The sequence below is a fragment of the Poromitra crassiceps genome (genome assembly GCF_964638095.1).
Source record: "Poromitra crassiceps genome assembly, chromosome: 17".
In the NCBI taxonomy this organism is placed as follows: Eukaryota; Metazoa; Chordata; class Actinopteri; order Beryciformes; family Melamphaidae; genus Poromitra; species Poromitra crassiceps.
In genome coordinates, this window is record NC_139635.1 from 27591170 (window position 1) to 27799115 (window position 207946).

The 207946-nt window shown below is 44.2% G+C and overlaps 3 protein-coding genes across 6 annotated transcripts in view; 2 read left to right on the forward strand and 1 right to left on the reverse strand.

The window, feature by feature from the left end:
- Positions 1 to 9491: 9491 nt before the first annotated feature.
- LOC310791780 (rho guanine nucleotide exchange factor 18-like) lies at positions 9492 to 33954 on the forward strand. Of its 3 annotated transcripts, XM_083653443.1 has the most exons (24): positions 9492 to 9603; positions 11707 to 11746; positions 12403 to 12423; positions 13185 to 13234; positions 13734 to 13797; positions 14889 to 15012; positions 15521 to 15634; positions 16585 to 16725; positions 17955 to 18208; positions 21758 to 21883; positions 22955 to 23072; positions 23473 to 23727; positions 25470 to 25546; positions 26517 to 26695; positions 27015 to 27082; positions 27585 to 27764; positions 28258 to 28389; positions 29285 to 29403; positions 29496 to 29558; positions 29667 to 29714; positions 29993 to 30439; positions 30852 to 31179; positions 32096 to 32200; positions 32664 to 33954. In XM_083653443.1, exons 7-24 carry the CDS (start codon positions 15544 to 15546, stop codon positions 32840 to 32842), a joined length of 2910 nt encoding a protein of 969 aa, XP_083509569.1. In that variant the 5' UTR covers positions 9492 to 9603; positions 11707 to 11746; positions 12403 to 12423; positions 13185 to 13234; positions 13734 to 13797; positions 14889 to 15012; positions 15521 to 15543; the 3' UTR covers positions 32843 to 33954. The 3 variants fall into 3 exon arrangements, with proteins under 3 accessions (XP_083509569.1, XP_083509570.1, XP_083509571.1); XM_083653444.1 differs by lacking the exon at positions 13734 to 13797; XM_083653445.1 differs by lacking the exons at positions 9492 to 9603; positions 11707 to 11746; positions 12403 to 12423; ... (4 more) ...; positions 16585 to 16725; positions 17955 to 18208 and adding an exon at positions 19837 to 19903.
- Positions 33955 to 46891: 12937 nt separating this feature from the next.
- On the forward strand, positions 46892 to 181871 carry LOC310791782 (uncharacterized protein). 2 transcript variants are annotated; one of them, XM_083653446.1, is made up of 21 exons: positions 46892 to 47079; positions 56575 to 56703; positions 65964 to 66205; positions 66589 to 66714; positions 82582 to 82702; positions 89228 to 89479; positions 110134 to 110210; positions 111376 to 111548; positions 111741 to 111775; positions 116955 to 117026; positions 147677 to 147805; positions 161958 to 162076; positions 167290 to 167340; positions 168680 to 168820; positions 170764 to 170904; positions 174766 to 174813; positions 176039 to 176171; positions 178273 to 178447; positions 179161 to 179290; positions 180059 to 180152; positions 181286 to 181871. In XM_083653446.1, exons 1-21 carry the CDS (start codon positions 46974 to 46976, stop codon positions 181351 to 181353), a joined length of 2562 nt encoding a protein of 853 aa, XP_083509572.1. In that variant the 5' UTR covers positions 46892 to 46973; the 3' UTR covers positions 181354 to 181871. The 2 variants fall into 2 exon arrangements, with proteins under 2 accessions (XP_083509572.1, XP_083509573.1); XM_083653447.1 differs by lacking the exon at positions 147677 to 147805.
- Positions 181872 to 195369: 13498 nt separating this feature from the next.
- kirrel1b (kirre like nephrin family adhesion molecule 1b) overlaps positions 195370 to 207946 on the reverse strand; it is a gene marked incomplete at both ends in the record, with an annotated part of 106117 nt that continues 93540 nt past the window's right edge. The window contains 4 exons of the mRNA XM_083653448.1: positions 195370 to 196068; positions 198655 to 198768; positions 200873 to 201000; positions 202307 to 202414. Coding sequence (XP_083509574.1) covers positions 195370 to 196068; positions 198655 to 198768; positions 200873 to 201000; positions 202307 to 202414 — 1049 coding nt within the window. The remainder of the gene's footprint in view (positions 196069 to 198654; positions 198769 to 200872; positions 201001 to 202306; positions 202415 to 207946) is intronic.

The window sequence follows — 207946 nt, forward strand, 5'->3', positions numbered from 1 at the left end:
AAATAAGTGCCCGCTGCGGTACTTGGGAGAAGCAGTCCTACAGGAGTTTAGCCACACGCAGGGAAATGATGACACCCCTGCCTCCACAGGAGTGACCGTGACAGATGCCACCACCACCCCAATCTCCCAGACCAGCCAGCTGGAAATCCGCCGTGCAAGAAACAGAGAGGCAGTCCGTCAATATCGCAAGAGACTGAGTGTTGTTGACCTTGTTGATTCAGCAAAGAGGGAAATCCACTTAGCAAGAAAGAATGAGGCAGCCCGCAAATATCGCCAGAAGAAAAAGGATTCTGCGGGTGTTGACCCAATCAAGAGGGAAACTCAGTTAGCAAAATGGAGAGAGTCATGGCATGCGCAGCGCCGGAATGAAGATGGAATGACGAAGGAAATCCGGCTGGCAAGAAGGAGAACTGCATATTATCTCAAGAATGAAGATGAAATAACGAGGGAAATCTGCCGTGCAAGAAACAGAGAGGCAGTCGCCAGAAGAAAAATAGTTTGGTTTTTCCTCAACTCCGTGAGTGACCCTCCCCCCCCCCCCGCCCCCCCTAGGGTAGGGTGAATTGAGGGTGATGCCTTCTGGAAGCTTTCTTGCCATAACTTTAAAAACAATTGACCAACACATGATACTGAAGATGTAAAATGTGTGAATTTAGTGAAAAGTACAGCTAGAGCAGTGGTTCTCAAAGTTGCGTCTAGGGACCCCCAGGGGTTCCAGAGGGTCCCCAGCAAAAAGGGAAACATTATTTCCACTATCATGCCATCCATAAGTAACACAATGACAGAATATATGACTGTTTTGGACATGAGTTTCATACACTTTCTATAGCATAATAAAACATCTAAAAGCCAAAAATCTTATCAGATGAGGGGCCCTGGTCTGGGACAAAGTCTTATCCAATGGGGGTCCATGGTCTAATTTGTGTCAATTTAGGGGTCCTTGAGTGTAAAGGTTTGAGAATAACTGTTGTTAATTATTGTAGTTTTATAAATTTTTTCCATTGTTCTCATGTATGAGAAGACCCAAAATGATCACTGTAAGCGGACTCATGATTACTATAAGCGAATTACGGTATACAAAAAACGTGTATAATGATTCTGTACCAAGCTTTTTGATCCATATAGCGGTTGATTACTATAAACATGATCACTATAAGCGACCTCGAAAGGTAAAGCCATCTCTGTCATGTCATTTTTTTGTAAACTAGTCAGTAGCAATCTATAACAAAATGATTATGCTTATTCAACATAAAATCAACATTCATCAACATTAAACATGTTAAAATCAGCAGTCATTTCAGAATCACAGGGAAATAGACAGATCCTCTGCTCCAGGTGCTGCTTAAATACTTTGACTGTTATCAGGTGTTAGTTTCATTTATTGTCCTTTCAGAAATTCACACAAATGCCAAATTCAGCCTCTCGGTGCACTGAAACTACAGGAAAAGTGTTTTCAGGCCATTTGAAGTCATTTGGAGCAATAATAATGTGTTTGCCTTCATTGTAGTGTAACTGCCTAATTCAGCCTCTCTGTGCACTGAAACTACAAGTACCATTTTGCATATGTAGCAGTCAGACAAGATACAATACAATACAAACATTTATGACAGATATGACAAATATTTGATCACAAAGTGGTACATCAATCCTAGTCAAAGATTATTGTCTCCAGAGTAAATCTAGCATCTGGGAAGTTGTCAGAGCGCTATCCATGGTTCTGATGGCTTGCTCTATTTTCCCCATACAATAGCGTAAGTAACTAATTCAACTGTAAAATCCAACACGTTGGTAAAATATATACAGTATATAGCCTATGCCCAACATTTTTACATTTCAGATCTACTTTTACATTTTTCAATAGCACGAGATCAACAATACAATACTTCATAACTAGTGTGGGTAGATGTGACGATCCATGAAATGCTGTTTAGAATGTCAATGATAAGTGGTAATCAATTGGCCAAGAAGGCAGCAAAAATCACACGTCCTGACGTGACAAAGACAACACACAACGTGGAAAACAATTAAAACAGAGGGGGGGGGGGGACATTACAAACACAAAAGCACATTACAGAAGATATAAATCACACATTTCAGGAGGACAGGAGCAGCTAATGGCGAGGACCTCTGTGATCTTATGTTTGAAGCTACCCAGAGAAATAAAAGGATCCAGTTTAAGTGGAACATGCGACATCAGTCCTCACACTTGGCACCTCAAAACTAAGCCAAGTGCTGGATTTGAGGCTGTAGGAGTTGCGTACTGCACCGTAAACTTGGAGTAGATGTAGCAGCGTGACCAATGAGAGAGTAAAATACAATGGTGAGTCCTATAAGCTGAGTTAGATATACAGATCTCAGAGCAGCATGATAAAGTGGGTCAAGTTTGACCAGGGCAGTGGCACAAGCAAATCTATAAACTGTATCACCATAATCAAGGTGAGACAAGAAAAGACAAGAAAAAAATGCTAACACACAAACACACTTTTACCACAGATAGCATTTTTTTGTGATAGTGCAACGTTTTTTGTGTGATACATAAAGACTGAATATCACAACAAAGCATTATACATCATACTATAAACACTCAAATCTCGCCTCCACCACAGATAGTAATTACATGTTTACTCTCCTGTGTGGATTAGCATGTGTCTCTTCAGGCTTCCTTTATCACGAAAACCTTTACCACAGACGGAGCATTTAAATTGTTTCTCTCCTGTGTGGACTATCATGTGTCTCTTCAAGTCTCTTTTATCACCAAAACCTTTACCACAGACTGAGCAATTAATTTTTTTCTCTCCTGTGTGGACTATCATGTGTCTCTTCAAGTGTCCTTTTTGACCAAAACCATTACCACAGACTGAGCAATTAAATTGTTTCTCAGCTGTGTGGACTATCATATGTGTCTTCAAGGATCCTTTTTGACCAAAACCTTTACCACAGACTGAGCAATTAAATTGCTTCTCAGCTGTGTGGACTATCATGTGTCTCTTCAAGTTTCTTTTATCACCAAAACCTTTACCACAGACTGAGCAATTCAATTGTTTCTCTCCTGTGTGGACAATCAGGTGTGACTTCAAGCTTGATTTATGACCAAAACCTTTACCGCAGACTGAGCAATTAAATTGTTTCTCACCTGTGTGGACTATCATGTGTGACTTCAAATGTCCTTTTTGACCAAAACCTTTACCACAGACTGAGCAATTAAATTGTTTTTCACCTGTGTGGACTATCATGTGTGACTTCAAATGTCCTTTTTGACCAAAACCTTTACCACAGACTGAGCAATTAAATTGTTTCTCTCCTGTGTGGACTATCAGGTGTGAGTTCAAGCTTGATTTATGAGCAAAACCTTTACCACAGAATGAGCAATTAAATTGTTTCTCACCTGTGTGGACTACCATGTGTTCCTTCAAGTGTCCTTTCTGACCAAAACCTTTAGCACAGACTGAGCAATTAAATTGTTTCTCACCTGTGTGGACCATCATGTGTCTTTTCAACTTTGATTTAAGACCAAAACTTTTACTACAAACTGAGCAACTCAAGCATTTCTTCCCAAGAACGTCACTGTTTTTCTGTGAGTCTAAACATGACTGAGGTTCGCTGCTTTCCATCCATTCTTCATCACTGTCTTCAGTCTCATGTTCAGAAGAGTCTGAAGTCTTGTCATCACGAGCTGTTTGTAAACTACTAGCTGGATCTAAGTTCCTGGCTGGCTCTGATACTCCACAGTCCTCTTCACCAGCTTCTGTTTTCATCTGTTCAGTCGAGCTGCTGGTCAGAGCCTCTGCCTCTCTGTTCTCCTCCGTTTGGCTTTGATGAAGCTGTGAGGACTGAGGGTTCTCTTCCTCATCTTCACTCTTCACAGGGACAGTGAATGGGAACTTTGTGATATGGGCCTCCTCCTGCCCATGAAGCTGCTCTCCCTCCTGACTGATCCAGAGTTCCTCCTGTTCCTCTTTAATGTGTGGGGGCTCTGGGTCCTCCTGAAGCTGCCCTCCCTCCTGACTGATCAAGAGTTCCTCATGTTCTTCTTTAATGTGTGGGAGCTCTGGGTCGTCCTGAAGCTGGTCTCCCTTCGGACTGGTCCAGAGTTCCTCCTGTTCCTCTTTAATGTGTGGGGGCTCTGGGTCCCCCTGAAGTTGCTCTCCCTGCTCTGGAGGCAATGCTTCTCTGTGCAGCTTCTGGACTCTAGACATTTTCAATTTTCTCAGTGACAGGAACTTTTCCTCCTGAACTATTTAACAATAGTAATACTTCCGTACTCTCAGCAGGATCCTGGCGGCGCTATTCTGGATGTACTGCAGTTTCTGGATGGTTTTGGCAGGGATTCCGGTGAACAGCGAATTGCAGTAGTCCAGCCTGGAGATTTTTACTGACAAACGTTAGCTTCACAGCTAAGCTAACGTTAGCTTCGCAGCTAAACCACCTGAGTCCCATAAAATAGCAGCTTCTTCTTCCCCTCAGGGTTAAACGGAGCCTCGGTTCCAGTTTATTATTCGTCATATTATCATCACATACGAGTTTTGTGTTTAAACTTCTGAGTATAACCGGGAAATAATACGCTACTGCTAGCGTTACTCCTTTCGAGAACGTTCTTCTTCTTGGTGTTTAATGACGGTTGGCATCCAAAGTGTTGCATTACCGCCAACTACTGGATTCCAAATTAACTGAATTTAACTCCACTAAATAAAATTTAATAACAAACAACGGACAAATTCAGCTACATTTTCTCATTGATGAGCTTTGATACTTTGTGAGAAACACGTACCATCACCGGGTGGCCAAGTGCAGACATCAAGGCTCAATAATTAAGAATAACACAAAGGCACTGATGGTCTCCGTAGGCACGAACCTAATTAGATTGTCTCAGCAGGCAAGAACTGAAGAGTGAAGAGACTAGAGTAGTTTAATACACACACGATTAACAAATACTACAAACGTTAAACTACTGCAGACTGTTCTGTATGTTGGAGAACCTTTATTTTGATGTCCGGAAACGGAAGTGAACGGTGGTTCACTCTCGTGTATCTCTCTCTCTGCCCCTGACCAAGTAAATGAATGGGATGGCAGCAGCTCCTAACTAGAAGCGGTCTCCCGTCTCCGTGTCATTCTTTCATCCATAAACAAAGGTAGGCTACTACAACATACAGAACAGTCTGCTACACTGTACCAGCAACAATCTATAGGCTACTTTCTGATACACATACCAATTGGTGGCTGACAGCGGTAATTCGTCTGTCAACCGTGGGTGAACTTTCATCTGTTTCGGCAGCGGCTGAACTCCAAATTCTCGTGTTGTGGCTAGCTTCTGCAAAAACTCGGAAGTCTCTCAAGCCTACTGTAAAACGTTATAGTCGTGATCAAATGTCCAAAAGGGATATGTAGCTTACTGGCGTTTCATATTGGCCAGTTGGCCAGACGCCAAATGACGTCATGATCGTTTTGACGTCATAGTGACGATGACGTCATATTTTTATGACGTAGGCTGGCCGTAGCCCTATATAAGAGAATGTCCGCGGTTTTGGGTACCTGTTGTCTTTGAGCAGAGCAGATCAGCACCTTACTGAGCCAACATGAGGACAAAAAATAAGTGTCCGCTGCACTTCTTGGGAGTGATTATGGGAGAAGTAGTCCTACAGCAGTTCAGCCACACCCAGGGGAATGATGACACCCTTGCCTCCACAGGAATGACAGATACCACCCCCACCCCAATCTACCAGACCAGCCAACTGGCCCCAGGGTCTGAAGTCATTCAAGAACCTCTAGATCTCACCATGGCCTCTGCAGCCCAGCAAAGCAGCACCATCCCGCAGTATGCCCAGACACCTGACGGCCAGCAGATGGTGGTGGTGCCTAACGTTAGCAACCAGGTGAGCGTCTCTCCTGTAGGACATAACATCGCCTACTGTAGGTCTCAAGGAAAGAGTGAGTCTGACCCAACACTGAAGAGGGAAATCCGCCGTGCAAAAAACAGAGAGGCAGTCCGTCAATATCGCCAAAAGAAAAGGGATTCTCCAGGACTGAGTGTTGACCCTATTGACCCAATGAAGAGGGAAATTCAGTTAGCAAAATGGAGAGAGGCAGGCCGGCGTCGATATCGCCAGCAGAAAGAGTATTATGAGGGACTGTCTCAAGACAAGAGTGTTGACCCTGGGCCAATGAAGAGGGAGGAAATCCGCCGTGAAAGAAAGAGAGAGGCAGCCCGCAAATATCACCGGAATGAAGATGCAATGAAGAAGGAAATCCGGCTGGCAAGAAAGAGAGCTGCATATAGTGAATTTCTCAAGAATGAAGATGAAACAACGAGGGAAAGCCGCCTTGCAAAAAAGAGAGAGGCAGTCCGTCAATATCGCCAGAAGAAAAGGGATTCTGCGGGACTAGCAAAATGGAGGGAGACAGCCCGACTGGCAGCCCATGAATATCGCCAGAATGAAGATGGAATGAAGAGAGAAAGCCGCCTTGCAAAAAAGAGAGAGGCATGCCGTGAACAGAGGAAACAGAAGAAAATGGAGAAAAATGTTTCTGCGGGACTGAGTGTTGACCGTGTTGTTGATTCAGCAAAGAGGGAAATCCAGTTAGCAGGAAAGAAGGAGGCAGCCCGCAAATATTGCCAGAAAAATAATTCTGATGGACTGAGTGTTGACCCTCTTGACTCAGCAATGAAGAGGGTAATCTATTTAGCAAGAAAGAGAGAGGACGCCCGCAAATATCGCCGGAGAGAAGATGCAATGAAGAAGGAAATCCGGCTGGCAAGAAGGAGAGCTGCATATGGTGAATTTCTCAAGAATGAAGATGGAATAACGAGGGAAAGCCGCCTTGCAAAAAAGAGAGAGGCATGCCGTGAACAGAGGAAACAGAAGAAAATGGAGAGGGAGAGAACGGTCGGATGAGCACCCATGCACCTCCAAAGAAGAAAAAATGGGTCACCAGGTTTTGGGTTTTTCCTCAACTGTGGGAAGAGTGAAGCCCAACTAACATCTGTACTGTGCATCAATAAAATCTTTGTACTGACTTAGTTTGTTTGCATCTTTTGTATAGTGTAGGGTGAATTAAGGGTGATTGAGACAGTTTTTGAATATCCGCATTGTGGACGCTTTCTTGCCATAAATTTAAAAACAATTGACCAACACATGATACTGAAGATGTAAAATGTGTGAATTTAGTAAAAAGTACAGCCTGCTAGAGTGAGACACACTCAGGCTGGCTCCATTGGGTCCCATTATAAAGGCTGAAAAAAGCATAAAACATAACCTGCAATTTCTCAAACAGTGCAAAAGACAAATTAAAGCTGAATTAAGGTTATAGAGTCTGAAAAGTGGTGACTCATTTAAAGTTTAAATGGAATGTCTTGCTTAAAGTATGAAGGAGTAGTTACAGTTCAAAGAGGGCATGCTTTCACCATGAACTGCTGTTTAAAACCGGCAGAAGCTGTTGAAGCCGATTGTTTACCAACATCCTGATCCCTTACAGTTTTTTGCAATTGCTAAGACATGAAAACTGGCATTATGGCACAATTATTGAAACCACAAACTCATGTAGCCTATCTATTAATCACAATGCTAAAACATAAGCACATTCTCTGCTTTACACTAAGTTTGAAATTCCAAAACACCCTTTTTGCAAATAACATTCGTTATTTACATTAGACGTGTGTAACATACATCTTATTCTGGATGCACTGGGATGCATCATCAGTGTTAGACTCTAAACATCTCCATTCTGCTTTTGCAGAATTGCAAAGCGACCCCCCCCCACAGGAGAAAGAAATCACCTATGTTCATGTCATCTTCTAAGGTAATGTGATACTGTTATGAGTATACTGTATGAGTATTGAGAATGAACACATTTGTTTGTTTCCCCATTGCATTTGTGTTCATAGTCTGTATTTACAGCATGCTACAAATGAAAATGCCAAAGAAAGTGTTTTATACTTAGTACATTAGTGTGCAGTTGGCATGTGGAAAGACCTATGTATTTGCTGTTTGTGTGTAAAGGTTTGACACAAAAATACAATTTTTAGAAGAGTTATATCAGTCAGGAATGGCTAACGGTGATGATGTCATTAGTGATGGTGTCAGTGATGTCATCAGTGAATCTGTCATCAGTGATGATGTCATGCCAAATATTTTAGTGGCTGAGCTCGTCATGTATTTTGACTCGTCTTTGAGCAGAGCAGGGCAGTAGGTTACTAAGCCAACATGCAACTCAAGGCCATTCGAGGAAACTACATCTTTCAACAGTCCAAGTTTGGCAGGTTTAAAGATGTTTTCGATATCTTCAATATCTGGCAAATGTTCAACTGTGTAACACTGGAACAGAACCATCGCCAAGGCAACAAAAGAACATAATGCAGAACTTCTCAACAGAATCAGAGAAAAACATGAGGGCCTTCTTAATGACAGTCAAGAGTCAAAATACCTGACGAGGATGAAAACATCAAAAATATTTGGCATGGCATCATCACTGATGACATCATTGATGACATCATCATTGATTACATCACTGACACCATCAGTGATGACATCAACACTGATGACATCACTGATGACATCATCACCGTTATCCGTTCTTGACTGAATGAATGAATTGAATGACTCAACGCGAAAAGCCTTCTCTTGACCACGCGCTGCTGTGCATGTGGTAATACCAGTAAGTACCTCTGCTGCGGTACTTGGGAGTGATTATGGGAGAAGTAGTCCTACAGCAGTTCAGCCACACCCAGGGAAATGACACACCTGCCTCCACAGGAGTGACAGAAACCACCACCACCACCCCCAATCTACCAGACCAGCCAACTGGCCCCAGGGGCTGAAGGCCTTCAGGAAGAACTTCTAGATCTCACCATGGCCTCTGCAGCCCAGCAAAGCAGCACCATCCTGCAGTATGCGCAGACACCTGACGGCCAGCAGATGGTGCTAGTGCCTAACGTTAGCAACCAGGTGGGCGTCTCTCCTGGGGCTGCGGGACATAAAATTACCTACCGTAGGTCACAAGGAAAGAGTGGGTCTGACCCAACACTGAAGAGGGAAATCTGCCGCACAAGAAAGAATGAGGCAGCCCGCATATATCACCAGAAGAAAAATGATTCTGCAGGACTGTCTCAATTAGCAGTCTCAAACAAATTACTCAAAATCTGTCCAAATTGTCAAACTGTTTCCATGTGTAGTAGCCTACCACTTCTGATGTCACTATGTAGTTCAGCCACAACATTACAGCATTAGTATGAAGCATACAGGTTTCTCGTGCTGTCACGGGATGCCTCTGTTCTGTCTCTACCAATTACTGTAAAAAGAAAGGATGCGTCTACACCAGTCAGCCTAGTGTAGTGTAGTGGAATGAACTTGTGGAATGTGTCGCCAAAGTGCTGCATTGAACCATACGATTCCCACAATGCTTAGGGAGAGAGGGAGGGCCCATCCACAAGGGGGCAGGGATTTCTCAACTCTCCCCCTTTCCCCCCTCATTCGTGCACTTGTTCCTCCGAGTCCGAAGGCATCGCTTCTGCTTCGTTTTAGTGGAAGCTGTTGAAAGATGATGCTTTTCCTCCGCTGCCTTGCCTGGAAATAAACAAACAGACAGACAGACAGACAGAAAACAGTTCGGGTAAGAGGAAACTAATGTGCCACTTTGTTGTTCGGGGTTTGTAGTACATTAAACGCTCGGAGGCGTCAGACATGTTGACAGGGACGACGTGTCAAAGTTAATGGCATTTAACGGATTAAAAACGCGGCTATGTCACGGCCATGAGAACAGGATTTTGAACTCTGCGTGAACTAGAAACTATAGTGCCTTTTCCCACATGCTATTACTTCGACTTCGGCCACCAAACATGTCATATTTTATCAGTGTCAGTTTGGTTAACGCTACATTTGTGTGCATCGTGTGACAGGTAAACAGTGATCACCTGTGGTTTGGAGAGAGGAGTCTAGTCAGATCACCACGCAGCCTTGGCTTGATCCCCAGTTCCCACACCACTGGATGGATGTCAAACGAACTCGTTTTTCGTCGCTCCCAATCATATCTTGAAATTAATGAACTGCTGTCACGGCTAACTCATTCGGCGTGGATGGATGTGACAGTAAAGTTTGTGAGGCGACATGTTGATGGATTATTTCCTGTCGGAGTCTTCCCGTGTCTTCCTGACTGTGTGGGGCTGTCAGCTGATTGACAGTAACCAGGAATAATGCAAAGGAGAGGAGCATAAAAAAGTGAGCTGAAAAAAAACACACCTTTATATGTCTGTAAAAACTCTCACTAGTGCCGTTTTATTTTAACTTCTGTTCCTAGCTATGTGTTTTTTATATTATTTTATTATCTTCTAACTTTTCCCACTGGCACATTGTTCCTCTTTTATATAAAGCACATTGGACTTGCTGGATGATCAAATGTGCTATATATGACTACAGTTTAGTTTCGTTCACCTGAGCCAAAACAGGTGATCACAGGTGTCTGTGTCACCTCTCAAATGGCAGTCTATTGCAAGCCTGTATCCAGCAGTTGACACGTGTGAATGAACATTTATAGGCAGGATTTTATTCACAGGTTGTGCTATTGCTTGTAATGTGTCTGTTTGACTCACTTTGAAGTCTCTCTTAAATCTATGTGTCAATGTATTCATTCACATTTGAAGTAGCAGGGAACTGGTGGAGTGTTTGTAATGCAGCGTAGTAGGTAGCACTGCCTGGGTGTGGGTGAACTGAACATGACTCCAAATGAAAGGGGAAAGGCCCGAGGCTAAAGACACTACATTTTCCAGTCTGTCCCAGCAGGTCCCGTCTCATGGTCACATGCTTATAATTAGGAACTAGCTTGGCTGAGGCTCACACTGCAACACATGCGCACGCACACACACACACACACATTCCCCTTGGATTGAGGACTTGCGTATAAGGATTCACCTCCCCACACTTACAGAGACACTTTGGCATTCACACAGGGAGATGTTAGGGCTATTTATTGCAGTTAATGTGTAAACTGTGTGTCAAGGCTGGTGAATGCGAAAGCAAGGTGCAAAATGCAAGAAGTCCGGTTGGTGTTTGTGTTGGAGAGAGGGAGGGAGGGAGGGAGGGGAGGGAGGCAGAGAGGGAGAGAGGGAGGGAGGGAGGGAGGGAGAGAGGGAGGGAGAGAGGGAGGGAGGGAGGGAGGGAGGGAGGGAGGGAGGGAGGGAGGGAAGGAGCCGTTTCACAGTGAACAAGTGTGTCTTGACAAATAAGTGATGATGATGACACTATACAAACAAATACGTGATGATGATGACACTATACAAACACAGGCCTTGGGGCGTGAATAGGAATGAAAGTAACATGGATCACTGGTTTCAGTCGCCTTTTATGGCCTCTTCAAGTCGTCGGTTTCACGGCTGTTAACCGTCGATGATGGTCTGGTTGGGAGAAAACCAACCAGCAGTGGCACAACAAGAAGGCCTTTCGCTTGTCCTGCCAAGAACATGACAGCCCGTCAGCGACTCTGTGTACATTTTCACTTGTTTGAATAGTCCAATTCCTGCGGCGATGAGGCTCCATGACTGCCTCAGTGAAACTGTTTTTCACAAACACAGCATTAGTGTATTCCCCCCCCCCCCCCCCCCCCCCCCCCCTCCCCTCTTCCGTCCTCAGCAGGATACTTGGCAGACTTGCTGGTCTTGTTTTGTCTCTGACAGGGAATGACCTGTATTTCATGGTACTCTCTCTCTCTCTCCCCTTCCAGCCCTGTGCGGGTGTCTCTCTCCCCTTCCAGCCCTGTGCGGGTGAGTAATCTGAGGTGTGGCTGTCACTCAAGGGGAGGGGCTGAACTGTACACAGCCACAATATTGCCAATAACATACCACGCTTCAATACAGTAATATGATACTTGGCCGTGAGAAATGTGTTTAGGCAAATAGTGCTGCAAAGCTTATTTTGTTGATTGGTGTTAAACCTTTGAGACCAAAAATGTAGAATGATATACTCTTTTTACATGATAAAGTATTTGACGCAGATGATGTCGCCGTCTCTGTCCCAAATAAGGGAAAAGAATAAAGGGTTGGAAAGTGTTGAAAAAAGTCGTGCAAATTATTTGACTGAATATTGGAGTTGTGACAGTGCTTCTCAGTAGGCTACTTGAGGTCAGTAGGGCGACTTAGAGATTTGGTAGAGCGGGTTCAAGCCCTTGTGACAGCAAGCGCTTTGAATGCCTCCTGAAGTGTCCTTGAGCAAGTGAAGTCAATTACAGTATGGCGACTTGGTATATCAACGTCTGCTATTGATTTAGTTTTTCAGTTAATTGGTCAGCCTAAAAAGAAGATCTCTGCAGCACCGTTTGCACGGACCAGCTCATAGTCTTCAGGAGCAAAGGCGCCATTTAGGCGTCTTTGCATGCTGCGCCCAAGACGGCGATATTGACGTTTGTGCTCTTGTTTTGCAGGAAGTTTCAGTGTCTTAACAGGTGAGCCAGACGCTAGCAGCATGAGACGTGTGTGTGTGTGTGTGTGTGTGTGTGTGTGTGTGTGTGTGTGTGTGTGTGTCACAGCTCCTTCAGTCAAACAATGTGTATGTTTTAGGTGTGTCTGTTGTCAGTTGACAACTGCTTTGTTCCCCTTTGAAATAATCTCACGTTACACATGGTGTTCTCCTGTGTGAAACCAACCAATGTGAAACTAATACCTCTTAGATACAATAGAACAGAATTAGTCAAAGCTCTTACACAATTTGGAGACTTTGTTTTAAGGTGCTTCTATGATCATTTGCTGCATGTATTCCTTCCTTGATATGTCTTTGACACATTGTTCCAGTTTATTTGTTCAATGTGACCTGCGTGAACAGTGACACCCACAATAGAAATCTGTTTGCCTTCCTCCTGGCTGAATACACATACGCTTTGGTTTTAAGTGTCAAGTTAAAACCAAATGTCCATTGTGTCTATTATTAAACACAACTACTGCTGCTGGTTGACTTGACGCAGAGGCCTATGTCCACAACAGTGGATCATCGTTGTCCCTCAAGGGCCTATCAAAACACACACACACACACACACACACACACACACACACAGACAGACAGACACACACACAACAACACACACATGTACACAGACAGACACACACGCACACGCGCACGCACACACACACACACACACAGCCAAGGGGGGTGCCGTGGGCTTTTTTTCTTCTTTTTTAATTAACAACCTTTATTTCTTTGTTTTCTTAGTTCCATGAAGAAGCTGTTGAAGAGATAACGCTGCAAAGAACAGAGTGAAGGTAAGCCATTCTCATGTCTAGAGATGATTGCCCCTTTGAATTCATTTAAGCGCACTTAAACTTCAAAGATGGCTTTCAAAGGACGTGTCAGTCAGTGGAATAAGGAGTCTATCAGCAGTTTCACGCCCCACCCAGCAGAGATGTGTATCTGGCCCGTAATGAGGAAAATGCTGAGTCGATAAGAGCAGGGTGACATTCAGCTTATGCATGCTCTGTTGAACAAGAGCCTAAGAAGTGTCCATGCAAGTTAGGCGCACGCAACAACAGCTACCATAGCCGAGTCTCCCCATGATGAATCACCTTGCTGTTAGCATTAGCATCAGTGCTCAGACTGCTCCCGCGTCGCCCTTTGCCTGAGCTGGTCTGACTTGAGCCGCCCTGCAGCAGTTTGCCAAACCAGTTCCCTCTCCACAGGGCTGGATCCGTTTAGCAACAGCCTTTTGTTTGGATGCAGCACCATGAAATGCACTCACTACTTTTGGTACTTTTACTTCTGCAGCCTCGTCTTCTCGGTTTGGAGGGGTGTGAAGCGACATAGAGGATAGTGATTTAACAAAACAAAGGTACAATTATTTACTTTTCTCGTTGACTAATACGCTTTCGTCCTTGAAATCCTCATCACTTTCAGTTAGAGTCAGATGTTCTGATAGCAGTTGTTCCTTCCGAATACCCATTATGATACCTGAACTAGCATATCGGCTGATACAGGGTACCGATCAGATACCAGTGTATTAATAAAATATACAGTATATAGTTTTTTTTTTAACAACTGTATCTTACTAACCCTATATGGATGTGATATGCTTGCTTGCTATCATTGTCTTATAGCCTGGCCCATGTTACACATTTTGATTTCTGGGAAAAACAGCCATTTCCTCTGGGTGAAACCTTTTTTTTCCAGGGCTAATAAATTATGTGGTATCGGATCGGTGGCATTTTAAGCAGTATCGGAGGCATTTCTGATATTGGTATCGGAACAACTCTACTTTCAGTGTCGTGTTAGTGAGTGTGTACACTGTGTAGTGTTCAGTGTAATTATGAGGGGGGGGAGGGGATCTGATTGTTGCAAACTCTCAGCCCCTGACCCAACTGGGTTGAATGGGCTCAGAAGATGACAATGTTAAGTGTCATACCAAACCAGTAGTACAGCTTTGCTGCATTTGTCATAGTGTGTGAACCGGGGCGGCTTTAGCTCAGGAGGTAGAGCAATGACGCAAGGGTTGGCGGTTCGATCCCCGCTCCCTCCCGGCTGCTGTCGTTGTGTCCTTGGGCAAGACACTTAACCCTCCTTGCTCCCGATGGGTAGGCACCCTGCGTGGCAGCCTGCCGCCATCGGTGTATGAATGGGTGAATGTAGACTACCTACTGATTGTAAAGCGCTTTGGATAAAAGCGCTTTATAAATGCAGGCCATTTACCATTTACCATTTACCTCTTATGATACTACATCATTGTGATCACTATGGATCTTCCCTTTTCATCCATTCAGACAGGGGGGGGGGGGGGGATGAAACCTGAGCACTTGTTTGCAACAGTTGTTCTCTTTTTTCCATTCATTCCAACATAAACTTAATTGCTTTCAAATTCTCACACTCTTTCTCTTGGTCTCTCTTTCTCTGTCGCTCTCTCTTCGTCTCTCTGTCTCTGTCGCTCAGTTCAGGGAGAGAGTTTCTCCCATGATGGCCTCCCTGGCTGTTCCCTCAGTCCAGGAATGACAATCACCCCCAAAACTTACCCTGTTTAGCCTGCTACCTCCTCCGACAACGATACCAGCCCCAGGTTGGTGAATACTGTGTGTGTGTGTGTGTGTGTGTGTGTGTGTGTGTGTGTGTGTGTGTGTGTGTGTGTGTGTGTGTGTGTGTGTGTGTGTGTGTGTGTGTGTGTGTGTGTGTGTGTGTGTAAAATGTGTGTCAGTGTCTTGGACATTCACACTGCAGCTGACAGTGTTCCAATTTAGACCCCCCCCCCCCCCCCACGTGACACAGATCAGATGTTTCCTAGTCATTCATTTTTTGGTTCAGATCTCGGCCAAACTGATGTGTGTGACCAAATCACATCCTGAGGCATTTGAACTACATGTGACCTGTATTTTTGAACGCTCAAAATGCAAACAGAAAAAAACAATAGAAAGAAACTCAAGCTAATAGCCGACTTGACTGGTATTCAGTGAGACACATCGATTCAGTCAAAACTGAAAGCCTGCAGCGTAAACAAAGTCTTACTGTGCATTTATGTGTGGGCTGACATCACCTGTTAATTCAACTGTTGACCTTACCTCACCACATAGCATCTACATCCCGTCCGGCACAGATGGAGGAGTTGGATTCCTTACGAGTGAAGTTCTTCCATGAAGACTCGGTGTCGCTGGCTTCCTCCGCGGCTGAGCCCATCAACCTAGAAGGTCAGCCAGTCGCTGTCAGTAACACTGCTAATACTGAGCGGGATGATGAGGAGCTGTTGAAGGCTGCCTGTACTGCTATCACAACAGCCTGTCGCAACTCTGCCCTGAAAACAGTTTTTTTGGAGTTTTGGCTTGGTCCTCGATGTTTTAGCAAGGTTTAATTTCCCCCTGTTTAATATGCATAACAAACTACAATGAAATGCTTTTTATTCAGTAGCGCAAAAAAAAAAACAGTAGCCCAAACTCAACACAACCAGTTAGGGGAAAATATCTCTTTCATATACATTTCTTATCTGTTGACAGTGATGCGACAGTGCCAATCTCATCACAAAATTAACAAAAAAATGACAAGCAGTTATCATATATTATTATTTGTCATGTATATATTTTTGTCGACATTTATATGATCCGTTAACATACATGCATTTTACAATTGCAGACTATCAAACAAAAATACATGTAGAAATGTATAGTTTGTCCAGCTGTCAGATGTGATTGTGTGCAGCTGCCGAATCAACAGATGAAGTGGGAAATGTGTTATTGTTTTTGTTAACTAAAATCTATTTTTGTCAGTGAGTATTATCAAATCAATTAAATCACTATGACATGATTCAAATATGGCAAATGTTTTTTGTCATTTTTGTTTTGCCAAATTCAAAAATGGTGTTAAAATCAATATTACATACATGGTAAGGAATCATTGAGGTTTTCACCCTTATGACTATAGGCACACATGTATTATATGTAATACAATACGTCCTACTGGGCGTTCACACCGAACGCGAGCAGACGCCATTTGTGAATGAAGCAGAATTTTGTGGCGCCTCATTCTTCAAGTGGAAATGTTTCAACTTTGGCGAATAATTTGCGCGGTCAAACTCGAGGGAGTGATGCGATCTTGGCTTTTGGTGTGAACGCAACATTAATGTGAGCATCTGTGTTCCATCCAGATAACCACTATGCTCCGCTGCGAGGGGAGCTGGAGTCTGATGCCCAGGAGCTGGAGGCTGAGTCCTGGAGCTCTGCTGTGGACCAGAACTACCTCAAAGCCCTGAGCAAAGAGGCTGTGAAAAGACAAGATGTCATTTATGGTAGGAACACAGCTAAATTCATTTATGGTCTGACATGGGCATGGGGCAGGATAAGAGGATGACACAGGTTTACTAGCTGACATTTCTTGCAAAAAAAATAATAAAAAATTAAAGCATAGATAGACAGAATAGCTTTTTATAGTGTTAGAGAAGCAGATTGAGTTCAGGGAGTATGCCAGGATCAAATAAGATGCCAGTATCAGAGAGAGGGGGTTTGTCAGTTTAAAATCTGCAAACATAGTGTGTACGTGAGTACAAAACTCTCTTGTCAAAATTCACTATTCAACAAAATCTTCATTAGCCATATTTAATCATTTATGGATACAGCTTATACTCAAGCCATACAGTTGTCCAAAGTAAAGGAGGATCCTGGAGCACTCAATTAACTGGAAAGTGATTTTAATAAGGTGCAGTGTGAACGTTTCGACGCTTCATCAGAGTCAAAACCAAAAAATATGATAGTTATGCTGTTATTAAACCCTCATTATGTAATTTTTTTTTTACCTTAATATAACAGCTTTTTTAATCATTTTGATGGTACAGTGACTGACTACTAATGGAGAGAATACCGGCTCTATCATTCCCACACCGCCCTCCGAAGGCCTGTTCCTGCACTATGTATTTTTGGTAGCTGCATCCCGAAGATGAGGAGCCTGTCAAGTTGCCTGAAACTTTTAACTCCATTCCCTGCACAGCTCCTTCAAATTAAGTTTTCCGCTGACAAACTAACGGAATGCTTTTTATTGTGAAGTACATTGACATTGAAGTACAGTGACACGTTTCGCTTGCTAGCTTGATTAGCGTAAAAAATGTATCCGCATGTGACTTGGCAGGTTAACAAAGATTACATTTGTTTTTACAGTAATAATAGCGTAGGTTGGAGTGGCATTAACAGCCATCACATTTGGGAGTTGCTAAGTAGCAATCTTCTATTGTTGGCCACTGGAATAGTTTGGTGTTAATGCCTTGCTCAAGAGCTGCACCTTGGCAGTAGTTGCTGAGTGAGGAGTGAGCGCATGTTATTCATTTTCCCTGCACAAATTTTCCTCGACAATTCAGAAGTTCAAACTGGAGACCTTTCAATTACAAACACACACAACGTCATTATTATGACTAGAAATATCGCGTGATATACGCGCTCATTCCTAGTGTGCCTCGTACGCTTGGCGTGCTTGCCTGTAGCTCGCGAGGGATGATCATCAAGACATTCCCCTCTGTGCGTTTCGCAGAGTTGATCCAGACGGAGATGCACCATGTGCGGACCTTAAAGATCCTCCTCGGCGTCTACCTGCACGAGCTGAGGGAGACTCTGCAGATGGAGGAGGCCACGCTGAAGCGCCTCTTCCCTGGTCTGGACCTCCTGCTGCCCCTCCATCAACACCTCCTCAACTGCCTCAAAGTGCGCCGCAGCCAAAACCTGGAGGACCCGGACTGTCCAAACAACTACCAGATCACACAGCTGGGGGATATACTCATCTCTCAGGTAGGGTAGGCTAATTTTTAAAGCTGCACCAGGCACACTTTTGAATAAAAATACATCCAACTTAAAGGAACAGTTCACCCAAAAATTCAAATTCAGTCATCATTATCTACTCACCCCCATGCTTGTGGAAGGTGAGATGAAGTTTCTTAGTCCACAAAACATTTGTGGAGTTTTCCAGGGAAACAAAGTCACAGTATTATCCTAAACAATTGAAGTGAAAGGTGACTAGCTTAAAAAAAATGCATAAAATGCCTCCATACTGCTCGTCTGGCGTAATCCACGTCTCCAGAAACCCCAAGATTCCGAGTTGACTTGAAAATATTAAATAATATCATTTACAGAACTTTAGCAGAAATCTTCACTAGCTGTGAGCTGAAAGTCCCATTTTCACTTTTCACTTTCAGCTCATGGCTACTGTTGTTGTCTTTCAAATTTTTTATTTTATTTATTCTTTACGTTTGAAAGTTGGTCATCATATTCTTCAGTTGTTTAGGAGAATGCTGTAACTCTGTTTCCCTGGGAAACTCCACAAATGTTTTGTGGACTAAAAAAAACCTGACCCAACCTTCGATCGGCAGGGCGGTGAGTAGATAATGACTGAATTTTAATTTTTTTGGTGAACTGTTCCTTTTAAATAACAAAGTAGTGCAGCAGCAGAGAATAACATCCCATCCCCCCACGTACTAACAATAATAGAGTTGTTTAGGTTGAGTTCCCCCGTGACCTAAAATGACATGTTATGGACAGGACAACACAACCAGCAGATGAATGTGTATACTCCTCTCACTCTCTCTCTCCATGTGTTGAGCAAGTGTCTCTCACTCTCTCTCTCACTCTCTCTCCATGTGTTGAGTGAGTGCTCACTGCTCAGGTGTCTGGAGGAATGGCTGGTATGTCTGCAGCATTGTGTATGGGACTACAGATGGGTGTGTTTGCACTCAAAGCCAAGGAATGATGCTGTGTCACTGGCACTCCATTCCTAAGGAAACATGATTACTTCCGTTGTCAGTTATCTGCCTGACTGAGGAATCAGAATCAGTACAGAACTCACAGAATTTTCTTTTCTTGGCTTTACCCTGTAAGTGTTCAGTTATTGATAGTGAAATATACGATGACATTTTAGGACATTAATGCGTTTTTTTTAGTGATGAGACAAATTATCAAGAAGAATGCATCAGCTGCTTAAAGCAGCTACGAGCAAGATTTTCGATTGTTATTAAACAGTATAATTACAATATTGATGCATCACATCTTACCTATAATAGTAGCTGAGACCAAAGCCGTGTGAATCGGAGATTGCTCTCTTGATGATTATAGAGTCTGTGTCTGTCTACTAACCTCGCGTCACCAGACCAGGGGGCTCTCTCTCTCTATCTGTCTACCGGCGGGCCTAATAAACCCGGAAGTGAAACAAAACTGTTTACAGCAGCTGCCTGCCTTCCGCCGTTTCGCTCTGCCTAGCAACAGACCATAAACAAGGAGAACGCCATGCGGGGGCTTGCTACTCTCGCGAACATCTCTCGTTATATTCTAACCGTAGTAATTTTGTTATTTTGTGGTTATGGCCGAAGTGGCTGCCGCAAACCGTTTCATTTCACTTGCTGATCTGCCCCGGCCACAGACAGAGACAACACTGGCCGATTCACTCGGGGTTCAAGCGAGACTACTCTGCGTTGGTCTCGTCTACTATTAGAGGTAAGATGTGATGCATCGATATTAAATTTAGACTGTTTAACACATTGAATGCCAGCCATGTTTTCATTCCTGTAGGTAAGTTGTGCCAGGGGTGTTTTTGACGATTCTGGCTCATTTTAGAGACAGCCGAGGATTCTTTTCTGTTAAGAATTCATGAACACCAATCATCTAAAAATAACTAATAGAATGTGTGCTTTCTCTGTCTAAAAGAGTTAGTTTGCAGAGTTAGTAGTTATGTAGATATTAGCCGTTGAGTACAGCATGGTTTCAGCGTCTGGAAATTTATTCAGAGATAAATGGCTTTTTGTGAAACAGTCACTTTAACCATTCATTTTTGGCATCAGTAAGACCGTCAGACATTCTAAACAATAGTTTTGAACAGTAATTTCCTCCATAACAACAGGAAACACCCCTCTCATTCAAACTCCCTCCTCCCTCCTCCCTCCTCCCTCCTCCCTCCGCTGTACAGCGGGCGTGTCAGAAGCGCTTTTGCTGCTGCCTGCCTGTGTGCCTGCCTGCCTGCTTGCCTGCGTGCAGACGCTCCTTGTGCGAGTCAAGATGGGCCGGGGAATGCGTGGGCGATGGGCAGATGTTGATTCTGGCCTTTCTGAGGTGTTTCAAAGTGTGTTTCACCTATGATCTATTTTGCAAATCGCTCTCCGCTCTCTGTGTGCTGCTGCCGGTGCGCGGCCGCTCTCAGGCAAGACAAGTCTGTTACTGTAAAATCGCCACGGCATTTCCTTGAACGGCTTGGTCCCGCGGCAGTTTTTTCTTTGATTTCGGTCGTCTGGGGGAGCACTGTCAACACTTAGTGGGTCGGTAAAATAGATTATACACATTATCTTGCTCCAATAGTGATCTCGAAGATGTAAAAGTTGTTGATTCATGTCCCACCGTCAAAAAAAAAAAAATGTTTATGTAAGACGAGTAAACTCGGCTCTGGCACTTAAGCGTTGGATTATGTAAGACGAATTATTTCGGCTATGGCACTTAAGGTGTTAATAACAATCGAAAATCTTGCTCATAGCTGCTTTAAGTCGGATCAGTGAAGTGATCCTGTTGTTCAATCAAGCCAAATTGAAGTAAACTTACTACTTATTTGAGGTTGCTTAATATTAGTGGGACTTCTCTATCCGACTGTCTCTCCCCTCATTAACTGCACTGTTTTGAGGGGGCAGGACCTCTGATAAGATGATCTGTTAGGATAAATCCATCTTTGGTGCATTTTTTCCATACTACACAGCTATGCTACAGACACAAGGTTGGGTCTTCTGCGTTCAGTTGGTGGGGGAGGCGCTGTAAGCGGGCAAATTAAATCAGCGTTACTTTGTGATGTCACAAAGTCCCAGAAGTCAAAACAGCTTGTTTGGAGGCATTTTTTCATTAGGTGGCTAGTGTGGATTTATGTGGGGACCAAGCCTATGACGTTTATATAGCAGGCCCAAGTCCTCTATAATCAAAGAGGGAAAGAAAATCATCTTATACACGAAATGGGATCTTTAAGAATATAAGTATAGCAATGTAGTATAGCACTGTAATTTTCAAATAATACTCCCTAATACTCCCTCTCCCTTTGTGATGGGTTAAGCAATTAAGGAAATAATATTGAATATTCATAATAATATTGTTTCCCATACCTAATTAATATGAGATGAACAGTTTACTTACTTTAATATTAGCCTAACTTCTAGAGACTTATACAGAGGTTGTAGGTTTCACACATACAGTATATAAACAGTAAATTAAGTGCAACAATATGACAATATGTGAACTACATTCAGCCTTCATGTAAATGACATTGCACGACTGGTTCATATCATCACTATGTTATAAAGAAGACCTTGCTTTGTTTAGTTTTCAGGCGATCTGGGAGAGAGAATGAGGGAGTGTTACGGTGTTTTCTGCAGCCACCACAGTGATGCTGTCAGCTACTACAAAGAGCAGCTGCAGAACAACAAGAAGCTGCAGAGCCTCATCAAGGTAAGAGATGTACGCTCAGTGGTCAGAGAGCCTCATCAAGGTAAGAGATATACGCTCAGTGGTCAGAGAGCCTCCTCAAGGTAAGAGATGTACGCTCAGTGGTCAGAGAGCCTCCTCAAGGTAAGAGATGTACGCTCAGTGGTCAGAGAGCCTTATCAAGGTAAGAGATGTACGCTCAGTGGTCAGAGAGCCTCCTCAAGGTAAGAGATGTACGCTCAGTGGTCAGAGAGCCTCATCAAGGTAAGAGATATACTCTCAGCGATCAGAGAGCCTCATCAATGTAAGAGATATACGCTCAGTGGTCAGAGAGCCTCATCAAGGTAAGAGATGTACGCTCAGTGGTCAGCGCATTCACAGGACAAAAGTGATTTGCTCCTAGCCACAGTGAGGCCTGTGGCCGTGATTTGCTACACCAAGGAAATGTATTGAAGGGGCAAAACGAGAAACCAATTACTTTTAGTGCGGTGTTGTCCTTCATGCCAGGCACGCCACTGCCAGCATCTAAGAGACGGGGGGCATTTCACAAACAACAGTGTCAGTGTTTGGAAAATGGCTTGTTGTTGAGGGGAGAATGGCAGGGATCATGCAAGATAACACAGCATCTCAGATCAGATAACTTGTCAGTCTGCGCCTTTTTAACCTCTTTTCATGGCATAATATCTATCTAAAGATTCCGCTCGTGTCATCAAGCCCGACTTCAAGTCATGTCAGAAATATTGGAATTACGAGGAGAGTGCACGAACGAGCCAACAAGATGATATGACTCAGAAAGTTAAAATTGAGACTTTATTAAAAACCTTGAGAACATATTTGTCTCTTTAATTATTAAGATACTGCTGCTGGTTATGTGTGCTTTAGGTCTACAATATTTATCGACCCAATGAACGCAAGTAAGCGCCTAGCAGCTAGCACATCGTCGTTTTGTGGTGCAAAAGTGAGGTAACGCGTAGCATAAGTAATTACTTGTCTCGGGTAGAAATAAGTAATTCATTATCTTTAATACCCCCCCCCCCCCAAAAATAAATACATAAATAAATAAAAGCTTACGTGGAGCTTTTTGTCTTTTTACAGAAAGTAGGTCAGTTGTCCCTGGTCAGAAGGTTGGGTGTTCCTGAGTGTTTCCTGTTGGTGACTCAACGCATCACAAAATACCCCGTCCTGCTGGAGCGAATCATACAGAACACTGAAGGTAAGCACCACTCATCACACACCTGAATCTCCATAATCGAAATAGTTTCAGATAATCTACCGCAGCACTGCCCGGACGCCCCGAGACTTCTTTTTCACCTGACATCTCTACTACAAGAGACATACAGTGAAGTCAGTCAGTGGCAGGGAAGAGCAGCATCACTCTCTATAGTTAATTGGAGCCACTTGAAGAGAGTTTTGCCTATCTTGCTCTTGCTGTACAGTGGGTGACACATTTGCACAGTCCCCCATCGATTGGATGGATGACTGACTGAAATGACTTAAATCCAATTACCGACCTTTCCTGGTAATACCAATGCTGTCTAGAAAGGGCCTTTTGTATGAAATTGTTGCTGCATAAATAATGATTGGCTGACTATTGTATTTCATCTTCCCTGCAGCCGACACAGAGGAACACGAGTCTCTGGTTCAGGCCCTGGCGCTGATCAAAGACACGATCTTCCAGGTCAACGCCCAGGTCGACGACTATGAGAAAGCGGCTCGTCTGAGAGACATCAGCTTCCGTCTGGAGCCCAAGTCCCAGGGCCGGCTGAAGGACGGACGGCTGTTCCGCAGAGAGGATCTGATCCAGGGCAACAGAATGCTGCTGCACGAGGGAACTGTCACCTGGAAGACAGTGTCCGGTAAAAACAAAGGTTAGCGCCAAGCCTTGATTCATTGACTTTATTTGATAAGTTAAAGAAAAGTGATACATGTGGAAATACTACCATTTACTGGAATAAATAAATATATATTATTATTATTATTATTATTATTATTATTATTATCATATCATATTACTATCTCATTTAAATCCATATTTAGGCACTGTTGATAATCAGTTTGGGTTTAAAGCCAAGCATGGTACTGACCTTTGCATCTATGGACTGAAAGAAGTTATTGACATGTATAAAGGTAAAAACTCCTCGGTCCTAGTGAGTTTCATTGATGCTTCTAAGGCATTTGACCATGTAAACCACCAGAAACTGTTTATTAAGCTGAGGGAGAGGGGAGTGCCTTGCAATTTGATCAGAATCCTGGCATACTGGTATGCAAACCAGACTATGCAGATCAAGTGGGGCAACGTGGTCTCTGCTCCTTTTGGGGTTGGGAATGGTGTCCGTCAGGGAGGGCTTCTTTCTCCTGTGCTCTTTAATTTTTATATGAATGACCTTTCTGTGCAGCTCAGTAGCTGTAGAACTGGATGTGTGCTTGGTAACACTGTCATTAATCACTTTATGTATGCTGACGACCTGGCCATACTGTCGCCAAGCAGTGCGGGTTTCCAACAGCTGCTAAATATTTGTTCTGACTATGGTGTACAGTTTGATGTAAAGTACAATGCTAAAAAGAGTGTCATTATGATCTTCAGGACAAGAGATGATAGGGATCTCTCCTTCCCATCCTTTTATCTGTCAGGACATGTGCTGGATGTGTGTAGCAGTACTAAATATCTGGGCCACATCATTAATGATCATATGAGTGATGACGATGACATGTATAGACAGCGACGTATGTTGTATGCACAAGCAAATATGCTGAGAAAGAAGTTTTATTTCTGCTCTGAAGAGATTAAGATAACCCTGTTCAAAGCCTATTGTACATCGCTTTATACTGCCCCCTTGTGGGTCAAGTTTAAGCAGGCTAGCATTCAGAAACTGCAGGTGGCCTACAATGACTGTATGAGAATACTGCTTGGGAGGCCAAGGTGTTGTAGTGCCAGTGAAATGTTTTGTGGTGTAGGGGTCAATACCTTTCATGCCCTACTGAGAAACCTGACCTATACATTTATTTGTCGTCTGAATGTTTCTCAGAATATCATAATCTTGCTTCTGACTCAGCCCAGTCTTAGTGCAATTAAGTATCACTCCAGCACTTGGGCTCATTGGTACAGGCTCTTATTGTAGTATTTTTTGATGTTCTGATGTTAATTGTGTAATTGTTTGATGTTGTGTTGTTGTTTTTTACTGTGTGTTTATATTGGACCTTGTGTCTGCTAATAAAGATTGATTGATTGATTGATTGATTGATTGATTGATTGATTGATTGATTGATTGATATCTCAGGTGACACCTCAGACACCGCTGGTTTGATTCTCATGAAATTTGGAGGGACGATGCATCTTTGCTCTGGTTTCCAGTGTTCATCAAATTACACTGATTGGCCTAATAGGGGCACTATCATTTTAAGGTCAAATGTTTTAACTCAAAGGTGATATCTCAGACACCACTGGTCCGATTTTGATGACACTACTTGGAGGAACCTTGGAGGGATCTCTTGTTACTGATTGGTCTTAAGGATACCTGCATTCATTCACGGAGGTTGACATATTTACTCATTTGAGAAAAACCCCATAGCATTTCTTTGATGTTGTGATCGTCTTTATCTTTCCCTACAGACATCCTTGCTGTGCTGCTATCAGACGTTCTCCTCCTCTTACAAGAAAAAGATCAGAAACTAATATTTGCTGCTGTGGTGAGTTATCAATATCATCACTTAATTTACCTGAAACTTCCTAACATATTCGAATAAACGAGTATAGATTATAATATTGTTTGTATGTAGCTGAAATAAAATGCATATTAGTATAGATTTCTCTCCATCTGTCATAGGTGTCACGGTCTGATTATCTCTGATGTGCTTCTGGTCTGTCATAACTATTTTGGCTGTCTCGTTGTCTGCGGGTTCAATGTTGCCATCAAAACCAACTAGCTGTGAACATTTGTATGAATGAATGGACATACAGTAGGCTAGGGTCGTGTGCCCGTACTACACCGGCGAACGGAGTGAATATCAATAATCGCATTGGATTGAAAAATAGGAAAGAATGTGTAGTTTCTTCTTTCTCTTAACATTTTCACAACATGACCTCCGCTCTGCCGGCAACTGCTTCTACTGCTTCTCGTAAGGTGCGCTTGTATAATGCCGCCCGCGCGTCCCACGTATCAGGAGTGATGATTGTTTAGGATTAGGTTAAGATTAGACTATCAGGCTAAGCCAATCAGAGACAGAGTGGGGTGGGTATGGCTATGCCATAGTAGGTGGCTAGGCGCTGCCCTCGGCCGGGTGTATCCTTCATTACAAAATAAAACCACTCTGCAGTGTCATGTAATTGTGACTTTATGACATTTTTCATGACATTTCATATTATTTTTAAGCAGTGGGGGCCGTCACTACTAAATATATATAGAGGAAACCCAGTGTCTTCAGTGTGCGGTTCGTGATTGACAGTTAAACTACCCAATGGCAGCTCATGAAAGACCAGCCGCATGTGACCGTAACATTAGGGTTTCTTTAAAAATGTGTGATTATGATGACTCCATCATCAAATGATCCAGGACATTGACATTTAACAGAACACAGCACTGATCATGATAATACATGTGATTAAATTAGTAATGCCCATTATACTTTGTGACTCCTGTGTTCCCTCCTCTAACTGCAGGATAACAAGCCGCCAGTGATCTCGCTCCAGAAGCTGATCATTAGGGAAGTGGCCCACGAGGACAAAGCCATGTTCCTCATCAACACCTCCTCCAGCCAGCCGGTGATGTACGAGATCCACGCCGCCTCCAGGGAGGAACGCAACACCTGGATGACCCTCATATGGGAAGCTGTGGACAGGTGAGATGGGGATTTTAGGAGCAGAACAGTGGCAAAAACAGCCTAAAAGTAGAGTTGACATAGTGTAGAATACTGTAGTAACCTATGTATAATTAGATGACAACAGGAAACACATTCAAGAGAAATTAAAATAAGGGTAAATAAATAAATATGTAAAAGATTTCTTAAAAATAGAAAGCAACAAACCGAAGACATTACGGAGTTAAAGTGGGCAAAAACAATGATTACATAAACAATGATTGAACTGAAAACAATGATTACATAAAGAGAAGTCTATAAAAGTGTGTTTTAAGAAGGTGATACTGTCTGTGTGGTCCAGCTGTCCAGAGGGAGAGGAGGAGCTGTATGCCGAACAGGAGAGGAGAGCCAGACTGCGAGAATACCAAGGTACGAGCCAGCAGAGTATCAGACACTTGCTGAATTGGATGAAACTCATCTGTCAGGGTGCAAAGCTTTAACTTGACGCTGCTAAATGGTTTTGTTTTCACAAGTCATCTGATCTCATGATCTCACGTGGATCCAGCTGCCTCGCAAGGTTAGCAAAGCTTATCAGAGGATCCACTTTGTTTGAGGGGAGACACAACATAATGTTATGTATTTGTGTAGGAGAAGCAGGCTTGTTGTCAGTTTGAATCCCCAGACTGGCTGGGAAAATGTGGGCAGAGAAAATTAATAACTTAGCCATTCCCCATCCTCAACTGCTGCTGCGGTGCCTTTGAGCAAGACACTTAACCCCCAGTAAATACATTTTTAGAAAGGCAGCAGTGGGAATTGAATCTCCAACCCAGCACTATCAAATATAAGTATTTTTTTTAAAGAATAGACTGCATTTGCACGGAATTGTATTTTTGTCTCATATTGATATGCGTGTATTTTGTTGCATGTCCAGAGTTTCTTATGATGCAGGATGCCCAGATAGCACAAAGCCTGACAGAGAAACTGCAGATCTTCGCTGCCCTCACTGAGACTGTGACAGGGCAAGAAGCGTCCCACAGCAGACTGTTGCTCCGAGGAGATGCCACCGACCTCCAGCAGGGGGAGACACTGCTCAAAGGAGCCATCACTGAAGGTAGGAGCAGAGACAACAGCTCAAAGAGTTAATTTGCAAAAACAGGTACATACACTACCACTCTTATAATGAATAAACAACACCTGTTTGATACTCTTTGGAGTGCACATAAAAAAAAACATTATTGAGGTGATTTATGGGAAAATGATCAGATGAATATGTTCATCAGCCAATTTTATTTTATGGGGGGGAAATGGTTGGTATCCGCAGTGATAGTGGTCCCTGGGAAATTTGGTTTTCTGAAAAGTTTGGGAACCCCTGATGGGAAAATCCTTGCCTGATGCCATAAGATGATCCACATTTGAATTCTGACAAAAATCTACTCGCGGCACTGGTCGAACTGAAAGTGAAATGAGCTCCATTCTGTTTTCACCCACCTGCGTTAGTCATGAGTCATTAGGTCATGACTCCGAGAGCAGCACCAAAAGGTCATGGATTATTGCTGTATTCAGTGCAGGTCTGCAGGATGAATTGTGTTGTCCTCTGTCCACAGTGGAAAACCTGCAGAACCTGCTGTATTCAGAGAGGAGGGATCCAAACCTTCTGGTGGAGGAGAGCCAGGGGCAGAGGGGGGCACTCAGGAGGGCCCACACCTTTGCGTGGGGCGACAGCAGCCCCATGAGGAGTAAGCCTTGTTCTGGTTTTTCATAATGTGTCCCAGTTGGAGCGTTGCTGCCGTGGGCTGAAGATGCACACAGGCCATCAAGGTTATAGCTATCTCACTTTTAGCGCCACAGAATGGCCCTTCTTACCTTTTTACAGTGTGTTGCCGCTAGAGATGGCAAAATATCTTGAGTCAAACATGGCTAACATCACGACAGCTTAACACAAGTACAAAATATATGCTTTAATGACAACTAGACAGTTTAATAACTGTTTTAACTGTTGTAACCAGTGTGCGGACTCTATTTCTTTATTCAATTTAGAAGAATACCAGAATGTATCATAATTCTGTCAGGACCACTATCAAATTGATTGCCATTATGCAATAGTTATATTTGGTGTATGGTTCTTGAGAGCAGCAGCAAAGACACCCCACCAAAACGACCATACCAGGCAAACCGCTCTGGCTCTCCATGCATTTACATGAAAGGGCCAGCAGGAGGAGCTAGCTGTGCAACTTAAGTAGGAAAGCCACTGGTGAAGGGCCATTTCACACATTCATTGCATCAGATGGTGGTTTTGTACACAGCAAGCTTTACTGTAGTGAAACCCCAGACTGTTGACCACTTTAGAACTTTTCTGAACAAACCAGGAAGAAATACAGTATTTGAGTCATCGGAATGCTTGGCTATGAAAAGTCATAGAGAACTTTATATCAGGGCCTCTGTAGGAACCTTGCACTTAGCTCCATCTTGTCATGTATACAGTATCTGTACTGTACTCTACACCAGTGATGAAACTGGTATTGCATGATTCTGTGAATATTATTAGCAACTAAAACTAGAAAATAAAACAATTGATACTGTGTATGTGAAGGTGTTCAATGAGTTTGGATGTATATGATTTGATTTGGCCAGACGGAGGTGCAGCTGAGCGGCCAGGCAGCAACGAGGGCAGCCCTGGGGAGAGCGGTCAACCGGCCACTGGTGACCCCCCGCTGCAAGAAGCAGACCTCTCCGAGAGCCTGGAACAGTCTGTGAGTGAGACAGTGACATTGGGAAATGCAGTTTTCCAATAGCAGTGGCTGTTTAGTATGAAATATTTACACTACTGTTGTTATTCTTCAAGGCCGATGATGACACACAGATGCCTTGTCCTTCATTGATGCCTTGTCCTTTCCCTGAGGCAGAGGTCAGTCTTCTAAAGATCAAGTTTTCATGGTGATTTTCCCCATCTGTGTTTCTAAGTGTCAACATTTGCCACTGCAATTCTTGAATGAGCTTTATTATTTCTCTTTAGGTATATGACAGGGTGATGATGCTTTCACAGAAGCTCTATAGCTTGCAGGTAAGAAACTGTAGCTTGCTCTGAAATCCATACTGTACTCATCAGGAGTTACTTACACACATATTTGATGCTTAAATTGTGATTTATAAAAAAATTATCTTGATTAAATGATCTATTTAGATTTATTATCTATCCAATTTTCCGACACATCAAAATAAGTACAACTAATTGATATCATTGCACATGGTGCATGGCTCTCAATTTAATTTTCATTTATGTTTTGATTTAACTGTTTTGGCAGAGTGTCACCCATCTCTCCCCTCCTCTCCCCCCCCCAGGCCATCGTGACCCAGCAGGACAGCCAGCTGGAGCTGCAGCGCGCCCTGCTGGCGGAGCGCGAGCGGCCCGCCCGCCACCGCAACAACGTGCTGCTGGAGCAGGAGAAACAGCGCAACCTGGAGAAGCAGAAGGAAGAGCTGGCCAACTTCCACAAGCTGCAGGCGGCACACAGGCAGGAGACGGTGCGCTGGGAGAGGGAGCGGGAGAGGCACAGGGTCCAGGCCGAGGTGCTGGAGGCCCAGCTGCAGCAGAGGGAGGAGGAGTGCCGCGGGCTGGAGGAGCGGCTGGCCGAGGAGCGGGCCGAGCTGGAGAGGCAGAGAGAGACATACCAGCAGGACCTGGAGAGGCTCAGAGAGGCCACCAGGACCGTGGAGAAGGAGAAGGAGAAGCTGGAGAAACTGAAGCTCAAGAGGCACCTGACCATAGCAAACATGGAGGCTGCACAGGTGTGACACGAATATGAAAATCTATTATTATTATTTCAATTATTTGGCCCAATGTGTATTCTGCTGTTTCGGTGTGCTATGTGTGTACTCACTGTATGATGAATGGAAAATGGAGTGTGATACAAAACAAGTTTTTGAGAAATTTGACAGTAATCTGCACACTACATCTAATCTACAGACCAGTCAGCTACTAGAAATATCCTGCACATTTCTAGCATGCCTCGCACTTGCCTCAGCAATTGTGAGCCGCATGGAACCCCTCGCCTTATTGTAGTAGTGAGATATTTAGGTCTAGGATAGGAACTAACATGCTACAAAAGTTTTCAGTAGTACTGTATGCACTATGCCTTTTGCCATGAAAGAAGAACTGATTCGGCCATTATTACTACCATAATGCAGTTCCTTTCCCCAGTTCTTGCAGGTGTCTCCCTCCCAGTCGTTCAGAGGAGACATGCGGAGCGGCGGTGGAACTCTGACCTTGACACCCAAGCCCAGCATCCGGCCCATCATCCCCACCAGCACCGACCCCAGCGAAGTTCCCCCAATGGTGCCCCCGCGCAAGGAGAGTATCAGCCCGCTGCCCCCCAAGGCCGAGGTGCCCATCCACCTGATCAGTACCACCAACCAGACCCACAAGGCTCTGGTGCAGCAGCAGATCCCCACCAAGCTGGCGGCCCTCAGCAAGGGCAAAGAGAAGAGCTCCAAGACCAAGGGCTCCCACCAGAGAACGCACAGCGCAGGTCAGGACACCGTCATGTGTCAATATACCACAGCTGGTATAATATATATATATATATATATATATTATATATCACAGCTGCCTCTTTCCTTGATTGTTGGTGTGGAGCTTTTAGCTGCAGCAGCACCTTTGGGCAACATTAGCCATCAGCAACCAATCATCACTGGTGTTGCTACAGGAGCTACTGTTTCTATTTGATGGCCCAAATCAGCTATCAGACATTAATATGGAAACCTGCTTCCGTGCAGCATGAACACAGATTAAAGTAATACGCCAATGATGGTCTTCTGGTTCTAAAATCACTGACGCTCACTGTAAAGATAATAATAAATAAGTGTTATTCAAGCCATGTACAGTAGTTATTAAGCAGTAGCTGAGTAATGCTGTTGCTAAGTAACAGATTGTCATTGCTGTGATGCCAGAAAAAAGGTGCAGCTCCATTCAGTCTGTTTTTTTTTTTCAAAGTTTTTTTATTCGTTTTCTGTATATCATACAAAATACAAAATACAGATTTAAATACCCATTCAGTCTGTTTGACCTCACTCATTTTATGCTGTTTTTTTTCAAACTCTTCAAATTCCCTCTGTTATTTCTACACGTCTTCCTTTTTATTTATTTTTTATTTTTGTACCATTCCAGGATTTCAACCTTGCCTGATATTCAGACTGAATTGCCATTTTGTGTTCATATTCATTATTCATACTGAATCTAGCAAAGACGAATCAGCGGCTGGTGGCAGGCGATTGTCGCCCTTGCAAATCATCTACTGTAGCTAGCTCCATTAAATACCATTATGAGTGGTGATTTTCGTTTAGTGCATGAAGTAACACAGTCTCATCAATCTCAGCTTTGGACATTGGAAGTGATTATATAATAATCTGTGAGCCCCAACGTTGACCCTGTCCTTCACTATGCAGCGAATATAGATATGAGCCAGGTGGTTCCTATCCGAGTGACGGGGAAAGAAGGAGGCAGTCTGAGAGCCACGAGGACTTCAAGTCCCCATAAGACCTTCTCCTCAGGTACAGACAGCAAAACTGCAACCGCCTCTCAATCACTTCATTCACCAAATACAGATATGTGCAGACTTGAACAACTTGCAGAGTAACACAGTACACACATGTGGTACAGGGACAGTACAACCTCAGCAAGTCTTGCATTGCATTTTAATGTAAATAATTGAGAACACTTGGCATCAGTTAGTTTAGAAAGTTAGTTTTTAGAAAGAGTAACTTAACGTAACTAGTTTGTCATTTTAAGGTAAGTAATGAAATAAAGTAACTAATGACTTTTAGAAGTAACATTCCTCAACACTGATGGTGAACCTCCGGTAATTAAATATTTTTTTAATTTTGTTTTAGGTATATAACATTTGTAATACAATCTCTTCAAATGTGCATCCAGCATTAAATCGAATATCAACTGAAACAGAAAACTGTCACCAGACAAAACAAGTGGCCTTATTTCATATTTCATCTCCCCCAGATGCGTTCACCCCTCTGGCACTGGTCGGCAACGTCAAACCCTCTCAATCCTTCAGCGTCCACAGGAGGAGCATGGAGGCTCCTCCGCCGGAGCCACCTCCCTTTCCAAAAGATGTTTTGCCGCCTCCCTTTCCAAAAGATGTAGTGAAAACAGACAAGGAGCGCGTAATATTCCTTTAATCGCAGACTACAGACTGTCGCTTGGATGATGATGATGAATAAAGAGCGATCCAGTTGGAATGACTGAAGCTGTTGAGACTTGGTGGATGTGTTCAGTGTGAGGAGACCAGTCACTGATACCATACATTATCATCAGAGCCCAGAGTTTGGATTTGAGTCGGTCTGCTGAAGTTGAAGAAAAAGCAGAAGTACTACTGATGGACATTTTTTATTAGTACTACTGATGGATATGTTTTACTGAGATATGGACCTCTATCACCACAAAGACCTTTTTATTTAAAAAGAAATGCAGGAAAAGCAACTGTTTTGCTCCCATTTGCACACCGGGGGAAATTATTTTATATTAAGACACTGCTAATGCTTTTAAAGATTGTACTGTTGCTCTTGTGTTGCCAAAGGCTTTAATGAGAAGTCTTTTTTTTTATCATTTTTAATTTAAATGAAAGTAGGTTGTGTCTGTAACCATTTAGCACTCAAGTCTTAACTCTTAACGGCTTTCTTTTTTATTTTGTGAAGGATATATGGTGTTGTGTTGTGAGGAAACTATAGAGTTGTCATGTTTACATCCATGTAGATCTGAAGTGCCAAGCACATACTTTGATTTCAGGAGGAACAAGATGCTCTTTAAATCTGTACTGTGGATCTGCTGCCCTGTCCTAAACATACAGATCAGCAAGATCTATGGATCTGCTGCGCTGTCCTAAACATACAGATGAGCAGGATCTATGGAAGAAAATGTATTTTAGCTGTAAACTTACTGTGTTGGAAAGGGGTGATTTGTAAATACTTTCCACTGTGAAAGACGAGTAAAGGATGCCAGTTCTGGCACAGACGGCCCACAACACAATATCAACACTCGCTGTCTGTAAAGTTTTATTTTACGACAGCTGCTTGTAGCGTATGAGAATGTAACAGAATTGATTCAAAGGCATGTTCATTGTTAAATAAGGATGTTCTGAAATGAAGGCTGTAAATAATGTTGAGATTGATGTAATCTTCTATGGGAGGAATGTGTTGGATAGTATACTATAGTTGCTTCCATTTGAAATGTCCTGCTGAGTTTCCTATCCCCAACTAACGGGTATATGGAATAAAATGATGGTTGATTCTCAGGTTTTGAGTTTGTCATGTGATGAAATTACTGAGGAAAGGCTTCAGTTGACTTTTCACACCTAATTGGAGGTTTCCTGGCATCTAAAGTGTGGGTTCTGTAATACAAAGAAAGCAAACGATATCAACACAAACAATAGTGTATCATGTAGCCTATACTAAGTTGGCTTAGTTAGTCAGTCAACCTGACAGGTGGCACTGTAGCCCAGGTTTCCTTTTATGTTCTACTTGTGGTGTTGTTTTTTTTATATATATTTTTTTTGCCCGATTTCTTCATCCCCCGTTAGTGCTTTTTTTCTTCTTTTTTTTAATCCTGGCTGCTGCTCCACCCTCTGCCAATCTGGGGAGAGCCGAAACTGGCTCCATGCTTCCTCCGAGACATGGGCAGTTAGCCAGCCAACCTCTTTTCACCTGACAGGGGAGTTCCCCTCCCTCCAAACAGGCGCCCCTATGACCAGAGGAGGCACCACATCAGCGACCAGGATATTGCATGTTTTGGTGAGGGGGTTCCTATATGAAGGAAACCCCCAGGGGGCATGGGGAGAACATGCAAACTCCACACAGAAAGGCCCTTTTGATGACCCCACCCGGGCGGCGGGCACTCGAGGACATGCGGACGGGCACGCATTCCTTCAGTGCTCATAGCGTCCCAGGTGGGAATCGTATCGAGGACCTAACTGTGAGGCGACAGCACTTACCACTGCGCCACCATGCCCACCTTCTACTTGCGTTGTTAATGCAGAATAAAAGTCTGACTCAAGGAAGACTCAGTCCTTACATTATGTAAGTTGATTTAGGTTTTTGACTTGTCTAATTTATTTTGGATGTGAGTCGTGTTTACAACAGAGTTCAGTCGTTTTACTGTTCTTTTATTGCTCACTTGTGCAGTGGCGTTGGGGGTTCCCACCACTTGTGCATTTCGTGCATGGATGTACAGACATGTTGTGAGTATCTTACAAGATTAGAATGTGTTGCAAACTCATGCTGTACATTTAATTTAATTGATTCCCAGCTAGCAATCTGCCGCTGCCTCTAGTGGCCTGCCATCTGATTTTGAGCGGCAGAGTGGCGGCGGCATTCCTTCAGCTACTGCCATTACTGATGAACCAGAATGTAAAAAGAAAGAAGGTCCGTACACTGAGCTCCCCACCAGCAGTAGAAGGCGCAGCACACAGGATGCCCCTCTTCAACCATCACCATTACTGAGCCACCTGATGCACCTAACAGCAGTCCCACCCCTTTGAGACCTTCCACCACTTTTAGAGGTAAATCTTACTTCACACCTCCCAAATACAGAAATCCATCTCTGGACACGTATTGCAGATTGGTGGAGAGTGATGTATCTGTGATTTTGAACAAAAGGAGGGAATATAAAGTGAGAAACAATTTATCTAAAGAGTAACGCGATGAACTCAAGTCTATAAGAGATGATAACACTTTAGTGATTCAGAGTGCTGATAAGGGGGGTGTGATTGTGGTACTCAACCGTGACTCCTATGATAATGAGGTACTTAAACAACTGAACAACCCCAAATTCTACAAGAAGCTGGACCATAACCCTGTCTGGGTTTTCAAAATGCGGGTTCACAACCTACTTAACCAGCTCCTTGAAAATGAACTCATTACCAAACCAGAACACTCTTTTATGAAGGTCGAGTTTCCTATCACTCCTGTTTTTTACACTGTACCTAAAATTCATAAATCATTTGTGGACACACCTCCTGGACACCCTATTATTGCTGCTATGGGGTCAGTCACAGAAAAAATCTCTGCTTTTGTGGACTATGCTCTCCAACCTATGGTAACTGCCCTTCCATCATACACAAGGGATTCTATGGATTTTATAAAAACTGTACAAACAATTGAACTGACTGATACTGAACAGTACCTAGTAACGATGGACATAGAATCACGTCCCATTTGAAGGAGGCCTACAAGCTGCTAATTTTTTCCTGGATAAGAGAGCTGTGGATACTCCTAGCACTCAGTGCATCCTGAGTCTCATTGAATGTGTACTCACATCTAACTATTTTATGTATGGCGCTGATTTCTTTCTACAGGTATCAGGAGTTGCCATGGGGTCTAAGATGTCACCAAGTTTTGCTTCCTTGTACGTGGGACTCTTCGAGACAGATTCCATCTCCAATGAACAGATAAATCCTTTTCTTCATCACATCTCTCTCTGGAAGAGGTATCTGGATGATGCTTTCTTCATATGGACAGGTCCTAAAGATCAACTGGTGCATTTCCATGATTTTATGAATCAGCAGAATCCCCATCTTAAATTCTCTATTTCCTTTGATGCTCATAAAATGAACATTTTGGACATTTTAGTTTTTAAGGAGGGCAACCTCCTCAAAACTGACCTCTATAGAAAACCTACAGACAGAAACTCACTTTTACATGGTGAATCCTTTCATCCAGTACCTCTCAAAAAGAGCCTTCCCGTCTCACAATTTAACAGGATCAGACGCATCTGCAGTTCTAATGAAGACTATCAGTTACAGTCAGTTGATCTAAAAAAACATTTTAGAAGGAGGGGGTATAGGGAGGAGTGGATTATGGAGGCATCTGCACGTTTTACTAACACCTCACAAATTGAGTGCTTGCAAAAAACAAGAGCTAAAGAACCTGATTCTAGAATAACTTGTTGCATTCAATATTCTCCTGTTGGAAGTGACATCGAGAAGGTGATTAAGAAACATTGGTAGGCTACATCTTAGACACAGACCCAGCTTTAAAAACATGTTTTGATGTCCTCCCTCGCCTTGTCTATAAAAACCTAATCTTCGTAATAATATTACGATGCTGGTGAGATCAGATCTGCCTCCTCCTCGCCCCCCCCACTCACTTTCTTAGTCAAATCCCCTCAGGCAATTACAGATGTGGAAATTGTCAGCAGTGCCATTTTACGTAGGAAAACTAAGACCTTCAACCATCCACACTCTGGAAAAAAAATTAATATAAAAGGACTTATAACTTGTAAAACGCAGAATGTCATCTACATGCTGCAATGTCCTTGTGGTCTTGTTTACATTGGTAAACTTCTCGAGCCCTGTTAGCTGTCCACTTTACAGAGGCACGACATAATATTTCAGATACATTGGCATTGAAGCCGTCCACTGCCCCTGGAGGGGAGGCCACCTTGATTCATTACTCCTGAGAAGAGAACTTTAAGCCTAATTAAGCCTTTTCTTTAATTCTCTTGGTCTTGTGGAGATATTTACATCTGTCATGATCTATTTCTATGTTGTGTGCTGCTGCTATGTTTAACTCTAATCTGATGTAGTCTCCTGTGCTGCTCCTTATAATTCTAATGTTGCTTATTGCTTATAGTGAGAGCTTTCTGGATATGAATCCTTGATACATTCTTTAGGGTCATCCTTTCAAATATAGAGACGCCTATTTAGACCTAGCCAGTTTTAGCGTATGATGGCCTTTTGGCCTGATATTTTGTCTTTTCTGTACTCTAGGGGTCTGACCTATATTTATTGTAATATACTGTAGCTGTATATATTTGATGTTTGTTTAAACATGTTTTTGTATTGTCAAATTGTATTTTCTAATGTAACTTCTTCCGGGATCATGTGACATGTCACATGACCGGGCCACGGGTATTTAAACATGGCGTCCTGTATGTCTTCATGTCTGAGGAAGAGCGTGTGCGCTCGAAACGTCATTACTGTCTTGTTGCTGGATGGCTAATTAAAAGGTAAACAGGAGCTCAGTGTGCGGACCTTCTTTCTTTTTACATTTTATTGTTTTTGGTTCCTGCACCTGCTTTATTGTGTTGGATGTGCGCGACTGCCTTTTTACTACTGATAATAATAATAATAATAATAATAATAATAATAATAATAATAATAATAATAATAATAATAGGCTACATACAATTTATATAGGCCTAGTGCTTTTCAAGAACTCAAAGCACTTTACAACATAATAAACAGTGGAGTTAAAAACCATTAAGATGAAGGAATTAGAATATATATAAAAGAGCAATGAGGGCAAAACAATAAAACATTTATAAATGATAAGCTTCTCTAAAAAGGTGGGTTTTGAGAAGGGACTTAAAGGAGTCTACACTATCTGCTGCCCTGATTGCGGGAGGAAGAGTGTTCCAGATACGAGGAGCAGCGGAGGAGAAGGCCCTGTGTCCCACAGTGCGTAGCCTTGTCTTGGGGAGAACCAGAAGACCAAGGCTGGAGGAACGGAGGGAATGAGTAGGACAGTGAAAGGGGAGGAGTTCAGAAAGGTAGTTTGGAGCAGAGTCGTTCAGGGATTTGAAGGTGATGAGCATCAATTTATAGGTTATCCTTATCCTGTATGGTATGGGAAGCCAGTGAAGATCCCTGAGGACTGGGGTGATATGTTGACGGAAAGAGGTGGAGCACAGGAGACGAGCAGCAGAGTTCTGTACCAGTTGCAGTTTATTGAGGAGACGTGAGGGGAGGCCAGTGAGGAGTGCATTGCAATAGTCCAAACGTGAGGTAACAAAGGCATGGATAAGGCGTTGTGCATCGGCTGGGTTGAGGTATGGGCGGATCCCTGCTATGTTTCGCAGGTGGAAAAAGGCAGACTGGTTTTATTGATGAAGGGTTCGAAGGAGAGTTTTGAGTCCAGGGTGACACCAAGGTTCTTGACTTGCAGGGAGGGGGAGACAGTCAGATCAGCAATGGGGAGGGTGAGGTTATGAACTGTGTTGGTTGTAGATGTTGGGGAGATGATGATGACTTCGGTTTTGCCCGTGTTGAGTTTCAAAAAACTACTGTGCATCCAGGATTTAATGTCCAGCAGGCAGTTGTTAAGTGACACCAGTGAAGCTGCAATGTCAGATGAGGTGTGATGAACCAGAACCCCATTTAACAGGACTGCCCCTTTTTCTTTCGTCCTGATCGCTTTGAAGGCAGCATAGACCGTGAATGCAGCAAGGATTGCACAAACATTACTGTTCTTGACAAGACACACAGCCTACACTGCTGGCTTGCCCCGATATTCTTACCCTAATCTTACCCAATTCTAGTCAAGTCTTTACTGTTATTTATCTGATAATAAAACAAAACCCAGAGGAACCCAGATTTGTTTACAACAACAAAAATATTGAATTGAATGTATTGGGTGTCAACTATTGCAATAAACTAATTTGAGAGGCATATTTCTGCTGGCATTATGCTTTTTGTAGGCTATTATTGTCAGGCTATTATTATTTTATTTCATATATCACACAGTTAATGTATTATTATTTTAAAACTGTATAACTACTTTTTCTACATAGCTTGTAGTTTCCTAAACTACATTTCTCCCAGGGTAGCTTATCTGTAGTTTCAACGACTTCCATGGTGAAGTAGTTGGTACTGTAGCTTCCTAAGCTATGCTTTCAAAGTAGCTTCCCCAACACTAATATAAAGGCATGGCAGATGATGTGTTCACAAAATAATGTATAATAATGTAATAAATGTGGGTTTAATATACCAGCAGGAGAAACTGCTAGTTAGCAGGAGAAACTGCTATTGTCAAAGCCCTTAAATAATCAAATGCACAGACTGGGGTATACAATACAACAATCTTTATTAGACAATCAAAGTAGAAAATGACACTTAATTCAGTTAGCCTATTTCATAAAAGAGGGCAGGGCAAATAGACAGGGGGCAACCAGCCACAATAAGGCTTCCATTAGTTTGAGAAACCACCACACACAGGGCTAAGCATAACCTACATTCCCAAAGCGTATCTCTTTATCTAATGAGGCCTGCCTATCTCTGCTCTCTCCCTGGTGGAGTCGAGCCCATCTAAGTGACGGTTCTCCCGTATCTTTTCTATTTTTAGTGTTATCTGCACACTCCCTCCTGGAGCTGAGACAATTCCATTTAAGTGACGTTCTCCCGTCTGGCTCCCTGCCTGTGCAGGAGAGCACCAAGGCTCTGAGGTCCGGTTCTTTTATGTCATTGTCGTCGAGGGTGTGTCTATGTTTTTTGCTGACTCAATGACTTCAATTCTGATTGGATGCTACATGATCCCTCTCCTAATGGTGCCCCTGCCCATCTACTGGGCCACCTCCCTTAGGTGTTTTGAACTCAATGATACTCTAACTGAACCATCCTCCTATGGTCTTGAACTCAATGACACTCTCTTCCCACTCTCATCTGAAACATGTTATGTAACAGGCTTACTTCAGCACACAACAATGCATTAATACAATTGTCATTTCAAACTTTGTGCATGTAACACAGACTATTTCAGCATACAATTAAAATCCATTCATATTGAGATTACATTTTCCACTTGGAAGTCCATAGACGCGTGTTCACATCCCTCAGTCAACACAATGCATTTCAACGATATAATACAATCCATGTTTCACGTGACATATGGTTATAACATTGTGACTTCAGTGCACACAGGAGTCTCCTCTCCTCCAGTCGGCTTTGCCCCCTCGGCAGGTGGCGGAGCAAAAGTTCATCCAAAGTTCAGCTTTTCCAACAGTGTAATCACCTCAGTTCTGTCAATCAGGGAGTCCCTATTCCTGACGTCATGGACCCACAGCTGATTCACATCACAATAATAACAGATGTAGCAAACCTGCTCTGTCACCAGCCCAGAACCAATCAGTCTTGTTCTTCAAAATATTTGATTCTTTGCCCAGTATCTGTCAACCACTATCATTAGTGAAGCGCATTAAGGTTAAGGTTAAACTTCAACACCACACCTTTTTCTTCTTCTTTTTACACCTATAAGCGCCCAAGGTCTTGTAAGGTCTTGCAACAACATTGCAAGACCTTAACAACATTGACAACATTAAAAATCACACAATAGAATGAGTAGTTCTTTAAAGTAGAGATCCAATACAAATGTTTAGTCATGATATCAGATATATGAAGTCAGAATTGTGAGATAGAAAGTCACAATTGTGAGGGGCAAAAAAGTCATACCTCGCTCATTGTCTCCCACCAGTCGAAGACCAAGGGGGAGAGGGGGGTCTCGGTCCATCCGTCACACTGTAATGTCCCAAATGTAAAGGCCCAAAGCAACCACATTTGACATGGTTTCTCTGCCCCCCCCCCCCCCCCCCCCCCCCCCCCGATGATTCCACACAGAGAGGAAGCAAATAGTTGGATTTCTGATCAACTGTCATATATCATGTTATTTATGAGGGCTTTAAAACATTAATGACATGATGAATAGATCTGGGGGCCGGGGCTATAAAAAAAATAAAAAGAATAAATAAATACCAAGGTCATGACCTCGGTGTCCTCAATGGTATCTACGGGCCTGGGTGTAGCAAACCTGCTCTGTCACCAGCCCAGAACCAATCAACATGTCTTGTTCTTCAAAATATTTGATTATTTGCCCAGCATCTGTCAACCACTATCATTAGTGAAGCCTATTGTTACCCTGAAGGTTAAACTTCAACACCACACCTTTTTCTTCTTCTTCTTTTTACACCGCCCAAGGTCTTGTAAGGTCTTATATAAAAGAAAAAGGTCTGAGTCTGACCCATTCTAGTCTCTCCCCAGACTCCAATATTATGTGGAATCGCTGTGCTCCGCATCTGCAGCATGTGGTAACAATGTAGGCCACATGTGTCAAACTTAAGGCCCGGGGGCCAAATCCGGCCAGGCTCCTGATTTGTGGCCCACGAGAGCTAGTAAATAATACAATTTGTGCAACTAGTGCAGTGCCCGTTCCCCCATGCACGACCACCCCGTGGGTGCTCCCCCCCGCACACACACTGCACTCTGTCAGGTCCCCCCAAGTTTGAAGTCGATCCAAAAAACAGTTCTCGAGATATGCGAAGAAAATACATACAAACAGTCCTGGAATAAGTCCAAATTGCATGAAATGCGCTGCACACCATCGGGGTCCGAGCAGCGCACTCCCCAAGTTTGAAGTCGATCGGACAAATGGTTCTCAAGATAAACCACTTTTTGTGTGGCCAGTAGGTGGCCACAAACTGAGCTCTACTGATTATTTCTCCTTGATTTTATTAATGACAGACTTGTAAATGCATATTTGGAGAGGCACATACATAGGAGGAGATTTCTTCACCCTCTGCTCTTAATTGGAACCTGAGGAGGGATGCTGCCCCCCCCCCTAAACATAAACACAGGGTCGTTCCTGTGTTTACTTTCTCAGTAGGTGTCAACGGCCCTAATTAAAGCTGGGGCTTAGGGCTCGAAGGAGCAGAACTGAAGACAAATATTCAAATATCAAACGTGTTTCGCGTCCGAATCGCACGGAAACAGGGTACTGCACTCCGTCGGGTCGCCATCAGCGCACCCCTCGAGTTTCAAGTCGATCCGACCAACGGTTCTTGAGATACGCAAAGGACAGACAGAGAGAGAGAGAGAGACAGACAGACGCTATCATCATTATAGTATAGATACAATTCTAATTCTAATAAGTTCTAATAGTTGTAGGCTATACTAGTTGTCTATTTGCCATTATTTTTCCTATAAATTTGCTTTCAGACCTAGTAATCTGGGCCTGGCACCACGAGGGGGCGCCAGGGGGCTTTGCACCCTCAGTTAAATTTTCTGCCCCCTCACTTGAATTTTTATTTTATTTTATTTTTTTAGAATAGTTCATCTATAAAGGCCAGTTAGGCAATGTTTGTACCTGACATGTTTCGGCTGCTGTTTCTGCAGTCTTCATCAAATTTGATCAGTTTAAGTTGATGTAGGCTACCCCCTATAAACATAGCTCTGTTGTTTCAGAATTGGCAGGGAAGCGCTATTTGCTGTGCTTTGGTTGTCACAAGGTGTCAGAGATGTAGCTATTTATTAAATTTGAACCTCACTGCATGTTGTAGTGATCATGACGTGATTAAAACACACACACACACACACACACACACACACACACACACACACACACACACACACACACACACACACACACACAGAAATCAGCTGCACCCAAGCACACAGCATGCCATGAGCAGAAAGATGGAGACAATGCATCTGATCACTTTATTTCTTTAATTTAATGAACCTGGCACTGACTGGCTATTATTTTGTTTAGTTTTTTATCGATTTTTGCAGCAATTGTTTATTCTATGACTTTTCATATAGACATATATGTTCAGAGTGCTCCAGACAGGTCCCGCATTTCACGTTATGCAAAGCTCAGCTCTATTAATGCCTTAATCTGCTGCTGTGAAATAAAAGTTTTATTTGATTTTGAATAGTAGTCTTTCTTATGTTGTTATTGCGCTTTTCAGAGGTTATTATGGTTAAAAAGTCCAGAAATAGGCATAGCGGGTAAATAACCTATGTTTTTACGATATAAAGATATCATATAAAAAAAAAAATAATAATAATAATCTGAAAGAAAAAAAAAATCAGCCCCCTCCCCAGTTATATGTTTTTATGTCGGTAACACTTTACAATACTGTAACACAAAAATTGGGTAGTTACTGAGGAACGAGTCAGGAATGAACCATTAGTTCATGATTAGTTCATGAATAGTTAATAGGTAGTTCCTTAATGGTAGTTACTTAAGAACTGGCCATTAGTTACCATGTTAACGAACCAGTAAGTAATGATTACTTCCTTAAAACAATTTTTTTTCTTTTTTTTCTTTCGCTAGTTCATGAGTAGTTAATGGGTAGTTCCTTAATTACCCTTAATGGTAGTTCCTTAAAGATCCTTAATGGTAGTTACTTAAGAACTGACCATTAGTTACCATGTTAATGAACCAGTAAGTAATGATTACTTCCTTAATTTTTTTCCATGCAGGATAGCCAAGCGAATGTGATTGGATGACGTTATGCCAATCAGAGGCAGAGAGGGGCGGGTCATGCCGCTGCCTGTTCATATATATTTTTGTACATTATCTGGTTTTATTATGCACGTACCTTGCTTTCAGCTTTTTGGAATGCTCAATACGAATTTCAAAGCAGTCAATTATACAAGTGAGGCGAGGGAACTTTGCTTTCATGTCTGGTGGTATTGTGCTTGACATGGATTTCCACTCTGGCCAGTGAATCAGATGAGTAATTTTGCTGGACATCAGGTTGATCCATCTTCGGAACATGGCTTGTATAGTGCTTTTAGCAAGGTCCAAGATGCGGCACAGCAAGGCAAAGGATGGATTCTGTCGTAACTTCAGCAGTGTTATGAATAGCTGGTCTTCAGTGGAGCTTACATTTTTTATCAGGCCTTACAAACTTAACCAGGTAAGAATGCAATCCTACAAACACATTCCATGTGAGCCCAGTCATGGCTTTGCATTGCAGATCGTCCCCTTGCACAGACTTGGCAGACACCCGCTCCTTGGCATCCCTCTCTCTTCTCAAATTGTCCATTTCGGCAAACATCTGGGCCCTTTCACCTTCTGCTAGAGGCCTTAACAAACCTTTACTTGTACTTGGCTCTGATGGGGGGGGGGGGGGGGGGTGGCAACATTATTTGGTTCTGATGGGGGAGGGGGTGGCGGGTCGTTATTTGTGCTAGATTCTTCCACAACTTCACTGGATGTTGTCACGAACCGGGTGTAGTCAGTGACAAAAGGGAGTCCACACATGAGTTTAAATACCAAAAAGTAATTTATTGTAAACTAAATAAGTCAAAATAACCCCAAAACCAACCCAAACAAAAGTATCAGTATTGGAAAATGGTAAGAATCAGTCATGTTTGCAGTGTATGGATGAGTGAAGTATAGTGTGTGTGAGTGTATGGATGTATGAATGTAAAAGTAAAGGATAATATGGCAGGACCCTGAGACCTGGGATCAGCAGCTCAGGTGAGGAGGAGAGAGAGAGAAATGTCAGGTAAGCCATGTTAAGTAGTCTGCCTCTCTAACCAAGCCCAGGTGAGGAATATTGGGCTGACGACCTGCCCCACTCTGCCAATCACCTCCACTATTGGGAGGTGTCAGCCACAAACAGGCAGAGGGGGAGGGCCGTCACAATGTCTTGGAGAGCCTGCTTCTTTTAGTAGAGGTAAAGTGAGGGGCTAACTCTCGCTTCCTTGCATTTTTAAAACGATTCAGTTTTCTGTGGAGTGTAGAAGCAGATGCAGGTTGATGGGGAAAGATTGATGGCACATAATCTGGGTGTGTAGGATCATTGACCTGGAACCCTAAAAATATGAAGGGGGGAAATAGTTAAAACCACACAGGTCACAAGCAACTTGGTTACTCAACTAACAGTAACATACCTAGCTTAGCTCCTAAATAATGTTAGGCTAAGCTACTAGATAAGTAATGCAATAAATAACAACAAAACACAAACAAATCATCACTAACAACTATTAAAGTTTAGTACTAAGCCTTCACTAACTAACGTTAGTATCAAACAAAGAGAGGATCTGGATCTGGATATGTAATATATACAAGAACATTAGGGTATATATAAACAAGACCAAAAAGGTAGATAACGTTAGTTAGTTTGAGTGACATTAACCTACCAGTTATGAAGTGTTTACCACACACATAGCCTACACATGGGAAGACGCTGGTTCCCAAAGCTTCCCTTTCTTGTCTTGTCTTCTAATTGCCTGAAGCCATAACGTTCTCCTTTGTGGATCTCTTTCTTTTCCAGGAAGAATGGGGAACCGGAGATCTGGATTTGAGTGTTTGTTTGAAATGCAACCCGCAACACAACAGCTTTTAGGCATTTTCCTCCGTCTAGCTATTGCTAGTAGCAGAAGGGAGCTCTGCCTCTGTTTTTTATTTTTTTTATTTTTTTTTATAAATTTGATTCAAGACCATATCATACAAAAAACAGATAAAACACACGACACACAAAGACAACATCTACAGTACAAGGCTCAGGGGTACAAGCAAATAATACTAATAAGAAGAAACAACAAGGTAGGCTACTTCATGAGGTCACAAAAGTTGTAAATAGCAGCACAGTCCTGATTGCTTTGGTATTCTTTGAGTGTTTGATAGAGTCCATATATTCAGTGAGATAATTTTTAAACACGGGGAAGAATGGTTTAGAACCATTGAATTTACACTTGTGGATGTGGTATTTAGCAAGTAAAAACAAAAGATTAATTATAAAACATTTCCCCTCATTCTCCATCGTGAAATCAAATACACCAAAGAAAACATCCTTAAAACAGAAAGAAAAATCTGAGATGAAATGCAGTTAGATTAACTTCAAAATCTCTCACCAAAATTTCTCTGTATGAGAACACTTCCAAAACAGATGTGAGACATTTTCATCAGAATCTTTACAAAATGAGCACTCAGACTCAATGTCCCGCTTATATCTTTTAAGAAAGGATTTTGCTGGGTAGAACCTGTGTATTAATTTAAATGTAACTTCTCTCACTTTATTGGTAATCAAATATCTGAGTGGCAACAACCACACTTTTTTCCAAGGCACATTCTCTACTATACCATTCCAAAAGGAGATTATGTAAGGGAGTGTGACAATGTCCCTTTGGAATAAAGCCCGAATTGTGCGGTTATTAACCCGATGCTCTGTTGAAAAGCACAAACCACCAATAGCAGTACTAGATACCGTAACTTGACAATGGAAGTAAGCGGCCATGGGAAGTTCAACAACATCATTGTGATTCCAGAAGGAATTGCATCGAAAACGACTGCAAATTCTTTAACTGTTATGGGAATTTGAAACCGTCTCAAAAAATCTGGATAGTTGTAGGCCTACAGCCTACCATAATTCAAGTCAAATAGTTGACCAACAAGTAAGATATTGTTTTTGAACCAATTCTCATAGAACAACGACTTATTTTTGTAGAGAATGTCCTTATTATTCCAAATATAATATCTATGTGGAGAGAAGTTCTGCCTCTGTTTCTCTTCAGCAAAGAGGATTTCCGCATTCCCCCAAAAAGGGGCGCGGCCGTCGCGCTCGTGACGTGATGACGCGTTGCAGTTCTGGTGTATGAGAGCCTGGTGACGCGAGGAGGTTACTGTTCATGCTTCGCCTCTGCCAGAGCTCACAAATCCGTCCGTCTTGACCGATGGTCTTGCAATTTGTTGTTTTAGTAAGGTTATATCATATTGAGTTTAGGTGGCGTTTGGGTCCTTGTCCTTCTCTAGTATGAGTCTAAACTGCTTTGCATGTTATTCAGGCAAGTCTACACGGCGCGGGGAGGGCGAATTTGCCTCTCTTTTGACACACAACGGGGATGATGAAGAAAAAAACTGTAAGTAGCCTGTAACAAACCTTCTCTGATCTTCGGCTGCTCTGAATCTTCTCTGTTCCTTCCTACGGCTGTGCAGCAGTCTGACGCAGGGGACGACCGTCGCAAGAGACTCATTCTAGGGAGTGGAATATAGATATTTATAATTTTAATTATCATAATAGTGACAAACATATTTACTCTGATAAAACGAATTCTGAAGGCTCCTCTAAAAAGGTTGTGAACCACACACACATCACACATGTGAAGGTTTTTTTCAACTAGCTTATAGATTAGGCTACATCCTAACACAATGCAGTTGTTTATCTTTATGTTATTTTATGACTGAAGCGCGTGACTGTCTGTGAAAGCTGCTGTATAAACATAACTTATTTATTCACTTAGTGGTGAAAGGAAAACACTTAATAAAATGTCTCCCACATTTACACCTTTATAATCCTCTTTGCTGTGCCCTGCAGCTGTGTAAAATGTCATACGAAATAATTATAAATTCCAATAGGATAAGCTTGCCTGATTAACTGAAAAGTTAACAATTAAACAATAACGAAAAAAAGAATATCCTAACAAAAACAGAACTTGAAGTCTAATCAAGTAGGCTAAATAGCCTTCAGAAAGCATCATCAGTAAAAGCCCAGTTCTAATAGGCTACTGCTGCGCTGCTGAGACGCACAGTGTGCGACTGAAATGTCTGCACTTTTGTGCCATATTACCATATTACACAATATCCAAACTTCGGAATGGCGGCTCCTTTAAAAAAACGAGGAAGGGCCGACATTTCGAATAATGAAGGCAAGAATTTTCGTAATGGTGGGGCCTATGAAAAAAAGGTGAAGGACCGCCAGTCCGAATAATGGAAGTTAACGTTCGGAGTGGCAGGGTTTCGGAAAGGCAGACAGTTACCGTTGAGGTTGATCATGTAGCTGTAGCCTATGCTTTTTCTTTCTTTTCCTTTCCTGTGACTGAGCTTGTTTGTCTTAGTTTTTGTGTGTCTTTATTGGATATAAAAAAGAAAAAAACTTTATCTGAAGATTAATATGAGTTCCAGTAGCTAGCCTATGCGAACAAGTGTTACGCCGAGATTTGCACTCACCGGCTAATGGCAATGCATCGCATCCCCACCTCACGGGAACACGCACATGTCTCCTCCTGGGATCGATCCTCGGTAGGCCTATTCATGTAGCTAAAATTCTTTTAAGCCTTGCTTGCTTGTCTCGCATATATACTGTAGGCGTCAGGTGTGTGTGTGTGTGTGTGTGTGTGTGTGTGTGTGTGTGTGTGTGTGTGTGTGTGTGTGTGTGTGTGTGTGAGAGAGAGAGAGAGAGAGAGAGAGAGAGAGAGAGAGAGAGAGAGAGAGAGAGAGAGAGAGAGGGGGGGGGGGGCACAGAGAGGGGAGAGACACAGTTCGCATTTCATTTATTAGTTTATTTCACAAGGACAATGCACACCAATCAACAGGCAGGCCTACAGTAAAACTAGTGAGCCAGAGTTGACTCAAGAGATACAATAAAACATAAAAGACTGGTTAGTACAATGGCATGCAGAGAAAACAAATGCACAAATAAGCATATCTAGAACAGGTCACACCTGCAATAAATGTTGCTGATGTAATCTATAGCCTAATAAGTGTTGTTCAATGATGAGAAATGATCTGACATGTTTTTAGAATGTGTAACCCTCTGAAGTCTAATTGATTGATCATTTGTCTGTCTTTATTTATTATCTCCGCCATAGGCGAAGTTTGAATGGGGGTGCCAAAAAAATAGAGGAAAATCAATCATTCGGATATCAGCAGTGTTGGGCAAGTTACTTTCAAAATGTAATATACTACATATTACTAGTTACTTTCATTTGAATGTAATAAGTTACTTTACAATATTACTGTCTGTGTAGAGTAACTCATTACTTATTACAATACTTTTGCATTACTTTCACCAAAATAACTGCAGTGGCAGGATGACATCGCTGCCCCAGGACCATCCCGAAAAATAATTTATACCGTCTGAAGTCGGTGTAAACCGTCCAAAATTCTAAATGTTATATTTTTCCTTTGTTATTATCATCTATAGTGTTTTTTTGCATAAAAACACACAATTTGATTGGGAAGTGATATAAATATGATAAATATGTGCTTTGATTAAAAAAATTAGGTAACGCTTTAGAATACAGCCCGCAAATAAGCATGTAGTTATAGTATAACGGGGTACAAGGAGTGTAGTTATAGTATAACAACGGGGTACAAGGAGTGAATTTAAACTTTAACTAGAGGGTAACAAGATCTGTAGTTATAGTGGTACAAGGAGTGTAGTTATAGTATAACTACGGGGTACAAGGAGTGAATTTAGACTTTAACTAGAGGGTAACAAGATCTGTACTTATAAGGAGTGTAGTTATAGTATAACTACGGGGTACAAGGAGTGAATTTAGACTTTAACTAGAGCAGTGGTTCCCAACCTACGGTACGCGTACCGTAGGTGGTACTTGCGCCCCCTGCTGATGGTACTTGGAAGGCTCTGTAAAAAAAAAAAAAAAATTGTGTGCAAAATCCATGGTGGTCATTAGTAGTAGTTTTCAAACATGTGAAAGTGAAATAATAATAATAATTATGAATATTATTGGCAGTGTTTCTCAAGGTAGGTGGTACTTGCGCCCCCCCCCCCCCCCCCTGCTGGTGGTCCCTGGAATCCCAATGTTTAAATTATGAAATAAACCCAACTTTAAAATCAATTGGTGTGTGTGAGAGAGAGAGAGAGAGAGAGAGAGGGAGGGAGGGAGGGAGGGAGGGAGGGAGAGAAAGAGAGACAGTGTACAGTTGATATGTTGTTCAAAATGTTCCAATTTGCTGTGTGTGTGTGTGTGTGTGTGAGAGAGAGAGAGAGAGAGAGAGAGAGAGAGAGAGAGAGAGAGACACACTGTACAGTTGATATTTATTGTTTGTTTACAATAAATACTGCTATTTGGAATAAATTTGCCTCCTGCGTGAACTGTGCATAGCTGAGTAGACTGTATTTTAACGTCGGTCATATGGTGGTACTTGGAGAGCCAACTACTTTCTCAGGTGGTACTTGGTGTACAAAGGTTGCCACTGAACTAGAGGGTAACAAGATCTGTACTTATAGTATAACTACGGGGTACAAGGAGTGTAGTTATAGTATAACTACGGGGTACAAGGAGTGAATTTAGACTTTAACTAGAGGGTAACAAGATCTGTACTTATAGTATAACTACGGGGTACCACACTGCACTTACAGGGTAACTACGGGGTCGTGGGCTGTATTCTGAAGCAGGGGACCACTTCTGTACTTACAGGCTAATTACGGGGTACCACACTGTACTTACAGGGTAACTATGGGGTCGTGGGCTGTATTCTAAAGCAGGGGACCAATTCTGTACTTATAGGCTAATTACGGGGTACCACACTGTACTTATAGTGTAACTACGGGGTACAAGGAGTGAATTTAGACTGTAACTACAGGGGAACAAGATCTGTACTAGTATAACTATGGGGTTCAAGGAGTGTAGTTATAGTATAACTACGGGGTACAAGGAGTGTAGTTATAGTATAACTACGGGGTACAAGGAGTGTAGTTATAGTATAACTACGGGGTACAAGGACTGTAGTTATAGTATAACTATGGTGTACAAGGACTGTAGTTATAGTATAACTATGGGGTACAAGGAGTGTAGTTATAGTACCCCGTAGATATACTATGGCTCTGTCTGTAACTCAAGTGAGCTTCCTATCACCTAGCTACCTAACTAGATTATTGTTTAATTAGGTATCTCACTTTAATATAGGTGATTAAAAAATAACTTGTTTCAGACGTCCTCATTCTCGAAGGTAGCATCGCACGCGACAGGTTGCACTGGTGCTGTTTCCAATGAATAGACAGACCTTTTCTGACCAAGCTTGATGAAGTTGTTTCCCAAAGCATTTGGCAATAAATTAGTATAAAACTGCATGGCTGATGGCTGTTTTCTCTAACGTTATTATAATCCAAACAGGTCGAGGCTTCACAGGCGAACGTTTCATTGTTTTTACACTTTTAATTTGAAGGCGAAAAAGGGAAATGGTACGTGTGAAATGATAGAATTGACAGACCAGTGTCAATTAAATCTACTCAAACCATTTCCCGTTTCGGCCCTCAAATTAAAAGCGTGAAACCAAGCTAACTTGGAACGTTGCATTTGACAAACAAATTGGTAACGTTAGTTAAGCAATGACAGCTTGTCATTTAATGAAGCACAGTTAAAACGAACTCCACTTACCCTTGAAGGTCTGCCATGCTGCTATCCTCCTGGCTGTACAGTGTAAGTCCTGCTTTGGGGCACGCGGAGCGGGTTTTCTAAAGTAACGTTAACGTTAGCTAGCAACCTAACTAGCCGGCTGCTGTCCACAACAGAGTCAGGTAAGATGCTTCCTACTAATGTTCAAAAGTGACTTTCCTGACACTGTACACACATCTGACTGCACTGAAATTAAGTAAAGGTTGACGTTATTGAGTATTCTAGAATAAAAATGAAAAGAAAGTGACAGATGTTTGTTATTTAGCCAACGTTGTTTCACTTTTTTCTGATGCGGTTGGCTTTGTGGGCGTCGCCATTAGGGGCTTGCTCGGGCTCGCTTCATTCTTCTTCGTCGATTGCAAGGGGCGCAAGGTATTATGGGATACCCTAACCCACCAAAGTGTGCATGGTATGGTTCCTCGAAAATGATCCATAACTAGGTACCTAGAAAGGTTGCAAATTCAGTGAACTTCTGTATCAAACTGGTTTCAGACAGCCTAATTACAACTTCTTACCTAGAAATGCCACCTATAAAGCTCGTTCACTTGAGAATCAGACAGGCCCTATAACTACACTCCTTGTACCCCGTAGTTTGTGAGAACAGCCCATGAAAAGTCACAATGAAACACTATTATGTGCAGTACTAAGTGCGCTTTCACTCTCAAAAGACCGTATATCAGCACATGAATCACCAAACTTGTTTTTACTGAATAGTCGTTTCAGTTCTCAGCCCTGATAGCCTACTCTGTGCTGCTTTTAATCTCTCTCAACACAACACATTTACTTGTTGAAATGACTAAAAACGACCAGTTGCAAATCAAAGTTTACCACATGGGTCAAGATGTGGTGAAAACACGGCTCAGTGTTCAGGGCTCAGTTGCTCGAAAGCGTCCATGTTTGAAGAGAAGCCATGCGGAGTGTCGCGCTGCTAGAAAAATCTTCAGGTACGCGCTGTGCGGCTCGGGGGGCGCGCCCAACACACTTATATCAAGGATTTGCCCACTTCAGTACCTCAGCTCATTTCTGGCCTCGGGAAACAAAAATTTGTACTAGAAACATTATATGGCCACAAATGGAAATTATATTTCCCATTAAAAACCATTATAAACTACAAAAAAGTGCTAGTTTTGGGCCCCAAGCCACTTTTTACAAAAAGCTTTTGTTATGACTTCCAGATATTTTGGACATAAGGCTTCAAAATTATGGTTTTTAGTATTTTTCAACGGATTGCAAAATTTTCTCATGTTCGGCATGCATCTATTGCAGGCAGTTTTGCTGGTTTATTTTTCTGCTGCATTATGGGCCACTACAGCCCAATGGAATCAATAATTTCAGCTAAAATGTTGTTCATATGGATGTGATTGTGTGTGTGTGTGTGTGTGTGTGTGTGTGTGTGTGTGTGTGTGTGTGTGTGTGTGTGTGTGTGTGTGTGTGTGTGTGTGTGTGTGTGTGTGCTTGTGTGCGTGCACGTGTGTGTGCGCAACCTGCAGGTACAGAGATAAAACTGGTCATAATTCTCAATTGTCTCTCTTCATACATAGCCTACACACATGGACACTTTCACCCCCACACATACACACACACCACTGTCCGGCAGGTTAAACAGCTTCAAGCAATTATGGTCGTCGTACAAAAAAATACCATTTCTGGTCAAAAATGACCAGAAATGGTCAATTACTAAAAAGTGGCATTGAAGAAGTTGACATTCTGAAAAGTAATAAACATAGGATGAGATCTGAAGGTACTGTCGTATCTTATTATCAAAAGCTTCGATGTGCAGAGGAGAAAGTAGAATAGGAGTCAAAGCCAGCGGTGAGGTCTCACAATAAGGTTTTATTGTTTGAACCAGTGCCTGCAGGTCCACAAATCGAGATAGCATCTGGAGTTCACTTCCTGTACTGTTCCTTTTAACCCTTCTTGGTCACACTAAGCCCTGCCTTCCTTCTGACCTCACGTCCTATTTTCCTCCACCAATCAGATGACTCCGTTCAGCTGTCGGTGTTCCCAAGCAAATGCAGAAACTGGATCGATAACCAGTTACCGTAGTCTTCTCTCCTCTCCCAGATGCCCAAATCCTTTGTTAAAGGGATACACCACTTTTTTGGAAGTTTAGCTCATTTGCCACATCGCCCCCACATAACCAAGATACACCATGCCTTACCGGCTTTGTCCGCTCAGTTTACAGTGAGCTACAGTCGTGAAGTTAGTAATTATCGCCATAGAATGGAGGCTAATGGTACAGCTGTTAAAAATCTGCCAAAACACACATCTCACTGCACCAAAATACATGTTGTGCTTCGGGTACTCACCACACGATGAAATATTAATCCAAAATGCACATAATTGGTCTTTTTGGAAGGAAAAGAGGTAGCCGGCACTACTTTCCAAACATGGCCGCCGACCTCTTTTCCTTCCAAAAAGACAGATTATGTGCATTTTGGATTAACATTTCATCGTGTGGTGAGTACCCGAAGCACAAAATGTATTTCGCCACCTGGCTTCTTCAAACAGAACCAGTCTCTATCTATTTCCTAGATCTGAACCAAAAGCGCACACATGAATGCACATGGGTGTGTGGTGCATATCTGTCATTCTTTCTGTTATTCTTCTTGAGTGCAGTACCCTGCTTACCTGTGCGTGTGTGTATGTTGGCTGTGCTCTCCACCCAAATGCCAAATGGCTCTCACCTGACCACATTCCCTTCAGCCTGTCTGAGACTGCTACCAACCAAACCTGTTTTCGCAACCTAGCTTAACCAACTAAACTAATGTCTGTTCTATTAAGTATAACAAACTACAGTTTTCTACAGACACGACAGTACTTCAAAGATTTAGCAAAAAACAAAAGGAAAAATAATTTTCTACCCTTTATTCTGGTCTCTCCAAAAAAGAACTTGGGCAACTTCAACTCATTCAGAATGCTGCTGCTAGAGTTCTAACGAAGACTAAGAAAGCTGATCATATCACTCCAGTTCTTAAGTCCTTACACTGGTTGCCAGTGTGTCAGAGAATAGATTTTAAAATACTATTAGTCTATAAATCACTTAATGGCCTAGGCCCAAAATACATAGCTGAATTGCTCCCACGCTACGAACCGTCTAGAACTCTTAGGTCAACAGGGTCCAGCTTATTAACTGTCCCTAGGATCAAATCAAATCACGGGAAGGCTGCATTTACCCACTATGCTTCTGCTAGCTGGAACAAATTGCCTGAAGACCTCAGATCTGCCCCAACCTTACTTACTTTTAAAAATAGACTAAAGACTTTTATGTTTACCGTCGCTTTTAACTGCTGACAGCTACTATGCAAACCCAATGAGTCCTCTATAAGTTTTAGCTCTTTCTGCAACTGCCGCGCCTGTTGCTTATTGCACTTTTTATACTCTTTTTTTTTTTAAGTTTTGTTGTGATGCTTTTAAATGTCCTTTTTATTTCTTCTTTTCGTTTATTTTCCTGTGTGCTTAATGAAGTTGCTTAATGCACTTTTTATACTCTTTTTTTTAAGTTTTGATGTGATTTTTTTAAATGTCCGTTTTACTCTCTTCTTTTCTTTTATTTTCCTGTCAAGTGGAGTTTTTAAACGAAGGTTCAGACAGGACGATCTTGATCCTCACCGGTTCCACAGTCACTGCACTTCTCCTGCTTGCTCACCTGGTAACCTGTCAGCTTCCTGGTGATAATTGAATAATCAGTGGTTGCCTCCTACTTTCCCATAGGCCAATAGCATAGCAACACATCACCTCATGCACCTTTGCTCACCTGCACTTTTAGCCTATCACATTGTGGCACTCCCCTTTAGGCAGCCTATCACATGGTTGATGTGTGCATAAATATGCTTTTCTGTGTCTCATTCAGTCTCTCTCATCCTGCTGGCTGACACACACCCACCACCTCCCCATCTCCGCCAAATCCCTGATCCATCAAGAGGTTTCACCAGCACCAGTATCCTGACTCCACTGGGGGGTATATATGGCCGTGCTGCTCGAGCTGATCCAGCTCGATCTCGATATCTCCCAGTGGTGTCAAGCTCCAAAGACTAACTAACTTTCTCATCATAATATTCTGTAACATTCATTCATTATAATAAATCATTGTTTATCCATCAAGTCTCCTGATTGAACCATTTTATGTGAAGCACTTTGAATTGCCTCTGTGTATGAAATGTGCTATACAAATAAACTTGACTTGACTTGACTATTGTTATTCGGCATGTAATTGACCATTTTTGGTCAATTACTTGCCCAGAAATGACTCCCTTTAATTGCCCAATAATGGTGAATTACCTGGTCTAATGATTTTAAAGTGCTTTTTCTAGGGACTTTTGCTCAATTACTTGCCCAGCAATGACTCCCCTAATTGCCCAAAAATGGTCAATTACACGGTATAATGATTTTAAAGTGCATTTCTTTTTATTTGACACTGCAATGGAACAGACTCAATGTTGGTGCTAATCTTTTACATATACCCCACTGTGATAATCCAACCCAAAAACATTCACTTTGGATTTTATCTTGTGGGAAGTTGTGGAAAGCTAAAACAAGCAGAACGCTTTTTTTTTAAATAATCAAGACAAACTGGCTTATAAAGGGTTAAAATTCTGAAAATGAATAAATATTTGGATATGTATACCTTCATCTGAAGGTAAAAAAAAACTTCACCAGTTTTACATTCAATAATAATTGACCAAAAATGGTAAATTAAGGGGACATGACCTTTTGTGGAAAATATTAGTTAATCATCTATGGATGTTAATGAACTACCGATTCTCTATTCATGAACTAGCGGTTCGTTCCTGACTCGTTCCTTAGTATATATGCATGTTTTTGTGCTACAGTATTGTAAAGTGTTATCGCTCCCACAACATGTAAGCTCAACCTGCATACTTTTTAAAAGGCTGATAGTGAATTGAGTGATTAAGTGCTCGTACGCATGATTAAGCCCATGCTATCAAAATCTTACTCCAGCCAGGTACCCAAAGTTGGCAACCCTGCTATTAAAAAACACACTCGGGGCGAGGAGACATAAAAAACCTTGATGATGCTAAAATTGTCTCATTTAAGTTTTTAAACTTAGTTTAGTTTAAAATGTTCAACTTTTTTAAGAGTTAAAATGTTCAACTTTGGTGAATAATTTGTGTGGTCAAACTCGAGCGAGTGATGCGATTTTGGCTTTTGGTGTGAGTGCAACATTAATTTGAGCTTGTGTGTTTCATCCAGATGATTGGCTGCAAGAGCAGCTGAAGTCTGACGGCGAGGGGCTGGAAGCCGAGTGCTGGAGCCGGCTCGAGAATGTGCACCTCACAGGCCTGAGCAAGGAGGCTGTGGAGAGGCAAGATGCCATTTATGGTAGGAACACAGGTTTACTAGCTGACATTTCTTGTAAAGATATAAGGCAAAAATATAAGCATATATACTGCCCTACAAAGGAGAAAGGCAGTAACTCCCCACAGTGCAGAGCTGAGAAAAATGACTTTAAAGTTACTTGTCGTCCAGACAAAATAGTTGCAGGCAGATCATTGGATATGTGGCAATTCTTTGTCTTTTTAGTAGTTATTTATCTATATAAAATATTTAGCTAAATCTTGACCTTTGACCTTAATTTGGGAGTTGCTGTATTCCTCCTTTGCATGCCTCATGAAAAAGGATGGGTTATAATAATAATAATAATTGATTGGATTTACTGTATATAGCGCCTTTCTAGACACTCAAAGCGCTTCACATATCAGGGGAGAGAGGCAAGGTGGCAAGGTGACCTGCTCCACACCGCAGAAGCGTAACGTAGAAATGTCATGGTGAGTGTCATTGAAATGCACAGAGATGGGATAGTCCCGGTCATTTCTCCGTATAGTGCTTTTGTGCTCACTTATTCATTGTTTAAGTTTTCTAGTCGTTTTCCCAATGTAGCTCAGTCCACACGGGCAAGTAATCATGTAAATCACATGTGTGGATGCACATGTGATGACACTCTTGATGGGATATGTCCTACCTGTGTGGGGATGGGAGAAAGAGTAGGTTTTTACAGTGTTGTTGCATTGTGCACAGCTGCCACAACGGTAGTTGCCATTGGGGAGGGGGTGCAACAGTGTCTGTGTAAAACCACTGGGTCCTCTCATTGGACTGGAATCGGCACGGACCACAAGATCCCTGATATTTTTCCCTTTCCTGTTTACAAAGAGCGGCAAGTCCTTAAAAATAGAAGAGAGTTCAGGGTCGGACTTCAATATGTGCCAGTGTTTTTTTAAATTGATCTAAAAGCAGCAGAGTAGACCGAGTATTGGATGACACGTGACAGAGAATTTCATCTGTTTTTTAACACTTTTTTAAAAGGTCAGACGTCAGAGCGTGTCTTTTTTATGGCCAAATCATATGCATGATCGATCCACAGGGGTGGATATCCCCGCTGGAGGAATCTCCTTCTCATTTCCACAGCTTTCTCATTAAAGTCGTCAGTGGAGTGGCAGATCCTTCTTAGTCGAAAAAACTAACTAATGGGGAGCCCCTTATTTAAGGGTGTGGGGTGAAAACTTGAAGCCAACAATAAGGTGTTTTTGTCTCTTTTCTATACAGTGTTGTTAGGAGGGAGCCATTATTGTTCAAGACCCACATGTCCAGGAAACTCACTTTTACGTTACTATAGTTAGATGTAAACTGTAGGTTACAGTCAAAACTATTGAGTAGAGTGACAAAATCTGCCAGTTCATTATGACCTCCATTATATATACAGAAGATGTCATCAATATATCTGTATCACTTGATGATTTTTGATAGATGTGTGTTTTTGTCTGGATTAAACCATAGACTGTAAAAATATGGATGTCGTTACCCCATTGAATTTCTTCTTCTGAATTGAGTTCAAGTCATAAACGAGCTGGACGTTGCCATTTTAGTTTTAGTGCGAAGGTGGGGTTTGAGAGGGTGGAGCGTGAGATGAGCTCCGATTAGCATAACCTATGGGGGTGATCTTACGCGGTGACAAACACGCCCACGCCAGTGCAAACACGCCCACTGCCATGGGCGTTTGCACTGGCGTGGGCGTGTTTGTCACACACCAGTTCTCTTCAAGCTAACTGAAGCTAGGTCAGACTGCTAGCAAGCTATCTAACAGGCCATCCACTTCTGTTCTCCTTGCTCCGGTCGGGCCCGTGAGGAGGTGAAGAGTCGTCGGTAACACTTTACAACAGGGGTGCCCAAACTTTTTTGACCCAAGATCTACTTTTCAAGTAGCCAGCCTCCCGAGATCTACCAGTCCAGTTTCAACATCGCAAACGCACACACATCGTTTCCAGCCTGCAGTAACTAACCTCACAACACTTTCTCGTTGTCCCACAACCACTTGACATTAGGGCTGTGAATCTTCACTGGCCACATGATTCGATTCGATTACGATTCAGAGGGCTACGATTCGATTCGATTACGATTATCGATGCATCTTAAATCGATGCATCACTTTTTCCCCCAATACATGATTTATTTTTTCTCACTTTACAATACAATTGCATTGTATTATGATCCATAATTAAAATAAACAACTGCATGTACTTCCATTATATTTTATTTTATTATAAAAAAAATAAAACAAAATAATAAAAAAAATCCCCCCCCCCCCCCTCAATGCCATGCGATCTACCACACTACCTTCGCGATGACCGGTCGATCGCGATCGACGTATTGGGCACCCCTGCTTTACAATAACATACACAAATACTATAGTAGTTACTAGTAAACTAACCACTAACTAATAGCCAGTTAATGAGTAGCTAATGAAAAATTTGGCATTAGTCAATCACTAGTTAATCATAGTTAATGAGTAGGTAGTCATTAGTTAATGATTAGTATCTAATTTCCTGAGTAGAGTAGTTAATCATTACCTAATGATTACTAAATGTCAGCTCGTGAATAGAGTAGTTAATCATTACTTAATGATTCCAAAATGTCAGTGCGTGAATGTATTAGTTAATCATTAGTTAATCATTAGTTAAGGTCACATTGTGAGTATAGTAGTTAATCATTAGTTCATGATTAGTTGTTAGTTCCTTAGTAGAGTAATTACTCATTAGTTAATGGTTAGTCAATGGTCAGTTTGGGAGTATATAGTTAATTGTTAGTTATTCATTACTTAATTACTTAATTATTACCTGTCCATTAGTTACTCTTTTTGTGTACCCTATTGTAAAGTGGTGCATCATACTCAGTAGTTTATGAATACTGAATCATTACTTAATTATTATCTGTCTATTAGTTAGTCTTTTTGTGTACCCTATTGTAAAGTGGTGCATCATACTCAGTAGTTTATGAATACTGAATCATTACTTAATTCTTACCTGTCCATTAGTTACTCTTTTCATGTACCCTATTGTAAAGTGGTGCATCATACTCAGTAGTAAAATTTCGCTCCAACGTTTGGAGAATTGTTCATCAGATTTACCTAGAGTAGGTGCCTTCTGGATGCGCAGGCCCCTGGGGATTTTCTTGTTTCTCCAATATTCACTCAGGGTGGAGCCATGCATATTCAGACATGTCTCCTTCAGATACAGTCTTTCCAACTTGATTTTTAAGTCTTCTGAATGTCCCACATCCTCCAGTCAAAGTATTTTATCCGCTTCTTCAGTGGATAATTCAAAAGTGGTAGCACAGTTTTGTGTCAAAGCATTGATCTCTTGGAAAGGATTCATATTTAGGCTTAGAAGTAAATTGTCTTGTAGTTGCAAGTGAAAAAGTGCTGGAGTGAAATGCCAAAGAGAACTCTGTGGCTTACAATTAAAGAGAAACTCCGCACATCTTTCAGGACAGGTGTGTCGGGCAAAGACAAAAAGTCCGTAATTAGTGAAAAAAGAGTCCTGCACACTGTTAAGTTGCAATCAAATTTGTTTTAATGTGATGTTTCGGTCACCAACCTTTTTCAAACAAACATTTAGCAGAGGTGAGAAACCCAGCTTAAATAGGGGCTGGCTGTTTAGTTGCAGCCAATCCAAGCTCCCCACGGAGACTGGTATTCAGATCTGACAAGACAAGTCAATTAACTAAAAGGTACAACACTGAGTGATCTGTACAAATATGAATATTTTACAAATACACTTCAATAGGTTAATAAGTTAATAAGGTGAAGCTCCACAGGGAAATAGACAAAAAGGCAATGGTAATAAATAGACAAAAAGGCATAATAATACAGTGGTTAATTTAGGCCAGACTGTCTTCAATTAGGTCCTGAGCAACAGGGACCCCGCAGTGAAAAGTTAAAAGGGGAAACCTGTGCGCAGATAGCCTATACACATACACGAGCTTCAGAAATTTAAGGGAGAACACACAGAGACTTCTCTAAATAATCCATCCAATAATGGATTATTTAGAGAAGTCTCTGTGTGTTCTCCCACAAATTTATTGTCTATTTATCTCTTGTGATTATTCATTTTTTCTCTTGGTTACTGTGAAGCTCACTCACATGTGTATAGGCTATCTGCGCACAGGTTTCCCCTTTTAACTGCGGGGTCCCTGTTGTTCAGGACCTAATTGAAGACAGTCTGGCCTAAATTAACCACTGTATTATTATGCCTTTTTGTCTATTTATTACCATTGCCTTTTTGTCTATTTCCCTGTGGAGCTTCACCTTATTCACCTATTGAAGTGTATTTGTAAAATATTCATATTTGTACAGATCACTCAGTGTTGTACCTTTTAGTTAATTGACTTGTCTTGTCAGATCTGAATACCAGTCTCCGTGGGGAGCTTGGATTGGTTGCAACTAAACAGTCAGCCCCTATTTAAGCTGGGTTTCTCACCTCTGCTAAATGTTTGTTTGAAAAAGGTCGGTGACCGAAACATAGGGATGGGAATCGAGAACCAGTTCTTGTTGAGAACCGGGTCCCAGTGGATCAATTCCTTGGAATCGTTAGCCAAAATCCTTAACAATTCCACTATCGATTCCATGCGCGATGACGTCACACGCTGCGACACGCACGCAACGCAGCCTTGTTCACCATGGCGTCTAGGCAGAAGCAAAACGATGACCACAGTGCCACTTGCAATGCTTGCAAAACCTCTATTTCGTCAAAGGGGGGAAATACTAGCAATATGCAGAAACATTTGTCCACACAGCATGCAATAATTTTGGAGGAATGTCATGTTTCTGATGTGCTCCGGAGGGGGTCATGCCTATGTTCCCCGGGTTCTATGTTCCCCGGGTTCTATGTTCCCCGCTCCTGCTAAAAAGGGTTCCATGTTCCCCGGGTCCTATGTTACCCGCTCCCGAAAAAGGGTCCTATGTTCCCCGCTCCCGAAAAAGGGTCCTATGTTCCCCGCTCGTATGCGTAAAGTCGGCGAGTGCAAACCACAATATCTCGAGGTTGTGAGACTTCATTGACAGACTGCATGAAGGAAAGCTCGAGTCTAGGCTCAGATATATGCACACATTCGAGTCCAACAGTAAAAATCCAGGTAATTTTGATTAGGGCGATCATATGAGTTCCTTCGCATGTTCTGTTTTGATCTAAAACAGTTAAAAACACGCACATCCAAGTCGCATCCGACAGGTGCAGAGGAAATGAACTCATATTTGTATGTGTTATTTTTCCTTTACTATGACTGGATTGTGGTAGAAAAAAAGGTCAAACTGTTTTACACTGGCTGTCTGTTTTAGCTTGCGGCTCTTATTTATCAAATACAATAGCCTAATACCAAACTCAAAAACACATTAACTGTAAATTCTAACTTCATAAAATGAACGGAACGGATACCCTAATATGACAACGAAAATATATAGGCAACGAAAACAAATAGGCCGCTTTAATGGCTTTCTTTAGCAGAGAAATCACCTCCACCGACAGCTAATAGGTGGCGGCAGAGCAGTTTCTCACCAGTTCTTACTTAGAGTCTTCTTTCCCTGGGGCTAGGCTACATATCAAGCGAAATTAAACAATATATTTGATGGCTTTACAGAACTTGTGCATGTCTGTGGGTTATAGGCAGAGGTGATTTGTGCTGTGTGAATTTTGCAAATATTAATCTCTCTCTCTCTCTCTCTCTCTCTCTCTCTGAAAAATGTAGGCTAATAGCTGCTGCTGCCGCTGCGCAGTCACCAACTTATAATTTAATTTTACTGTCGGACTCAAATGTGTGCATACGGTATATATCTGAGCCTATTAGACTCGGGCTTTCCCTCAAGCAGTCTGTCAATGAAGTCTCACAACCTCGAGATATTGCTGTTTTCACTCGCCGACTTTACGCATATGAGCGGGGAACATAGGACCCTTTTTCGGGAGCGGGGAACATAGGACCCTTTTTAGCAGGAGCGGGGAACATAGAACCCTTTTTAGCAGGAGCGGGGAACATAGAACCCGGGGAACATAGAACCCGGGGAACATAGGTACGCTCCCATGGGGGTCATCCCTATGTTCCCCGGGTCCTATGTTCCCCGGGTCCTATGTTCCCCGTTTTTGTGGGACCGGGGAACATAGAACCCTTTCTATGTTCCCTGGGAGAGGTTAGGTTTTGGGTTAGGGTCTGGGGGAGGTTAGGTTTAGGCGTGGGGGGTGGGAGAGGTTAGGTTTTGGGTTAGGGTCTGGGGGAGGTTAGGTTTAGGGTTAGTGAAAAACGGGGAATATAGAACCCGGGGAACATAGACATGATCCCCTCCCATGTGCCCAGGTTCCCCGCAAGTCCAACACCGTCTCTCTTGTGGCTCCTCCGGCCGTTCTCCACGCTTCGTTACCTCTGTGCTCAGCAAGTCCACATGCTCCATGACTTCTCGTAGCATCCGCATCAGCCCCTCTGCCCAGGCAGGCGTAGCATCCAATAGCCGTCTCACTTCCTTCAACAAACGGGCTTCCATACCCGCCGAGCTGATCACCGTTGTCAGCTCCTCTTTCATCCCGTTCACCGACGGCCATTCTCCGCCGCGCACCATGATCGCACGACTGCGGTGAAGCCAGCCTACTCTCGCTGTTGCCTCGTCAAGCCAGCCGCTCCTACATTTCAAGGGCGCCCTTATTGCAGACCTTACGGTAAATACACCGCGCGTTGACCAACTTCAGGGTTTCAAAATAAAATGTCAGGTTTTTGAAAGGCAATAACAGAGATGTGTCGAATTGTCGATGATTTTACCAGCCAGCCAGTGTATTCTACACTGATTTTGAGTCATTAGGTCACATGACCTGGAAGGTATTCAGCCGAAAATGCTTATTTTTCGATAAAGAAAATAATATGAAATATATGGAGTATTAAACTCCAATAAAAATAGGTGTGTCCTAACCAGGCTGTGCAGTAATGCCATTCTACATTGATTTTGAGTCATTAGGTCATATGACCTGGGAGTTATTGAGCCGAAAATGCTAATTTTTCCATAAAAAATCCATATAAAATATAGGAAGTATTAAACTCCAATAAAAATAGCTGTGTCCTAACCAGGCAGTGTAGTAATGTGACTCTACACTGATTTTGAGTCATTAGGTCATATGACCTGGGAGTTATTGTGCCGAAAAGGCAAATTTTTCCATAAAGAAATTAATTATGAAATTTGGGGAGTATTAAACTCCAATAAAAAAAGGTGTGTCCTAACCAGGCAGTGTAGTAATATGATTCTACATTGACTTTGAGTCATTAGGTTATATGACCTGGGAGTTATTGAGCCGAAAAGGTGAATTTTTCAGAAAATGCATGTTTCCATAAAGAAATGAATTATGAAATATGGGGCGTATTAAACTCCAATGAAAAAAGGTGTGTCCTAACCAGGCAGTGTAGTAATGTCATTCTACATTGACTTTGAGTCATTAGGTCATATGACCTGGGAGTTATTGAGCCGAAAAGCCACATTTTTCCATAAAAAAATGAATTATGAAATTTGGGGAGTATTAAACTCCAATAAAAAAAGGTGTGTCCTAACCAGGCAGTGTAGTAAGGCAGTGTGCCCCTTGTCACAGAGCCTCCTTATCACGAGCAAAGTCCACGTATGTTTGATTGTCATGCTTCCTGAAACGTCTGAACTTTTGACGATACGCCTCAGGTACCATCTCATACGCTCGGAGCACAGCAGTCTTAACCATGTCATAGTCAAGACTGCTGTCAACAGACAATGAGGAATACGCGTCACGTGCTTTACCAACTAGGACGCACTGTAAAAGCATCGTCCACACCGCTCTAGGCCACTTCAATGACGTAGCCACACGCTCAAACAACGTGAAGTACTTGTCAACGTCTTTCTCACTAAATGGCGGAACCAGCCGTATATGTCGGCTCACATCAAAAACAGGCGGACCAGAAACATGTTGGGAAGCACCGACACCAAGCTCGACTTCACGCAGGTGAATCTGCGCCCTCTTGGTCTCCTCCTCAAGAGTAGACGCTTGGTCTCCTCCTCAAGAGTAAGACGCTTCATTTCTAATTCAAATTGAAGCTCCTTCTCCCTCAAAGCTATCCGCTGAGATTCAACCTCCAGCTGCTTCAACTGAATCATCTCAGATGAATCTACAGGAGATGTTGGTGTGCCAGGAGTATGAGGTAAAACCCCCTTTTCCACCAAACCTGCCCACACCTTAGCCTTAATCACCTGCTTCTTTTCCTGCTTGGAAATAGGCACTTCATAGTGTTCAGCAATTAACACCAAACTGTCCTTAGTACAGCAATGAAACTTATCTAGGCTAGGCGCCTCAACAAACTCATTCTTCACTTCATCCTCAAAAAGTCAACACAAAAGCGCTACTTAACAGGGGACCATTAATTCACCTCTCAGGCTACTGCAAACAAAAGGTTAGCAACTACAAAAGCAGAATACTGCAAACAAAAAGTCACCTAACCACCAAAGCAGTACAAAAAAAAAAAGTTACCCCCACCCAAAAATAGTACCACTAGACTCCTACTGCCACTAGAAGTCTAAAAAACATACAGGACCTACAAAAGCTTTGACGAGCCCCCATTATATGTTACGGCCACCTTTGAAAAGGCTCGCTTGGAGACCAATAACATATAAAGAAGGAATCAAAGAACAAGTTTGCAAAAAAGAGTCTTTTTATTTTTCCAACTCAAAATTTAGCTCTCTAGAAAAAAACCAAAATAACAAAGGGGTCAGGTGGGACAGCCAAACAGAACAAAAGAGCGGGCACACACTGGCCGACACACGGCCGGCGGACCAGGCACCACCCTAAACTACAAAACATAACAAACTAAACTGTAGAAACAAAGCCACGAAAACTAAACCACCATACCCACCTTTCCCAAAGTAAAGAAAGGATAAATCAAAGTACCAAAACAAACCAGGCACATGCTGCTGCCACCAGCATGTAGAGGTGTTGAGCTGAGAGAGGGAGAGAGAATGACTGAAGCTGCCACTATTTATGAATGAGCTCTATGATTAACAGATGAGGATCAGCTGAGTCCAGGCATAAGCAATGCCACTGGAATGGAGAGGAGGATCAGCTGAGCCAGACATGAGCAGCAGAGTGGGATCAGCTTAGCAACCAGGCCTTAGCAACCAGGGCAGGACAACTAAGTGGAGCAGAGAGAACAATGTTAGGATTGAGAAACATACAATAAGGGGGAGCGCATCACACTCGCCCTTGCCTTATTACAGTATAGTAGTGAGATGATCATCAAGACATTCCCCTCTGTGTGTTTACCAGAGTTGATGAAGACAGAGCTGAACCATGTGGGGACCTTAAAGATCCTCTGCTATGTCTACATCTACGAGGTGAGGGAGAATCTGCAGATGGAGGAGGACAAGCTGAATGTCATCTTTCCTTATCTGGACCTCATGCTGGACCTGCTGAAACTCCACCAGCACCTCCTCAATGAGCTCAAAAAGTGCCGCAGCCCAAGTCCAAACTACCAGATCACAAAGCTGGGGGATATACTCAAGTCTCAGGTAAGTAGGCTAAGGGTAGGGTCATTTTTAAAGCTGCACCACCTACCCCCATGCCAGTGGAAGGTTTTTGGAGTTTTCCAGGGAAACAGAGTTATTGCATTCTCCTGAACAATTTAAGGGAATTGTGACTAGCTTTGAAACATGTAAAAAATAAAATAAATAAAAAGATGAAGTTGACTTGAAAATATGTCATTTACACCCTTTTTTTGCTGAAACTTTCACTGTAGTTGTGAGCTGAAAGTGAAAGTTCCCCCCGTAGGTTTTTTAGTAGTTTGAGTAGATAATGACTGAATTTAAATTTTTTGGTGAACTGTTCATTTAAATAACTAAGCGAAGCAGCAGCAGAGAAATTAAGACCGTAACAATCCTCTTGCTTTGTTTAGTTTTTAGGCAGTCAGGGAGAGAAAATGAAGGAGTGTTATTACGGTGTCTTCTGCAGCCACGACGAGGATGCTGTCAGCTTCTACAATGAGCAGCATAAGAACAAGAAGCTAAGGGATCTGGTCACGGTAAGGGATCTGCTCAGCAGTCAACATATTCACTGCCCTAAAGTGGAATGTCCCTAGACTGTGGCACCCTCACTATGTACTGTGGGCTCATAGAGAGCCCCAGGAACGAGTCCGGAAATCATCGATGCTAACACTCCTGGTTCTTCACTGTTTTCGCCTATGGGATTTTTGAATGGGTTTTTGGTGCGATGCTTCTAATAAATTATCTGGGCAACGCAAGCTTAATCAAATGCGAACCAGTGTTTAGTAATATCATCTTCACACATGAGGACCACTTTTATGAGTTTTGAAGCTTTTATGTGCCGTTAAAAGGGCAGCTAGCTAGCAAACGGCTAAATGAGACTACACTAAATAAGAACGCGAGGTCACCAGGTTCACCTCCCCGAGCATCGGGAATTTGCTCAAGATCATGCCCAGGTCCACGCATGCCGCGCGGGAGAGGAATATGCGGTCCGAGGCGTCCGTCACGTACGCGATTTGGCGTGTCTCCAATCTCCAGGCGTTGTCGCTGATGCCGGTGAACCTGACCACCGAGGCCCCGAGGATCCGGATCCCCTTGTTGTTTGCAGCCCTCATGGTCATGGATACGGGTATGAGGTCCTCTGTACTCAGGCCCATCTGTTGGGTGACCTTGACACCGATCAGGCAGCTCTGGCACCCTGTGTCGGCCATGGCGGGTAGAGTCACGGCGCGGGTGCGCTTCAGGAGGTCGAAACCCAGCGCCTCGTAGTCCTCGCGCACACTGGTGAGTGTGAGGTTGATGTACGGCTGAGGGCTGGACGCACGTTTCATCCACTTGTTGCACATGTCATCATACAGGTGGTGAGCGAGGGGGAGTGTGCATAGTTCGTTGCCTGCTCTGGACACCGTGATTGTGCATAGCTAGACGGAGGCCGTCGCCTGTTCATCACGCGCCTCATCAGCCTCCGCGGACGGGGGCTTGACCGGCCGGCCACCCAGGCAGACCCTGTCGAGGTGATTTTGACGGCCACACTTATGACATCTCTTACCGTATCCGGGGCATTCGGAGCGTCTGGTGTGCCACTGGGGAGCCTTACCGTGGCCTGCCTCGCCGCAGTAGATGCATATCTCATCGGGCTTGGTCTTCGGTCTTTCCGGTCTGGCTCCTCCTCTGGTGCGGGCGCCCTGCTGTCTTCCCCGTCGGTATGAACTGCTAATTGCGCCTGTGCTCTGTGGATCGAGCAGGCGTGACGCTGAGCGCTTGCCGGACTCCTTGGCCTCAATGTACTCTATCATGTCCTTCAGTGGCATGTCCTGATTCTTTTCACCGAGCAGGTCGAGCTGTATCTCCTGGTCTGCGATCCTGCGCGCAATCACATCCCGTAGTATCTCCTCAGTGAAGTCATTGATTTGGTCACATCCCGTTCTGGTACATTCCATACTGTATTTGCAAATGTCTGCCTGTCCCTTGATGCGGGCATGGAATGATCGGATAGGCTCCTCGTGTCCTTGGCACATGTTGGACAGAGCCACACGAGCCACCATGGTGTTTTCCGTGCCGACAGCGAGCGCTTTCATAGCAGCGAGGATGTTCTTTTCATCACTGTCTATCAGGCTCTTCCCCGCCGCGCGGGTGAGGTCCTTCCTCAAATCTTCCTCGCAGCACTCTAGTAATTGGGTAGCCACGCTGTGTCCGGCGAGCTTGGTGCCTACCTTATACTCACTCCAGCGGGTCACGAAGTACGACCAGGCTTCGGCAGTCCCGGCCAGTCCTATGGAAGGGCGCCTGAATTTTTCCGACGCTCCCGGGGCTGCTCTGTGTGTGGTTGTATGTGCGTTGAGCATGGCTACTACTATAGTGTGTTCGGCCACATACGTACATCCCTCGACGGGGCAGTTCACACGCATGGTCGTCATTGAGGAGGAGGAGAGGTTGTCTAGTTATAAATAAGAACGCAGGGTAACACTTTACAATACTGGTGCAAACATGTGCATGAATGCATGGTTAACTCATGATGAATTAAGCCATTAATTGATGCTTACCGCATCATCAACTAATGAAAGGTATGTTTGATGAACACACTGAGTCATATATGAATTACTATTAATTAAGTAGGCTATGCCTATATCATCATGGATTAATTCCTCATCAACACATACATCAACACACTGTGTTCAATAATACCGTAATTCATGTGTTAATTACCACTATCGACATCCAGCTCCCTGCAACCGGAATTTTAGCGTTACCAGACCGCAATGCTGATAGCCCACAATCAGAACCAGCTGAGCGAGGCGGTGTGCAGCGTTTCAGGGACCGGCTGGATCTAACCTGTCCCAGCCATTACCTCATTCATCATGGGCATTCCTTCCTCTTCGAAGCTTGGTCCACTGCAGGGACACAGAACATGTGGCCGGTGTTTTGTGCCTATCTTACCGGGTGTCTAAATGCATGACCCAGCAGGCCAGCCACCCCCTACCACCAGGCTAAGAGCCTCTCTCCCGGCCCAACACCCAGGGCAGCCCCCCTACCACCACCCTAGCCTGGGTAAACCCAGCCCCCACGTGACCTGCTCTCAGACCTGTTGACTAGTGAGCAGGGTCTGTCTGAGAGCAGGTCACTGGGGGCTGGGTTTACCCAGGCTACCACCACCCAAACCCTACCCGCCCTGCCCCTCACCTTGCCTGGGTCCCACACCTCCGGCCGAGACCCCTTCAGAACCTCTTAGCCGGGTACGGCTATTTCAGCAGCTGTAGCTATCATGCCGATGTTGCTGCTCTGATATAGGCTATGCGTGTAGTAGCCCACCTTGGTAGCTCCTACTAGCCCCGAACCAGACCAACTCCAACACATTCTCTGACGTTGTATCCACTGTGCATCTCCAACAGACATCAAACACTGGATGTATGTCTTGTAGGCTCTATATGCCAAGAACCACATACAGTATATATGTATGAGTTAAGTGTTGTGCCTCACAAGTGCCTATATCATTATGTATGAATTAATAGTTATGTGCCACAGATAGTAAAGTCACGACATACTTATGTATTAATTAATAGTTTTGTGCCACATATTGTAAAGTCACGACATAATGATATCCTCCAAATCATTAGCTAATGCAGATGCTGATCATAAAATCACTTTTATACAGTATAGCAACACAATTGCATGCATTTCAGTCATGAGAACAATTCAAAATATACAGGTAATCAGTGAAGACCATCATTGGAGTTATAAAAGCACATTTATTCATCAAGTTTGTGAACATGTCCCCAAATTCTGCCCTGGAGCAAGGACTCGCTCTCTGCCGGTGCCCCTTTTGTCTGTATCAGCTGGGGGGAAACAGTCTGGCCTCTCCCCTCTCCTCCCCACGGCCCGCGTTGCTTGATCTCTCCAGCGGGTCCACCTCCAACTTCCAGCTCTCGTCCTTTTTCACTTGTGTTGCTCTTCACTTCCCGAACCAACGTGACTGTAGCGACAGGTCTCCACCATGCACGCACACAATACAAACAAGCTAGCTAAGCCACAAGCTAGCTAAGTTGCTAAAGCTAAATTGCTACGGCTAGCTACCTGAAACTCTAACAAACCCGCTCGTTCCTCTTGCGATTGGTATCCATTCGACACTGCCACCACCACCACTGTGACCGACTCTTTAGGCTTTGCAGTTTGTACTCTTCGTAGAATAAGAACACGGAGGCTGCTGTTGATATTGGGGCAAATAAACAAGACCACCACGTTGTGCAAACCAGCTAGTTGCTCGACCACGAGAATAAGTGTCAAGAAAGACATGGCACACAATTACTTCCATTGCCTCAGCCTGCCATCAAAAATAAAAATCGCCGTAGCCGGCCGGCCGGGGCGCGCACTGAACCCAGCGAGGCGCCCATACACACGTTAATCCCAGTCATACATAGCGCCAGTGTCCCCGCCAGGCCACCACCACTGACAAACTACCGTAAACAGCAGAGGCGACTCCGCTGCACCCCGAATGCCTCTCTTTACAGCCAGCTAGGCACCGGTCAAACAAAGAGAACTCTCTTTCCCCGAAGTCGAGTATGTTTCCCCTGAGATGTCGCTCGGACATAGCCTGGTAAACCAGCCCGTCACGTGAACTCACATTTCATTTGGAAATGAAATGTGAGTTCACGTGACAGGCTGGTTTACCAGGCTAGCTCGGACAAGGAGGAGTGTGGCTAGCGCATCCCATCTTCGTTATGCAACGGGGGAAACTCATTCGATTTCCCGGTTGCAGGCGACTGGAAGTTGATAGTGGTAATTAACACATGACTTACAGTATTAATAGTAATAGTAAGTAGTAGTAGGTGCTGATGATGAATTAATCCATGATGATATAGGCATAGCCTACTTAATTAATAGTAATTCATATATGACTCAGTGTGTTCATCAAACATACCTTTCATTAGTTGATGATGTGGTAAGCATCAATTAATGGCTTAATTCATCATGAGTTAACCATGCATTCATGCACATGTTTGCACCAGTATTGTAAAGTGTTACCGAACGCAGTTCTATTTGCTCACATGTTTATTTAAGATACGCAATAACTAGACACGTTGTTGACAGGACTCACAGGAACCGAGTTATCAGGAAGTGTCACAACCAAAATAGTCCGTGGTGCAACTGCACCCGAGCACAATGTTCCCTATACACTGTTGAGTCGACGGGGATATATACTGTACGTCAATAATGTCATCACTTCAAAGGACGAACACGGAAATTATCTTTCCCTCACCTGGTTCAGCCCGTTCAGCCCGGGGTAATCCGTGCACAGCAGCGCACACATCAACAACAGTCCAGGTTTGTGACATGACGTGGAAGCCTATGCGACACTGTGTAGTTCTGGATTAGCTTAGCACAAGCTTTTTACTTCTAGGGCTCGCATTTACGCTTCAAAACTCATGAAAGTGGTCCTCATGTGTGAAGATTATCCGGCTGAACACTGGTTCGCGTTTGATTAAACTTGCGTTGCGCAGAGACCTTATTTGAAGCATCGCGGCAAAAACCCATTCAAAAATCCCATAGACAGAAACAGTGAAGAACCAGGAAGTCCGGGACTTCCGCGTTCTGACTACAAAAATACGTCATCCCTGGGGCTCTCTATTGCACTGTACTGATTGGTTGCTTTCAGTCTGCTGGTCCTGGCTGGGCAGAAGCTGGGGCTGCTTGATTAGCTGATCTGGAGTACATGGATGCTCCCTATAACTCTCATTCTCTCTCTCCACCTTGTTGGTTTGCTTTGAGCTCAGGCTCTTTTGATCTTACTTTCATACATCTCATACACTTCCCACTCATCCACACACTGCATTCACTACTGATGTTACTGACTGACACATCTAACCTTATTTTGAGTAATTCATTTCGTTTATAATAAATACTTGTTGTTATGCCTTTGAGACATGTGTGGTCTCCCCTCATTTGTACAGTCCACTGAGCCTGGGCTGTTACATCTGGTGGTAGACGGGGGTGTTCTTTGGTGTTATTCAGTTTGAGCTAACTACTGCATAATGATAATGTATACATCTTGTAGGCTATATAGATTGCAATTGGTGTAGCCTCACATTAGGGGTTACAGGGGACTTATGAACAATATGTTTTTGTTTGGGATGGTAAATGTATTATGTAAATCGTTATTCATATAGTTTCTATTTGTTATTTTGTTTGGGTTTTAGGTGGTACCCATTTTTTTTAAGGGGGGGATGTGGCAGCCTCACTATGTACTGTCATCGACATAAATAAATATGGACAGAGCGTGGCTATCTCCGCCCAGCAGGGTCGAGTGAAGCCGAAATCCTGCCAGGTCAGTGAACCAGATTCTGTGCACTAGCTCCGTTGAGTTAGAACCTCTTTGAGGTCCCCGCCCCTCTGAACTTTCTTATGTAGAGCTGCTGTTTCTAGATTTGCGCACAGTGCGTTGTGTATTTATATACAGTCTAGCTCTGTAAATATGGCACTTTAAGTTGTAATATTTTTTGTCTCTCCAAAAGTAACCAGGAAGATTCCCACTATGAGATCAGTTTATCAAAATGACGCCTGTACGAAAATCTGATTTTCGTTGTTGGAGATTGAACTGTATAGGCCAGACAAGTCAAACCTCCGGGCTGCTCTCAGCCTGGCCGGGCTGGAGAGGGCTGCTCTCAGGGGGAAAATAACTGATGTTTGCAGCTCTGTGTTGATTAGCCTAATGTTTTCATGGCATTTTGGTTAACTTTATGATTTAATTACTTTTGGAGCAAATGTTGGTTTAACAAATCTAACCGTGAGGCTACGTTGTTGTACTGATATAGTGTGGGTAGGGCAGCCAAACCTAACGTTAGCCCAGGGAGTTAGCCAGGCTGCCTGGTTCTCTGGGGGTTCCTCTGCCTTTCCGACATGCTGCCACTCCGAACGTTAACTTCCATTATTCGGACTGGCGGTCGTTCACCTTAGAAGCCGCAATGCCGACCTTAGGTTTAGGCGTGGGGGTGGGAGAGGTTAGGTTTTGGGTTAGGGTCTGGGGAAGGTTAGGTTTAGGCATGGGGGGAGGTTAGGTTTGGCGTGGGGGCTGGGAGAGATTCGTGAAAAACGGGGAATATAGACCCCCTTTCTGAGTGCCGATATTTCGGAGTGGCAGAACGTCGGAGTGGCAGCACGTCGGAGTGGCAGCATGTAACCGGTTCTCTGACTCTGTATATCCCACTGAGCTATATCTTATTTATGTCAATGGTATATCATTACAACAGCTGAGAGAGGAGCTTGTGAAGAACGAACATCCCCACAGTCAAAGCATTTCCCTGAGATATCCATATAAAAACGTTTGTTGCTTCAATACCAAAAGTAAAACCTCTGTTTGTATGTGACGCTAACCCGTTAGCGACTAGCTAATGGCTGGTGGTTGTGTACTAGGCCCCAGTTATACCCGGGACGGGAGTTAACGTTACAAAACACATTTCCTGGCAAAACAACCTGGTAAGTTCTGAAAATATGTGTCTATTATTGTGTTATTCCAGCTATTGTTATCCTTTGTTAAGTTATAGTAATATTAAGCCGATAAATAATGAAAAACAGCCGACTAGCGCAAGCGGCTAACGCTAATGCGGGAGCGTACCTATGTTCCCCGGGTTCTATGTTCCCCGCTCCTGCTAAAAAGGGTTCTATGTTCCCCGGGTCCTATGTTCCCCGCTCCCGAAAAAGGGTCCTATGTTCCCCATGTCCTATGTTCCCCGCTCCCGAAAAAGGGTCCTACGTTCCCCGGGTCCTCTGTTCCCCGCTCCCGAAAAAGGGTCCTATGTTCCCCGCTCGTATGCGTAAAGTCGGCGAATGCAAACCACAATATCTCACATCCGACAGGTGCAGAGGAAAGTGAAATTAAACATTTTATTTGAATGGCTTTACAGAACTTGTGCATGTCTGTGGGTTATATAGGCAGAGGCGACTTGTGCTGCGTGAATGTTGCAAATATTGATCTGTGTTTCCATTACAGTTTTTCGCAAAATAATTGCGATATTTCTACAATTTCGAAAAAGTACAATTGCGACTTGCAGACGTTTCCATTGAAGTTAAGTTTGAAGTCCCAACTTGTAATATCTCTTCTCGCGAGACTCCACTTTAAGGAAGATGGACTCCAGAGCCTACTGCGTAACCTCCTTGGTGTTGGCACTGTGATTTCGGTTGCTGCTGCCATGACTATTTTAAACAGAAGACAAAGGCAGCTTGGACAAAACATCGAAAAAAACAAATAATCGATCCATGTTCCATTTTCATCCAGTAGATGGTGCCAGTGACCAAAATATTAGGCTGCCTGACCAAAATATTTACCCACAATCCCATGCACCCACATTTGACAACATAAATCACCCCTTAACTCATTGAATGCCATGGACGTCCTTCGACGTCCAATTAAATAGTGACGTAGAATGCCACGGACGTCCTTCGACGTCCAATGCGTTTTTTGACGGTGGGACGTCGATCAAAGCTTTCCGCAGCTCCTGTACAACTATAGTAGCTATTGGAGGTGTATAACCTATTTTACGGACTCATTAGGTGGCGACAGTGCTTGCTCGGTGCAGTCCAGATTAGAGACAGGTCCGAGAAACAGCCTAAAAGCCGTGGATCAAAGACAACCCGATGCATGCTCCCAGAGCCATTTGCTCTGTCGCGGGAGCTGACATTGGCTCCGAACAGGAGTCAATCCGCGCTCACAACTGAGCCCCTCTGTCCCTGTCTGTCTGTCTGTCTGTCTGTATAGTTTCTCCAACCGATTAGCAGCCAGGAAAGCAGCCCCTGACGCCAAACCATTCAGCAATCCGGGTTGGCTCTTCCCTGCTGTGGCGCTGAGAGCCGACAGCAGCACACAAACGCAGCACTCCGAAAATATAATGGTTGCGTGAGGCTGTGTGCAGTGTGGGGAGGAGTTTACGGGGGGAGGGGGGGAGGGGGGTGGTGCACGCAGGGCATCACACAACAACTACGTCACTACATCAGAAAATATTATCTTCAGACTCAGTGAATGTGCTTGAAATGCTGCATTTCACAAAAGGCGGATTATCTCAGCTAATAATTTGAAAAGCCTGAAAACGCTGAAAACAACCTATCTTCTCCGGCTCATAACTAAAGAACGGAAAATGGTATCAATAAACTTTTTTTTGCTGATGATACAATAGAGCCAGCTCGTTCTTGTGCGTGTTCGGTGTTTACATAGTAATATCACACAATATTCTGTGGGCCTCGAGAAATCACTGAAAACGCTCTGAAAACTCTGGCACTGGGAGCATCCGTTCTCCAAAAGTGGCTGGCACTGAATGAGTTAATCCTCATAAACAGCATTTAAATGTGTAATAATGGATATATGAGTCGGTAAAACAGTTTTTGTAATTGTTTTATTTTATTTTATTTGGTGAATGAATGACACCATGTTACAGACACATACCCACCAGTCTTAGTATAAATAGGTTAGTACAGTCCCCTCCCCTACGTCACAAATGCAGAAAATGTGTTTCCATTACGCTTTTGCGATATAGCCTACTGCTACAGTGTATATCGATACGTCTGAAAAACCACCTCATGAGAGAGCAAAAACGTTGCGATATTTGGGAGGTTCGAAATTTACGTGTTTCCATTACCCGATTTTTATTGCGATATTTAGATTTTGTGCATTTCTGAGGGTAATGGAAACACAGCTCTCTCTCTCTCTCTCTCTCTCTCTGAAAAATTTAATATTATGGATAGCATGATGCTGCTCCTGCTGCTGAATGTCTGAGCCTATACACTCGAGCTTTCCCTCATGCAGACTGTCAATGAAGTCTCACAACCTCGAGATATTGTGGTTTGCACTCGCCGACTTTACGCATATGAGCGGGGAACATAGGACCCGGGGAACATAGGACCCTTTTTTGGGAGCGGGGAACATAGGACCCGGGAACATAGAACCCGGACCCGGGGAACATAGAACCCTTTTTAGCAGGAGCAGGGAACATAGAACCCGGGGAACATAGAACCCGGGGAACATAGGCATGACCCCCGCTAATGCTAGCCTGCATGTTAAAAACCATTGTGTACCAATAACGTATAGCTGGAGTAACCTAATAAAACACATATTTTCTGTACTTACTTCAGTCCCCAACGAACGTTACTTCCTCGTGCACCTTTCTCAAAACAATGTCCTTTTTATTGCAGTCCATCGATATGTCTGGTAGATAACATGAAAGCAGCACTGTGTCCTGTCTATGTAAAACTAACGCTAGCTCTATAATATGAAGAGCCTGTCCAGCCAATGACGGCTTGAGACTGGCTGCCACAGCTGTCAATCATCCCTTTTTATATGTCAAATAACTACTTAAAAACAAACTGATCAGAAAAATGACCACTTGCACAGGCATTAGCATGATAATAACTATCTAAAATGATACAAACCACCTTTGGTGGTTGACGTGTACTGTGATTATTTTGGTTGTCCATTTCCCCATCCACTAACATGGGGAGGCGGGCCTTGTGACCTATACTGGCACCTGCCGCCAGAGCAGCGATCTAACATGCAACGGCTTCACTAAAGGGGACCAGGCCTACACGCCTGTGTACTGTGGGCTCATTGAACTGTACTTGGCTGAGTTTCCCAACAAAGAAGCTTCTTAAGAGTTAAGAAGCTTCTTAAGGAGTTAAGAAGCTTCTTAAGGAGTTAAGAAGGCTCCAAAGAAGTGTTTCCCAAACGCCTTCTTAACAGTCGAGAAAAATAAAAAAAATAGAAGGCTCTTAAGAAGCATCTTAACTGGAGCGGCTCACTTGATGGCACTCTGAGCCCAGCAGTGGGCCACGACTCAGTGGTTGAGAAACACTGTTAACACCTAATCATGGTCATGTTAAACTTTATTAAACATTATTTATTTCAGACATGGACTGCAGTTCAAATTGCTTTATATACACAGCATACAACAAAACAGAGAAACACTACAGAATTTAAGCGACCTTGGGTTCTGTGAAAGGTGCTATATAAATCCACAACATTATAAAAGGAATCCATTCTGATTAGAGAAATATAGCCTACGGTAAAACATTTAAAACACAAGTAACCATACATACAGGGGAGATTTTCAAGTGTTCCCCAATTTTAAACACTAAAGGGTGCATGAAAGAAAGGAAAAAGGGAAAAACACAAGAGGAACAGTGGACACAAGTATCTCCTTTTGCCTGACGCGGCTGGATCTGCCAGTGTTTTGTCATTAAGAAGGTGTTAAGAAGGCTCCAGACCCTTCTTACAAAACCTTCTTAACGAAAGATCATCTTAGCGCTAAGAAGCTTTTGGGAAACGCAGCCTTCTTAACGGAGGATAATTGGAAGATAATTTTAGGCTAAGAAGCAATCGGGAAACGCGTTGGCTTCGTTGGCTTCTTACGGGAGCCTTAAGAAGGGTCAAAGAAGCTTCTTAGCGCTAAGAAGCTTTTGGGAAACGCATGCCTTCGTAAAGAAGCAATTGGGAAACGCGTTTGCTTCTTAAGGGGGCCTTAAGAAGGGTTGAATTAGCTTCTTAGCACAAAGAAGCTTTTGGGAAACCCAGCCACTTATTGGTTGCTTTCAGTCTGCAGTCCTGGCTGGGCAGAGGCTGGGGCTGCTTGATTAGCTGATCTGGAGCACCTGGATGCTCCCTATTTGATCTGGCTTTTCTCTCTCTCCTCTCTCCACCTTGTTGGTTTGCTTTGAGCTCAGGCTCTTTTAAACTTACTTTCAAACATCTACACTACACTACACTTCTCACTCATCCACACACTGCATTCACTACTGATGTTACTGACTGACACATCTAACCTTATTTTGAGTAACTCATTTAGTTTATAATAAATACTTTTTGTTATGTCTTTAAAACATGTGTGGTCTCCCCTCATTTGTACAGTCCACTGAGCCTGGGCTGTTACATCACACAGGCCCCTATCGTTGCATCGGCGTAGTTTCTAGGCCGAGCGCCTGGCGCAGTGGGCGTGGACCAGCGCACTTGATATCTTGGTGTTGGCGCTACACGCAGCCTAAAGCATTACAAGCATGCCTTTTAAGCGTAAAATTATGCACCATCATGCTCATTGGATAAGTGCAATAAACAAATCACACGCTTGCCTTTGAAGCTCCAATTCCAGTGGTCCAGTAAAACCAGACAAACTCAAGCGCTCTGCCCCCCCCCCTCCCTTCATCCCTCTGTCTGTCTCCATATATAGGCTATTATTCCATATTATTATGCTTCTCAAACCAATCTAACTGCAGTTTAAATACTGCAAGCATGTAAATACGCTACACTATAGCAAGATCAAAGTGAAAAGAATGTTCTAAAGGCATCAGCTAGAAAAATATAGCCTATCCCTATATGATGAGATTAATTAGATTGGTGAAAGTTTGTCCAGAAAGATATCGTTTTCTCTCCCCTGCTAGGATGGTAGGATATGCACATAAATATAGCCTACATTATGTAAAGTCATTGTATAAATGTGTTTTTATTGTAAAACTAAAATGTGAAGTAGAGCCAATTTATTGGAGCAGACATCACAGTAGGTACATGACAGTAGAAGAATGACATATAGGTTTCACATAGGGTGGTGTTTTCATTTCGATGTTTTATTTGGTCCAATATTGAAATGTTCTACAATTGCAGGTTGTGTTACCATTACACATTATTTAGATCGACCTTTATATCTATTTCGGCTCATTTGGTTGCTATTTAGTAGCGAAATGGAGTACCCCATTGCATGCTGGGACATTCACAGGCAGTGAACTTACAACTGCTTTTTTCTATGGGATGTTTGTTGTGTCTGTCTGAGCGAGGGAGTCAGAGAGAGACAGTCGTATTGTGCCTGTCAGACTGAGGAGAGAGGGAGAGAGTGACACAGAGAAGGGTGACAGAGGAGAGCCAGAGGGGAGCGCTCCACGCAACTGGCGCACTGAATAGGCCTGGTTTTCAAAAGCGCTAAGCGCTAAATTTACACCAGGTGGGAAGATATCATTAGGCCGGTATTTAAGGCCGACACGCCCATTCTCGCCCATTCTGGGACTGCGCCACGCCCATTCGGCCTAAAGCGCATTTGGCAGCGTAAAGCCATATTGATATCTTCCCGAGGCAGGCGCAAGGCACGTTTTTTTGCGTTTAAGGCCCGTTTTAGCGCCGAAGGCCTGTGGGAGAATAGGGCCCTATTCTTGTCCTTGTCTTGTCAGTGTGCAGGCAATAAATATTAAAATTTGAAATATCAAAGTTATTGGAGTGCTGTCTTGGAGTAATTCCTTTTTGTGACATTTTTTGGAGAAAAAAACCCCACAGAGGGTTGAGCGTGTCTTTCTGGTATTTTGATTTGTCCTTCTCAGTGAAAATATGGTGTAGCCTACATAATGTTTCTCATAGGATGATTGCGAAATTGGATGTTATATCTGGAGGGGGGAAAAAAAAAGTTTAACATTACTTGGCTTGTGTTAAATGATCCTATAATTCGTCAATTATAAAAGTCAGGCAGCTCTTTATCTTTATTGCTGTAGTGGTAAAAAAAAGGTGGATAAACTAATTTCTGGAGCTGTTTTCTCGTGTCGTGCTGTTATAAAAAAAGGTGGATAAATAAACTTCAGTCGCCCATACGAGACTAGATAGGCTAGAACAACTGAAACTGAATCATATCCATATAATATCATTTTATTCTTATCAGCAGCAGCATCATTGTTGTTTATTTTGTGGTTTGCTGGCATGTTGGACTAATATACCATCTGGAGTCGGGACAGTTTAAAGAACTTGAAAAATTTAGCGTTAGTAGCGCCCACAGGCAGCAGTAAAGAGTTAAGAGAGAGAGACAGACAGACAGACAGACAGCAGCTCTGCCTATTAGTCTCTGGCTCTACAGATCCCTAGTATGGCTCTACCAACTAACAGGCTGGTTAGCTCAGATGGTAGAGAACCAGACTTACAATTTAAGGATGTTGGGGTTGAAGGTTTGAATCTCACCTGCAGTGAGTGTTTATTTGATAAGGATATCTTTCACTTTAGGGTACACAAAAAGAGTAACAAATGGACAGGTAATGATTCAGTACTCTTAAACTACTGAGTATGATGCAGCACTTTACAATAGGGTACACAAAAAGACGATTAAACTTGCGTTGCCCAGAGACCTTATTTGAAGCATCGCGCCAAAAACCCATTCAAAAATCCCATAGACAGAAACAGTGTTGAACCAGGAAGTTCGGGACTTCCGCATTCAGCCTACACAAATACGTCATCCCTGCGGCTCTCTATAGACAGGTAATAATTAAGTAATGATTCAGTATTAATAAAAAACTGAGTATGATGCACCACTTTACAATAGGGTACACAAAAAGAGTAACTAATGGACAGGCAATAATTAAGTAATGAGTAACTAACAATTAACTATATACTCACAAACTGACCATTGACTAACCATTAACTAATGAGTAATTACTCTACTGTGACGGGTCTGGTTCTCAAAATGGGATCAAGCTCATGTCTAGTCAATCCAAACCTCGCCACAACAACACAGAACTGACGGAGCAACAGGGTATTATTGGAAATTGGACAAGGTTGGTCAATCGATGGATGTAAAAGATGATTGAAATCAAGATGACTCAATTTCCCGTGTTCGTTAATTCTGGTGGAGAGTGAAAGTGAAAGAGAACAAACGACACCAAGTCTTGGACTGAAGTTCAGCTGAAGCTCAGGTCTCATTCACGACACAACAGTGTATCCCGTCAAAAAGTGCTCTTTATTCCGGAAACATTCATATATATATACTGTCAAAGAGAGGCTGGGTCTAAAAGAGGAAGACCCCATGTGTTGTGAGGCAGATTACAAGATGCACCCACTCATTGGGTGTGTCACCTTCAACTGTTAACGGTCTTAGGGGTGTATTCTAAAATGTATACGTGCTCTTCCGCACTCCAACTTGACGAGCTGAAAAACATGTTTGTTTCATAGAGTATCAAAAGGACACGAAACCAGCCTGTAGACAGGTGCACATCCTTAATAGTCTAATGTTACGTGTAGTTTCACCTAGAACTGAAACTCCTGTCTGGGGCCCAACTTCCGTTAGTATAGTTGAGTAAACATCTCAGAGGCCACACATTATTGGAGCTTACTAGGCTGACCTTTGATCTTAAGGAAACTTGGATTAATTCCAACAGTATCTTACAGGAAATCGATAAACGGGAGGTTGGCTTACCTTGGGACAGGCCGGGGCGGTGTCACTCCGCGTCAGTGGACAGCTCAAGCCTGGGTGTGGAAGCTAGTTACACACAGCTTCCCTTCAATAGGTTAGGGGACGCTATTATAAAGAATATATCAAACACACAGTCACATCCATATGTGAAATCAGAGGGAAAATGACTAGAGAATGGGGCATCCATGGCTTTCATCAATCCCCAGCTAAGAGACAGCCTGTGCACCTGAAATGCCACAGATATAAACTCTAATCCAACTCCCACTTCCCGTCTACCCCGGTGCTCCGTCACAAGTCACATGACACAACTAATTAGGGGGTATCTGACAATACATCTCTATCACATATCACCCTGTGACACTACTAAGGAACTAACAACTAATCAGGAACTAATGATTAACTACTATACTCACAATGTGACCTTAACTAATGATTAACTAATATATTCACGCACTGACATTTATTAATCATTAACGAACGATTAACTACTCTACTCATGGAACTGACCGACTAATCAGTAACTAATGATTAACTACTATATTCACGAGCTGACATTTAGTAATCATTAAGTATTGATTAACTACTCTACTCAGGAACTTATACTAATCATTAACTAATGACTACCTACTCATTAACTATGATTAACTAGTGATTGAGTAATGACAAATTATTCCTTAGCTACTCATTAAATAACTATTAGTTAATGATTAGTTTACTAGTAACTACTACAGTATTTATGTACGTTATTGTAAAGTGTTACCCGCGAGCTTCGCTGTCTTGCTTGTTGCGCCTCTGTCTGCTCCTCTCTTCTCTCTCCTTGCCTGTTCGCATGGAGAGAAGACTCTATACATTAATATTATTCTCCGGGCGTACAGAGAATTTATGATTACAAAAATTCTTCCAGGTTGAAAAAAACAAAATTCTCCTTGAGCAGTGGTTCCCAAACTGGGGTAGGCTATGTGTACCCCTAGGGGTTATTTGAGAGAAAGGGGAAAATGTAAAAATCTAAGAATAAATAATGAAAATAAAATAAATTTGCTCAGGAGGCACTAATTGTAGTTTTCTAAGTCGGTTAAAGGGGGTAGTCTAGTCATATGCTCAAATGTTTCATGTCCTCTTTAAGAGGGTCCTATGCTACCAGGGATGAGACATATCTGGCATCAGCCCTTGTAAGAAAAATAACCCACGCTAGAGCGCTAATGGGGAGATTTTTTCTGTTTACAGAAAATAAGTCAGATGCCCTTGGTGAAGAGGATGCGTCTTGCCGATTGTTTGCAGAGGGTGACTCAACGCATCACGCAATACCCCAGCCTGCTTGAGCGAATCATAAAGAACACTGATGAAGGTAAGCACCACTCATCACACACCTGCATCTCCACAACCTAAATAGTTACTCTCTGTCTAGAACTTAACTGATTAGTAGACATTCTCAGTGAGTTGTTTAGAGACAAAACCCTTGGTGTAAAGTATTTGGAGGTCCTCTCTCTATATGAAAAAAGTTTGGGTATCCCTGGTGGTCCCCAGAGGTGCTCCGATCAGGATTTCTGTGTAGCATATGTATATATTTAAAGCTGCATTCAGTGATGTTTTTGTGTTAAAGTAAGTGTTAATTGGCTCTATATTCTGACAGCAATCACTGAAACAGTGTTTGGTCAGTAACTTGTAGGGGTGGGGTTAAAAATCAATACACCATAGTATCACGATATTTTGCCTGACGATATTGTATCGATATTTGGACGACAAGTATCGATATTTTATTTTTATTTTATTTTTTTGCGTATTTTTTTAATATATATATTTTTTTGCAGGCCATGTCATGCCAAGTACAGTAGTCCACATACACATCCAGTTAAAGGCCGGCTTTACCGTGAATATATATGAATATATATTAATTCTTAAAAAATCTTAAATTTCGAATCCGTTGAAATTTTTGAAATTGCTTGTTCACAGCCAGAGAAAAAAAAAAATGAAAAAAAAAAAAAAAAAAAAAAAATTGGGCCAGGTGACGCGTTTCGCGTCGAAACGCGTCACCTGGCCCATTTTTTTTTTTTTTTTTTTTTTTTTTTTTTTTTCATTTTTTTTTCTCTGGCTGTGAACAAGCAATTTCAAAAATTTCAACGGATTCGAAATTTAAGATTTTTTAAGAATTAATATATATTCATATATATTCACGGTAAAGCCGGCCTTTAAGGTGGACTGTAAGAAGACTATAACAAACAGTTCAGTTTGTCAGGTGCATGCAACTATGACATGACTTTATGACTTTATGAAAGTTGTTGGTCTGTTTACTTGACAATGTTGCTGCAATAAAATGGTTGAAGTCAGATGAACAGACTGGAAAAATTTTCTTATATAAACCAGATGTTGACAAAGTTTTCCTTTGGGGACAACATTTACAGTTGAAAAAGTAAGAAATCGCAATATATTAAAATATCGCAATATTCAATATATCGCAATATCGGCGATATCGCAATATCGCAATACTATCGTATCGTGACTCAAGTATCGTTTTAGTATCGTATCGTGGGCATCTGGTGATTCCCACCCCTAGTAACTTGGAACCCCCAACCCCCTCTGTCCTCTATTTCTCTCCTGTAGTCCTGCAGGCAGGGCGGACGTATCTCCGCAACCGTAACTCATAGAGACTGAGAGACACAGATGGCGGCGTTGGATTCAGGGTGAAAAAATACATATAGTCCTTTATAGGCATTGCAATCTGACCTTCCGTTTCCCAGAAAATGTCAGCTGTCAATTGGATAGTGGGAGGTCGCCGCCAATCAGAGAAAAGTTGCCATTTTCTGGGAAACGGAAGGTCAGATCGCGATGCCTATAAGGTGAGGCTGTTCACACCACCCACGCACGTGTTACACTGAAGCCACTCTCACGCCTTGCTCAAGCGATCGTTTAGGATTCAGTCCTATTTTCCAAGCGTGACACGTGAAGCTTGAAGCTGCCAGTCATGAAGTCAATGGGAGTTGTGGCCGGGTTCAAGGCGCGCCGAGGAGGCGCTGAGAGGAAAAGAGAAGGCTTCTTGTGTGCCTAACCGTTCACTGAACGGTTAGGCATCAGTTAGGCATCAGTTCAGCTTGTGCCTGCTTCAAGCTTCAGTTCTGCTATGTTCGGCGTCCTGTGTGAACAAGGGCTAACCATTCACACAAGAAGCCTTCTCTTTTCCTCTCAGCGCCTCCTCGGCGCCAGTGTTGGGAACGTTACTTTAAAAAAGTAATTAGTTATAGTTACTCACTACTTGTTCCAAAAAGTAACTGAGTTAGTAACTGAATTACTCTATAATAAAACTAACTAGTTACCAGGGAAAGTAACTATTTGCGTTATATCTCCACCTTGAAAATGCCAACTTTTCATCGGATTGCTCCGGACTCGCCATTTCTGCTGCTTCCTCGAATCTGTTTGGTGTGTCTGTGTGTGTGTGTGTCGTGCGTGTGATGTGTCCTGGCTCGTGTGTGAAAACACTGGCTCCGATTGGCTACCATGAAACACATGACTGCCTTAGCCAATAATCGCTTATCTCGTTGTTAATGTCCTGGCTCGTGTAACCTCGCGTCACCAGGCTCTTCTCGGCGAGAAAGAGCCTGGCTTCCGCTCACAATTGATTTTGTCACCCTACCTGGTTCCGGCCTAGAGCCCGCCCTAGACCGGATGGGCAGCGTTTCTAGCTCGTCAACTTTTACGTTAACTTGACAATTTGACACAAGTATCAGAACGGCAAACAACAAAACAAAAGATGGACGTACCGAACGAAGTTTTTGAAGAAGTTATTTTAGAAACATTGCGGATTCACAATCTCACATCTTTTAAGCCAATACAGAAGCTTTGCATCAGACAATTAATCGAGGCAAGAGACGTCAAGCTAACGGCAACAAAGACGTTTTTTGGCGCACTGCCTTCCGGTGTTCATTCTGGTTCCGTGGTTTACGCCCCATGACAAAAAGCGGGGTGGAAGGTGCCCAGACTATGGCTCGTGTGTGAAAACACTGGCTCCGATTGGCTACCATGAAACACATGACTCTGCCTTAGCCAATCATAATCGTTTATCTCGTTATGTTAACCCACCCGGTCTCCTCACAGTCACTTGACAACACTAGTGTAGGCTACGGGTAGTTTACTCAATCATTTCATAGTAACGCACCGCATAGCGTTCAGTAACGATAACGGCGTTGTAACGACAGAAACAGTAATTAGTTAGATTACCCCGTTACTGAAAAAATAACGGCGTTACCTAACGCCGTTCTTTTAAACGGCGTTATTCCAAACACTGCCGTTCACACAAGAAGCCTTCTCTTTTGACTCTTCATGAAATATTAATTAAAGGTAATAGTCCTGGAGCCATGGGATTGAACCTCGCTTCGTCGGATAAAGTTTTTCTCTCTGCTGATTCTTGTAGTTTGGGGGTACCTATTCAAAATACAGGAGGGTGCCCGGTGAGCACCCTTGAGCATTTTCAGATATTAACCCCTTAATTGCCAAAATTCCAGAAAAATAGGGATTTACGGGATTTCATGCAAAATACTCAAATCAAATGCATCCAATTTGTTTTCTCCAATGTCTATTCATAAAGGAGGTCATGTACAATGTATTTCATTCCACATTACATAATATTAACCCTTTTAGGCCGTGCCAGCAAAACCAACTGTTTATGACAATAGGGGTCGTGCTGGATGAGAACATCCATTGAGCTGTTGCTCATTGGCATGTAGAGTAGATGATACACACTGGGAGGTGTGAAGGGTACATTTTGCTGCTGATGGTCTGATGGTATAGTTAAGCCTATTTGGGTCTTGTGCATCCTACCCTGAAACATGCACAGAACATTGTGCATGGCAGACCAGGCACTTCACATTTGCACTTATTGGAGTTAAAAGGGTTTTGCAGCCACACCTGATCATCTCCAAAATGTAGTCTGGGACAAGTTTGCAATCTTCCGGTACAGTGGTTGGGCTCAGTGACCTGTTGCATGTGTTTTTTTTCCATACAAACGCCTCAGTGTTCAATGCTAGTGGCAGATTTACATTGATATTTCAATATATTGCTTGAAAGTGGGCTCTTTTAACATTCTCAATGAATGCTTCATTCACTGGGGGTAGAGCAGCTAAGTTTGGAGCAGACATGTGTCCTTTCCCATTCTTTTCCTCGCCGACAAGCCTTGTGTGTGACATGTCTGTGCTCTCTATACCAGAACAGGCTGAGATGAAGGCAGTGGCTTGGTCGGGGACCTGCTGGAATGGTGCAACCACATTGCAAATGGCAGATAGTTTGTACAGTTTTGAGGACTTTGATGACAGAGCCTTTTCCCAACCCATAGTAAGATGCTACAGTGTCACATCCCAATATGACATGGGCTGGTAAAAGGTTCTTCACAATTTGTGAATGCTTGGCCAGTGTTGACTTGATGTCCACTATTGCCCTTTCCTTGTGGGGCGATTCCATGATGTGTGGTGTACATCCAGTCCTTCCTGATGGTAATGGTGAAGGAGTAAGATGAACACATCTGTGTCATCAGAAACCACTGAGATTTGATGGACTTCTCCAGCACACCTCAGGACCTTTTGGACAATGATGGTGTCAGTTTCTTCCTCTTGATTTTCTATCGGCTCCTTCTTTCTTCCAACCTGATCTCAATGGGGCATGGCTCCTCCCCTGTCACCTCCCCTGTCACATGGCTCCTCCTCTGTCACCACCAACTTGTGTTTGCTTGTGCTCTGTAGATGGAAAAGCTGATCCTTCCTGGGTCAGTTCCTCACATAAGAGCTAAGAGATGGTGTTTCTAGCTAACCCATGTCTCTGTGACATCTCGGGTGATGGACTTGATACAGTACTGTAATCATGGTACCTGTCGAAGATTAGGTAGGCATCGCTGTCTCATAGGTATGAATTCAGCCGTGTCTTAAACATTTTTGATGAAATCAGCTATGGTGCCATCAGCTGGCCAGTCCTACCATCAGCTGGCCAGTCCATTACCCTTGAATCGATGGCATTTAGGTCATAAATTGTGGAGTGGTCAACTTGGATTTATTTGGTTGTTGTCATTGTCTTTACATTGTTTGAGATGGAGTTGTAAAATCCCTCTGGCCAGGTCTTCTCAAAATCTTCTAACATTGCCCCCCCCCCCCCCCCAATCTTTGCATTTGATTTTAGTATTTTGCATGAAATCTCATAAATCCCTATTTTTATGGGATTTTGGCACTTAAGGGGTTAATATCTAAAAATGCTCAAGGGTGCTCACCGGGCACCCTCCTGTATTTTCAATAGGTACCCCAAACTACAAGAATCAACAGAGAAAAAAACTTTATCCGACGAAACAAGGTTAATCAAAAAAACTGCATTTGGCTCCCGGACTATAAATAGATAGCCGGAACTACTTTCATGGCCCCACCAGGCATACAGTGCATGCGCTGCAGGGAATTGTGCAGAGAATTTACATTAATTTCCAGTCCCAGTTAAATTAGATATGAGTTCCAGTTTTATGGGGGGGGGGGGGGGGGGTGGGGGAGTTCAGTTGAGTCCAAGGTCCTTGGTGGAAGGGGTTTCCGGGCCTTGTTGGTGAGGCTGATGGCGGTTGGGAAGAAGCTGGTCTTGTGGCGGGTGGTTCTGGTCTTGGCAGACCTCAGTCTCTTGCCGTGGGGGAGTGTCTTAAAGAATTTGTGGCCAGGGTGGGAGGGGTCAGCCATGATCTTGCGAGACCGCTTCAGTGTCCTGGATGCATGCAGGTCCTGGAGGGATGGCAGGTTGCATCCGATTATCTTCTCAGCGCAGCGGATGATGCGCTGAAGTCTGTTGATGGCTTTGAGAGTGGCAGCAGCATACCAGGCAGTGATGGAGGGGGTGAGGATGGACTCAACGATGCAGGTGTAGAAGTGCACCATCGTGGCCTTTGGCACTTTTAATTTATTCAGCTGCCGCACAAAGTACATCCTCTGCTGTGCCTTCTTGGTGAGAGCTCTGATGTTCAGCTCCCATTTTAGGTCCTGGCTGATGATGGTCCCCAGGAAGCGGAGGGACTCCACAGTGTTAACTGGGGAGTCACCCAGGGTGATGGGGGAAGGTGGGGCTTTGTTCCTCCTGTAATCCACAATCATCTCCGTCTGTGATGAGCCCTATGAGGGTGGTATCGTCTGCGAACTTCAGGAGCTTGACGGACTGGTGACTGGAGGTGCAGCTGTTGGTGTACAGACCGAAGTAGGGAGAGAGGACACCGCCCTGGGCAGCGCCGGTGCTGATGGATCGAAAGTCAGTGATGTGCTTACTCAGCCTCACGTGCTGCTTCCTGTCAGTCAGGAAATCTGTGGTCCACCTGCAGATGGGGTCGGGCACGCCCAGCTGGGAGAGTTTCTCCTGTAGCAGGGCTGGGAGGATCATGTCAAACGCCGAGCTGAAATCTACAAACAGGATCCTGGCATAGGTTCCTGCATTGTCCAGGTGTGTGAGGATGTGGTTGAGGGCCATGTTTATTGCATCGTCTACAGACCTGTTGGCTCTGTAGGCAAACTGTAGGGGGACCAGGAGTGGGTCTGTGATGGATTTGAGGTAGGACAGGACAAGGGGCTCAAAGCAGGGGCGGACTGGGATTCTAATTCAGGCCGGGCATTAGATACCAAGCAGGCCAGGCTGATATGGGCCGACGTGCGTTCCGGCGTCCGAAGGGCAAAGAGAGATTTGCCTATCTTGCTGTACAGTGGGTGACCCATTTGCACAGTTCCCCACTACATGGATGGATGACTGATTGAAATGAGTCAAATCCACCTCAAATCGACCTTCACTGGTAATACCGATGCTGTCTGGAAAAGGCTTTTTATATGAAATGTTGCTATATAAATAAAGATTGGCTGACGATTGTATTATATCATCCCTGCAGACACAGAGGAACACAAGTCTCTGGATATGGCCTTGGCGCTGATCCAACACACAATCTCCCAGGTCAACGCCCAGGTCGACAGCTATAAGAAAGCAGCTCGTCTGAAGGACATCAGCCTGCGTCTGGACCGCAAGTCCCAGGTCCAGCTGGAGGACAGCCAGCTGTTCAGCAAAGACAACCTGATCCGGCGCAACAGGACGCTGCTGCACGAAGGACCAGTCACCTGGAAGACAGAGTCCGGTAGAAACAAAGGTTAGCGCCAAGCCTTGATTCGTCGAGTTAATTTGATAAGTTAAATGAAAGCAATATAATTATGCAGAATACTACCATTTACTGGAATTAATATATTTATTTTATATTATTTCATATATTTAATGCTTAATACTTTTTTTAGTTTGGTGATATCTGGGGCTGTACTCGATATTCAGACATTTCAATATTAGTTCATAATGCTGACATTTAAATAAAAAAAGTATAAACATTATTATTAGTGGCCGGTAACTACTATTTGCCAGTTTATTATTATTAAAGATTAACACATTCACTGCCAGCCGTTTTTTCAATACTGTAGGTAGCTTCTGCCAACGTTTTTTTTGGAGGATTCTGGCTCATCTTTCAAGAGCCGAGGATTCTTTTCTGCTAATCTCAAAAGAACTAATAGAATGTGTGCTTTCTCTGTCTAAAAGAGTTAGTTTGTAGAGTTAGTAGTTATGTAGGTGTAACAGCCACTATTCTGCGTTGTGTATTTGGATGTTATGTTGTTGGCTGAATGACAGGCACACACCGTTGCTGGGATCACTGGGTTTACGGCAACAAGTTAGTGCAACTGCCATTTTCATTATACAATTCGAATGTACAATACAATATAAAATGGCATATAAAGATAAACAAAATAAAGTGCATTAAAATATAAAAGATACAAAATACATTCACAATTCCCCCACATAAACCCAATTCTCTCTTTTTCTAGTGCAAAATATTAATTTAACATAAACACATTGGGTAAACATACCTTCACATGTAAAGACAAAAACACGGTGTCACACACCACTTCACGTCTCTCTCTCCACATATCTCTACAAAAAGGAATCACAGAAACACACATAAACCTACTATACACATTACCACATGACCCATATAACTATAACGTGACTCTGAACGGCACACGCCGCGTACTGACTGCGCCCGGACCCAACGTCAGCAAAGGCACAGAGCCACTAGCTAGCGGGAAGCTAACTAGCTTAGCTAAATAAAACATAACAGTCTGAAAACGAAATAAAAACTCTCCACTCTAAGGAGGCAGGATCAATGAGTTCGCTAGCATTTTACAGTGCTCTGTACAGGAGGATAGTGTCATTTTAAGTTAAAGAAAAATATAAATATCTATATCAAACGAGAGAGCAAATGGAGAACGTGACCTACCGGCAACAAGTTAGTGCAACTGCAATTTGCGTCCGGGCGTGTAACACCAAAATACCACCCCAGGGGAACAAAAAGCTAACGTAGTTAAACCAGTAGGGTGGGACCTATTAGAAAGAATAGATTTAGGGGAAGTTCACTAATACAACAGAAATCGGGACAAATAAATAAACAAAATAAAATAAATAAAATAAGCTCGGCTACATACTCCCCCCTGAACTTCACCAAAATACATCAGGACTTAGCAGAATTCTCCTTACATTCACAATTTGCAACTAATGAGTCACTCATCATAATGAGAAAGCGACCCATGAGGGCTGCGCAACCCTCCTGGATACACTTGCGAAAAGGGGTGCCTTATACACCGCCTCATACACCACTATACTAAGGTAACACCACGTATACCTCTTCAAAACGGGGAGCCTTTAATAATTATCACTGCTACTGCCACGGATGCTCGACCTGAGCAATCGGTTAAATAAAAGTCCTAATATAATTAATGTTTTACAGGGGGTACTTTGCTCGCCTAGCAAGCTAGTTCAGGGACTAAGAGCTTCTTTTGTGTCATGTTCTGAATCAGTCTATTGACAGGTTTCACTAGCCTGCCTACTCGTGATCTCATTCGAGACACCGCACTGTTGGCGGTGCTAAGGGGGGGGTCATTGTCATCGAGCATCCCATCAACCACACTTGACGTGCTCATCGGCTTCTGGCTCACACTATGATCCACTTCAACTTCTCTGGAGTCTTCCTCAACATCAGGGCATTCTGACAGTGGGTTGGGGGCAGGACTGTCCAAGACCCAGCTGGTTGTCCGGTCTTCTGTCGCATCCCTTGTCAGAACCTCCGACACCTCGCTCCGCGTTCCATCACAGGTTGACTCAGTTGACCCGGCAAATGATGATTCCATCTCTTCATCCTCCATCTCGAGTGGCAGGAAGTTTGCACAGAGGAGGCGGTTGCGGTGTACGACCTTTTCATGCCCACTGCTGGTGTTCTTGATACGGTAGGTGTGGCACCTCGGATCTCTTGAAACCACCACGTATGGAACAGACTCCCACTTATCCGCCAACTTCTTGCCTCCCCTTTCGCCCTTGTTGGACAGCAGAACTTGATCTCCCTCCAAGATATCATGGCCTTTGGTCCTCCTGTTATACCCTTCGGCTTGGCGCTGCTGACTGTTCGTGGCATTGACCTGGGCAGATGACAGTGCCTCCTTTAGATCCTCCCTTAACTTCAGGACGTACTTGTTATAGTCGACGATGTCGGAGTTTCTCTCCACATTGTGGAACATCACATCGACTGGGAGTTTAGGGGTTCTTCCGTACATTAAGTAGAACGGAGCATAGCCTGTCGACTCATGAGCAGTGCAGTTATAGGCAAAGGTCAATGTCTGCAACATCTGAGGCCATTTCTGTTTCGATCTTGGAGGTAGCGCCCTGATCATGCTTCCCAACGTCCGGTTGAAGCGTTCGACAGCCCCATTTCCCATGGGGTGATACGCTGTCGTTCTCGACTTCTTCACTCCAGCGACCAGCAGCAGCTCTTGAATCAGCTGGCTCTCGAAGTTTGCTCCTTGATCGGAGTGGATTCTGTCTGGAAAGCCGTAGACACAGAAGTATCTGTCCCAGAGTTGGCGGGCGACTTGCTTGGCTGACTGATCGTGACATGGAAAGGCGTGAGCCATCTTTGTGAAATGATCGGTCACGACCAGAACATCCACATTCTTTCCATTCGGGACTTCAGCTGACCAAAAGTCAATACAGACCATCTCGAGGGGGCTTGTTGTTTTTATGCTTTCGAGGGGGGCTCTGCCTTCGGGTTCTGGTGTTTTGCTCACTACACAGCGCTTGCATGTCTTGACGTATTCTCGGACATCCCGCTCCATGTCAGTCCAGAAGAACCTCTGTTTCGCCAAGTAGAGGGTTCTGTGTTGCCCTTGGTGCCCGGCCTCGTCGTGCACGCCTTGCAGAGCTTGCTTGACCAGCGCCTCAGCGATGACATACTGGCAGCGCTTCTTCCCGGTCAACGGATCTTTAAGCACTCTGTACAGGATGTCGTCTAACATCTTCAGCTTGTCCCACTGCTTTAGTGTCTTCTGGACTCTGAGAGGCTCTTTGACCCGTTCCCTCCTAGATGGTCTCCTGCCTCGTGTCACATAATGGATGACTCTTGCCAGTACAGCATCCTCTTGTTGTTTGTTCTGGAGCTCTTCGAGGGAGAATACTGGCAACGCAATTTGGCCTGGTGGGATGAGCTCTTGCACGTCATGAGCCAGCCAGGAGATCACTCTCCCTTTCGTTCCTTTCTCCCACTCCATCTGTCCATCCAAGACTGCTGTCACCTCATCATTGCTCATGGAGCGACATCCAACTTCAGACTCACACTCCTTCACCTCTTGACAGTTCGTACTCAGCCGGAAAACGTCCTGTATGGAGTCATCTCGGACCTGCTGTGCTTCCTCGATCAAGGCTCCATATGGCTCTGCCATGAGTCTCTTGCTGACTCGTGCTTTGACGAATGGCTGTCTGCTCAGGGCGTCTGCGACGATATTCTTACTGCCTGGGATATACTGGATGCTAAAGTTGTATGGTGCTAATTTCGACACCCAGCGTTGTTCGACAGCATCCAGTTTTGGCTTCGTGAGGATGTAGGTGAGCGGATTATTGTCAGTCCAGACAGTAAAGGAATGTCCCTTCAGCCAATGGCTGAACTTGTCGCAGACGCACCACTTGAGGGCGAGAAACTCCAGACGGTGGGCGGGGTACTTGGCCTGTGCACGATTCAGGGCTTTGCTCGCAAAGGCAATTGGACGCACCTTGCTTTCGCCTTCGGGGACTTGAGAAAGCACAGCGCCCAGTCCATCCAATGAGGCGTCGGTCGAGAGGACGAATGGGCGGCTGAAATCGGGATGAGCCAGCACTACAGAGCTCAGCAGAGCAGTCTTCAGCTGGTTGAAAGCGTCACTCTGTGCTTGAGTCCAATCGCTTGGGCTGAGTCTCCTGAAGTACATAGCGCGCTTGGCGTTGGTCTTGCCTTTGGCGGCGGCGGTCAAGGAGAACAGAGGCTTTGCCATGCTGGAGCAGTTTTGTATGAACCTCTGGTAGTACATTACCATACCGAGGAATGATTTGATTTTCTTTGCTGAGGGCGTGACTCCATCCTCCATCATCAAGTCCGCTTCAGTCATGGCAGTGATGGCTTGCACTTTCTCAGGGTCTGTGGCAACTCCGCTCTCATCAATGATGTGACCCAAGAACTTTACGCTGCGCCGAAGGAAGTGACACTTTTTCTGAGCCAACTTCAGCCCATGTTCTCTCAGCCGTCCGAAAACCATCTCGAGTCTTTTGATGGATTCCTCTTCATTTGGAGCAAATACTAAGACGTCATCGAGGTAGCACAGCAAAGTCAAGAAGTTTTGGTCTCCAAATATGTTCATCATGAGGCGCATAAAGCTGGCCGGGCTATTACACAAGCCTTGTGGTAGCCTGTTGAACTCATGGAGGCCTACTGGTGTAGTGAAGGCTGTAAACTTCTTGTCTTGCTCGTGCATGGGGATGTTATAGAAACCCGACGTTAAGTCCATGGCACTGAACACAGCATTCCCTCCTAGCGCGGCCAAACAGTCAGCTTGGTGGGGTACTGGATGGGCGTCCTTCACTGTGCGTGCGTTAAGCCATCGGTAGTCCACACAGATACGTAGATCGCCATTCTTTTTCCATACGAGTACCAGCGGAGAGGCCCACTCACTTGAAGACTTGCGTATTAGCTCTTTCTCTTCCATCTCAGAGAGGGCTTCTCTCAGCTTCTGGTACTGGCCTGGTGGGACTCGGCGGTATGGTAGTCGGAAGGGGCGGTCATCCGTTAGATGGATTCTGTGGACAAAGTCCTTGGCTTGGCCGCAGTCCAATTTGTCCTTGGAGAACACATCTTCGTACTTCTGTATGAGCTCCACCAGCCGGCTCTTCCAGTAGGGTGATACTTCGCATAAGCTCGTGTCAACTTCACCTAGCCCTAGGCTGTTGAGCCTCTCTTGAAGGGTGGGGCTTCCTGGGGTGCCGTGGACATGGTCAGTGTTCTTCTGGATGCTTTGGCTTTGTGCCTTCAACTCTGTGTCAGGGGCATGGTTCGCACTGAGCTCGAAATCCTCCAGTGCTACACATGGTGAAACATCGGCCAGTTTCATGTTCCTCTTCAGTGTTATAGGCTTGTCACTTGGGTTCACGACTTTTACAGGAACCCATCTGTCGCCAGTCATTGTTGCCACGGTTCTTCCTACCATGATGCTTTTCCTGTGCGACTGGGATTTCGTCGGCTCCACTAGTATGGCACTTCCCACTGAGATGGGAGCATTTCCAGGAAGCTTGCCCCACACTATATGCTCATGACTGGGCAGGAGTGTCACAGCACTAGCGAGCTTCACAGTCCCGATGGTGTCTGGGATACTGTCGCCTTTCCATCTTGTTATGCCTGAGAGCATGCTTAAGAAGTGTTCGATGCTCTGCTCGCCAGAAGAGTCAGCTTTGTTCATCACTCGCCAGTAGCTGGGGTCTCGCTTGAATTGGCGTAGCAGGTGTTTGAGCACATTGGTGCCTATTATCATCTGGTCACGTTGGCCTGGTACGACTAAAGTGGGCACGCTTACTTCATGTCCATAGATGCTCAGTTTCAACTGGTGAATGCACTTGGGCCGCACTTGCACACCGCCACAGCCCACCAGGATAACATCCATGCTGGTTTGAGTGCTCTCTGGTAGTAATCCTGCTTTGTGGAGCTCCTCTTCAGCGTCTTCACTCATCGTACAAGCCATCGAACCACTGTCGAGCAGGGACTGCAGTACAACTTGGTTACTCACTGTCACGTCAGTGTAGAATAGATCGTCTGCCTTCTCGAGCCTGTGTATATTTTGGTAGATGGTGGTACTACCACTCTGAGCAGACTTGCAGCTTTCTTCATACACAGAGCTTAGATCTTCATCTCTGCTGAGGGTCTGACATGACGCACTCACACTTTGCCCTCTGGAGTGTGAGTGAATCAGTTTCCCTGGTTGGGTGTGCGGTTCTCTGGCTGAGCTTGGTGTGGCGAGGCTCTTGTGCAGTCCCTCTTCTGGTGGCCCGGCTCCAGACATCCAAAGCACCTCTTCTCCTTCATGCAGTGCTCACGTGTGATGTGCGTTTTCTCACCACACACACGGCAAGAAAGAGGGCGTGTCCACTGAGTCGGCTGTTGGACTGGTGAAGCTGCTCTAGCCAGGACGCCTTCCAGCATGCTGAGTACCCGCTCTAATGCTCCTGCTTCCGCAGCAGTGACTGCGCTCCCCTTTGTGGGTGTGGGAGGCTCTTGAACACCAGCTCTCCTTGTTGTCAACTCCTCCACCACAGGACTGCAGGTAGCTGCGGCTGCTGTAACTATGTTAGGTCTTTCTGTTTTAGTGGGCCTCTTTCTTGCCGGATGTTCTCTTTGGTGCTCGTCGATGGCCTCTTGTACTTCTTTGGCTGACCATTTGCTGATGGGCTTACACTTGAACACACTGGAGAGGTCAGAGTTGGAGCAGTTCCTGATGAACATCATAGCAATTTCTGCCGACATGTTCTCCATTTTCCCTCCGCTCTTCTGCAGGTGTCTGTCGGCGTGCTCAGCTGCTGTGTTCAGTCGGACCCAGTAGTCCACTGGACTCTCATCTGCGTCTGGACGTGTGGCATAGAAGTCAGCCATCGGCAAGCTGGACATGGGGCAGTCACTGAAGTATCTTCTTAATATGTCGTATATTACTTCGGGATGTGTGACTTGGTCAGAACGACTCTTCAGCCCCACCTTGACGATGTTCTTTGCCCGTCCCGAAAGATGGCTGAGGACTTCATCCACTTGTTCTGCGGTAGGACAGCTTTTTTTGCGTAGATACACATCCACCACATCTATCCACTCTTGGACGGTGTACTTGTCTGTGCCATCCCCTCTATACATCACTGGTTCCTTGGCATCTGTCTTCACCACGACGTTCAGTTGGGACATGTCAAGTGTGGAGGGCGGGGGCCCCAATGACGGGGAAGCTATGGGGGGTGGGGGACTTATTGTGGGGCTAAGTGTTTGATTGGCCAATATGCGACTAACCACAGCATCACCGATCTGGGTACCTAACTCTCCCAGCAGGTCACGTAGCTGTTCGAGGGTGTTACTATTAGTAGCAGCGGGGGTGGAGGATCTGGGGTTCATTATGGGTGTGACACCACCTAACTGCTCTGGGGTGTCACTGTTAGTGGCGGCGGGGGTGGAGGATCTGGGGTTCACTATGGGTGTGACACCACCTAATTGCTCTGGGGTGTCACTATTAGTGGCCGTGGGAGTGGGGAATTTTGGTCTCACTATGGGTGTTGAATTATCCATATTTAGGGCGTTACTATAATTTAGTTGCCTAACCGCCCCATCTGGGTTGCTCACATATGTCATCAACCCTCTACCCCTCCCCATACTGGTAACTGGTGTAACCGACATTGTAGACCAACTGCAATAATACAGTACAATACAGTGTAATCAGTACAGTTAACTGTATAAAATGTGTAAAATAATATTTTCTTTTCTTCCCAAAACAAACTTTTTTTTCTTTGTTCTTTTTTTCCAAATAAACTTATCCAGAGAACACTAAATAACAGTCACCACGATCCCCAATCTTTTTTCTTGAAAAACAAAATAAACAGTCACCACAGTCCACAGACCTTTCTTTTTTTTTCAGCAAAACTAAACACCTTTTTTTTCAATCATCACCAGGATCATCAGGTTATTTTTCTTTCGTTCTTTCCTTTTTAAACCACAAAATAAAACTTTTTCTTTCTTTAAGAACATAAACTTATGACTATTATTAATATTTTCAACAGTCACTGTCCACGCGTTCCTCGGATTCTCCTCGCTCACGGCGCGATACGCTTACTTGCTCACAGCTTAACCTCGGCGATCTGCAGTGGCTGATCTGAAGAATCCGGGTCACGGCACCAGATGTAACAGCCACTATTCTGCGTTGTGTATTTGGATGTTATGTTGTTGGCTGAATGACAGGCACACACCGTTGCTGGGATCACTGGGTTTACGGCAACAAGTTAGTGCAACTGCCATTTTCATTATACAATTCGAATGTACAATACAATATAAAATGGCATATAAAGATAAACAAAATAAAGTGCATTAAAATATAAAAGATACAAAATACATTCACAATTCCCCCACATAAACCCAATTCTCTCTTTTTCTAGTGCAAAATATTAATTTAACATAAACACATTGGGTAAACATACCTTCACATGTAAAGACAAAAACACGGTGTCACACACCACTTCACGTCTCTCTCTCCACATATCTCTACAAAAAGGAATCACAGAAACACACATAAACCTACTATACACATTACCACATGACCCATATAACTATAACGTGACTCTGAACGGCACACGCCGCGTACTGACTGCGCCCGGACCCAACGTCAGCAAAGGCACAGAGCCACTAGCTAGCGGGAAGCTAACTAGCTTAGCTAAATAAAACATAACAGTCTGAAAACGAAATAAAAACTCTCCACTCTAAGGAGGCAGGATCAATGAGTTCGCTAGCATTTTACAGTGCTCTGTACAGGAGGATAGTGTCATTTTAAGTTAAAGAAAAATATAAATATCTATATCAAACGAGAGAGCAAATGGAGAACGTGACCTACCGGCAACAAGTTAGTGCAACTGCAATTTGCGTCCGGGCGTGTAACACCAAAATACCACCCCAGGGGAACAAAAAGCTAACGTAGTTAAACCAGTAGGGTGGGACCTATTAGAAAGAATAGATTTAGGGGAAGTTCACTAATACAACAGAAATCGGGACAAATAAATAAACAAAATAAAATAAATAAAATAAGCTCGGCTACATAGGCATTAGCAGTAGAATACAGCATGGTTTCAGCGTCTGAAAATTTAAGCTGAGATAAATGGCTTTTTGTGAAATTCAATAGAACAGTCACTTTAACCATTTATTTTTGGCGTAAGACGTCAGACATCTAAACAATAGTTTTGAACAGTAATTTCCTCCATAGCAGCAGGAAACCCCCCTCTCCTTCAAACTCCTCCCTCCGTGTGTGTTCTCCTCCCTCTGTGGCTGCAGCGGTACAAGCGAGGCTCTGCCTGTCTGTGCTGCCTGGCTGCTGGCGGCTGCTCTTTGGGCGAGTCTGCATGGGGCTCGTTCGTTTCGGTTGTGAGCTCAGCTGGAATGAAGCTGCGTGCAATTGTGGGCTTTCTGCCGGTGTTTCAAAGTGTGTTGCACCCATAATCTATTATGCAAATTTGCAATCCCCCACTGCCAGCTCCCAGCGCGATAATGCGCGAAAGCGAAAGCGTTTTCGCCAATCCATTTTACAGTATGAGAATGGTTTCCTCGCGCGTTCCCCTGCAGTTTTGGCTCGGCTTTTTCTACTCTGGAGAGCACTGTCGCCACTTAGTGGGTCGGTGGAATGGGTTGTACACGTTCGGTGGCTCCCATATTTATATAGGAGATGTAAAAGGGTTAGATCAACGTCCCACCGTCAAAAAAATAAAAAATAAATTTTTGACAAGTTGACTCGCCATTGGCAGTCAACCGTTGGTTTCTGCTTGACCAGTTGACTCGCCAATGGCAGTGAACGTGTTAAACTGGATGGACAAACCCTGTCTTTATTTGTCACAAACACAGTGGCATGAACACACACATGCATGCTTTGGAGGCGCCGGGAAATTTGTCCTCCACATTTCCTCCTCCATGGTCAGGCCAGGGAGCGGTGGGCAGTTGCAGTGAAGCGCACGGGGACGAACTTCTTCCAACCGCCACTGGTCAGACGACGATCTTCCACATCTTTTTAGTTGGGGGTTATATATGGAGGAACCCCAGGGGGCACGGGGAGAACATGCAAACTCCACACAGAAAGGCCCTTTCGACTAGATAGCCCATAGTCACTGAAGACATGAGAGGAACACACCACCCTCAGCACCCACAGCGTCCCAGGCAGGAATCAAACCCAGGACCTTCTAGCTGTGAGGCGACAGCCCCTCAAACACTTGTCGTCCCTGGGCGGTCTCGAACCACCAACCTTTCGGTTAACAGCCGAACGCGCTAACCAATTGTGCCACAGAGACATTGTTATTAGACATTATTATTACTGGGCGGGCCAGGTTTGATGAATGATGAATGATGAATGATGAATAGTTTGACAGTTATTGAGAGTTGATTTGAGTTAATGAGTTATTAATTTGAGTTAGTGTGGACCAGTGATGTCACTGGTCCACACTTTAACACTCAATAACTGTCAAATTAAATGACAGACTTCAAAACCGTTTACAGTTTTCTGATATACTACTGATGTTCTAATGATACAAAGCTGGTTGAAAATGGGCGGAGTGTTCCTTTAAGTGTTCGTAGGTTTAGAGAATACTAGCTAATTAGCTAGGTGAAAAAAAGGGGTAACAAGATTGGGAGTTCCATGAGGATGATCTGAGGAATCCATGAGTCCGCGTTGGTGACATTGATTAAGAGGAGGGGAGGGGAGGATAGGAGTCGGAGGTGATGATTAAGAGGAGGGGAGGGGAGGATAGGAGTTGGAGGTGATGATGAGGCCGGGGGGGAAGGGGAGGGGCATCCCCCCCCCCCTTCCCTTAGGCAGGCAGGTGACCAGGATGATGAGGATAGGGGTCAGTGGTGATGATGAGCCCGGGGTGTCAGGGTGTCAGACAGGAGAAGGAGTAGTGGGTAGATGGCCTAGAGTGGCGACAGGTGGCTAGGGCGATGACGGCCGGACCTAGGGCTGCAGCGGCGGGGGTGTACGTCAGGCCAATGAAGGACACCTGAGGGGGAGAGAGAGAAGAGAGCGGAGGAATCTGCGCAGAGGTGGAACTAACTCTATAGACAACAATAAAATTAGGTCAAATCAAAATTTATTAGGATTATTTAGGATGACTAATACTATACTGCTAATTCAGGTCTAGGTAGTCTAGGTCTAAGTTTAGACTGATACTGCTGGCTTGTGATAGCCCGCTCAGCAGTTCAGGACTAAGTTTATTCACCAGCTATTTGATTTTATATCTAAGCTACTGGGTCGACTGATGCCATATTATTAAATTAGGTCAAGTCTAAGTTTATACTGATACTGCTGGCTTGTGATAGCCCGCTCAGCAGTTCAGGACTAAGTTTATTCACCAGCTATTTGATTTTATATCTAAGCTACTGGGTCGACTGATGCCATATTATTAAATTAGGTCAAGTCTAAGTTTATACTGATACTGCTGGCTTGTGATAGCCCGCTCAGCAGTTCAGGACTAAGTTTATTCACCAGCTATTAGATTTTCTATCTAAGCTACTGGGTCGACTGATGCCATATTATTAAAATTATGCAACATTATTTTACACTCGTTCCGTCTTGATCGACAGTAAATGCCAACCATGCCCCCCAAACACTTCTCGACCCTGGGTGGGCTCCAACCACCAACCTTTCGGTTAACAGCCGAACGCGCTAACCGATTGCGCCACAGAGACATTACTATTAAACGTTATTATTAGTAGCCGGGCCAGTGGTTGGGCCACTACTTGTATTTACAAATGTTAGTATTATTAGGGGTTCAAGGCAAGCCCCGAAGGGGCTGGAAACCCTCTTGTTTTTACTCTGGTTTATTATTATTATTATTCCCGTTCTTCTGCGGCGATGCAAATTCCCGTGAGTTGGTACATCGGTGCCGCGTCTATGTGCCGACAGGCGGCAGTGCCGACAGGCCACAATGCCGATAGCCCACAAGCAGAACCAGCCGAGCGATGCGGCGTGCAGCGTGTCGGTGGACCGGCTGGAGCTAAGCTCTCCCAGCCACCACGCCTAAACCTAACCTCCCGACCACCCGCAATGCCGACCTTAGGTTTAGGCGTGGGGAGAGGTTAGGTTTAGGCGTGGGGGGTGGGAGAGGTTAGGTTTAGGGTTAGGGTCTGGGGGAGGTTAGGTTTAGGCGTGGGGGGAGGCAGGGGCGGACTGGGATCATAATTCAGGCCGGGCATTAGATACCAAGCAGGCCAGGCCGATACGGGCCGACGCACGTGCCGGTGTCCGAAGGGCGGCGGCGAAAAATTTGGGCCATTTGAAGCCCAATTTGGGCCGTTTGAAGCCCAATTTGGGCCGTTTGAAGCCAGATTTGGGCCGTTTGAAGCCCAATTTGGGCCGAGTCCAATTTTACAATGAGATGCACCCACTTTAACCCTGAATAAAGTAATAAAACCACTAGTAAACCAGTAGGCGGCGCCTGGCCTGCTGTTCAGTGAGTGGCCTGACTGCGGGCACCAAAATAAATAAATAAATAAATAAATATATATATATATATATATATATATATATTATATATTTTTTTTTTTTTTTTTTTTTTTTTGCAGGCCAGGCCAGGCCAGGCCACCGGGCATTTGCCCGACGTGCCCGATTATGCAGTCCGCGCCTGCACACACACACATATATACCAGTTTCCCCTAGAAAATCTTTCTGGCCTGGAGGGATTTCTAAATGTACCCCGACCGCAACGGTGGGGGCCATCGCTGGCGACGCTAAAGTTTTAGCTAACGTGTTCACATCTATGTTCGCAATGGCATCCCAAGTATCATCATACTATTATGGGATGCGATGCGAACAGTTGACACACAGTTGACACACGTTGACACGTTTTGGAACAGCGCTGCACGCTGGCACAATACTCCTAAAAGCAAAATGCTTATTGTTTTGAATGATTTGGCACCTTCTATTACTGTCAACACCAGTATTGTTGTATTGTAATAATGAAATTTTGGGGAGAGCAGGGGGGGGGGGGAGAATAAAAAAAAAAAAAAAAAAAAAAAAAAAAAAATTTTTTTTGTGCAATTTCTTAGAGCCGCCAACTAAAGCTTCGAGAGCCGCCAGCGTCTCGCGAGCCACACAATGAGGAACTAGGCTCTATAGCCTACATTGAGTAAAGAAACGCTTCAATGAGGTAGCCTATGTGCTCTCAAAACAAACATTTTGGAAGGATTATTTGCTGTAATTATTATTTGAAGTGTCCATAAAACTAATGCCACCGCAGATTTTCTGTTGTGGACTCGACTGTGATCTATTTGTCAACTTTACTGCAACGTGAGTAGGCTGGCTACGTGACCAATTGAGAGCATGAGGTAATTAAAATAAATCAGACAGCGAGTCTGAAGCCGTATCTGCAAGCCGTCTGCGCACCTGCTGCACTACTACGTTTAGTAACGTGACCAATTGAGAGCGCATGAGGTAATTAAAAGAAATGGGGAAGAATAAGAACTGTTTCTGTAGCCTTAGCCTACCTCTACCTGCTACCTCCATTTGAAGACCTTGGATTAATTGAAGAAAGACAACTCATCCAGAGCAGTACAACTGTTGTCGCGCACGGCACGGCAGCATGTGAGTGTATGTGTGTATGAGAGAGAGAGGGGGGGAGAATTATTAGCTGGAATGACGGGTTGGGTTGGGGCGGGCCTTAAAAAACCCTGACCCACGCATCACTAGTGGAGATGGTGAGCAACTTTAAATTGGATTAGCTGGTGTCTGCTATTAACACGTTCACTGCCAATGGCGAGTTGACTCGTCAAACACAATCCAACCGTTCACTGCCAACGACGAGTTGAGACGTCAAAAAAATCGTTTTTTTTTTTTTTGACGGTGGGATGTGCATCTAACCCTTTTACATCTCTTATATAAGTATTGGACGTGTACAACGTGTACAACCCATTCCACCGACCCACTAAGTGGCGACAGTGCTTTCCTGACTAGAGGAAGGCAAGTAAAAAGCAGTGTGACGAAGCCATTCTCATGAAAATGGGTTTTCGCGCTGATTGCTGGCGGTGCGGGTTTGCAAATTTGCATAATAGATTACCGGTGGAACACACTTTGAAACACGCAGCATAAATATGACCAGAATCGCAAAAGCTTCATCAAAGCTCTCAACCAAAACTCCAAGAAGCGAGCGAGTCCATCCAGACTTCCTCAAAGAGCGGCCGCGCAGACAGGCAGGAGCAGCAGCAAAGCAGTGAGACTGGTGACAAGCTTGTGACATGCCCGCTGCAGCCAAGAAGAACGCCCACGGAGGGAGGAGTTGGAAGCAGAGGGGGGTTTCCTGCTGTTATGGAGGAAATTACTGTTCAAAACTATTGTTTAGATGTCTGACGTCTTACTGATGCCAAAAATGAATGGTTAAAGTGACTGTTCTATCGAATTTCACAAAAAGCCGTTTATCTCAAAATAATTTTTCTGACGCTGAAACCATGCTGTATTCAACTGCTAATGCTTACATAACTACTAACTCTACAAACTAACTCTTTTAGACAGAGAAAGCACACATTCTATTAGTTCTTTTGAGATATTGTGTGTTCACAAAATCTTAGCAGAAAAGAATCCTCGGGTCTTGAAAGATGAGCCAGAATCCTCAAAAAAACCCTCTGGCAGAACCTAACTACAGTAAAAAAAAAATGGCTGGCAGTGAATGTGTTAACTGAGCAGAGTTGCACAACCGACAAACTCCTTTCCCATATAATGTCAGATAAATCAGTACCAAGTTCCTCCTGCCATGCTCCTCTCAGTAGAGGCCATGGTGCAGTTGTCAAACAGACATACAAACCTAGAGATGAGGTGCTTGGAGTGAGGAGGGCTCAGCAAAACATCAAAAAAGCATGTTCACTTGGGAGCGCTTCAAAGGCACGAATCTTGGATCGAAAAAAAATTCTGATTTGCAGGAATTTGTGCTGGGCAACTCAAACTTCCTTTTCAATAGATCAAAGGATGCAAAATTACCATCTATGTATAGAAGTCAGACCCTTCTCACTCCAGGCATGGTAGTTTCTATCTGACCAAAGAGGCAAAAAAGTGACTGAAACAAATAGGAGTGTGGATGGAAACATCTGGTAGATTCAAGGCTTTCCTAACTTGGTTTAGAATTCTGAGCGAGTTTCTCACAACAAAACCCAATTTCTGAAAAGTCCCTGGCCTCTCCAGCTTGGAAAATAAGATGGCTGGCAGAGAGGAGTTGACAATAGAGCTGGCCTCCATTTTCAGCCACAGGGGGGCCCCAAGAGCTAAATTGTCAGGGGTCCCTTGCCGCAAAAACATTAAAGCCCTAACATTATCAGCCCAGTAGTAGTGCCTAAAGATTGGTAAGGCCAGCCCTCCCTCAGACTTGGGCTTTTGCAAATGGATTTCGAAATTCTGTGATTCTTATAATTCCAGATGTAGGAGAGAATTATGGAGTCCAGTTCTCTGAAAAAAGCCGATGTAAGGAAGATGGGAAGGTTTTGACACAGATAGAGGAACCTGGGAAGTGAAACCATCTTAACTGAATTTATACGGCCAATCATGGACAAAGGCAGGGTTTTCTATACATTGTTTAAGTCTTAGAACAAAATCACCAAAATTCAACTTAAATATTAGTTGAGGATCTCTGGGTATGGTCAAGCCAAGATAGGTGAGGCAGTCCTTTGCCAAATTGAATGGGAGATTTTCCAGGAAACCAGGGGTGAAGACATCAGAGAGAGGCATAAAGTCACTCTTTGTCCAGTTAATTGTGCATCCGGACAGCTTACCGAAGGAGGTGATTAATTCTAGGCAGTGGCGTGCCTGACCAAGTTGGTGCCCTAGGCAAGATTTTTGCTGGTGCCCCCCCTCCCCCAAAGAAAATATAATAAAAATTATATCACAGCTAATTCCACCACTGCAGTGCAGGTTCAGAATCGCCCTCCGGTGCTGGAAGTACTTTCAGGTAGGGGGTGCTGTAAGGAAGGGACTCTCGGTGCTGCCCGCGAGGGCAGCGGCGAAGAAAATTCGACTTTTTTTGGACTTTCATCCATATTTAGAAGAATATTTAATTTTAAATTAACATTAGAATTATACTGTTGTGATGTCATTATTCAGTATCTTCTCCTTTTCTCACTCACTTTCATGTAAGCACCTGCTCTCCCTTTAGTCGTTTTACACTACAACAGACAGCAACACAGGCATAAACTCTGAACTTATTATTATTATTATGGAAAACCAGATTATGATGAAAATCAAACACTTTTGAAGAGAGAGCGTATGAAATAAGATTAGAGCTGGGAAGCACAAACTGTTTTTTAATGCATCTTGTTGGTGGTATAAACACAAGACAGCCAAATCCAACAATTTCGAAAATCCCATTTCTTGCCACCAGGGGGTGCTGCAGCACCCTCAGCACCCACCTTCCAGCTCCCTTCCCCCACTCTGGGAAAAAGCTCCGAGCAGGTAGAAGGGGGCGTGACCGCGCAGGGGGTGGGGTGGTATGGATTAGGGACCATGGTGAAAGTGCTGCAGCCCAGGCAGCCAGAAAGCCAGAATTAGAAAAATTATTTCACTATTATTTAAAGACTTAAGACGTTGTTCTGCTTATTTTTTGTCTACTATTGTAAAATAATAGTAGGCCTATTATCATGAAAAAGTATTTGTAAAAAAAAAAAAAAAAAAAAATTACCCTCTCTGGGCCCCTAACGGCTCAAGCGCCCCTAGCATTTGCCTAGTTCGCCTAATGGACGGCACGCCACTGATTCTAGGAGAGGGGGGATCGATTGTTCTGAGTTATGTAGGTATATTATTACGTCATCGGCATACAAACTGATACATGTCTCAATACCTCTGACCTTCAGGCCTGTGATATCTGGGTGACCACGTATTTTTAAAGCAAGGGGCTCGAGCGCAATGGCGAAGAGGGCTGGCGAGAGAGGGCAACCCTGCTGGACCGAGCGAAGTAATGGAAACCTGGTTGACTTGTCGCCATTGGTTATAACTGAACATGTCGGACTAGCATACCGTATATGAGCTTTACCCAGGATATAAATGAATCACCAAACCTGAATTTGTGCAGTGACTCGAACATGTAAGGCCATGTAAGACCTGATCGAACGCCTTATGTGCGTCGAGTGACAAAATTGCTGCACCACTGGTCTTACTGTGATCTGCGTATATGGTGTTAAAGAGGCGTCTGACATTGAAAAAGGAGAACCTATTTGGGATGAACCCCCGTCTGATCAGGATGAATGATGGATGACAAATGTTGTCTTTTAGTGATTACTTTTCTGTCAAAATTCTGGAGTGCTATGGGTCTGTAGCTGGCCGGGTCTACTTCCTCCTTCCCCTTTTTTAAGATAAGGGAGATGTTAGCTTCATACAGTGTTTTAGGGAAGACTTTGTCCTTCTTCGAGCTAGATGTCATTCTGAGGAGGAGTGGGGCGAGAATGTCGCAGAATTTCTTGTAAAATTCAGCACCAAATCCATCCGGCCCAGCTGCTTTTCTGGTTGACATACTTGATAAGGAGGCCGATAGCAAAGAGGAGGAAGAAGAGAAAGATGAGACCATTGAGGCTGACTTGAATGATGATGAAGAGGACTATCAGAACTAAAGCTTCCTCTACTACAGCACTTCAGTTTTGGAAATTGCTCAGAAACAATAGTCATGCATTGTCTGAATGACCCAGGTCTCTAGTTCGTGGTTGCAAAGGTTCATGATGCTATGAATATCCTAGAGCAGGAGTTTTCAAAGGGCTCCAAGCAGTTTCAGGGGAGGCTCAGTCAAATTATAAAGTGAAAAGATATATTAGTTATTAAAAGGAGATCTCATAGAATAGCCTAAATGTGTGTGATTTGGTTAAAGAGATAGTTCAGAGATACAGTAGTTTTGGGAATCTGACTTTCCCAGAGTCAGAAGCAAATCAATGCCTTCAGACAGACATTTTTATGTATTTGGTGTAGTCTGAAGTATGTCAAACAGCAATATCAGGCTATCGTGGATCAATTGTTGAGTGTCTATGGGGATCAAATAACAAAATATTGATACCATAGGCATCCAGGAGTTGAGTGAGGAGGGCTCCCTTTTCCAAGTTTTGTCTGGGGGAAGGCCCACAGTCTCAGACTTTGAAAACCCCTGTCCTAGAGGTAACCATAGGTCATTGCTTTTCATACAGTGAGGTCTAGTTTCAAAAAAGTGTCTCACTAGATAGATAGATAGATAGATAGATAGATAGATAGATAGATAGAGTACTTTATTCATCCCCGAGGGGAAATTCTGGCATTACAGCAGCAGTAGCATCAATGACAGTGACAAGAGCATCAATGACAAGAGCATCAATGACATTAAACAATTAAACAATAAAAAAGTTACACAAATAAAAAAAGTTACACAACTAAGGTAAGGTGCAGAAACAGCAGTATTAAAATATTGCAATAAGAAAAGAAACAAACCAATACGAAAATATACAATATACAATATATACCACTTTACTAATACCGCCTTTACATCTTACGTTTCCCAGAAACTGTAGGTAAATTAAATTAAATCAACTAAAAATACTCCTAAATAGTATTGAATAATACTATTATTTATATTTATATTATTTCTCAAACTAAACTAAAGCTGTACAGTTTGTTATTTATATAATGATTGATATGACTATACATACTATACATAGTGAGTGTGCAATGTGGGCATGTGTACAGTGCATAGGATTCAATGTTCAGGAGGGCGGGAGGGGAGGGGGCGGTAGGGAGAGGAGGGCCCTCCTCTCTCTGCGTGTCCAGGAGTTATTGTAAATTGTTATTGCGGTGGGTACGAAAGACCTCCTGTAACGCTCCTTGCTACAGGGAAGCTGACGGAGCCTCTGACTGAAACCGCTCCGTTGTCCAGCCAGCAGGTCGTACAATGAAGTGAAGAGTCTCAGCTGTCCAGTCATACCCAAATTTATGAAATTCCAAGACTCTTTACGGACCCCAGTATGCAGAAAATGGTCAAATACACCATTTTTGCAATAGGCGGAAATGACACTCTTCCAGGCCTACTGCATGCAAAAAAGGGTGTGGTTCTTGCCCAAAACTGCATCAGATGAGCATACATTTGGCATGTCTGTACAGGGGAGGCTTGTGGGATAACCCATTTCCATTCAGATATATTGAGGTGACAGGTCAAGGGACCATTTGGAAAATGGTGATGGCCGTTTTTCCCTCGCCAAAATTGTGTCTGATTTTGAATCATTAGATATTTAGCCCCCTTGCCGACAAGCTGGCAGGACAAGCTTGGTCCCATTGGAAACCTTATGTTGTCTGCTTTCAAATGATCTCCCTACCTTTTCCCTAGCTCAAAATTTAAGCGTGCCACAGTCTCTGAAAGACAGTCTCACCGGCGTTCCTGCCGGCAATCCAGCGAGTGTCATAAGGGTAATAAAAGATTGAAAAAAAACATTTTGGACAGGTTTTTTTCTTGGGATCATCAAAATCTTTATTATAGAGGTCCTATGGATGCCAAAAATCCAGACTAGGAAAAATAGTAAGGGGGGTGCGTGTTGCCCCCTCCGAGGTGCCCTACTATATGAACTTCATAGTAGGGCACCTCGGAGGGGTCTAAAAGTAGAGAAAATCCCGCATGACACTGACCTTACTGGTAAACTCTTTATTAGAAAATAAATAGGGAAACAACGTTTCGGTGCTAGACCTTCATCAGGTTTTAAAAGACAATTGCTCAGGTGAGCTTGATTAGGGAACAGTGGGTGTGGCTAGATGATAACATTATAGCCTACATACAGCCAACAACAATAATTAACAGTAAATAAGATAACATTTTTAGAGTATACATGTAGAAAAAATTCATCAATACATATCACATGGATAAAATTCCAAATTGGATATAACATTATAGCCTATATATCCAACAACAACAATAATTCACAATAACAGTACATATCACTCAAGGAAAGTTGTAAGGTCAATCCACAGATTACAACATCACATTAAGTAACATCTCATCATTAAGACCCTTAGGAGCTAAAGTCTGCAAAGTGAAAATCCAATAGACTTCTCTTCTTTTCAAAAGCAGATCCATGTCACCACCTCTAGATGGCACCCTTAGTTTTTCTAGACCATAGAAACGAAGTGTAGATATGTCATGTCTCATATCATTAAAATGGACCGAAACAGGATAATTTCTGTCATTACGGCGTATCGTCGGAGGGGTCCACATGCACCCCCCTTATTTTTCATATTATGAAGACTAGCTATTTGACTGCTTTTGGCTCATTGCCTCCTAGTTTTTCATTGGATATTGATGGGATTCCACATGCACATGTTGAGTTGAGTTGAGTTGAGTTGAGTTGGGTCGTTGAACCAGTTTACACTACAAGAAAAATTCAAACATGTTTGATATAATCGTTGTGGCTCTGACTGGAGTCGGGAGGTAGTTTACCCTTGACGATTAGAAATCTGTAACCATAATACACTAACAGATTTTGCTGCTATAATTGGCATAACAACTGCAGACTACAGTCAACAAACAGACTGAGCCCAACTGGAAATCCTATGTAAAATCGGAGGGAAACTCTTGTAGTGTATTTTAGGTAGGGATGCCTGCATCATTCATGGAGGTTGACATGTTTACTCCTTTGAGTAATTTTGATTCTTTGGGGTTGTCTATCTTTCCTTACAGATGTCATCGCTGTGCTGTGCTCAGACATTCTTCTCCTCTTACAAGAAAAAGATCCAAAACTAATATTTGCTGCTGTGGTGAGTTCTTGCTAAACATCGCTTAATTTCCAGGAAACATCCTTGTATATTAGAATAAACTTAGAGTATAGACGGTTTTCACCAGAGCGCAACCCCACAGCACTTCCTTTTTCTCAGCATTCGGCAAACTGCAGAAATATTCACTCGACATCGTTACTTTTGTTTTCGCCGCTCAGCTGTAGGCTATAGACGGTTTTCACGGAATGGTCAGTCCTGCACTTGAATGTTTTTTTTTCTTTTATGTCCATAGCAAACACTGCAACAGGAAGTGAGCCGGGGTTCAATTTAGAATGTTTTTGTTGTCAAGTTAAAACCATCTATAGTTACTCTTTTATGTAGCTGAAATATAATACTGTAGATATCATTAGTAAAGATTTCTCCCCATCTGTCATTTGGTTTGTTAAAAAAAGAATTGTGATTAATGATGACACCATCATCAAATGATCCAGGACATTGACAGTTAACATAACACAGCACTAGGGGTGTCACGATATTTCGTCGCACGATATATTGCGATATCAAAACGTCACGATATGCGTCAGAAAAAAATGATATCGTAATTTTTTTAAAAATAATAATAGAACAAATTTAGCAGAATCAACACGCATGAGTCAGGGGGTAGACTACTACTGGCATGGCAAAACAGCTCAAGGGGTACATAAGATTACATAAGTTTAGGGACCATTGAGCATGAGTTATTTAAGAAATAGATTGTATACTTTATTTTTCTTTCACCATGCAACAAACATTTAGTTTGTGACAGTGTGACACATTCTATTGCAAGAGAAGCATTATCTTCCATGTTGTTTTCTAGTTATTATAATAACAATTTCCAAAAACAGCATTTGTTTTGTATTTTGTGTATTTCAAATGAAAGACTATTTTTCCAGTATTTTCCCAGGGCTCCCTTGAAAAGAGGTTTCGATTTCAACGGGACTCACATGGTTAAATAAATGATGAATAAATACATAAAAATTATTTACTTTTGTTAAAAAAAATATTGTTAAAATATCGTATCGTATCGTTATCGTGAACCCAATATCGTGTATCGTATCGTGAAATTAGTGTATCGTGAGACCCCTACACAGCACTGATCATGATAATAGTTAGATTAGTAATGCCCATTATACTATTGTGACTCCTGTGTTGCCTCCTCTAACTGCAGGATAACAAGCCCCCAGTGATCTTCCTCCAGAATCTGATGATTAAGGAAGTGGCTCACAACAACAAAGGCATGTTCCTCATCAACACCAAGCAGCCAAAGATGTATGAGATCCACACCCGCTCCAAAGAGGAATGCAACACCTGGAAATCCCTCATAGAGGGGGCTGTAGAAATGTGAGACGGGCATTTTAGGAGCAGCAGGACAGTCTTGGTATTTTGATAGATAGAACAGTGGCAAGTTTACATAGTGCTTTACAACAATAAAACTTAACGTATGTATAAAGAGAGAAAAAAAATGGAAACACATTCAAGAGAAATTAAAATGATAGTAAATAAATAATGTAAAAATTTGACTGTGTTTTACAGGAAAGAGGAGACCAGAACCAGACTGCGAGTGCAAGGTAAGAGCCAGCAGAGTATCATACACTTGCTGAATCGGATGGCACTAGTCTGTCAGGGTGCAAAGCTTATCAGAGGATCCACTTTGAGGGGACACACACTCGTATTGATATTGCGTTTTGTTGCATGTCCAGACTCTCTTATGATGCAGGATGCCCAGATAGCACAAAGCCTGACAGGGAAGCTGCACATCTTCGCTGCCCTCACTGAGACTGTGATGGGGCAAGAAGTGTCCCACAGCACTGCCCTACGAAGGCAGTCATTTCCCACAGTGCAGAACTGAGAAAAATGACTTTAAAGTTTTCTTGTTGTCCAGTCAAAATAGTTGAAGGCAGATCATTGGATATGTGGCAATCCTTTGTTGGCGTGACTGGCTAGCTGACAGAGCTGTGTTGGGCAGTTGCCACACTGTCAAACAGTGACTGTGTCCAATAATGAGTCATCATGATTTCAGAACACTGGCTAGCCAACTATATGGATATTATTTGCCTTCAAGTTTTACGTTATGCGAGTTTGAATGGAATGGGCCATACTTGCTAGCTACCGTTAGCTGGCTCGCACTAGCTAGCTGACTGCCTCATGCTAACGTTAACTAGTCAATTTCAGTGATTGCTGAAGTAATTGTACTTAGTTGTGTCTGGGTCTTTATGTTTCAACGCCATCTCCACTCCATCAACATTTTCCCTTGAGACAGTGCCATGATTTGATCCAGGCTCAATTTTATTTGAAATTATGTGTGTGTGTGTGTGTGTGTGTGTGTGTGTGTGTGTGTGTGTGTGTGTGTGTGTGTGTGTGTGTGTGTGTGTGTGTGTGTGTGTGTGCGTGTGCGTGCGTGCGTGCATGTGTGTGCTTCAGAACACAGTATAGGAACACATCACAGTAACTTTCAAGCACAAAAAACAGTAACTTCACTTTGAAATGATGCAAAACAAAGGCAAGGTAGCCTAATAACGTTAGGGTTGTGCTACAACCCAGGTTTTACGAGTGAGAACGAGAGCTCTCACTCTAGTGATTATCGCTGCCATGCCAGCGCCACTGGATGAACTCAATTTTACTCCAAAAATGACCTTTTTATAAAACCACCCATCCACCAATAGGTGGCATGGTATACATGTACATAGTATATAGTATACATATACATAGTATACATGAGAATGGCGCGGCCACCCACTAGCCAATCCCCGAGATTGCGTCACGTCCGCCCAATTCTCATGCCACTCACTCCAACTCATCCAGCCCACTGCGCAATCGACGCAGCAAGGCTGGGTAGTGAGAGTTCTCGTTCTCACTCGTAAAACCTGGGTTGTAGCACAACCCTAACGTTTTACTTCATTTCGAACTCAAGCTCTCACTCTAGTGCCAACTTGCTGCAGGGAGCACTCCTCAGAGCGACCCTGAGAGGCATAGGTTAACAACGGACGCATGGCAAACTGCCCATGCCCTACAGCAGTGATCCTCACTATTTCTTCGATGAGAGCCGCACTGGCAGGACAAAGTCAATAGGAGAGCCACTTTTACCGCAAAACACCGAAAGCCACCCCAACCAAGCACATCTGCCTACCATTTTTTTGTTTTATTGTTTTCCACACACACATACACACACACACACACACACACACACACACACACACACACACACACACACACACACACACACACACATATATATACCAGTTTCCCCGAGAAAATATTTCAGGCCTGAAGGGATTTCGAAATGTACCCCGACCGCAACGGTGGGGGCCGTCGCTGGCAACGCTGAAGTTTTAGCTAACCTGTTCACATCTATGTTCGCAATGGCATCCCAAGTATCATCATACTATTATGGGATGCGATGCGAACAGTTGTATTATGGGATGTGCGTTTCCCAGGCAACGACACACGTTGTCACATTTTGGAACAGCGCTGCACGCTGGCACAATACTCCTAAAAGCAAAATGCTTATTGTTTTGAATGATTTGGCACCTTCTATTACTGTCAACACCAGTATTGTTGTATTGTAATAATATGCCATAAAGGTTTATTGAAATTTTGGGGAGAGCAGGGATTTTTTTTTTTTTTTTTTTTTTTTTTCAATTTCTTAGCGCCGCCAACTAAAGCTTCGAGAGCCGCCAGCGGCTCGCGAGCCGCGCAATGAGGAACTAGGCCCTACAGTGTGGACCATGAAGCCGCAGCGCACATGTCCTCCACCGATACACCGCGCAATAATGCGCAAGACGTCACGATGCCTCGCGTAGAATGCGCCTTGATACCCTCCGGGGGAGCAGAGTATGCCAAAGCAATCGCCTCCACTATCCAGTGTGAAAGGGGTCCACCCTGGGCTCTCTGCCCGAAACAGACCAACAATTGGTTCGTAGTGCGTAACGAGCGCGTTCTCGCCACGTAGGCCGAGAGCGCCCTTACGGGACACAGCATGTGCAAACATCGCTCCTCGTCCGAACTGAACGGCGGGGGACAGAAAGCTGACAAGTTTATGACCATAGACCTAAAGCTGGCATTGATATTCTTAGGTTGGTACGCAGGGTTAGGCTGCAACGTCACCCTGCGTCCATCATCAGCGAGCACCGAGAGGGCAATCAGGACACCAACCCTCTTTCCTGACGACAAGGCCAGCAGCAGCGCAGTCTTCAAAGACAGAAGCTTCAAATGGCAGGATGTGGAGGCACCAATCTGTCTGACGCGGGTTTCCCCGAGACAGCAAGTCGGCCCCGAAATTCAGCTGGCCTGGCACATGAACCGCCGACAGCGAAAGGATACGGGGATACGCAGGTGAATCTCCGCCGCTAACTGGTTCAGCGCTGCGGACCGCACACCGCCCTGTTTGTTCAGGTGGGCGATCGCTGCCATATTGTCTGAACGGATCAGAATATGGCGCCCATGTATCAGCCATTGAAAGTAAAGCAGAGCCAGGCGAATCGCCTCCAGCTCTAGCACGTTTATGTGGTGAAGCTCCTGAGCTCCCCACCAGCCGTTCACCGAGAGGCCTCCGCACACCGCGCCCACCACCAGAGAGGGGCGTCGGTGCGCATGACCAACCTGAAGCGGGACAGGGCCCAACAGAGTGCCTCTCAAGAGGTAACAGGGGTTACCTCTCGCCCACCTGCCCAATACCCGCCGGGCTGGACACGTCAGAGGAATCCTGCGATAACGGCCCCTGGCCGGGTCCAGGCAATGTCTGAGAAACCAGATCTGGAAAGGGCGCATGTGTAGCCGTCCCAGCGGGAGCACGTCCACCGCTGAGGCCATAAGTCCCAACATGACCGTGCACTGATGCACTGACACGGAGAGACCCAGACTTAACGCCCTTGCCGCCCGCATGGCGCTGTCGCTCTGGCGAGTGTAAGGAATTTAGATAGAAATATGGATTTAATATATTTATTGATAAGACTCAATAAATATATTAAGACTGGGGGCACCACCCACTGGTTCTGCAATTTAGAGACAATTAACAGCCGCCGTAGGACACAGTAGGATTCAGAAAATCATTCTGAAGGAAGAGAGATCTTTAATCGACTAGTATTATTAAACAAGCACTGAACGCGTGTTTTACCTTCAAAACAGAAAGCCTTTATTGAAAACCATCAAATAAGACAAACCACAAGCCCTCCAGCGCTCGTTACACACTTGAGGAATCAACAAACTAGCATATAAGAGATCACATTACCCAATATGAATCACAATAATCATTTGGTACCATAAAACACACATGCACTATGTTTCAGCAATCAATACAACAACAAAGCTTGCATTGATTATTCCTAGACATGGCCGAAAGCGACTCTGATCAAAGAGAAGAGGGGGAATGTAATAGCCTAATTTTGTTAAACTAAGGCCATTGAATAAGATCTTTTGAACTGCACCAGAACCACAATTCCATCACAATTCAGAGGGAAATATCAAGCTTACTTTGTCGCCGTTTCCAGGTTGCAGCGTAAAATGAGCTTCCTCGTTTGAGCGGCACACCGGCGGGCGAAACTGTGAAGTCTGTCTTTTCTCCTACTTTGGTGATGGCATTTTCAGGCCTTGGTGATATGCAGTCCTTGGTCGGTTCAGGGGGTTGTCGTGAACGATGGAGAGGCAAAGCATCCGCTGTTCGTTAGACGCCTATCAAAACACTTATTAAAACACTCACGTCTCTTGGCCACGAGAGATGAAGATCTATACTTTTGATTAAACTCTAAGAAAGCAAATCGAAAAATGGGAAAAGAGTGGCTGTCTATAGTCTAACGACGTCTCGTACTGACTAGAACAAACACTTATTTTAGCTGGAAATCAAAACGATAAAAACATGTGAGCAGCGGAGGGGAACCAGGTCGTCTGGTTGTTCCCTAGCAGGAAAGCAGCGGTCCGCGTTATGAAAAGGGCCCACTCACAGGAGTCACCTATGCGGCCTCCTGGGAAGTTGCTTGGCGGAGTTGAAAGTTACAAAGAGCCTGCTTTCCTGGACCCTCGCTGCTTTTGTTGCAAGGACACTTATGCAGATGAGGGGCGTACTTCCCCCTGGGTTGGGTTACTTAATCTTAGCTAGCTAACCGCTCTTGAGTCCAGAAAATGGACATTACAGCAGTTCCTACCTGTTCTCCTAATCAGAGTTGCACATATGATACTTCACAGGATCTGTCTGCTCAATCTATAATGACAAGAGAGTAAACTCCACATTCATAACTACTATACCTTTCTGTCTGCTCAATTTATAACGAACAGACAGTAAAACTTTACATTCGTAAATGTTACATCTTTCATGAATGGGCAAAAAAGTATTTTGTCATTACATCATTTTAGTTTAACTCGTACAGTCATGGGTTTTATAAAAACAAATCTGTTTCACATGCACTATCACACACATCTCTAAATGTTACACGTCCTATGCGCCGTAATATAAAACATTATTCCTCATTACTCTGGGGTTAGGAAGGCCTAAAATCTCTTATTCATACCATGGGTGTACTACTTCTTTCCCCCAGTAGATGGCCCTGTAGCTCCATCTACTGACACAGGGGTCAAACAGCTGAAATCTATATCCTGATTTCTGAGTCCAATTTAACCGTGAAAAAGATCAATCTTATCAGCACCTTGTTTCCTGGAAGAAAAACTGTTAGTTGCATGAATTACACAATTGAAAAACACTGTTTCATTCGATCTGCTCTTTCTCTCCTCTCATTACTGCCTTCCTTTCCTTTGTAGGGCAGCTGCTCCAAGGAGATGCCACTAACCTCCAGCAGATGGAGACGCTGCTCAAAGGAACCATCACTGATGGTAGGAGCAGGGACAACAGTTACAACTCTCTAATCAAGGATATGGATCAGTAGGCCTCTGTCGATATGAATAGTACGAATCAGGGGTTTTCAAAGTGTTGGAGTATGAGCCTTCCCTGATAGAACATGTAGACAGCTATCTTTTAAGATTTTAAAACATCTTTATCCTTCTTGTTTCAAACATCTGTTTTAAACATTTTAAAAACCTTTAGGAAATAATTGAACCCTGCAGTCCAATAAGTAATTGAAAATGGACTCAACAATAACCCTGCCAAAAATAACCTCAATTCAACAACCAAAAACTTTCATTGTAAAGCCTATCTATGCAATTCTACTTCGTCAAATATTTGAACACCAAACAAAATCATCACTGCACCATGCACTGCTTTTCACATCACTGTCTCACCCATTGAGCGTAAATCCTTATGTGCGCTCTGGGCAATATCACTGTCGCTGGATTGTATTGTCAGACATTGGGATGACATTTAGCTTGGCGGCAGCAGCTTCTCCCATCATTACCGGCGAAGACATACTGTATCTTTAGCAGGAAGGATTAATGTTTCACCAATGTTGTGGGGTTTACCAGCCTTAGCTATGCGTAACGCCACACGATATGATGCTTTGGTAGCCTTTGTATTTACAGTGCTAAATGTCTCAACTACTTTCTTCTGTGACAGCAATTCTTGTAACTTCCTATGGAAAAACTCCTGTGGCAATTAGCCATCAAACTTGGCAGCTTGGTCTCAATATGACGCCAGAGTACATGGCCTCTTTGCAGAGCACACACTGTGGCAAAACCAAACCAAACCAAACCCTAAATAATCAGTGTCATACTTTCCGTGTTTTCTGCTCGCACCAGACGCTGTCTCCTCTCTCACTGTAGAGGCATTAAATAACGTTTAAAAAATAAAATAATTATTTCCACAATATTATCTTGATCATTATTTAAAAGGTAAAAGCTTTTAAAAACAGTTCAGTAAAATGCTTCAATTACTTACTGCAACCTGTGTTATGGAGTCTGAAGCTACGCTGTTTTCGGCATCCTTGTTAACAGGCGAGACCGTTCACACCAGCCGCACGCCGCGCCACGCTGAAGCCATGCTGAAACTACACTGCAGCGATCGTTTCAGCTTCTGTTCTATTTTTCAAGCGATGGGGGTGAATCCCGCCCTTTCTCTTAGCTTAACTCATTGAGTGCCAGCCACTTTTGGAGAACGGACGCTCCCAGTGCCAGAGTTTCAGAGCGTTTTCAGTGATTTCTCGAGGCCCACAGAATATTGTGTGATATTACTATGTAAACACTGAACACGCACAAAGAACGATGAGACTCTATTCTATCATCTGCAAAAAAAAGTTTATTGATCCCATTTTCCGTTCTTTAGTTATGAGCCGGAGAAGATAGCTTGATTCATCCAAAAACAGCAATTTTTTTCTAGAAGCTGAGATAATTGGCCTTTTGTGAAATTAAACATTTCAAGCACATCACTGACTCTGAAGCTAATCTTTTCTAATCACACCTCAAAAATAATTTCCTTCAATAAAACAGTGAAGGCCAGGGAATTTTGTTTGGCAGAATAATATTTTTTAGCTACAACCAGCAGCGCTGGCCCCTGCGTGCGCTGCTGGTTGCAGCTTCTTGCTGGTCTTGATTTGCTGCTGGTGGGCATCGGATATTCTGGCTTGCGTTTGTCAATCCTGTCCTGCTGACTGGGTCTGTCTGGGTGTTGTGTGCTGCTCTGCGTGCCCCCCCCCCCCCCCCCCCCCCCCCGCCCCGCCTCGCCTCAACTGCACACTCCTCCTCCTGTCTGTGGTGGCTCTCTGCTGAGTTTGCTGTGCGCACAGTGAAGGGTGCGCGACATCCAGCTTTTTTACAGCGTTCCGCGTGTGTTTGTCACCGGCAACCATGCTTCCAGTTGAGAATAATAACAACTCCACGGTGTGGATGTGCGGATGTGCTGTCGCAACCGACACGGAGCGGCTCAATTGTGGGAGCAGATTGGCTGCTGCAGGCACAGCTGCAGTAACGTTATGCTTCAGCATATCGATGCATACGGATGCGATGCGATTTCCGTTTCCATAACGACTTCTTCTTTGTTTTTTCCTTGCCTTTCTGTTATGTGGAGAGCACTGTCGCCACCTAAGGGTTCTGTAAAATAGGTTAGACACATTCAATAGCTCCCATATCGTAAGAGGCGATGTAAGAGGCTTAGATCGACACCCCCCCGTCAAAAAACGCAATTGACGAACATGTCCGTCCTTGGCACTCTACGTTACTATTTGAAATGACGAACATGTTCGTCCATGGCACTCAATGAGTTAAGAGTTGGCCTCAGCTTTGTGAACAGGTTTTAAGAGGATTAGCCCTCGTTCACACCAGCCGCACATCACGCCACGCTGAAGGCACGCTGCAGCGATAGTTTCAGCTTCTGTTCTATTTTTCAAGTGTGCAGCACGCTGCACCCGAGCTGCCGGGCATGAAGTCAATGCATGTTGTGAGCGGGGAAAGGGCAGCACCGAGTGGGCACTGAGGAAAAGAGAGTGCTTCTGGTGTGACCGGTTTAGCGTGGCACTCAGCTTTTGTTAAGCGCTGCTTTTGAATAGTGCCTGGTGTGAACCGAGTGTTTACAAGGAACTTTTAGTGCTACTAGGGCTCGGCCGCTGCGCAGCGCACATTTGCACAACTTCGCATCACTGATGACATCACAATTGCTCGAGTGACCATCACTGATCATGAGTGCTCAAGTCACTCAGCGCACAATTGCTCAACTTGCTCGGCTGCTGTGTGGCCTTGCCTGCTGTATTGGCATGCGCAGGGCACAATTGTTTAACTTTGCATCACTGATGACATCATGCACTGATGACATCACAATTGCTCATCTAATTGCTCTTAGACATCACTGATCATGTCATAATGCCTATGACATCATCAGTGATGTCGTAACATGATTTTGGTCAATAAAGCCTTTGGCATAGTCTTCGCGCCCAGCCTATGGAGTCCCGGATCTGCCGTATCAACAAATAAATGAATAAATGTATAAATGAGCAGATAAATACATATATATGTATCATAAATATATGTAGATGACATAAATGTATATATATGTGTATTTTCCTATTTTTGTACATTTTATATATTTATTTAATTATTTATTTGTGTATTTATACATTTATACATTTATTTATACATTTATACATTTATTTATACATTTATACATTTATTTATACATTTATACATTTATACATTTATTTATACATTTATACATTTATTTATACATTTATACATTTATTTATACATTTATACATTTATTTATGGCATTTATTTATGTGTGTTTTATTTTATTTATGTCTGTTTTATTTACCTCCCATTTATTTATGTGCCTTGTATTTAGTGATGTCTCCTTTGTATTTAGTGATGCGTCCTTGCTTCCTTTCCTTTTCTGTATGCATTTCTGCCTACTCAATGCAAATTAGGGGGGCGGCCCGTGCATTTATGCCTGCTGCTCAATGCAGATTAGGGGGCTGGCCATCATGGGCTCAAGTCTTTGCCTATTGGCTCGAATGCACATTGTCCTATCTGCTCCAAACTTGTCATGCATGATAAGTGTCCATGCCTGAAGATATCTGCACATCAATATCCATTTACACTCATAGCGCCACCTACTGGCAACAGGAAATGACATGTTTTACACTTACATGAACTGCTCAGAGTGGGTTGAACACATCCACCTCGGATGTGGTCAGAAAATCCTTTACCACCCAATGCAGCTTCATTTTGACGATTATGAGTGCTCATTGACTGGCGTGGGCGTGGCGCCATGGCGAATGTTGATGTTTCGCCATCACACAGGAAGTTGGAGTAACTTCATTGTAGATTGTCCAATCTGCTCCAAACTTGTCATGCATGATAACTGTACATGCCTGAACACATCTAGATGTCAATATCCATTTATAGTCATAGCGCCCCCTACTGGCAACACAGAAAGTGCTTTGTAACTTGGCCCTACATGCTCACACGTGCACCAAACTTCACATGTTTGATGAGCATCCCAGCCTGAAGACATCTAGATGACCATTTCGAGTGATAGGCAGAGCACCCCCTACTGGCCACGCAGAAAGCGGTTTGTAACTCGGCCGTACATGGTCACACCCGCAACAAACTTCACATGTTTCATGAGCATCCCAGACTTCACACATGTACATGCCAATATAGCATTATAGGCAGAGCGCCTCCTACTGGCAACACATGAAGTTGATTGTAACTCAACTGAACGTTGTCCTATCTGCTCCAAACTTGTCGTGCATGATAAGTGTCCATGCCTGAAGATATCTGCAGATCAATATTCAGTGATAGTTACAGCGCCACCTACTGGCAAAAGGAAATTACACAAGTTTTACACGTACATGAACTGCTCATAGTGGGTTGACCACATCCACCTCAGATGTGGTCAGAAAAGCCTCAAGCTCTCGATTAACCTTCATTGTGAGGATTATGGGTAAGACATTGATATGTCAATATCCATTTATAGTCATAGCACCCCCTACTGCCAACACATAAATCATTTTGTAACTCGGCAGTACATGGTCCCCCGCGCACCAAAATACACATGTTTGATGACCATCCCAGCCTGAAGACATCTAGATGAACACTTTGAGTGATAGGCAGAGCGCCCCCTTCTGGCCACACAGGGAGTTGGAGTAACTCCATTGTAGATTGTCCAATCTGCTCCAAACTTGTCATGCATGATCAGTGTACATACCTGAAGACATCTAGATGTCAACATCCATTTATAGTCATAGCGCCCCCTACTGCCAACACAGACAGTGGTTTGTAACCCGGCCCTACATGCTCACACGGGCACCAAACGTCACATGTTTGATGAACATCCCAGCCTGAAGACATCTATAGGACCATTTGGAGTTAGTGGCAGAGCGCCCCCTACTGACCACACAGGAAGTTAGAATAACTCCATTGTAGATTGTCCAATCTGCTCCAAACTTGTCATGCATGATAAGTGTCCATGCCTCAAGCCATCTATATGTCAATATCCATTTATAGTCATAGCGCCCCCTACTGGCAACAAAGAAAGTGGTTTGTAACTTGGCCCTACATGCTCACACGCGCACCAAACGTCACATGTTTGATGAGCATCCCAGCCTGAAGACATCTATAGGACCATTTGGAGTTAGAGGTAGAGCGCCCCCTACTGGCCACAGAGGAAGTTAGAGTAACTCCATTGTAGATTGTCCAATCTGCTCCAAACTTGTCATGCATGCTAAGTGTCCATGCCTCAAACCATCTATATGTCAATATCCATTTATAGTCATAGTGCCCCCTACTGGCAACAAAGAAAGTGGTTTGTAACTTGGCCCTACATGCTCACACGTGCACCAACTTCACATGTTTGATGAGCATCCCAGCCTGAAGACATCTAGATGACCATTTGGAGTTAGAGGCAGAGCGCCCCCTACTGGCCACACAGGAAGTTGGAGTAACTTTATTGTAGATTGTCCAATCTGCTCCAAACGTGTCATGCATGATAAGTGTCCATGCCTGTACACATCTATATGTCAATATCCATTTATAGTCATAGCGCCCCCTACTGGCAACACAGAAAGTGGTTTGTAACTCGCCCCTACATGCTCACACGCGCACCAAACTTCACATGTTTGATGACCATCCCAGCCTGAATACATCTAGATGACAATTTGGAGTGATAGGCAGAGCGCCCCCTACTGGCCACACAGACAGTGGTTTGTAACTCGGCCCTACACAGTCCCACGCGCCCCAAAATTCACATGTTTGATGACCATCCCAGCCTGAACACATCTACATGACCATGTGGAGTGATAGGCAGAGTGCCCCCTAGTTGCCAGTAGGGGGCGCTATGACTCTAAATGGATATTGACATATAGATGTCTTCAGGCTGGGACACGTATGAAGCACGTGCAGTTTGGCAGAGATTGGACAATCTCCAATAGAGTTACTCCAACTTCCTGTGTGACGGCGAAACATCAACGTTCGCCATGGCGCCACGCCCACGCCGGTCAATGAGCACTCATAATCATCACAATGAAGCTGCATTGGGTGGTAAAGGATTTTCTGACCACATCCGAGGTGGATGTGTTCAACCCACTCTGAGCAGTTCATGTAAGTGAAAAAACATGTAATTTCCTGTTGCCAGTAGGTGGCGCTATGACTGTAAATGAATATTGACATATAGATGTCTTCAGGCATGGACAGTTATCATGCATGACAAGTTTGGAGCAGATAGGACAATGTGCATTCGAGTGACAGCGACTTCGTGTGTCATGGCGAGACATCGATCTTCGCCGCGTAGCCATGCCCACGCCGTCCATGGTAAATGCAAACTTTTAATAGCTTTTCATCATTGGGGTCTCTTCTATCTGCTGTGCAAGTTTGAGGGTGATCTGATGAACCCCTTAGGAGGAGTTCGTTAAAGTCTGACCCCTGGAAATGGGTGAAATGTCTGAAATATTGCACAGTAAATTCAAAATGGCTGACTTCCGGTTGGGTGTGGATCCTGGCACCAAGAGACTTTTCCCTTAGTCTGGCCATTATACATGTGCCCTGCATTTTTCGTAGCTGTAGGGGAAACTTAGCGCGAGGGCTATTCCGTTTATAGATTGTAGGAGGCGCTATGGAGGCATTTAGCCACGCCCCTGGCCAAAAACCTTGACGGATGTGCAAAGTTTGGCCACATTTTGTGCATGTTTAGGCCCTCGAAAATGCGCGCAAAGTGTAAGTATAATAAGAATATAGCCGCAAGCGGCGTGCGGGGTCCAAGCATCCGGTGACATGGGGGATATATGAGACATAATAAACAAAAAATAAGGCACATTTATTCAGAGTTGGTATGTGCACAAGTAAACAAAGTTTGGTTGAGATCCGGTGACCTCACGGTTTCCAAGCAGTAGTAGTAGTAGCCTAGTAGTAGCAGTAGTAGGAATAGTAGTGTTGGTAGTAGTGGGACTGGTAGCAGTAGTAGCAGCAGTAGTTGTAATTGACCAGTTAATGAGTTGTGGGCAATTTAGTGTCGGGGTGTGTTTCATTAAAAGATTTATGATTTCAAAACTGTGTGATTTGGCCAAACGGTCTAGGAGGAGTTCACAAAAGTAGGTTTTTGATCAAATTCAAAATGGCGGAAAATCTAGGCACACGTAAATGGGCGCGGCCTATATAGATAGATGCATATTGATCCAAGGAATCCCTTAGAAGTGAAATTTTGAGTATAGGACACACGGTTCAGAAGATATGGAGCATAACGCGAAATGGTCTGTTATAGTGCCACCATCTGGCCGGTATTGGTCATTTTTTGTTTCTGAGTAGTGAGGCACATTTCCAATCTATGTGCCCAGTCTGGCTATGCTGAGCATTACAGTTTCTGCTGTTGTTACGGCCTTCAAAGTATGTCAACAAATGGCTCAACAGAAGACCAAAACATATTAAGGACGCCAGACAAGGTTGCAAATTTGTAAATAATATTTATTTAAATAAACCCAAAAATATTCAAAGTCACAAATAATAGGCTACAAACCAAACAGACTGGAGATCCGGCCAAACTCAACAAAAGGGCCTGGGCCAACCCCTTTGGGTCATTGAAGCCAGTATAAACCTATAAACAAGAAAAGTTAAACTATAACTAAACCGAAAACAGGACTACCGGGGACTCCAGCCTAAACTAAAATAACAAAGGAAAGTTACCACTGGAGAGGAGAGATTCCTCTCCAGGAGCTGCTGTGGGCTGTGTGGGTCAGAGAGAGATCTGCCTGCTCTCTACTCCAGCCTCCATTTAACCTTAACCAGGGCTGATCAACTCCAGGTGTTCCTGCTCAGGTGATTAGAGCAGAAACCCCAGAGGGAGGGGGAGAGAGAGAGAGTAGATGAGATCAGAGAGAGAGAAGAAGAGGAGGAGGAGGGTGGCTGGTCACATAACAGCTGTACATACAGTTTTACCGGAGAAGAATAAAAAAAATAAAAAAATAATCAGAACAGATACAATAGGGATCCACGCACTTTGTGCTTGGACCCCTAATAATCGGAACAATTACAATAGGGATCCATGCACTTCGTGCTTGACCCCTAATAATAATCCTTTGGAATACAATAGGGCCTTTGCCAACCGACCATGCCGGTGCTCGGGCCCTAATTAAAGCTGCAGGCAGCGTCGTGGGCCCTCGCACCCGCCGTGCGTCAGGGTTCGGAGCAGATAGGACAACGTTCAATCGAGTTACAATCAACTCCCTGTGTTGCCGATAGGGGGCGCTCTGCCTATAATGCAACAGAACTCTATTCTTGTCCAAACTGATGAGATGGCTCCACTTCATGCATGGAAGACTAGTTGAGCATTGACTAGCCTATCAAACTATCATGACATCAGCGTTTGTTAACGAGTTGCTAAAAATACATAATGGGCGATAACTGCCCGTTTGCACATAACGTTAACGCTAATTAATTAAACATTAACGCTAGCGTTGCAGATCAGTGTTTAATGCTCACTGCTGCAACAGAACGTCATTCTTGTCAAATCTGACGAGACAGCTCCACTTCATGCATTCACTGACTAGCCAATCAATATAAATGAATCGCATTTACATTCAACAAACTATCATGACATCAGCGTTTGTTAACGAGTTGCTAAAAATACACAATGCCAGCTTGCGCATAACGTTACGGCGGCAATTAATTAAACGATCTGCTAGCTACAACTCACAGCCAGATGCATGGATTTGTCAGACTGAGGGATCTGATAACCGCTAACTTGCGGTAAGCTGACCCACCTCTCAATTATTTCTCTTGTCTGTGGAAACCAGTCCGTGTTGTTTCTGTTTCTTTTCCTGCTTTTCATCATCTTCGCCATATGGTACTCCAGGATAGGAGTAGCTTGAGTGGCTAACTTCTTGTATACTATATCCGCACCGCACGCCTGGCTCACAACAAACACACCGGCTAAAGTGGGCGTAACGTTTCCTGCATGCCTCTACATGACAGCCAATCACCAGCCGTATTAGAGCGTGGCGTGCAAGCATGTCGCATGCTTATAGGCTCAATGACGCTGTTTTGTTTTGGTATCGAAAATTGGTATCGATTGACAAGGTAGACTTCGATACCCCTTAGTATTGATGTTTCCATTTCGGTGCCAAGTAAGTATCGAAACTCGATACCCAGCCCTAGTGGCCAGTAGGGGGCGCTCTACCTCTAACTCCAAATGGTCCTATAGATGTCTTCAGGCTGGGATGCTCATCAAACATGTGACGTTTGGTGCGCGTGTGAGCATGTAGGGCCAAGTTACAAACCACTTTATGTGTTGCCAGTAGGGGGCGCTATGACTATAAATGGATATTGACATATAAATGGCTTGAGGCATGGACACTTATCATGCATGACAAGTTTGGAGCAGATTGGACAATCTACAATGGAGTTACTCTAACTTCCTGTGTGGCCAGTAGGGGGCGCTCTGCCTCTAACTCCAAATGGTCATCTAGATGTCTTCAGGCTGGGATGCTCATCAAACATGTGAAGTTTGGTGCGCGTGTGAGCATGTAGGGCCAAGTTACAAACCACTTTCTGTGTTGCCAGTAGGGGGCGCTATGACTATAAATGGATATTGACATATAGATGTGTACAGGCATGGACACTTATCATGCATGACATGTTTGGAGCAGATTGGACAATCTACAATAAAGTTACTCCAACTTCCTGTGTGGCCAGTAGGGGGCGCTCTGCCTATAACTCCAAATGGTCATCTAGATGTCTTCAGGCTGGGATGCTCATCAAACATGTGAAGTTGGTGCACGTGTGAGCATGTAGGGCCAAGTTACAAACCACTTTCTTTGTTGCCAGTAGGGGGCACTATGACTATAAATGGATATTGACATATAGATGGCTTGAGGCATGGACACTTATCATGCATGACAAGTTTGGAGCAGATTGGACAATCTACAATGGAGTTACTCTAACTTCCTCTGTGGCCAGTAGGGGGCGCTCTACCTCTAACTCCAAATGGTCCTATAGATGTCTTCAGGCTGGGATGCTCATCAAACATGTGACGTTTGGTGCGCGTGTGAGCATGTAGGGCCAAGTTACAAACCACTTTCTTTGTTGCCAGTAGGGGGCGCTATGACTATAAATGGATATTGACATATAGATGGCTTGAGGCATGGACACTTATCATGCATGACAAGTTTGGAGCAGATTGGACAATCTACAATGGAGTTATTCTAACTTCCTGTGTGGTCAGTAGGGGGCGCTCTGCCACTAACTCCAAATGGTCCTATAGATGTCTTCAGGCTGGGATGTTCATCAAACATGTGACGTTTGGTGCGCGTGTGAGCATGTAGGGCCGGGTTACAAACCACTGTCTGTGTTGGCAGTAGGGGGCGCTATGACTATAAATGGATGTTGACATCTAGATGTCTTCAGGTATGTACACTGATCATGCATGACAAGTTTGGAGCAGATTGGACAATCTACAATGGAGTTACTCCAACTCCCTGTGTGGCCAGAAGGGGGCGCTCTGCCTATCACTCAAAATGTTCATCTAGATGTCTTCAGGCTGGGATGGTCATCAAACATGTGTATTTTGGTGCGCGGGGGACCATGTACTGCCGAGTTACAAAATGATTTATGTGTTGGCAGTAGGGGGTGCTATGACTATAAATGGATATTGACATATCAATGTCTTACCCATAATCCTCACAATGAAGGTTAATCGAGAGCTTGAGGCTTTTCTGACCACATCTGAGGTGGATGTGGTCAACCCACTATGAGCAGTTCATGTACGTGTAAAACTTGTGTCATTTCCTTTTGCCAGTAGGTGGCGCTGTAACTATCACTGAATATTGATCTGCAGATATCTTCAGGCATGGACACTTATCATGCACGACAAGTTTGGAGCAGATAGGACAACGTTCAGTTGAGTTACAATCAACTTCATGTGTTGCCAGTAGGAGGCGCTCTGCCTATAATGCTATATTGGCATGTACATGTGTGAAGTCTGGGATGCTCATGAAACATGTGAAGTTTGTTGCGGGTGTGACCATGTACGGCCGAGTTACAAACCGCTTTCTGCGTGGCCAGTAGGGGGTGCTCTGCCTATCACTCGAAATGGTCATCTAGATGTCTTCAGGCTGGGATGCTCATCAAACATGTGAAGTTTGGTGCACGTGTGAGCATGTAGGGCCAAGTTACAAAGCACTTTCTGTGTTGCCAGTAGGGGGCGCTATGACTATAAATGGATATTGACATCTAGATGTGTTCAGGCATGTACAGTTATCATGCATGACAAGTTTGGAGCAGATTGGACAATCTACAATGAAGTTACTCCAACTTCCTGTGTGATGGCGAAACATCAACATTCGCCATGGCGCCACGCCCACGCCAGTCAATGAGCACTCATAATCGTCAAAATGAAGCTGCATTGGGTGGTAAAGGATTTTCTGACCACATCCGAGGTGGATGTGTTCAACCCACTCTGAGCAGTTCATGTAAGTGTAAAACATGTCATTTCCTGTTGCCAGTAGGTGGCGCTATGAGTGTAAATGGATATTGATGTGCAGATATCTTCAGGCATGGACACTTATCATGCATGACAAGTTTGGAGCAGATAGGACAATGTGCATTCGAGCCAATAGGCAAAGACTTGAGCCCATGACGGCCAGCCCCCTAATCTGCATTGAGCAGCAGGCATAAATGCACGGGCCGCCCCCCTAATTTGCATTGAGTAGGCAGAAATGCATACAGAAAAGGAAAGGAAGCAAGGACGCATCACTAAATACAAAGGAGACATCACTAAATACAAGGCACAGAAATAAATGGGAGGTAAATAAAACAGACAGAAATAAAATAAAACACACATAAATAAATGCCATAAATAAATGTATAAATGTATAAATAAATGTATAAATGTATAAATAAATGTATAAATGTATAAATAAATGTATAAATGTATAAATGTATAAATAAATGTATAAATGTATAAATAAATGTATAAATGTATAAATGTATAAATACACAAATAAATCATTAAATAAATATATAAAACGTACAAAAATAGGAAAATACACATATATATACATTTATGTCATCTACATTTATTTCTACATATATTTATGATACATGTATTTATCTGCTCATTTATACATTTATTCATTTATTTGTTGATACGGCAGATCCGGGACTCCATACAGCCAAGCGCATAGGGCGCGGCGATTTTGGCATCATCGCACGGGGTGTGTCGGGGGGCGAGGCCTGAGCGCGGCTCGTCCATGGAGATTTTTCTATCAGCGCGTCGGGTTTTGGCACATTGTCAACAGGGAAGACTCCAGGGGAAAATGGCGACGATTGAGTGCCAGACAGTCTGAATGAAATTGAATGTAACATTCCCAATTTTATGTATTAAATTCTAAAAAACACATTTCAACATTTGGGAAGGCTAAGCCACACAACGAGGAGAGGTGGTGGGGAGGGGGAGGAGAGGAGGGGGGATGTCATCTGATTGGTCTGACCAGCGTTGGGCGGTTCGGTAGGCTGGGGGGTGTTGTTTGAGCTTTTGTTTGTGTCTAGGGACGAGCCAGATAGAGGCGTGGTCCGATTTGCCGAATGGGGGTCACGTTGCTTTATAGCAGCCAGGGATATTTGTGTAGCACTGATCCAATGTGTTTTTTCCCCGTGTGTTGAAATGTATGTTCTGGTGGAGGGTGGGCATTCTTTTTTTCAGGTTCGCTCTGTTAAAGTCCCCTGCCACTACCAGCGCCGTTTCTGGCTGTCTTGCCTTCTGTGCGCTGATCGCGTGGTCCAATTCTCTGAGAGTGTTATTTGTGTCTGCTTGTGGTGGGATATACACAGCTGTGAGGGTGACTGTGGTAAATTCCCTCGGACTGTAGTGAGGTACGCACACTGAAGCATGACATACTCCAGGTCTGCTGAGCAATACGTCCCGATATTAGTGTTGTTGGTACTCCAGTTCTTATTAATCATCAAACAAACACCGCCCCCTCTTTTCTTACCGGAAAGTTTTGCGTCTCTGTCTCCCCTGTGCACGCTGAATCCAGGTATTGTGATGGCGTGGTCTGCTGTCTCAGGTGAGAGCGAGGTTTCAGTCAGACACATAACGTTGCGGCTCGCTATGTCCTTTTGAAATTGTGCTCGTGCTCTTAGTTCGCACTTAGTCCCTTTTATATAATAAGGAGGATTTCGGAGTGGTAAGATAAAAAAGAAGTTGTGAATATGAGCCCTGATCTCCGCCAGGCACAGCTACACCTAACCATGGCCAAACTGCGAAGGGAACCGCTTGCATGCCGATAAGGCAACATTGAACCACCAACGTGTTTAATTGAGTTTAGCATATGGTCAAGAGTGAGCAGCATGTATTGTGCTTATATCCTGTCTTACAGTAAGTATTCATTTATTTGTTCGATAGGGGACAGGTGCACATTAATGAACATTTCACTAGCAAGAACCACACTACAACCAGGAACGTTTAACCATTTATTTAAATGGATGAGCTCCGTCTCGGCGGAGTAATTGAGCTCCATCTCGGTGGAGAGATTCGTCTCGGCGAATCGTAGTGGTTTGGGGAGGTTAGGCGGGGTCCGGCCTACGTTCACTCTTCCGGTGCGTCCGGCAGGAGCTCGGATTCGTGAGACCCCTTCTGCTTCTAGGTACCTATGCAAGAGATAGAACGAGGAGGCGGAGAAGAGAGGAGAGATAGAGCACAAAAGGGTGGGGGGGAGGGTTGCACGAACAAGAGCCAAGAAGAGACAGTGGGTTAGGTGAGGTTATATAGGAAGTTGAGTATACCTGGGGAGGCGTGGCTATGAACGCCTGATTGATTGTGTGGTTCTGCTCCTGAAACTCGCTTTACAAGCTACCATTCACTAGCAAGAACCACACTACAACCAGGAACGTTTAACCATTTATTTAAATGGATGAGCTCCGTCTCGGCGGAGTAATTGAGATCCATCTCGGTGGAGAGATTCGTCTCGGCGAATCGTAGTGGTTTGGGGAGGTTAGGCGGGGTCCGGCCTACGTTCACTCTTCCGGTGCGTCCGGCAGGAGCTCGGATTCGTGAGACCCCAAAACCTCCAATTAGTTGAATAAACGGAGAACGGCAGAACGGAGATCTTTGAGATCTGACCGAATGTAACGATGATAGGTCTGGGAGGACCAGCGGCCCATGAGTTGGATGAAGTGATCCGGGGTTCCGTTGCGTGAGGCTGAAGTGGCGGCACCGATTCTGAATGAGTGGCCGGAGTAGTGGATGGGGCATATGCCGGATGAGGAGAGGACTTGGCGGAGGTGATGGTGGAACCAGAAACGAGTGACCACTTGGCCGGAGTTGGTGATGAACAGAGGATCAGTGGGTGTATGGCCAGATGAGTTTCGGTAATTGAGGTAAGATGAAAGGACTTGGAAAGGATTCAGCGGTGACGGAGCGTTGAAATAGAAGATGGGGGTAGGCTGACCGGTTTGGTTGGTTTTAGAATGTTTAAGGTAGAATACCATGGTGTCTTCTGAGTAGTGGAGAAGATCGGGAGTGCATGCATGTCGGCGAGGGTTGAAGATGAGTGTCGAGGCGGTGAATTCGGAGCAGCGAAGAAAACCAAAGAACGCCAGCACGAACATGGCCTCTAAGGTTCGTGCTACGTGAGGAGTATCGTAGCCAGTGCGGAGGGTATGGATACATGCTGACAGCAAATCGAAAGTGAGGGGAAGGCGTTGTGGCTCTCTGGTAGGTTCCTGACGAAGGAGACCTCTGAGGAGAGAGGCTACTTGGGGGTGATTGGATGATATGCTTGGACTGCCGGTTATGAGTTTGGAGAAAAAGCTGATTCCACTGAGGTATGACCTGATGGTTTGAGTTTGAACGGTCATGACGGAGTGGGCGTATGAGATGAAGCTGGTTATTGTGACTAGATCGAATGTGGGGAAGGTGATGTTGTAACGGTAGTGGAACAGGTGGAAGCATTTCCAAGCTGACCAGTAGGAAGATAGAGTTGATTGGGAGACACTGTTGATGATGGCATTTTGAGATTGGAGGATGAGGGGAAGAAGGGCAGGATTTACACGTTGAAGATCAAGGCAGAATACGGAGGAACTGGTGTAGGATGGGTTTCGGCGTGAGGAGCCAATCTTCTGAATTTCTGCAGAGAGAAACGAGAGAGAGCGTCAGCAATGGTATTGCAGTGGCCGGGGACATGGGCTGCACGGAGGATATAGTTGTGAGTGACCGAATGCCAGACTAGGCGGCGCATGAAAGGCATGATGGATGGGGAGTTGGAACGGCCTTTATTGATGATGTCGACTACGGCTAAGTTGTCGGAATGTATGAGGACGGCTTTGCGAGACCATTCGTGGCCCCACAGAACTGCGGCGACTACTATGGGGTATATTTCGTGCAAGGCAGAGGAGGTGACCTGGCTCATGTTTGAGAGCTCTGGGGGCCATTTTTCCGCGAACCATCTGTCGCCGTAGAAACCCCCAAAACCGATGGAAGATGCTGCGTCCGTGAAAAGGCCAATGTCCTGCGGACTTGTCACGAGGTCGTCGTAAAAGAACGTGATCCCGTTCCAACCTGCTAGGAGGTGGAGCCACAAGCGAAGCTCTGCACGGCACGAGTTGTCCAGAACGACGCGAGTCAGAAGGGAATGTACGGAGGATGCAATGGACAGCAGGTGGGAGATGAAAGCCCGCCCTTGGGGAATGATGCGCAGGGCGAAATTGAGGTGGCCCAATAGGGAGAGGAGCTGGCGTTTGGTGCAGTATGGGGCCAGGAGGAAGTTTGATATCAGGAGGCAAATTCTGTTCAGCTTCTCTATTGGTAGAGAAGCTTGGAAGCGGGCCGTATCCAGGGTGATGCCGAGGAACTCTAAGACCTTAGAAGGTCCCTCTGTCTTCTCGACTGACAGAGGAACTCCCAGTTCGGCAAAAACTGAGGTCAAGGTGACCAGGCCGTGGGCAGGTGGTGACGAGGGAGGGGAAACAATGAGGAAGTCGTCCAGGAGATGGACGAGGAACGGGATTCCTTTATTATTGGACAGGATCCAACAGAGGGCCTCTGATAAGGTGTCGAACAGCTTGGGGCTACTTTTGCAACCAAAAGTGAGTCTTACTGCGAAGTAATAAGCCCCCCGCCAGCGTACTCCAAAGTAGCGCCAGAAGTCGGGCCGGAGAGGAAGGACTTTAAAAGCGCTCGTGATGTCGGCCTTGGAAAGCCACGACTCTCTGCCGGCGAGCTTAATGAGAGCGATGGCGTGGTTCACCGTCGTGTACTGGAGGGAGAAGTCCTCGCTCGGTATCAAACTATTGATGCTTGGCACACTTTTGCCGTGGGGCGCTGAAAGGTCTATTATTATTCGCTGTTTTCCGGAGTACTTCCTTGTCGCTATGCCGAGGGGGCTGATCCGGAAGTCCGGGAAGGGAGGGTGGGCAAACGGGCCAATCATGAAACCCTCCTTGACCTCCTTGGCCAGCAATCTATCTACTACCTCAGGCTCGTTGGTGGCAGACCTGAGGTTTTCACATTCGAAGGAGACTGATGGCAACACAGAGATCCCTGGATGGAAGCCGTTTCGGAATCCGTCCACTAGGAATGTAACGAAGGCCGGGTCGGGGTGGCCTTTGAGCGCTGTCGCCAGGGCAGGGATGTTGACTGGGGTGGAAAGATGCTTACCTAGCTTTTGTGTAGTAGGGTTATGGGGGCATGCCGAGCGAGCATGGCCGCCGCCGCAGAAAGAGCAGACGTGCAGAAATCTGCATTGTGACATTAAGCACCCGGCATCGTTGAAGTTATTACAAATAGAGCGGCCTGCCTGGTTCATGACTGGCCTGCCTTTCCTATCGATTCCACCGGTGGTGGGGAAGGTGACTGAGCAGGCGGGTTGGGCAGGCTGTGGGAGCAGGGGCGCCGGCGGGGCAGATGATGAGAAACGCGAGTACGTCTGGGCCCTTTGTCGGGAAGGGGGCGGGTCGGCACGGGCACGAGCAGGGTAGGCATGGGTGGGGATGGAACAGGTAGAGGCCGGGTGGGATGGGGCCTCACATAAGGAGCATGACACGGCTGCACGATCGGCGAATATGCGACAGTAAAGCTCGGTGTCGAGCGTGCCCCATAGAGTGTTCTCATTGAACTGGGATAGACGAGCCGCGGCGTCCGAAGAGAAGTGAATATGGTACTTGTAGAACCCGTTCCCGCCGAACCGGAGGGCCAAGTTTAGAATGATTGTCAAGTAATCATCCATCTCCGAGCGGCGGGCTGGGAACTGGGAGCACAGGACGTCCCTGAAGAGGGAGAAGGCATAAGCAAACTCAATGGGAGTGAGTTCCTTGGAACGAGATAGCGCCCCCTGCTTCAATTGGACCAAAGTGCCGTCCCGCTCTTCAAGAATCCTGCCTGCTTGTGATTCATGAAGAGACGGTAGGAGGAGGAGCGCGAGATCGACGTATGTACCGTCGAGAATCTGCTTGCGCAGGGAAGCAGGAACCGGAGAAGGCCGGGAAGGAGCAGAGTATGGAATATGGCCGGGTGGGGCCGCAGTAGCGAGCGTGAAGGTGGCGGCGGCCTGCTGCGCCGGGGCGGGCTGTGAAGGTAACACTGGTGCCATATGCTGAGGGTGGAGGGAGTAGGTGGCGGGGGTTGCAGGTAGGCCTGCCTGGATCGGCTGCAGTGCAGACTGTGAATACTGCAGGTGCTGTTTGTAGTTTACAAAGGGCGTTGGCATCCCGGTGCCTGGAGACATCCCTGTGCCTGGAGACATCCCGGTGCCTGGAGACATCCCGGTGCCTGGAGTTATCCCGGTGCCTGATCGCATCCCGGTGCGGTGTGGGGCGGGCTGCCTGCGTGGACTTCTTTGACGGACTGGTGCTTGAGAGCGAAGACGTCTAGGGCTGGATAATATCATTCTGGGCCGTTGAGGATCTTCTGGTGAAGCATCCATGCGTCTCTGCTGCCTTTCACTTCTTGTCTGTACTGTCCCTTTAAATGGGGTGGTGACGTTGCGAGGCATCGGCGGATTACGTGCGAACGTGGTGACGTCATCCGGAAATGAACTGGTGGTGTGATGGTGAGTAGCTAGGCTACTCTGTTTAGCTGGGTTTAAACGGCCAAACAGCGTAGCCTTATTATCGGTACGATAGAAATGTATTCCCCCATCCCTCAGCGCTTTCTGAAGCGAGGCTACTGTCCAATCTGATATCAGCATACCAGAGGATCTCACCGGGGCATGGTGACGGCGGGGCCTGCCTGCGGAGCGGCCATGAGTTGGAGACCATGCAGGAGACGGAGAACGGCGGTGGACTGACCTGATTGGGGCTCTACCCCTACCTTGTCCGGCCCGTATTGGAAGCGAGCGGGGGGGAGTGGAGGGTCCGTCGGAGGCGCTGGAGGTTGAGCTGACGTAGCCGCGAAGCTCGTGGAGGGATGAGCCGATGGGAATTACTACTGTGGAAGCGACAGAGCCGGCCGGCCTGGCAGTGGCTGACGCCGGGGACTTGTCCACCGGGGCTGGGCTGCCTTCGGCATGGAAGAGGTCGCCGCTCGGCGGAATCTGGTCCTGCTGTCTCTCTGGAAAGAGCTCCTCGTCCGACGCGGAAATGTGGAAGACGTCGGCGACGCTGGTGAAGCTCATCTTGAACAACGGTGAGTAACGATAACGTTTCTTTCTTTCTATCCAAGTACTAAACAGGCCCGACACTGCTTAGCTTCCGAGATCGGACAATTTCAAACGTGTTCAGAATAGTATAGCCGTGGGCTATTTGATCGGTTATTTTGTAGGCTGTTGCTGTTGTGTGTGTTGCACGAACAAGAGCCAAGAAGAGACAGTGGGTTAGGTGAGGTTATATAGGAAGTTGAGTATACCTGGGGAGGCGTGGCTATGAACGCCTGATTGATTGTGTGGTTCTGCTCCTGAAACTCGCTTTACAAGCTACCATTAAAAAAAAATGTAAATGCTTGACAATTGCAGTCACAGGACTGATTCCCATTGTTAGTCCCCCTGCCAGATGATACAGGCTTGGAGTCCTGGTAGGGGTAAAAAGTAACATAGTGCAACAAAGATATATTTAAAATGTAAACACAATACAAAGTGCAAGTATGCAGAGAAATGGTCCTGATAGGGGGAAAAGTAACTTAGTGCATAACATATTTAAAATGTAAACACAATGCAAAGTGCAAAGTGCGAACCTGAGATTAGAGCTCTACATAGCTAAGTACAAAGTGCAAAGTACAAAATATACAGGAATATACAGTCTGATACTAAAACCTGAGTTTGGGATCAACATCCAGCTAAAAAGTAAGATCTACAAAGAAGACATACTCAAACAGATATAAGAGAAAAAAATAAAAAATACAGAGATACAACACACATATCCATACAGTATAAACATACTGTTCTATTCCCTAGTGATTAGTACATAGTTGAGTGGACTTCAGCCATCTCTTCACTTGACCCTTAAACATGCCTAGTGTTGGGCATTCCCTTATGGCCGACGGAATTGTGTTCCAGAGTTTGCCACCCTTGACAGACAGAACTGTCTGGCCAAAGGTGGTGCGCCTGTATGGGATAACACAATCGCCTCTAATTGAGGCTCTGGTGGTTCTGGTTGTGGATCCAGATACAGGTCTCTGATTGATGTACTCATTTAGCGGGGGAGGGGCAAGGCCATTTAGTACCTTGAAACGGTGCATGCATATTTAAAGGAAATGAATATTGAAACTTAGTAAGTTGTGTTTGACCAGGATGTTACAATAGTGGTAGGAACGGGTTTTTTATCAAATACTTTTAGTGCTCTTTTATAGACTGACTCAAGTGGTTTGAGTGTGGATGTGCATGTGAGAGACCAGCTGGTCACACAGTAGTCCAGGAGGACTACGGTAGTTGAGCAGGTTGAATTTTACCGAGTTAGCAACCTTTTTAACCTGGTTCTTAAAGGTCAGTGTGGGGTCTAATATCACATCTAGGTATTTAAATTCTGATACTAATTCCAGTTCTACATCATTGAAGAAAACATTTGAGCGGGTTGCTGCATGAGGACGTTTGGTGAACATCATGCATGGTGTTTAACAATAGGCAGGATTTGGAAAGCCAATTCTGTACCTCAGATGCAGCGGATGTTAGGAGGCGAGAGGCCTCCGCGATGTTTTTGGCAGGGGTGAAAATTACTGCATCATCCGCATATACTGTATCTGGGAGTGCAGATTTGAGCAGAAATATGGCAAGTTATTAATAAATAATGAGAACAGGAGTGGTCCAAGGACTGACCCTTGGGGAACGCCCACTGGACACTCCAAATAGGAGGACTTGGCCCCGTCTACCATTACACATTGTGTTCTGTTGGCTAAATAAGATTTAAACCAGTTCAGTGCATGATTGGAGAAGTTAAAGTGAGTTAGTCTGGACAGAAGGACTTGGTGGTTCACCGTATCAAATGCTCTCTTTAAATCTAAAAAGACAGCACTGACACAAGCATTGCAGTCTAGAAGCCCCTTGATTTTTTCAACTAGAACAGAAATGGCCGTCTCGGTCGAGTGATGGGCCCGAAAACCAAATTGCAAGGGATGCAGCAGAGGGTGTTCGTTGCTGAGATGTTCAACCAAAAGCTTGGCAACCCATTTCTCAGCTATTTTTGAGATGATCGGTAAAATGCTTATCGGTCTATAATTTTTTAAAGACATATCAGTTTTCTTCCCAGCTTTAAAAATTGGGGTGACTACTGCCATCTTCCAGACCAAGGGAACCACTGCATGTTTAATGGACAGATTGACCAGGTGGGTGATAGGGCGGACCAGAGCGTCTTTATGCTCTTTAATGAAGTTGGTGTTGAAGCCAAAGACGTCCTTGGCTGTGGAGTTCCTTAGGCTACCTATGATTTTGGCAACTTCTAAGTCAGTTATTTCTGTGAGCTCAAAGATTGGGTGGGAGGGGTTGACAGGGCTGTCCATGCAAACAGGAGGGGGAAAGAGCTTGGCTATGTCATTTACTGACTCAATAAAGAAGTGGTTCAAGCCAGATGCCAGTGTAGTGGGATCCCTCACTAGTGTGTTGTTTATGGTGAGCTCCAGATCCTTGTCCTGATTGCATAGCCTATATACTCTATACCGGCGATCCTCAAAGTCCGGACTCCGGTCCGCATCCGGACCGAGACACCGTCCTATCCGGACCGAGCCCTATAACCTACAAATCATTGATAACTTACATTTTCACGGAGCGTTTCTATTTTAACCGGCACATGCTTTTATAGTATTTATGGTACTACTGGTTTATCTGCCAGGAAGCTCACAGACCAATGTGTTGCAGCCAGAGATTCGATAAACCGTTCTCTCTGTGAAACTTGGCTGGCCAAGTCTGTCATAGGTGAGAGTCTGGGGTTGTCGCCTCTGTCTCCTCGGATACAGTCCCTCTCGCCCTATCTCCTCAACGACTTCATCCTCTGAGCTGTCCACCTCACTTGCCACAACAACCTCTGCACTGTCCTCACGGATCTCCTGTCCCTCCTCAGCAATAAGAGGCTCGCTCTGTGCTGGCTCAGAACTTTCACTCTCCGGGTAGAACTCTGGGGCTGTGGCGTTAAGTGCAGATGAGTGTGGCTCAGTTGAAGGCCAGGTTAATGTCACTTCCGGGAAATCCTCATCTGATTCCTCCTCAGAATCTGTGTGTTGTGTGTGTCTTGTCACAGGTGTTTGTCTGTTTCTGTTACCACTTCCGCTCTTCGCCCGCTTCGTGATGAGAGTCTCATTTTTATCATCAGTGAGTGGAAGGAAGTCACATGGTAGCAGCATGTTTCTGTGAAGGATTCTTGTCCTGCCTTTGCCACGCTCTGGCTCCACCTCAAACACTGGACTGTCCTCACCTTTCTGACTTTTGATGACATAAATGTTATCCTCCCAGTAGGAGCGTATTTTCCCTGGTCCTCCTCTCTCAGCCACATTTCTCACCAGGACACGGCTGCCCACTTGCAGTGTAGGACCATACACTTTCTTGTCATATTGTCTCTTTCCTCTATCAGCTGACTTGGAAGCATTTCTGGAGGCGATGTCGTATGCCTCAACCATCCTCTTTCGCCACCTCTCCACATATTCCTGATAAGACCCGGGACAGTCCTGAGGTTCAACGCCAAACAGCAAGTCCACTGGCAGTCTGGGTGGCCTGCCAAAAAGTAGAAAGAATGGAGAGTAGCCCGTGGACTCGTTAGTTGTGCAGTTATAGGCGTGTATGACCTTGGGGAGGTGGTTTTTCCAGTCACTTTTCTGTTCTTCAGTGAGTGTTCTTAACATTGAGAGAAGAGTCCTGTTGAATCTCTCTGTCTGTCCATTCCCTTGAGGGTGATACGGACTAGTATGAGACCCCTGGACACCAGAGAGTGATTTCAGATGGTGCAGCAGCTTGTTTTGGAATTCTCCCCCCAAGTCATGGTGCAGTTTTTCTGGGAAACCAAACTTGAGACAGAAATCATTGAACAGTTTATCTGCCACAGTTTTTGCTGACTTGTTAGTGGTGGCATACGCTTGGGCAAAGCGAGTGTAGTGGTCCACTATAACCAATATGTATTCATAACCACCTCTACATTCTTCTAGATGCAAGAAGTCGACTGATACCAGCTGAAACGGGTGAGTGGTTTCAATACTCAACATGGGTGCCCGTGCTTGTCTGTTTGGTTTCTTTTTCTTGAGACACTCACATATGTTTGTCACAAAGTGTTCTATGTCTCTTTGCATCTTGGGCCAGAAGAAACGGTCCCTTATTAAATTCACTGTCCTTTCAGAGCCCAAATGTCCCATTTTCTTATGCAGCTCATTTAAAATTAGTGGGCGGTACACGTCTGGGAGCACGAGCTGGCTTTTTGTTCGAGTCTTCCGATGCATGGTCCCATCTGCCCTGATTTCTAACCGACCCCACTCCCTGGCTAGGGCGGTAAACTCAAGACCCTCATCCTTAAGCTCTTGTGCAGTAGGCCTCTTATTTCTCATTTTGTAGTCATACATTTTGCCTATCACAGGATCTTGTTGCTGAGCTGTTTTAATCTCGCCCCTGGATATTGGTTGAACTGTGTTAAGCAGGTTCTCAATTTCTATTGGTTCCTGAAGAGCATTAAAAGAAACAGAACTAAAGGGTGGGCTATGTTCTTGTTGTTGTACTAGAATGCCCTGTTCTGTCGCCCTGACTGCTTCCTGACAGACTGACTGTGTGCACTGGCCTATGTAGTTCTCAAAATCAATTGGCAATCTTGATAAGCAGTCTGCATCTGCATTCGCTTTGCCTGGCCTGTATTTTATTGTGAAATTAAAATCTGCTAATTCAGCTACCCACCTCTGTCCTACAGCATTTAACTTGGCTGTTGTCAATATATACGTGAGCGGGTTATTATCGGTGTATACGACAAAAGAAGGGGCATGGAAGAGATAGTCTCTAAAACGCTCGCAGATAGCCCACTTAAGAGCCAGAAACTCTAGCTTACCCGAGTGCAGGTTGTAGTTTCTCTCTGGGGGGGTGAGCGTTCTGGACCCATAGGCTATTACCTTCAGCTTGCCCTGGCTGCGCTGGTATAGCACGGCTCCCAGTCCTGCCTGAGAAGCGTCAGTGTGCAGGACAAACGGTTCATTTAGGTCTGGATAGCCTAGGATGGGAGGGTTGGAGAGTTTATCTACTAGATGGCTCAGGACCTGGTGATGACTGTCAGTCCATGTGACTGGTGTGGTTGAGGGCAACTGTCCTTGCTTTCCTTTCTTTATTTTCCTCTTCTTAGATCCTCTGGGGCTTCGAGATGGAGTGGAGTCAGTGGGTGGGGCTGCTATCAGTTCATACAAGGGCTTCGCTATAGAAGAAAAGTCTTTAATATATGCTCTGTAGTAGGACAGGAAACCTAAAATCTGCCTGACTTCCCCCACTGTGCTAGGATGTCTTTCTTTTAGTGCCTGTACGGGGGCTACCTCCGCTGGGTCCATACTGTGACCCTCTTCAGACACTACCCTCCCCAAAAATCTAATTTTGGCCATAAACAGTCCACATTTCTTTGGCGTGAGCTTTACCCCATGTCGCTGATATCGTTGCAAGACTGTTTTTACGTGGTCTACATGGTCTTTGAAGGATTTACTGTGAACTAAATTATCATCAAGGTAAGGCAGGCAAATGTCATCACGCAAACCCCACAAACACTCCTCCATACTCCTTTGAAATTCAGCCGGCGCTGAACTCAGGCCGAACGGGATCCTCACCCATTGGTATAAACCCCAAGGCGTGATGAAGGCGGTGAGAGGCTGACTTTCCTCATCTACAAAGCCTTGGTGGTACGCCTTGCCTTGATCTAATACAGAAAACCATGAGCTCCCACAGAGACTGTCCAACATGTCTTGTATCCTAGGAATAGGGTGTCTATCAGGCACTGACTTCCGATTTAGCTCACGGTAGTCGATGCAGAGTCTCAGATCACCAGATTTTTTTCTTACACACACTATGGGTGACGAGTAAGATGACTTTGATTTTGTAATCCAGCCCCTGTTGATCAAGTCCTGCAAATACTCCTTTACCTCCTGATGTAACGGCTTGGGCACACTGATATATGTTTTTTGGACCGGTGTCTGGTCATTCAGGGTGATGTGCATTCGGAGTGAAGGTATACAACCTACATCATTATCATCTCGACTAAAGGCTTTACATTCCTCCCTAAGCATGTCTCTTACTAGGGCCTGCTGCTCACTAGTTAAGTGATCTAATACTACAGGGGGATCCCAAGCTTCACTACAGTCTGTAGTGGGACATGTTATGTCTGAACAGTCTGTGTCTATTTGTGTCGTTTTGTCTGAACAGTCTGTGTCTATTTGTGTCGTTTTGTCGGGGCTTATTTGTGGTTGTCCTTGTGTCACGGGTTCGACTGCTGCTGGGTACACAGCTTTAACGCTCTCTATGTGTCCCAGGCTAAGACGTGGGCTCAGTGTGATACTGTGCCCTGTGGTGTTAATTACAGAGATGGGGACAGTGGCAGAGTTTCCCCTTTTCATGGTGAAGAGTACCTCCTGAATGTGTAACCCCTCTGGTAGACTTGTGTCCATACTGGGGCAGAACAGCATTACCGTATCATTCTCAGTCTGTGTGTGTGCGCGACACCTAACTGTAGTGACTTCACCTGGGTGTAAGACAGCTCTACCCTTTCCTGTTTTCACTATGGTCCCCTCACTAGTGGCTTGGTGAGTGTGCATTAGCTGAATAAAGGTCTTTGCGTCACAAGAGTTAATGTCAAAAGCACCCGTTACAATTTCTGTGGCACAGTCACTTGCTGTAACGCCCTGCTGTTGTTTAAGCTGTTCCTTGATCACTTCCTCTATTACATTAAAGCCAATGATAGGATCCTCTGCCACATTGGGATCACTGGAAACCAATACTGGTACTAGCAGGCTAGCACTGGAGGTCTCTGACCCACCAAGTTTAAACTCTACAGGTACCCACCCCATAAATGGAATCTCAGTCTGGTTTGCGGCAAGTCCATTCAGTGGTTCTGGCCCTAATAGTTCCTCTATGGCTCTGATAGTGCTGTTTGGGAGGTGCTCTGCTCGCCAGTTGTTATTTATTACCGTTGCCTGAGCGCCTGTATCCCAAAGTGCTGTCACTGGTACGTTATCAAAGGTACATTTCACCATTTTACGTTTCCCTATTAGTTTAATAAGCCGTTTTCCTTGTTTTGCTGAAAGGTAATCAACTTTGCATGACTCTGGTATTTTATTTTGATGTGCCTCTTCCTCCACTAAGTGTTGCTCAACTAGCCTGACTGCTCTACACAGAGGTTTGTGTTCCTGCCATTGAGACTTCTGACACGCTTTGGAGCAATATACTATGGTTGAACAACCTGCACATGTCTGGAACCGTCTGTCTGTGCTTTCCTCTTGTAGACAGTAGTGGCAGCGGCGGGACTCTGGTGGTCGTTGCTGGGTCACTGCTGGTCCCTCGGCAGCAACCCTCCGAAGTTTCCCTGCACCTGACGCGGAGCTCTGCATCCTCTGGAGATGTGACCTGGCTGACCACACTTGAAGCAGTGACTGCAGCTTCCTCCCTCTCCTTTGTCCTGGCAGGCCCTGCAGCCTCTTTTCCAAGTGTCCTTGCTCCCTGTTGTTTGCCTGGAGGTCTGCGGCTTGCCAGTGCTCATGGAAGCAAGCACCATTTGTCTCATCTCAGCTACCTCCATTTTCAGCTCTCTCACCAGGGTGTGCATCTCCGGCTCAGGTGGGGGATGAGCTGCCTTTGTCTTCTCCTTGGAAAGCTCTTTGATGTCCCTCGTCGGCTGTTTGTTCTGGGTTGAAGAGTCCTGTGGACGGTCCCACGTCTCGCTGGTTGTCTGCAGCTCATTCACTCTGGGTGTCTTGGTGTTGTTCCTCTTGAGCTTATTTAGCCTCTCAGCATCAAGGTTAGCTGCTTCATTTAATTTTTCAATCAGGGTTTCATCTGTCACGTCCGGGTTATCAAGGAAGGGCTTGATCTGATACTTGATATTGTCATTGAGCAGACCTGTACCAACTGACCTCAGGAACTTCTTTTTGACTAGATCTGCACTAATGTGTTCATCTGCCTCTTCCCCCTTTGATGCAAAAAGAAGTCTGTCTTTTAGTTCAATAGCTCTGAACAGGAAGTCTTGTGCTGACTCTCTTGGCTCCTGGGAAATATTGATCAGTTTTTGGTACAGGTCTGATGTGTCATCTTCTTTGTAATGTCCCTTTAATATGATTTTTAGCTGGGCCAGGGTCAAATCACTTTTTATCTCGAGCATGTCACGCAGTTTTAGGCCTGGGCTGATGGCCCTTATCACAGCCTCAATTACTTCTGACTCACCATGACCCTTGCGGAGCCCGTTCTCCATCTGGTGGATCAGGTTGGTGAATGAGAGCTTGTCACGCTGTCCTCCCTCACCGATTTGGCCACAGATGCGGAACTCCCTGCGTATGGTTACTTCTGGCACCCTGGTTGATGACAGGTTCTGGATGGGGTTTACTTTGGCATCAGAAATGTTCAATTTTTCACCAAGCATTTTTATTTCGTCATCTAAATCTTTGCGTGACTGCTGCAGCTCAAAGTATTTTTTCATCTCTGTTTGCTGGCGACGCTCCCGCTCATCTCCTCCCTCTGTCATCATATCTTCCATGAAACTTATCAGTTCAGTAATGATCCGAATTGCTTCCTTCGGCTCTTCATCTTGTTCAATAACATCCAACTTATTTTCTGCAATTTTAACGAGTGCTCGTCGGCTCTTATTAGCAGCAGCCTCAACATCTTCAATGCATTTGAGATATTCACAGACCTCCACTATCCGGTCCCGGCTTAGTTGGCACAGCGTGGTGGTGGCGTGGTCTAGAACGGTCTCCAACTCCATCTTGAATTGAGTGCAGCTAATCACCGAATCGCGCTTCTTTTCTCTCTCTTTTTTTTCAGGTTCGTCTCAGGAGAAAAGTCCTCTTTCTCCGTCGGGTGTCGGTAAGCTAATGGCGGACGCACCCGCACGTAAAACTCTTCTCCTGGCTGGGCTCGCCAAATATGTTGCAGCCAGAGATTCGAGGCGGACACTGGACTTGAGTTTCGTCCCAAGGGGGGTTTTATTACTTCAGTTGGCAACAAAATTAACACAAAACAGCGTCTATTCCCCTCTTGTACTCTGCTGCTCGACCACTGCTGCTGCCTGTTGCTACAGCTAGCATTCTACTGCTTCACACCGGAAAAACAACAACTCTTCTTCTACTGAAACAACTCTTCTTCTCCCGTATCTCGTTCAAACAGTTATCACTTGCTCACAGGTGCCGCCTTGTGGCGTAAATCCGGTAGTGCATTATCAACAACAATGTATACTGAATGTTTGTTAGTGCCGTAACTAAATAAAAGTTGGTCCCCCAAGGTAAATATAACATAACAATGAACATAAACATCTAAACATCTTCTTCATATCTGTCATCCTGTCACAAATGCACGCGCTGTAAATCATCACACATGATGCTACTCGGCCAATCAAATAAGCGAATCGTTTCTCTCTGTTGCTTCTCAGTGGTGCTGCGAGAGTGTGACACACGAACGGAGGCGAGGCGAGAGATAGTAATTTCACATGGTGTGCTCAAAAGAAACTCAGACATTCACATTTCGTTAGCCTCAGAGTCAAGTCAAGTCAAGTTTATTTGTATAGCACATTTCATACACAGAGGCAATTCAAAGTGCTTCACATAAAATGGTTGACAGGAAAATAAAAGAATAAAAGAAGAGAATAAAATGGACATTTAAAAGCATCACAACAAAACTTAAAAAAAGGGTAGGCTATAAAAAGTGCATTAAGCAACATGCGCAGCAGTTGCAAAAAGAGCCAAAAACTTATAGAGGACTCATTGGGTTTGCATAATAGACTATATAAGAAACATGACTACACACGCATATAATAGTAGCATAGCTACTCATAGCATAGCATGATTGCCTATATTGCCTATATTAGAGGCAATAGAGGCAATAGAGGCTAACAATTTGTTTGTTGTTTGTAACTGGGTTTGGGCTGAAGTCATGTTATAACTTTTAAATGCCTCAGCTTCTCTGTCTGCTGCGAATGAGCTGCCCGTGGCCGCCTCCCCACACTGCCTCCCAGCCAGAGGGGCAGCTTGTGAACAGGCAAGGCAGGCAACTGCTTGGGGCCCCAGTCCGTTAGGGCCCCCTGAGGCCTGACCAACTTTACTCCACAGCAGTAATCACAAACCCCTATCCATTAAAGAACCAATGGAAAATTTGCAATGGCATTGAAACCTCCCTAAAGGGGCTCCATGTCATCCCCTGGCCAATTTTGAATGACGTGAATTCACTTTCACTTTCAATTCAAGTCAAGTATGTGACTCATTCCCATCAAACTTGCATGATTCACGTATTCACTTGAATCGAAAGTGAATGAAGTAAATGAATTTATCTGGAAGTCAAAACGAAAGAGACAAAAGAGGATGTGGGGAAAAAACAAGTGGAGCAGATACTGATTAGGCAGATAACTGTTATTTTAGTATAGCAACCTATGGGGAGATAGGCTACTTGAATAAATTCAGCTAGCAATGGTGTCACTTTTTTTTTTTTTTAGTTAACCGCTAAGCTAATAGTTAAGCTATTAATTGCTATGAAAACAGGGCACACAATTAGCACCAGTCACGACTCACCAGCCAAATGCTGGTAATAAAATATAAATCTGCAAGTGGCTGGTAGGTAGATTTGATTCACTCACCACCAGCCAAAAACAAACAATGCTAATCCATTGAGTGGCTGGTAACATTTGAAGATTCACTAGACATTTGGCCGGTGGACAAAAAAGTTAACTTTGCACCATGTATGGAAGTTATGAATAGGCTAATAAAATATGTCCTAGGAACTTGAGGAATTCTAATTATATGTATTTTTCGTGTCAGGTTATTAATAAAATGATGGTGATGAGAATGGAAGGGCCCCAGGGAATTTTTGCCTAGGGCCCCTACTACTAGAATCGCCACTGCTCCCAGCAATGCTCTATCTACAGAGCAACAGGGAACACATGCACTCACACATGTCGCACGGACACACATGACCGGACAAATTATCCCCTGGCGGAGATAATAATAATAATGCGTTACTGGCCTGCATCCTCCAGTCAGCACATGACAATTGATATAACAATGTATTAGAGGGCATCAAAGATGACAGACGAGAGTTGCGGCGATCAAGGTAACTTTCTTTTTTACCACAGCATATAGTAATACTTTTTATTGTCTGTTGTTGTTGTTTTTTATAATAATTGTCATTATTATTATACTGGTTATTGTCTCATCCCTGGTATACAGGTCACTCCATGGCTTTCAAGTAGTTTTACCACATTCAAGACAACTTGGAGCACAACTTTCAATTCAGATTTGCTGAGAGGCATTATAATGCCACCTTTTTCTCCATATTTCCGCCCTGGTGGCATGTTTTAATTTTGTTTTTGTTTTTTGGGGGTATTTTCATAAGAATCATAAGAAGAGTGCTAACTGTAATTTTTTTTTTTTTTACCTGCACCACACTCGTCAGGATTCTGAGAATAAAGTCAGAATTCTGAAAATAAAGTTAGAATTCTGAAAAAAGAGAGAAAAAGTCAGGATTCTGAGGGAAAAAATCTGGATTCTGAGATTAAACTCTCATTCTCAGATTAAAGTCAGAAATCTGAGAAAAAAGTCAGCATTCAGATTTTAATGTCAGAATTCAGAGGAAAAAAAAGTCTGATTTCCGAGATTAAAGTCAGAATTCAGAGAAAAAAGTCAGCATACTGTTATATGTGACATCGCTGATGATTTCACCCACCTGGGTTAGTCATGACACAGACAGCTAGCCTGAATAAACCCAGCCTCCACGTGACCTGCTCTCAGACCTGCTCTCAGTCACTACAGACTGAGAGCAGGTCTGAGAGCAGGTCACGTGGAGGCTGGGTTTACCCAGGCTAACAGACAGCAGCGCCAAAATGTTATGGATTATTGCTGTATTCAGTGCAGGTTCCATTGTTTTGTCTTGCCTGGGTCCAGACCTTCGAACCCGCCCATTCTCTCCACATAGTTGCGTTTTGGCTACTCTGAAGATGGAAATGGAGTGTAACGAGTTGAGAATTTAGTCTGACATCAGGCATGTTTTGTGCTCTGTCCACAGTGGAAAACCTAAAGAACCTGCTGTCAGGGATGAGGGATCACAAACCTCTGGTGGAGGAGAGCCAGGGGCAGAGGGAGGCACTCAGGAGGGCCCACACCTTTGAGTGGGGCGACAGTAGCCCCATGAGGAGTAAGCCTTGTTCTGGTCTTTCATAATGTGTTCCAATTGGAGCATTGTTGTCGTGGGCTGAAGATGCACACCGGCCATCGGGGTTATAGCCATCTCACTTTTAGCACTACAGAATGACCCTTCTTACCTTTTTACAGTGTGTTGCCAGTAGAGATGGCAAAATATCTTGAGTCAAACATGGCTAACATCATGACAGCTTAACAAAAGTACAAAATAGATGTTAACTCATTGAGTGCCAGCCACTTTTGGAAAACGGATGCTCGTGCCAGCCGTTTCAGAGCGTTTTCAGTGATTTCTCGAGGCCCACAGAATATTGTGTGATATTACTATGTAAACACCGAACACGCACAAAGAACGATGAGACTCTATTGTATCATCAGCAAAAAAAAGTTTATTGATATCATTTTCCGTTCTTTAGTTATCAGCCGGAGAAGATAGGTTGATTTCAGCAAAAATAGTTTCCATCTAGAAGCAGAGATAATGAGCCTTTTGTGAAATGAAGCATTTCAAGCAAATCACGGACTCTGAAGCTAATATTTTCTGACCTGAAACATCTGAACAGTAATTTCCTTCAATATAACAGCACCCCCACCCCCCTCAAGTGCAAACTCCTCCTCCGTGGGTGTGTCTCTGGTGGCTCTGCTCGCTCTGCTGCGTGTGTCAGGCAAGTCTCTGCTGCCTGGATGGCGGCCGCTCGTCGGGGGAGTCTGGATCGGGCTCGCTCGTTTCTGGGGTTTCGGTTGTGAGCTGGGATGAAGCTGCGTCCGATTCTGGGCTTTCTGGGCTTTCTGCTGCGTGTTTCAAAGTGTGCTGCACCCAGAGTCTATTTTCGGAGCGCCCCGCCGTTGTGCGCCGGCTCCCAGCGCGACACACCGAAAAGCCAAACCATTCTCATGAGAATGGTTTCATCACGGCTTTTTCTGCTGTTTTTCCTCAACTTTCTCTAATCTGGAGAGCACTGTCGCCACCTAATGGGCCCGTAAAATAGGTTATACACATTCAAAATCCCCCAAACTTTCACAGGAGATGCATGAGGCTTTGATCCACGTCCCACCGTCAAAAAACGCATTTGACGCCGATCGACGTCATTGGCACTCTACGTTACTATTCGATTTGACGCCGATCGACGTCATTGGCACTCAATGAGTTAAGGACAACTAGATAGTTTAATAACTGGTTTAATGGTTTTGTTATTTATTTTTATGCCTCCGCCCGGTGATAGCTGTGGTCGGAGGCATTATGTTTTCAGGTTGTCCGTACGTCTGTCCGTCCGATGGGTGGTGGGAGTGGGTGTGTGGGTGTGGGTCAAGGAAGGGGGGCAGGGCTGGAGAAAAGGGGCTGTAGCTACGATTTCGAAGGTCCTAGAGAGTCGCAATTCGAGGGGTGGGTTGGGGAATGCCTAGGGGGGTGTGGGTGATGGGAAGGACCTTGGTGAGGGAAAGGGGTGGTGCTAAGGGAAAGGGGCCATAGCTAGGGATAGGAAGAGGAGAGTCAGGCTTCGAGGGGTGGGTAGGGGGAGTAGTTGGGGGGATGTGGGTGGTTTTGGGGTACTGGTAAGACCATTTGCCGTGTTGTTGAGGTACTCCCAAACATTGCCTGAAGTGCCATGAATGGCCACACCACTGTGCTGTGGGCTTCAAGGTATTTGTGCTGGTATGATTTATGTAGAGTAGACTGCTGACTCGTTGGCAGAGGCATACAACCATGATGCAGTAGTTCTCTTCTTCTTTCATTAGCAAAATACCAGAATGTATTATAATTCTGTCAGGACCACTATAACTTTTATTCCCATATGCAATAGTTATATTTGGTGGTATGGCTCTGGAGAGCAGCAGCAAAGACCCCCCAAAACAACCATACCAGGCAAACCACCCTGGCTCTCCATGCGCTTACATGGAACAACCAACAGGAGGAGCTAGCTGTGCAACTTAAGTAGGAAAGCCAATGGTGAAGGGCCATTTCACACATTTATTGCATCAGATGGTGGTTTTGTACACAGCAAGCTTTACTGTAGTGAAACCCCAGACTGTTGACCACTTATAGAACTTTTCTGAACAAACCAGGAAGAAATACAGTATTTGATTCATCAAAATGCTTGGCTATGAAAAGTAATGGAGAAGTCATGTGTAACACTAATGTCGGTTCAGAATGAGCACACCTCTCTAATTCAGTTAAGAGAGAGTAGATCACCTTTATCTATGGACCGGGGTCACAGAAGCTCTAGGTCGCTCTGGGAGAAATGGGCACCAGGCAGCACACAGAACACGACACAGACTCAGCAGGTACGTTTTAAAGATAACACAACATTTATTTACTTGTATTTCAGTTACTTCTTATTCTTTCTTCAAGCATATGCCATTTCAACAATAATAATCAAACAATTCTTTTTTTCCACTAAACTATTTCTCTTTCTTTCAGGTTTTGCATTCAACGACGGTGGGTCGACGACAGATGTTCACACATCAGGTAAGTAACTGTCTCTTATTTCTTATTTTATAAGAAACTATTTTGTTATTAGTCAGGCACTCATTAATTTTTGTTAATTCCTATGTTGATTTATTATGGTTCCATATAAATCCTATTTTAAAGTGCTTCTGACTCAACAGAGATACAGTCGCCGGTTATTATTATTTCGATTGGATTCGACCTTCAACCTCAAAAAACAACCGTTCCTTCAATAGAACTCAATTACCCAGAAAACAAAAACAATAGAACAAGTTCCCTTCAGGAATTCCATAGTATTGCTCTGGTTGCATTACTGTGTATTTCAGCAAGACACAGCTGTATATAAAAATAGAAAACTAGTTTAACACTGCTAAGGTTCAGGTTCTATTAAAGTACTTAGAAAACAAATCAATAACTCACGTTCAAATCAGGTGAGCACTATCAAATGCACACAGAGCAATACTCACAATGGACAATCGAAATAAATCACAATTATTATAAACAATTATCGAGATTCAGAACAACAACAAAAACATTCTACATGTGCTCTGTTCTCTAGTTCGGATCCACGAGATCAGTTCGACTCGGACAGTTATCCTTTGAATGGAAAAGTGCAAGGGGGATATTGTCTTCCCCACTGTGATGGAAGCTCCGTGGGTTTGAATGTGTGGGGCAATGTGGGGCAATGGATACGATTGTCCTACCACTGTGTTAGAAACTCCATGAAATCCGTGGGGCAATAGATACGATTGTCCTACCACTTAGTTGACAATGGATAATTCGAGCATCTCTCCTTTCTCTCGATCCGGTTCAGGGCTTAGGCTCGCCACCCCAAGAACCAGCTGCACCTCTCTCCACGGGAAGCAAGCCGGGCTGGGGAATCCGGGGTCTGGTGGATTCAGACGCTGACAACAAGGACGGACAGGAAACGGGAACAAGGACCAAGGGGGAGGGGGAGGAGAAGGAGGACCTGGCCTTGAACCCACAAAACCAGGAAAAGTGTCACTTAACGGATCAAAATAAATGTTTTCTCTCCTGTGTGGACTCTAATGTGCAATGTGTAACCATTAAGCCAAATAAAACGTTACATCAAATAACAAATAAAATTGTCATCACTCCTTTAACCATCTGTCATGTCATTTTCTCTTTTCTTTTCCATTCAGCATCAAAATACATTTTAGATAGCAATTACATGAAACATAGTATTACAGTATGGCTAACAGAATATACAAAGTGACATCAGTTCAAGTGCATTCATTTCAGTAACTCAATTTCCTTGACCTAAAAGCTACAGTATACTGTATCACCACTGGTGTGCATTAAACACACTGCAACAGCTACAGCTTAACACTAGCAGGCTTTACACTGCAGAAATAAACACTGATTGAGGTAATCAAAAGAATAACGCTACACGCGATGCGTCATGGCTGCTCTACGCATCCATTAAAACCACCGGGTGACTCTCACCCATGTTAGCTGAGGGTTTGCACGTTCAGCACGTTAATGTGCTAGCCACGGTAGCGTGGTGGATGCTAATCCGTGTTGCTAATGTTTGTAGCACTATTGCATCGAGTCAGCATGTTTTCAGTCTGCTAGCTTCATATTATCATTACAGCAAGCTGTCATAGCACTTTTTCATGTCGGGAGGAACTCACCAAGAATCGGCTTTCGGCAAATGGCAGCGTGATGGTCACTACCACAGGTCGCTATTTAGCAGCAATGAATCTGGTCGGGGGACAATAATTTTCTTTACTGACGGTTTCAGAGAGATAACAGTTAATTATCGGTAAGCACACACATATTTTACTTACACGTGTCTCTGTGTTCTATGTCTCAACACGTATTTCTGTTCTCCGGTGTCAACACACGTCTTGTTTGATATTCGTTCAGGTAGGAAAAGGAAACGCTAGGTATTTTCACCGTCACCTCAGCTAAACTGGCGGATGCTGCGTAGCATCTGATGTACTTTCAAAATAAGAGTCCTCCAACCAAAATTTACCTTTTCACCTTCTGATATGCTTTCAAAATAAGAGTCCTCCCATTATATTCACTGTTTATATTATGTTATATTCACAGTATAATTTATTATATTAAGACACATTAAACGGTTCTGGTAACCTGGGTTACACACTCCCTTCTCAAAGGTGTGTACGTCTCGTTACACCTAGTCGGCTGTTTAACCACGACTGAAGGAGTACTTTCAGAGTTGTGTTCAGTGTAAGTTTGACCTTGTAGTGATTCTGTGAAAGCCACACTTAAACCTTGAAGGAGTGACTGCACAATAGACACAAGGGGGTTCCCTAATTGGGTGTAGTGCAATCTTTCTGGGGGGACAATTTGTCTACTGGAATGTCTGCGAGAAGCATCTTCCCCATTTTGGTCTTCGGCAACTCCAGGCTTGGAAGCTTCGTTCACTGCCGTCCGTGAATCTTCATCGCTGTCAGACATGTCGGAGAATACTGGAAGGGCCTCCTCCATGATACTGGGCACATTAACTGGGAGGTCGGGAAGTCTCCCTGTGGCGTGTCTTTGTTCTGACCTTGTTCCAGACATATCCTCCTCTTCCACTTCTGCTTCAGATAAAGCCTCTTCTTCAGATCCCATTTCAGGTGAGTTTTCTTTCTCAGGTTCCTCTTCAGGTGAGTTTTCTTTTTCAGGTTCCTCTTCAGGTGAGTTTTCTTTTTCAGGTTCCTCCTCAGGTGAGTTTTCTTTTTCAGGTTCCTCTTCAGGTGAGTTTTCTTTTTCAGGTTCCTCTTCAGGTGAGTTTTCTTTTTCAGTCGCGCCTGCGCCTACAGAGCACTCTGCCAGAGGGTCTGCTTCTGTTCTTTGAGGGATTTGCTCAGCTGGAGATGCAAATGGGTGAGACTCAGGAGAGTTTCCGTTCAATCCTTGATCCCTCGTGAGGTGAGTATTCCCATTTAGCTCATTTGGGCATGATGGCCAGTCACTTTCCACCCTCGTAGGGTCTACATTCCAGGACACAGTGACATCTTCATCTGACTCACAGTGGTCCACATCTCCCTCTGCATCTCGTGCAGCAGATTCCAAGCGCGTGTTCTGACGCGTCCTTCTGCGTGAGACTGGCTCGGGTGGGAGAGAGCAGTCATTCATTGAAGGGAGGAATCCGCAAGGGAGCAAGAGGTCTCTGTGTAATGTTCTCAGAGGTCCACTTTGGTTCTCGGGTTTCACCGTGTACACTGGAAGATCACCAGCACGTTTGGTCACCACATGAATCTCGGCCTCCCACTTATCAGCGAGTTTGTGTTTCCCGCGGAGACGAACACTCCTCACCAACACACGGTCACCAACTTCGAGTGCAGACTCTGTGATGTGCCGATCAAATCTGACTTTGTTCCTTGCAGCATTTTTGGCGGCATTGCTGGTTGCTAGCTTATAGCTCTCCTCCAAGTGTGCTCTCAAATTGCGTACGTACTCCGAGTGGGATGTTTGGGAATGCTCTCTGAGTGGGACACCAAACGCCAGGTCGATGGGCAATCTCGGTTGCCTCCCAAACATTAGCTCGTAGGGGCTGAATCCGGTGACTTCACTTTTGGTACAATTGTAGGCATGCACCAATGGGCGTACAAAATCACGCCAATGCGCTTTGTCTTGCTCTTTTAAAGTGCCCAACATACTCAGGAGTGTTCGGTTGAATCTTTCGACAGGGTTTCCCCTGGGATGGTAAGGTGTTGTCCTGACCTTCCGAATCCCTGCCACTTCGCACAGCTCTTTTATTGTCTTTGATTCAAAGTCGGGCCCTTGATCACTGTGTAAGCGCTCTGGGATACCGTAGTGGATGATGAAGTTTTCCCAAAGACACTTGGCCACGGTACGAGCTTTCTGGTTGGGTGTGGGTACAGCCACTGCATATTTAGTGTAGTGGTCTGTAATCACCAGGACATTGGTCGTGTTGCTTCTGTCAGGTTCAATTGAGAGGAAGTCCATACAGACCAATTCTAATGGGCGAGTGACTTGGATGTTGACAAGCGGTGCGGCCTTCTGAGGTGGAGCCTTCCTCCGGATGCAGCGGTCGCATGTCTTCACCCTCGCTTCCACTTCAGCAGCCATCTTTGGCCAGTAGAACCTGGATCGCAGGAGATCAGTCGTCCTCTCTATCCCTAAGTGACCCATGTCATCATGTAAGCTTTTCATGGCTGTTTGTCTCAGTTCTTTGGGTAGAACCAGCTGGAAGGTTGTGTGTCCTTCCTCTTTCCTCTTCCTGTACAGAACGTTCTCTTTCATCTCCAGACGAGGTAACTCTCTCAACAGCAGCGGAAGCTCTGGGAGTTCTTGTCGCAGAGTTGGTGGGGGTTTCTGTCCAGTCTCTAGTTGTAATATGACCTCTCTGATGCTAGGGTCAGCCGTCTGCTTTTCTCTCAACTCCTCCTTGGACAGGTGCTGAATGGTGGCCGTTCCCTCAGCTCCTTCCTCTTCTCCAAAGATGACAGGAACAGCATCTGCATGCATAGCCAGGGACTCGACTAATGCAAAGAAGGGGTCACTGGATTCATTGTCTGGATCATGTCGTAGTAGATGTCGGCCGCAGACTGCTTGGACCACTTCAGGTTCCACCTGGATGAGATTCTCACTATCACCGGTATGACGTGAGGTGAATTGGTGGATCCGTTCACGTTCCTTCTGCGATGCAAGGTCATCCATCAGGTCACCATGAGGACGTCTTGACAGACCATCAGCATCATGGTTTTGTCTCCCTGCACGGTACTGCAGTGTGAAGGTGAACGTAGACAGCGCAGACAACCACCGATAGCTCGTAGCATCCAACTTGGCTGTGGTGAGTATGTAGGTCAGTGGATTGCTGTCGGTGATGACTATGAACTGATTTCCATACAGGTAGTCACTGAATTTTTCTGTCACACTCCACTTCAGGGCTAAAAACTCCAGCTTGTGTGCCGGATAGCGGGCTTCGCTGTGAGACAGCCCTCTGCTGGCGAATGCGATGGGTCGCATCTGTCCTTCCTGGTCCTGGTAGAGTGCAGCTCCTAAGCCAGTGGTGCTCGCATCTGTGTGCAAGATGTAAGGCAGCGCAGGATTAGCAAAACCGAGTACTGGGGCAGTAGTGAGCCTGTCGATTACTGTGTCGAAGGCACACTGGCATGCCGGAGTCCAGCGGTCATTGAAGAGATCTTTTGGGTGATGATACTGCAGGGGCTGATCGTTCCCAGTTTTCTTCTTTGGTCTCTTGGTCTTTCTCAGAGGTGGGTAACCAACAGTTAAGTCAGTTAGCGGCTTGACAACCCCGGAGTACCCCTGGATAAACCGCCGGTAGTATCCGGAGAACCCCAAGAAGGACCTCAGTTCTTTCAAGTTCTTCGGGCTAGGCCAGGTCTTTAGAGCACGGATCTTGTCAGGATCTGTTTTGACACCATCTCTCGACACAATGTGTCCCAGGTATTTTACGGAAGTCTGAAAGAACTTGCACTTGCTCACAGACAACTTCAAGCCGTACTCCCTTAGACGGTCGAGGACTCGCAGCAATCTCCTTTCGTGCTCCTCTAGGGTATCTGAGAATACGATGATGTCGTCTAAGAAGACGATGGCCTCTTTCAGGTTCATGTCGCTCATACACTTCTCCATAAGCCTCTGAAAGGTGCTAGGGGCGTTCGTGATTCCTTGAGGCATCCGCTGGAATTCCCAGAAACCCAATGGGCACACAAAGGCAGTCTTGGCCTTGTCCTCTTCCTCCATCTCTATTTGGTAGTATCCAGATTTGAGATCCAGGACGGAGAACCATTGAGATCCGTGCATTGCCGTGAAGGTCTCTTCAAGGTTTGGTAGGGCGTACGCATCTTTCACCGTCTGAGCGTTTAGCCTCCGATAATCGATGCAGAGCCGTACTTCACCATTTTTCTTTCGGACCACCACAATAGGAGAGGAGAAAGAAGACTCGGATTCCCTGATGATACCCGCGTCCAGCAGCTCTCTGAGATGTTTGCGGACAGCCTGGATATCTTGGGGGTGGATGGGCCGAGCTCTCTGCTTGAAGGGGGTCTCATCGTGAAGGTTGATGTGGTGTTTCACCTTGTCAGTCCTTCCATAGTCCAAGTCGTGTTGTGAGAATACATCTGGCATAGCTTGTAACTTCCGCTCTATCCTCTCTTTCCATTCTGCAGGTATCGGGGAGTCTGCCAAGTTGAACACAGTTGGAGGGACTTGTGGTGGTTCTGGCTGGTCAGTTGATGGATCTTTACTCTTGGTCTCTCCTGCTCCAGAGAGTACTTGCTGCGTAGCACTGAGCTCGGCTAAGACACTTCTTGGTGGTATCCGTATGTCGTGCTCGGTTTCATTGGTTAGAACCACAGGCACTCGATAGGGAGCTCTGGTCGGGAGGGTGAGCAGACTACAAGTGACTAGTATGCCTCCAGGGAGGGAGTATGATGATGGTGGTTCTATCATTGCCCACTTCTCTGTGTGCACACCCCGAACATTGGCCACTCCCTCCATCACAACCTTCTGTCCTGCTGGGATGATTTCTGATGCTTTCCCCTGTAGTCTCACTGATCCAAGGTAGCCATTTGTTTCTTGTTTCTGTCTGAGGACAAGTATTTTCAGCACTGCCCGGTAGCCGTATGGAGAAGGCTGATGGCGAGTGTTGTCCGCTTCACTGTATTGCTTGTACATTACATCCAATGTGTTCGTGCCTATTAGCACGGGGGACAGGGCTGTTGCACGGCAGTCTGGAACTACAAGAGCTAAGGTAGGTACCTCAATGTCAGTGCCCAGGAAACTCTTTGGGAAGGTTATACTGGTCTCAATGTAGCCGAGATAGGGGACGGTTTGACCATTAGCGCCTTCAATTTCGAGCAGGTTGTCTAAGGAGTGGATGGTCTGGGAGCTCAACTTCTGTTCGTAGAACGACTGAGAGACAGTGGTCACTTGAGATCCTGTGTCCAATAGAGAATTGCATTCTTCCCCTGCTATGAGAATGTTAGCAGTACATCTCGTCCCTACCAATCCTTTTGGGAGGTGGCCCCAACCAGTAGGAGAGGCTTGCTTCAGGCTAGCTCTTTGCTTGCCACTGGGACGTCTTTCATGTTCTCCAGCTCCCGTCAGTCCCATGACTGGAGCTGATTCTAGTTTAAAGGCTGTGTGCTTGAAGAGCGGCTCTGGGCTTCCCACAGAAGTTGTTTCTCCATTAACTGCTGCTTCTTCTCTGCAACCATGGCTTGATTAGGGGGCTCACTGCAATTTGGCGCGATGTGCCCATCCTGGCCGCACCGGAAGCAATACCAGGGTCTTGGCCTTCCATTCTGCATTCTGGCTGTAGTGGAGACTGAAAAGCCACTTCGCCCCCCACGCCAATCTGTTTGGGCAGGAGCAGAAGGGGGAGGGGTCTGGGACTTTAGAGCGGTTATCTGACTCTGTAGGTCGGCTAGTTGTCTCTGTAGGTCTTGGACGAGAGGGTCACACTGGGAGGGGCTAATCTGGGATCTGGATGTCTGGCGGTTCTGTGTTTTCAGGTTGGCCATTTGACTTTGGAGCCCAGCCACTTCTCTTTTTAGGTTCTGGGTGTCGCACAGTGTATCCACTGTCTGGTTATTTTGCTGTGAGGCTGTGCTCTTTTCTTTCTCCTGGACGCAGGCACACTGAAGGTGTGTTGCAGCTCGTTGCTTGGGGACCCCAAGGTGTTGCCTCATGCGAACAGCCTTTGCAGCCTGTCTGTCTTCTTCTGTGCGCAGAAGTAAGAGCAATTCTGGAAAGGATGGAGGGTTGTGTTTTCTCTGTTCCAAATGGAGATCAGTAAGCATGGTGCTGTCCCAGCAACCTCTACAAAACTGCCTCCGGAGGTTGTCATCCTGTTCGGCGGAGGCCACACCCCCTCTTTTCACAGCCTGGCTGAGAATCACTTGCAGACGATTCAGGTAGTGGGAGGGCTTTTCCCCAGCATCCTGAAGTGTGTTCATGAATTTGGCGAAAAGCTCTTCGCCATCATCAACAGTGCCAAAAGCAGAATCCAACAGCTGCAAGTAGTCTGTGGGAGAAGCGTGGGGGCCTAACTGTTTCACTACATCAGCTGCTGGTGATAGGAGGCTTTCCAGTATTTTCCTTACTCTGTGTAGATCTGATATGGCTGGATCTTTGAGAATGAGCTCAACATTTGCTCTCCAAGTGTCGTAATCCACTTCGCTGTTGGGGTGTGGGCTCTTCCCAGAGAAAGATCGAAGTCTGTTAGATGAGTGAACTGATGAAGAAACATCTGCATTTCTTACAATATGTTCGACCACGACTCTTTGTATTTCAGGGGGGTTGACATCAGTGAGCCTGAAGTTGGGACTGGGAGAGCTCTGTACTCCCGTCAAGAAGTGTGAATTTGAGTTTTCTTCAGCCCTTGGAGCAAAGGCCAAATTTGCAGCGACAGAGGGTGGTGCTTGAGTCCAGTTAGGAGGTGGAGCAGCTGTGTGAGGAAAGGAATGGACTGCTGGGTCATGGTCGATGTTCGGAGAGGTTAGCGTAGACTGAGGCTCAGAAGGAATTGTACCACTGTCGGCTGGGACATGTGCTGGCTTTATCACACTTTGAGTGGGTTCTGTTTCAGATTCAGGAGCTGTCCGACTGGTGGTGACAGTACGGATGGCTGCGTTGAGCTTTGAGAGTTCTGCGGCAAGGACTTCTTCCAGCGTCTTACCGGTTGCTTGTGCAACTGCCTCCAGCTGTTCAATGTAGGTCTTTGTCGTGATGTCACTTACTTCAGGGGCATATACATCCACCAGCGCTCTCAGGTTGTAGCAGGCTCCTCCTTCACACTGGTGCCGGAATGTGCCTGGCAACAAAGGCTTGAGCGAATGCATTGCTGTGTCGTCAGTGTATTCAACTACTACGTGTTCGTGAAACTTTGTATTAGGTGCATCTATGCTAATGAACCTAGCGATAGAGCCATATTGTTCCAGATGCTTAACTAATTCCTTGTCAGATTCTGCATCAGGAGACCCACTAATAATAATAGAGTTTTGGACTGTAATATTAGCGGACTTGATAAAATCCATTTTGGTTTTGGTATTTCTGTGTCGTCACCAGTGCTGCTCGATAAACCCAATTTCTCCTGGCTGTACTCGCCAATTATGTAACACTAATGTCGGTTCAGAATGAGCACACCTCTCTAATTCAGTTAAGAGAGAGTAGATCACCTTTATCTATGGACCGGGGTCACAGAAGCTCTAGGTCGCTCTGGGAGAAATGGGCACCAGGCAGCACACAGAACACGACACAGACTCAGCAGGTACGTTTTAAAGATAACACAACATTTATTTACTTGTATTTCAGTTACTTCTTATTCTTTCTTCAAGCATATGCCATTTCAACAATAATAATCAAACAATTCTTTTTTTCCACTAAACTATTTCTCTTTCTTTCAGGTTTTGCATTCAACGACGGTGGGTCGACGACAGATGTTCACACATCAGGTAAGTAACTGTCTCTTATTTCTTATTTTATAAGAAACTATTTTGTTATTAGTCAGGCACTCATTAATTTTTGTTAATTCCTATGTTGATTTATTATGGTTCCATATAAATCCTATTTTAAAGTGCTTCTGACTCAACAGAGATACAGTCGCCGGTTATTATTATTTCGATTGGATTCGACCTTCAACCTCAAAAAACAACCGTTCCTTCAATAGAACTCAATTACCCAGAAAACAAAAACAATAGAACAAGTTCCCTTCAGGAATTCCATAGTATTGCTCTGGTTGCATTACTGTGTATTTCAGCAAGACACAGCTGTATATAAAAATAGAAAACTAGTTTAACACTGCTAAGGTTCAGGTTCTATTAAAGTACTTAGAAAACAAATCAATAACTCACGTTCAAATCAGGTGAGCACTATCAAATGCACACAGAGCAATACTCACAATGGACAATCGAAATAAATCACAATTATTATAAACAATTATCGAGATTCAGAACAACAACAAAAACATTCTACATGTGCTCTGTTCTCTAGTTCGGATCCACGAGATCAGTTCGACTCGGACAGTTATCCTTTGAATGGAAAAGTGCAAGGGGGATATTGTCTTCCCCACTGTGATGGAAGCTCCGTGGGTTTGAATGTGTGGGGCAATGTGGGGCAATGGATACGATTGTCCTACCACTGTGTTAGAAACTCCATGAAATCCGTGGGGCAATAGATACGATTGTCCTACCACTTAGTTGACAATGGATAATTCGAGCATCTCTCCTTTCTCTCGATCCGGTTCAGGGCTTAGGCTCGCCACCCCAAGAACCAGCTGCACCTCTCTCCACGGGAAGCAAGCCGGGCTGGGGAATCCGGGGTCTGGTGGATTCAGACGCTGACAACAAGGACGGACAGGAAACGGGAACAAGGACCAAGGGGGAGGGGGAGGAGAAGGAGGACCTGGCCTTGAACCCACAAAACCAGGAAAAGTGTCACTTAACGGATCAAAATAAATGTTTTCTCTCCTGTGTGGACTCTAATGTGCAATGTGTAACCATTAAGCCAAATAAAACGTTACATCAAATAACAAATAAAATTGTCATCACTCCTTTAACCATCTGTCATGTCATTTTCTCTTTTCTTTTCCATTCAGCATCAAAATACATTTTAGATAGCAATTACATGAAACATAGTATTACAGTATGGCTAACAGAATATACAAAGTGACATCAGTTCAAGTGCATTCATTTCAGTAACTCAATTTCCTTGACCTAAAAGCTACAGTATACTGTATCACCACTGGTGTGCATTAAACACACTGCAACAGCTACAGCTTAACACTAGCAGGCTTTACACTGCAGAAATAAACACTGATTGAGGTAATCAAAAGAATAACGCTACACGCGATGCGTCATGGCTGCTCTACGCATCCATTAAAACCACCGGGTGACTCTCACCCATGTTAGCTGAGGGTTTGCACGTTCAGCACGTTAATGTGCTAGCCACGGTAGCGTGGTGGATGCTAATCCGTGTTGCTAATGTTTGTAGCACTATTGCATCGAGTCAGCATGTTTTCAGTCTGCTAGCTTCATATTATCATTACAGCAAGCTGTCATAGCACTTTTTCATGTCGGGAGGAACTCACCAAGAATCGGCTTTCGGCAAATGGCAGCGTGATGGTCACTACCACAGGTCGCTATTTAGCAGCAATGAATCTGGTCGGGGGACAATAATTTTCTTTACTGACGGTTTCAGAGAGATAACAGTTAATTATCGGTAAGCACACACATATTTTACTTACACGTGTCTCTGTGTTCTATGTCTCAACACGTATTTCTGTTCTCCGGTGTCAACACACGTCTTGTTTGATATTCGTTCAGGTAGGAAAAGGAAACGCTAGGTATTTTCACCGTCACCTCAGCTAAACTGGCGGATGCTGCGTAGCATCTGATGTACTTTCAAAATAAGAGTCCTCCAACCAAAATTTACCTTTTCACCTTCTGATATGCTTTCAAAATAAGAGTCCTCCCATTATATTCACTGTTTATATTATGTTATATTCACAGTATAATTTATTATATTAAGACACATTAAACGGTTCTGGTAACCTGGGTTACACATGCATCCATCAGGGCCTCTGTAGGAACCCTGCACTTAGCTCCATGTATATATCTGTACTGTACTCTACACATCAGTGATGACACTTTATTGCATGATTCTGTGAATGTTATTAGCAGCTAAAAAAGAGAGCTGTGAAGCTGTTCTATGAGTTTGGATGTATATGATTTGATTTGGCCAGACGGAGGTGCAGCAGAGCGGCCAGGCAGCAACGAGGGCAGCCTGGGAGAGAGCGGTCAACCGGCCACTGGTGACCCCCCGCTGCAGGAAGCAGACCTCTCCGAGAGCCTGGAACAGTCTGTGAGTGAGACAGACAGAGACGCTGGGAAATAGTTTTCCAATAGCAGTGGCTGTTTAGTATGAAATATTTACACTACTGTTGTTATTCTTCAAGGCCGATGATGACACACTGATGCCTTGTCCTTCATTGATGCCTTGTCCTTTCCCTGAGGCAGAGGTCAATCTTCTAAAGCTCAAGTTTTCATGGTGATTTTTCCCCGATCTGATGTACAACCATCCTTGCTGCAAGGGAACACACATGTGACCCTGAGACCCATGGATGGCGACGCGGGGCACATGACCAGGGGTCATTGCAACCCGGACAGCACAGTGAGTGACCGCAAGGCACTAACGCCTGGAGGCTGACAAGACAGCGTGCGTGAACATCCAGACTGTAATACCTCACAAAAGTGTGGTGAGTGGACCATGATGCCGCAGCACACATGTCCTCCACCGACACACCACGCAACAGCGCCCATGACACCGCAACACTTGTTGTGGAGTGGGCCTTAATACCCTCCGGGGGGGCTTTCCCCGCGGCAGAGTAGGCCAAGGCAATGGCCTCCACTATCCAGTGCGACAAGCGCTCTTTGGACAGGGCCTTGCCCAGGGCACAGGCCCCAAAGCATACCAAGAGCTGGTTTGAGGTGTGCAGCGCGCACGTCCTGTCCACATAGGTCAGGAGCGCCAGTACAGGGCACCGCGTCTGCAACCGCCGGTCCTCCGTCGGGTCCGAAAGAGGAGGGCAAAAGGCTACCAGGTCTATGACCATAGACCTGAAACTAGCATTGATATTCTTAGGCTGATAAGCAGGGTTAGGCTGCAGCGTGACCCTGCACCTGTCATCAGAGAACACCATACAGGACTGTTGCACCGAGAGGGCAATCAAGTCACCAACCCTCTTATCGAAAGACAGGGCTAAGAGCAGCGCCGTCTTCAGGGATAGGTGTTTCAAATCGATGGTATCGACGGGCTCGAAGGGAGGACCAGAGAGCCCCTCCAGCACCGTGATCAAGTCCCACTTGGTCACAGCGAGTCCCACTTGGTCACGGCGAACACCCTTCATGAACCGAGAGATCAGGAAGAGGCTCCCTACCGACCTGCCATCAATTTCCATGTGACAGGCGGATATCACAGCCACGTAAACCTTGAGGGACTGAGGGGACAGGCCCGCATCATGCAGGCTACCAAAATCACTTCCAGGGGAGAACTCAACTGAAGTAACATTTGCTTTGAAAATAGCAGTAAAATGAAATCAAAAGGGAACTTCCTAACTTATTGGCTGGAATAATATTCAGACAAGATAATAATATACTGTAAGCCCTAAAGCAGGAGCTTGCAGTCAACTATAGTTGAAATTAATATGTGGCAGTATTTGTGGTGGTCAAAATCTATTTGGGGTGTACCGCCCCAAATAGATCAGTGTATGGGAAACGCTGACTATTAAACATTGGCTCAACCAGCCCATCTTACCAACCACCAGGGGGTCCTTGAGGGGTTTCTAGGGGTCTCCAGCAAAATGTAGAATTATTAAACTTCACCATTATGTAATGTACAAGAACTTAACACTGTTAGATAATGCAGAAAAATACTATTTTGAGTCAGTCTCGTGTTAACTGTGATACAATACAGATACTCATGGAATTCAAAATCAAATCTGACAATAAAGATATTCTGGGTCTTGACTACTTCTCACCTGCTCTCTCTCTTTCTGTGCCAACTCCATCGTGCTCTCTCTCCTCCTCTCCCTCACTATCCTCTTCTCTCCCTCTTTGTGCTGTCAACCAAAAGGCAAATATAACAACCAACCAACCAACCAGAGTATTTATAGTATAATAAGAGGTATAGATCCATCCATATCAATTTAATGTGTATGTTACACATTAAATTAATGTGCTGAAGCCCACCCAAAAAGGGTCTAAAACAGCCCCTGCCGAGGGGGATCACGGCGGCTGCCGCGGCCATGAGCCCCGGCATTACTGAGCATTGATGCACCGAGACCGTGCGCCCCTGGCGCAGGGCCCCTGCTGCCTCCAAAACGCGTCTCTGCCTCACTGCAGTGAGGCGTACCCGCATGGACAGGGAATTCAGCTCCAGTCCCAGGAAGGTTGCAACCTGCCCCGGGACAAGGGAGCTCTTCTGCCAGTTTATTAAGAACCCCACGGCCTGCATGTGGTCCGTCACCACTTTGATGTGCGCGATGGCAAGGTCCCTCGAGTCTACCGCTATGAGCGCGTCGTTGAGGTAAACATAGACGAGTATCCCCCTCGAGCGGAGGGGGGCCAACGCCGTGTTCACACACGGTGAACGTCCGTGGCCTCAAGGACAGGCCGAAGGGCAGGACGGAAAACTCGTAGACTACACCCAGGAAAGAAACTCGGACGAACTTCCTGTGTCTCTCCACTACGTGAATGTGAAAGAAAGCGTCCTTCAAGTCGACGGAAATAAAGAAGTCCCGAGGCCTGATCGCGTTCAAAAGGCGAGGAAGAGTAAACATGCGAAAGGGCAATTTCCTCAGCGTCTTGTTCAGAGGCCTGAGGTCCCATATGGGCCGCATGGATCCGTCTTTCTTGGGCACAGCGAAATACCTGTGGTAGAACCCTGAGTGCTTCTCCGCCTCTGGTATGAGGCGTACTGCCCCCTTGGCCAATAGAGAGGAGACCTCCTCCTGCAAAATGGCCGTGGAACCCTCGTCCGTACTCCTGGCTCATCTTATACTCCAGAGACTAGTCTCGAGTCGCGCAAACCGATTTCCGCCGGCCCAGTGCGACCGCGCCTCCGATGACCATGCGGCCATCCCATCATCCCACTTCTGACACAAATGTCACGACACAGTCAAGGCTAGTTTAGAACCCTGGATCTCTGGATTACAAGCCCAACACGTTAACTGGTTGGCTAAATGGACAATCCCGTTGGCCAAGGACCAACGTGCTGGCTTTATCCACTCACTCTCTCAGGATCGCTACACTATGTGTAAACAAATTGTGTTTTTCGACACGTTGATGTTGTAACCGCATTTTAGCTGGGTGAAAAGAGGGCAAAATTAGGTCTTAGAAGAAGTTCAACATTCAAATCCCGGTTTGTGCTCATTGGGATAGATCAAATAGCATATAAAAAATATATAGGTTAAAAAAAATGACAAAATATTCTTACCTTAAAAAAGAATGGACCAGAGAGGCCTTGGTTCCGTTTCTTCTCGTTGTCGTCCTGGTATCCAAGAAGAAGAGAGAGAGACGATGTCCTGCCTAATTTTCCATTCTTAAATGTCATGCAGCTCAACTGCTGTGCGGGCTCACTTGCTCTCTCGCCCGCCCTGCAGCTCAGCCGCTGTGTGGGCTCACTTGCTCTTATGATGACATCACTGATGACCACTGCGCGGCGCACCCTCGCCTGCTCTATGACATCACTGATGACATCATCACGGATGACATCACTGATGACAATTAGGGCAATCACCTAATTAAAAAATCTGGCTCCATCAGGTCACGCACACAGCCCAGGAGCGGAAGCCATAGTCTCTGTCTGACATCTGACTGATGACATTATCACTGAACTATAGCCTCAGCCTTAGGGTAATCAGCCTTAGGGCAATTAGGGCAATTAATGTGTCCTAATTAAAGGATCCGGCTCTATCAGTTCACCCGCACAGGTGCTCTTTACACTGCCTGAAAGTTTCAGCCTGATCGTACGTAAAACATAGCTGTGGGCCCTCGCCGGCCAGAATTCTTGAAACAAACAAACAAACAAACAAACAAACAAACAAACAAACAGACAGAGTCCACATTGCCAAATTTATTGATAGATAGATAGATAGATAGATAGATAGATAGATAGATAGATAGATAGATAGATAGGTAGGTAGGTAGGTAGGTAGGTAGGTAGGTAGGTAGGTAGGTAGGTAGGTAAGTAGATAGATAGATAGATAGATAGATAGATAGATAGATAGATAGATAGATAGATAGATAGATAGATAGATAGATAGATAGATAGGGGTACGGATCCCGTACCCCATATTAAATCATTGCTCATGTAAATAAATCATTGTTAACTAAATAATTAGTCTCTCCTGATTGAAATACAATTTTCCAATAGCAGTTACTGTTTAGTATGAAATATTTACACTACTGTTGTTATTTTGCTTCAAGGCCCATGATAATAATAATAATAATAATTGATTGGATTTATATAACACCTTTCAAGACACTCGAAGTGCTTCACATATCAGGGGAGGGAACTCAACTCATCCATGACCGATGTGTAGCACCCATCTGGGTGATGCACGGCAGCCAGTTTGTGCCAGAACGCTCACCACACATCAGCTATCACGATGGAGAGTTGAGGACTGAATGAGGACCCTTAAAGGAACACTCTGCCCATTTTCAACCAGCTTTGTATCATTAGAACATCAGTAGTATATCAGAAAACTGTAAACTGTTTTGAAGTCTGTCATTTAATTTGACAGTTATTGAGTGTTAAATTGTGGACCAGTGACATCACTGGTCCACACTAACTCAAATTAATAACTCATTAACTCAAATCAACTCTCAATAACTGTCAAACTATTCATCATTCATCTAGTTTGACAGTTATTGAGAGTTGATTTGAGTTAATGAGTTATTAATTTGAGTTAGTGTGGACCAGTGATGTCACTGGTCCACACTTTAACACTCAATAACTGTCAAATTAAATGACAGACTTCAAAACCGTTTACAGTTTTCTGATATACTACTGATGTTCTAATGATACAAAGCTGGTTGAAAATGGGCGGAGTGTTCCTTTAAGTAACAAGGGATGATTAGGTGGCCATGATTGAAGGAAGGCCTGTTTTGGGAATTTAGCCAAGGCACCGGGGTTACACCCCTACTCTTGCGAACAGTGCCGATGGGATCTTTAATGATCACAGAGAGTCAGGACCTCGGTTTAACGTCTCATCCGAAGGATGGTGCTCAAACCAGATTATTCATCAGACCAGAGGGGAAGAGCACCTCCTACTGGTCCTCCAACACCACTGCCAGCACCAGTCTCCCATCCGAGGACTATCCTAGGCCAGACCTGCTTAGCTTCCCAAGGAAAGCCAGTAATGTAATGCAGGAGCCACTGGTGATGGCACATTGATGCCTTGTCCTTCTAAAGTCTTCTATAGTTGGTTTTGATGGTGATCCCCCCCATCTGTGTTCAAAAGTGTCAACATTTGCCACTGCAATTCTTGAATGAGCTTTATTATTTCTCTCTAGGTATATGACAGGGTGGAAATGCTTTCACAGAAGCTCACAAAGATCTTGCAGGTAAGAAACTGTAACTTGCTCTGAAATTCATACTGTAATCATCAGAGGTTTGTTACACACATATTTTATGCTTAAATTCTGATTTATGAAAAAATTTCAAAATCAGCTATTTAGATTTATTCTATCCAATTTTCCAATACATCTAAATAAATACAACTAATTAATATAATTTCACATGGTGTACAGCTCTCAATTTCATGTTTATATGTTTTTTATCGAACCATTTGGCAGAATGTCACCCATGTCACCAAAAGCACGCACGAATCGCTTGAGGGACAGTTTCTTCCCGCAGGCCACAAGACTCCTTAACATACACAAATAGTGTAGTAGCTGTACTGTACTGTACTGTAGCTGCTACCATTATGTATGTCTAATGTTTAATTGTATGTTTAATTAGTCAGTGGTTCCCAACCTACGGTTGCGCCCCCTGCTGGTGGTACTTAGAAGGCTCTGTGGGAAAAAAAAAAAAAAAAAAAAAAGATTGTGTGCAAAATCCATGGTGGTCATTAGTAGTAGTTTTCAAACATGTGAAAGTGAAATAATAATAATTATTATTAATATTATTGGCAGTGTTTCTCAAGGTAGGTGGTACTTGCGCCCCCCCCTGCTGGTGGTACTTGATCCCTGGAATCCCAATGTTTAAATTATGAAAACCCAACTTTAAAATCAATTGGTGTGTGAGAGAGAGAGAGAGAGAGAGAGAGAGAGAGAGAGGGAGGGAGGGAGAGAAAGAGAGACACTGTATAGTTGATATGTTGTTCAAAATGTTCCAATTTGCTGTGTGTGTGTGTGTGTGTGTGTGTGTGTGTGTGTGTGAGAGAGAGAGAGAGAGAGAGAGAGAGAGAGAGAGAGAGACACACACACACTGTACAGTTGATATTTATTGTTTGTTTACAATAAATACTGTTATTTGGAATAAATTTGCCTCCTGCGTGAACTGTGCATAGCTGAATTGACTGTATTTTAACGTCGGTCATATGGTGGTAGGCTACTTGGAGAGCCAACTACTTTCTCAGGTGGTACTTGGTGTAAAAAGGTTGGGAACCACTGAATTAGGTATATGCTATTTGCACCTGTGCAAACAGAATGTTAATTATGTTTAAAGTATGTCCATGCCATTTGCACCTATGTGCAGTCAATATGTCACTGTCTTTGGCTTGTCTTATTGCTTTACTGCCTTATTGCTTGTTGCTTCTCTTGTTTTCCTGCACCTACTGTATATGCCCTGTTATTTTGCACTATGTTGTAACGGAGTCTACAGCACAAGCATTTCACACGTGATACTTGTACTACGGAGTGACAATAAAAATCTCGCCTCCTTTCACCCCTCCCCCCCCAGGCCTATCTTTTCGAACAGCAGCAACTGCTGGCAGAGCAGGAGCAGCGCAACTTGGAGGAGCAGAGCAGACAGACCTACCAGCAGGACCTGGAGAGGCAGAGAGAGCCCGCCAGCACCATAGCAAACACGGATATCGCACAGGTGGGATAGGAATATGAAAATCGATTATTTTTTTCATTTATTTGTCCTAATGTGTATTCTGCTGTTTACGTGTGCTATGTGTGTGTTCATTGTTACTCCAGTAAAAATAGGGTTGAACCTCTCACTTGACAACCTGCCCACTTTGAACTCTCCCTACTCTAGTTCAGTAAAGTTGGAAATATATTGACAGATTCGCACTTCCCGGATCAATAGCTCATAAACAAAGCGTTTGTAGGCTACTGCACACACGACGCCTCTTTCCCATCTTAGTAAGGTAGACAACGAGCTACAACCTCATTTTCACCTAAATGAGCGATCCTCCGAGCCGGACAAATAACATTGGTCTCTATGTGCTCTCTATCACGGTGCACTCGCCTCACCGTGGTGCTTAGGGACCGTCTACAAAGTGCAACACAGATTACAAAAATATTCAATAAATTCCCTGTTGTACAGTGTAGCTTCACCAAAATTATGTCACACATCAATTACCTCCTGCTGGTTATACTACACCACTAAGTTTGGAAAAATATGATTTTGCATAATTCTGGTGAATTTTTATTGGGGAAATCATTCAATAACTTCACTCTCATGAAATGTAGCTTCACCAAAATCATGTCACACATCAATGACCTCCTGCTGGTTATACTACACCACTAAGGTTGGAAAAATATAATTTTGCATAATTTTGGTGAATCTTTATTGGGGAAATCATTCAATAACCTTGCTCTCATACAGTGTAGTGTCACCAAAATCATGTCACACATCAATGGGCTCCTGCTGGTTATACTACACCAATAAGTTTGGAAGAATATGATTTTGCATAATTTTGGTGAATTTCTATTCGGGAAATCATTCAATAACCTTGCTCTCATAGTGTCACCAAAATCATGTCACACATCAATGGGCTCCTGGTGGTTATACTACACCAATAATTTTGGAAAATATGATTTTGCATAATTCTGGTAAATTCTTATTGGAGAGATCATTCAATAACGTCACTCTCATACAATGTAGTGTCACCAAAATCACGTCACAAATCAATGGCCACCTGCTGGTTATACTACACCGCTAAGTTTGGAAAAATATGATTTTGCATAATTCTGGTGAATTTTTATTGCAAAACAAACAAACGTGACGATGATGACGCTCGTTTGTAGCCCTATCAGTGTCAAGCAAGCGTGTAGAACCCAGCAGCCATATTGCCCAGGTCAGTTAAACCAGGGGTTCCATACCTTTTTAGTGCCAAGGGCCAGTAGATACATGGGGAAAAAAGTTGCGGACCGGTTGTCAATTTGAATGGTTTTAGTTACAGTATATATATATTTACTCACCAGGTGGCGACAAAGGGTAAATAACAGCCTTTTGTGTTGTACTGTATGTAGCCTACAGTATTTATGTTTTCGTGTTTATATGTTTTTTATCGAACCATTTGGCAGAATGTCACCCATGTCACCCATGTCACCAAAAGCACGCACAAATCGCTTGAGGGACAGTTTCTTCCCGCAGGCCACGAGACTCCTTAACATACACACATAGTGTAGTAGCTGTACTGTACTGTACTGTAGCTGCTACCATAACGTATGTATAATGTTTAATTGTATGTTTAATTAGGTATATGCTATTTGCACCTGTGCAAACAGAATGTTAATTATGTTTAATTATGTTTAAAGTATGTCCATGCCATTTGCACCTATGTGCAGTGAATATGTCACTGTCTTTGGCTTGTCTTATTGCTTTACTGCCTTATTGCTTGTTGCTTCTCTTGTTTTCCTGCACCTACTGTATATGCCCTGTTATTTTGCACAATGTTGTAACGGAGTGTAAAGCACAAGAATTTCACACGTGATACTTGTACTACGGAGTGACAATAAAAATCTTGAATCTTGAATCTTGAATCTTGAATCTTGAATCTCTCACCTCCTTTCACCCCTGCCCCCCCCCAGGCCTATCTTTTCGAACAGCAGCAACTGCTGGCAGAGCAGGAGCAGCACAACTTGGAGGAGCAGAGCAGACAGACCTACCAGCAGGACCTGGAGAGGCAGAGAGAGCCCGCCAGCACCATAGCAAACACGGATCTCGCACAGGTGGGATAGGAATATGAAAATCGATTCTTTTTTTCATTTATTTGTCCTAATGTGTATTCTGCTGTTTACGTGTGCTATGTGTGTGCTCATTGTTACTCCAGTAAAAATAGGGTTGAACCTCTCACTTTTTTTTATTATTGAGGAAATCATTCAATAACTTCACTCTCATACAATGTAGCTTCACCAAAATCAAGTCACACATCAATTATCTCCTGCTGGTTATACTACAGCAATAAGGTTGGAAAAATATAATTTTGCATAATTTTGGTGAATCTTTATTGGGGAAATCATTCAATAACCTTGCTCTCATACAATGTAGCTTCACTAAAATCATGTCACACATCAATGGGCTCCTGCTGGTTATACTACACCAATAATTTTGGGAAAATATGATTTTGCATAATTCTGGTGAATTCTTATTGGAGAGATCATTCAATAACCTCGCTCTCATACAGTGTAGTGTCACCAAAATCATGTCACACATCAATGGGCTCCTGCTGGTTATACTACACCAATAATTTTGCAAGAATATGATTTTGCATAATTCTGGTGAATTTCTATTGGAGCGATCATTCAATAACCTCGCTCTCATACAATGTAGTGTCACCAAAATGTCACACATCAATGGGCTCCTGCTGGTTATACTACACCAATAATTTTGGGAAAATATGATTTTGCATAATTCTGGTGAATTCTTATTGGAGAGATCATTCAATAACGTCACTCTCATACAATGTAGTGTCACCAAAATCACGTCACACATCAATGGCCACCTGCTGGTTATACTACACCGCTAAGTTTGGAAAAATATCATTTTGCAGAATTCTGGTGAATTTCTATTGGGGAAATCATTCAATAACTTAATTCTCATACAATGTAGCTTCACCAAAATCATGTCACACATCAATGGGCTCTCGCTGGTTATACTACAGCAATAAGTTTGGAAAAATATGATTTTGCATAATTCTGGTGAATTTTTATGCCTCCGCCGGCGATAGCCAGGCCGGAGGCATTATGGACCTGGGTTGTCCGTCCGTCCGTCCGTCCATCTGTCCGTCCGATGTTCGTTAACGCGATGAGGAATGCCTTGACGGAATTTCATCAAATTTGCCTCAAACATCGACTTAGACTCAAGGATGATCTGATTAGATTTTGGTGGTCAAAGGTCAAAGGTCAAGGTCACTGTGACCTTGAATGTCGCATTTGTGCCATAGAGAGGAGCAACAAAATCACCTCAGCCTAAAAGAAATGGGAAGTTAATGACTGAAAGAAAAGTTGAATTGGAACGTATTGTTGATTGATTACTTTTGTCTGTAAAGTACAAATCTAGTATGAAGCTTACAGCTTTTACACATATGTACATGTTAACTGTTACCCTTTAAAAGTGGAATTGTTAAGATGAATATTTGTGATGGATTCTAAGCAGGGCCGACCCTATCCATCTGGGGGCCCTAAGCAGGATATAGATTAGGGGCCCCCTCCCAGGGGGCAGGGGATTGGGGGGGCGCAAAACAAACAAACGTGACCATGATGACGCTCGTTTGTAGCCCTATCAGTGTCAAGCAAGCGTGTAGAACCCAGCAGCCATAGGGGTTGCCCAGGTCAGTTAAACCAGGGGTTCCCAACCTTTTTTGTGCCAAGGACCAGTAGATACATGGGGAAAAAAGTTGCAGACCGGTTGTCAATTTTAATGGTTTTAGTTACATATATATTTACTCACCAGAGCCCTGTACCACGAAGCTCGATTAGTGGTTTAGCGAGGTAACTTCAGGTTTAACCCTGGTTTGGCCGTGCTACGAAGCTAGTTAACTTCTTACCGACATATATTTCCATAGCAACTTATGCTTCACACTTAACCTGGTCCGCAGCAGGTTAAGTTGCAAGGATAAGATTAGACCTTAAAAGGCACCGCCCACGAACCAATCGAATCAGCAGTTTGGAAAAATGGCCAACCCCTTTCTGGACGAGTTTCCCATCGAGGAAGGAGCACGAATTGTAAGGGGGGCTTTGAGGAGAGAGAGTGTTTCGCGACCGGCAGGATCCATTTGATCATTCAGAAAAAGAAAAAAGGAAAAAAAAGGCTCCTCTCTCGTAACGGACAAGCCCATCTTTTATTGTCACACGAACACCACAATACATGCATGCTGCCACAACACACTCATGCTGACGGTGGCCGGTGAAAAGTGTCCTCTGCATTTAACCCATCCAGGCATGTCCTTTCCTCCGAGGGGCAGGCCAGGAGCAGTGGTCGCTTTCTCGTACAGAATTAATCAAGGGCTACTGTAAAGCCTTGCACTTGTTGCAGGCTACATTTAAATTAAGCCCTACTTACCACTTTGGAATATGTTTTTATATATTCATTTTTGTGCTCTCAAGTAGCCTAGATATGTTGTTTGACCCCGCCGATCGATTGCAGCTGAATAGTGAGTGGAGAAATATCACTAAACCGGCATTAAAAGGTTACATAAACGTCTCCAAAGCGCACGGTGCCATGTGCGCAACGGAGCTGAGACTGACATTGGGTTGGAATTGAAATGGTCATACATGCTAGAATAGCCTACTACATCTAAGCAATTTAATATGGGATCACCTGCACACAGGCGATCCCATATTAAGATGATTCATATCTAGGCTACTCCTGCATTTTGCAGCTGCAACTGTGTTGCTTTTAGCCTGTATGATGTGATTGAACTTCATATTTCCACCATCATTATATGAAATATGGAGATATGCGACTCTGCTGACAATAGCCTATATATGTGACCACAAAATAGGCTATTTTTTATAAATGAAATCTATGCCCGCACGTACCGTGTCGATTCAGTTCAGAAGCATTTTTTTTATTTTATCATTCTTTTTTTTATTGATTAGCCTATAGGAATTATTCAATCAGTGCGACTAAACACATCATGAGATCATTATTATTCATTGAGCCTTAATGGTCTATACATACGGATTTTGGACTGAGATAGATTACACATTGCTTCCACAAAAGACATGCCGGTTTTGAGTTTATTGAGAGGGTGAATTGAGCTGCTGTAGATAGCCTACATGGAGGCAGAAACCGCTCTTCAAAGAAATTACTGGTGTGGATAAAAGTGGTAACTTTAGACAGTCATTCAGGTACAGACTAATAATATCCAACGCAGATTTTTATTTGCGGTTTCAATGAATGAGGAAATAGGCGTGTCTGGCGCTATAGAAGTTGGAGCAGTCCATATTGCATTGTGATTGGCAGTTGTTAAAAACCACGCCTCTTTTGCGGGCACGAGCTCCAGTGCACGGGCATTTTCATGTGCACAAGCTCTCAGCTTGATTAGAAAAACCTGGTTCCACTAAACGAGTGGCAACCGAGGTTCGTGGTACAAGTTATCTACAATCGAAAGGAACAGATCCTGGATCTTCTTATAGAACATTCGTGGTATAGGGCTCAGGTGGCGACAAAGGGTAAATAACAACCTTTTGTGTTGTACTGTATGTAGCCTACAGTATTTATGTTTTCGTGTTTATATGTTTTTTATCGAACCATTTGGCAGAATGTCACCCATGTCACCAAAAGCACGCACGAATCGCTTGAGGGACAGTTTCTTCCCGCAGGCCACGAGACTCCTTAACATACACAAATAGTGTAGTAGCTGTACTGTACTGTACTGTAGCTGCTACTATTACGTATGTCTAATGTTTAATTAGGTATATGCTATTTGCACCTGTGCAAACAGAATGTTAATTATGTTTAATTATGTTTAAAGTATGTCCATGCCATTTGCACCTATGTGCAGTGAATATGTCACTGTCTTTGGCTTGTCTTATTGCTTTACTGCCTTATTGCTTGTTGCTTCTCTTGTTTTCCTGCACCTACAGCCAATTCTCCCAGTTCCTTGGTTCTCCACCTCCACACAAAATTACCAGGTAGGTACCAAAGAAGTTAAAGTTATAAACTGTATGGCAACCATGGATAAAGCTAACCTTCACACATAGCAAGCAACACTGCAACAGGCATATCAGTGGCTATTCTAAACATAGGCTACGATTTAACACATTAGCAAAATGGCTGGCCACTTAGCATCATGCTAGTGTGCATCTCTGCATATCAACAGGCCTATTAACAAACAGCTTAGCACTAGTAGCCTAGTTTACACCTCAGCTCAGTAGCCCCACAATGATGATCACAGGTACCCAATACATTAGATCAGTGCTGACCAATTTGGGGCCCGCGGTCTGTTTGTTTTGGCCCGCCACGGATTTGGGGATTTTTTTCCCCCTTTTTTTTTTTGATTTTTTATCCAGAATGCAACTCGGGCAAGTTAGCAGATATCTGCACTGATTGCAAAGGGTGGACGAGCTTTTTCATGTGGTGACTTTGTGAAACAGTGTCTGAATGTGGCTGTGGATACTGTGTTCACTCCTGAGATTGCATCCCTGCAAATTGTCATGGCAAATTGTTTACAAAAGATACTTTTCAAAGTACCTTGAGGATTTTTCAAGTTGTGAATTAAGTCAAATTTCTCTCTTGATTACAAATGTGGAAAATACAACTGTTTTTAACTGTGTTTACTGATCCCCACAAATGCAGATGTTTTTTTTTATATATATAACCAATTGCAAATTATTACAATTACCAAACGTAGATTATTATATTGAAATGTTATTTTAGATTTAGAATGTTAATTTTCTATAAAACACAATACATTTTAATGTAATTCCACAACGTTTATTTTTGGCCGTCGGCCCTCCACCCAGATTGAGTTTTGGCCCTTCATGGGAAAGAATTTGGGCACCCCTGCATTAGATGCATGATGTTGCCCCCATTCACTTCATAGTCAACTCTGGTTGACTAATGAAGAAGTTCATTTACAAAATATAACTTAAAATAAAGACGTTTTTCAACCAACTCAATGATCATGCTGTTTAACACCTTACTCACTATAGAAAAGATACTTAATCTACCTTGGCTTGCTGGTGGTCTCTGTTGTCAGTCTGAGGCTTTCAAGCAGAAATAGAACACTTCATGGGTGATCAATTTTCCAGGAGTGTAGATGAGTAACTTCCTCTAGACCTAACCATATTTTCAAAATGAAGGTTGTATGTTGCATGCAAAAAAAAAAATTGTTTTTTTTTACCCTCTATCTTCCAGGGTCGGCTGAGACTATCCCAGGGTGGGCTTCAGCCCACCCAAAAAGGGTCTGAAACCGCCCATGGTAACAAGTGTCCCGCCTGTGAGAAGCCGGTGTACGGAAGGAGATACCATAAGACCTGCTTCATCTGCAGTGAGTTCACTGTCCAAACTGTTACACCTCTCACGTCACTACAGAGAGTCATGGCGAGCTATCCACAAACTAATGGCGCATGCCATTTGTATTGGGAACTAGGAATATCCCAGTTGATGACATCACACCTGAGATGACTGCATTCCAGTGAAACAGTGGGGAAACCAGCCAGGGTTAGCTCCAGCCAGGCTAACCATTGTTAGCAATACCAGTTGATAACAACTCATTTTGTGGCAGATAGAAGCTAGACAGTATTGTGTGTATGACTGATTTAAAGCCCCAATCAGTAAGATTTTTGACATTTTTTACTGTAATATATCAGCTTTTTAGTCACAGGACATGGTAGATTGACTTGGAATAGGGAGACCCTCGTCTTTATTTATCCCACACCGCCCTCCATTGGCCAGCACTGGGACTAAGCAGTTTGTCTGCCACGTCCCGTAGCAAGAAAAAAGAAAAAAGAAAAGCATGCGCGCATGCGCTGTACAGCGGAAGCGCTGTGTTCATGAAAACAAGGAAGTAACTCGATTCGGATTTGCTACGAAAATGATGTTTCACGGAACTATGGATTATTATTTCATCACGTGGTGAGTACCCGATGTCACAACATGTACATAGAGCTTTCTGGCGCTGTGTTTTGTTGACTTTGAACGGCGATATCGTTATCGATACTAATGCACGCAGAGGGCGCTTGGAAAACTTACTGAATGGGGCTTTAATGAGACACACATTAGATAAGACAAAAGTGCTAATAAACAGTATTTAGTACAACTTTCACTACTGTTGAATCGGACGAATGTTTCTCGAGATTGCGGACACACACACACTCACTCACATACAGAGATTCCTTGCTTTTATAGTATGATGTGTATCGGATACATGGTTATATCGGAAAAAATTATTTCCTGCTTCGAAGTTTACATGAACGCACTCCACAGTTGGATTAAGTCGAACACTAACCCAAGGTTCCAGAATTATGACACAAAACGAAAAGAATTTAGTGTCAAGTCAACAATAAGAAAACACATTGAATATTAAATTCAGCAAATTAGCTCGTTTAGATGCAGGATGTCTGTGTTTGTTCACAATTAGACCCTCGGTGAGAACAAGGAAATGTCTCTGTGCAAACCTCATTAGGAACATTAGAAACCTTATGGGCCCCACAGAGAGGGATCCACCTTCCAGAACGCTCAGCTCTGCAGCGGGTGTAGTGGACGAACGGAGGAGACAGTGGAGGAAATGAGCAGAGCAGCCTATAAAAGCACCAACAGCACGTATCTCTTTTTAAACTTTGGTTCTTTGGTAACTTTTGGTACTTTGGTTTCCCTCTAAGATCAGACTCTCAGGGCTTCCATAGTTTTCTTATAATGGTTCTGGTGCTTTACTCTGGCTTGGCTGGACCTGCTGACCTTCTGGTCTGGTTGTGGTTGTCTTGTGATGGAGCCAAGGCTTTTAAGCAGAGCTCACAGCTCCAGAGCGGCTGAGCCAGGGGACGGAGATGGTTCGCTACCTCAGTCACTCCCTATCTGGGCCTGGATGCATGAGAGTCTGCTGACTGGTAGATTGTCCTGCAGGGAGATGAGCTCATCCATCTGTTAAGTGTTCATCTTACCCAAACCTTCGACCAGCTCTCTCCTCGTCTCCCAGAAATAACAACACAAGACATCTGACTAACGCAACGCCACTGTTGACTGACAAAGCTAGGTAGGTGGGAGCTTTTATTAGCTTCTGATAGTCCACCGTGCCACTCTGAAGAGCCTGAACAACAGGAAGCATTTCACCCAACCTAACATTAAATGGATGATGTTTAGTTATTTAGGATTTGTTAGTTAGGATACTAACAAATCCTACTCAAGTACAAGTATTGTTACTTCAGTGAGTACTCAAGTAAAAGTACTAGTCCAGGAAATTACTCAAGTAGAAAATCTATTATTAAAATTACTCAAGTAAGAGTAAAAGTATAGCATTATATAAAGACTTAAGAAGTACAAATCCTCAACAACAACAAGACTACTCAAGTAGGCTACATGTACTCGAGTACTTTTACTTGAGTACTATCCACTTGTTCTGTGTGTGTGTGTGTGCTGTGTTTCATCTGCAGTGAGGTGCAGGAAGGGACTGGACAGTACCACGGTTGCAGAACATGAATCTGAGATCTACTGCAAATCCTGCTACGGCAACAAATATGGGCCAAAAGGCTACGGATACGGGCAAGGAGCCGGGGCGCTGAGCTCAGACCCTCCTCGACTCAATGTAGACCTGCAACCTCATCATGAGTAAGTCTTCGCACTGGGTTAGACCGCCGGGATCAGTTTTGGAGCCATTATTGGACTAAAGAGTAGGCTAAATAAACCCCAAAATCAAATCTGTCTAAAGACTGAACTTGAATGATCGAACGGTCATTTCGATTCAAATCAGGGTTCCATGGTGGTTGAAGCGGTGGCCATTTTGATGTCACCCATTGGAATAGCTTCTGTATGAAGCGATCATGCGCAAAACACGCTACAGCGCCAAAGCCCTCGCCCAGGGCTGCGAGCCTGCCGGCGCGGCTGGCGTGTGGCTCCCCGGACATGTGACTCGACGCAGCTGACGGTTTGAAACCGTCAACATAGAAATCGCCTAAACAGGAAGTGCCTTGTCTACGCCATGAGGCAAATGCTCAATCAACCTTGGCTGGGTGAAAGAGTTGATTACTACAGATAGGTGTCGCTAGAGGCAGAGAGGTCCAGCCGAACTGTCAGCCGAACTGAGCATGGCGTGAGTGAGGCTTCGCGAGGCTTCAGCGTGGCACGCGCGCGGGTGGTGTGAACGGCCTCGCCTGTTAACAAGGACGCCTAAAGGAAACTTGTGGGTTCAGCATAGGTAGAGCGTTATTAGAGCTTAGGTTGAGCGTTGCTTCGGCGTCCTGTGTGAACGGGGGCTAAGCCTTTTCTCATTTGAACACAATAACAGATGGAACCTCACAGTCACTCGTGTCCTCTTGTTGCAGGTCCAAACAGCGTCCGCCTGCCGTTAACTGCAGTCCCAGTCAATTCGGGCAGAAGTTCGGCGGGTCGGACCGCTGCCCCCGCTGCTCCAAAGCCGTGTATGCAGCCGAGAAGATGCTGGGAGCCGGCAAGGTGAGGAGGACACACTGCTGCTCTCTTTTTTATATATAGTTTTACATTTTGATGTAATTTTCATGTTTTCATGTCATGTTTTTCAGTCTTTTTATTACCTTTTTTAGGTGATACAAAATACCTCATACAATTTGTAATATATTTTAACAAAATGTCATCCAGTTAACCCCAAAAGTAGGCCGACCCTTATCACCACAAATTTGTAACAACTAGCAGAATCCCTGTGTGACTGACCATTTAGTCAGGCCTCGCTCACAGTTGGCATGTAGCCTCTCTCTCTCTCCCCACAGGGTTTTGATAGTCTTCTTCAGTGGCTGATTACAACTCAGCTAACTTCACCCGTGTACTGCTCCAGAGTTCACTGACTGACTGCGCTCACCTGAGTGCTGCTCCACCCTGGAGCTCTCCATGGTGCTGAACCTGTGTTGAGGCATTTTAGCCACTAATTAGCCATTTTTGCCCATTTAGTCGGCCCTATTTACCAAATTCAAAAATCACATTAAATTTACTGGGAGCTACCACAGTGTGAACGTATTTTGTTTGTTCACTTCAGTTTGAGTTTTGATCCAGCACCTGAATAAGTCTTTTTGGATGTGCGTACCCTACACCCTGTTTATCAATGGTATAGATAGAATTTACACACACACACACACAAAACAAAATAATTTCAGTGATAGACGTTCAGATGATGCTGTTGCCAACAGGTATTGTGTAATACAATTTATGGTGTGGTTGTGTGTGTGTTTGTGTGTTTGTGTGTATGTGTAGCCTTGGCACAAAACCTGTTTCCGCTGTGCCTTGTGTGGAAAGAGCCTTGATTCGTCCACAGTGACAGACAAGGATGGAGAGCTGTACTGTAAAGGTACACACACACACACACACACACACACACACACACACACACACACACACACACACACAGTGTGTGTGTGACAGACAGACAGACAGACAGACAGACAGACAGACAGACGGACGGACAGTATGCTCCCTATTTAGTGTGATAGTGATTATCCTCTCCCTTCTCCTCCTGCTTCACTGAGAAATGTCTTGAATAACCTTCAACACGCTCGCGACTCAATGAACCCCCGACACACACACAGACACACACACACACACACACACACACACACACACACACACACACACACACACACACACATTGTTTTTGTTGTGTGTATAGTATAGTGATTGTATCACTATATAGTGATTGTATCACTATACTTGTAGGAAATTTCCATTGACTACACTAATGCCCGAACGCGTTGTTTCCCCAAGTGGCCGTGACTCACTGCGCGCAGGATGGATGGGACCAGGAATGCCGATCTTTTCTCATGCTCACATGCAGTATCTGTTTAACTTGGGCTTTTGTGCGGAGTTCCTATCTGCATTTTTAGCGTGTTACCTTGGTCACTCACATGACATCCACCTCGAAGACAACAGCAGATCTCACGCTCTCTCTCTGCTCTCTCTGATTCGGTATCTTGCATGCCACCCAAGTCTTCTTATTGTGCGCTCACCGGATATATCGGAAAAGCCACATTTCCTAGTTGGAAATTTCACACGAACGCTCCAAAAGTTGGATGATCAAGTCGGAAACTCTGAGAAAATGTTGCCACCCGAATTTCCGAGTCTTGACGCAGTGGTGGCCATTAACCTTCTCAACAAAGCGGGGACACACACACACACACACACACACACACACACACACACACACACACACACACACACACACACACACACACACACACACACACACACACACACACATTGTTTTTGTGTGTATAGTATAGTGATTGTATCACTATATAGTGATTGTATCACTATACTTGTAGGAAATTTCCATTGACTACATTAATGCCCGAACGCTTCCAACTACATGCTTAACCCTAACCCATAAGTAACAAATTACACGTTACTGTAACTCAGTCATTGTGTGTGTGTTGTGTGTGTGTGGCCTACTTCACACTGTCTTCTCTGTGTCTCTCTCTCTAACAGTTTGCTACGCGAAAAACTTCGGCCCAAAAGGTTTTGGACTGGGGAATGCTGCCATGTTGGACAACTGAGTGATGCGTTTATGGTTTTTGGCCCACTGTGTGTTTTTGTTATTATTATTATTTTTTATGAAGAGGCAGTGCAGAGTTTTACACTGAATATTGTTTATGATACACAAGCATAAAACCTCTTTGGCTTCAGTAAGTTGGATACATTAAAGAGAAATTTAATTCAATCAAATATCAAATTGCCAGAAATTATTGTTTTATTGAGTATTTATTGGACCTTCTGACAAATTAACACCAAAGAAAAAGACAAAAAACATTGCCAATGGCAGAGAATTTGTTTCTGCAAACTAGCTTTATTGGTTGTGGTGTGTTCAACTTTTTATTTATGGTTTTATTGCATGTTTTTGTAGTTTTTTGTTGGGACTGGAACAGGGATACTGGACTTGGGAAAAATGTAGAAAAAACTGGACTGTATTTTTTTATTGTATTTGATTTTTTAGATAAAATGTCTGCTTGTTGAAGCTTGGGACTAAAGCACCTGGGTTTATTCATCTTTTAAAATAAAGATGTTTAAAAACCTATTGCTTGTTACATTTATACAGTGCTGTACCTTTTCTCTGGGTATGAATTGAGCTTGAAATTAACGATATGATAGCCTACATTATATTATATGAGGAAATTAACGATATGATACATTATATTATATGAGCTATGAACGTGAACACATGCATGTTTTTGTAGATTGTGTACATTGTGTAGATTACAATTATTATGCTTATTATTATTACTATGCTAAGGAAGGTAGGTGACCATAATTAATTTAAATGTCCGCTCTCGAAATCGCTGCCGTTCTCAAGAGTCAAGTCAAGTCAAGTCAAGTTTATTTATATAGCCCTAATTCACAAGCATGTCTCAGAGGGCTTCACAGAAAGTATGTCTAGCTGATTCTAGTTAACACACAGTAACAAGAATATACAGAATAAAGATAACATTTGAACAATTGATAATATAGAAAATATAGAAATGAAGAGAGAGCAGAGGAGAGAGCAGGAGAAGGGGGAAGAGCAGGGGGAATGTGAGAGAGTGATGGGGTGGGGAGAGTGATGGGGTGGGGAGGGAATGGGAGATGTTGGAGGGTATAGGAGGTGGGGAAGGAGCAAGAGGAGAGAGCAGGAGAGGGGAAGGGGGAGGGGTGTGGGGGAGAAGAGAGCAGGGGGAGGGAGGAGGTGGGGAGAGAATGAGAAATATAGACGCACATCTTGCAAACGGACATATGTCAATTTCTAAGCAACCAAACTATGCCTAATTTAATTGGCTGCAAGCCTTTAGTAATGAGTCCTTTTGCCAGATAAGCACATGTTCACATATAGAGCTATTCAGTTGGTTCATGAAATCGCTGGGCTGCGTGCCCTCCAGTGGTTGTGGTGTGGGAGATTCCAGCTGTCAAAAGAAGAAGACAAAAGACTTGCTCCTGGCCAATCCCGGCGCTTGACTGCTGCATAGGCGGGCACAGGGCGTGGTTATTGCTTATCCTATGTGGGGTTAGAAATCACGCTTGTGACGCTTGACAATCGACAAAATACCCATTTCAAAAAGTGGAGGGGACATGTCCGCAGGGTAAGTGACACCTATGATCTTCCGACAGAGGGAGGATGCAACTTAGTTCACATTCTGGAGACATTAGTATCCAAAACATAGAAGCCAATCTCTAAATGTCGTCATCACTATAGCCAGGAGTGCCATCTTCATGCACTTCATGTATTTGACTTTGTTAAAGGAGCCATAGAAGTAAGCCTGTTTGGTTGATTATTTCATTTTGGAAAGTTTTTTCTTCATAAAAGGTGGACAGCAATTTATGGTGTTTTCTGTGACAGACAGCCGCACTCCACCCCTGCTCTCCACTAATGATGCAGGCAGGCCTTGGGCCAATCACTGGTGCATCATCCCTCCAGGTTTCATCAAAATCAGATCGGTGGTGCAGCTGTCATGGCCCTTCAAAGGTAGAAATGTTTAAAATGTTTAATATAGCGCCCTCATCAGGACACTTAATGTATTTTTTAACCACTCTAACATAACCCTAACTCCAGAACGTGCCAAAATGCATCATCTGGCCATGTTAAGTAAACATTACAATATATAATTATAATGCCACCATTAGGCCAGTCAATGTAATTTGTATTTGTGTATTAAGTTTAGTGTCAATTGGGAGTTGGGGCCTTCCAAAGTTTGATTTCAACTTTTAATTATAGGATTAGGAGAATAATTATATTTATTTATGTGATGCCAAAATGCAACACATCCATCTATCTACTATCTGTGGGGAAGGGGAGGGTGGACGAGTTTGGGCTTGTGGTTTTGGTTGTGTCTTTTAAATTGTAAAATAATTTTAATGTTGATTTTAAAAACTTGCCTATGGCAGATCCCATTATGGGGTTGACAGAATGAAAGAATTTATTTGTAGTGGGCTTCTGCATTAAGAAGAAGAAAGAGGTAATCTGAGTGAAATGTGAATGCCTGAATTGTATTGTGTTGCTCTTTGTGCTCTCTTCTATGGGTCATGTTAATAATCAGCAAGGTGAGAAAGATTCTGTAGTTTTTTAGTGTATAGCCCACTGTGCAAAGCACAGAGCATTTGCACTCTTTGGACATATATTTGGACATATCCAGTATTTCAACAGAAAACGTACACCCATCAATATAATGGGATAGATTAGTCCTGTCACTTTTTAAAGCGTGGCCATGTTATCCCTTCTCCTGCTCTCTCCTCTGCTCTATCCTATATTTCTATATTTTCTGCATTTCTCTATCAATTGTTCAATATGTTATCATTACTACTGTTATTTGCTACTGTTGTGTCAGCTAGAATTAGCTAGACATATTTTCTGTGAAGCCCTCTGGGACATGAATTAGGGCTATACAAATAAACTTGACTTGACTGACTTAGTTGTACATGTTCTCATAGCCTATACAATCCCAAAGCTTCTGTAGTTTTTATACAGTAGCCTACATTTGTATTTGATAGCTGTCTAGGAGTTAGCATTTTGAAAGGATTAATCAAACGTCACCTACAGCATTTTATTTGTTTATGTATCGAATTCAAACAGACCCATCCTTCATCTGTAATGTCTTGATGACTTCATGACTTTCACCACTCCATTTGGTCAGTTTATTTGGATAGTCCAATGCTGATGCTCAACTTATTGTGTCAAGTCTTCTGAGTTTCAAATACAATAGTGTTGTCAATAGATATTCAATGTCTTGTTAGGGTTAATAATAGGATTTGAGTTTGGATAGTCTGTTACAAAGCAAAGTATACTCAGGGTGACTATTCATATGGTATGTATTTCTTATTTATACCAAAATAACAAAATTGGCACTTTGCTCATATACAAACAATAAACAGCACTTTATTTACTACTCAAGCTGTTTCTCTTTAATACTTGTATTATTTTGTCAGTGCTCTTTTCCCCCTTTTTTATAATATAGTAGGCCTACTCACTCACTGCGAGCACGATGTCGGACCTTCCACACGTCTTGTGCTTCCACCAGGGTTCGCAGCTCTCCAGTTGTTGCAGCAACAATAGTAGATTGAATGCTATAACAGTCTAACCCAAATATATATAAATGACTAGGATATAGGCCGATATACTGAACTGATATTGGCCTTTTATTAGAACACAGTTAGGGTCGTCCGCCTCTGTCTCCTTTCTTTTCTCAATGACCCAATGGACCAACATAGTGCAGTAATAGTAAAGACATCCATCATGAACCACATTACCCAGTGGTTAGTGTTAACACCTCTTGTAAAAACTTCATAAAAAAAAAAATTGCCTACAGCTCAACTCACTCACCCAACCTTCCCTCTCCGCTCACGAATCGATTACACTTTTCCACCACAAGATGGCGACATCGTAAAACAAACAAAAAAGACCCCCTGACAATTTCTCTCCCTCCAAGACACAGAGCCAGTGACATCATCTGCAGAGGGACAGAGGGTGTGCGAAGGACAAACGTCTTGAAATGCATGCATTACATCATTCTCCACTAATATGATAATATATCTCGGCCGCTGAGTGCGGTGCCAAGCATGAGAGGGGCTATAATCCATACAACGACTGCTTCAAATGGGAACAAGAAGGATAAAATGTGTGTGTGTGTGTGTGTGTGTGTGTGTGTGTGTGTGTATGTGTGTGTGTGTGTGTGTGTGTGTGTGTGTGTGTGTGTGTGTGTCGGGGGTTCATTGAGTCGTGAGCGTGTTGAAGGTTATTCAAGACATTATTTCTCAGTGAAGCAGGAGGAGAAGGGAGAGGATAATCACTATCACACTAAATAGGGAGCATACTGTCCGTCTGTCTGTCTCTCTCTCTGTCTGTCTGTCTGTCTGCATCTCTGTCTGTCTGTCTGTCTGTCTGCCTGTCTGTCTGTCTGTCTGTCTGTCTGCCTGTCTGTCTGTCTGTCTGTCTGTCTGTCTGTCTGTCTGTCTGTCTGTCTGTCTGTCTGTCTGTCTGTCTGTCTGTCTGTATCTCTGTCTGCCTGCCTGCCTGTCTGTCTGTATCTCTGTCTGTCCGTCTGTCTGTATCTCTGTCTGTCTGTATCTCTGTCTGTCTGCTTTATTTCTCTTCTTCCTGCAGTATGTTGTTTCTTTCATTATCTCTCTCTCTCTCTCTCTCTCTCTCATTTCCCTTCTCATTTAGACTACAGTTCTTAAACCCCCACTCCCCTTCTTCCTTATACACATCAAGTATAGTGGGGGGAGAAGAGAGAGAGGGGAGGAGAGGGGAGGTGAGGGGAGAGGAGAGGAGGGGAGAGGAGGTGAGGGGAGAGGAGATGAGGGGAGAGGAGGAGAGAGAGCAAGGGAGAGGAGAAGAGAGAGGAGAGGAGAGAGATGAGGAAAGGTTAGAAGGATAAAACAGGAGAGAGGAAGGAAGGAGGAGAGAGAGGAGCAGACTCTGCAGAGGTTTGTCTGTGAGGCTCCAGCAGCAACACTGCCACTCTCACATACAGGTAAACACTATAGTAACATACATACACACACACACACACACACACACACACACACACACACGCACGCGCACGCACGCACGCGCGCGCACGCACACACACACACACACACACACACACACACACACACACACACACACACACACACACACACACACACACACACACACACACACACACACACACACACACACACACACACACACACACACACACTTTCCACTCCAGGTTGCTCAACATAGAAACTGAGAATGTCATAGCAACTGTTTGGGAACATTAGTTCATGGTTTGACCTGAATAAAACAATGTGTGATGTTCAGACCGTCATGCTTATGAAGATGATTAAAGACTTGGTTTTAAAGTTTTTTTAAACCATATCCTCATTTATTTAAAAAAATCCATTCCATCTTAAACCTGATTCTACTAGCTCTTTAATAGTTACTATAACATTCTAGTATAAACTAGAAAAGTGACACTCAGTAGAGTGCAGATCTCTGCCAGGCATCGATACACCTAAAGCCAACTCAAACCGAAAGCCAACTGCGAAGGGAACCGCCATGGGAAACGCCAGCTAGATGGATAACTCACTCACTCACTCATTCATGCACACACACACACACACACACACACACACACACACACACACACCCGAACGTATGATCTACTATCTAATGATGTGTTTCGATACGCAACACATGGTTCACGGTTTGATTCGATCAAACTGCGATTTAGGCTATTCAAGAAAAACATATTCTTTTTTTAATCTCCCCCCCTTGCCCCCAATCCCATTTTGTCCCAATTGTAGCGGTAGCCTACTCAGCCAATTCCCGACGCTGTCCCGGTCATTGCTCCACCCCCTCTGCCGATCTGGGGAGCATTGTGTAGACTACACATGCTTCCTCCAATACATGTGCACTCATTTCTTTTCACCTGACAGCGAGGTATTTCACCGGCAGGACGTAGCGCATGGGAGGATCACGCTATTCCCCCCAGTTCCCCTCCCTCCAAACAGGTGCCCTGACCAACCAGAGGAGGCACTAGTGCAGCGGCCAGGACACATACTCTTAATCCGGCTTCCCACCCACAGACACGGCCAATTGTGCCTGTATGGACGCCTGACCAAGCCGGAGGTAACACGGGGGCTCGAACCTGCGACCCTCATGTTGGTAGGCAGGGAATCTACCGCTGCACTAGCCTACTGTACCCGGATGCCAAAAGTAAAGATTTTTTTGAGGCACAAATCTTTCTAGAAATCTAGAAAGAAAACAACCGTTTAAAAATATCATGACAAAATGCAAATAATATCACTTCAGTGGAGACTGACAGCTTGTGGAATTGTGGTCAAGCCATCTCATTTGTGATTGTAGAATAAAATGTTCTAATATCACAATTTATTATTCTGCACGACGATATGTTGTCACATTTTTGCATCGCAAACGTGCATGGATTTTGATATATTGTCCAATCCCTAATGCCCATATACAGTATAACAATAACGGTAATAAATATCAAAATAAGAAAGAGAGTAATAGCTTTTATCAGACTGAGGCGTCTGTAAGTGTTGCCATGGTGCGTGCGTGCAATAATATTTACATTACAGTCTATCACAAAACATAGGAGACTTTACCATTGTTCTTATGAAAGCCGTGTCTTCTTTTATTTTCTGTAATACTGTGGAAAAATAATTACATACAATTTGAAAAATATTGGATAAATCAAACACAAAAGGTAACATGAAAATAAAACAAACATTTCAATAATATCTTGTATGTTTTGTACATTTTTGTCTTGTATAACAGCTGAAAACAAGTAGTAAACACAAAGGCCATGATCATAATACATACATGAACAATGTATAAGAATACAAAATAAGAATGTGACGAGTGATATGGAGGATAAATGCTCATTTCTACGTAGGTGTGCACGAATGCACGCGCACGCACGCACACACACACACACACACTCTCTCTCTCTCTCTCTCTCTCGCTTTGCCTCTCTCTCCCCCATGCACCCCTCCACCTCACACACTTTCCAGTGCAACTATATGGAATCCTTCACACTGCAGAATCATTGTCTTCATATAATGATGCAAAGCAGAAAACAGCCAAATCAGGGAATGTTACTCTTGTCTTGGAGCTCGTTTCGAGAGCACAACACGCTCAACATCTGGCTGAGGGCCGAGCGGTCCAGGTCGGCTCCCTCCTCACGTCCTAAGGCCACGGGATGTCTCCATCACCCTGTCTCTCCATCTGTCCATCTGTCCTGCTCTCCTACCTCGCTTTCTACCAGGGTTCGACCGATATGAGGTGTTGAAGGCGATAGGGTGTGTGTGTGTGTGTTGTTGTTTTTTTGATTGAAAAGCTGCCAATAGTAGATATTTTGTAGGAGACATTTTTCCATGAATTCTACATATTGTGTTTCTCCCCAGAATTATGTTCTTAACAGGGTGGAGAAGCCTCTGGTATGGCTCGTTAACGGCTCATTAAAGCTCTTGATCCGGATGCATACAAAAATGAGTCAGTGCAAAATTTGTAGTTCGAATAACATCCATACGAGCCGGCACAGCTTCAAGATCTGCTCTAGTTCAACCAGTGACATCACTGGTTCTAGGAAGTAGAGCAGACCCTGAAGCCGCACCCCAGAGCCAGAGAGAACATTCAAAAACTGTTGTTTTTTTCACACTACTGTATATCCAGATTTCGGGTGCTAGAGCTATAGTTGAAAAGTGTTGCAGTGTTCCTTTAACTGCATGAATTAGATTGGCAAAGGCATATATTTCACTGCATACAGACTTTTGACGTGATCAGGGTGGAACTATAATTAATTATATCAGCAGTGTCAATATTTGATAAAGGCCCAATATCATCGGCCCCATATATCGGTCAAACTACCTTCTACAACCCGGTGTTCCTTCCACATTTATTATGGTAAGAAGTCATGCTGGGGTTACAGGTCACTGACTGACACACACACACACACACACACACACACACACACACACACACACACACACACATTGACACACGCACACAAAATACACAAACGGCTGCTGCATTTGTTAGTCTGCTCTTTTTTCGTTCTTTTTTTTTGCACAGTCTTTTGGCACTGGCTGTAGATTCAGACCGTAAAAACGCCAGGCCACTTGAGTGTGTCTTGGCCAGGGATGGCACAGCACAGCACAGCACAGCCCAGCACAGCCCAGCACTGCATGGAACACAACAGTCTGAAGCACCTCCAGTGCTGCGGGCCTGGCTTGCTTCAGCCTGGCTTTGGCCTACTTCAGACACAGTTTTGGCTGTTTGTGTTCTGGCTGTGCAGTCATTTTGGCCACAGATGCACACGTGTCCCCCACTCCTCCCCCCCCCCCTCCCCCCCACCCCCGGCTGGATTCGACCAATCCGGAACCCACAATGCATACAAAATAAAGTAGAATACTGTGTATAAAAAAAATTAAACACACACTTTGACCACAATAATTTCTTCCACTGGTGACGTAAAACCATAAAGTAATACCAAGAAAATAACATTTAAGATTTTCATCAAAAGGAAGGCATTCATGAGATAGAAATGAACACTGACGGTGGAATGACAGAAGCTCATGAAGCTATATATTCTAACAAAGGACTCCCCCCCCGCCCGCCCCGACACACACACGCACGCACGCACGCACGCACACGCACGCACGCACGCACGCACGCACGCACACACACACACACACACACACACACACACACACACACACACACACACACACACACACACACATTTATATACAAACTAGATTGCTAACCTACTCCAAATGTTTTTTTATCCGGAAGAAAAAGGTGAAATTTGGAAGAGAGGTATTGGAGAAGGTCTTATGTTGTAATGAGTTTTTGAAAGCATTGAGAGGAGTTCGACCTGTAAGTCTTGGAGCAGATAGATTGCTATTACAGCAATATACCACAGGGGGTAATACAGGAGAAAAAGCAGAGTAAAGAGTAGGCTACAGTATAATAACGTTATTAACGTTGTTATTAACGTTAATAACGTTGATAGTTACATGAGGAACTGAGGGAGTGGGGATGAAATAAACTAGCGGGATAGACACTTGCCGAGTCCCGTCCAAACCACATTGCTGAGTAGATCTAAACATCTGTTTTGCATTTTTGTTAGCCATCTTTTATCTGTCTGTCTCTGCTTTCAACAGACTGATGGCTTGGCAATGTTAGCACAGACATTAAAGGAACAGTTCACCCAAAGAATGTAATTCGTTCATCCATTCATCCGCATAGGCAGTACAACATCAGATGAGTGGCTTTTCTTCTTCTCCTCACAACTTACCAGCAGGAGTTCTTCCAAACAATTGCAGTAAATGGAAGCCAGTCCTCCTCCATATAGCTCAGGCAGCACAATCCATTTCTTATTATTGAATGCAAATGGACTCTTCCTCCATTGTATTCAGCGTCTGTGTTTGTGTGATGCAACAGTGCGTGACTTCTGTGGCCGCACAATCTCAATGCTGAACACAATTGAAAGACTCGATTTGCATTCAATAATTGATAAGATGTTGTTCCACTTGCACGGCGGCAGAAGACTTGGATTCTGCTGCACAAGCTGTATTTGTTGCCCATTGTGAAGCCTGAAAGACTGCTTGTATGGAGAGAAAATAAAAACACTCGTGACCAAATTGTATTTAAGTTTTAGGTGAACGACTGCTTTAAGAGAGTGTTAACAGCTGAAAAAGGACTGGTAGCATCACTACCAAAGTTGTAGCCCACAAGCACCCTGACAGCCTGGATGTGCATCTATCAGCCCCGACGAGACGTCTCCTTTGTGTCAAATCTACTCTGCACAAGGTCAAAGCGACACTGCGAGTCTCATGCAAAACACGGCAGTTACAACACTGTAAAAAGGCTGTAAAGAGGTACCGTAATAGTATGCGCCACCAAGGCTGTGATAACCATATAAGTTTAAAAGGGGCTCCGCTCCATCTGCCGTTCCTCTCTCCAGAACTACTGGAACGCTTTGCATTGTGACCTTGGAGTTATAGATGGTTCCACCTGGTGTTTTGGTTTAAAAAAAAACACAGGTCTGTACATGTGGCTGTAATCTGCTTATTTAAAGAGGCAATAAGTCATATTTTTACTGTTCCATAGCACAAAAATACATGTATATATCTGATAGGATTACTCATCAGTACCAATGACTGAACCATTACTTCACCAGGTGTTGAGATTTCTGGCTTTCAGAACTGACTGTCCGGCCTTGGAACAGTTTTGAACTATTTTCAACTGCTCAGCAATGGAGACATTTCATTCAGCCTGTGCCACAGATGTGTCAATGTTGTTTGGGCGTCACAATGGCTCGGTTTTGCTGAGGCATGCACCATGTACCCACATTAATGTCCCGGGTTCAAGTCTGGCCCGGGACCTTGATCTCGTGCATCCCTCCGTCTTTCCTGTGCCATGGAAATAATGGTAGTAGTTGCCAACAGAGTCATAGATTACTTAAGCAATGCAAATGAAAAAGGTCATTAGTTTGACTCTGTGGGATATGGAAGCTCAATACATCCAAGGTGCTCTGGAGCCAGATGGAACCTTGTAACTCCAAGGACAGAGTGCAGAGTGACACTGCGGCCACATGGGGCGATGATTGTCACCATCCAAGGTGAAGTCGTGAGATGGTGCGATGACCAGAGTTGAGTCCGTGCTAACATTGAAACCACTTCTCTAGCCAGTGCAAGCTATGGTAGAAGGTCCTTCCATTCTTCACCCAGTAAGTCCCCCAGTAACTAAAACACTGCAAGCAACATGATCAACAAGCCACTGGAAGTCTATTCATTTACATAGAGCTGAGTGACCAGGGAAACTCCACTGATGTCTGGACTATCAAACAAGTTTGTCGGGTGAGAAAAGTTGGCGAGAACTTTTCGTCAACCACAGAACATCAAGATATCCTTGTTTCCCTACCCCGATGTGGTTTTATGTCAACCGTTCCACCTGCCTGCTAAGTGCAAAATGAACTACGGTTATTCAAAACTTTCTACAACAGTCAAAGAAATATCTGAAAACAGATACTTGGAGAACGGCTGCATCCATCATTGGGGTTGATGGTAAGCTCGGAAAGTAATTTGCTTGATTTTTGTTATCTTATTTTCAAGCAGGCCAATAAGTGCTTGCTAGGTATGTTTACTCTTCAGAATGTTGTGAAAGACAATGCCAACTAAGTGAAAAGCACAACATGATTTGACTCTTCAAAATGTTGTCCCATCAACCAAGTTGCTCGCAGTGTAAACGCAGGATTAGATGGTATACAGTACAACACAACTAGTAGCCTACTGTATTCACCTTATGTAGCCCCGTCCACCATTGTGTCACGACTTCCTGTTCAAAAAACGGTTCTGACTCACCTGGTCAAACCTAGTTTGACTCACATTATGACTCAGACTAGGTTTATGAGTCACAGGAAGTGTAAATACAATCAGAACTTCCGAATTGCGTTTACACTTCCCGTTAGTCTCTCAAGCCAGACTGTCTCTTCCACATAAGGTGAATTCTGTGATGAAAACGAGTGTGTCTCCACCACCGGTTGCCAGATTCTGCCATGTGACTCTGAAGGCTGAACACAGAACCAACATTTGATTTTCTCCGGGGTTTGGAAACCATTTCAGCAATAGTGCAGAGGGGACTGTGTAAACGTGAGACTTGTACAGTAGCTGCATTTAATGTTAAGAGTTTAGAGCCCAGCACAGGTATTTTAAATGCTGATTATTACAGTATGTACCTGTAAGGTCTAACGGCCAATGGCTAGAAGAACCAAGGCTTACACAATATATTGGGTAAATCTTGGATCCAAAATACTACAGAATTTTCTGTTCTGGTGAGGAAACCAACATACTTACACATACATGTATAAAGTACCATAAGAGATAGATAGAAGCCTCTGCATTACTTCATGAAAGTACCTTCCTTTTGATATGTTCGGCTACACTCACATAGCCTCGTCGCCTAAAAGGGGTTCGCAACAGTGGCCAAATGAGCGGCCATTTGAAACGCTTTACCATCCATTCATCATTTTGAATGTCGTCGACACGAAAAAGGCAGTCCCATGAAGAGTTACATTCCAAAATGAGATATCCACCATTTAAATAAAGTGACACTGACACACAATCTTACAGCGCAAAATTAGAACAAAGTGAACTTTTCAACGGGTTGTAATCAACTTAAGTCCACACTGTAACGCGTTACAAACTGGACCCGTTAGAATTTGGATGCTGAATGATGACCTTCAACAACAACAAAAATGGTTATCGCGTTTTGGATCGGAGCTCTTCAAATTGTCTATTTAAGTCCACGACATCCCCTTTAAAAGCACCAGCCATCGCCTTTAAAGAAACTCAAAACGTTTCCAATAACGATCACTTCGACTTCGTCACAGAAACTTCTGAACATTAAAAAAGTGAATGTCACCCAAAACTCTGAACCTTTGGTCCACAACTCCTTATAAAAATACTATAAAATGTTTCTGAATGCCATTTTTTTTTATACGTTTCGGTATAAATATGGGAAAAAAAAGTCCTACTCTACTGTGCAAGTGAGAGAAACAAATACTTTTGGACACTTGTGGGTAGGGGAGGTATTTTTGTACAAATTGCAGATATTCATTGAATGCAAAAGCGCTTTCTCTCCCCCCCGCCCACACACACACCCCAATTCACAAATATACACAGCATCAACCTCAAGTGAAACGTTGGTATAGAAATGTATCAGGATGTATAAAATGGGAGATGAGGGAAGGAGCATCGTGAGGCGCGTGCTACCGCTCCTTTCCTTTCCTAAATACAAAACTTCCTCTCACTGCCCAGAACAATGTCCTCTCCTTAGCAAAGGGGGACACACACAATGTCCTCTCCTTAGCAAAGGGGGACGCACACAATGTCCTCTCCTTGGCAAAGGGGGACACACACAATGTCCTCTCCTTAGCAAAGGGGGACACACACAATGTCCTCTCCTTAGCAAAGGGGGACACACACAATGTCCTCTCCTTGGCAAAGGGGGACACACACAATGTCCTCTCCTTAGCAAAGGGGGACACACACACACCTTTCCATTATTATGGACAACGTCCTCTCCTTAGCAAATGGGGACACAGACACACAGACCTTTAAAATGTGTGTGTTGGCACATAATCATTGGCACTCTGGTCGCTCACTTTCGCCACCAAGAAGCTTGGTCCCACTTTGAGAATAAAGGTAGATGTTGTATGCTATGGCTGCCGGACCGCTTCGAGGTGCGCAGGGTGACGGAGGGATTCAAAAGTGCCTGACGTGTGTATATTAGTCCAAGCTGCCCCGCTGCTGCAATAGTAACACATGATGTGTGGAAGCAAAAACGGTGAATTAGAGGGAGGTTTCTTCTGTGGTTCGCTGTACTGCATCGCACTGTATAGTACTGTACTGCATCGCACTGTATTGTACTGTATAGGTTTGTACAAGGAGATAATACTTGAACTTGAAAATGACCTTATTCTCCATTTTGGCTTATTTACAGAGATGGGATGAGACGAGAGAGTGATGCAGGGTGATGGTCCAAACAGCTAGAGGATGAATGGAGGGGGAGGAGTTTATTTTGCCCTCCTTAAGCCCCTCCTCCGCCTGCTCTCCTCTTCTCGTAGACAAAGTGCTCTCAGTCTCTCTTTCTCTCTTTGTTTCTCTCCCCTTGATTGTGGCTTTCGCTGTTGTTGCTGTTGGAGCGTAACACTGCACACAACAGAAGGTCTGAGCAGAAAGTGTGTGAATATTGATGTGCACTACACTATATTGCTGCTAACTATATTTTATGCGACCCTGCTAACTACTGTATGACGCTGTATCATTGTTGTGATGCTTTTCTGTTTCTGGTCAACTGAACCATATTCCATGCACTGGTTTCTATGGCAACAACATACTGCATCTTGAATGTTCAAGTATGTATAGAGGGGTATAGGGGTAGTGTGTAGTTTTTTCTCTTTCCCAAAGAGCGTCTGTGTTTATGTGTCTGCAAAAAAGCGTCCAAGTGTGTGTGTGTGTGTGTGTGTGTGTGTGTGTGTGTGTGCTTCTCACACATGAGTCTGCATCCTCTGTGTGTGTCTGTGGGGATAGTCAGAGGGTGGAGAAGAGTAGGAGAAGCGGGTGGAGCTTCCGTACTTCCCCAGCCCCGTTTCAGGACTTTGCGCGGGCCCCTGCGCGGGCCCGGGCCCGGGTCCGGGTCCAGGTCCATGTCCGGGTCCAGGCCCCGGCCCTGGCCCTGGCCCTGGCCCCGGCCCCGGCCCCGGCCCCTGCCCCACCCCTTGTCCCGTTGGATACATCTCATAGGCTGGCCCCTCCTCTATGGGTGGGGCAAAGCCCATGCGGTAGCTGGGATACTGGGAGGGGTATCCATAGTTGTCATAGGCCAGTTGAGTGTTGCTGTCCAACAAGCCGCAGTCTCCGGGATAGTCTCCGGGAGATTGGAGTGGTGGGTTGGGCAGTGCTTGCTGGCTCTGCGGCGCCCTGGTGAAGGTGTTGAACTGGGCGTAGCTGGCGTGGGACATCCTGGAAGGGGGGCGTGGGTCATAGCAGCCCGCCCTCGAGCCCGGCACTCCGCTGGGGGGCACCGAGGCGCTAGCGCCACCCGCTGGCCCGCCGGAGGTGGCGCCAGCCGGCCCACTGCTGGGGTTCGGGGAGCGGAACTCTCCCTGATAGTGGATGGCACGGGACTGGGGGCGTGCCTCATCGTGGGTGGTGGCTCGGACGTTGTAGTAACCGTTAGTTGGGTCCTGGGACGGCAGGGAAGACTATTAACTTTTCAGTCCGATTATACGGACTGTATAGAGAGCCAAAGTTGATGTCACGTCCTGCTTCAGCAGGCGTACCAAGGGATTTCATCCGTCGTTTTATTTTCCATAGATATTTCGTAAAATGGTTATAAAAAATAGTTTTACTTGGTCAAACCAAGCAATTCAGCTATATTTAGAATCAGGAGACCATAGAACATTTCACTAGGACCAAAACAAAAACAAAAAAAAACATCGAAAAACTATTTTCTTTAAATCTGCAAAAAAAAAGTTTTGGTCCGAGTTAAATATTCTGTGGTTTCTAAATATAGCTGAACCGTTTGGTTTGAACAAGTAAAACTATTTTCATAAGCATTTTACTAAATGTCTAGATGGGGAAATAAATGGCGGCTGAAAATCTCTGGTACGCATGCTGAAGCAGGAAGTGACGTTCACTTTGGCCCCCTATATAAGAAACAATAACTATCTAGATATATATGGAGAAGATAGTGGTATATGTTATGATGATAGTGGTATATGTTATGTGTGTATACAGTATATGGAGGACAATAACACAATGATATGACTGTAATACACTGCCTATTACCATGTGGCTGGTGTTGTGTCATGGCAGACTGATATGCTTGGTGATGTGGGGGCAGCTGGTGCTGTGCTCAGTGTTCAAGCTGCATTAGATGTACAGAGAGTTGATGGTGTGTGTGTGAGTGGTGCAGCACGCAGCATGTGTATGACCACAGGGGGGGGGGGGGGGGCTCAGCAGAGCGACAGCTACATCTGCACTGGAACAGAGACACTCTCTGGAGCATCTACTCCTTTGTTTGGGCAGGTGAGAACAATGATATTTGGGTGGCCAGAGAATGGCAACGAGACAACTGAGAATGTGAGCCTCGGTCCTTTTTCAAGCCAACTGCAATGCGGTTTGTTACGAGTGAGAATTGAATCTGAACCGACGACAGGAAATGACCCCAAAACACAAGGTTTCATTGAGATGTTTGTATTCCACTACAGGTCAGACCAAAGGAAACACATTGCAGGTGTAAGAAAATAAACTCGGTTGGGAACAGGATGCAGAAAGAATCACCTTTGGTTGAGGGGAAATTCAGTGACACAGATAATGAGCAAGAGGGGTCTTGTGGAAACTAAGGCTAGACAAGAACTGCAAAGGCTGGAACTGAGGAAAGACATGAAGAATATGAATATACCTAAGGCATCCGACCACAGGTACCAACCAGCTCATGCTAGCTTGTCAGGTATAGGGGGATAAATAACGCTCCAACACTGAATGGTAAATAACGGCAATATCTGATAATATATGAGTCTGTATGAGTCTTTCTTTATACATGTGGCTTATTTATACATATATTGTACATACATTCCTTTCATGTACACCTATTTAAAATAAACAGTTTTTTACACACTTATTATTGTATATAGTAGTTAATGTAAATGTTTAAATGCACCCCTGTCCTTTGTTTGGTTTAGCCTGTGCATACCTTTTTGTGTGTGTGAGAGAGTGACATTGAGAGTTACGCAAGCCGGAGTCAAATTCCTTGGATGTGCAAAATAAATAAAGCTAACAGGCTAAATGTAGATATCTGAATGAGAATGGGTACCCATGAGTCTCCCATTTACAGACATGTCCACTTTATGCTAATACCATGCATTTTATTTTCTAAAGCCGTGCCGTTTCTTTTGCATGCAGTATAAATGTGTGTGTGTGTGTGTGTGTGTGTGTGTGTGTGTGTTAATTTTTTATTTCATATTTCATACAGTTCAATTTAGATTGTTGAAACTCGATGAGCATCACCTGTTTAAACTTGTTTAAAAAGCTATGGGCCTAAACAAAACAAAATAAAATCTGAAATTTGGGTTGTGACCGAATGACTAAGGAAAGTGGGTCGTGGCGGTTAGACCAGTTGAGACCCACTGCGTTATCGCACCTGCAAAACGGCTATTTATTGTGTAAAATAACTTCCCACATGTTGGCCACATGAATGCAGCAGCCAGTACTAATGCTGCTAATGCGTCATCTCCCAACCTACGTGCGTTCGAGCTTCAAGGCTAAGTCGCAAAACCATGGATGCTAATAGCTGTTAGCTGTCTGAGCTAACAGTAACAATATTGAAGTTTAGTTGTATGGGTTTAACCAACTATTGTATTGGTATGCTGGTTGGTCTGAAAGCTACTATTGTTGAAAAGAAAAGAAAAAATGTGTCAGAATGTGTTTTAAATTCTTACAATAGTGGGCGCTATGTTGAAATTACGTCAAATGACGCGCTGGGAGCAACTGGGGATTGAGAGATCATATCCAAGTTTGCGTGTAGGAACTCCCAGGTAATGTGGTGTTTTATTTTATTTTTGATAGTAGCAACTGGCAATTTGCCACTTGCGAGTTATACACGAACTCACCATAAGCACTGAATGATGGGTATGATCACAAAGCTCACCACATACAAAATGTCTGTGGATGTGACCGTGCTCCATGCAAGATACAATGTCAAAGATGCTCACGTGCTTATTGCACAAATGCAATGTCAAACGGTGAATTTGCGTCACGCCCGTTCTCACCTTGAGCTCGTACTCCTCCCGGGTGTCCAGGGTGTCGCTCCTCATGTCCTGCTTCAGGTCCATGTCGTCTTTGAACGGCTGATTGGAGGGAGAGAGGGAGACAGAGGGCAGAAACTAAACCATCAAACAACGAAACACACACGGGGGGGAGGGGGGGAGACAGGGAGGGAGGGAGGGGAGAGGAGAACAGAGTTGGTATTTCGTCAGCACCAGTGGCTCCTGCATTACATTACTGGCTTTCCTGGGGAAGCTAAGCAGGTCTGGCTGTGGAGACTCCTTGGATGGGAGACTGGTGCTGGAAGTGGTGTTGGAGGACCTGTAGGAGGTGCTGTTCCCCTCTGGTCGCACAAATAATCTCCCGAATGACCCAGGGCAGAGACAGGGAGGGACTGTGCACTGTCCTTTGGATGAGGCGTTAAACCGAGGTGGACTTTTTGTGGTCATTAAAGATCCCATCGGCACTCTTCGCAAGAGTAGGGCCCCTATCGTTGCATCAGCCTATGAACTGCGCTGAGCGCCCAGCGCAGCGCAGATCAGTGGGCGTGGACCAGCCCACTCGATATCTTGGTGTCGGCACTACACGCAGCCTTAAGCATTACAACCACGCCTTTTAAGCGTAAAATTATGCACAGTCTGCTCATTGGGGAAGTGCAGTAAACGAGTCACAAGCTTGCCTTTTAAGCTCCAATTCCACGGAGCAATCCAGTAAAACCAGACAAGCCAAGCGCTCTGCTCCCCCCCCCCCCCCCTTCATCCCGTCTGTCTGTCTCCATATATAGGCTATTATTCCATATTATTATGCTTCTCAAACCAATCTAACTGCAGTTTAAATACTGCAAGCATGTAAATACACTACACTATAGCAAGATCAAAGTGAAAAGAATGTTCTAAACGCATCGGCTAGAAAAATAGTGTATCCCTATGATGAGATTAGATTGGTGAAAGTTTGTCCAGAATGTTTTCTCTCCTCTGCTGCAGGTAGGATGATGCACATAAATATAGCCTACATTATGTAAAGTCATTGCAGAAATGTGTTTTTATTGTAAAACTAAATGTGAAGTAGGGCCAATTTATTGGAGCAGACATCACAGTATAGCACATGACAGTAGAACCGCGTTATGCTGTCACTTATCTAAATCACGTTAAATCTACAAATCACGTTAAATCTACGAGGGATATATATAGGCCCAGGATGATTATGTTTCACATAGGGTTGTGTTTTGATTTCGCAATTTTATTGCATGTTGTGGTAACATTACACATTATTTCTATCTATTTCTATCTACCTTTCTATCTATTTAGGCTTTGGATGCTATTTATTATCGAAATGTATTAGCCCAATGCATGCTGGGAGATTTCACATGTGTGGCTGTGGCAAGGAAGCCAGGCAGTGAACATTTGTTTGGCCAGAATGATCTCGTTTTCTCTCGCCTTCACTGCACAGGTAGGATGATGCAACAGCCTCTGAATGTCACGGGCTCAAAACTGTCATGTTAGAAAAAACTGTCATGTTGTTATACTATGTACGGTATAACAACTTCTTTTTTCTATCGGACTTGTGCCTGTCTGAGCAAGGGAGTGAGAGAGAGAGAGAGAGGGACAAACTGAGATCAGCAGAGCAGAAGCTGTGCCTGGAATATCCGCGGCACGCTGAATAAGCCTGGTTTTCAAAAGCGCAAAGCGCTAAATTAACGCCAGGAGGGAAGATGTCATTAGGCTGGTATTTAAGGCCGAAATGCCCATTCTGGCCTATTCTGCCACTGCGCCACGCCTATTTCGCATAAAGCGCATTTCGGGGCGTAAAGCCATGTTGCTATCTTCCCGAGGCAGGCGCAAGGCACGTTTTTTTGCGTTTAAGGCCAGTTTTTGCGCCTAAGGCCTGTGGGAGAATAGGGCCCTAGGAGTATAACCCCGGTGCCCTGGGGGGTGTAACCCTTGTGAGGGTGTAACCCCGGTGCCTTGGCTAAATTCCCAGGCCTGTGTGTGTGTGTGTGTGTGTGTGCGCACGCGCGCGTCTGTGTATTTTCAAGCGTGACAACGTGTGCTTTTATATATGTGCATTGTAACGTGGGAACGTGTGTGTTGTGCGTGCATGTGCGTGTGCTTGTGTGCCTGCACCCACGTTGCCCTTTGTGTCTCAGTATCTCTGTATTGAAGGCCAGTGACCCGTACTCCTCCGATGCGCTGCCCCCGGTGGCTTCAGGTGGGTGTTACTCACGGAGTACATGGCCTTGACCATGCGGGTTGCCGTGGAGACGTTAGCCGGCTCCTCCTCCAGGCTGTGGGTCTCCTTGTTCACCGTCTCCACCTTGATGTCTGGCTTACCCAGCGTGACCCCTCGGTGACCTGGAAGAAAAACACAACCTCAGGTCACAAGCTGGCTTGACAACAACAACTCAGAATTTTCTATTTTCTATCAGGACCCACATGGAGCATGTTTACGTGCACACTAATAAAGCACTCATAGTCTTTGAACTTTGCTTTTGGTTGTGTAGCTTCTTGGCCAGATGTTACTCATTTAGTTTGGCAGAGCAAGGAGAAAAAGGATTTTTGCATTGCTGGAGTGCCTGTAAACATATCAATCAAACTATTGAATAAGCTGATTATTCACAGTTACCGGGTTATTACAGTAATGTAAAGGCACTCATTGTGATTTAGGCTGACAAGAAGGGTGTATTTCTGCATAAATTCTTGCCTAGTGCAGCCTGGAAGGATATTATACTCCTCAGTTTGATTTGTATCCTCTGATTTACACTCAGACTCTCCAATCGATATTTGTGAACATCAACAGCTCTCTCCCAAGGCTCTCTCTCTCTCTTTATCTCTATCTCTCTCTCTCTCGCCCAAGGAAGCAGAAAGTCATATTTAAACATGCGAGCTGCCACACAGACCAATGCGAGATGTGGAGCCGCGTAATGTTTGTTTCCAAATGAGATTCTCTCTCTCACTCTCTCGCTCTCGCTCTCTCCCTCTCCCTCTCCCTCTCTCTCTCTCTCTTGCTCTATCCATCTCTCTCTCTCTCTCTCTCTCTCTCTCTCTCTCTCTCTCTCTCTCTTACTGTAGTGTTATCAGCTCTGATTAAAAAAAAAAGTACTGTTATCCCCAGAGATTCCCCTTGGGGACTCTCCCAGTCACCTTCATTGTCTTTCTCAAGTTCCATAAACAACTTGATGACACCATGTTCAAGTCTTACTTCCCCTGTTTCTGTCTTTGGGGGAGAGTGGTTTCTGTTCATAAATACTAATTGGACTGCCCTTGGCCATGGACCAAACATATAGGAATTCATAAATTAAGAACTATTCGCCTTTAATACTCTGCACTGCTATTTATATACTTATTCTAGTATGTGAGCAGCATATAAATACATAAAAAAAATCGATACAATTCCATGTCAGTAGAATCAAGTGGGAAATGTACAGTGGGCGTTTTAAGGCAGTTTGCCATATTATATGAATATTCATTAATCTCATTTGAATAAATCGCTATACGGCTGGCATACGCTTCATTCTTATAATGTGGAATGGCAGGATGACAGATACGGGGAGAGGATGAAAGAAAGACTGACAGACACCTATGTACAGATACACACACACATGCACACACATGCACACACACATGCACACGCACGAGAAGAACCACTGTGTGCACTCACTGCCTTTGCGTTGGCGGTAGAGGAAGAAGGCGAGCGCCAGTAGAAACATAAGCAGGAGAATGGAGGATCCCACTGTTCCACCGGCTATAATTCCCACCGGAACGATCTCTGAAACAAACACAGAGAGGGTCGTGTGTGAGAGAACAATCTCTGGAACAAACAGACACAGAGAGGGTCGGGGTTGAGGAAGGATCTCTAGAACAATCAGACACAAGAGGGTCATGTGTGAGGAATGATCTCTAGAACAAACCGACAGAGAGGGTTGTGTGTGAGGAATGATCTCTAGAACAAACAGACAGAGATGGTCGTGTGATGAATGATCTCTAGAACAAACAGACAGAGATGGTCGTGTGATGAATGATCTCTGGAACAAACAGACACAGAGATGGTTGTGTGTGATGAATGATCTCTAGAACAAACAGACACAGAGAGGGTTGTGTGTGATGAATGATCTCTGGAACAAACAGACACAGAGATGGTTGTGTGTGATGAATGATCTCTAGAACAAACAGACACAGAGAGGGTTGTGTGTGAGGAATGATCTCTGGAACAAACAGACACAGAGATGGTTGTGTGTGAGGAATGATCTCTAGAACAGACAGAGATGGTCGTGTGTGATGAATGATCTCTGGAACAAACAGACAGAGATGGTCTCTGTGTGATGAATGATCTCTGGAACAAACAGACAGAGAGGGTTGTGTGTGATGAATGATCTCTAGAACAAACAGACACAGAGAGGGTTGTGTGTGATGAATGATCTCTAGAACAAACAGACAGAGAGGGTTGTGTGTGATGAATGATCTCTAGAACAAACAGACAGAGAGGGTTGTGTGTGATGAATGATCTCTAGAACAAACAGACACAGAGATGGTTGTGTGTGAGGAATGATCTCTAGAACAAACAGACACAGAGAGGGTTGTGTGTGAGGAATGATCTCTGGAACAAACAGACAGAGAGAGGGTTGTGTGTGAGGAATGATCTCTAGAACAAACAGACACAGAGAGGGTTGTGTGTGAGGAATGATCTCTAGAACAATCAGACACAGAGAGGGTTGTGTGTGAGGAATGATCTCTGGAACAAACAGACAGTGTGAGGAATGATCTCTAGAACAATCAGACACAGAGAGGGTTGTGTGTGAGGAATGATCTCTGGAACAAACAGACACAGAGAGGGTTGTGTGTGAGGAATGATCTCTAGAACAAACAGACACAGAGAGGGTTGTGTGTGAGGAACGATCTCTAGAACAAACAGACACAGAGAGGGTTGTGTGAGGAATGATCTCTAGAACAAACAGACACAGAGAGGGTTGTGTGTGAGGAATGATCTCTAGAACAAACAGACACAGAGAGGGTTGTGTGTGAGGAATGATCTCTAGAACAAACCGACAGAGAGGGTTGTGTGTGAGGAACGATCTCTAGAACAAACAGACACAGAGAGGGTTGTGTGTGAGGAACGATCTCTAGAACAAACGACAGAGAGGGTTGTGTGTGAGGAATGATCTCTAGAACAAACAGACACAGAGAGGGTTGTGTGTGAGGAATGATCTCTAGAACAAACAGACACAGAGAGGGTTGTGTGTGAGGAATGATCTCTAGAACAAACAGACACAGAGAGGGTTGTGTGTGAGGAATGATCTCTAGAACAAACAGACACAGAGAGGGTTGTGTGTGAGGAATGATCTCTAGAACAAACAGACACAGAGAGGGTTGTGTGTGAGGAATGATCTCTAGAACAAACAGACACAGAGAGGGTTGTGTGTGAGGAATGATCTCTAGAACAAACAGACACAGAGAGGGTTGTGTGTGAGGAATGATCTCTAGAACAAACAGACACAGAGAGGGTTGTGTGTGAGGAATGATCTCTAGAACAAACAGACACAGAGAGGGTTGTGTGTGAGGAATGATCTCTAGAACAAACAGACACAGAGAGGGTTGTGTGTGAGGAATGATCTCTAGAACAAACAGACACAGAGAGGGTTGTGTGTGAGGAATGATCTCTAGAACAAACAGACACAGAGAGGGTTGTGTGTGAGAATGATCTCTAGAACAAACAGACACAGAGAGGGTTGTGTGTGAGGAATGATCTCTAGAACAAACAGACACAGAGAGGGTTGTGTGTGAGGAATGATCTCTAGAACAAACAGACACAGAGAGGGTTGTGTGTGAGGAATGATCTCTAGAACAAACAGACACAGAGAGGGTTGTGTGTGAGGAATGATCTCTAGAACAAACAGACACAGAGAGGGTTGTGTGTGAGGAATGATCTCTAGAACAAACAGACACAGAGAGGGTTGTGTGTGAGGAATGATCTCTGGAACAAACAGACACAGAGAGGGTTGTGTGTGAGGAATGATCTCTAGAACAAACAGACACAGAGAGGGTTGTGTGTGATGAATGATCTCTGAACAAACAGACACAGAGAGGGTTGTGTGTGAGGAATGATCTCTAGAACAAACAGACACAGAGAGGGTTGTGTGTGAGGAATGATCTCTAGAACAAACAGACACAGAGAGGGTTGTGTGTGAGGAATGATCTCTGAACAAACAGACACAGAGAGGGTTGTGTGTGAGGAATGATCTCTGGAACAAACAGACACAGAGAGGGTTGTGTGTGAGGAATGATCTCTGGAACAAACAGACACAGAGAGGGTTGTGTGTGAGGAATGATCTCTAGAACAAACAGACACAGAGAGGGTTGTGTGTGAGGAATGATCTCTAGAACAAACAGACACAGAGAGGGTTGTGTGTGAGGAATGATCTCTAGAACAAACAGACACAGAGAGGGTTGTGTGTGAGGAATGATCTCTAGAACAAACAGACACAGAGAGGGTTGTGTGTGAGGAATGATCTCTAGAACAAACAGACACAGAGAGGGTTGTGTGTGAGGAATGATCTCTAGAACAAACAGACACAGAGAGGGTTGTGTGTGAGGAATGATCTCTGGAACAAACAGACACAGAGAGGGTTGTGTGTGAGGAATGATCTCTAGAACAAACAGACACAGAGAGGGTTGTGTGTGAGGAATGATCTCTGAACAAACAGACACAGAGAGGGTTGTGTGTGAGGAATGGATCTCTAGAACAAACAGACACAGAGAGGGTTTGTGTGGAGGATGATCTCTAGAACAATCGACAGAGAGGTTGTGTGGAGGAGGGATTGTGAGTTGGAGGGTGTGAGGATCTCTAGAACAAACCGACAGAGAGGGTTGTGTGTGAGGAATGATCTCTAGAACAAACAGACACAGAGAGGGTTGTGTGTGAGGAACGATCTCTAGAACAAACAAACACAGAGATGGTTGTGTGTGATGAATGATCTCTAGAACAAACAGACAGAGAGGGTTGTGTGTGATGAATGATCTCTAGAACAAACAGACACAGAGAGGGTTGTGTGTGATGAATGATCTCTGGAACAAACAGACACAGAGAGGGTTGTGTGTGAGGAATGATCTCTAGAACAAACAGACACAGAGAGGGTTGTGTGTGATGAATGATCTCTAGAACAAACAAACACAGAGATGGTTGTGTGTGAGGAACGATCTCTAGAACAAACAGACACAGAGAGGGTTGTGTGTGAGGAATGATCTCTGGAACAAACAGACACAGAGAGGGTTGTGTGTGATGAATGATCTCTGGAACAAACAGACACAGAGAGGGTTGTGTGTGATGAATGATCTCTAGAACAAACAAACACAGAGATGGTTGTGTGTGAGGAACGATCTCTAGAACAAACAGACACAGAGAGGGTTGTGTGTGAGGAATGATCTCTGGAACAAACAGACACAGAGAGGGTTGTGTGTGATGAATGATCTCTAGAACAAACAGACACAGAGAGGGTTGTGTGTGAGGAACGATCTCTAGAACAAACAGACACAGAGAGGGTTGTGTGTGAGGAATGATCTCTGGAACAAACAGACACAGAGAGGGTTGTGTGTGATGAATGATCTCTGGAACAAACAAACACAGAGATGGTTGTGTGTGAGGAACGATCTCTAGAATAAACAAACACAGAGAGGGTTGTGTGTGAGGAACGATCTCTGGAATAAACAGACACAGAGAGGGTTGTGTGTGAGGAATGATCTCTAGAACAAACAGACAGAGAGAGGGTTGTGTGTGATGAACGATCTCTAGAACAAACAAACACAGAGATGGTTGTGTGTGAGGAATGATCTCTAGAACAAACAGACAGAGAGGGTTGTGTGTGAGGAATGATCTCTGGAACAAACAGACACAGAGAGGGTTGTGTGTGATGAATGATCTCTAGAACAAACAGACACAGAGAGGGTTGTGTGTGATGAATGATCTCTAGAACAAACAGACACAGAGAGGGTTGTGTGTGATGAATGATCTCTAGAACAAACAGACACAGAGAGGGTTGTGTGTGATGAATGATCTCTAGAACAAACAGACACAGAGAGGGTTGTGTGTGAGGAACGATCTCTAGAACAAACAGACACAGAGAGGGTTGTGTGTGATGAATGATCTCTAGAACAAACAGACACAGAGAGGGTTGTGTGTGATGAATGATCTCTAGAACAAACAGACACAGAGAGGGTTGTGTGTGAGGAATGATCTCTAGAACAAACAGACAGAGAGGGTTGTGTGTGAGGAATGATCTCTAGAACAAACAGACACAGAGAGGGTTGTGTGTGATGAATGATCTCTAGAACAAACAGACACAGAGATGGTTGTGTGTGAGGAATGATCTCTAGAACAAACAGACAGAGAGGGTTGTGTGTGATGAATGATCTCTAGAACAAACAGACACAGAGAGGGTTGTGTGTGATGAATGATCTCTAGAACAAACAGACAGAGAGGGTTGTGTGTGATGAATGATCTCTAGAACAAACAGACACAGAGAGGGTTGTGTGTGAGGAATGATCTCTGGAACAAACAGACACAGAGAGGGTTGTGTGTGAGGAATGATCTCTAGAACAAACAGACAGAGAGGGTTGTGTGTGAGGAATGATCTCTGGAACAAACAGACACAGAGAGGGTTGTGTGTGAGGAATGATCTCTAGAACAAACAGACAGAGAGGGTTGTGTGTGAGGAATGATCTCTGGAACAAACAGACACAGAGAGGGTTGTGTGTGAGGAATGATCTCTAGAACAGACACAGAGAGGGTTGTGTGTGAGGAATGATCTCTAGAACAGACACAGAGAGGGTTGTGTGTGAGGAATGATCTCTAGAACAGACACAGAGATGGTTGTGTGTGAGGAATGATCTCTAGAATAAACAGACACAGAGAGGGTCATGTGTGAGGAACGATCTCTAGAATAAACAGACACAGAGAGGGTCATGTGTGAGGAACGATCTCTAGAACAAACAAACACAGAGAGGTGTTTGTTTCTCCTTCTGTTTTCGCCTATGGGATTTTTGAATGGGTTTTTGGTGCGATACTTCTAATAAGGTCTCTGGGCAACGCAAGCTTAATCAAACGCGAACCAGTGTTTAGTAATATCATCTTCACACACTTTTATGAGTTTTGAAGCTTTTACGTGCCGTTAAAAGGGTGGTTAGCTAGCAAACGGCTAAATGAGACTACACTGTTGAGTCGACGGGGATATTATACGTCAATAACGTCATCACTTCAAAGGACGAACACGGAAATTCTCTTTCCCTCACCTGGTTCAGTAATCAGTGC

Excerpts from the sequence above, each read along its gene's own strand:
- LOC310791782 (XM_083653446.1), top strand. The coding sequence starts at position 46,974 with ATGAGTCTAAACTGCTTTGCATGTTATTCAGGCAAGTCTACACGGCGC. Across the intron at positions 82,703-89,227 it reads CATAAAGAACACTGATGAAG|ACACAGAGGAACACAAGTCT; the intron begins GTAAGCACCACT and ends TCATCCCTGCAG. Across the intron at positions 111,776-116,954 it reads AACCAGACTGCGAGTGCAAG|GGCAGCTGCTCCAAGGAGAT; the intron begins GTAAGAGCCAGC and ends TTTCCTTTGTAG.
- LOC310791780 (XM_083653443.1), top strand. The coding sequence starts at position 15,544 with ATGGAGGAGTTGGATTCCTTACGAGTGAAGTTCTTCCATGAAGACTCG. Across the intron at positions 28,390-29,284 it reads CGACAGCAGCCCCATGAGGA|ACGGAGGTGCAGCTGAGCGG; the intron begins GTAAGCCTTGTT and ends TGATTTGGCCAG. Across the intron at positions 32,201-32,663 it reads CCATAAGACCTTCTCCTCAG|ATGCGTTCACCCCTCTGGCA; the intron begins GTACAGACAGCA and ends CATCTCCCCCAG.